The following is a 288,358-nucleotide window of genomic DNA, read 5'->3' on the forward strand; positions in this document are numbered from 1 at the left end:
CAAACCCTATGTTCATACAAGGACTTGTATATGAATTTCATAGCAGCTTTATTTTTAAGAATTGAAAACAATGGAAATGTTCATCAATGTCCATCAATAGAGCAAAGACAAATTATGATCTATTCATTAAAGAGATTACTATTCAACATCAAAATGAACTATTTACAGTTGGAGATTCTCAAAATAATGATGCTGAGAAAAGAAAAGCCAGGCAATGAATAGTATATACTGTGTGATTCCATGACTATAAAAAAATCTAGAAAATACAAATTTATATATAGTCACAGTCACCAAATATATTGGTGAGATTTTAGTGCCTTCTTCTGTGCTCCCATAGCTTCCTACACTTGGATCTCCGAGCATTTGTTACACCATGTGAAAATATGAACTCTTTTTCTTTATTCTGTCTTACTACAATAAGAATCCTTGAAATTTTATGGACATTTGAACTCTCAGTTATTAGCAGAAATTCTATCACACAGTAAGTTTCCAAATATAAAAGCCAGAGTTTTACAATGACTTCTAAGCTTTTACATGATCTAGCCACTCATTTAACCTCTGTGACCTCTTTCCCTGCTACTCTTCAGTCACTCACAGTGGCCTCCTTGCTATTCCTCAGATATGCCAGGCATGATCCAACCTTATGGCCTTCAAGATAGCCAATTCCTTTGTCTGGAGTGACCTTATTGCTGATAGTTCTGGGCAAATTCATCACCTTTCCATACCTTTGTTCAATTGTCAGCTTCATTGTAACTACCCTGATCTTCCTATTAAAAATTTTAACTCCCCATCCCCTGCCTAGCAACCTTGATTTTTCTCACCCTGATCGAATTTTTCTTTTTCCCCATTATACTCATCAATTTTGAATGCACTATGCAATTTTTATTAAGGTTTATAGCTTTTAATTGTCTCACCCATGAAAATAAAAGTTCTACAAAGCCAAGTATTTCATTTACCAGTGTAGTCTGAAGTAATATCTGCCATATAATAGGTTCAATAGACAATTGGTAAATTTCAGAATAAATTAATGTTGAGAGTATACTGAATTTCATAAGTCATTTCAATAATTTTTTCCAAAATATAAACTATGTAAAACATACCTTAAATTTACTTTCAAAATATTTTATAGTATATAATGGACAATATACATAAGCCTTAAAGAAACAATCATATAAATAACCATTTCATACCTACTTAAAAACTGCATAATACCACACTCCTAGATCCTCTCTGAACGTTCTAAATTAACCCTTCAAAGGAAATACATTTTTAAAAATAACAGATTTTTTTGTCAAATAATTTAATAAAATAAAAGTTTCATTCATCTATGTAGATCATAATAAATGTTTTTAATAAGCATGAAATTATAACTCTGAAGTGTGCTAAAATGAAACCACCTGCGAAGGGTGAGAGAACAAAAATAAACATCATTTTTCCAAATAAGAGGAATTTATTACTTTTGAATCCAAGCATGTGGATTTGTTCAAACTGGCAATAAAGGAATATGGAAACACAAACCATAGAAAGTCATATTTTAGATTTCTAAAAGACTTTGAAGTGAAGAGTATACATTTTTTAAATGCTACATAATGCTACATAATGACAAGATGACAGGTTGTGACAAATAGCATTTTAAAAGCTCTACTCATAATGGAACGGAAGGTGTCATTTCCCTATAATTTTATATATATCATTAATTTACTATATCTGGATACAACATATTACCAAACAGATCTTCATCAAAGACTAAATCATTTTTAATGGAACATAATAATTTGAACCTACATGTATTAATCATTTTTTTCGATCTAACATTTATAGTCTCGCTAAACATTTTATCAGTTGTCGACAAAATTCAAAAAAAATAGGATAAAAAGTCGTGTTTGGAAAAGTAGATTTTTTTTCAAATTTGCATTTAAATGAAAATATTTGATGATATTTTTAAAACTTTAAATGTAATTTTATATATATCTGACCTATCAGATGATATAAAATTTTTGGAGAAAATATGACATATTTTTTGACCTTGGTTGAAGGTATTAATAAAGAGCAACTGTTTGTATTATTTGTATTGTGATATCTTAGTTAATAAACATGAATAACTGGTATAAAATATGTTTTTTAAAAATTTTTATTTATTTACTTGACAGAGATCACAGGAAGGCAGAGAGGCAGCCAGAGAGAGAGGAATGGAAGCAGGCTCCCTGCTGAGAAGAGAGCCCACTGTGGGACTCAATCCCAGGAACCTGGAATCATGACCTGAGCCAAAGGCAGAGATTTTAACCCACTGAGCCACCCAGGCGCCCTAAAATATGTTTTTTTTTAATATATATATAGAATTATATATATATATAGAATTATAGTTCTTGCCAAAATATGGAACTAGCTGGAACTGAATGCCTCCTTCAAAGTCAGCTCTGGAGAAATTATGCAAGTGTAATTTGGAACTATTTCAGATATTAACCAAAAACAAAGAAATGATGATAAATTCCTTTAAAGACTCAAAGTTGCTCTTGACTGGTATGTTTCAAGCTCTATTCCTGGTTTGAAGACAGGTTTTAACAGGCCTGTCACTGTAGAAATCAGCTGGATGTTTAGAGGCTATCAGAACTGTACAAAAACCTTGAAGGGGTAAGGACTTGAAAATTCTTTAGAGAGATTAGCTCCCTAAGGCATTATTCCTCCACACGTTTTCTTCCAATCAATTAAGACTGATGGATGAGGGGCACCTGAGTGGCTCTCTCATCACGTGGGTGGTGGGTTAAGCCTCTGCCTTCATCTCAAGTCATGGTCTCTGGGTCCTGGGATCCAGCCCCACATCGGGCTCTGCTCAAAAGGAAGCCTGCTTCCCTCCCTGCTTGCCTGCCTCTCTGCTTACTTGTGATCTCTCTCTCTCTCTCTCTCTCTCTTTATCTCTCTCTGTGTCCAATAAATAAATAAAATCTTTTAAAAAAAGGCTGATGGATGATAAATTATGAAAACTGCTCCCTCCAAATGATGCTTCTTCATAAGGATTTAAGAATTTAAAATTGTAAGAATTTAAAATTGAAACTTGATTGTAGGATTTATCTTATAGAATAACATCAAGTGAAGGCAGTTATTATTAGTTTTGAAGTATTTGTGATTCTGAATTCTTGGCCTCATTAGTAAATTTATTTTTAAATTCTCCCATGGAGTGGTGATTGGCCTTCAGTCTTTCATTGATGTACATCATTGGGTCAAATGAGATGTGTGTGCCCAGAACTATATATAATCTTCTTTGTATCTCACTGGAGATGGCATTTCTGAGTTTTGTTCAATTGAATTTGGACAGATGTTTTAATAGTCACTTCTAGAGTTGGCCCTGGAGAATATCTTCCTTTTTTTCTCTTCCCGATTCTCTGAAAAACCCTGACTAATTCACATTATCACAGTGATATTACAATTCAAGTTTTTCCAAACACTATAGCTGCAAAATAGAAGGAAGCTACTCAGAATGTAATACTATTGTGAATGATTGAGAAAGAAAACATTATTATAATTAAGCTACCAGGTTTCAATGTATTTTATTGTTGCTTACAAATTCCTAGCATACCCAGACTTTACAGAGATTTGATGATCCGAAGAGGAGCTGAACTCATGGACCAAAATAACTATGCATATAAAAAGTACAATTACTTACCTAAAAAAGATGATGTGGTTAACTTTATATGGCAATCCAAGTGTTATTGGAACAGAAATTTAAAAAATAGCTTAGGGGCGCTTAGGTGGCGCAGTGGATTAAGCCACTGCCTTCAGCTCAGGTCATGATCTCAGGGTCCTGGGATCAAGTCCTGCATCAGGCTCTCTGCTCAGCAGGGAGTCAGCTTCTCTCTCTCTCTCTCTCTCTCTCTCTCTCTCTCTCTGCCTGCCCTCCATGTACTTGTGATCTCTCTCTGTCAAATAAATAAAGAAAGAAAATAAAAAAAAAATGTAATGACTGTACTTTTAAAAAATAGCTTGAAAGGGGCGCCAGGGTGGCTCAGTGAGTTAAGCCGCTGCCTTGGGTTCAGGTCGTGATCTCAGGGTCCTGGAATCAAGCCCCACATCGGGCTTTCTGCTCAGCAGGTAGCCTGCTTCCCTTCCTCTCTCTCTGCTCACCTCTCTGCCTACTTGTGATCTCTCACTGTCAAATAAATAAGTAAAATATTTTTAAAAATAGCTTAAAAGTATATGATAAAATAATGATATACATATACAAAGAAAAGATACCGTACTGTGAATATAAATTAAGTGAAAATTGTTGAAATAAAGAATACAATAAATGGAGACTAAGATGAATATAGCTGTAAAATGAATAAATGAGTTGGGAAAAACAAACAAACAAACAAATTAATGACTTATGCCCAAATGCCGCAGAAAAGAAAAAAAATAAAGAAAATATTTAAATAAGTACTGAGATAAATTTTGGAGAATTAAAGAAAGATAAAAATTACCAGACTTAAAATGATGCCAAACATGAGAAATCAGAAACAAAACAAAACAAAATCCACACACACACAAAACCACTCATATACATTATGGTGAGTTTTAAGAATATCAAAAACATAGAAGAGCATAAATGATGCCCAAGAGAAGAACAGATCACCTAAAATGTACAAGAATAATACTGACAGCAGAATTCTCAATAGTAATAGCATATAAAGGAGACAGCTGGGGGTTTGTATAGATGGAAAAGATATTTGAAACTAGATATTATACATCAAGCCAAATTATTGATTAAATTTGAAAGCACAGTAAAAATACAGTGAAGCATGTTAGGTCTTAGAACATTTATCACACAGAGACACACATTTTAGAAAACTTCCTTGGAGGACAGCTCAATTTAGATAGAGAAAACAGAATTATGTACTCAAAGGCACATTTTGAAGGAAGGATTGAATATAGTCTGCACTGCAAATATTCTTTAATCGTATGTTCTGAATTTCCTAAATTTAAGAAGTTTTTGTTCAAATATTTATCTTTAAATAAACCCTAGGAGACTTTTTCTTGGATTCTGGAAAATCAGTCCATTTGGATATAAATCTTTTTGTCACTGATGGAAATTTTGATAGCCCTTAACAGTGGAATGCCTAATGTATTGTTACAGCAATTGTAATTTGCCAATACATGGGTGATGTGTTTGTGTTGTGTGTGTTTATTATTATTTTTGATGGTTTTACTCTTCTATGAGATTTTTAAGTAGACATAATTTTAATAAATTATGATTTGTTGAAATTTATCTGAGGTTATATATAATAAAATGAAATTTGTGTGAACTAAAGAAGTGCGTCTCCATTTTTTGGTTTAAAGAGTAGACTGGTCTTTAAAAATTGTCCAAAGAAGTACATTATATTCATTATTAAATTTGATAATATACAATAAAGTATTTATGGGCATATGGAACCATATCAAATTCTACTATTAATTCATATTAATAATTACCATAAGAGGAAAAAGGGATATTTTTCAAAATGAAAATTAGCGTATTTTTCAGAATATGATATAGTGTTATTCACTGAACAGAGGGAACAAATGTCAAAGTTTAACACAGTTTACAGAATGTTTTAACATAAATTGAAATTTAAATCTGACCCAATTTCACAGTTTTAAGTAAAATGGTAGCACTTATAGTTGGGGATGCCCAGCTTGCTCAGGGCGGAACACCGCCCCTTCACAGAAGCTGGGCAGCGGGGGATAACTCGCTTGCTCATGGCGGAATGCAGCCCCCTCACAGAAGCTGCGCTGGCTGGAAGCCCGGCCGGCCCAGGGCAGAATGCCGCCTGCTTCAGGAAAGCGGAGCACCTGGGAACGACAGGTTAGCTCAGGGTGGAATGAAAACTGCCTGCCTCCCTTATCCGCCATAGAGCCTTTCTCTTCCCAGAAGTGCCTGTTGTTAGTTAGAAGAGTTCTTTCAATGTGCTTGTTTAACTATAAACTTTATCCTCCTTCTTGCTTGTCAGCAAGATGGGATTAACATTTGACCTTCCTCAATCCTTCTATTGGCTATTGTTTTCTATCCAATAAAAGTGAGACTGTCGAGTTGCTCTTGGCAGACGTCCTTTTCGACTGTTGTCCCCTGCTCCCAGTCTTTTCCAGCTGACTGGTTTGTGCCTAATTCTTCTCTCGTCGCCATCTGGAAGTGGCACCCAAGCTTTCTTGGGCTTCCTGTTTTTGGTGTTCTGTTCCACTCATCTCTGCCACCGCCCCCAGGTCCTCAAAATGGTTTTCTATGGAATCTTCCAGAAAACTTCTGATGTCCTCTTTAGTATGTAGGCTACATCAGTAGGGAATAGCGTTAAAACCTCTTCTGTTCCATGTGGATATTCACGTCTTGAGCACCGGTTGGTCAAAGTCTGCCCTTTTCTGTTGGTCTGTTTTCTCTGGTCACTTCAGGAGTCTTTTTGTAAGAAATCCTATCCAATCAGATGCTCCTCTCACTCTCTTTCTCCCTTACTCTTGCTCTGGCTTCTTTCTTCAGATTTGCCAGGGAATGACGAGTCCTTTTCATTCCTATGAAGATAGAAGAATTGGCTAATCCACAGATACCATTTTTAGTGATATACAAGTGTATATATAATAACTGATATGGAGATGTACATGTGCACCTACATATATATTCTTTAATCTATATAGTATGGAGGTTGGATTAAGTCTGAAGTCTCTCATACAGCTTGATAACCTGTGACTCTTTGATCAATAACTTCCATTTTCCCACAGGTCAGAGAAATGGGAAAAAATGCACATATGAACATATGTAGCACGTTAAAAAATGATCACAAATCCTATGACTCCCCATTCCCTTTGATTCACATGGGCTATGTGACTGTGTTAAACAGTGAAATAAACGTGTCAGTTTCAGGCCCAAGTCCAAAAGGAACCCCTCTCTTGGAACATTTGCTATTGGAGCTCTGAGTGGACAGGAAATAAGTCCAACAACCTTGTTACAAAGACTGCACGGAAGTGGAGGGCCATCTGAGCCTCATCTCCCAACTGTACCCATCAAAGTGACAGGCATGTGCATAAAGTCATCCTGAATCCTCTAGACCAAGCAGCGGCCTGCTGAAGGCCACCACCCCTGACCTCAGTTAATGCCGTATTAAGCATAAAAATTGCCCCATGAGATCCTGCCCTAATTTCTGACCCCCAAAACATATGTAATATGACAAAAGGGTTGTTTTAAGCCCCCAAATTTTGAAGTCATTACATAACTAATTGGGTAATATGGCAAATACGTATCCAAACTAATGTAAATCAATGAATATGTTTAAAGGCACCAAGTTATCTTAAAAAGTTCTCTGAACACACAGAAAAACAGAAAGAGACCCATAACTACAGAGAACAAATTGATCGTTTCCAAAGAGGAGGCAGCGGGTGGACAGGCAAAATGCGTGAAATGCAGTGGGAGATAACAGGCTTCCAGTTACAAAATTAATAAGTTGCAGGACGAAAGGCACAGCATAGGGAATATGGTTGGTGGTCCAGTACGGCGAGTACAGCATAACATACAGACTTGTCAAATCTTGTTGTTTTATATCTGAAACGAATGCAACATTGTGGGTCAGCTATAATTCAATTAAAAAATCAAAGGAAGTTTAAAAAAATTAAGAGTGAGCTCTGTTATCCAAATAGGACATACGAGATGGATTTCCCATCATACCATAAATTGAAAACGACTTCTCTTGATAGAACAATGCTTTCCTTAGTCTTAGTCCCTACTCCCTCCACAAAAACAAAATTTCAAAACAAAACAAAAAAACAAAAAACAAAAAAACAACTACTTTTGAAAAACATCTTGGTATTTTGAAAATTATAACTGCAGTGAGTGATGAGAGTGAAAACAAACTGATAATCCACGTTTCCTCATTTCTTATCCCTTTTATGAAGATGAACAGTAAAATCATATGTAAGAATTAACCAGAGAGAGGTCCATTTTCCACTCACTATAATCAAGCTGGAATTCTCAACTATTATTTAGTATTAGTTGATTCTGGTGGCAAATGCAAATATGGTTTCACTTCTTGGGCACATGAGGAAGATTTGGTTGGTGAAACAGACATACCAGGTTGGCCCAGGCCTGCACTGCCAGGGTTCAGAAAATTGCAAGATACAACCTGACACTTAAAACTTCCTATCAACAACTACCGCTGCCCCCCCAACATCTTGTTTCTTCCCACAGACAGCTCATACTGAGACCTGTCCACTGTCAGGGTCAAGCTAAAGGGGGATGCCCACAAACTAGGTGGGAAATGAGAGGATGCAACTGCAGCTCTCTGGGGATGCCTAAGGCCACTGAATGCCCTGTCATGATTCTCCAGCACAGATGGGGGCAGCCTGCACCACGTGGGTGGAGCTCTAGGACACAGAAAGTACTGGAGTGGCAGTCAACAAACAAATGTGTTTGTGTAATATATAAACCCCCATAGGGTTGTCAATTGGTGGGATTCACTTTTTCTAACTGTTCACCCCATGACATACAACTTCAGGAAACCCAGAGCCCATGGATTATTGTTGAAGGGCACATTCGGACTCAATCAAAGTGTAACTAAGTGTAATCATACAAATAAATACAAATATCATTAAAAAATAAATACCACCTCAAACTTTCTTTTTCATTCCCAAATGAGCTTTTATGGGTTTTAATATCAATTAATGTGCTTATAGAACTGGTAAAAAAAAAACAGTCAATGATGAAATTTTAAAATTACCACTCTGCTTTCCCTAATTTCTGTTGATGTACTTTTATCTCACACAAAAATGAATTACTAAGGAATAAATCATACTTCACTGAACACGTTTCAGCTGAAATGATGCACCAAGATGTACAGCTTTGGTCAGGCTTATACTGTTGTTGTCAACATAGTATATGGGGTGTAAGAGCTACTGTCTTTTCCTTCTCCCATGAATATTAGTCCTAACAGATTCTTCACGTGGAAAGAAAACTTAGTCTAGAAGATACACTAATTCCTCTCCTCCCTGGTGAAAAATACTGTTAGAGGTATTAGTTTTAGATAGAGAAGCAAGTTCACTTTGGAAAAAAGCACACACACACAAAACCCTCCAACATGACCTTTAATACAGTGATAAGGGTGAAAGTGTAAACTTCATTTGGAAACAGCACTCAAAATACTGTTTTGAAGGGCCTTTACAACAGCGGTATACTCTTTGAAAAGATTTTTCAGATCAACTGATTGAATCATATTTAATTTACCTAGGGACAATTAGATAAAATTTAAAATTCCAAACAAAAACTTTTAGGACACAAATAAAATTATATGTGCTTTTATTCCTGCAACTATCTCCAAAATCTAATATTCAATGGTTTAAATTGCTGCATTTCTCATTTGCAATGCAGATGAAGAGAGGAACACAGCAGACACATGTGAGATGAGGTGTGAGGCATAAAAGGGAGCACAGGAGGCAACTGACCAGCTGAATAGTGACTGCCCCAAAGATGACCATATCCTGAGCCCAAGAAGCTCTGAGTACTTTACCTTACCTGGCAAATGGGATTTAGCAAGCATGATTAAATTAAGGTGTGAGGGGGGAGAGATTATCCTGGATTACCTCCGTGGTCCCAATGTAATCATGAGGATCCATAAGGAGACAGGAGGATCAGAATCAGAAGGCAATGTGAAGTTGGAAACAGAGGGATAAAAGGTGGTGCAATGAAGGGCCACAAGTCAGGGAATGCAGGCAGCTTTAGAAGCAGGACAAGGCAAGAAAGTGGATTCTCCTCTAGAGCCTCCAGAAGGAACACAGGCTGCTAACACCCCGATTTTACCACACTGAGACTGATTTTTGAACTTCTGACCTCCAGAACTGCAAGATAATCAATTTGTGTTGTTTCAAGCCACTGAGAATTTGTCATTTGCTACAGTGGCACTAAAAACTACTAGAAGAACTCACTGAGACATATTGAGTCTGTACAATGGCAGGGACCATTTCTAGGTAGGACTATCTTCAGGGTGTGGTAGTACTGGATCTGGAGAGTTGACTGCCAGCATCCTTCCTCCCTCCCCCTCCCTGAACCCCAGTGCACTGTGTGCCTCCTCCACTGCAGCCCAGGTGACTCACAGGAAGCTGGCCCCATCCACACTACAGGGAAGGGGTCTGTCATGGAAGCCAGTCATGTTCCTCCTGGGCCATTCACACAGCCAGCTGCACGACAGTCAGTGCCTTGTTACTGTTCTATGAGAGACAGTAACCTAGGTTGTCCCACACACACAAGCGGGAAGGGCTTTACAGAAATATCTGGGTTGTCTCTGAATGTGAACAAGAAAAGCAGTGCCCCCACTGCGGGCAGCCATCATACAGTCAGCAGGGGGTGGAAGACAAACTGGCCAGAGGGAAAGGGCACAGTAGGGAAAAATGGAGAAAATCATGGAGACAGTGTGAATAAAACACATTCTCTGCAAGCACTGCCATGAGCTGCTTCTTCATGAGATTGAAGGTTTTTTTTTTTTTTTTTTTTAATCTTTAAGACAGTTTGAGTTAGGATGAGACAACCATCCAAACTGATTCAGGAGGTCAGACTTTACGGAAACTAAGAAATCCAGATAATAAAAGTAGATGACTCACATGTGTGAAAAGTTTCCTTTCCCACTAAGGGCGGGGGGAAAACTAGAACCTTGAATTTGTGGCTATTCCATTATTCTTGCTATTTTTCATCACTCAAATGTATTTTTCAAGAATGAGGAAATTATTCTCAATAAATACAGTGATGATTCCCTGAAAATTTGTAACCAAGTAGGGAACAGGCAGAGTCTCTAAACAGATTGTTTTGAATTGACTTAACAATCACACAAAATAGACTGTAAAATTTATCAAAGAGTGGGGCTGAGTTTCTTATATATGATTTCATGCAAATTTTTGTCTACCTGATGATTTTTAGTTTTTGTCTACAGGGTGAGTGAATAAAGGTGTCTCAACATGGTCCAGAACTAATGGTGTTCCCTGGATCACTATGAAATCCAGGGTCATTTCTGTTTCCTTTTCCATGAACTTCTCCTTCCTCTCATTTGGTCTGTTTTTCAATCGGACTGTTTGTCTTCTTCTCAATTTGTAGGCACGTCAGAGACATGAACTCCTTGAACAGCTGATGTTACAGATGCTTTTCACAGCCTGTTGCCCACATGCAGCTTTACTCTTTTTTGATATACAAATCTTTTTCAAATTTTTAAAATAAAGTGGCATGTCATTTTTTCTATGGTCTGTGGGTCTTATCTCTATCTAAGGTAGTCTACCACTTCCCAAATTTTTACATGCCCCTAGATTGTCTCCAAATTCATTATCATTTTGTTTGTAGAGTTAGAACTTAAACCAATTTACAAGGTTAATCAATCTGACATCTGCTTACATATGTGATAGGAAGCAAGAGTTCTAAGAAAGAGAGTTCTTTCAGCTCTGAGGGATAGAGCTTAAAGTCAATATTCAATGATACTCTGTCTCATTTTCTAGAAGGAACTGGTGGTTTCTGTTTGGAACTCTGACAATTTTTTTTAGTCCCTGAAAGTCAAATAGGTTTACGTCTGTTTTGGTTTGAGTCTGTTCAGCTAATTCTCCCTGGGACTTGAAGGCTTTATGAACTGAAGGCATGACTGTTTTTCAGCTCAAGTAAATGCTGCATTAGTTCAGTTATAACTTCTGTTATTTTCTCCTTTTGTCCTCAGGGTACTTGCAAGGTAGATTTGGACCTGACCGCAGATCTTACTTATTCGTTTCTCATTTCCATCTCTTTGAAATTTTCCTCAGTGTTCTGGGATATTCCTTTGGAAAATCAATTTTGTGGGGCACCTGGGTGGCTCAGTGGGTTAAGCCACTACCTTCAGCTCAGGTCATGATCTCAGGGTCCTGGGATCGAGTCCTGCATTGGGCTCACTGCTCACTGGGGAGCCTGCTTCCTCCTCTCTCTCTGCTTGCCTTTCTGCCTACTTGGGATCTCTCTCTGCCAAATAAATAAAATCTTTAAAAAAATCAATTTTGTTCTCAGCAGTGATCATTACTGTTTGCAGGGTTCCTATTACATGTTACAACTAGTGAATTTAAGTTTCAAATCTTTCTTGTATTTTTATGTTTTAAAAGATTTATAAAATTTATTTGACACAGAGAGACAGAGAGAAAGTGAGCACAGACAGGGAGAGTGGCAGAGGGAAAGGGAGAGGGAGAAGCAGACTCCTCACTTAGCAGGGACTCCCCACCCCCCACCACAGGTTTTGATCTCTGGCAGACATTTACGCCCTGAGGAAAAGACCCTGTAAAGCAATTCCCTGTAAAAATACAAAAGTATTTCTGACAGCAAAAGTTTTCAGATGCTGTAAAGAAAAAAAAAAACTAAAAAGGCACGACCTTCCCTGATTAATCAAGTCTCCCTCCAGAGAAGGCTACCACTTCCCCAGGTAATCTCATCGCGTCAGATGAAACCATGTTTCTCTGTGAAGTGGAGGTGATCGCAGCTCTCTCGGAGTACTCGCAAAGGTTTGGCGTGATTATGAAATGGAACACTATGACCGGTGCCCGCTGGTTGTGGTCACCGTCATGCCCACAGCCTGAGCACCACCTCCCTCCAGGAAGCTCCCTTCTCTGAATTCTGTGTGGTAGGGGCACGTGGCTGACTATTAGGGAGCACTGCATAAGGCGTACCCTGTCGCTTGCCCAGACGCCCAGCTCCTCCCGGAGCCACCGAATGCCATACAGAGCTAAAGCTGGGAGCAGTGGCTCACCGTGGACACCAATGATGAGGGCTCAGGTACCTCAGCTCACAAACCCATTACAAGCATATACATTTAACTCTAGCTTTAAGATGTTTCTCCTCTTACTTCTCAGTCAAAAAAGACTTTAAGCCGAGTAAACCAACAACAAACGCTAAGATAAAACATTTAACCGTGTTAATTTCCTAAGGCCTACGGTCGTCTTCAGCTTCTCAATGTCACACCTCCCTGCTGAATGATTACCGAGGGTTGCTGACACGGTACACAGAAAAAAAAAAATCTTAGGATGTCCAGCCTCTAAGAGAAAAAGCAAACAGCTCAGAATGCAGCCAGCCACGGCAAAGGAACCACCGACAAAGCCAAACACAGAGGGGCCCCTGAGCATCTGGGAATCTGCCTGTTCCTTTGCCTCCTCAGAGGAAACGAGTCACAAGACTGCTCAGAATGGGAAATGAGAAGGGCAGAAGCCCGGAAAGCAGCGCGTCCTGAATTTCGTGCTGCTTCCAAGGAGTGAGCCCGCCTGCTGTGCTGCTGTGTCAGTTATTTACACAGTGGGCAGGTGAGGCTGACAGCTTGAAGGGGTTATTTTAGAGGGAGAGCTGTAAGTCTGATCAGGAGAAGGTTCTGGACCCTGGGGTCCCAGCACGCATCTCCAGCTTCCAAGCTGACCCTCCCTTCAGACAGGGTTTAAGAGGCAGCAGGGCAAGCATGGTCTTTGTATTTAAATCACCTCAAGGGGGCCCATATCTCCAGGCACAACCAGAAGCCAGGGAGGAGAGGGAAGGGGGAGAGGGAGAGGGTACCTCCACTCCTATCTGCTGGCTGCACTTCTGGAGCGCCTGATCCAGGAAGCTAAATGTGTGGACAGAACAGAAGGAAGAATCTGGGAAGACTGGAAGACTAGAAGAGCTGTTCGTGGACTAGTCTCAACCTGAACCACAGAAACACCTCTGCCTCCCTGCCCTCCTCCCCTCGGCTGGGCACCAGGTGCCTCCCTACTGCACTCCAGATGCAGATCCAAGCTCAGGGGTGCCCAGTGCCGATGCCTCTCTCCGGCGCAGGGACTCTAGGGCATCAGCGGGACTCCTAGACAGCACCTGTGATCTCTAATTTAAAACCAAAACCAAAATCCCCAACCAGCCCAATCCAGCACAAGCAATACATATTTATGTGTAAGACACCTATGCACACATACACATTCACTTATCTACACACACACACACACACACACACACACACGCTTTTGCAGCAGAAGGCAGGCATGAAACCTGTTCCCTAAGTCCTTTGCTTTCCTCATCTGCTTCTAGCAGCAACAGCCATTTCTGCTACGGATTTTCCTATTCGAGGGTTGATCACAGATCCAAATGCCACCATCCTGTTTGCCACCCTTTCCTACCCCACCGGCCCGCTGACGTCTGTCAGTGAACCAGGGAACAAAGATGGAAGAGAGGCCCAAGCTGCCTTCCTAAAGTGGGGTTATATTTGACACTTTAATAAACCTCAGAGCCTGAGCCTCTCTGCTCTCAGACTGGCCAGGGTGCAGCTCTCACTCTTACCAAACCCGTCCATCTCTCCTCCCCCCACCGTGGGGCACAAGGGTTTTCTCTGCCCGGCATCTATTTCCAGGCCCCATAAATCATATCCCATTGTTCCAGGCCATCTGAACTCATGCTTAATAAACCATCCACCTCACCCTTCCGCCACCACCCCGAATTTCCCACAGGGAAAGACTGTTTCAAGAAGAAAAGGAAATTCTTCATTAGGGCTGGATTTTAAAAGCAAGCTTCCACAAAAAACCAGAAAACAAAATTGGGTATAAATACCATCCAATAACCACTAAATGTCTTTGGTTAAAGCACCTGCCTGCCTGTGATTCTCAGGTCCAGATGTGAGCTCAGTGCACATCCAAAGGAAGCAGAATTTGAACCTGATGCTAAATGACAAATGATCCTGAACTTCATGACCATTTAAGTGCCACAGTGGCTAGACTAAATTGCTCTGATGCAGAATTTCTCCCAAGTAGAGGTTACTGAGAAACATAATATTGCTTGAAAATGTATTTAGGTGCGCTCATCCTTCTCAGACCAACACTCATGGGCTCTTAGTCATAACCAGGCTTAAGCTAACACGATTCCCTTATTTTCCCCAGAGAGGGAGGGAAACAAGAGGACATGTCTCTCATGTTCCAAGATCAAAAACTGGATCACAGCACTCACAGCATCAAGTCTGCCAAACCAGAGCTCTGGGTATGTACAATTCTTAAAGAGCTAATTGAATGGAAAACAGCCATCTGGGGCTGGAAACCCTTATGACATTCTGGGAAATGTATGGGCTTTAAAAGGATTATGCAGGGTGATGTGACTTTCAAAATTCCCAAACTCTGGGGGTGCCTGGGTGGCTCAGTGGGTTAATCCGCTGCCTTTGGCTCAGGTCATGATCCCAGGGTCCTGGGATCGAGCCCCGCATCGGGCTCTCTGCTCAGCAGGGAACCTGCTTCCTCCTCTCTCTCTGCCTGCCTCTCTGCCTGCTTGTGATCTCTCTCTGTCAAATAAATAAATAAAATCTTTAAAAAAAAAATTTCCCAAACTCTGAACTGAAGCCTAAATGAGAATATGTTAAATTCACCCATTCCAAAACACAGCACAGTTGACTCGGACCCTAGAGCCCAGCTGTAGCTCAGGGTGTCCACACTGCAGCCTGTCTGTGGGAGGTCTGCAGACCACTCCCTGCTGAGAGAGTCCAGCCAACCCAATCAGCCTACCAGCAGGCTGTGGCACAAGGTCCAGATCCTAGCCCAGGCACCAGCCAGGGTTCCCTTTGGCCTGCCCTCTTATGGTTGAACAACAATCATGGAGAGCCACAGGGAGAGCGGCATTGGGTCCAGTATGGCCACTCCCTGGTCCTCCACAACACTGGTTGCACACTCTTCAACACAAGAAAATGGTGTGCAGAAACAAGGGCCTGCCACAGTAGGCTGTCGAGCAAGGAACAGAAAGCATCAGGGGACAGGTGGGACTGCTGGCTGGTCTCCACCTCTCCCAGAGGGCAGAGGCCCCAGAGCTTCTGCAGGCTAAGCAGAGACATGTCAGAATTACCTTCCCAAAAAGTAGGCAGTAAAGGAGGATTTCAAGCAGCCACAACCACCAGCAGGCCTGCGACCTCCAGATATCAGGGGCTTGACCATGACCGTGTCGGTAAGCAGAACACACAAGTGCCTTCTGGAGCAAGAGAAGACAGCTTAACACTGATAACTGGTCCTCTCACTCTTCTCTGCTCTCAGCAAGTGATCCTGAAAGGGATGGACAAAGTTGGTCAGATTCACTGGAGAAAACACGAGCCAGTGAAGACGTCCCGGCTCGCACTAGGCCTCCCTCCAAAGGTTGGCTGCCCCACCGCTGGCACCTGGGTAACGCCGCTCTGGGGCCATCCACACAAAACGATTTACGTACCCCCCACCCGCAACAAACACACACAGACACACACACACACACACACACACACACACACACACACAAGCTGCATCAGGCTTTAGGAACCTAACTCAAACGCACCCCTAACAACAACCCCACAGGTGTGACTGGGTTGGACACTCCCAGCAAGGGAGGGAAGGCCCCCCCCTTGGGTCCTTGCCAGCAGCAGGGTGCCACCTGGGCCTCCGCCTCATCCTCTCCATCCGCGGGGAAGTTGGAGCGGCCCCCACCAACCACCACCACACAACCAGATTGATTCTCGCACTTCAAATCCCCGCTACCAGGGCCCCATCTGTGTGCTGACCCAAAAGCCGCCCTCAAGCAGCCCGCCCGCGGAGCGTCTGGAGTTTTCCCAGCCCTGCGCTCATGCCTCCCCAGGCCGCCCCCTCCCCCGCGGGCCGCGCCTTACCGCCAGTGTCCACGAAGCGCGGGGGCGGGCGGTCCCGCAGCGTGGCACTCCAACCCGCGCTGGCCTCCTCCTCGTCGGACTCCTGCCCTTCCGGGGCGTTGGGAGGCAGCGGGGGGCGGGGTGCTCGTGTTCGGCGTCTGAGGAGGCGGCGGAGGAGGAGCGCGAGGCGGCAGACGTGCTGTAGAAGGCGTTCCCGCCGCTGTCCGGGCCGGACTCGCCGAACACTTCGTCCCAGATGTGCAGGCTCTCGTGGCGAGGGAGGGCCGCCTCGAGCAGCGCCGGCGCCCTCCTCCGCGCGCTCCCGCCGACCTGGGCCATGGCCCCAGCCGCCGCCCGCGCGCCCGCCCCCCAGAGCGCCTCCCAGCCGCATGCGCTGGGCACCGGGCCCGCGCCTCGGCCCGCCGCCCCCCACCAGCGCAGCCCGCAGCACAGCGCCTGCCGCCCCACGCCCGGCCGGCCCGCCATCTTGGCCGCCTAGGGCCCAGCGCCCGAGGAAGCGCCCTCGGAGCTCGGGCGCCGCAGGCTGCAGGCCGAGGAGGGACGCAGGGCGCGAGGGCGGGAGGCAGGGACTGCGGCCGGGCCCAGGTGCCGCCGCTACCGCCGCCGCTGCGTCTCCTCGGCGCCCGCTGCGTCCCCGCGCGCCCTCCCGCCGCACCCCGCGCTCCCTGGCTGCTGTGGCTGCTGCTGCTTCGGTGCTCCACAGCCGGCTGTACCTTGAGCTCTTGCAAGCACAAGGGCTATCTGGCTTCCGGGAGCCTTGCTCTAATAAGGAGCCCTCCTCGCTGGTTCATTCCTGGGGTCAGGTGGTGACTCAGTCTCGCTTCAATACCCCTGTAATTTGAGGGGGTCAACATCCGATCTTAGTCATTCCTTCCGTCTTTGACCTTTGACATCTTTAAAATCAAAATATTCATTACCTTCCAAATATTAATTACTCTAATACCACCACTGCAACATCTTCACCCATACATTTGACACACTTGTCTGTTAAAGTACGGCACAATCACCCAGGCTTCAGTGTTCTGATAAACAATAGATCAGAAAGGTTTCATCCATCCCTCTGCCTTGGCCAGGAGTGCGTGGCACTCATTCCATTGATGACGATACACGTGATCAGGTGTTTCTTGCTCCTCTCTCCCTCCCACACTAATGCAATAAGTCACAATGATGGTAATTGGGCCATAAAGTCACTTGCACTCTGAAATAAAATAAATCCACAGAGATGTGAAGGGCTTGCAAATCCTACTGGGTATTAACTAAATAAGGATTACACGAAAGGAAAAGGCATATTGCTATTTCATGCATAAAGGATGCAGATGCATAAAGGGTGAAGATGTTGGTACCACCAGCTAAGGTCATTCTAACAGCAGGTGAGCAGCTTCTGCTCTCGCCCTCCCCTCGCAAGCCCCTGTTTCCTCCTCCCAAACCAGAGTCTCTGTACCAGCATGAATTCCTGATCACCACTGAAAGATGATATATAAAAAGGAAAGGATTCACATGACATTGCTTTGTATATGAATTGGCTGATATACGTGAAATTGTTTGCAAAGCATTTCAACTCCATTGGAAGAATTGTGTCACAGAAAAGAACTGGTTTCCAGCACTTCTCTATACTGTGTTAACCAAGGAAAGATTTTGAAGAGAGTTCATACAAGTAATCAGACTTAAAAAGGTCATTGACACATAGATTAAAGACGAAAAGTAAGATTGCATAGCTCAAGTTCAAATTCTGCAATTAGGAATTCTGTAATACTCCTGTAAAATTTAATGACATATATTTTAAAAAATAATTGAAAGGGATCAAAACACTGAAATACATAGGCAAGAACTCCTTCTCTTCTCCAGGCAGCCAATGAAAAGTCAGCAGCTAAAGTGTGTATTTTAAAAACAGTGGCTTGCTTTGCTACCCAGAGGAAGCAGGAAGTAGAGTAGTAACAGTTACAAGGATGGAATCAGTCTTCCATTGTGCCAAATCTGCATTTGTATGGTGCTAATCCCAAAGAAACCTTAGAGTCTTTGTGCTTATGAGCTCTCAAGTGCTTGTAGCTCACAGAGCATGCAACACTGGGAGAGGATTATATGGTCACAAAAGAAACAGACTGAGAAATCAAATTGTTATCCAAACCCTGGCCCAACAAAAATGAGATGGCTTTGTCCATTTAGAATCAAGGGTTTAGCAACCAAGTGCTACTTTGTTTAAACAAATGTTTCCGACCAAGAACAGTAAAAATACTTCAGCCTTTACAAACAGGTGGCTGGGGGCGCCTGGGTGGCTCAGTGGGTTAAGCCGCTGCCTTCGGCTCAGGTCATGATCTCAGAGTCCTGGGATCGAGTCCCGCATTGGGCTCTCTGCTCAGCAGAGAGCCTGCTTTCCTCTCTCTCTCTCTGCCTGCCTCTCCATCTACTTGTGATTTCTCTCTGTCAAATAAATAAATAAAATCTTTAAAAAAAAAAACAGGTGGCTGATTCTCCTTGTGAAAGGAGGGGAGGAAAGGGAAGAAAACAACTGGAAAACAAAAACCAAAAAACTTTCCCATCTGCTTGGCAACCTCCTACTCGATGCTATGATTATGGTTCTACATCATTAAGTTTTACAAGTAATGTTTTCTGGGACGATAATTATAGAACCAGCATTATACTGAGATCTTTTAACTTTGAGTCATTTAAACACATCTTCCAAATAATACAACTTTGTAATATAATTAATTTTAAGATTAATATTGAGCTTTTCGTTCATAGTCTGCACAAAAGGCTCCAGGGTAGTAAGAACAACCCATTTCTGTAGTAGATTCCTTAGGCTTTGTTAAGCCAGAGAGGTTCATGCTCTTGTGAAACTGGGGATAATAGCCATATTTCATTGAGTCTTGGCCTCCTTTCCTGGTATAGTTTAATAAGAAACAAAAAATGCTACCATTCAAACTATGATGCAATGTTTTCTTTTCATTAATATTTTAATTTAAATGTATTCAAAAAACTCTTTGGTAAGTATTTAGACAGATTTTTATTACATATGGCCTTAATGCATACATAAAATAAAAGTTCAAATTTTTGGTTAACGTTTTTCCAAACCTCACATTAAGAATCTCACTACTTTTATTTACTTTCTAACTGAGAGATTTCAGTGCCCAGATTTTTCTCACAATATGTTCCTCTGAGCCACCCAGAGCTTTTGTCATGCTGCACTTAAAAAATTATTATTAGACATATATCTGACATTCAATGTTAAATTAGTTTCAGGTGTACAACATAGTAATTTGACAATTTTATACATTACTCTGTGATCACCACAGTAAGTATATCATCACGTCACCATATAAACTTATTATAATATCATTGGCTGTATTCCCAATGCTGTACTTTTCATCTCCAGATGAGAACAGGAAATTATTTTATTTATTTCATAACAGGAAATTTGTACCTCTTAATCCCCTTCACCTATTTCACCCATCCCCCATCCACCTTCCCTCCCATAACCACTAGTTTGTTCTTTGTATTTAAGAGTCTATTTTTGTTTTTTTTTTTGTCTGTTCACTTGTTTCTTTTTTTATATTCCATATAGACGTGAAATTACAGGGGCCCCTGGGTGGCTTAGTGGGTTAAAGCCTCTGCCTTTGGCTCAGGTCATGATACCATGTTCCTGGAATCGAGCCCCGAGTCGGGCTCTCTGCTCGGTGGGGACCCTGCTTCACCTGCCTCTCTGCCTGTCTCTCTGCCTACTTGTGATCTCTCTCTCTTTCAAATAAATAAATAAAATCTTAAAAAGAAAAAAAAAGAAGTGAAATCATATGGTATTTGCCTTTCTCGGTCTGACTTATTTCTCTTAACCTAATACCTTCTAGATCCAGCCATATTGTCACAAATAGCAAGATCTCATTCTTTTTTATAGCTGGATAATATTCCATTATATATCTATATACACCATATCTTTACCCATTCATCTACTGATAAACACCTGAACAGCTTCCATATACTGGCTATTATAAATAGTGCTGCAGAAAACCTAGGAGGGCATATATCTTTTTGAATCAAGTGTTTTTATTTCCTTTGGGTAAATATCAAGTACTAGAATTACTAAAGCATATGGTAAATCTATTTTTAATTTTTTGAGGAACCTCCATACTGTTTTCCACAGTTGTTGCACCAATTTACATTCCCACTAAAAATGTACAGAGGTTCCTTTTTCTCCACATCCTGGCCAACACTTGTTCTTTCTTGTCTTTTTAATACTAGCCATTCTGACAAGTATAAGGTGATAGATCTCCCTGTGGTTTTGATTTTATTTTCCTGATGATGAGTGATATTGAGCATCTTTTCACATGTCTATTGGGTGTCTGTATGTATTTTTTGGAAAAATGTCTATTAAGTCCTCTGCCCATTTTTCAATTGGATTATATGTGGGGGTTTGGGTTTTTTTGGGGTTTGGTGTGTGTGTGTGTGTGTGTGTGTGTGTGTTCTTTACATATTTTGGTTATTAATTCTTTATTTTATTTATCATTCACCACTGTATTCTCCCATTCTGTAGGTTCCCTTTTGGTTTTGTTGCGGGTTTCCCTTACTGTGAAAAAGCTTTTTATTTTGTTGTAGTCTTAATAATTTATTTTTGTTCTTGTTTCCCTTGCCTAAGCAGACATACCCACAAATAATGTTGCTAAAACCAATCTCCAAGTGATTACTGCTTATTGTCTTTTAGGAGTTTTATGGTTTCAGGGCTCTCATTTATTCATTTAATTTTTTTTTTAAGTAAGCTTTACACTGAATGTGGGACCTAAACTCACAGCCTCAAGAATAAGAGTCACATGCTGTAAAGGCTGAGCAAGACAGGCACACCTCACACTTCACATTTAGATCTTTGATCCATTTTGAGTTTCTTTACGTGTATGGTAAAAGAATGTGGTCTAGTTTCATTCTTTTGCAAATGGCTCTCCAGTTTTCCCAACACTGTTTTTGAGGTGACTTTCTTCTGTTACATATACTTGCCTCCTTTGTCAAAGATTAATTGACCATATAATTGTGGATTTATTTCTGGGATCTCTATCTTGTTTCTGTTGATTTATGCGTATATTTTCTCCCAGTACCCTACTGTTTTGATTACTATAACTTTGTAGTATATCTTGAAATCCAAGAAACTGATACCTCCAGCTTTGTTCTCCTTTCTCAAGATTGTTTTGCATGCTACACTTCTTATAAAAGTATTCTGAGGTCATCCATTCTGCTTGGTTTGATGCTGGTAGGGTTTCTCTTTTTCTTTTTTCTTTTTTTTTTCCTTATCTGAGATTTTCATATAATAACCAGATTATTATCTTTCTTTAAATGGTCCTCAAAAGGCCTGTGGCTTGGCATGCCAAGGGATGTAGATGATCAGTTGTGTCCTAGGAGCAATAACCACATGGCACAGGGTCAAGCTGTAGTAACTTTATAGGGACTTCCACCTACTCAGCCCCAACTATAAGACAATTCCTGACATTGGAGATGTGAAAGAAAATGGGAGGGGAGGGGCATCTTAAAATCCATAAAATATGGCATATTGTCTCCTATTTGTACTTTTACAATTTCTGATTTTGCAAATGGCCAAGCTACCGCAGGGAACAAAAATGAGGTCCTAAGGTGGCAGAGACTGACCTGGCCAGTCCTGTACTGCACAGGCTATGCGTTACTGGATCAGTATGAATGGAGAAAGCAGGGGTGAGTCAGGGAAGCTGCTGCTTCTCCCTACATTGCCTTCATCACCCACAGGGAGGGGGCCCAAAGCCAAGGAGGACCTCCTGGAACTGAGACAGGGGAGGGGAAAAGAAAGCTGAACGATGCCACAGCTGCTGAACCATGACCAAAATATGGGGGAGAAGGCTGGAGGCAAATGTGCATGGTACACCGTGACATTTGGAGTCCTAGGTGACATAGAAGCTTAAGGATCCAACCTTGCTCAAACTGATTTTACATGATGATTTTATCTACTAATCAACCCAGAGATGCAGAGAATGAAATAGGGCAATACTATAGAAAATGCTTGAGAGAAATCTCTCTTATGATTGAGATAACCTGATATTTCCATTGATTCATTCATTCATTCATTCATTCATTCGTTCAACAATTATGTACTGAGTATTATGTATCAAATCCTCTTCTGAACACAGAATAAATAAGGAAAAAAACCCACAAATACCATTTTTATAGCACATGCATTCAAATAGAAGAGAGAGAACAGACAGTAAATAAATAAATATATAATATGTCAGCTGTTGATAAGAAGTCAAAAGTAGAGAGGGACAGAAACTATGTTGATTGTGATGGTGCTGGTGCTGGCTGTGTGTGAAGTTAGGGGAGATTACTCTGATAAGAAGACATTGGCAGATCCTTGAGTGGATTCAGAGAACAAGACGGGGTACATTTAAGAAGAGGAAACAAGTGCAACGCCCCAAGAAAGGCACGCACTTGCTGTACTCTGTTAAACACTAAGGAGGCTGGTGAGCGGAGGCAGAGACAGCTGAGTGAAGAGGTAGGAGATGAATTGAGAAGGAAGTTGAGTGTTAAATTTTGTAAGACTGAATTTTGTATTGAGTGAAGTGGGGAGCCATTGGAGATCTTAGAGCAGAGAAATAACAAGGTCTGACTTTTGTCTTAAACGGATTGCTTTAACTGCTGAGTGGAAAATAAACTAGAACAGAGCAAAGATGGAATCCAGAAGACCAGATAGGAGACTATTACAATAACTCATAGAAGACGGTGTTTTGGACCACAGTGGGAGTAACTGAAATGTGGAGAACTGGTCAGATTTAGAATATATTTTGAAGATAGAATCCACAGCTTCTACCAAAGAATTAAACGTGGGCAGTGAAAGAAAGAGATGAATCAAGAATGACTCTACAGTTTCCTGTTTGAGCTATTGCAAGACCAGCAGAGCTCGAGAAGAATAAGAGCTTGGTTTTGAACATGTTGGGTTTAACTTATCTAGGTAGATCTGGAAAGCAGGCAGTGGAAGAAAGCTCAAAATCCAGGTCTGGACTGGAGGTGGAGATGTGGAGTCATCAGGAGATAGATGTTAGAAGAGGGACAGTCACCTAGGACTCAGTGTAGACAGAGGAGAAGTCTGAGGTTGGGTCCTGGAGCACATTCATACTCAGAGATCAGGGAAATGAGAAGAAACCCCAAGTGGAGGGGCTTGTCCTCACTCAGAAGGGATTGGAGTAAGGGTTCCACCCAGGTAAACTTAGTGGGATTCTGTGGGTCTTCTTTCCTTACCGATTTATCTTTTCAAGATTTATTTGAGAGAGAGAGAGAGAGAGCAGGAGCACACACATGCAGGGGGAAGAGACAGAAGGAGAGGGAGAGAATCTCAATCAGATTCCCCGCTGAGCATGGAGCCTGACGTGGGGCTCGACTCCATAACCCTGAGCTCATGACCTGAGCCAAGATTCACACGCTTAACCACTTAGCCACCTAGACACCCACCCAGTTTGTTTTTCATTCTTTTTTTTAAAATATTTTATTCATTTATGTATTTGACACAGAGAGAAAGAGAGAGAGAGAGATCACAAGTAGGCAGAGAGGCAGGCAGAGGGAGAGGGAGAAGCAGGTTTCCTGCTGAGCAGAGAGCCTGATGCGAGAGCCCGAGACCCTGAGACCATGATCTGAGTTGAAGCCACCCAGGTGCCCTCAATTTACTTTTCTCAGTGAAGTCATCAGAATGGTCGGTCATCAGCTGTATCTGATGGAAGGTGTTCAATTTTCACTCTGAACAAAATGGCTGTACATTAGAATCACTGGGAGAATTTTAAAAGCACACTTATATCCAGACCCTAATTGGATATTAATCTAATTGGTTCTACACCAATTAGATCAGGTCCTTTGGAGGTGGGCACTCCTGTGTTTTAAAGTCTTCCAGGTGATTCAAAAGTGTGGCCAGTGTTGAGAAGCCCTGGCTTAAGGTTGGAGGAAAGAAGATGTGAAATAGTCAAAATATTTCACGAGAAGAATGGAGATTCTGTCGGTCAGAGAAACATACTTGGATTTGTGTCTGAGAATTTAATGTGAAAGGCGGGCCTGGTAGGCTCAGTGGGTTAAGCCGCTGCCTTCGGCTCAGGTCATGATCTCAGGGTCCTGGGATTGAGTCCCACATTGGGCTCTCTGCTCAGCAGGGGGCCTGCTTCCTTTCCTCTTTCTGTGATCTCTTCCCTTCCTCTCTCCTACTGTGATCTCTCTCTGTCAAATAAATAAATAAAATCTTAAAAAAAAAGAATTTAATGTGAAAGCTTCCAGTATTGTTGCTTTTCTCACCAACCACCTTCAGCTGCCAGGGGCAGACATAGGGTGGACAGAAGGATGGGTTTTTACCAAGGTGGGGTTTTATCAGGTATGTATGATGTATGATGGAGGTGAGAGTATGGGACAGGGATTAGAGTTATGGGAGTGGACTCTGTGCCAGCTGTCGAGGCCTGTGAAAATTTGGGGTAAGGATCAAGAACCACAGAAAATGAAATAGGGGGACGCCTGTATGGCTCAGTTGGTTAAGCAGCTGCCTTCGGCTCAGGCCATGATCCCAGCGTCCTGGGATCAAGTCCCACATCAGGCTCCTTGCTTGGCAGGGAGCCTGCTTCTCCCTCAGTCTCTGCCTGCCACTCTGTCTGCCTGTGCTCGCTCTTGCTCCCTCTCTCTCTCTGACAAATAAATAAAATCTTAAAAAAAAAGATTCTCTTCAAAAAAAGAAAATGAAATAGGTAAATGGATTCTTCTGAGTGACTTAGATAATTAATACTTCTTGAAATAATTTAGTGCAGCCAGACCCCTGCAAAGCAGCACAAACAACTCTGATGAGTGCTTCAATCTACCACTTCTTCCCAGGGCTTCAATCAATTGCTTTCAACAAGTGAACATTGAGATATTTAGAGCAAAGGAAAAAAAATAAATATTGGAAGTTCGCATTTTTTTAAAGATTTTATTTATTTATTTGACAGAGACACAATGAGATAGGGAATACAAGCAGTGGGAGGAGGAGAAGCAGGTTTTTCCTCTGAGAAGGGAGCCCGATGCGGGGCTGGATTCTCAGGCCCCTGGGATCATGACCTGAGCCAAAGAGCAGATGCTTAGCAATTGAGCTACCCAGGCTCCCCTGGAAGTTAGCTTTTTACATTCTTGGAAAATGGGATTTTGTACATTTATGTCCTTTTTCTGTCCCCTTGTGGATATTTTCCCTCTTGAAGCACACCCAACCCCTGCTCCACAGTTGTCCAGTAAAAGAAAGGGATCTGAGTGCCATCCCCAAAGTTCACTTGCGTTTAAAGGAGAAACAATCCTGGGAAGCTGTTTTACACAAAAAAGTAGATTGCTCAGTTGTAGAAACTCAGGTATTATAAGAAAACGGGAGAGATATTCATTACTAGAAGGGGGACTTGCTCAGCGTTTCTAAATTCACATTGGTAGATTGTTGAACTGTTGTAGGCTGAGTGTTAAAATCACATCTTTCCCTCCGTTTTCTTACAGAGACAATGATGGTTCTTCCAAGATTGTCTGTGAAAGGCTAGGCACCTGCAAAACCACACATTTGACCTGAGCCATCACCCAAGTAGAATGTAATCTGCTCTCAGATCATAGGAGAAAAAAGAGAGAGAGAGAATCCCAAGAAGAAACACTCACGTCAGGATTTTCATCAAATTTAGTGCACGTCTCACCATTTATCTTCATTTGCGGTAATTTTTTAAATAAACACTAATGTCGAATTGCCCTGCGTTACAACGAGCAACTCAATTATCAGAAAATCACGAGTCTCCAACGCTTGTTCTAATTACTAAAGCAGAAGAGTGGACAGAGTTTAGAAAATTTTCAACAAGGCTTAAACAAGAGAGATTTTCCACTTTTTTCTAATCAGGTCAACATAGATACCACTTTCCCTACAACCTTGTAGGCAGTTGGTATTTTTCAGAGATATCATTTGGTTCTTTATAGAAGGCTTAAAGTTGGAGGTCCATAAAAACGATAATCAACTTTTATGTGTGCCTTCTATAGGCCAGGAACTGTGCTAAATGAACAGTATCTAATTTAATCCTCCTAACAAGCCCTGTGAAGTCAATACTACTGACTATTCTCACTCCAAGGGGGGGCAAAGCAGATGCTTCGAGAGTTGAACTCAGTTTTCCAAGTTCATACAGCTCGTATATGATGGAATCAGGACTTGAGCTCAGTCTAATGCCAGGTTGGACTCTCAGTGGCAGCTACTGTAGTTTTTTTGACCGTCACCTGCTTCCCTCTCCCACCCCCGCCCCCATCTCATTCCCATTTAGGGATAATCAGCCATACCTAAATGACAGTGGCCAGGCAGGGAGGTTGGCTACTGGGTTTAATTATTTATATCCAGGGGGAAGGGCCGCCTCACCCCATACATTCTGCTTTAGCTCTTGCCCTGCCAGGGGAGTAGCCATCCTTCAAACCATCAGTGTTAATTGCTGGTGAGGGATGAATTAGGCGGCAGGGGTCACACACAGTTTACTAGTCATGCATATTTCTTTCAGAATACCTAAGTACCATTCCCTTGGAGATGAGAAGAAATGATGGGAGGGATGTTAAAAGGGACTCCCAGAAATATTTCTGGACCAGTCATGATCACTAGCCCTTATGATACTCTTGGAGTCATTTTACTGGGTCTTGAAATGAGGGCACTTGCCCTAGGATGGCTTGGCCCCTCCCAGTAATCAGAAGCTCCCAGGATGGGTCAAAGATTACTTTATTTGCTATAATTTTGCAAGTTGAATGTATCTCTCAGTCATTTACTGTGAATGCTATTATGGGGCAGGCACAGGGGGATGACTATGGGACAGAAACATATCAGGTGAGAGGGATCCTATGCTTTTGTATGAAGGAGAAGCCCATTCTCCTTGGTGATGGGAGTTTTCCTTCTGCTCTGACTCCTGCCCAGCCGGGATCAGTGGGGAGCCTCCTCCTTTGGGCGACAGGTCTCTTTCTTTCTAAATCTTCTTTTTTTGGGACAAAAAGCAAGACTACCCTTCTTTTCATCTTTCAGCTTTTTCATCCTGGCCAACGACACTCAAACACCCTCGCCCCCAATTTGGGCTGCTAGACTATGCCAAGAGGCCACATACTGGATATATTACCTCAGGCCCAGTGTTTGGACTTCACTGAACCTTAATTGTAACATCTGAGAAGGGTTGGGGAGGCGGATGTTGTGAGGATTCATTAAGACAATGTTAAATTTTTATCACGGAGTCAAGATGAAGGACCCCAGGTCAGAACTATAGTATAACCTATAAGTTTTAACATTCTTTTTATAACCAGCTTATGCTAACTAAGAAACTGTGGCCAGCTGACCATAGATAAGGGAGTCAGCAAGCAGCATGACGGGATAACGAATGGTGAACATCTGTGTTTAACCCGGCTGTTTCTGGCTTCTGTATAATAATGCTTCTAATGCTTTGCTAAGAAATGAAAAATTGCTTAAACCCTGTTTCGCTGTGTAATCAAATAAAGTTATACCCTTCCCCTGTTAAGACTACTAAGTAAGATTGATAAGGGTTGTCTCTCGTACCAAGACCGGAGACGTACGGTTCTGCACGTACGCTAACTGGAGACGTGCAGTTCAGCACGTATGCTAGCTGGAGATGTGCGGTTCAGCACGTATACAGATAAAGGTTAGATACGTGCAATTCAACACGTACCCTCTACTGTACACTACCTGAACGGTGACTGGCCAGAATGTATGGTTGGTTTTAAAAGATTGGCTACATGTGTGTAGGCCTTACTGTAATGCTTTGAAATTACTGGCTAGAAAAGTGAGGGCTCTGATGTAATGGACTGTAAAATTCTATATTAAGGGACACCCAAAACAGATCGGGGCTCTCAGGCACTGACCCATCCTGGTCAAGTGTCCTTGAGAGTCCGAGCATGCCCGAATAAAATCCTCTTGCTTATTGCATCCAGTGGTCTGTGAGTGCGTCCTTGGGTGCGGCTCCTCTAGGGTCTTTCAAAGAAAGATCTCTTGTTAGGAATGTGTTCAATCTTACCAGGATAGAGGGCAAAATAGCATTTTACATATATTTTTTTAATAAAGTATTTCTTTTTAAAAAATTATTTATTTGACAGAGAGACAGAGCAGGAATACAAGCAGGGGAGTGGGAGAGGGAGAAGAAGACTTCCTGCTGAGCAGGGAGCCCAATGTGGGCCTCCATCCCAAGACCCTAATATTATGATCTGAGTGGAAAAACGACGCTTTAAGGACTGAGCCACCCAGGTTCCCTGCAACACAGCATTTTTTAAAAAGATTTTATTTATTAATTTGACCGACAGAGATCACAAGTAGGCAGAGAAGCTGGCAGAGAGAGAGGGAGAAGCAGGCTCCCCGCTGAGCAGAGAGCCCGATGAGGGGCTCCATCCCAGGACCCTGGGATCATGACCTGAGCTGAAGGCAGAGGCTTTAACCCACCGAGCCACCAGGCACCCCGGAAAACAGCCTTTTAAACAATATTTTTATTTTTATTTTATACATATATATGTAAACAGAGAATTGAATGTATACATATAAATATAAATATAACTTGTAAACACATTTGATATATATTTATGTTTATCCTAGGACGCAACACTGCCCTCCTGAGCAGCGCAAGAGGGTGGGTTTTTACAAAGAATCACCAAACAGCTTGACCAAACTAAACGACCTGCCTTGCTCTGCTGCTTAAGAGAAAGCCTTGAGTTGGGAAAGATTTGACAAATACTGAGAAAAACCAGTCAATTAATATGTTAAAAACACTACCCAACCACAGTATGAACCATTTAGACATATGGGTTTAATTTTGACTTTAGTCTCCAAAGCCTAGGGGTCCCTGGGGAAAGGGGGCAGAGGGAGAGAAAGGACCAGCTTCTCTGTGGGCCAGGTTTCTGGGGTTGCTCCCAGCCCTGCCCCCAGAGGGAATGCCCCCACCCAGGGCTTTGCTCCCAGAAGGGCCCCTCCCCCAGAAAGCCCCATCCCAAATGGCCCTGACCTTTGGCCACACCCTCAGAGGTCCCATTATCCACCCCCAACCCCTTCACACCCCCCTACCCTGCCAAGCACCGCCCTCAGAAGGGTTCTAAGGTGAAGTCAGTGTGCTTTTCTCTCAATGTCTAGGAATTACTCAGTTTTATTTTTGACTTTGTGTTTTTTGAGCGAAGTGGGTGGTGTAAAGACCTACTTTATATTTTTATATTTTAGCCAGAGGCTTCCATTGAGGTTACACAATAACCTTGTTGTTTAACCCTTAAGCTGTCCATGCTCCCCTTCTCCCAGAGGACTTACTTAAAAACAAGTCCCGGAAATCAACCTCAGGTAACAAAGCCCAAATACAAGGGTGGGTCAGGCCAGGTAAGACATCTGATCAGTGGAGGGCTGCATACTGTCTCCCTAGCTACCAAGGAGTATGGGTCCCGCCCTTTGTGAGTCTTTTGGGCGAAAATCCTAACCAAGGTGATAGGCTAGGTCAAATATCTACTAAAAGGTAAGTTGTAATTCAATTGGTCACCTAGCATCACTGTGCAGCTTTCTCTGTGTGTTACAATTTCATTGGCCACCTGTGCATGACCAGGCCCAACCGCATGGCCTATGTCCTTAAAAGCTAGTCTGTAAAGGAGAGAGGGGTTGACTTCTCTGTAAGAAAAGTGGCCCTGGCTGGTCAGTTTGATTCTTGATGCTTGGTGCAAAATAAAGCTTTGTTTGACCTTCGCTTTATATCAGTCTCGCTCTTTTAATCATGGACCCATTATTGGGGCATAACAGGTGGGATAGTGGAGCACGTACATAGTGGAGGGGACAGCCCACTGTGGGTATCCACCATTCCTTGCCTGTACTGCTCATTTGCATGTACTGCTCGCCCTGCCCAGTGAGCACAGCATGGAAATGGACACCTCGTGAGTGGTGGTCACCGAGACTCGCTGACCACGTGATGTCTATGACCGAGTCAACCGGAGCTCGCCTTCCCTACAGACCAGAGCTTGCTCTGAGCACCGGCAGGAGGCGGTGGCCTCTTGTGAGCAGCCCAGAACCCTGTCTTGTCCTTTCTCACTCATGTCACCTCCCTGTGTTAGCCAAGCCTGGGAAGTGGTGACTTCCAGGGAAGGGAAGGGAAAGAAAGGCAGCCCCTGGCTCCTGATCCTGTCAAGTTCCGTACTCATCAGGAAGCCGAGGGCAGCAGGGTTGGTGGAACAGGTGTGAGTCCCCAGGTGAGGTAAAGATGGCAGAGCTGGTCTTGTGCAGGATTTCTATGGTTCTGATAAGAAGAGGGCACGTGGGTGTGCCCCAGCTGTGGAATCCCTGCGTGAATTATTTAACACTGACATTGCACCCTGCGAAGATGAATGGCATAAATCATGCCCATAATCACATTATAAAATTTTTATTTGCTTGGAATGACATTAAATGCAAATAGAAAACAGCAGCCATGCCCCTTCAGAAGACAGATGATGGAGGAAATGAGCTTTCTATTTTAGTACCTTTAACAAACACTTCCTCCCTGTTTTTGCCCAAAGGGCCCTATATCTTCATTTTGCATGGGGCTTGTAAATTATGTAGCCAGCCCTGGGGACAGCTGTGCAGTGTCTCAATGACCCAGTGCATGGAATGGCAGGAGCCTCCCTCCTTGATACAGTAGTATTACACAAGCCCCTGAAGCTGAAACAAAACTTCAGGATAAAGTCTGGGGGGGAGGTCCTCAAATTTCTTTGTCATGGGCTGTCGTAAACAAAATAACAGCCGGGTGGCTTAGGCAACATACAATTTATTTTCTCATGGTTCTGGGCGCTGGAAGTCCAAGATCAAGGTGGCAGTAGGGTTCGATTCTTCAAACGTCTCTCCTTGGCTTGCAGATAGCTATGTTCTCCACTCTGTCTTCAAACGATTGTCCTTCAGTCTGTACTGTCTGTGTTTTAATCTCTTCTTCCTGTAAGCACACCAGTCCTGTTGGCTTGGTGCCCACCCCCAGTGAGCTCGTTTTCCCTTTATCACCTCTTTAAAAATCCTGTCTCTGAATACTGCCACATTCTGAGATGCTGGGTGTTAGGACGTCAACGTAGGAACCTGGGGGCTTCCAACTAAGCCCAAACAATAGTCAAAACTGGATCCAAAACTGAAATTTAGACATATTTTAAAATGCTAAAAGTGTATATATATAATTTTTGTGGTAGGCCTGAGATGGTTGGTAGGCTGAGATGTATTTGTAACCTTGGAGGGAAACATCCTTTGGAATGATCAAAGAGAGCTTCTATGTAATTCCATACATCCACAAGTAAACCCCAGAGCTTTTTAATTTGGAATTTGGCTGTTTTGTGCTTGGTGGTAACCAAAACCAGCCTAGGGCTTTTCTTTTGTTTTGGCAGAAAAGTAGGAGGCCGAGGACTTGAGCATTTAGACATCTTGCTGCTCTTTGGTTTAATCATACTCTACTGAGTTGCCCGAAACTAATTAAGCTCTTGGCTCTGTAGAGGAGAGATGATGTTCATTACATGTCATTGGCCACAATGTTCCTTTTTTAAATTGTTGTTAACATTTGTGTTATTTTTCAGTATAAGAGACAAGCTTTATCTTAGTTTGGGCTGATGTAACAAGAGCACCATAAACTAGGTGCTTTAAAGACATACGTATTTCTCTCAGTTTTGGAAGCTGGGAAGTCTACGATCAAGACCCTGGAAGATTCTGTGTCTGTTCAAGTGCCCACTTCCTGGGTCACAGATGACCATCTTCTCCCTATAACCTCCAAGGTGGAGGAGGCGAGGGATCTCTGTGGGGTCTCTCTTATGGAGACACTAATCTCGCCCATGAGGACTCCACCCTCATGACCTAAACATCTCCCAAGGACCCCATCTCCTAGTTATGTCCCTTTTGGACATTGAGTTTTCAACTTATGAATCCTGGAGGGATACACTGTCTACAGTGAGCTTCGTCAAACATCTTTTATGTTCAAGGAACTGTTTTTTGGCAAAATTAATCATTTCCTACACATCCTTTGAAGCAAGAGTATTTCTGCACTTTGCCTTCCTTTAGGACATTTCTCTAGAGAGGATCCTAAAAAGTTCAGAAAAGATGCAGAAGAAACCTGCTGGTTAGCTCGTTTTTCACAGTAGAGCAGAATTCATTTTGAAGTAGGTTAATCTTAGAAATCCAGGCAAAGACACTTCACTTGAAAATCATCTCAAATGATCAGTTAGTTTTGTTAGTATGAGTAATAGTAACTATAAGATCAATAGAACAACTTTTTGTTCTACTGTGGGCCTACTGTGTGCTGGGTACCTCGGAGCACCTGAGTCGAACCATCTCGTGATCCTTTCAACAGCCCACTGAGGGTCACACTGTCTTCTCCTCCACGTTATGGATGAGCCTTAAGTCTGGGCCAGAAATGACACAACTTTCCCAAAGCCATATTGCTACTGAGGGGCCAGCTGGGATCTACGCCCACTCTGGTGCCAGAGCCTGTGATTGCAAACGTGGGCTGCACTAGCTGTTCAGAACAAAGGACTGTTCATGGAGGTGACACAGCTAACCCGTGAGACCCACCACCCTTTTCCCTAAGGTCATCCCGGTACAGCCTGCAGTGATGGCCCGAGTTAAGCATTTGAACTTGGTGCTGTAGAGAGCGTATTTTAGGGACAAGATTGGTGTTAAGGGGTTCTAATGAAGCCCAGAGGGAATGGAAGGAAACAGGACTTAAAGAAATATCTGGGTCCCTGGAGCAGTGATTTCCTTTTATTACTGTGCACCTCTCTTTCACAAAAATAAATAAATACATAAATACATACATACATACAAAAAATATTTGCAGACATAGCACAAATTTAAGCAAATTTTTGATAAATTATAAACTCTACTACTCTACTAAATTATTATAAAAGGCATGCAAAAGCTAAACAGTTAAATGGATGACATGAAATATGAATAAAACTTATAATATTTTCTTCCAGCCCCTTACTGGACTATTTGTCAAACTCCCTTTGGAGAAGACTTTTTAAAGATTTGTTTATTTATTTATTGAGAGAGAGAGAGACAACACGTGTGTGCACATGTGAGTAGGGGGGTGGGGCAAAGGGAAAAGGAGAGAAGCAGACTCCCCATTGAGCACAGAGGCCTCACTAAGGGCTCAATCCCATGACCCTGAGATCATGACTTGAGCCAAAATTTTGAGTCAGACATTTAATCAACTGAGACACCCAGGTGCCCTGGAGAAGACTTTTTAAGAAAGAGATAGGACACTGGATTTATAGCAATAATTCCTAGAATTAATCTTTAAAAGTGGGAAGATAGAAACGGTTTTTTTAAATTTTTTAAAAGATTTTCTTTATTTATTCATAAGAGATGGGAGGCAGAGGCAGAAGCAGGCTTCCCGCAGAGCAGGAAGTCCAGAGTGGGACTTGATCCCAGGACCTGGGATCATGACCCTAGCTGGAGATAGACGCTGGAGATACTGATAAACCAAACTTTAGGGAAAAATACTAAACTTTACTGGGAAGATGAAGCAGAACAACAGCATATGGCAGCAACATGAGTTTTAGATAGTTGTTGGTCACCCAGAAGGCTTAAGGTGGAGAGAAAAACAAAAGGCTGTAGTGACCCAAAATTGTTCGAGTTGTGACCCAGGAACTTCCGGGTGACATAAAGATTTGTTTATTTATTACACGGACAGCGCCATGTGGGGACAGAGCGAGGGGGAATGAGAATTCCATACAAACGTGTGAGTGGCTCTTCTCCCATCTCCAGGGGGGAAGGAAGAGATTGGGTTTACTCCAGTAAGCATGGTGATGAGTTGGTGAGGTAGGTTGACTAGATGTCTGGACACCTGAAAAAGCCAGCTAAGGGGGCTTCCTGGCCATCTTGTCAGTGTCTTATTGAAAGCTTGTCATGTGCAAGACTTTCTTTTAACAGGTTGCCAGGTGAATTGATGTACAAATCAGACTACCGGCCGCTCAGGTGGTCCATGACACAGTGCCCTGCAACTAAGGGGATGCACTTAGCATTACAGACATCGTTCTGTCTTTGTTATTTTGAAATTTAGAAAATATCTTATTAATTTGTTCACCCCAAAGAGGCAATTTATTGCTTACTATGACAGTCTTTTGGTAGAGGACACAAAACTGCTTTCTTTGTTATGAAAATCAATGTGTTACACCAATTTTCTGAAAGATAGAAATGAATTGCCTCCTTCCAGCTGGGTCAGGACATAAGTGTACCCTATGTATTGGTTTTTCAATAGATTCCATTTACAGATTGTACATGTCTCTCAATACAGAAGACATTTGCTCACATTTATGTGTAGAACATTCCCGAACCTGGTCCAGGTTGCGGATGAAACCGTCACTCTGACTGGCAAGGCATAACGAAGAAGAGTTTTCCTGTAAACAATATGTGGTCATGGAAGGAATCAGCACTGCAATTCGTGGCTGATTCCAAAGGCTCTAAGAGGTGGTAGATGCACAGGCAAAGTGGTGACTTTTGCAGAGGAAGCAGGCTGGGGAGAGATAGCAAAACAGAAGTTTGAGAGGACCCTAAAATCTCCTCCTGTGGGATTATTGGCCATTGAGCTTGAGAAAGGCTATGGTGAAAACTTGAAAGAGCATCAGATCAAACCCTTGGCCACTGGAGGTTGAAACTGACATGAGCAGCACTATCTCTATTCTTGACCCAAGGCCACAGGATGACAAGCTTTGCTTTTTCAATGTGGTCTCAAGTCTCTATACTGCCCTATAAAGAAAATAATAAAAATAAATGCTGAGAGTGTAAAGTGTAAGCAGAGCTCCCCTTGGCCATTTCCTAAGTTTTGTCCACTCCGAAGTGAGTATCACTTTGGTGAGTGCATTGCAGGAAATGGCCTTAATGATCAATGGCAGACCTCCACTCCAGAGTGACATAAAAAGCAATCTGCACCTCCTTCCTGATTTGTCTGTAATGAAACTTGCTTTCCTCAGGTCCCAGCATTCGAGGCAGATAAATATGTTCCCTTTCGTTGGCTCTTACTCATACTTCAGCAAGATTTCCCATGTGCTTTCCTTGGCTGGCTGGGAAACTGGACCACAATTTATGGGATCTTAGGGGACAGGCGCGTAGAATTCCAGTGGGATCCCGGAACAGAACCTAATTGGAGATTAGAGACCATTGCGGTGCAAAGCTTTTCTTTGAGATCGAAAGAGGTGCATGTTATGCAAATATTAGCAAGTGTAAGTTCACACTGTCTATTGAAAATTTATAGACTCATTATGGTCAAGAAGGCTGGAAGATAAGTAGATTTTGGGAAAGATTCAGGTAAATTCAGGGAGGTGGCAAATTACCCCAGGGAAAGTAGAATGGCTAAAGAGTATGGCCCAAACTTTTTAAAAAAATTTTATTCACTTATTTGACACACAGAGAGCCAGAAAGCACAAGTGGGGGGAATGGCAGAGGGAGAAGGGGAAGCAGGCTCCCCGCTGAGCAGGGAGGCAAATGTGTGGGACTCGATCCCAGGACCCTGGGGTCATGACCTGAGCTGAAGGCAGACACTTAACTGACTGAGCCACCCAGGCACCCCCTGGCTCCAACTTCCAAAGATGGTGTATGAGATACCTTTGGTGGGAAGGAATGAAGATCAGCAACTGTCCTTGATTCTGCTTCTCAGGAAGGCATTGTGATGTGGTGCCCAGGACTTTGGAGACAGACACATGCTTGGTGCCCTCCGGCTCTGCCACAAAAGCAACACCTTCCAGAGGGCAGCTGCAGGCACCGGGTGGCATCACACAGGGTCAGACCCGGGAGGCACTCAGCCACGTACCCATTCCACCATCCTGCTGGGTTTGGAAGAGCGCTATCTAAGTCCCTGCTGCCGAAGGACCATCCAGAGTGGCATGTCCCATGGGGCATGCCGGCATTCCTTTACCCCTTCATGTTATTGGCAGCAAGGCTGGAAATTTTTTTAATTGCCTGGGAAAATGATAGCAAACAGCTCCAAAAAGGAGTTTCAGAACGCAGACTTCATACTATGTTTTGAGTACATTTCATTCATTTGGCAGGTACTTACAGGGTGCTTAAGTGCCAGGTGCTGCTGCATTAGAAACGGACTTGAGAAGTTAACAGGAGGGGGCTCCAGCCCTCAACCAGCACAAAGTTGATCAATGGATGCATGTGACAGACAGAGCACTGTGATGGGGAGTACTAGGTGCTATCATAAGAAGGGTATGCCTGGAGTTAAAGGAATACTCGGGGGGAGCCAGCACCAACACTCGGGGAGAGCTGTGGGAAATATGATGGATGCAGATGGCTCCAGGGGAAACCAGAGAACTGCTCAGATCCCTGCTTCTTAACAGCTCCAAGTGCCCGCTGCTTCAGAGTGGGGGCTGGGCGAGCAGGGAGCTGGGGTGGGCGCAGCGATGCCTAAGTTCCGACCTCAAGCCCCTGTGCTGTTTCACCTGTCTCTTTAGGAGTACAATGACATAGGATGTCACCAACGGAGGATCTACCCCTGCATCCTGGTACTGGGAAAGCACACGAGGGCTGCGGAGCTGAAAGCAAGAGTTGGTAGTCCCAGTAATGTGTGCAGGGTTTTAAAAAACTATATACCGGAAAATATCCGGTCTTATTTGCATGTGTTTGTATCATGCACAATTTTTAACTGCAATCCTCCTTTTACCTTCTTCCCTGTTGTTAAGACTGTCCTCTCCTCACCGCTGCCTTTGTCCCTATAATACCTGTTGACAGCCTGGTGCTCATCCATGAGCTCATTCGCCTCTATCCACGCACGCATGGGGCTCTGTCACTGTTTAACAAATATGGGCTCATTTTATCTACCTCTTGATCTAGTGCTTCCCAGTTAATAATCCCTCCTGCATAACGTCCTTCTGTTTTTATCTTCATTTTTATAAAGAATGGCTGCTCACCTTTTATCAGGTGCCTTTATTTTTTTATCAAATGCATTTATTGCTATGGTCTTAAGTGTTTTTTCACAGTTAATTTAGTGATGAGGTAAATCTTATTGATTTTCTGGTCTTGAGCTCCCTTTATTTTCCTGGAATGAATCCAAGTTGGTCTCAGGATATAGTCCTTTGATAGATGCCTGACTTCTATTATTTGCTAACATTAGTTCAGTTTCTGTTAACTAATCTGTCCTAAGCCAGATTTGTTAATAGCTTCCCCATTCCTCCCTCTCAGGTTTGGGTATTAAAATTGTGCTCAGCTTCATCAAGTGAATTGACTTATTATTGTTTAATTGCCTGTTGCCATTTAACAGTAGAATGACAGTTATCCAGCTGCAAACCTGTCTGATCTTGGAACTCATCTTCTTAATTTTCCATTCTTGAATCATTTGGATGATTTTGTTTTCCTAGGAAATCATCGTTTCTTCTAGGTTATCAAATTGATTAGTATAAAGTGCCTTGCAGTTTAGTGATTCTTTTATATTATGCATTTGCTTTTATATCTCTGTTCCCAATCCTTATCTGTTTTGCAACTCTCTCCCTCTCTCTGTCCCCTCCTCCCTGAAACCCCCCTTTCCCCATTCCCCTTCCCTCTCCCCACCTCCTCCCACACCCCATCTTCCCCCTCTCTTATCCTTAATAGGGCATGTGAAGTTTTTTTTATTATTATTATTTCATTAGTCTTTCATAGAAACAACTTTGATTTTATTTGCCCCTGATATTTTTTATTAGTTTAAAAATTTATCTTTATTATAACTACTTCCTTTCTTTGGATTGAGCTGCCCTTTTCTGATGGGTTTAAATGAGTACTTTCTTTTATTTTAAAAAATGTTTGAAATTGAAGACATTTGACACTAAAGTCTCCTTAGAGTATAACTTCTGGTGTCTTCTGTAAGTTTTGGTATGAAATAGTCTCCTTTCCATTGCTTTCAAGATTTTCTTCAGTCGTCTTATGATTTCTTCTTTGACTGAAGACTGTATTTCTTAACTTGTATGTAGTTTCAATTTTTTGTTACCAGGTTATCTAATTCTGATTCTACCGGATTGTGATCAAAGAACTGTTCTTTAAATCTTTAATTTGGAAGGCTTGTAAAGCTTTCCTTTGTTGCCTAGTATGCAATTAATCTTTACAAATATGGCTTTCCTTAGGTGTAAGAAAGAAATGTTTTCCGAGGGAAATAAGGATGTCTATTTTCTTTTTTTTTTAAAGATTTTATTTATTTATTTGACAGACAGAGATCACAAGTAGGCAGGGAGGCAGGCAGAGAGTGAGAGAGAGGAGGAAGCAGGCTCCCCGCGGAGCAGAGAGACCGATGTGGGGCTCGATCCTAGGACCCTGGGATCATGACCTGAGCCGAAGGCAGAGGCTTTAACCCACTGAGCCACCCAGGCGCCCCAGGATGTCTATTTTCTGTGTGTCCTTGTTTTTCCCTCCTTCTGGTAGATACTCCCATTTGAAAAGCTAAAATTTTACCTTGTTATTGCATTTTTAGATTCTTCAGGTATTATGTTGTTAGATGTATACCTGCTTATACCTTTTACATCTTCTTTCCAAACTCTGCCTTTAAAAATGTCCCTCTTCATCTTAGTACCTATAACTTTAGACCCAACTTGTCTGCGATGAATTTTGCCATTCCGGCTTTCTCTTTTGCATGGTATCTCCTCACCTGATACATTCTCAATCCCTTTTGCATTTTAAGTATGTTTCTTGAACAGCGTGGATCTGTAACCTCCTGATAGGCGCTTTAATAGAAAAAGTCAGTCTGTACACATTTAAATTAATGATAAACAGTCATAATTTTATTCCTCCCATCTTATTTTGTTTTCATTTTCCCCATTTTTGATGTTTTTAATCAAGTTCATTCTTTTTGTACTTGATAAATAGAGAAGTTCTTTGCATTTTTCGATGACAGCTTAATTGAGATATAATTCACAGGCCATACCACTCACCATCTAATGTGGACAATTTAATGGCTTTCACTATATTTAACTATACTATACTGAACTACCTACACATTTTCATCATCCTCAAAAGAAAACTTTAGCCATCACCACCAGTCTTAGGCAACCGCTAATCTACTTTCGGTCTCTGTAGATTTAGCTCTTCTGGAAATTCCATATAAATCAAATTATGCAATACGTGGTCTTCTGTGACTGACTTCTCTCAATCAGCAGAATGTTTTCAAGGCTCCTCTGTGTCGTGGCACATATCAAAATTCTATTCCTTTTCAAGGCTGAATAATATTCCACAGGCTGGATGGATCACATTTTATTTATCTCTTCATCAGTTGATGAACATCAGGGTTGTTCTCACCTTTTCGCTATTACGAATAAACCCTAAACCTTCATGCACAAGTTTTTGTGTGGGCATAGTTTTTTTCTTGGCTCTATACACAGGAGTGATATTGGTGTGTCATATGGCAACTCTGTGTTCTGCATTTTGAGGAGCTACTAAACCATTTCTAATGTGGCTGTGCCATTTTCCAAGCCCACCAGCAATTTACAGGTTCCAGCTCTTCACATCCTTCCAACACCTGCTTTTGGGGTTTTTGATAGTAGCCATCCACGTGGGTGGGAGGTGGTATCTCACCATGGTTTTGATTTGCATTTCCCGAATGATTAGTGATGTTGAGCATATTTTCACGTGCTTATTGTCCCATATATTTTATATATACCTTATATGTATCTTTAAATATATATTATATATTTCATATTTTATTTATATTTAAATACATATTTAAGAATGTAAATATATTTACATAAATATGTTTATATAAATATATGATCATGTAAAATATATTTATATATACATTTATACATTAATGTATACATTTGAATATTAGAGAAATGTATATTCAAGTTCTTTGCTCATTTTTTAAGAGATTTTATTTATTTATTTGAGAGAGATTTATTGAGAGAGATCACAAGCAGGCAGAGAGTCAGGCAGAGAGAGAGGAAGAAGCAGGCTCCCTGCTTAGCAGAAAGCACGGGGCTCGATCCCAGGACTCTGAGTTCAAGACCTGAGCGGAAGGCAGCAGCTTAACCCGCTGAGCCACCCAGGCGCCCCTCTTTGCTCATTTCTTAACTTGGTTGTCTTTTTATTTGAGTTGTAAGAATTCTTCACACAGTCTGAATGCATGTTCCTTATATATGACCTGCAAATATTGTCTCCCATTTAGTGGCTTGTCTTTTTACTTTGTCAATGGGGTCCTTGGAAGCACAAAACTGGGATATTTTGGTTGAGTCCCATTTATTTGTTTATTATTTTTTTTAAGTTGCTTGTACTTTGATGTTTGGCTGAAAAGCTGTTGTTAGATTCAAGACCACTAACATTTACCTTTGTGTTTTCTTCTGAAAACTTTATCATTTTACTTTATTTTTATTTTTTAAAAGATTTTATTTATTTGAGAAAGAGACAATGAGAGAGAGCATGAGCGAGGAGAAGGTCAGAGGGAGAAGCAAGCTCTGTGGAGCTTGGAGCCTGATGCAGGACTCAATCCGGGAACTCTGGGATCATGACCTGAGCAGAAGGCAGCCGTCCAACCAACTGAGCTACCCAGGCATTCCGAACTTTATCATTTTAATGCTTACACTTATGTCTTTGATGCATTTGGGGTTATTTTCTCTGTATGGTGTGAGGCAGGACTCCTGTTTCATTATTTGCATGTGGCTGCTTGGGAGTAAAATACTGTTCTTACCCCCATTGAATTGTTTGGGAGTCTTGTCAAACATTAGTTGACTGTAATTTATTTTCCTTTTTTTTTTTCCCCATTGAGGCATTTCACGTGCCATGTATATTATATTTCTAGGAAAAAGGAATCCCAGGATTTTCCCTCATGCCTGGATTCTTCCTTCTTCATGGTGCATGATGCCAGAAGAATTTTTCCATGCAGTGAAACCAAACTGAGGGGATGGAAATATTCTGCCACTTTTCTAGATATTTCAGTTATACAAGTCTAGGGCTGGTCATGCCACACTTGTTTAACTTGCCCGTGAGGTTCACAGCAGTTTTCCCAGCTCTGTGGTCATCAATAATTTCAAATTTGCCAATGTATTCATGCTTCGTCATCACAGTGAGGAAACGGGATGATGACTTTGGTGCAGGGCCTCCTAAGAACCTGGCCTTCGCCACCCCTTTCAGCAGTGTTAATGTTCTTGAGGGCATCTGTGGGACATTTGTTCACACTGTTACTGCGGCACAGAAAGATGGCAGAAAAAGCTTTTTTCCCTTTTATTAATATTTGGTCTTGTTCTCCTTCCCTTTTTCATAACCGAATGCGTATTTCCCCTTTGTCATTTGAAAACTGCATACTGTTCTCCAGCTGTTTTCCCCAGACGAGACCTTGTGTATCAAGAATCCTTATTTCACGGTTATTATACACAATCTTAAAGATTTATGACTGTCCGCTTATTTTACACATGCATACACACGAAGCACTAAATACGGACTTTATCTGAATGGCTAAATGTTGGCCAAGACAGAAGCCAGTTGTAGTGGGAACTGATAGGATAAAGATATAGTCTGAAGTTTTTGTTCTTTAAAAAAAGCCTTCATGGGGCGCCTGGATGGCTCAGTGGGTTAAGCCGCTGCCTTCGGCTCAGGTCATGATCTCAGGGTCCTGGGATCAAGTCCCATGTCGGGCTCTCTGCTCAGCGGGGAGCCTGCTTCCTCCTCTCTCTCTCTCTGCCTGCCTCTCTGCCTACTTGTGATCTCTCTGTCAAATAAATAGGTAAAATCTTTAAAAAAAAAACAAAAAAAGCCTTCATGGGGCGCCTGGGTGGCTCAGTGGGCTAAAGCCTCTTGCCTTCAGCACAGGTCATGATCCCAGGGTCCTGGGATCAAGTCCTGCATCGGATTCTCTGTTCAGTGGGGAGCCTGCTTCCCCCTCTCTGCCTGCCTCTCTGCCTACTTGTGATCTCTGTCTTTCAAATAAATAAAATCTTAAAAAAAAAAAAGGACTTCATATTTTATTAAAAATTTTAGGTGTCCGAATTCAAAAGGATAACAATATAGTACAATAATAATAATAATAATAATAATATATCATCTAATAATAAAATAATAACAATTTCTCCTGCATAGTCACTGCTGCACACTAGTAAAATGAGATGTTTCTTTTCTTTTCTTTTTTAAAGATTTTATTTATTTTATTTATTTGACAGACAGAGATTACAAGTAGGCAGAGAGGCAGGCAGAGAGAGAAAGAGGGAAGTGGGCTCCCCGCTGAGCAAAGAGCCCGACGTGGGGCTCGATCCCAGCCAAAGGCAGAAGCTTAAACCACCCAGGCGCCCCGAGATGTTTATTTTCATTTGGGATTATGGAGGGGCAAGGTGTTTTTGGCTCTCCTGCTGAAGTAGGGACTCAGTCAGTATGGTCTCCACCTTTTTCCCTAATAGTAGCTCTGGAAGATGAAGACGTCCCTCCATCTCCCAGACATGAGGGTTTGACCAGGACATGGGATTGTATAAGCTCATTGACATAGTCTCATGAACTAAGCCCTGGTTTATTGGTCACAGTCGTTCTCCAAGTATTTTCAGGAATAAACTTCAGGTGTTGCCCTTACTCTAATTTTTCTTTCTGAGATTTCTGACTGCAATCGCTACTTCCTGCAGTCACTCAAGGAGAAACGAGGCATGTGGCAGCGCAACAGTGTGTTTTTCTTTCAAGATGACAGAATCACTCTTGATTTCTGTACGCATCTCGGATTTTCATATACGAACATGGATTTTGGTGTCTACCCTGAGGAGATAATACATATGGTGTGAGCTACACATGTATTCTCATGACACGTCACCTGGGTTACCCAGAACTTTCTGGGCCCGGCAGAAAGGCAGAAACCCAGGTGAATTCCTCATTGTTCCAGCAGGCTGTCAGCCCTCAAAGGCCTTATGGATGTGTTTGTGTATCGCAGTGTCTGCTGTGTAAGACACAGAAAGAGCACAGTAGTTCAGGGGGAAAATATTTAGGAACACATTTTCCAGGAGGAACCAAAATTCAGTTTGGGTGACTCTTGACCATTTTTCATCTTCTGACGACTGAAAGTGGTAGTTAATCTACAGTCATGGTTTTAACATGCATTTCGAATGTAATGTGAGTTTCTATCAACATAAAACTATAAGAACTGTCTTCCTAAAGGGCATTCATGTAAGGCCCGTTATTTTCCAGCTTGATTAATGAAAACAAAATTTTTCTGTAATGCTTTCTTCCTACTCTGTATTAGTTTTCAGGACTGGATTGAAAGTGATTTATTGTGGATAGGGTTATACCTGCTCATGGAATTTTTTTCTGTTCCTGGGTTTTTAAAGGTGGCAGAGTTGACTTTCTGATTTTAATTCATCTTCACTAGATGAAGAATTCACAAATAGGACTTTTTCTTGAAATAACCATAGCCTGGGGGTGCTTGGGTGGCTCAGGTCATGATCTCAGGGTCCTAGGATTGAGTCCCACATCGGGCTCCCTGCTCAGTGGGGAGCCTGCTTCACTCTTTGCCTCCCCCTCTGCTTATGCTTTCTCTAATAAGTAAATAAATAAATAACCTAAAAAAAAAGAAGTTGTATTTGACTGGAGCTTCATGTGGAGTGACAGATCAACAGAAAGACAAAGGAATAAGAGACAGGAAGCAATGAAGGAAAACACAGAGGCGCACAGTATAGACAGATGTTCCTCGGCTTATGACGGCCTCGGCTTCTAATAAACCCATTGTTCAGCTGGAAATCTCTTTAGTTGAAAATGCATGGAAAACACCTAAGCGACTGAACATCAGAGCTTAGCCCCGCCAAACTTAAATGTCTTGAGAACACTTACAGTATTGCACAGTTGGGCAAAATCCTCTAACACAAAGCCTATTTCACAATAAAGTGTCTGGTATCTCATGTAACTTACTGAACACTGCACTGAAAGCCAGAACAGGACGGTTCAAGTGTGTTGGTTGCTGACCCTCGTGATCACGTGGTTTGCCTGGGGGCTGTGCTCGCTGCCCCTGCCCAGCATTACAAAAGAGGACCCTACTGTAGATCGCCAGCCTGGGAAAAGATCCAAACTAAATGCATATCACTTCTGCACTATTATAAAAAGTCAAAAATCCATAAACTGAACCAAGGTGAAGTTAGGGATCTTCTGTACCAGGTTTGTTAGGGAAGGTCAAGTGCTCCTGTATGGCCAGGAACCATAGTGGTATGGGGGAAAGTTCCACAGTAGAAAGTTCTACAGTGGAGAAACACTAGGACTCAAGCACCAACGGTCACAGGTTACACCAGGAAGACTGGATGCTCTTCTGTGGGCGATGAGAAGCCACGAGCGACTCAGGAAGGCTGAAGAGCTCTGGGCAGGTGGGACAGCTGAGGGCTGCAATGAAGAGGGACAGGTGGAGCTGGGAGACCAGGTGGGGAGAGCCCGCTACCCTCGAACAAAAGGCAACAAAGGTCTGGACTGGGATGACGGAGATGGTGGAAGGTAATGGGATATTCATGAAACAGAACTGGAAAGCCATGGAAATGAAATAAGAGAGGGAGGGAAAACCGTTCATGACTTTAATTGCCATCAGTATAAAACATGTTGAATTAAAATGAATTGGTATTTCTAGGCCGATGATGACATCACAATAATGGAAGGAAACCAATTTTGATTTTGAGCCTGGTTAAGGAGACAGTATAGACAAGAGAAAAGCAGAGGCTCTGGAGTCACACAAATGTCACCATTGAGATTCGTCCCCACTCTTCATTCCCTTCCCTGTAAACCCAGGCAAGTGACACCTGCCTCACAGCACTGGTAACAAATAGGGAAGAGCACACGTTCCCACGTTCCCGGGTCAGACAGGACAGCCAGGGATCAGCGGCACATGAGGAGGTGACAGGTGGTCACTAAACTGAGCTCAGGTGCATACACAGCATTTTACGTCACCTCGAGATGGCTCCTCTTGTGACCTCTCGAAGAAGGTGGCAGTGGTGAGAAACAAACTCCAGGAGCTTATTGGCATACATGATCTTCAGGCCGTCTGGATGAGACTCAACGATCTGCTCTACAATCACCTAGCAGAAGGAAGAGCGTTTTATTTTTATTTATTTATTTGTTTGTTTGTTTGTGTTTTTGTTTGTTTTTAAAGCACCTAAAAGAGAAGTATGAACTATACACTACAGAGAAAAGAATCGTGTAAACCTTAAAAATGCACTTCGTCCTTCCTCCTCCCCACTCAGTATGATTTCTAAACAGGAGGTAAGTAACAATGGCATGAAAATCTAGGTCCCGGGATTTGGGAATACTGCTCCAACCCTGGGGGACACAGAGGCTGAGGGACAGAGACTGACCTGAAGCTAAAACATCACACACACTCATCTGCTTCCCTTCTGAGCTTAAAAGCAAAATACTGTATCTGCAGACAACAGCTCTGTATCATCTTCACCCTGGCCTTATCCTCTACCGTCTCCAGAACAGGGAAAGGGCTGAGATGGAAAGTGATGGAAGAAAACACATCTTATTTTGCTTTAGTATTTAATTTTTTTTGGTGAAGCTGAGATGCAGGAGGTGAATGACAAGCATACAAACTTAAAATGCAAACGTGGCCACAGTTCATTTAATGACATGGAAACGTAAAGTACTTCCCTAATTTAGCATATTAGATTCAGTTCAATGAAAAGGGCATAAATTAAATAACTAAAATATTTTCATTTAGTGACAAAGAATAATGTGATCTTTTTCACCCCCACAGAGAGAGCTATGAACTATAATAGGATACATACAAAGAACTGACAGATCATTTACTTTTAGTAGTCTTAATGAAGCTGAGAAGATTACTGAAATTAATCCTTCAATTTCACTTCTATCACTGGGATACTGTCTCGTTTTAAAACTGGAAGCCTTTCATCCTGAAGTCATGGTGGGTAGCTTTATACTTACCAGACAGAAAGAACACTCGCACTGGCAGTGACTGGAAGAAAGCCCTCAAACGCTGAGACTGGCTTTATGACTTCTGTCAGCTTGAACTAGATGAAACCGACGCTCTCTAAGTTGGAAGCTGCTGATTGCTGGCGGCCTCACATGGTGCAGCCCATACTCCGGCCGCTCAGAGGCAGGATACACTGACTCCCTGTATTTTACTGTATCCTTATAGGTCAAGAACACTGGGTAACCAAGTTCTGGACTTAAGGTACTACCCCGCTAACTCGCCCTTCAAAGCCCTTTATCTTTGAATATTCCCTCCCTCCCACCTTCCTAACCTGGCAAACTCCCCCATGGTCTTCAAGACTTAGGCCACATCAATTCTGCGAATACGCTTCCCCTCACAGACTTTCCCTGCGCACAGAGCTGTCTTCCAGCTCCTCCAGTGGGCACGGGCGCCTTGGTGGGGTCGCGCTTTTCGGCAACTTCATTAACGTATAACTTATGGAAATGGAAATTGACCTGAAAATGTTCTGATCCGTACCTTCTTTTTAGGCAAGTCCCTCACCCCTACTAAATGAAGATGATCCCTGAGTTATGGCATCACTGGAAGAGACCAGAGCGCATGCCTGATTCCTGCCATGCTGATGGGCACCAAGCGGGACCAACCTTTTCTTACAACCAGAAGAGCAGGAACTAAGAGCATCTTCAAGGAAGAGCCCTGAGCTCTCTCGCACCCAGTCAAGAAACGAAGCCAGATTAGATTCTATGTGTTTGTGGAATGAGGTGCATGGGGGCACAAACCTCATCCATGTATGGTTTCACCAGTACTTGACCGACTAACGCCTCTGCATCCCGTGTCTTGTCAATTGTAGCGTAAGTCTGGAGGCAGTGCCGTATGATGTCCACATTGGAAGTCTGAAGCCCTTCTAGCAGCAGGCCTCCCAGGGACTGCTGCAGCATGGCCGTAATGTGGGCTATACGCTGCAAGAACAGAGAGACCAGGAAAGAAGGTCCAGGTACCACAGTTTCTAAAAGCTCAAATATATGTGTATAATTTATATACATATGTGTTATATATATAAAGCGAGCCTCTAATTCTACCAGAATACATGTAAGATTAAAATCCCAACATTTCCTAGAGAATAACAATGAATCTCTTCTCCCCATGATTGTTTTCTTTCTTTTTTTTTTAAAGGTTTTTATTTATTTATTTGTCGAGAGAGAGCACAAGCACACAAGGAGACACAGGCAGAAAGAGAAGCAGGCTTCCTGCCAAGCAAGGAGCCCAAGGTGGGACTCGATCCCAGGACCCTGGGATCATGACCTAAGCCAGAGGCAGTGGCTTAACTGACTGAGCCACTGAGGCGTCCCCTCCCTATGATTTCTTTGAAAGTAAGTCAGCTTCATCAAAGTGAAGTTTAGACAATTACGGAATGACAAAAAGTTATTTGCCTCTTAAGCTATGGAGTAAATCTGACAAACGTGCATTTAAACCCAGTCAAGGGCTTTGGATAAATGAACTCTGACTACATCATATGATGTGTCAAGTTACATGAAATTCAGAATTAATTTTACTTGCATAGTTTGGAGACTACGCTTGTGTCTTTACACAAAATCTATCTAGTGTGACATAATGGAAGCAGGGTCCCAAGCAGGAGACACTGAAAAAAAAAAAAAATTCAAAGGTAGCTTCAAAATCCTGTAGAGTAGCAATTATCAGGGGCAATGCTAGGTCAAACCAAAATCATCCAGGAAATTCGCAAACAGCAAATTGAAAATCGAAACCGGGGCGCCTGGGTGGCTCAGTGGGTTAAGCCACTGCCTTCGGCTCAGGTCATGATCTCAGGGTCCTGAGATCGAGTCCCGCATCGGGCTCTCTGCTCAGCAGGGAGCCTGCTTCCTCCTCTCTCTCGCTCTCTCTCTGCCTACTTGTGATCTCTCTCTCTCTCAAATAAAAAAAAAAAGAAAATCGAAACCAACACTTGCTGGTCTTACTTTGTAAAAAGAGGCATGCCTTTGCTCTGAACAGCATGAAAGTGTAACTGGTTAAATTCTGTGGCAATTCTCTCCAAAATCTGTCTAGTCCAGAGAGGGCTAGTAGAGACAATTAGAGAAATGTAATTCCCAAAGTTAAAAACCTGCCACCCCCACCGCCCCACATGCCTTACAGCGCTCAGGCACCTGCACCTGAACGCCATCAATTTTCATGACAAACTGTCTGTGCAGCAGGCCCCAGTGCAAGGGGTGAGGAGCGGGGAGGTCGTAGAAGCCACTGACACAGCCTGGCCCGGGCCACAGGGCCCAGGCAAGGGGATGGAGCTATTTTAGGTCAGTGTGGGTACAACTGCATGATTCCTCCATGTTCCTCGGGCTCTCCCATTCGTGCCCTTCTTCTCCCTTCTTCTCCCATTCTCTAACCCCCTCCTCTCTCTTGCCCTGTTTTACCGTTCATACCCGAAGCCCCCTCTTCTTCTCTGCCTGCCTCATTCTCCCTCCCAAGTACCTCCCCAGTACCAACTACTGCTGTCTCCTCAATCAGCTAAAACTGACCGCCTAGCAGCAACCTGGGAAATCGCTCAGAGCAGCGGACTCCAAGTTTAAATTTACCCAACGGCAGAAAGAGCAAGCTCGGTGCTCCGGGAGCTGGTGAGAAATCACTCACAGTGCATCTGCCATCAAGTGGACTGGATACACTTCCCTCTTGCCCCCCACATTAGAAAGCGTCAACCCCATTCAAAAGGAAGTCGAACAGTGAAATAAAAAAAAACACACAACAAAGGCCCCAAAGCCCCTGCTGGGCTCTATGAGGCATCCCACATCTGAGGATGGGCAGTCAGGTAGTGAGGAAACACACTGTAAGAAAACCCAATATCTCTGGAGATCTGCCATGGTGTGCCCCGTCCCAGAGCATCAGAACTGGTGTGGAGGGAAGGCAAGCGCTTGGCACGAACAGTGCCGAAGCCTAATCCCAACCTCTAATGACTGATCCCATGCGCATTTCCTATTTATCCTTTTCTCGGCATTTCTGGGCGTGGCAGAGAATGATGGATTTACTGTGCGCTGACGCTGCTCTGGCTTTCCTGACTCTAGAGCTCAGAGCTGCTCTTCTGGAGAAAAAAGTCCTCCAAGGTAATTCTGAGCAAGAAAGCGCACAATGTCTGTTTATCAAGGACAGTGTTGCAAAGGGACAGGATTGTAGAAACAGAGCTCACTGAGGTGTTTCTATCCGATGAGCACAGCAGCAACAGCAAAGACGGGAAGAACACTGGAGGGCCAGCTCCTCAGGGGCAGAACGTGGACATGGCTGGAGGGGCTGCAGGCGCTGCCAAGGGCCGCAGTGAAGCAGAGCCGCTGGAGACACACGGGCTGCAGAAGGGCCGTGTGCAGACTGTCTGCTAAGTGTGGACGAACGGGGCAGAAGCACGAGTGCAACGGGCTAGAGACACAAGCACAGTGGAGGCTGACCACTTAGTTGAATGCCTTGATGTGAAAGGGGACAGAGACCTAGGACCAGAGAATCGCTTCCTTTGGGATGTGTCCGTTCTTAATCTCCATCATGAGACATGTGGAGCATATGGTCTCTCAAGTTCCTTCCAAATCTAAAACCTTAATTCCTAAAATTTAGAAACCTAACTCCGACTGCAAGGGGAGCGACTGTTAGCGTCACACAACAGAGCACTCAGGGCACCAGGTGACCTTGACGCGGGCAGCCCAGCTGGTATGTGTAGGACCAGCCCCGGCTACTCCCACTGCACCACTGTGCGTCTCACAGTGCTGACAGGACCTAACTACTCATTTTCTGAGTCACTCATCTACCCTGGCTGATTGAAAATTCACACCAGGAAGGGAACAAGACAATCACAGTATAACAAAGAAAGCCATCATCTTTTTCCTATTTCATAAGATTTTCCTTTCCTGTTTGTAAATTTCAACTGGATATGTCCTATACTGTTTCATAATAATATAATGCTGGTGCAAAATACATCAATGGTAATACTCTGGGCATGTCTAGGAAAAAGAATGAGATGGAGAAAAACCAAGATGAAAGGTAGGTATGCCTTTAAGATCAACCGGACTTTGCTAGTCCTCAGGGAAGGTGATTCCAAATATACTTTTACACTGCAAGCATAATGACGTGTTGGAACTGTGGTCTATAACCAAAGCGTTTATAGGAACGTGTTATAGATTTCACCATTTCATGCTCTCCACTCTCCTGGAGCTATATTCTAGCCACAAACCTGGATTTTCTTCTTGTTCAGAAATGAATTCTAACTAAGCCGTCCCCGCCTAATTAGATTGGATGTGAAGTATTAATTTATGTGCTACTTAGTCAAAAAAAAGTGCTTACCTGCTTGCTTCTAGTGCAGAGGTTTCTTTCGAACTTTGTGAATTTAAGATTTTTTCAATCTTTTCCACTGATCAAATAACTTGTATAAGCCTCAACACACACATCTATAAAAATAAAAATTAAGCAAACAAAAAACGTCACCATCTTTACTCTTAATCATCTTTATTTCCTATGCTAAATGCAGGAAAATATAAGACCAAAAGTTAACTTCAAATATATAGGGCATGCTATATTTTGAATATTTCTATGAAACACAGAATTCTCAAGAATGCAAATCTTAGTTCTAGAATAAGCATACTTCCATATTCTATTGCAAGTTTATAGAGGAAAAAAAAAAAACCCTAGACTTTGCTTTCTCATATTCTATACTCTTATTTCTTTTTTTCCCATCCTGAATCTTTCTATGGGCATATCTTTCCTATTTTTTTAAAAAAAATTTGTTTATTTGAGAGAGAGAGAGACTGCATGTGCGCGTGCAGGGGAGGGGCAGAGGGAGAGAGAGAATCTCGAGCAGACATCCTGCTGAGCACAGAGCTCAATGTGGGGCTCAATCTCATGATCCTGAGATCATGACCTGAGCCAAAATCAAGAGTCGGACGTTTAACCAACTGAGCCACCAGGCGCCCCTCCATTTGTTTTCTTATGGCCCTTTATTCATGTTTTAACTTTGGCTTCCGATTGTACTGGCCCTCTCAGTTTACATGTGCATATACCTATATGCCCAAGCACCAAATCATTAAAGACCTTTTACACTACAAATATTATCAAAGAGGTTGAGGGACATTATGAAAACTCTCATCCTTAAAGAACAAAAAAATACAAAGTCATCCATTCAATAAATAATAATAATAATGAACACCCCTGGGAGCTCGATATTCATTCCGATGGGGGGTGGGGGGGGCACGAGGAAATAAAGCAAGAAATACACCCTGCTCTCACAAAGCTTACTGCTTTGTCTGGAAGCGCACGACAAGCATTCTTTGGACAAATCTGTGAGGAGATCCTGAGGCGAATTAAACAGAAGCCTGTCCCTCAAACAGGCTTCTCCCCACTGAGATTTTAACAAATATGCTAATAATACACATAGAAAACATTGTACAGAGCAGCAGGCGAGAGTCAGAAGCCCAGACTCCCAATGCCCGCTGTGCCCCTACATCATTATGCTCATGAATGATATCGGGGACACTTGGAACTGGAGATAGCACTAAGGGGCACACTCCCGGGGTGAGCCCTCAGATGTACAGAGCCGTTGCCTGTCTCACACACCTGAAACTAAGCCAACACCGCATGCTAACTACTGGGAATTGAAAAAATTAAAGTGAACACCAGAACATAAAGAACACAGGATCAGAAAATAACAGCAAACCTACGACAGAATCCTGAGTTTGCTTTGGAAAGCCCACTTCTCCCCTAGTCTCTAATATAGGCCTATTTTCTTTACAGGGCCGCTGACAATTTATACAGTCGTTAACTGTCAAGCGCTGCACCGACAACAGTTATCACTGTTTCTTGTTCTGGAAAAAGTGGGTGATCTTGAGATCGTGTGGGTACCTCTGAAATTCTGTCTTCTTATTTCAGGTAGATAACGTGACATAATGCATAAAATGCACATGCGTGAGAGCTTTGAAAAAACGCTAAATTTAAAAAAAAAAAAGAAAAAAAGCTGAATAGTGCTGACAAGTTCGTGGAGACAAGAGGAGAGGGCTTCAACTGGCATGCAGCATAAGAAATCTACTGGAGGGTACCTTTTTCTTCCTTATGTCCTCTTGTTTACACATTCGTTCATCTACTGCCCGAATTCCTTCACTGACTGATGACCTGAGACTCTTTAAAAGAATAATAAAGAAAATGTATTACAGACATTGTTTTGTCACATTATCAATTTCCTACATCTCATTCAATTCCACAGAAATTAATACCTGTGCACCAGTACAATGCAGATATTGACCAAAAAAAAAAAAACATGATATACCAGACACAGTTACTGTTGAGGGGACTCATGACCTGGGGGCATAATGACACGAAGGCAGGGTCGCATGGCCAGAAGAAGAATGACATATACAGTGAAAGTTATGGGGATGAGGGGGCTTAAAATAGAGAACAGATAATATGAAGCAAAGTACAGGAGAGTCTGGACATGCGACGGGGCTCGAATCGGACTCTGAAAGCTATGTGTACACAACTGCCGAGGTGGGGAGGGGATGGGGAGCAGATGTAAGTGCACACACACTCAGGGACAGGGTCAGACAGGCACACAGCCATGTGCACTGCAGGCTTCCTTCTGGAGAGAAGCAGAAATAGGAATGGAGGGCCAACTTCACTGAGTTGAAGTCTTTAGATTCTGCATATTTTGGAGAACGAAAGAATGTCAAAGCACTGATGCATGATGATGAAATGTGGGTATGGAAATACCAGGAATCAAGAATGAAGAACAGAAGACCAGAAAAAGGCAAGGCACAGAGGTAGAGAAACATGTCCAGAAGCTAATGAATAAAGAGATAATTAGGAATTAGGGCCAAAACAAAGGTTAACAGAAACAACTAGAATGAAGTAGGCATACCACAGAAATTCCACAGGAAGGTGAATTAATTCACTCCATCAACATTATGAAACACCTCCTGGACATCAGTATTGTGGCAGCCTACAGGGATGCAATGAAGACAGATATAGTCGTATCCCTCAGTGATCTGAGAATCTCACAGAACAGCTTCAAAGTTGGGACCAGAAAAGCAGGTCAGGCCTGTGGCTGAGCAGGACCAAAGTGGCCATAAAAACAGGCCATGGAAAAGGGAGGGGATATGGTGATGGCAGGGGGTGAGGTGGGACGGGAGCCTGTGTGAGTAGAGCAAATCTGCCTCCAGGGAGGGGGTTCGAGAGAAGAGTGGGAGGCCAAAGGAAGGCTAGGCTTGGGAAACAACACCACTATGAGGCCCCGGGAGGAAGAGGCACACCAAGGAGGCAGTGGGAGAGTCCCACAGCGGCTGGTGTGGAATCCAACAGCGGACCATGAAAATCCCTTCCATTCCAAGGAAAAGTATCTTTAACAAGATTTTGTAAAATTCAAATGAGACATAAACCATGGAAAGTATTGGCTACCTCAAGGCACAACTCAAGATTTTTACCTGTTTCACGAACTCTTTCCTGCCTGCCCCTCCCCTAGGCTTCTCAGCACTGATATTTCCATTACTTTGCATTTTTCTTGGTTCTTACCATGTACTGTGTCTTCCCTTAAATTATGTTCTTATATTCTCTCTAGGATGCAGGCACTGTCTTAGGGGAGGGACGCAAGAGGCCACTCAAGCTAGAGGAGACACACAAGGAAGGATGGTGTCGTTTATGACAAGTTTACGACAGGGCATCAGAATGGATAGAGGCCGTAAGTCAGGGCACCAGACACAGACGAAGGGGGGGGGAGGGAAGACAGGGCAGCTCAGTTTTCTGTTAGAAGTGATGCCACAACTGCCCCTCCACTGTTCACCCAGGTGGAGTTCCTATTCCCAATGGCTTAGAGGTGGGGAGTCCCATTCCCACAAGAGATTTTTCTGAGAGAACATGCAAATGTAACATTTATTAAGTATTACATTTTATTTATATTATCCTTCAGTTCCATTAGGGATTACACAGTTTTTGAAGATCAGCCCAGGAACCTAACCACATGTAGATTACATGGGGTGGGGGGGGGATCTTTACAAGATTACAAACTGTTAAAATACAAGTCATTCGTAAGTTAGAAACCACTTACATATGACCAAAGTGGCATTAATAAGTTGAATTTGGAAATATGCTTCCTCTCCCCTGACATTTTAAGGTTGTCTACTCTGAGAATATGTATTCTTCAAATCGAACATGTTTTTTAAGGTTTTTAGCATATGCAAAAACAAAATCATTTACAACTCTTCTGAAGGTGAATATTATAATCATGAACCGTTAAAATACAACCACCAGAAGCACCAAACAAAAAGCTGAAAAGAATTCTTAGAGAAAAGGCGAGGAGGACAACAGGCGTCAGAGCAGACTGTTTTCATTAATTGGGGACTTACCAGAACTTCTCGTAACTGTCGCAAAGGCGCAGAAATTTGATTGAGGGCTTTGTCCATGCCAACCTAAAGGGGGACTTCCCCTCCATTTTAATATCTTTTAAGGTGGCACTCACCTTGCACTTGATGACATATCCTACTTTAACTGACAGCATTTCTCTTTCTTAGTCGAACATAAACTATAGTGCATCTTACCCTTGATGAAAGCTAGGATGCAATTAAATACTCTATTATGGTTATGATTCTGATATTTGAAATCCTCCGGTAGCTCCCTGTGCCCCCACAGTGTAGTACCTCACCTCCTCGCCATAGTATACAAACCTTCTCACCCCCAGTGTTAACCCCGGGGCTCAGCCTCCATCCCCAGGTGATGCTGCCAGATCAGCTGTCGGTTGTCATGAACTTGCTGTAGTTTCCCGAATGCACTGTGCTGCCTCCTGGCACTTTGAAACTTGACACACTTATCCTCATTCTTCGCTTTGCCCTTGTCTATCACCTCCCTTGAAAATCTGTTCATAAGAGGCTTTTCCCAGCTCCCACCTACCCTTGGCAGTCTATTATCTCCCTGTGGTAAAGCTTGTCACACTGCACCATGGACATGCCCATTGTCCCCCTGAGAAGAGAAAAGGGACAATGAGGGCCCCCAGCATTTGCAGCTCTAGTGCAGAGCCCCATGCCTGGCTTGCAGGAAATGCCAGATCATGAAGACAAACGGAGATCATCTTCTGGCTAAAACCAGCTCTTCTTTGCCTATCGCAGGATCTGGTCAATAAAGAGCAGCCAGTTATTATTGCTGTTTTTCTAGGGATTTTTACCCCATATATTTCCCAGGTCTTTACTCTTTTTGTAGCACTTTAATTCAGGCTTCAATGACTTCCTAGTCAGATCAGGTGAAATCATTTTCCTTCCCATACCCTCGATGTATTTCACATCTAGTAATTCTTTTTTTAAAGATCTTATTTACCCATTTGACAGACAGATCACAAGTAGGTAGAGAGGGAGGCAGAGAGAGAGTGGGGAAGCAGGTTCCCCGCTGAGCAGAGATCCCAATGTGGGGCTCCATCTCAGGACCCTGAAATCATGACCTGAGCCGAAGGCAGAGGCCTAAACCACTGAGCCACCCAGGAGCCCCCATATCTGGTAATTTTTAACCAACGTGGATTTGCTGCATCACATAGTTCCTTCTTCTTCAAATATAAATATATAAATAAAGTGATTAAGTCACTTGCATGTCTTAGGAGAATGTCGTACCTTTAGTAGCAAACTTGAAATCTTGGCCATTGGTTTTGATTTTTGTTTTGGTTAGATTTGGTTATGTTTTTGTCATTTTAAAAATCCCTCCAGCCCTTGGCTCTGTCTGACCTGATTGATTTCAGCTGTTTCTGCAACAAAATAGTCCGGGCAGCCAAAACTCTCATTGTCTACAGTGGCGCCCCATTATGAACACTTTGTTAATAAAAAGCTTTTTTTTTTGTTTTGTTTTTGTTTTTTGGCTATGGTAAAAGTGGAACAACAATGAGGTATTTCAAAGAGATGAACCACAGATAAATTTCTCTAAGGGTGGGGTGAGGGTTACTCAAAAAGGAACTTGACAAGGCTTTTAAAGATATCGACAATCATTATAACATGACGTGACTGATTGTTAATGCGCTCTTAACTGGGCAAACACTTGTTGGCTTCCAAGAAAGACTAACATAGTTGAGATGGTTCTAGCGGCCTTCTAGCACAGGGTCTCATGAGGCAGGGATTCTAGCCACTGGCTGCTCAAGGCATGAGGCCTGTTAGTGATTCTATTTTTTCCTCTGCAGAATAGGTCTTTTTACATTCCAGGTCCTTTCTACCCCAATAAATAATGTGGCGATTCTCTCAGAGAGTTGTACTATTGGTTGAAACAGCCAACTGTCTCTTTAAAAGGACTTTTGTTTAAATTCCTTTAAGAAAAAGTCCTTTCAAAAAAATCTTTTTTCTTTATTTTTTATTTTTTATCCCATATGTTTACTCTGATCGTGGAAATTTGTTATTTTGACCTTCTCTGCTGATTAAAATATTCTTCATCATCAGCACCTACTGCTCTCCTTTCCTGGTGGTCTCTCCGGAAGGGTTCTTCTCTAGCTCTTCAAGCAGGAGATGGGCACTTCCCCTCTACCCCTGTTGCCAGACCAGCCTTACCTATCCTGCAGGGTCCGGTCGGCCTGGCCCTTTATCTGTTTTTCTGCTCTGAGTGGTTATATTTTCATAGATCCCATGCTTTGCTTTTGTCAGGATTTACCTGGATTATTAAAACCCTTTTCTTGTGCCAGTGAAGCCTAAGAAACAGTCCTAATGAGAGAACCAGGAACACAAAAAGATCATATTTATCCTGAATGTTCTGGCAAAATGAAAAATTCATTTCAGAGGAGCCTCAAGATCTCTGAGAAGGGAAGTTTCACCAACTCTGTCATGTAGGGGCATCAATTCCGATTCTGTGTCAATTGTCCTACTTTCCCAGCTAGTAATTCTCTATATCAGAAAGCCCACTCTCAACCGTTTCCTCTTTCAAAGGCAGTTGCTCTTAGAGTCTGCAGATGGCACTTGGGGCCTGCTGGTCGTTGGCTACTGCCCTCTGTACTTTGGGTCTAACAGCTGCGGGGCATCAAGATGAGCACGTCTCTTGTTCTAGGACTTAATATAGTTTGGGGCACATGGTAAGCAATAATCACATCTTTAGTTGATCCAAGTGTTGGATCTTTCTTAATAATTCTACTACCACAATTTGCTTGTTCTAAGATTGGCCCCCCCCCCAATTTTAATATCTCTTAAGGTGGCACTCACCTTGCACTTGATGACATATCCTACTTTAACTGACAGCATTTCTCTTTCTTAGTCGAACATAAACTATAGTGCATCTTACCCTTGATGAAAGCTAGGATGCAATTAAATACTCTATTACGGTTACGATTCTGATATTTGAAATCCTCCGGTAGCTCCCTGTGCCCCCACAGTGTAGTACCTCACCTCCTCGCCATAGTATACAAACCTTCTCACCCCCAGTGTTAACCCCGGGGCTCAGCCTCCATCCCCAGGTGATGCTGCCAGATCAGCTGTCGGTTGTCATGAACTTGCTGTAGTTTCCCGAATGCACTGTGCTGCCTCCTGGCACTTTGAAACTTGACACACGCATCCTCATTCTTCGCTTTGCCCTTGTCTATCATCTCCTATGAAAATCTGTTCCTAAGTGGCTTTTCCCAGCTCCCACCTACCCTTGGCAGTCTTTTATCTCCCTGTGGTAAAGCCTGTCACACTGCACCATGGACGTGCCCGTTGTCCCCCTGAGAAGAGAAAAGGGACAATGAGGGACCCAGCATTTGCAGCTCTAGTGCAAAGCCCCATGCCTGGCTTGCAGGAAATGCCAGATCATGAAGACAAACGGAGATCATCTTCTGGCTAAAACCAGCTCTTCTTTGCCTATCGCAGGATCTGGTCAATAAAGAGCAGCCAGTTATTATTGCTGTTTTTCTAGGGATTTTTACCCCATATATTTCCCAGGTCTTTACTCTTTTTGTAGCACTTCAATTCAGGCTTCAACCACTTCCTAGTCAGATCAGGTGAAATCATTTTCCTTTCCATAGCCTCGATGTATTTCACATCTAGTAATTCTTTTTTTAAAGATCTTATTTACCCATTTGACAGACAGATCACAAGTAGGTAGAGAGGGAGTCAGAGAGAGAGGGGGGAAGCAGGCTCCCCGCTGAGCAGAGATCCCAATGTGGGACTCCTTCCCAGGACCCTGAAATCATGACCTGAGCCGAAGGCAGAGGCCTAAACCACTGAGCCACCCAGGAGCCCCCATATCTGGTAATTTTTAACCAACGTGGATTTGCTGCATCACATAGTTCCTTCTTCTTCAAATATAAATATATAAATAAAGTGATCAAGTCACTCACATGTCTTAGGAGAATGTCATACCTTTAGTAGCAAACTTGAAATCTTGGCCATTGGTTTTGATTTTTGTTTTGGTTAGATTTGGTTCGGTTTTTGTCATTTTAAAAATCCCTCCAGCCCTTGGCTCTGTCTGACCTGATTGCTTTCAGCTGTTTCTGCAACAAAATTGTCGGGGCAGCGAAAACTCTCATTGTTTACCGTGGCGCCCCCTTCTGAACACTTGGTTAATAAAAAGCTTTTTTTTTTTTTTTTTTGGTTTTGTTTTTTGGCTATGGTAAATGTGGAAGAACAATGAGGTATTTCAAAGAGGTGAACCACAGATAATTTTCTCTAAGCGTGGGGTGAGGGTTACTCAAAAAGGAAATTGACAAGGCTTTTAAAGATATCGATAATCATTATAACATAACGTGACTGATTGTTACCACGCTCTTAACTGGGCAAACACTTGTTGGCTTCCAAGAAAGACTAACATAGTTGAGATGGTTCTAGCGGCCTTCTAGCACAGGGTCTCATGAGGCAGGGATTCTAGCCACTGGCTGTGCAAGGCATGAGGCCTGTTAGTGATTCTATTTTTTCCTCTGCAGAATAGGTCTTTCTACATTCCAGGTCCTTTCTACCCCAATAAATAATGTGGCGATTCTCTCAGTGAGTTGTACTATTGGTTGAAACAGCCAACTGTCTCTTTAAAAGGACTTTTGTTAAATTCCTTTAAGAAAAAGTCCTTTCAAAATAATCTTTTTTCTTTATTTTTTATTTTTTATCCCATATGTTTACTCTGATCGTGGAACTTTATCATTTTGACCTTCTCTGCTGATTAAAATATTCTTCATTATCAGCACCTACAGCTCTCCTTTCCTGGTGGTCTCTCTGGAAGGGGTCTTCTCTAGCTCTTCTAGCAGGAGATGGGCACTTCCCCTCTACCCCTGTTGCCAGACCAGCCTTACCTATCCTGCAGGGTCAGGTCGGCCTGGCCCTTTATCTGTTGTTCTCCTCTGAGTGGTTAGATTGTTATAGATCCCGTGCTTTGCTTTTGTCAGGATTTACCTGGATTATCAAAACCCTTTTCTTGTGCCAGTGAATCCTAAGAAACAGTCCTAATGAGAGAACCAGGAACTCAAACAGATCATATTTATCCTGAATGTTCTGGCAAAATGAAAAATTCATTTCAGAGGAGCCTCAAGATCTCTGAGAAGGGAAGTTTCACCAACTCTGTCATGTAGGGGCATCAATTCCGATTCTGTGTCAATTGTCCTACTTTCCCAGCTAGTAATTCTCTACATCAGAAAGCCCACTCTCAACCGTTTCCTCTTTCAAAGGCAGTTGCTCTTAGACTCTGAACATGGCACTTGGGGCACTTGGGGTCGTTGGCTACTGCCCTCTGTACCTTGGGTCTAACAGCTGCGGGGCATCAAGATGAGCACGTCTCTTGTTCTAGGACATAATATAGTTTGGGGCACATGGTAAGCAATAATCACATCTTTAGTTGATCCAAGTGTTGGATCTTTCTTAATTATTCTACTACCACAATGTGCTTGTTCTAAGATTTGTCCCCCCCCCAATTTTAATATCTCTTAAGTTGGCACTCACCTTGCACTTGATGACATATCCTACTTTAACTGACAGCATTTCTCTTTCTTAGTCGAACATAAACTATAGTGCATCTTACCCTTGATGAAAGCTAGGATGCAATTAAATACTCTATTATGGTTACGATTCTGATATTTGAAATCCTCCGGTAGCTCCCTGTGCCCCCACAGTGTAGTACCTCACCTCCTCGCCATAGTATACAAACCTTCTCACCCCCAGTGTTAACCCCGGGGCTCAGCCTCCCTCCCCAGGTGATGCTGCCAGATCAGCTGTCGGTTGTCATGAACTTGCTGTAGTTTCCCGAATGCACTGTGCTGCCTCCTGGCACTTTGAAACTTGACACACTCATCCTCATTCTTCGCTTTGCCCTTGTCTATCACCTTCCCTGAAAATCTGTTCCTAAGTGGCTTTTCCCAGCTCCCACCTACCCTTGGCAGTCTTTTTTATCTCCCTGTGCTAAAGCCTGTCACACTGCACCATGGACATGCCCGTTGTCCCCCTGAGAAGAGAAAAGGGACATTGAGGGACCCAGCATTTGCAGCTCTAGTGCAGAGCCCCATGCCTGGCTTGCAGGAAATGCCAGATCATGAAGACAAACGGAGATCATCTTCTGGCTAAAACCAGCTCTTCTTTGCCTATCGCAGGATCTGGTCAATAAAGAGCAGCCAGTTATTATTGCTGTTTTTCTAGGGATTTTTACCCCATATATTTCCCAGGTCTTTACTCTTTTTGTAGCACTTTAATTCAGGCTTCAACCACTTCCTAGTCAGATCAGGTGAAATCATTTTCCTTTCCATAGCCTCGATGTATTTCACATCTAGTAATTCTTTTTTGAATGATCTTATTTACCCATTTGACAGACAGATCACAAGTAGGTAGAGAGGGAGGCAGAGAGAGAGGGGGGAAGCAGGCTCCCCGCTGAGCAGAGATCCCAATGTGGGGCTCCATCCCAGGACCCTGAAATCATGACCTGAGCCTAAGGCAGAGGCCTAAACCACTGAGCCACCCAGGATCCCACATATCTGGTAATTTTTAACCAACGTGGATATGCTGTATCAAATAGTTCCTTCTTCTTCAAATATAAATATATAAATAAAGTGATCAAGTCACTCGCATGTCTTAGGAGAATGTCATACCTTTAGTAGCAAACTTGAAATCTTGGCCATTGGTTTTGATTTTTGTTTTGGTTAGATTTGGTTCGGTTTTTGTCATTTTAAAAATCCCTCCAGCCCTTGGCTCTGTCTGACCTGATTGCTTTCAGCTGTTTCTGCAACAAATTGTCCGGGAAGCGAAAACTCTCATTGTATACAGTGGCGCCCCCTTCTGAACACTTTGTTAATAAAAAGCTTTTTTGTTTTGTTTTGTTTTTGTTTTTTGGCTATGGTAAATGTGGAACAACAATAAGGTATTTCAAAGAGGTGAACCACAGATAAATTTCTCTAAGCGTGGGGTGAGGGTTACTCAAAAAGGAACTTGACAAGGCTTTTAAAGATATCGACAATCATTATAACATAACGTGACTGATTGTTACCACGCTCTTAACTGGGCAAACACTTGTTGGCTTCAAAGAAAGACTAACATAGTTGAGATGGTTCTAGCGGCCTTCTAGCACAGGGTCTCATGAGGCAGGGATTCTAGCCACTGGCTGTGCAAGGCATGAGGCCTGTTAGTGATTCTATTTTTTCCTCTGCAGAATAGGTCTTTCTACATTCCAGGTCCTTTCTACCCCAATAAATAATGTGGCGATTCTCTCAGTGAGTTGTACTATTGTTTGAAACAGCCAACTGACTCTTTAAAAGGACTTTTGTTTAAATTCCTTTAAGAAAAAGTCCTTTCAAAAAAATCTTTTTTCTTTATTTTTTATTTTTTATCCCATATGTTTACTCTGATCGTGGAACTTTATCATTTTGACCTTCTCTGCTGATTAAAATATTCTTCATTATCAGCACCTACAGCTCTCCTTTCCTGGTGGTCTCTCTGGAAGGGGTCTTCTCTAGCTCTTCTAGCAGGAGATGGGCACTTCCCCTCTACCCCTGTTGCCAGACCAGCCTTACCTATTCTGCAGGGTCAGGTCGGCCTGGCCCTTTATCTGTTGTTCTCCTCTGAGTGGTTAGATTGTTATAGATCCCGTGCTTTGCTTTTGTCAGGATTTACCTGGATTATCAAAACCCTTTTCTTGTGCCAGTGAATCCTAAGAAACAGTCCTAATGAGAGAACCAGGAACACAAAAAGATCATATTTATCCTGAATGTTCTGGCAAAATGAAAAATTCATTTCAGAGGAGCCTCAAGATCTCTGAGAAGGGAAGTTTCACCAACTCTGTCATGTAGGGGCATCAATTCCGATTCTGTGTCAATTGTCCTACTTTCCCAGCTAGTAATTCTCTATATCAGAAAGCCCACTCTCAACCGTTTCCTCTTTCAAAGGCAGTTGCTCTTAGAGTCTGCAGATGGCACTTGGGGCCTGCTGGTCGTTGGCTACTGCCCTCTGTACTTTGGGTCTAACAGCTGCGGGGCATCAAGATGAGCACGTCTCTTGTTCTAGGACTTAATATAGTTTGGGGCACATGGTAAGCAATAATCACATCTTTAGTTGATCCAAGTGTTGGATCTTTCTTAATAATTCTACTACCACAATTTGCTTGTTCTAAGATTGGTCCCCCCCCCAATTTTAATATCTCTTAAGGTGGCACTCACCTTGCACTTGATGACATATCCTACTTTAACTGACAGCATTTCTCTTTCTTAGTCGAACATAAACTATAGTGCATCTTACCCTTGATGAAAGCTAGGATGCAATTAAATACTCTATTATGGTTACGATTCTGATATTTGAAATCCTCCGGTAGCTCCCTGTGCCCCCACAGTGTAGCACATCATCTCCTCACCATATTATACAAACCTTCTCACCCCCAGTGTTAACCCCGGGGCTCAGCCTCCATCCCCAGGTGATGCTGCCAGATCAGCTGTCGGTTGTCATGAACTTGCTGTAGTTTCCCGAATGCACTGTGCTGCCTCCTGGCACTTTGAAACTTGACACACGCATCCTCATTCTTCGCTTTGCCCTTGTCTATCATCTCCTATGAAAATCTGTTCCTAAGTGGCTTTTCCCAGCTCCCACCTACCCTTGGCAGTCTTTTATCTCCCTGTGTTAAAGCCTGTCACACTGCACCATGGACATGCCCGTTGTCCCCCTGAGAAGAGAAAAGGGACAATGAGGGACCCAGCATTTGCAGCTCTAGTGCAAAGCCCCATGCCTGGCTTGCAGGAAATGCCAGATCATGAAGACAAACGGAGATCATCTTCTGGCTAAAACCAGCACTTCTTTGCCTATCACAGAATCTGGTCAATAAAGAGCAGCCAGTTATTATTGCTGTTTTTCTAGGGATTTTTACCCCATATATTTCCCAGGTCTTTACTCTTTTTGTAGCACTTTAATTCAGGCTTCAACCACTTCCTAGTCAGATCAGGTGAAATCATTTTCCTTTCCATAGCCTCGATGTATTTCACATCTAGTAATTCTTTTTTTAAAGATCTTATTTACCCATTTGACAGACAGATCACAAGTAGGTAGAGAGGGAGTCAGAGAGAGAGGGGGGAAGCAGGCTCCCCGCTGAGCAGAGATCCCAATGTGGGACTCCTTCCCAGGACCCTGAAATCATGACCTGAGCCGAAGGCAGAGGCCTAAACCACTGAGCCACCCAGGAGCCCACATATCTGGTAATTTTTAACCAACGTGGATTTGCTGCATCACATAGTTCCTTCTTCTTCATATATAAATATATAAATAAAGTGATCAAGTCACTCACATGTCTTAGGAGAATGTCATACCTTTAGTAGCAAACTTGAAATCTTGGCCATTGGTTTTGATTTTTGTTTTGGTTAGATTTGGTTCGGTTTTTGTCATTTTAAAAATCCCTCCAGCCCTTGGCTCTGTCTGACCTGATTGCTTTCAGCTGTTTCTGCAACAAAATTGTCGGGGCAGCGAAAACTCTCATTGTTTACCGTGGCGCCCCCTTCTGAACACTTGGTTAATAAAAAGCTTTTTTTTTTTTTTTTTGGTTTTGTTTTTTGGCTATGGTAAATGTGGAAGAACAATGAGGTATTTCAAAGAGGTGAACCACAGATAATTTTCTCTAAGCGTGGGGTGAGGGTTACTCAAAAAGGAAATTGACAAGGCTTTTAAAGATATCGATAATCATTATAACATAACGTGACTGATTGTTACCACGCTCTTAACTGGGCAAACACTTGTTGGCTTCCAAGAAAGACTAACATAGTTGAGATGGTTCTAGCGGCCTTCTAGCACAGGGTCTCATGAGGCAGGGATTCTAGCCACTGGCTGTGCAAGGCATGAGGCCTGTTAGTGATTCTATTTTTTCCTCTGCAGAATAGGTCTTTCTACATTCCAGGTCCTTTCTACCCCAATAAATAATGTGGCGATTCTCTCAGTGAGTTGTACTATTGGTTGAAACAGCCAACTGTCTCTTTAAAAGGACTTTTGTTAAATTCCTTTAAGAAAAAGTCCTTTCAAAATAATCTTTTTTCTTTATTTTTTATTTTTTATCCCATATGTTTACTCTGATCGTGGAACTTTGTCATTTTGACCTTCTCTGCTGATTAAAATATTCTTCATTATCAGCACCTACTGCTCTCCTCTCCTGGTGGTCTCTCCGGAAGGGGTCTTCTCTAGCTCTTCTAGCAGGAGTTGGGCACTTCCCCTCTACCCCTGTTGCCAGACCAGCCTTACCTATCCTGCAGGGTCAGGTCGGCCTGACTCTTTATCTGATGTTCTGCTTTGAGTGGTTATATTTTCATAGATCCCGTGCTTTGCTTTTGTCAGGATTTACCTGGATTATCAAAACCCTTTTCTTGTGCCAGTGAATCCTAAGAAACAGTCCTAATGAGAGAACCAGGAACTCAAACAGATCATATTTATCCTGAATGTTCTGTCCAAAATAAAAAATTCATTTCAGAGGAGCCTCAAGATCTCTGAGAAGGGAAATTTCACCAACTCTGTCATGTAGGGGCATCAATTCCGATTCTGTGTCAATTGTCCTACTTTCCCAGCGACTAATTCTCTACCTCTCAAAGCATACTCTCAACCGTATCCTCTTTCAAAGGCAGTGGCTCTTAGAGTCTGCACATGGCATTGGGGCCTGCTGGTCGTTGGCTACTGCCCTCTGTACCTTGGGTCTAACAGCTGCGGGGCATCAAGATGAGAACGTCTCTTGTTCTAGGACTTAATATAGTTTGGGGGACATGGTAAGCAATAATCACTTCTTTAGTTGATCCAAGTGTTGGATCTTTCTTAATTATACTACTACCACAATTTGCTTGTTCTAATATTTGTCCAGCCCCCCAAATTTTAATATCTCTTAAGTTGGCACTCACCTTGCACTTGATGACATATCCTACTTTAACTGACAGCATTTCTCTTTCTTAGTTGAACATAAACTATAGTGCATCTTACCCTTGATGAAAGCTAGGATGCAATTAAATACTCTATTATGGTTACGATTCTGATATTTGAAATCCTCCGGTAGCTCCCTGTGCCCCCACAGTGTAGTACCTCACCTCCTCGCCATAGTATACAAACCTTCTCACCCCCAGTGTTAACCCCGGGGCTCAGCCTCCATCCCCAGGTGATGCTGCCAGATCAGCTGTCGGTTGTCATGAACTTGCTGTAGTTTCCCGAATGCACTGTGCTGCCTCCTGGCACTTTGAAACATGACACACTCATGCTCATTCTTCGCTTTGCCCTTGTCTATCACCTTCCCTGAAAATCTGTTCCTAAGTGGCTTTTCCCAGCTCCCACCTACCCTTGGCAGTCTTTTTTATCTCCCTGTGCTAAAGCCTGTCACACTGCACCATGGACATGCCCGTTGTCCCCCTGAGAAGAGAAAAGGGGCAATGAGGGACCCAGCATTTGCAGCTCTAGTGCAGAGCCCCATGCCTGGCTTGCAGGAAATGCCAGATCATGAAGACAAACGGAGATCATCTTCTGGCTAAAACCAGCTCTTCTTTGCCTATTGCAGGATCTGGTCAATAAAGAGCATCCAGTTATTATTGCTGTTTTTCTAGGGATTTTTACCCCATATATTTCCCAGGTCTTTACTCTTTTTGTAGCACTTTAATTCAGGCTTCAACCACTTCCTAGTCAGATCAGGTGAAATCATTTTCCTTTCCATAGCCTCGATGTATTTCACACCTAGTAATTCTTTTTTGAATGATCTTATTTACCCATTTGACAGACAGATCACAAGTAGGTAGAGAGGGAGGCAGAGAGAGAGGGGGGAAGCAGGCTCCCCGCTGAGCAGAGATCCCAATGTGGGGCTCCATCCCAGGACCCTGAAATCATGACCTGAGCCGAAGGCAGAGGCCTAAACCACTGAGCCACCCAGGAGCCCACATATCTGGTAATTTTTAACCAACGTGGATTTGCTGCATCAAATAGTTCCTTCTTCTTCAAATATAAATATATAAATAAAGTGATCAAGTCACTCGCATGTCTTAGGAGAATGTCATACCTTTAGTAGCAAACTTGAAATCTTGGCCATTGGTTTTGATTTTTGTTTTGGTTAGATTTGGTTCGGTTTTTGTCATTTTTAAAATCCCTCCAGCCCTTGGCTCTGTCTGACCTGATTGCTTTCAGCTGTTTCTGCAACAAATTGTCCGGGAAGCGAAAACTCTCATTGTTTACAGTGGCGCCCCCTTCTGAACACTTTGTTAATAAAAAGCTTTTTTGTTTTGTTTTGTTTTTGTTTTTTGGCTATGGTAAATGTGGAACAACAATAAGGTATTTCAAAGAGGTGAACCACAGATAAATTTCTCTAAGCGTGGTGTGAGGGTTACTCAAAAAGGAACTTGACAAGGCTTTTAAAGATATCGACAATCATTATAACATAACGTGACTGATTGTTACCACGCTCTTAACTGGGCAAACACTTGTTGGCTTCCAAGAAAGACTAACATAGTTGAGATGGTTCTAGCGGCCTTCTAGCACAGGGTCTCATGAGGCAGGGATTCTAGCCACTGGCTGTGCAAGGCATGAGGCCTGTTAGTGATTCTATTTTTTCCTCTGCAGAATAGGTCTTTCTACATTCCAGGTCCTTTCTACCCCAATAAATAATGTGGCGATTCTCTCAGTGAGTTGTACTATTGGTTGAAACAGCCAACTGTCTCTTTAAAAGGACTTTTGTTTAAATTCCTTTAAGAAAAAGTCCTTTCAAAGAAATCTTTTTTCTTTATTTTTTATTTTTTATCCCATATGTTTACTCTGATCGTGGAACTTTGTCATTTTGACCTTCTCTGCTGATTAAAATATTCTTCATTATCAGCACCTACAGCTCTCCTTTCCTGGTGGTCTCTCTGGAAGGGGTCTTCTCTAGCTCTTCTAGCAGGAGATGGGCACTTCCCCTCTACCCCTGTTGCCAGACCAGCCTTACCTATCCTGCAGGGTCAGGTCGGCCTGGCCCTTTATCTGTTGTTCTCCTCTGAGTGGTTAGATTGTTATAGATCCCGTGCTTTGCTTTTGTCAGGATTTACCTGGATTATCAAAACCCTTTTCTTGTGCCAGTGAATCCTAAGAAACAGTCCTAATGAGAGAACCAGGAACTCAAACAGATCATATTTATCCTGAATGTTCTGGCAAAATGAAAAATTCATTTCAGAGGAGCCTCAAGATCTCTGAGAAGGGAAGTTTCACCAACTCTGTCATGTAGGGGCATCAATTCCGATTCTGTGTCAATTGTCCTACTTTCCCAGCTAGTAATTCTCTACATCAGAAAGCCCACTCTCAACCGTTTCCTCTTTCAAAGGCAGTTGCTCTTAGACTCTGAACATGGTACTTGGGGCACTTGGGGTCGTTGGCTACTGCCCTCTGTACCTTGGGTCTAACAGCTGCGGGGCATCAAGATGAGCACGTCTCTTGTTCTAGGACATAATATAGTTTGGGGCACATGGTAAGCAATAATCACATCTTTAGTTGATCCAAGTGTTGGATCTTTCTTAATTATTCTACTACCACAATGTGCTTGTTCTAAGATTTGTCCCCCCCCCAATTTTAATATCTCTTAAGTTGGCACTCACCTTGCACTTGATGACATATCCTACTTTAACTGACAGCATTTCTCTTTCTTAGTCGAACATAAACTATAGTGCATCTTACCCTTGATGAAAGCTAGGATGCAATTAAATACTCTATTATGGTTACGATTCTGATATTTGAAATCCTCCGGTAGCTCCCTGTGCCCCCACAGTGTAGTACCTCACCTCCTCGCCATAGTATACAAACCTTCTCACCCCCAGTGTTAACCCCGGGGCTCAGCCTCCCTCCCCAGGTGATGCTGCCAGATCAGCTGTCGGTTGTCATGAACTTGCTGTAGTTTCCCGAATGCACTGTGCTTCCTCCTGGCACTTTGAAACTTGACACACTCATCCTCATTCTTCGCTTTGCCCTTGTCTATCACCTTCCCTGAAAATCTGTTCCTAAGTGGCTTTTCCCAGCTCCCACCTACCCTTGGCAGTCTTTTTTATCTCCCTGTGCTAAAGCCTGTCACACTGCACCATGGACATGCCCGTTGTCCCCCTGAGAAGAGAAAAGGGACATTGAGGGACCCAGCATTTGCAGCTCTAGTGCAGAGCCCCATGCCTGGCTTGCAGGAAATGCCAGATCATGAAGACAAACGGAGATCATCTTCTGGCTAAAACCAGCTCTTCTTTGCCTATCGCAGGATCTGGTCAATAAAGAGCAGCCAGTTATTATTGCTGTTTTTCTAGGGATTTTTACCCCATATATTTCCCAGGTCTTTACTCTTTTTGTAGCACTTTAATTCAGGCTTCAACCACTTCCTAGTCAGATCAGGTGAAATCATTTTCCTTTCCATAGCCTCGATGTATTTCACATCTAGTAATTCTTTTTTGAATGATCTTATTTACCCATTTGACAGACAGATCACAAGTAGGTAGAGAGGGAGGCAGAGAGAGAGGGGGGAAGCAGGCTCCCCGCTGAGCAGAGATCCCAATGTGGGGCTCCATCCCAGGACCCTGAAATCATGACCTGAGCCGAAGGCAGAGGCCTAAACCACTGAGCCACCCAGGATCCCACATATCTGGTAATTTTTAACCAACGTGGATATGCTGTATCAAATAGTTCCTTCTTCTTCAAATATAAATATATAAATAAAGTGATCAAGTCACTCGCATGTCTTAGGAGAATGTCATACCTTTAGTAGCAAACTTGAAATCTTGGCCATTGGTTTTGATTTTTGTTTTGGTTAGATTTGGTTCGGTTTTTGTCATTTTAAAAATCCCTCCAGCCCTTGGCTCTGTCTGACCTGATTGCTTTCAGCTGTTTCTGCAACAAATTGTCCGGGAAGCGAAAACTCTCATTGTATACAGTGGCGCCCCCTTCTGAACACTTTGTTAATAAAAAGCTTTTTTGTTTTGTTTTGTTTTTGTTTTTTGGCTATGGTAAATGTGGAACAACAATAAGGTATTTCAAAGAGGTGAACCACAGATAAATTTCTCTAAGCGTGGGGTGAGGGTTACTCAAAAAGGAACTTGACAAGGCTTTTAAAGATATCGACAATCATTATAACATAACGTGACTGATTGTTACCACGCTCTTAACTGGGCAAACACTTGTTGGCTTCCAAGAAAGACTAACATAGTTGAGATGGTTCTAGCGGCCTTCTAGCACAGGGTCTCATGAGGCAGGGATTCTAGCCACTGGCTGTGCAAGGCATGAGGCCTGTTAGTGATTCTATTTTTTCCTCTGCAGAATAGGTCTTTCTACATTCCAGGTCCTTTCTACCCCAATAAATAATGTGGCGATTCTCTCAGTGAGTTGTACTATTGGTTGAAACAGCCAACTGTCTCTTTAAAAGGACTTTTGTTTAAATTCCTTTAAGAAAAAGTCCTTTCAAAGAAATCTTTTTTCTTTATTTTTTATTTTTTATCCCATATGTTTACTCTGATCGTGGAACTTTGTCATTTTGACCTTCTCTGCTGATTAAAATATTCTTCATTATCAGCACCTACAGCTCTCCTTTCCTGGTGGTCTCTCTGGAAGGGGTCTTCTCTAGCTCTTCTAGCAGGAGATGGGCACTTCCCCTCTACCCCTGTTGCCAGACCAGCCTTACCTATCCTGCAGGGTCAGGTCGGCCTGGCCCTTTATCTGTTGTTCTCCTCTGAGTGGTTAGATTGTTATAGATCCCGTGCTTTGCTTTTGTCAGGATTTACCTGGATTATCAAAACCCTTTTCTTGTGCCAGTGAATCCTAAGAAACAGTCCTAATGAGAGAACCAGGAACTCAAACAGATCATATTTATCCTGAATGTTCTGGCAAAATGAAAAATTCATTTCAGAGGAGCCTCAAGATCTCTGAGAAGGGAAGTTTCACCAACTCTGTCATGTAGGGGCATCAATTCCGATTCTGTGTCAATTGTCCTACTTTCCCAGCTAGTAATTCTCTACATCAGAAAGCCCACTCTCAACCGTTTCCTCTTTCAAAGGCAGTTGCTCTTAGACTCTGAACATGGTACTTGGGGCACTTGGGGTCGTTGGCTACTGCCCTCTGTACCTTGGGTCTAACAGCTGCGGGGCATCAAGATGAGCACGTCTCTTGTTCTAGGACATAATATAGTTTGGGGCACATGGTAAGCAATAATCACATCTTTAGTTGATCCAAGTGTTGGATCTTTCTTAATTATTCTACTACCACAATGTGCTTGTTCTAAGATTTGTCCCCCCCCCAATTTTAATATCTCTTAAGTTGGCACTCACCTTGCACTTGATGACATATCCTACTTTAACTGACAGCATTTCTCTTTCTTAGTCGAACATAAACTATAGTGCATCTTACCCTTGATGAAAGCTAGGATGCAATTAAATACTCTATTATGGTTACGATTCTGATATTTGAAATCCTCCGGTAGCTCCCTGTGCCCCCACAGTGTAGTACCTCACCTCCTCGCCATAGTATACAAACCTTCTCACCCCCAGTGTTAACCCCGGGGCTCAGCCTCCCTCCCCAGGTGATGCTGCCAGATCAGCTGTCGGTTGTCATGAACTTGCTGTAGTTTCCCGAATGCACTGTGCTTCCTCCTGGCACTTTGAAACTTGACACACTCATCCTCATTCTTCGCTTTGCCCTTGTCTATCACCTTCCCTGAAAATCTGTTCCTAAGTGGCTTTTCCCAGCTCCCACCTACCCTTGGCAGTCTTTTTTATCTCCCTGTGCTAAAGCCTGTCACACTGCACCATGGACATGCCCGTTGTCCCCCTGAGAAGAGAAAAGGGACATTGAGGGACCCAGCATTTGCAGCTCTAGTGCAGAGCCCCATGCCTGGCTTGCAGGAAATGCCAGATCATGAAGACAAACGGAGATCATCTTCTGGCTAAAACCAGCTCTTCTTTGCCTATCGCAGGATCTGGTCAATAAAGAGCAGCCAGTTATTATTGCTGTTTTTCTAGGGATTTTTACCCCATATATTTCCCAGGTCTTTACTCTTTTTGTAGCACTTTAATTCAGGCTTCAACCACTTCCTAGTCAGATCAGGTGAAATCATTTTCCTTTCCATAGCCTCGATGTATTTCACATCTAGTAATTCTTTTTTGAATGATCTTATTTACCCATTTGACAGACAGATCACAAGTAGGTAGAGAGGGAGGCAGAGAGAGAGGGGGGAAGCAGGCTCCCCGCTGAGCAGAGATCCCAATGTGGGGCTCCATCCCAGGACCCTGAAATCATGACCTGAGCCGAAGGCAGAGGCCTAAACCACTGAGCCACCCAGGATCCCACATATCTGGTAATTTTTAACCAACGTGGATATGCTGTATCAAATAGTTCCTTCTTCTTCAAATATAAATATATAAATAAAGTGATCAAGTCACTCGCATGTCTTAGGAGAATGTCATACCTTTAGTAGCAAACTTGAAATCTTGGCCATTGGTTTTGATTTTTGTTTTGGTTAGATTTGGTTCGGTTTTTGTCATTTTAAAAATCCCTCCAGCCCTTGGCTCTGTCTGACCTGATTGCTTTCAGCTGTTTCTGCAACAAATTGTCCGGGAAGCGAAAACTCTCATTGTATACAGTGGCGCCCCCTTCTGAACACTTTGTTAATAAAAAGCTTTTTTGTTTTGTTTTGTTTTTGTTTTTTGGCTATGGTAAATGTGGAACAACAATAAGGTATTTCAAAGAGGTGAACCACAGATAAATTTCTCTAAGCGTGGGGTGAGGGTTACTCAAAAAGGAACTTGACAAGGCTTTTAAAGATATCGACAATCATTATAACATAACGTGACTGATTGTTACCACGCTCTTAACTGGGCAAACACTTGTTGGCTTCCAAGAAAGACTAACATAGTTGAGATGGTTCTAGCGGCCTTCTAGCACAGGGTCTCATGAGGCAGGGATTCTAGCCACTGGCTGTGCAAGGCATGAGGCCTGTTAGTGATTCTATTTTTTCCTCTGCAGAATAGGTCTTTCTACATTCCAGGTCCTTTCTACCCCAATAAATAATGTGGCGATTCTCTCAGTGAGTTGTACTATTGGTTGAAACAGCCAACTGTCTCTTTAAAAGGACTTTTGTTTAAATTCCTTTAAGAAAAAGTCCTTTCAAAGAAATCTTTTTTCTTTATTTTTTATTTTTTATCCCATATGTTTACTCTGATCGTGGAACTTTGTCATTTTGACCTTCTCTGCTGATTAAAATATTCTTCATTATCAGCACCTACAGCTCTCCTTTCCTGGTGGTCTCTCTGGAAGGGGTCTTCTCTAGCTCTTCTAGCAGGAGATGGGCACTTCCCCTCTACCCCTGTTGCCAGACCAGCCTTACCTATCCTGCAGGGTCAGGTCGGCCTGGCCCTTTATCTGTTGTTCTCCTCTGAGTGGTTAGATTGTTATAGATCCCGTGCTTTGCTTTTGTCAGGATTTACCTGGATTATCAAAACCCTTTTCTTGTGCCAGTGAATCCTAAGAAACAGTCCTAATGAGAGAACCAGGAACTCAAACAGATCATATTTATCCTGAATGTTCTGGCAAAATGAAAAATTCATTTCAGAGGAGCCTCAAGATCTCTGAGAAGGGAAGTTTCACCAACTCTGTCATGTAGGGGCATCAATTCCGATTCTGTGTCAATTGTCCTACTTTCCCAGCTAGTAATTCTCTACATCAGAAAGCCCACTCTCAACCGTTTCCTCTTTCAAAGGCAGTTGCTCTTAGACTCTGAACATGGTACTTGGGGCACTTGGGGTCGTTGGCTACTGCCCTCTGTACCTTGGGTCTAACAGCTGCGGGGCATCAAGATGAGCACGTCTCTTGTTCTAGGACATAATATAGTTTGGGGCACATGGTAAGCAATAATCACATCTTTAGTTGATCCAAGTGTTGGATCTTTCTTAATTATTCTACTACCACAATGTGCTTGTTCTAAGATTTGTCCCCCCCCCAATTTTAATATCTCTTAAGTTGGCACTCACCTTGCACTTGATGACATATCCTACTTTAACTGACAGCATTTCTCTTTCTTAGTCGAACATAAACTATAGTGCATCTTACCCTTGATGAAAGCTAGGATGCAATTAAATACTCTATTATGGTTACGATTCTGATATTTGAAATCCTCCGGTAGCTCCCTGTGCCCCCACAGTGTAGTACCTCACCTCCTCGCCATAGTATACAAACCTTCTCACCCCCAGTGTTAACCCCGGGGCTCAGCCTCCCTCCCCAGGTGATGCTGCCAGATCAGCTGTCGGTTGTCATGAACTTGCTGTAGTTTCCCGAATGCACTGTGCTTCCTCCTGGCACTTTGAAACTTGACACACTCATCCTCATTCTTCGCTTTGCCCTTGTCTATCACCTTCCCTGAAAATCTGTTCCTAAGTGGCTTTTCCCAGCTCCCACCTACCCTTGGCAGTCTTTTTTATCTCCCTGTGCTAAAGCCTGTCACACTGCACCATGGACATGCCCGTTGTCCCCCTGAGAAGAGAAAAGGGACATTGAGGGACCCAGCATTTGCAGCTCTAGTGCAGAGCCCCATGCCTGGCTTGCAGGAAATGCCAGATCATGAAGACAAACGGAGATCATCTTCTGGCTAAAACCAGCTCTTCTTTGCCTATCGCAGGATCTGGTCAATAAAGAGCAGCCAGTTATTATTGCTGTTTTTCTAGGGATTTTTACCCCATATATTTCCCAGGTCTTTACTCTTTTTGTAGCACTTTAATTCAGGCTTCAACCACTTCCTAGTCAGATCAGGTGAAATCATTTTCCTTTCCATAGCCTCGATGTATTTCACATCTAGTAATTCTTTTTTGAATGATCTTATTTACCCATTTGACAGACAGATCACAAGTAGGTAGAGAGGGAGGCAGAGAGAGAGGGGGGAAGCAGGCTCCCCGCTGAGCAGAGATCCCAATGTGGGGCTCCATCCCAGGACCCTGAAATCATGACCTGAGCCGAAGGCAGAGGCCTAAACCACTGAGCCACCCAGGATCCCACATATCTGGTAATTTTTAACCAACGTGGATATGCTGTATCAAATAGTTCCTTCTTCTTCAAATATAAATATATAAATAAAGTGATCAAGTCACTCGCATGTCTTAGGAGAATGTCATACCTTTAGTAGCAAACTTGAAATCTTGGCCATTGGTTTTGATTTTTGTTTTGGTTAGATTTGGTTCGGTTTTTGTCATTTTAAAAATCCCTCCAGCCCTTGGCTCTGTCTGACCTGATTGCTTTCAGCTGTTTCTGCAACAAATTGTCCGGGAAGCGAAAACTCTCATTGTATACAGTGGCGCCCCCTTCTGAACACTTTGTTAATAAAAAGCTTTTTTGTTTTGTTTTGTTTTTGTTTTTTGGCTATGGTAAATGTGGAACAACAATAAGGTATTTCAAAGAGGTGAACCACAGATAAATTTCTCTAAGCGTGGGGTGAGGGTTACTCAAAAAGGAACTTGACAAGGCTTTTAAAGATATCGACAATCATTATAACATAACGTGACTGATTGTTACCACGCTCTTAACTGGGCAAACACTTGTTGGCTTCCAAGAAAGACTAACATAGTTGAGATGGTTCTAGCGGCCTTCTAGCACAGGGTCTCATGAGGCAGGGATTCTAGCCACTGGCTGTGCAAGGCATGAGGCCTGTTAGTGATTCTATTTTTTCCTCTGCAGAATAGGTCTTTCTACATTCCAGGTCCTTTCTACCCCAATAAATAATGTGGCGATTCTCTCAGTGAGTTGTACTATTGGTTGAAACAGCCAACTGTCTCTTTAAAAGGACTTTTGTTTAAATTCCTTTAAGAAAAAGTCCTTTCAAAAAAATCTTTTTTCTTTATTTTTTATTTTTTATCCCATATGTTTACTCTGATCGTGGAACTTTATCATTTTGACCTTCCCTGCTGATTAAAATATTCTTCATTATCAGCACCTACAGCTCTCCTTTCCTGGTGGTCTCTCTGGAAGGGGTCTTCTCTAGCTCTTCTAGCAGGAGATGGGCACTTCCCCTCTACCCCTGTTGCCAGACCAGCCTTACCTATCCTGCAGGGTCAGGTCGGCCTGGCCCTTTATCTGTTGTTCTCCTCTGAGTGGTTAGATTGTTATAGATCCCGTGCTTTGCTTTTGTCAGGATTTACCTGGATTATCAAAACCCTTTTCTTGTGCCAGTGAATCCTAAGAAACAGTCCTAATGAGAGAACCAGGAACTCAAACAGATCATATTTATCCTGAATGTTCTGGCAAAATGAAAAATTCATTTCAGAGGAGCCTCAAGATCTCTGAGAAGGGAAGTTTCACCAACTCTGTCATGTAGGGGCATCAATTCCGATTCTGTGTCAATTGTCCTACTTTCCCAGCTAGTAATTCTCTACATCAGAAAGCCCACTCTCAACCGTTTCCTCTTTCAAAGGCAGTTGCTCTTAGACTCTGAACATGGCACTTGGGGCACTTGGGGTCGTTGGCTACTGCCCTCTGTACCTTGGGTCTAACAGCTGCGGGGCATCAAGATGAGCACGTCTCTTGTTCTAGGACATAATATAGTTTGGGGCACATGGTAAGCAATAATCACATCTTTAGTTGATCCAAGTGTTGGATCTTTCTTAATTATTCTACTACCACAATGTGCTTGTTCTAAGATTTGTCCCCCCCCCCCAATTTTAATATCTCTTAAGTTGGCACTCACCTTGCACTTGATGACATATCCTACTTTAACTGACAGCATTTCTCTTTCTTAGTCGAACATAAACTATAGTGCATCTTACCCTTGATGAAAGCTAGGATGCAATTAAATACTCTATTATGGTTACGATTCTGATATTTGAAATACTCCGGTAGCTCCCTGTGCCCCCACAGTGTAGTACCTCACCTCCTCGCCATAGTATACAAACCTTCTCACCCCCAGTGTTAACCCCGGGGCTCAGCCTCCCTCCCCAGGTGATGCTGCCAGATCAGCTGTCGGTTGTCATGAACTTGCTGTAGTTTCCCGAATGCACTGTGCTGCCTCCTGGCACTTTGAAACTTGACACACTCATCCTCATTCTTCGCTTTGCCCTTGTCTATCACCTTCCCTGAAAATCTGTTCCTAAGTGGCTTTTCCCAGCTCCCACCTACCCTTGGCAGTCTTTTTTATCTCCCTGTGCTAAAGCCTGTCACACTGCACCATGGACATGCCCGTTGTCCCCCTGAGAAGAGAAAAGGGACATTGAGGGACCCAGCATTTGCAGCTCTAGTGCAGAGCCCCATGCCTGGCTTGCAGGAAATGCCAGATCATGAAGACAAACGGAGATCATCTTCTGGCTAAAACCAGCTCTTCTTTGCCTATCGCAGGATCTGGTCAATAAAGAGCAGCCAGTTATTATTGCTGTTTTTCTAGGGATTTTTACCCCATATATTTCCCAGGTCTTTACTCTTTTTGTAGCACTTTAATTCAGGCTTCAACCACTTCCTAGTCAGATCAGGTGAAATCATTTTCCTTTCCATAGCCTCGATGTATTTCACATCTAGTAATTCTTTTTTGAATGATCTTATTTACCCATTTGACAGACAGATCACAAGTAGGTAGAGAGGGAGGCAGAGAGAGAGGGGGGAAGCAGGCTCCCCGCTGAGCAGAGATCCCAATGTGGGGCTCCATCCCAGGACCCTGAAATCATGACCTGAGCCGAAGGCAGAGGCCTAAACCACTGAGCCACCCAGGATCCCACATATCTGGTAATTTTTAACCAACGTGGATATGCTGTATCAAATAGTTCCTTCTTCTTCAAATATAAATATATAAATAAAGTGATCAAGTCACTCGCATGTCTTAGGAGAATGTCATACCTTTAGTAGCAAACTTGAAATCTTGGCCATTGGTTTTGATTTTTGTTTTGGTTAGATTTGGTTCGGTTTTTGTCATTTTAAAAATCCCTCCAGCCCTTGGCTCTGTCTGACCTGATTGCTTTCAGCTGTTTCTGCAACAAATTGTCCGGGAAGCGAAAACTCTCATTGTATACAGTGGCGCCCCCTTCTGAACACTTTGTTAATAAAAAGCTTTTTTGTTTTGTTTTGTTTTTGTTTTTTGGCTATGGTAAATGTGGAACAACAATAAGGTATTTCAAAGAGGTGAACCACAGATAAATTTCTCTAAGCGTGGGGTGAGGGTTACTCAAAAAGGAACTTGACAAGGCTTTTAAAGATATCGACAATCATTATAACATAACGTGACTGATTGTTACCACGCTCTTAACTGGGCAAACACTTGTTGGCTTCCAAGAAAGACTAACATAGTTGAGATGGTTCTAGCGGCCTTCTAGCACAGGGTCTCATGAGGCAGGGATTCTAGCCACTGGCTGTGCAAGGCATGAGGCCTGTTAGTGATTCTATTTTTTCCTCTGCAGAATAGGTCTTTCTACATTCCAGGTCCTTTCTACCCCAATAAATAATGTGGCGATTCTCTCAGTGAGTTGTACTATTGGTTGAAACAGCCAACTGTCTCTTTAAAAGGACTTTTGTTTAAATTCCTTTAAGAAAAAGTCCTTTCAAAAAAATCTTTTTTCTTTATTTTTTATTTTTTATCCCATATGTTTACTCTGATCGTGGAACTTTGTCATTTTGACCTTCTCTGCTGATTAAAATATTCTTCATTATCAGCACCTACAGCTCTCCTTTCCTGGTGGTCTCTCTGGAAGGGGTCTTCTCTAGCTCTTCTAGCAGGAGATGGGCATTTCCCCTCTACTACTGTTGCCAGACCAGCCTTACCTATCCTGCAGGGTCAGGTCGGCCTGGCCCTTTATCTGTTGTTCTCCTCTGAGTGGTTAGATTGTTATAGATCCCGTGCTTTGCTTTTGTCAGGATTTACCTGGATTATCAAAACCCTTTTCTTGTGCCAGTGAATCCTAAGAAACAGTCCTAATGAGAGAACCAGGAACTCAAACAGATCATATTTATCCTGAATGTTCTGGCAAAATGAAAAATTCATTTCAGAGGAGCCTCAAGATCTCTGAGAAGGGAAGTTTCACCAACTCTGTCATGTAGGGGCATCAATTCCGATTCTGTGTCAATTGTCCTACTTTCCCAGCTAGTAATTCTCTACATCAGAAAGCCCACTCTCAACCGTTTCCTCTTTCAAAGGCAGTTGCTCTTAGACTCTGAACATGGCACTTGGGGCACTTTGGGTCGTTGGCTACTGCCCTCTGTACCTTGGGTCTAACAGCTGCGGGGCATCAAGATGAGCACGTCTCTTGTTCTAGGACATAATATAGTTTGGGGCACATGGTAAGCAATAATCACATCTTTAGTTGATCCAAGTGTTGGATCTTTCTTAATTATTCTACTACCACAATTTGCTTGTTCTAAGATTTGTCCCCCGCCCAATTTTAATATCTCTTAAGTTGACACTCACCTTGCACTTGATGACATATCCTACTTTAACTGACAGCATTTCTCTTTCTTAGTCGAACATAAACTATAGTGCATCTTACCCTTGATGAAAGCTAGGATGCAATTAAATACTCTATTATGGTTACGATTCAGATATTTGAAATCCTCCAGTAGCTCCCTGTGCCCCCACAGTGTAGTACCTCACCTCCTCGCCATAGTATACAAACCTTCTCACCCCCAGTGTTAACCCCGGGGCTCAGCCTCCATCCCCAGGTGATGCTGCCAGATCAGCTGTCGGTTGTCATGAACTTGCTGTAGTTTCCCGAATGCACTGTGCTGCCTCCTGGCACTTTGAAACTTGACACACTCATGCTCATTCTTCGCTTTGCCCTTGTCTATCACCTTCTCTGAAAATCTGGTCCTAAGTGGCATTTCCCAGCTCCCACCTACCCTTGGCAGTCTTTTTTATCTCCCTGTGGTAAAGCCTGTCACACTGCACCATGGACATGCCCGTTGTCCCCCTGAGAAGAGAAAAGGGACAATGAGGGACCCAGCATTTGCAGCTCTAGTGCAGAGCCCCATGCCTGGCTTGCAGGAAATGCCAGATCATGAAGACAAACGGAGATCATCTTCTGGCTAAAACCAGCTCTTCTTTGCCTATCGCAGGATCTGGTCAATAAAGAGCAGCCAGTTATTATTGCTGTTTTTTCTAGGGATTTTTACCCCATATATTTCCCAGGTCTTTACTCTTTTTGTAGCACTTTAATTCAGGCTTCAACCACTTCCTAGTCAGATCAGGTGAAATCATTTTCCTTTCCATAGCCTCGATGTATTTCACATCTAGTAATTCTTTTTTGAATGATCTTATTTACCCATTTGACAGACAGATCACAAGTAGGTAGAGAGGGAGTCAGAGAGAGAGGGGGGAAGCAGGCTCCCCGCTGAGCAGAGATCCCAATGTGGGGCTCCATCCCAGGACCCTGAAATCATGACCTGAGCCTAAGGCAGAGGCCTAAACCACTGAGCCACCCAGGAGCCCACATATCTGGTAATTTTTAACCAACGTGGATTTGCTGCATCAAATAGTTCCTTCTTCTTCAAATATAAATATATAAATAAAGTGATCAAGTCACTCACATGTCTTAGGAGAATGTCATACCTTTAGTAGCAAACTTGAAATCTTGGCCATTGGTTTTGATTTTTGTTTTGGTTAGATTTGGTTCGGTTTTTGTCATTTTAAAAATCCCTCCAGCCCTTGGCTCTGTCTGACCTGATTGCTTTCAGCTGTTTCTGCAACAAATTGTCCGGGAAGCGAAAACTCTCATTGTTTACAGTGGCGCCCCCTTCTGAACACTTTGTTAATAAAAAGCTTTTTTGTTTTGTTTTGTTTTTGTTTTTTGGCTATGGTAAATGTGGAACAACTATAAGGTATTTCAAAGAGGTGAACCACAGATAAATTTCTCTAAGCGTGGGGTGAGGGTTACTCAAAAAGGAACTTGACAAGGCTTTTAAAGATATCGACAATCATTATAACATAACGTGACTGATTGTTACCGCGCTCTTAACTGGGCAAACACTTGTTGGCTTCCAAGAAAGACTAACATAGTTGAGATGGTTCTAGCGGCCTTCTAGCACAGGGTCTCATGAGGCAGGGATTCTAGCCACTGGCTGTGCAAGGCATGAGGCCTGTTAGTGATTCTATTTTTTCCTCTGCAGAATAGGTCTTTCTACATTCCAGGTCCTTTCTACCCCAATAAATAATGTGGCGATTCTCTCAGTGAGTTGTACTATTGGTTGAAACAGCCAACTGTCTCTTTAAAAGGACTTTTGTTTAAATTCCTTTAAGAAAAAGTCCTTTCAAAAAAATCTTTTTTCTTTATTTTTTATTTTTTATCCCATATGTTTACTCTGATCGTGGAACTTTGTCATTTTGACCTTCTCTGCTGATTAAAATATTCTTCATTATCAGCACCTACAGCTCTCCTTTCCTGGTGGTCTCTCTGGAAGGGGTCTTCTCTAGCTCTTCTAGCAGGAGATGGGCATTTCCCCTCTACTACTGTTGCCAGACCAGCCTTACCTATCCTGCAGGGTCAGGTCGGCCTGGCCCTTTATCTGTTGTTCTCCTCTGAGTGGTTAGATTGTTATAGATCCCGTGCTTTGCTTTTGTCAGGATTTACCTGGATTATCAAAACCCTTTTCTTGTGCCAGTGAATCCTAAGAAACAGTCCTAATGAGAGAACCAGGAACTCAAACAGATCATATTTATCCTGAATGTTCTGGCAAAATGAAAAATTCATTTCAGAGGAGCCTCAAGATCTCTGAGAAGGGAAGTTTCACCAACTCTGTCATGTAGGGGCATCAATTCCGATTCTGTGTCAATTGTCCTACTTTCCCAGCTAGTAATTCTCTACATCAGAAAGCCCACTCTCAACCGTTTCCTCTTTCAAAGGCAGTTGCTCTTAGACTCTGAACATGGCACTTGGGGCACTTGGGGTCGTTGGCTACTGCCCTCTGTACCTTGGGTCTAACAGCTGCGGGGCATCAAGATGAGCACGTCTCTTGTTCTAGGACATAATATAGTTTGGGGCACATGGTAAGCAATAATCACATCTTTAGTTGATCCAAGTGTTGGATCTTTCTTAATTATTCTACTACCACAATTTGCTTGTTCTAAGATTTGTCCCCCCCCCCAATTTTAATATCTCTTAAGTTGGCACTCACCTTGCACTTGATGACATATCCTACTTTAACTGACAGCATTTCTCTTTCTTAGTCGAACATAAACTATAGTGCATCTTATCCTTGATGAAAGCTAGGATGCAATTAAATACTCTATTATGGTTACGATTCTGATATTTGAAATCCTCCGGTAGCTCCCTGTGCCCCCACAGTGTAGTACCTCACCTCCTCGCCATAGTATACAAACCTTCTCACCCCCAGTGTTAACCCCGGGGCTCAGCCTCCATCCCCAGGTGATGCTGCCAGATCAGCTGTCAGTTGTCATGAACTTGCTGTAGTTTCCCGAATGCACTGTGCTGCCTCCTGGCACTTTGAAACTTGACACACTCATGCTCATTCTTCGCTTTGCCCTTGTCTATCACCTTCTCTGAAAATCTGGTCCTAAGTGGCATTTCCCAGCTCCCACCTACCCTTGGCAGTCTTTTATCTCCCTGTGGTAAAGCCTGTCACACTGCACCATGGACATGCCCGTTGTCCCCCTGAGAAGAGAAAAGGGACAATGAGGGACCCAGCATTTGCAGCTCTAGTGCAGAGCCCCATGCCTGGCTTGCAGGAAATGCCAGATCATGAAGACAAACGGAGATCATCTTCTGGCTAAAACCAGCTCTTCTTTGCCTATCGCAGGATCTGGTCAATAAAGAGCAGCCAGTTATTATTGCTGTTTTTCTAGGGATTTTTACCCCATATATTTCCCAGGTCTTTACTCTTTTTGTAGCACTTTAATTCAGGCTTCAACCACTTCCTAGTCAGATCAGGTGAAATCATTTTCCTTTCCATAGCCTCGATGTATTTCACATCTAGTAATTCTTTTTTTAATGATCTTAATTACCCATTTGACAGACAGATCACAAGTAGGTAGAGAGGGAGGCAGAGAGAGAGGGGGGAAGCAGGCTCCCCGCTGAGCAGAGATCCCAATGTGGGGCTCCATCCCAGGACCCTGAAATCATGACCTGAGCCTAAGGCAGAGGCCTAAACCACTGAGCCACCCAGGAGCCCACATATCTGGTAATTTTTAACCAACGTGGATTTGCTGCATCAAATAGTTCCTTCTTCTTCAAATATAAATATATAAATAAAGTGATCAAGTCACTCACATGTCTTAGGAGAATGTCATACCTTTAGTAGCAAACTTGAAATCTTGGCCATTGGTTTTGATTTTTGTTTTGGTTAGATTTGGTTCGGTTTTTGTCATTTTAAAAATCCCTCCAGCCCTTGGCTCTGTCTGACCTGATTGCTTTCAGCTGTTTCTGCAACAAATTGTCCGGGAAGCGAAAACTCTCATTGTTTACAGTGGCGCCCCCTTCTGAACACTTTGTTAATAAAAAGCTTTTTTGTTTTGTTTTGTTTTTGTTTTTTGGCTATGGTAAATGTGGAACAACTATAAGGTATTTCAAAGAGGTGAACCACAGATAAATTTCTCTAAGCGTGGGGTGAGGGTTACTCAAAAAGGAACTTGACAAGGCTTTTAAAGATATCGACAATCATTATAACATAACGTGACTGATTGTTACCGCGCTCTTAACTGGGCAAACACTTGTTGGCTTCCAAGAAAGACTAACATAGTTGAGATGGTTCTAGCGGCCTTCTAGCACAGGGTCTCATGAGGCAGGGATTCTAGCCACTGGCTGTGCAAGGCATGAGGCCTGTTAGTGATTCTATTTTTTCCTCTGCAGAATAGGTCTTTCTACATTCCAGGTCCTTTCTACCCCAATAAATAATGTGGCGATTCTCTCAGTGAGTTGTACTATTGGTTGAAACAGCCAACTGTCTCTTTAAAAGGACTTTTGTTTAAATTCCTTTAAGAAAAAGTCCTTTCAAAAAAATCTTTTTTCTTTATTTTTTATTTTTTATCCCATATGTTTACTCTGATCGTGGAACTTTGTCATTTTGACCTTCTCTGCTGATTAAAATATTCTTCATTATCAGCACCTACAGCTCTCCTTTCCTGGTGGTCTCTCTGGAAGGGGTCTTCTCTAGCTCTTCTAGCAAGAGATGGGCATTTCCCCTCTACTACTGTTGCCAGACCAGCCTTACCTATCCTGCAGGGTCAGGTCGGCCTGGCCCTTTATCTGTTGTTCTCCTCTGAGTGGTTAGATTGTTATAGATCCCGTGCTTTGCTTTTGTCAGGATTTACCTGGATTATCAAAACCCTTTTCTTGTGCCAGTGAATCCTAAGAAACAGTCCTAATGAGAGAACCAGGAACTCAAACAGATCATATTTATCCTGAATGTTCTGGCAAAATGAAAAATTCATTTCAGAGGAGCCTCAAGATCTCTGAGAAGGGAAGTTTCACCAACTCTGTCATGTAGGGGCATCAATTCCGATTCTGTGTCAATTGTCCTACTTTCCCAGCTAGTAATTCTCTACATCAGAAAGCCCACTCTCAACCGTTTCCTCTTTCAAAGGCAGTTGCTCTTAGACTCTGAACATGGCACTTGGGGCACTTGGGGTCGTTGGCTACTGCCCTCTGTACCTTGGGTCTAACAGCTGCGGGGCATCAAGATGAGCACGTCTCTTGTTCTAGGACATAATATAGTTTGGGGCACATGGTAAGCAATAATCACATCTTTAGTTGATCCAAGTGTTGGATCTTTCTTAATTATTCTACTACCACAATGTGCTTGTTCTAAGATTTGTCCCCCCCCCAATTTTAATATCTCTTAAGTTGGCACTCACCTTGCACTTGATGACATATCCTACTTTAACTGACAGCATTTCTCTTTCTTAGTCGAACATAAACTATAGTGCATCTTACCCTTGATGAAAGCTAGGATGCAATTAAATACTCTATTATGGTTACGATTCTGATATTTGAAATCCTCCGGTAGCTCCCTGTGCCCCCACAGTGTAGTACCTCACCTCCTCGCCATACTATACAAACCTTCTCACCCCCAGTGTTAACCCCGGGGCTCAGCCTCCATCCCCTGGTGATGCTGCCAGATCAGCTGTCGGTTGTCATGAACTTGCTGTAGTTTCCCGAATGCACTGTGCTGCCTCCTGGCACTTTGAAACTTGACACACTCATCCTCATTCTTCGCTTTGCCCTTGTCTATCACCTTCCCTGAAAATCTGGTCCTAAGTGGCTTTTCCCAGCTCCCACCTACCCTTGGCAGTCTTTTTTATCTCCCTGTGGTAAAGCCTGTCACACTGCACCATGGACATGCCCGTTGTCCCCCTGAGAAGAGAAAAGGGACAATGAGGGACCCAGCATTTGCAGCTCTAGTGCAGAGCCCCATGCCTGGCTTGCAGGAAATGCCAGATCATGAAGACAAACGGAGATCATCTTCTGGCTAAAACCAGCTCTTCTTTGCCTATCGCAGGATCTGGTCAATAAAGAGCAGCCAGTTATTATTGCTGTTTTTCTAGGGATTTTTACCCCATATATTTCCCAGGTCTTTACTCTTTTTGTAGCACTTTAATTCAGGCTTCAACCACTTCCTAGTCAGATCAGGTGAAATCATTTTCCTTTCCATAGCCTCGATGTATTTCACATCTAGTAATTCTTTTTTTAATGATCTTAATTACCCATTTGACAGACAGATCACAAGTAGGTAGAGAGGGAGGCAGAGAGAGAGGGGGGAAGCAGGCTCCCCGCTGAGCAGAGATCCCAATGTGGGGCTCCATCCCAGGACCCTGAAATCATGACCTGAGCCTAAGGCAGAGGCCTAAACCACTGAGCCACCCAGGAGCCCACATATCTGGTAATTTTTAACCAACGTGGATTTGCTGCATCAAATAGTTCCTTCTTCTTCAAATATAAATATATAAATAAAGTGATCAAGTCACTCACATGTCTTAGGAGAATGTCATACCTTTAGTAGCAAACTTGAAATCTTGGCCATTGGTTTTGATTTTTGTTTTGGTTAGATTTGGTTCGGTTTTTGTCATTTTAAAAATCCCTCCAGCCCTTGGCTCTGTCTGACCTGATTGCTTTCAGCTGTTTCTGAAACAAATTGTCCGGGAAGCGAAAACTCTCATTGTTTACAGTGGCGCCCCCTTCTGAACACTTTGTTAATAAAAAGCTTTTTTGTTTTGTTTTGTTTTTGTTTTTTGGCTATGGTAAATGTGGAACAACTATAAGGTATTTCAAAGAGGTGAACCACAGATAAATTTCTCTAAGCGTGGGGTGAGGGTTACTCAAAAAGGAACTTGACAAGGCTTTTAAAGATATCGACAATCATTATAACATAACGTGACTGATTGTTACCGCGCTCTTAACTGGGCAAACACTTGTTGGCTTCCAAGAAAGACAAACATAGTTGAGATGGTTCTAGCGGCCTTCTAGCACAGGGTCTCATGAGGCAGGGATTCTAGCCACTGGCTGTGCAAGGCATGAGGCCTGTTAGTGATTCTATTTTTTCCTCTGCAGAATAGGTCTTTCTACATTCCAGGTCCTTTCTACCCCAATAAATAATGTGGCGATTCTCTCAGTGAGTTGTACTATTGGTTGAAACAGCCAACTGTCTCTTTAAAAGGACTTTTGTTTAAATTCCTTTAAGAAAAAGTCCTTTCAAAAAAATCTTTTTTCTTTATTTTTTATTTTTTATCCCATATGTTTACTCTGATCGTGGAACTTTGTCATTTTGACCTTCTCTGCTGATTAAAATATTCTTCATTATCAGCACCTACAGCTCTCCTTTCCTGGTGGTCTCTCTGGAAGGGGTCTTCTCTAGCTCTTCTAGCAGGAGATGGGCATTTCCCCTCTACTACTGTTGCCAGACCAGCCTTACCTATCCTGCAGGGTCAGGTCGGCCTGGCCCTTTATCTGTTGTTCTCCTCTGAGTGGTTAGATTGTTATAGATCCCGTGCTTTGCTTTTGTCAGGATTTACCTGGATTATCAAAACCCTTTTCTTGTGCCAGTGAATCCTAAGAAACAGTCCTAATGACAGAACCAAGAACTCAAACAGATCATATTTATCCTGAATGTTCTGGCAAAATGAAAAATTCATTTCAGAGGAGCCTCAAGATCTCTGAGAAGGGAAGTTTCACCAACTCTGTCATGTAGGGGCATCAATTCCGATTCTGTGTCAATTGTCCTACTTTCCCAGCTAGTAATTCTCTACATCAGAAAGCCCACTCTCAACCGTTTCCTCTTTCAAAGGCAGTTGCTCTTAGACTCTGAACATGGCACTTGGGGCACTTGGGGTCGTTGGCTACTGCCCTCTGTACCTTGGGTCTAACAGCTGCGGGGCATCAAGATGAGCACGTCTCTTGTTCTAGGACATAATATAGTTTGGGGCACATGGTAAGCAATAATCACATCTTTAGTTGATCCAAGTGTTGGATCTTTCTTAATTATTCTACTACCACAATTTGCTTGTTCTAAGATTTGTCCCCCCCCCCCAATTTTAATATCTCTTAAGTTGGCACTCACCTTGCACTTGATGACATATCCTACTTTAACTGACAGCATTTCTCTTTCTTAGTCGAACATAAACTATAGTGCATCTTACCCTTGATGAAAGCTAGGATGCAATTAAATACTCTATTATGGTTACGATTCTGATATTTGAAATCCTCCGGTAGCTCCCTGTGCCCCCACAGTGTAGTACCTCACCTCCTCGCCATAGTATACAAACCTTCTCACCCCCAGTGTTAACCCCGGGGCTCAGCCTCCATCCCCTGGTGATGCTGCCAGATCAGCTGTCGGTTGTCATGAACTTGCTGTAGTTTCCCGAATGCACTGTGCTGCCTCCTGGCACTTTGAAACTTGACACACTCATCCTCATTCTTCGCTTTGCCCTTGTCTATCACCTTCCCTGAAAATCTGGTCCTAAGTGGCATTTCCCAGCTCCCACCTACCCTTGGCAGTCTTTTTTATCTCCCTGTGGTAAAGCCTGTCACACTGCACCATGGACATGCCCGTTGTCCCCCTGAGAAGAGAAAAGGGACAATGAGGGACCCAGCATTTGCAGCTCTAGTGCAGAGCCCCATGCCTGGCTTGCAGGAAATGCCAGATCATGAAGACAAACGGAGATCATCTTCTGGCTAAAACCAGCTCTTCTTTGCCTATCGCAGGATCTGGTCAATAAAGAGCAGCCAGTTATTATTGCTGTTTTTCTAGGGATTTTTACCCCATATATTTCCCAGGTCTTTACTCTTTTTGTAGCACTTTAATTCAGGCTTCAACCACTTCCTAGTCAGATCAGGTGAAATCATTTTCCTTTCCATAGCCTCGATGTATTTCACATCTAGTAATTCTTTTTTTAATGATCTTAATTACCCATTTGACAGACAGATCACAAGTAGGTAGAGAGGGAGGCAGAGAGAGAGGGGGGAAGCAGGCTCCCCGCTGAGCAGAGATCCCAATGTGGGGCTCCATCCCAGGACCCTGAAATCATGACCTGAGCCTAAGGCAGAGGCCTAAACCACTGAGCCACCCAGGAGCCCACATATCTGGTAATTTTTAACCAACGTGGATTTGCTGCATCAAATAGTTCCTTCTTCTTCAAATATAAATATATATATAAAGTGATCAAGTCACTCACATGTCTTAGGAGAATGTCATACCTTTAGTAGCAAACTTGAAATCTTGGCCATTGGTTTTGATTTTTGTTTTGGTTAGATTTGGTTCGGTTTTTGTCATTTTAAAAATCCCTCCAGCCCTTGGCTCTGTCTGACCTGATTGCTTTCAGCTGTTTCTGCAACAAATTGTCCGGGAAGCGAAAACTCTCATTGTTTACAGTGGCGCCCCCTTCTGAACACTTTGTTAATAAAAAGCTTTTTTGTTTTGTTTTGTTTTTGTTTTTTGGCTATGGTAAATGTGGAACAACTATAAGGTATTTCAAAGAGGTGAACCACAGATAAATTTCTCTAAGCGTGGGGTGAGGGTTACTCAAAAAGGAACTTGACAAGGCTTTTAAAGATATCGACAATCATTATAACATAACGTGACTGATTGTTACCGTGCTCTTAACTGGGCAAACACTTGTTGGCTTCCAAGAAAGACTAACATAGTTGAGATGGTTCTAGCGGCCTTCTAGCACAGGGTCTCATGAGGCAGGGATTCTAGCCACTGGCTGTGCAAGGCATGAGGCCTGTTAGTGATTCTATTTTTTCCTCTGCAGAATAGGTCTTTCTACATTCCAGCTCCTTTCTACCCCAATAAATAATGTGGCGATTCTCTCAGTGAGTTGAACTATTGGTTGAAACAGCCAACTGTCTCTTTAAAAGGACTTTTGTTTAAATTCCTTTAAGAAAAAGTCCTTTCAAAAAAATCTTTTTTCTTTATTTTTTATTTTTTATCCCATATGTTTACTCTGATCGTGGAACTTTGTCATTTTGACCTTCTCTGCTAATTAAAATATTCTTCATTATCAGCACCTACAGCTCTCCTTTCCTGGTGGTCTCTCTGGAAGGGGTCTTCTCTAGCTCTTCTAGCAGGAGATGGGCATTTCCCCTCTACTACTGTTGCCAGACCAGCCTTACCTATCCTGCAGGGTCAGGTCGGCCTGGCCCTTTATCTGTTGTTCTCCTCTGAGTGGTTAGATTGTTATAGATCCCGTGCTTTGCTTTTGTCAGGATTTACCTGGATTATCAAAACCCTTTTCTTGTGCCAGTGAATCCTAAGAAACAGTCCTAATGAGAGAACCAGGAACTCAAACAGATCATATTTATCCTGAATGTTCTGGCAAAATGAAAAATTCATTTCAGAGGAGCCTCAAGATCTCTGAGAAGGGAAGTTTCACCAACTCTGTCATGTAGGGGCATCAATTCCGATTCTGTGTCAATTGTCCTACTTTCCCAGCTAGTAATTCTCTACATCAGAAAGCCCACTCTCAACCGTTTCCTCTTTCAAAGGCAGTTGCTCTTAGACTCTGAACATGGCACTTGGGGCACTTGGGGTCGTTGGCTACTGCCCTCTGTACCTTGGGTCTAACAGCTGCGGGGCATCAAGATGAGCACGTCTCTTGTTCTAGGACATAATATAGTTTGGGGCACATGGTAAGCAATAATCACATCTTTAGTTGATCCAAGTGTTGGATCTTTCTTAATTATTCTACTACCACAATTTGCTTGTTCTAAGATTTGTCCCCCCCCCCAATTTTAATATCTCTTAAGTTGGCACTCACCTTGCACTTGATGACATATCCTACTTTAACTGACAGCATTTCTCTTTCTTAGTCGAACATAAACTATAGTGCATCTTACCCTTGATGAAAGCTAGGATGCAATTAAATACTCTATTATGGTTACGATTCTGATATTTGAAATCCTCCGGTAGCTCCCTGTGCCCCCACAGTGTAGTACCTCACCTCCTCGCCATAGTATACAAACCTTCTCACCCCCAGTGTTAACCCCGGGGCTCAGCCTCCATCCCCTGGTGATGCTGCCAGATCAGCTGTCGGTTGTCATGAACTTGCTGTAGTTTCCCGAATGCACTGTGCTGCCTCCTGGCACTTTGAAACTTGACACACTCATCCTCATTCTTCGCTTTGCCCTTGTCTATCACCTTCCCTGAAAATCTGGTCCTAAGTGGCATTTTCCAGCTCCCACCTACCCTTGGCAGTCTTTTTTATCTCCCTGTGCTAAAGCCTGTCACACTGCACCATGGACATGCCCGTTGTCCCCCTGAGAAGAGAAAAGGGACAATGAGGGACCCAGCATTTGCAGCTCTAGTGCAGAGCCCCATGCCTGGCTTGCAGGAAATGCCAGATCATGAAGACAAACGGAGATCATCTTCTGGCTAAAACCAGCTCTTCTTTGCCTATCGCAGGATCTGGTCAATAAAGAGCAGCCAGTTATTATTGCTGTTTTTCTAGGCATTTTTACCCCATATATTTCCCAGGTCTTTACTCTTTTTGTAGCACTTTAATTCAGGCTTCAACCACTTCCTAGTCAGATCAGGTGAAATCATTTTCCTTTCCATAGCCTCGATGTATTTCACATCTAGTAATTCTTTTTTTAATGATCTTAATTACCCATTTGACAGACAGATCACAAGTAGGTAGAGAGGGAGGCAGAGAGAGAGGGGGGAAGCAGGCTCCCCGCTGAGCAGAGATCCCAATGTGGGGCTCCATCCCAGGACCCTGAAATCATGACCTGAGCCTAAGGCAGAGGCCTAAACCACTGAGCCACCCAGGAGCCCACATATCTGGTAATTTTTAACCAACGTGGATTTGCTGCATCAAATAGTTCCTTCTTCTTCAAATATAAATATATAAATAAAGTGATCAAGTCACTCACATGTCTTAGGAGAATGTCATACCTTTAGTAGCAAACTTGAAATCTTGGCCATTGGTTTTGATTTTTGTTTTGGTTAGATTTGGTTCGGTTTTTGTCATTTTAAAAATCCCTCCAGCCCTTGGCTCTGTCTGACCTGATTGCTTTCAGCTGTTTCTGCAACAAATTGTCCGGGAAGCGAAAACTCTCATTGTTTACAGTGGCGCCCCCTTCTGAACACTTTGTTAATAAAAAGCTTTTTTGTTTTGTTTTGTTTTTGTTTTTTGGCTATGGTAAATGTGGAACAACAATAAGGTATTTCAAAGAGGTGAACCACAGATAAATTTCTCTAAGCGTGGGGTGAGGTTACTCAAAAAGGAACTTGACAAGGCTTTTAAAGATATCGACTATCATTATAACATAACGTGACTGATTGTTACCGCGCTCTTAACTGGGCAAACACTTGTTGGCTTCCAAGAAAGACTAACATAGTTGAGATGGTTCTAGCGGCCTTCTAGCACAGGGTCTCATGAGGCAGGGATTCTAGCCACTGGCTGTGCAAGGCATGAGGCCTGTTAGTGATTCTATTTTTTCCTCTGCAGAATAGGTCTTTCTACATTCCAGGTCCTTTCTACCCCAATAAATAATGTGGCGATTCTCTCAGTGAGTTGTACTATTGGTTGAAACAGCCAACTGTCTCTTTAAAAGGACTTTTGTTTAAATTCCTTTAAGAAAAAGTCCTTTCAAAGAAATCTTTTTTCTTTATTTTTTATTTTTTATCCCATATGTTTACTCTGATCGTGGAACTTTGTCATTTTGACCTTCTCTGCTGATTAAAATATTCTTCATTATCAGCACCTACAGCTCTCCTTTCCTGGTGGTCTCTCTGGAAGGGGTCTTCTCTAGCTCTTCTAGCAGGAGATGGGCATTTCCCCTCTACTACTGTTGCCAGACCAGCCTTACCTATCCTGCAGGGTCAGGTCGGCCTGGCCCTTTATCTGTTGTTCTCCTCTGAGTGGTTAGATTGTTATAGATCCCGTGCTTTGCTTTTGTCAGGATTTACCTGGATTATCAAAACCCTTTTCTTGTGCCAGTGAATCCTAAGAAACAGTCCTAATGAGAGAACCAGGAACTCAAACAGATCATATTTATCCTGAATGTTCTGGCAAAATGAAAAATTCATTTCAGAGGAGCCTCAAGATCTCTGAGAAGGGAAGTTTCACCAACTCTGTCATGTAGGGGCATCAATTCCGATTCTGTGTCAATTGTCCTACTTTCCCAGCTAGTAATTCTCTACATCAGAAAGCCCACTCTCAACCGTTTCCTCTTTCAAAGGCAGTTGCTCTTAGACTCTGAACATGGCACTTGGGGCACTTGGGGTCGTTGGCTACTGCCCTCTGTACCTTGGGTCTAACAGCTGCGGGGCATCAAGATGAGCACGTCTCTTGTTCTAGGACATAATATAGTTTGGGGCACATGGTAAGCAATAATCACATCTTTAGTTGATCCAAGTGTTGGATCTTTCTTAATTATTCTACTACCACAATTTGCTTGTTCTAAGATTTGTCCCCCCCCCAATTTTAATATCTCTTAAGTTGGCACTCACCTTGCACTTGATGACATATCCTACTTTAACTGACAGCATTTCTCTTACTTAGTCGAACATAAACTATAGTGCATCTTACCCTTGATGAAAGCTAGGATGCAATTAAATACTCTTTTATGGTTACGATTCTGATATTTGAAATCCTCCGGTAGCTCCCTGTGCCCCCACAGTGTAGTACCTCACCTCCTCGCCATAGTATACAAACCTTCTCACCCCCAGTGTTAACCCCGGGGCTCAGCCTCCATCCCCTGGTGATGCTGCCAGATCAGCTGTCGGTTGTCATGAACTTGCTGTAGTTTCCCGAATGCACTGTGCTGCCTCCTGGCACTTTGAAACTTGACACACTCATCCTCATTCTTCGCTTTGCCCTTGTCTATCACCTTCCCTGAAAATCTGGTCCTACGTGGCATTTCCCAGCTCCCACCTACCCTTGGCAGTCTTTTTTATCTCCCTGTGCTAAAGCCTGTCACACTGCACCATGGACATGCCCGTTGTCCCCCTGAGAAGAGAAAAGGGACAATGAGGGACCCAGCATTTGCAGCTCTAGTGCAGAGCCCCATGCCTGGCTTGCAGGAAATGCCAGATCATGAAGACAAACGGAGATCATCTTCTGGCTAAAACCAGCTCTTCTTTGCCTATCGCAGGATCTGGTCAATAAAGAGCAGCCAGTTATTATTGCTGTTTTTCTAGGCATTTTTACCCCATATATTTCCCAGGTCTTTACTCTTTTTGTAGCACTTTAATTCAGGCTTCAACCACTTCCTAGTCAGATCAGGTGAAATCATTTTCCTTTCCATAGCCTCGATGTATTTCACATCTAGTAATTCTTTTTTTAATGATCTTAATTACCCATTTGACAGACAGATCACAAGTAGGTAGAGAGGGAGGCAGAGAGAGAGGGGGGAAGCAGGCTCCCCGCTGAGCAGAGATCCCAATGTGGGGCTCCATCCCAGGACCCTGAAATCATGACCTGAGCCTAAGGCAGAGGCCTAAACCACTGAGCCACCCAGGAGCCCACATATCTGGTAATTTTTAACCAACGTGGATTTGCTGCATCAAATAGTTCCTTCTTCTTCAAATATAAATATATAAATAAAGTGATCAAGTCACTCACATGTCTTAGGAGAATGTCATACCTTTAGTAGCAAACTTGAAATCTTGGCCATTGGTTTTGATTTTTGTTTTGGTTAGATTTGGTTCGGTTTTTGTCATTTTAAAAATCCCTCCAGCCCTTGGCTCTGTCTGACCTGATTGCTTTCAGCTGTTTCTGCAACAAATTGTCCGGGAAGCGAAAACTCTCATTGTTTACAGTGGCGCCCCCTTCTGAACACTTTGTTAATAAAAAGCTTTTTTGTTTTGTTTTGTTTTTGTTTTTTGGCTATGGTAAATGTGGAACAACTATAAGGTATTTCAAAGAGGTGAACCACAGATAAATTTCTCTAAGCGTGGGGTGAGGGTTACTCAAAAAGGAACTTGACAAGGCTTTTAAAGATATCGACAATCATTATAACATAACGTGACTGATTGTTACCGCGCTCTTAACTGGGCAAACACTTGTTGGCTTCCAAGAAAGACTAACATAGTTGAGATGGTTCTAGCGGCCTTCTAGCACAGGGTCTCATGAGGCAGGGATTCTAGCCACTGGCTGTGCAAGGCATGAGGCCTGTTAGTGATTCTATTTTTTCCTCTGCAGAATAGGTCTTTCTACATTCCAGGTCCTTTCCACCCCAATAAATAATGTGGCGATTCTCTCAGTGAGTTGTACTATTGGTTGAAACAGCCAACTGTCTCTTTAAAAGGACTTTTGTTTAAATTCCTTTAAGAAAAAGTCCTTTCAAAGAAATCTTTTTTCTTTATTTTTTATTTTTTATCCCATATGTTTACTCTGATCGTGGAACTTTGTCATTTTGACCTTCTCTGCTGATTAAAATATTCTTCATTATCAGCACCTACAGCTCTCCTTTCCTGGTGGTCTCTCTGGAAGGGGTCTTCTCTAGCTCTTCTAGCAGGAGATGGGCATTTCCCCTCTACTACTGTTGCCAGACCAGCCTTACCTATCCTGCAGGGTCAGGTCGGCCTGGCCCTTTATCTGTTGTTCTCCTCTGAGTGGTTAGATTTTTATAGATCCCGTGCTTTGCTTTTGTCAGGATTTACCTGGATTATCAAAACCCTTTTCTTGTGCCAGTGAATCCTAAGAAACAGTCCTAATGAGAGAACCAGGAACTCAAACAGATCATATTTATCCTGAATGTTCTGGCAAAATGAAAAATTCATTTCAGAGGAGCCTCAAGATCTCTGAGAAGGGAAGTTTCACCAACTCTGTCATGTAGTGGCATCAATTCCGATTCTGTGTCAATTGTCCTACTTTCCCAGCTAGTAATTCTCTACATCACAAAGCCCACTCTCAACCGTTTCCTCTTTCAAATGCAGTTGCTCATAGACTCTGAACATGGCACTTGGGGCACTTGGGGTCGTTGGCTACTGCCCTCTGTACCTTGGGTCTAACAGCTGCGGGGCATCAAGATGAGCACGTCTCTTGTTCTAGGACATAATATAGTTTGGGGCACATGGTAAGCAATAATCACATCTTTAGTTGATCCAAGTGTTGTATCTTTCTTAATTATTCTACTACCACAATTTGCTTGTTCTAAGATTTGTCCCCCCCCCCAATTTTAATATCTCTTAAGTTGGCACTCACCTTGCACTTGATGACATATCCTACTTTAACTGACAGCATTTCTCTTTCTTAGTCGAACATAAACTATAGTGCATCTTACCCTTGATGAAAGCTAGGATGCAATTAAATACTCTATTATAGTTACAATTCTGATATTTGAAATCCTCCGGTAGCTCCCTGTGCCCCCACAGTGTAGTACCTCACCTCCTCGCCATAGTATACAAACCTTCTCACCCCCAGTGTTAACCCCGGGGCTCAGCCTCCATCCCCAGGTGATGCTGCCAGATCAGCTGTCGGTTGTCATGAACTTGCTGTAGTTTCCCGAATGCACTGTGCTGCCTCCTGGCACTTTGAAACTTGACACACTCATGCTCATTCTTCGCTTTGCCCTTGTCTATCACCTTCTCTGAAAATCTGTTCCTAAGTGGCTTTTCCCAGCTCCCACCTACCCTTGGCAGTCTTTTTTTATCTCCCTGTGCTAAAGCCTGTCACACTGCACCATGGACATGCCCGTTGTCCCCCTGAAAAGAGAAAAGGGACAATGGGGTACCAGCATTTGCAGCTCTAGTGCAGAGCCCCATGCCTGGCTTGCAGGAAATGCCAGATCATGAAGACAAACGGAGATCATCTTCTGGCTAAAACCAGCTCTTCTTTGCCTATCGCAGGATCTGGTCAATAAAGAGCAGCCAGTTATTATTGCTGTTTTTCTAGGGATTTTTACCCCATATATTTCCCAGGTCTTTACTCTTTTTGTAGCACTTTAATTCAGGCTTCAACCACTTCCTAGTCAGATCAGGTGAAATCATTTTCCTTTCCATAGCCTCGATGTATTTCACATCTAGTAATTCTTTTTTTAATGATCTTAATTACCCATTTGACAGACAGATCACAAGTAGGTAGAGAGGGAGGCAGAGAGAGAGGGGGGAAGCAGGCTCCCCGCTGAGCAGAGATCCCAATGTGGGGCTCCATCCCAGGACCCTGAAATCATGACCTGAGCCTAAGGCAGAGGCCTAAACCACTGAGCCACCCAGGAGCCCACATATCTGGTAATTTTTAACCAACGTGGATTTGCTGCATCAAATAGTTCCTTCTTCTTCAAATATAAATATATAAATAAAGTGATCAAGTCACTCACATGTCTTAGGAGAATGTCATACCTTTAGTAGCAAACTTGAAATCGTGGCCATTGGTTTTGATTTTTGTTTTGGTTAGATTTGGTTCGGTTTTTGTCATTTTAAAAATCCCTCCAGCCCTTGGCTCTGTCTGACCTGATTGCTTTCAGCTGTTTCTGCAACAAATTGTCCGGGAAGCGAAAACTCTCATTGTTTACAGTGGCGCCCCCTTCTGAACACTTTGTTAATAAAAAGCTTTTTTGTTTTGTTTTGTTTTTGTTTTTTGGCTATGGTAAATGTGGAACAACTATAAGGTATTTCAAAGAGGTGAACCACAGATAAATTTCTCTAAGCGTGGGGTGAGGGTTACTCAAAAAGGAACTTGACAAGGCTTTTAAAGATATCGACAATCATTATAACATAACGTGACTGATTGTTACCGCGCTCTTAACTGGGCAAACACTTGTTGGCTTCCAAGAAAGACTAACATAGTTGAGATGGTTCTAGCGGCCTTCTAGCACAGGGTCTCATGAGGCAGGGATTCTAGCCACTGGCTGTGCAAGGCATGAGGCCTGTTAGTGATTCTATTTTTTCCTCTGCAGAATAGGTCTTTCTACATTCCAGGTCCTTTCTACCCCAATAAATAATGTGGCGATTCTCTCAGTGAGTTGTACTATTGGTTGAAACAGCCAACTGTCTCTTTAAAAGGACTTTTGTTTAAATTCCTTTACAAAAAAGTCCTTTCAAAAAAATCTTTTTTCTTTATTTTTTATTTTTTATCCCATATGTTTACTCTGATCGTGGAACTTTGTCATTTTGACCTTCTCTGCTGATTAAAATATTCTTCATTATCAGCACCTACAGCTCTCCTTTCCTGGTGGTCTCTCTGGAAGGGGTCTTCTCTAGCTCTTCTAGCAGGAGATGGGCATTTCCCCTCTACTACTGTTGCCAGACCAGCCTTACCTATCCTGCAGGGTCAGGTCGGCCTGGCCCTTTATCTGTTGTTCTCCTCTGAGTGGTTAGATTGTTATAGATCCCGTGCTTTGCTTTTGTCAGGATTTACCTGGATTATCAAAACCCTTTTCTTGTGCCAGTGAATCCTAAGAAACAGTCCTAATGAGAGAACCAGGAACTCAAACAGATCATATTTATCCTGAATGTTCTGGCAAAATGAAAAATTCATTTCAGAGGAGCCTCAAGATCTCTGAGAAGGGAAGTTTCACCAACTCTGTCATGTAGGGGCATCAATTCCGATTCTGTGTCAATTGTCCTACTTTCCCAGCTAGTAATTCTCTACATCAGAAAGCCCACTCTCAACCGTTTCCTCTTTCAAAGGCAGTTGCTCTTAGACTCTGAACATGGCACTTGGGGCACTTGGGGTCGTTGGCTACTGCCCTCTGTACCTTGGGTCTAACAGCTGCGGGGCATCAAGATGAGCACGTCTCTTGTTCTAGGACATAATATAGTTTGGGGCACATGGTAAGCAATAATCACATCTTTAGTTGATCCAAGTGTTGGATCTTTCTTAATTATTCTACTACCACAATTTGCTTGTTCTAAGATTTGTCCCCCCCCCCAATTTTAATATCTCTTAAGTTGGCACTCACCTTGCACTTGATGACATATCCTACTTTAACTGACAGCATTTCTCTTTCTTAGTCGAACATAAACTATAGTGCATCTTACCCTTGATGAAAGCTAGGATGCAATTAAATACTCTATTATGGTTACGATTCTGATATTTGAAATCCTCCGGTAGCTCCCTGTGCCCCCACAGTGTAGTACCTCACCTCCTCGCCATAGTATACAAACCTTCTCACCCCCAGTGTTAACCCCGGGGCTCAGCCTCCATCCCCTGGTGATGCTGCCAGATCAGCTGTCGGTTGTCATGAACTTGCTGTAGTTTCCCGAATGCACTGTGCTGCCTCCTGGCACTTTGAAACTTGACACACTCATCCTCATTCTTCGCTTTGCCCTTGTCTATCACCTTCCCTGAAAATCTGGTCCTAAGTGGCATTTCCCAGCTCCCACCTACCCTTGGCAGTCTTTTTTATCTCCCTGTGCTAAAGCCTGTCACACTGCACCATGGACATGCCCGTTGTCCCCCTGAGAAGAGAAAAGGGACAATGAGGGCCCCCAGCATTTGCAGCTCTAGTGCAGAGCCCCATGCCTGGCTTGCAGGAAATGCCAGATCATGAAGACAAACGGAGATCATCTTCTGGCTAAAACCAGCTCTTCTTTGCCTATCGCAGGATCTGGTCAATAAAGAGCAGCCAGTTATTATTGCTGTTTTTCTAGGGATTTTTACCCCATATATTTCCCAGGTCTTTACTCTTTTTGTAGCACTTTAATTCAGGCTTCAACCACTTCCTAGTCAGATCAGGTGAAATCATTTTCCTTTCCATAGCCTCGATGTATTTCACATCTAGTAATTCTTTTTTTAATGATCTTAATTACCCATTTGACAGACAGATCACAAGTAGGTAGAGAGGGAGGCAGAGAGAGAGGGGGGAAGCAGGCTCCCCGCTGAGCAGAGATCCCAATGTGGGGCTCCATCCCAGGACCCTGAAATCATGACCTGAGCCTAAGGCAGAGGCCTAAACCACTGAGCCACCCAGGAGCCCACATATCTGGTAATTTTTAACCAACGTGGATTTGCTGCATCAAATAGTTCCTTCTTCTTCAAATATAAATATATAAATAAAGTGATCAAGTCACTCACATGTCTTAGGAGAATGTCATACCTTTAGTAGCAAACTTGAAATCGTGGCCATTGGTTTTGATTTTTGTTTTGGTTAGATTTGGTTCGGTTTTTGTCATTTTAAAAATCCCTCCAGCCCTTGGCTCTGTCTGACCTGATTGCTTTCAGCTGTTTCTGCAACAAATTGTCCGGGAAGCGAAAACTCTCATTGTTTACAGTGGCGCCCCCTTCTGAACACTTTGTTAATAAAAAGCTTTTTTGTTTTGTTTTGTTTTTGTTTTTTGGCTATGGTAAATGTGGAACAACTATAAGGTATTTCAAAGAGGTGAACCACAGATAAATTTCTCTAAGCGTGGGGTGAGGGTTACTCAAAAAGGAACTTGACAAGGCTTTTAAAGATATCGACAATCATTATAACATAACGTGACTGATTGTTACCGCGCTCTTAACTGGGCAAACACTTGTTGGCTTCCAAGAAAGACTAACATAGTTGAGATGGTTCTAGCGGCCTTCTAGCACAGGGTCTCATGAGGCAGGGATTCTAGCCACTGGCTGTGCAAGGCATGAGGCCTGTTAGTGATTCTATTTTTTCCTCTGCAGAATAGGTCTTTCTACATTCCAGGTCCTTTCTACCCCAATAAATAATGTGGCGATTCTCTCAGTGAGTTGTACTATTGGTTGAAACAGCCAACTGTCTCTTTAAAAGGACTTTTGTTTAAATTCCTTTACAAAAAAGTCCTTTCAAAAAAATCTTTTTTCTTTATTTTTTATTTTTTATCCCATATGTTTACTCTGATCGTGGAACTTTGTCATTTTGACCTTCTCTGCTGATTAAAATATTCTTCATTATCAGCACCTACAGCTCTCCTTTCCTGGTGGTCTCTCTGGAAGGGGTCTTCTCTAGCTCTTCTAGCAGGAGATGGGCATTTCCCCTCTACTACTGTTGCCAGACCAGCCTTACCTATCCTGCAGGGTCAGGTCGGCCTGGCCCTTTATCTGTTGTTCTCCTCTGAGTGGTTAGATTGTTATAGATCCCGTGCTTTGCTTTTGTCAGGATTTACCTGGATTATCAAAACCCTTTTCTTGTGCCAGTGAATCCTAAGAAACAGTCCTAATGAGAGAACCAGGAACTCAAACAGATCATATTTATCCTGAATGTTCTGGCAAAATGAAAAATTCATTTCAGAGGAGCCTCAAGATCTCTGAGAAGGGAAGTTTCACCAACTCTGTCATGTAGGGGCATCAATTCCGATTCTGTGTCAATTGTCCTACTTTCCCAGCTAGTAATTCTCTACATCAGAAAGCCCACTCTCAACCGTTTCCTCTTTCAAAGGCAGTTGCTCTTAGACTCTGAACATGGCACTTGGGGCACTTGGGGTCGTTGGCTACTGCCCTCTGTACCTTGGGTCTAACAGCTGCGGGGCATCAAGATGAGCACGTCTCTTGTTCTAGGACATAATATAGTTTGGGGCACATGGTAAGCAATAATCACATCTTTAGTTGATCCAAGTGTTGGATCTTTCTTAATTATTCTACTACCACAATTTGCTTGTTCTAAGATTTGTCCCCCCCCCCCAATTTTAATATCTCTTAAGTTGGCACTCACCTTGCACTTGATGACATATCCTACTTTAACTGACAGCATTTCTCTTTCTTAGTCGAACATAAACTATAGTGCATCTTACCCTTGATGAAAGCTAGGATGCAATTAAATACTCTATTATGGTTACGATTCTGATATTTGAAATCCTCCGGTAGCTCCCTGTGCCCCCACAGTGTAGTACCTCACCTCCTCGCCATAGTATACAAACCTTCTCACCCCCAGTGTTAACCCCGGGGCTCAGCCTCCATCCCCTGGTGATGCTGCCAGATCAGCTGTCGGTTGTCATGAACTTGCTGTAGTTTCCCGAATGCACTGTGCTGCCTCCTGGCACTTTGAAACTTGACACACTCATCCTCATTCTTCGCTTTGCCCTTGTCTATCACCTTCCCTGAAAATCTGGTCCTAAGTGGCATTTCCCAGCTCCCACCTACCCTTGGCAGTCTTTTTTATCTCCCTGTGCTAAAGCCTGTCACACTGCACCATGGACATGCCCGTTGTCCCCCTGAGAAGAGAAAAGGGACAATGAGGGCCCCCAGCATTTGCAGCTCTAGTGCAGAGCCCCATGCCTGGCTTGCAGGAAATGCCAGATCATGAAGACAAACGGAGATCATCTTCTGGCTAAAACCAGCTCTTCTTTGCCTATCGCAGGATCTGGTCAATAAAGAGCAGCCAGTTATTATTGCTGTTTTTCTAGGGATTTTTACCCCATATATTTCCCAGGTCTTTACTCTTTTTGTAGCACTTTAATTCAGGCTTCAACCACTTCCTAGTCAGATCAGGTGAAATCATTTTCCTTTCCATAGCCTCGATGTATTTCACATCTAGTAATTCTTTTTTTAATGATCTTAATTACCCATTTGACAGACAGATCACAAGTAGGTAGAGAGGGAGGCAGAGAGAGAGGGGGGAAGCAGGCTCCCCGCTGAGCAGAGATCCCAATGTGGGGCTCCATCCCAGGACCCTGAAATCATGACCTGAGCCTAAGGCAGAGGCCTAAACCACTGAGCCACCCAGGAGCCCACATATCTGGTAATTTTTAACCAACGTGGATTTGCTGCATCAAATAGTTCCTTCTTCTTCAAATATAAATATATAAATAAAGTGATCAAGTCACTCACATGTCTTAGGAGAATGTCATACCTTTAGTAGCAAACTTGAAATCGTGGCCATTGGTTTTGATTTTTGTTTTGGTTAGATTTGGTTCGGTTTTTGTCATTTTAAAAATCCCTCCAGCCCTTGGCTCTGTCTGACCTGATTGCTTTCAGCTGTTTCTGCAACAAATTGTCCGGGAAGCGAAAACTCTCATTGTTTACAGTGGCGCCCCCTTCTGAACACTTTGTTAATAAAAAGCTTTTTTGTTTTGTTTTGTTTTTGTTTTTTGGCTATGGTAAATGTGGAACAACTATAAGGTATTTCAAAGAGGTGAACCACAGATAAATTTCTCTAAGCGTGGGGTGAGGGTTACTCAAAAAGGAACTTGACAAGGCTTTTAAAGATATCGACAATCATTATAACATAACGTGACTGATTGTTACCGCGCTCTTAACTGGGCAAACACTTGTTGGCTTCCAAGAAAGACTAACATAGTTGAGATGGTTCTAGCGGCCTTCTAGCACAGGGTCTCATGAGGCAGGGATTCTAGCCACTGGCTGTGCAAGGCATGAGGCCTGTTAGTGATTCTATTTTTTCCTCTGCAGAATAGGTCTTTCTACATTCCAGGTCCTTTCTACCCCAATAAATAATGTGGCGATTCTCTCAGTGAGTTGTACTATTGGTTGAAACAGCCAACTGTCTCTTTAAAAGGACTTTTGTTTAAATTCCTTTACAAAAAAGTCCTTTCAAAAAAATCTTTTTTCTTTATTTTTTATTTTTTATCCCATATGTTTACTCTGATCGTGGAACTTTGTCATTTTGACCTTCTCTGCTGATTAAAATATTCTTCATTATCAGCACCTACAGCTCTCCTTTCCTGGTGGTCTCTCTGGAAGGGGTCTTCTCTAGCTCTTCTAGCAGGAGATGGGCATTTCCCCTCTACTACTGTTGCCAGACCAGCCTTACCTATCCTGCAGGGTCAGGTCGGCCTGGCCCTTTATCTGTTGTTCTCCTCTGAGTGGTTAGATTGTTATAGATCCCGTGCTTTGCTTTTGTCAGGATTTACCTGGATTATCAAAACCCTTTTCTTGTGCCAGTGAATCCTAAGAAACAGTCCTAATGAGAGAACCAGGAACTCAAACAGATCATATTTATCCTGAATGTTCTGGCAAAATGAAAAATTCATTTCAGAGGAGCCTCAAGATCTCTGAGAAGGGAAGTTTCACCAACTCTGTCATGTAGGGGCATCAATTCCGATTCTGTGTCAATTGTCCTACTTTCCCAGCTAGTAATTCTCTACATCAGAAAGCCCACTCTCAACCGTTTCCTCTTTCAAAGGCAGTTGCTCTTAGACTCTGAACATGGCACTTGGGGCACTTGGGGTCGTTGGCTACTGCCCTCTGTACCTTGGGTCTAACAGCTGCGGGGCATCAAGATGAGCACGTCTCTTGTTCTAGGACATAATATAGTTTGGGGCACATGGTAAGCAATAATCACATCTTTAGTTGATCCAAGTGTTGGATCTTTCTTAATTATTCTACTACCACAATTTGCTTGTTCTAAGATTTGTCCCCCCCCCCCAATTTTAATATCTCTTAAGTTGGCACTCACCTTGCACTTGATGACATATCCTACTTTAACTGACAGCATTTCTCTTTCTTAGTCGAACATAAACTATAGTGCATCTTACCCTTGATGAAAGCTAGGATGCAATTAAATACTCTATTATGGTTACGATTCTGATATTTGAAATCCTCCGGTAGCTCCCTGTGCCCCCACAGTGTAGTACCTCACCTCCTCGCCATAGTATACAAACCTTCTCACCCCCAGTGTTAACCCCGGGGCTCAGCCTCCATCCCCTGGTGATGCTGCCAGATCAGCTGTCGGTTGTCATGAACTTGCTGTAGTTTCCCGAATGCACTGTGCTGCCTCCTGGCACTTTGAAACTTGACACACTCATCCTCATTCTTCGCTTTGCCCTTGTCTATCACCTTCCCTGAAAATCTGGTCCTAAGTGGCATTTCCCAGCTCCCACCTACCCTTGGCAGTCTTTTTTATCTCCCTGTGCTAAAGCCTGTCACACTGCACCATGGACATGCCCGTTGTCCCCCTGAGAAGAGAAAAGGGACAATGAGGGCCCCCAGCATTTGCAGCTCTAGTGCAGAGCCCCATGCCTGGCTTGCAGGAAATGCCAGATCATGAAGACAAACGGAGATCATCTTCTGGCTAAAACCAGCTCTTCTTTGCCTATCGCAGGATCTGGTCAATAAAGAGCAGCCAGTTATTATTGCTGTTTTTCTAGGGATTTTTACCCCATATATTTCCCAGGTCTTTACTCTTTTTGTAGCACTTTAATTCAGGCTTCAACCACTTCCTAGTCAGATCAGGTGAAATCATTTTCCTTTCCATAGCCTCGATGTATTTCACATCTAGTAATTCTTTTTTTAATGATCTTAATTACCCATTTGACAGACAGATCACAAGTAGGTAGAGAGGGAGGCAGAGAGAGAGGGGGGAAGCAGGCTCCCCGCTGAGCAGAGATCCCAATGTGGGGCTCCATCCCAGGACCCTGAAATCATGACCTGAGCCTAAGGCAGAGGCCTAAACCACTGAGCCACCCAGGAGCCCACATATCTGGTAATTTTTAACCAACGTGGATTTGCTGCATCAAATAGTTCCTTCTTCTTCAAATATAAATATATAAATAAAGTGATCAAGTCACTCACATGTCTTAGGAGAATGTCATACCTTTAGTAGCAAACTTGAAATCGTGGCCATTGGTTTTGATTTTTGTTTTGGTTAGATTTGGTTCGGTTTTTGTCATTTTAAAAATCCCTCCAGCCCTTGGCTCTGTCTGACCTGATTGCTTTCAGCTGTTTCTGCAACAAATTGTCCGGGAAGCGAAAACTCTCATTGTTTACAGTGGCGCCCCCTTCTGAACACTTTGTTAATAAAAAGCTTTTTTGTTTTGTTTTGTTTTTGTTTTTTGGCTATGGTAAATGTGGAACAACTATAAGGTATTTCAAAGAGGTGAACCACAGATAAATTTCTCTAAGCGTGGGGTGAGGGTTACTCAAAAAGGAACTTGACAAGGCTTTTAAAGATATCGACAATCATTATAACATAACGTGACTGATTGTTACCGCGCTCTTAACTGGGCAAACACTTGTTGGCTTCCAAGAAAGACTAACATAGTTGAGATGGTTCTAGCGGCCTTCTAGCACAGGGTCTCATGAGGCAGGGATTCTAGCCACTGGCTGTGCAAGGCATGAGGCCTGTTAGTGATTCTATTTTTTCCTCTGCAGAATAGGTCTTTCTACATTCCAGGTCCTTTCTACCCCAATAAATAATGTGGCGATTCTCTCAGTGAGTTGTACTATTGGTTGAAACAGCCAACTGTCTCTTTAAAAGGACTTTTGTTTAAATTCCTTTACAAAAAAGTCCTTTCAAAAAAATCTTTTTTCTTTATTTTTTATTTTTTATCCCATATGTTTACTCTGATCGTGGAACTTTGTCATTTTGACCTTCTCTGCTGATTAAAATATTCTTCATTATCAGCACCTACAGCTCTCCTTTCCTGGTGGTCTCTCTGGAAGGGGTCTTCTCTAGCTCTTCTAGCAGGAGATGGGCATTTCCCCTCTACTACTGTTGCCAGACCAGCCTTACCTATCCTGCAGGGTCAGGTCGGCCTGGCCCTTTATCTGTTGTTCTCCTCTGAGTGGTTAGATTGTTATAGATCCCGTGCTTTGCTTTTGTCAGGATTTACCTGGATTATCAAAACCCTTTTCTTGTGCCAGTGAATCCTAAGAAACAGTCCTAATGAGAGAACCAGGAACTCAAACAGATCATATTTATCCTGAATGTTCTGGCAAAATGAAAAATTCATTTCAGAGGAGCCTCAAGATCTCTGAGAAGGGAAGTTTCACCAACTCTGTCATGTAGGGGCATCAATTCCGATTCTGTGTCAATTGTCCTACTTTCCCAGCTAGTAATTCTCTACATCAGAAAGCCCACTCTCAACCGTTTCCTCTTTCAAAGGCAGTTGCTCTTAGACTCTGAACATGGCACTTGGGGCACTTGGGGTCGTTGGCTACTGCCCTCTGTACCTTGGGTCTAACAGCTGCGGGGCATCAAGATGAGCACGTCTCTTGTTCTAGGACATAATATAGTTTGGGGCACATGGTAAGCAATAATCACATCTTTAGTTGATCCAAGTGTTGGATCTTTCTTAATTATTCTACTACCACAATTTGCTTGTTCTAAGATTTGTCCCCCCCCCCCAATTTTAATATCTCTTAAGTTGGCACTCACCTTGCACTTGATGACATATCCTACTTTAACTGACAGCATTTCTCTTTCTTAGTCGAACATAAACTATAGTGCATCTTACCCTTGATGAAAGCTAGGATGCAATTAAATACTCTATTATGGTTACGATTCTGATATTTGAAATCCTCCGGTAGCTCCCTGTGCCCCCACAGTGTAGTACCTCACCTCCTCGCCATAGTATACAAACCTTCTCACCCCCAGTGTTAACCCCGGGGCTCAGCCTCCATCCCCTGGTGATGCTGCCAGATCAGCTGTCGGTTGTCATGAACTTGCTGTAGTTTCCCGAATGCACTGTGCTGCCTCCTGGCACTTTGAAACTTGACACACTCATCCTCATTCTTCGCTTTGCCCTTGTCTATCACCTTCCCTGAAAATCTGGTCCTAAGTGGCATTTCCCAGCTCCCACCTACCCTTGGCAGTCTTTTTTATCTCCCTGTGCTAAAGCCTGTCACACTGCACCATGGACATGCCCGTTGTCCCCCTGAGAAGAGAAAAGGGACAATGAGGGACCCAGCATTTGCAGCTCTAGTGCAGAGCCCCATGCCTGGCTTGCAGGAAATGCCAGATCATGAAGACAAACGGAGATCATCTTCTGGCTAAAACCAGCTCTTCTTTGCCTATCGCAGGATCTGGTCAATAAAGAGCAGCCAGTTATTATTGCTGTTTTTCTAGGGATTTTTACCCCATATATTTCCCAGGTCTTTACTCTTTTTGTAGCACTTTAATTCAGGCTTCAACCACTTCCTAGTCAGATCAGGTGAAATCATTTTCCTTTCCATAGCCTCGATGTATTTCACATCTAGTAATTCTTTTTTTAATGATCTTAATTACCCATTTGACAGACAGATCACAAGTAGGTAGAGAGGGAGGCAGAGAGAGAGGGGGGAAGCAGGCTCCCCGCTGAGCAGAGATCCCAATGTGGGGCTCCATCCCAGGACCCTGAAATCATGACCTGAGCCTAAGGCAGAGGCCTAAACCACTGAGCCACCCAGGAGCCCACATATCTGGTAATTTTTAACCAACGTGGATTTGCTGCATCAAATAGTTCCTTCTTCTTCAAATATAAATATATAAATAAAGTGATCAAGTCACTCACATGTCTTAGGAGAATGTCATACCTTTAGTAGCAAACTTGAAATCGTGGCCATTGGTTTTGATTTTTGTTTTGGTTAGATTTGGTTCGGTTTTTGTCATTTTAAAAATCCCTCCAGCCCTTGGCTCTGTCTGACCTGATTGCTTTCAGCTGTTTCTGCAACAAATTGTCCGGGAAGCGAAAACTCTCATTGTTTACAGTGGCGCCCCCTTCTGAACACTTTGTTAATAAAAAGCTTTTTTGTTTTGTTTTGTTTTTGTTTTTTGGCTATGGTAAATGTGGAACAACTATAAGGTATTTCAAAGAGGTGAACCACAGATAAATTTCTCTAAGCGTGGGGTGAGGGTTACTCAAAAAGGAACTTGACAAGGCTTTTAAAGATATCGACAATCATTATAACATAACGTGACTGATTGTTACCGCGCTCTTAACTGGGCAAACACTTGTTGGCTTCCAAGAAAGACTAACATAGTTGAGATGGTTCTAGCGGCCTTCTAGCACAGGGTCTCATGAGGCAGGGATTCTAGCCACTGGCTGTGCAAGGCATGAGGCCTGTTAGTGATTCTATTTTTTCCTCTGCAGAATAGGTCTTTCTACATTCCAGGTCCTTTCTACCCCAATAAATAATGTGGCGATTCTCTCAGTGAGTTGTACTATTGGTTGAAACAGCCAACTGTCTCTTTAAAAGGACTTTTGTTTAAATTCCTTTACAAAAAAGTCCTTTCAAAAAAATCTTTTTTCTTTATTTTTTATTTTTTATCCCATATGTTTACTCTGATCGTGGAACTTTGTCATTTTGACCTTCTCTGCTGATTAAAATATTCTTCATTATCAGCACCTACAGCTCTCCTTTCCTGGTGGTCTCTCTGGAAGGGGTCTTCTCTAGCTCTTCTAGCAGGAGATGGGCATTTCCCCTCTACTACTGTTGCCAGACCAGCCTTACCTATCCTGCAGGGTCAGGTCGGCCTGGCCCTTTATCTGTTGTTCTCCTCTGAGTGGTTAGATTTTTATAGATCCCGTGCTTTGCTTTTGTCAGGATTTACCTGGATTATCAAAACCCTTTTCTTGTGCCAGTGAATCCTAAGAAACAGTCCTAATGAGAGAACCAGGAACTCAAACAGATCATATTTATCCTGAATGTTCTGGCAAAATGAAAAATTCATTTCAGAGGAGCCTCAAGATCTCTGAGAAGGGAAGTTTCACCAACTCTGTCATGTAGGGGCATCAATTCCGATTCTGTGTCAATTGTCCTACTTTCCCAGCTACTAATTCTCTACATCAGAAAGCCCACTCTCAACCGTTTCCTCTTTCAAAGGCAGTTGCTCTTAGACTCTGAACATGGCACTTGGGGCACTTGGGGTCGTTGGCTACTGCCCTCTGTACCTTGGGTCTAACAGCTGCGGGGCATCAAGATGAGCATGTCTCTTGTTCTAGGACATAATATAGTTTGGGGCACATGGTAAGCAATAATCACATCTTTAGTTGATCCAAGTGTTGGATCTTTCTTAATTATTCTACTACCACAATTTGCTTGTTCTAAGATTTGTCCCCCCCCCAATTTTAATATCTCTTAAGTTGGCACTCACCTTGCACTTGATGACATATCCTACTTTAACTGACAGCATTTCTCTTTCTTAGTCGAACATAAACTATAGTGCATCTTACCCTTGATGAAAGCTAGGATGCAATTAAATACTCTATTGTGGTTACGATTCTGATATTTGAAATCCTCCGGTAGCTCCCTGTGCCCCCACAGTGTAGTACCTCACCTCCTCGCCATAGTATACAAACCTTCTCACCCCCAGTGTTAACCCCGGGGCTCAGCCTCCATCCCCAGGTGATGCTGCCAGATCAGCTGTCGGTTGTCATGAACTTGCTGTAGTTTCCCGAATGCACTGTGCTGTCTCCTGGCACTTTGAAACTTGACACACTCATCCTCATTCTTCGCTTTGCCCTTGTCTATCACCTTCCCTGAAAATCTGTTCCTAAGTGGCTTTTCCCAGCTCCCACCTACCCTTGGCAGTCTTTTTTATCTCCCTGTGCTAAAGCCTGTCACACTGCACCATGGACATGCCCGTTGTCCCCCTGAGAAGAGAAAAGGGACAATGAGGGACCCAGCATTTGCAGCTCTAGTGCAGAGCCCCATTCCTGGCTTGCAGGAAATGCCAGATCATGAAGACAAACGGAGATCATCCTCTGGCTAAAACCAGCTCTTCTTTGCCTATCGCAGGATCTGGTCAATAAAGAGCAGCCAGTTATTATTGCTGTTTTTCTAGGGATTTTTACCCCATATATTTCCCAGGTCTTTACTCTTTTTGTAGCACTTTAATTCAGGCTTCAACCACTTCCTAGTCAGATCAGGTGAAATCATTTTCCTTTCCATAGCCTCGATGTATTTCACATCTAGTAATTCTTTTTTTAATGATCTTAATTACCCATTTGACAGACAGATCACAAGTAGGTAGAGAGGGAGGCAGAGAGAGAGGGGGGAAGCAGGCTCCCCGCTGAGCAGAGATCCCAATGTGGGGCTCCATCCCAGGACCCTGAAATCATGACCTGAGCCAAAGGCATAGGCCTAAACCACTGAGCCACCCAGGAGCCCACATATCTGGTAATTTTTAACCAACGTGGATTTGCTGCATCAAATAGTTCCTTCTTCTTCAAATATAAATATAAAAATAAAGTGATCAAGTCACTCACATGTCTTAGGAGAATGTCATACCTTTAGTAGCAAACTTGAAATCTTGGCCATTGGTTTTGATTTTTGTTTTGGTTAGATTTGGTTCGGTTTTTGTCATTTAAAAAATCCCTCCAGCCCTTGGCTCTGTCTGACCTGATTGCTTTCAGCTGTTTCTGCAACAAATTGTCCGGGAAGTGAAAACTCTCATTGTTTAGAGTGGCGCCCCCTTCTGAACACTTTGTTAATAAAAAGCTTTTTTGTTTTGTTTTGTTTTTGTTTTTTGGCTAGGGTAAATGTGGAACAACAATAAGGTATTTCAAAGAGGTGAACCACAGATAAATTTCTCTAAGCGTGGGGTGAGGGTTACTCAAAAAGGAACTTGACAAGGCTTTTAAAGATATCGACAATCATTATAACATAACGTGACTGATTGTTACCGCGCTCTTAACTGGGCAAACACTTGTTGGCTTCCAAGAAAGACTAACATAGTTGAGATGGTTCTAGCGGCCTTCTAGCACAGGGTCTCATGAGGCAGGGATTCTAGCCACTGGCTGTGCAAGGCATGAGGCCTGTTAGTGATTCTATTTTTTCCTCTGCAGAATAGGTCTTTCTACATTCCAGGTCCTTTCTACCCCAATAAATAATGTGGCGATTCTCTCAGTGAGTTGTACTATTGGTTTAAACAGCCAACTGTCTCTTTAAAAGGACTTTTGTTTAAATTCCTTTAAGAAAAAGTCCTTTCAAAAAAATCTTTTTTCTTTATTCCTTAGGTGTAGGAAAGAAATGTTTTCCGAGGGAAATAAGGATGTCTATTTTCTTTTTTTTTTTAAAGATTTTATTTATTTATTTGACAGACAGAGATCACAAGTAGGCAGAGAGGCAGGCAGAGAGTGAGAGCGAGGAGGAAGCAGGCTCCCCGCGGAGCAGAGACCGATGTGGGGCTCGATCCTAGGACCCTGGGATCATGACCTGAGCCGAAGGCAGAGGCTTTAACCCACTGAGCCACCCAGGCGCGCCAGGATGTCTATTTTCTCTGTGTCCTTGTTTTTCCCTCCTTCTAGTAGATACTCACATTTGAAAAGCTAAAATTTTTACCTTGTTATTGCATTTTTAGAGTCTTCAGAAATTATGTTGTTAGATGTATACCTGCTTATACCTTTTACATCTTCTTTCCAAACTCTGTCTTTAAAAATGTCCCTCTATATCTTAGTACCTATAATTTTAGACCCAACTTGTCTGCAATGAATTTTGCCATTCCGGCTTTCTCTTTTGCATGGTATCTCCTCACCTGATACATTCTCAATCCCTTTTGCATTTTAAGTATGTTTCTTGAACAGCGTGGATCTGTAACCTCCTGATAGGCGCTTTAATAGAAAAAGTCAGTCTGTACACATTTAAATTAATGATAAACAGTCATAACTTTATTCCTCCCATCTTATTTTGTTTTTATTTTCCCCATTTTTGATGTTTTTAATCAAGTTCATTCTTTTTGTACTTGATAAATAGAGAAGTTCTTTGCATTTTTCTCTCTTTTTTTTTTAAGATTTTATTTATTCATTTGACAGAGAGAGAGATCACAAGTAGGCAGAGAGGCAGGCAGAGAGAGAAAGAGAGGAGGAAGCAGGCTCCCTGCTGAGCAGAGAGCCCGATGCGGGACTCGATCCCAGGACCCTGAGATCATGACCTGAGCCGAAGGCAGCGGCTTAACCCACTGAGCCACCCAGGTGCCCCTCTTTGCATTTTTCGATGACAGCTTAATTGAGATATAATTCACAGGCCATACCACTCACCATCTAATGTGGACAATTTAATGGCTTTCACTATATTTAACTATACTATACTGAACTACCTACACATTTTCATCATCCTCAAAAGAAAACTTTAGCCATCACCACCAGTCTTAGGCAACCGCTAATCTACTTTCGGTCTCTGTAGATTTAGCTATTCTGGAAATTCCATATAAATCAAATTATGCAATACGTGGTCTTCTGTGACTGACTTCTCTCAATCAGCAGAATGTTTTCAAGGCTCCTCTGTGTCGTGGCACATATCAAAATTCTATTCCTTTTCAAGGCTGAATAATATTCCACAGGCTGGATGGATCACATTTTATTTATCTCTTCATCAGTTGATGAACATCAGGGTTGTTCTCACCTTTTCGCTATTACGAATAAACCCTAAACCTTCATGCACAAGTTTTTGTGTGGGCATAGTTTTTTTCTTGGCTCTATACACAGAAGTGATATTGGTGTGTCATATGGCAACTCTGTGTTCTGCATTTTGAGGAGCTACTAAACCATTTCTAATGTGGCTGTGCCATTTTCCAAGCCCACCAGCAATTTACAGGTTACAGCTCTTCACATCCTTCCAACACCTGCTTTTGGTGTTTTTGATAGTAGCCATCCACGTGGGTGGGAGATGGTATCTCACCATGGTTTTGATTTGCATTTCCTAAATGATTAGTGATGTTGAGCATATTTTCACGTGCTTATTGTCCCATATATTTTATATATACCTTATATGTATCTTTAAATATATATTATATATTTCATATTTTATTTATATTTAAATACATATTTAAGAATGTAAATATATTTACATAAATATGTTTATATAAATATATGATCATGTAAAATATATTTATATATACATTTATATATTAATGTATACATTTGAATATTAGAGAAATGTATATTCAAGTTCTTTGCTCATTTTTTAAGAGATTTTATTTATTTATTTGAGAGAGATTTATTGAGAGAGATCACAAGCAGGCAGAGAGGCAGCAGAGAGAGAGGAAGAAGCAGGCTCCCTGCTGAGCAGAAAGCACGGGGCTTGATCCCAGGACTCTGAGTTCAAGACCTGAGCAGAAGGCAGCAGCTTAACCCGCTGAGCCACCCAGGCGCCCCTCTTTGCTCATTTCTTAACTTGGTTGTCTTTTTATTTGAGTTGTAAGAATTCTTCACACAGTCTGAATGCATGTTCCTTATATATGACCTGCAAATATTTTCTCCCATTTAGTGGCTTGTCTTTTGACTTTGTCAATGGGGTCCTTGGAAGCACAAAACTGGGATATCTTGGTTGAGTCCCATTTATTTGTTTATTATTTTTTTTAAGTTGCTTGTACTTTGGTGTTTGGCTGAGGAGCCGTTGTTAGATTCAAGACCACTAACATTTACCTTTGTGTTTTCTTCTGAAAACTTTATCATTTTACTTTATTTTTATTTTTTAAAAGATTTTATTTATTTGAGAAAGAGACAATGAGAGAGAGCATGAGCGAGGAGAAGGTCAGAGGGAGAAGCAAGCTCTGTGGAGCTTGGAGCCTGATGCAGGACTCAATCCGGGAACTCTGGGATCATGACCTGAGCATAAGGCAACCGTCCAACCAACTGAGCTACCCAGGCATCCCGAACTTTATCATTTTAATGCTTACACTTATGTCTTTGATGCATTTGGGGTTATTTTCTCTGTATGGTGTGAGGCAGGACTCCTGTTTCATTATTTGCATGTGGCTGCTTGGGAGTAAAATACTGTTCTTATCCCCATTGAATTGTTTGGGAGTCTTGTCAAACATTAGTTGACTGTAATTTATTTTCCTTTTTTTTTTCCCCATTGAGGCATTTCACGTGCCATGTATATTATATTTCTAGGAAAAAGGAATCCCAGGATTTTCCCTCCTGCCTGGATTCTTCCTTCTTCATGGTGCATGATGCCAGAAGAATTTTTCCATGCAGTGAAACCAAACTGAGGGGATGGAAATCTTCTGCCACTTTTCTAGATCTTTCAGTTATACAAGTCTAGGGCTGGTCATGCCACACTTGTTTAACTTGCCCGTGAGGTTCACAGCAGTTTTCCCAGCTCTGTGGTCATCAATAATTTCAAATTTGCCAATGTACTCATGCTTCGTCATCACAGTGAGGAAACGGGACGATGACTTTGGTGCAGGGCCTCCTAAGAACCTGGCCTTCGCCCCCCCTTTCAGCAGTGTTAATGTTCTTGAGGGCATCTGTGGGACATTTGTTCACACTGTTACTGCAGCATGGAAAGATGGCAGAAAAAGCTTTTTTGCCTTTTATTAATATTTGGTCTTGTTCTCCTTCCCTTTCTCATAACCGAATGCGTATTTCCCCTTCGTCATTTGAAAACTGCATACTGTTCTCCAGCTGTTTTCCCCAGACGAGACCTTGTGTATCAAGAATCCTTATTTCACGGTTACTATACACAATCTTAAAGATTTATGACTGTCCGCTTATTTTACACATGCATACACACGAAGCAGTAAATACGGACTTTATCTGAATGGCTAAATGTTGGCCAAGACAGAAGCCAGTTGTAGTGGGAACTGATAGGATAAAGATATAGTCTGAAGTTTTTGTTCTTTAAAAAAAGCCTTCATGGGGCGCCTGGGTGGCTCAGTGGGTTAAGCCGCTGCCTTCGGCTCAGGTCATGATCTCAGGGTCCTGGGATCAAGTCCCATGTCGGGCTCTCTGCTCAGCGGGGAGCCTGCTTTCTCCTCTCTCTCTCTCTGCCTGCCTCTCTGCATACTTGTGATCTCTCTGTCAAAAAAATAGGTAAAATCTTAAAAAAAAAAAAAAACAAAAAAAGCCTTCATGGGGCGCCTGGGTGGCTCAGTGGGCTAAAGCCTCTTGCCTTAAGCCCAGGTCATGATCCCAGGGTCCTGGGATCAAGTCCTGCATTGGATTCTCTGTTCAGGGGGGAGCCTGCTTCCCCCTCTCTGCCTGCCTCTCTGCCTACTTGTGATCTCTGTCTTTCAAATAAATAAAATCTTAAAAAAAAAAAGGCCTTCATATTTTATTAAAAATTTTAGGTGTCCGAATTCAAAAGGATAACAATATAGTACAATAATAATAATAATAATAATATATCATCTAATAATAAAATAATAATAATTTCTCCTGCATAGTCACTGCTGCACACTAGTAAAATGAGATGTTTCTTTTCTTTTCTTTTTTAAAGATTTTATTTATTTTATTTATTTGACAGACAGAGATTACAAGTAGGCAGAGAGGCAGGCAGAGAGAGAAGGAGGGAAGTGGGCTCCCTGCTGAGCAAAGAGCCCGACGTGGGGCTCGATCCCAGCCAAAGGCAGAAGCTTAAACTTCCCAGGCACCCCGCAAAATACTGTATCTGCAGACAACAGCTCTGTATCATCTTCACCCTGGCCTTATCCTCTACCGTCTCCAGAACAGGGAAAGGGCTGAGATGGAAAGTGATGGAAGAAAACACATTTTATTTTGCTTTAGTATTTAATTTTTTTTGGTGAGGCTGAGTTGCAGGAGGTGAATGACAAGCATACAAACTTAAAATACAAACGTGGCCACAGTTCATTTAATGACACGGAAACGTAAAGTACTTCCCTAATTTAGCATATTAGATTCAGTTCCATGAAAAGGGCATAAATTAAATAACTAAAATATTTTCATTTAGTGACAAAGAATAATGTGATCTTTTTCACCCCCACAGAGAGAGCTATGAACTATAATAGGATACATACAAAGAACTGACAGATCATTTACTTTTAGTAGTCTTAATGAAGCTGAGAAGATTACTGAAATTAATCCTTCATTTTCACTTCTATCACTGGGATACTGTCTCGTTTTAAAACTGGAAGCCTTTCATCCTGAAGTCATGGTGGGTAGCTTTATACTTACCAGACAGAAAGAACACTCGCACTGGCAGTGACTGGAAGAAAGCCCTCAAACGCTGAGACTGGCTTCATGACTTTTGTCAGCTTGAACTAGATGAAACCGACGCTCTCTAAGTTGGAAGCTGCTGATTGCTGGCGGCCTCACATAGTGCAGCCCATACTCCGGCCGCTCAGAGGCAGGATACACTGACTCCCCGTATTTTACTGTATCCTTATAGGTCAAGAACACTGGGTAACCAAGTTCTGGACTTAAGGTCCTACCCCGCTAACTCGCCCTTCAAAGCCCTTTATCTTTGAATATTCCCTCCCTCCCACCTTCCTAGCCTGGCAAACTCCCCCATGGTCTTCAAGACTTAGGCCACATCAATTCTGCGAAGACGCTTCCCCTCACAGACTTTCCCTGCGCACAGAGCTGTCTTCCAGCTCCTCCAGTGGGCACGGGCGCCTTGGTGGGGTCACGCTTTTCGGCAACTTCATTAATGTATAACTTATGGAAATGGAAATTGACCTGAAAATGTTCTGATCCGTACCTTCTTCCTAGGCAAGTCCCTCACCCCTACTAAATTAAGATGATCCCTGAGTTATGGCATCACTGGAAGAGACCAGAGTGCATGCCTGATTCCTGCCATGCTGATGGGCACCAAGCGGGACCAACCTTTTCTTACAACCAGAAGAGCAGAAACTAAGAGCATCTTCAAGGAAGAGCCCTGAGCTCTCTCGCACCCAGTCAAGAAACGAAGCCAGATTAGATGCTCTGTGTTTGTGGAATGAGGTGCATGGGGGCACAAACCTCATCCATGTATGGTTTCACCAGTACTTGACCGACTAACGCCTCTGCATCCCGTGTCTTGTCAATTGTAGCGTAAGTCTGGAGGCAGTGCCGTATGATGTCCACATTGGAAGTCTGAAGCCCTTCTAGCAGCAGGCCTCCCAGGGACTGCTGCAGCATGGCCGTAATGTGGGCTATACGCTGCAAGAACAGAGAGACCAGGAAAGAAGGTTCAGGTACCACAGTTTTAGGAAGCTCAAATATATGTGTATAATTTATATACATATGTGTTATATATATAAAGCGAGCCTCTAATTCTACCAGAATATATGTAATATTAAAATCCCAACATTTCCTAGAGAATAACAATGAATCTCTTCTCCCCATGATTGTTTTCTTTCTTTTTTTTTAAAGGTTTTTATTTATTTATTTGTCGAGAGAGAGCACAAGCACACAAGGAGACACAAGCAGAAAGAGAAGCAGGCTTCCTGCCAAGCAAGGAGCCCAAGGTGGGACTCAATCCCAGGACCCTGGGATCATGACCTAAGCCAGAGGCAGTGGCTTAACTGACTGAGCCACTGAGGCGTCCCCTCCCTATGATTTCTTTGAAAGTAAGTCGGCCTCATCAAAGTGAAGTTTAGACAATTACGGAATGACAAAAATTTATTTGCCTCTTAAGCTACAGAGTAAATCTGACAAACGTGCATTTAAACCCAGTCAAGGGCTTTGGATAAATGAACTCTGACTACATCATATGATGTGTCAAGTTACATGAAATTTAGAATTAATTTTATTTGCATAGTTTGGAGAACTACGCTTGTGTCTTTACACAAAATCTATCTAGTGTGACATAATGGAAGCAGGGTCCCAAGCAGGAGACACTGAAAAAAAAAAAAAATTCAAAGCTAGCTTCAAAATCCTGTAGAGTAGCAATTATCAGGGGCAATGCTAGGTCAAACCAAAATCATGCAGGAAATTCGCAAACAGCAAATTGAAAATCAAAACCAACACTTGCTGGTCTTACTTTGTCCAGAAGAGGCATGCCTTTGCTCTGAACAGCATGAAAGTGTAACTGGTTAAATTCTGTGGCAATTCTCTCCAAAATCTGTCTAGTCCAGAGAGGGCTAGTAGAGACAATTAGAGAAATGTAATTCCCAAAGTTAAAAACCTGCCACCCCCACCGCCCCACATGCCTTACAGTGCTCAGGCACCTGCACCTGAACGCCATCAATTTTCATGACAAACTGTCTGTGCAGCAGGCCCCAGTGCAAGGGGTGAGGAGCGGGGAGGTCGTAGAAGCCACTGACGCAGCCTGGCCCGGGCCACAGGGCCCAGGCAAGGGGATGGAGCTATTTTAGGTCAGTGTGGGTACAACTGCATGATTCCTCCATGTTCCTCGGGCTCTCCCATTCGTGCCCTTCTTCTCCCTTCTTCTCCCATTCTCTAACCCCCTCCTCTCTCTTGCCCTGTCCTACCGTTCGTACCCGAAGCCCCTTCTTCTATTCTGCCTGCCTCATTCTCCCTTCCAAGTACCTCCCCAGTACCAACTACTGCTGTCTCCTCAATCAGCTAAAACTGACCGCCTAGCAGCAACCTGGGAAATCGCTCAGAGCAGCAGACTCCAAGTTTAAATTTACCCAACGGCAGAAAGAGCAAGCTCGGTGCTCCGGGAGCTGGTGAGAAATCACTCACAGTGCATCTGCCATCAAGTGGACTGGATACACTTCCCTCTTGCCCCCCACATTAGAAAGCATCAACCCCATTCAAAAGGAAGTCGAACAGTGAAAGAAAAAAAAACACACAACAAAGGCCCCAAAGCCCCTGCTGGGCTCTATGAGGCATCCCACATCTGAGGATGGGCAGTCAGGTAGTGAGGAAACACACTGTAAGAAAACCCAAAATCTCTGGAGACCTGCCATGGTGTGCCCCGTCCCAGAGCATCAGAACTGGTGTGGAGGGAAGGCAAGCGCTTGGCACGAACAGTGCCGAAGCCTAATCCCAACCTCTACTGACTGATCCCATGCGCATTTCCTATTTATCCTTTTCTTGGCATTTCTGGGCCTGGCAGAGCATGATGGATTTACTGTGCGCTGACGCTGCTCTGGCTTTCCTAACTCTAGAGCTCAGAGCTGCTCTTCTGGAGAAAAAAGTCCTCCAAGGTAATTCTGAGCAAGAAAGCGCACAATGTCTGTTTATCAAGGACAGTGTTGCAAAGGGACAGGATTGTAGACACAGAGCTCACTGAGGTGTTTCTATCTGATGAGCACAGCAGCAACAGCAAAGACGGGAAGAACACTGGAGGGCCAGCTCCCCAGGGGCCGAACGTGGACATGGCTCGAGGGGCTGCAGGCTCTGCCAAGGGCCGCAGTGAAGCAGAGCCGCTGGAGACACACGGGCTGCAGAAGGGCCGTGTGCAGACTGTCTGCTAAGTGTGGACGAACGGGGCAGAAGCACGAGTGCAACGGGCTATAGTCACAAGCACAGTGGAGGCTGACCACTAAGTTGAATGCCTAGATGTGAAAGGGGACAGAGACCTAGGCCAGAGAATCGCTTCCTTTGGGATGTGTCCGTTCTTAATCTCCATCATGAGACATGTGGAGCATATGGTCTCTCAAGTTCCTTCCAAATCTAAAACCTTAATTCCTAAAATTTAGAAACCTAACTCCGCCTGCAAGGGGAGGGACTGTTAGCGTCACACAACAGAGCACTCAGGGCACCAGGCGACCTTGACGCAGGCAGCCCAGCTGGTATGTGTAGGACCAGCCCCGGCTACTCCCACTGCACCACTGTGCGTCTCACAGTGCTGACAGGACCTAACTACTCATTTTCTGAGTCACTCATCTACCCTGGCTGATTGAAAATTCACACCAGGAAGGGAACAAGACAATCACAGTATAACAAAGAGAGCCATCATCTTTTTCCTATTTCATAAGTTTTTCCTTTCCTGTTTGTAAATTTCAACTGGATATGTCCTATACTGTTTCATAATAATATAATGCTGGTGCAAAATACATCAATGGTAATACTCTGGGCATGTCTAGGAAAAAAAATGAGATGGAGAAAAACCAAGATGAATGGTAGGTATGCCTTAAAGATCAACCGGATTTTGCTAGTCCTCAGGGAAGGTGATTCCAAATATACTTTTACACTGCAAGCATAATGACGTGTTGGAACTGTGGTCTATAACCAAAGCGTTTATAGGAACGTGTTATAGATTTCACCATTTCATGCTCTCCACTCTCCTGGAGCTACATTCTAGCCACAAACCTGGATTTTCTTCTTGTTCAGAAATGAATTCTAACTAAACCGTCCCCGCCTAATTAGATTGGATGTGAAGTATTAATTTATGTGCTACTTAGTTAAAAAAAAAATGCTTACCTGCTTGCTTCTAGTGCAGAGGTTTCTTTCGAACTTTGTGAATTTAAGATTTTTTCAATCTTTTCCACTGATCAAATAACTTGTATAAGCCTCAACACACACATCTATAAAAATAAAAATTAAGCAAACAAAAAACGTCACCATCTTTACTCTTAATCATCTTTATTTCCCATGCTAAATGCAGGAAAATATAAGACCAAAAGTTAACTTCAAATATATAGGGCATGCTATATTTTGAATATTTCTATGAAACACAGAATTCTCAAGAATGCAAATCTTAGTTCTAGAATAAGCATACTTCCATATTCTATTGCAAGTTTATAGAGGAAAAAAAAAACCCTAGACTTTGCTTTCTCATATTCTATACTCTTATTTCTTTTTTTCCCCATCCTGAATCTTTCTATGGGCATTTCTTTCCTATTTTTTTAAAAAAGATTTGTTTATTTGAGAGAGAGAGAGACTGCATGTGCACATGCAGGGGAGGGGCAGAGGGAGAGAGAGAATCTCGAGCAGACATCCTGCTGAGCACAGAGCTCAATGCGGGCCTCAATCTCATGATCCTGAGATCATGACCTGAGCCAAAATCAAGAGTCGGACGTTTAACCAACTGAGCCACCAGGCGCCCCTCCATTTGTTTTCTTATGGCCCTTTATTCATGTTTTAACTTTGGCTTCCGATTGTACTGGCCCTCTCAGTTTACATGTGCATATACCTATATGCCCAAGCACCAAATCATTAAAGACCTTTTACACTACAAATATTATCAAAGAGGTTGAGGGACATTATGAAAACTCTCATCCTTAAAGAACAAAAAAATACAAAGTCATCCATTCAATAAATAATAATAATAATGAACACCCCTGGGAGCTCGATATTCATTCCGACGGGGGGTGGGGGGGGGCACGAGAAAATAAAGCAAGAAATACACCCTGCTCTCACAAAGCTTACTGTTTTGTCTGGAAGCGCACGACAAGCATTCTTTGGACAAAAGCTGTGAGGAGATCCAGAGGCGAATTAAACAGAAGCCTGTCCCTCAAACAGGCTTCTCCCCACTGAGATTTTAACAAATATGCTAATAATACACATAGAAAACATTGTACAGAGCAGCAGGCGAGAGTCAGAAGCCCAGACTCCCAATGCCCGCTGTGCCCCTACATCGTTATGATCATGAATGATATCGGGGACACTTGGAACTGGAGATAGCACTAAGGGGCACACTCCCGGGGTGAGCCCTCAGATGTACAGAGCCGTTGCCTGTCTCACACACCTGAAACTAAGCCAACACCGCATGCTAACTACTGGGAATTGAAAAAATTAAAGTGAACACCAGAACATAAAGAACACAGGATCAGAAAATAACAGCAAACCCTATGGCAGAATCCTGAGTTTGCTTTGGAAAGCCCACTTCTCCCCTAGTCTCTAATATAGGCCTATTTTCTTTACAGGGCCGCTGACAATTTATACAGTCGTTAACTGTCAAGCGCTGCACCGACAACAGTTATCACTGTTTCTTGTTCTGGAAAAAGTGGGTGATCTTGAGATCGTGTGGGTACCTCTGAAATTCTGTCTTCTTATTTCAGGTAGATAACGTGACATAATGCATAAAATGCACATGCGTGAGAGCTTTGAAAAAAATCTAAATTTAAAAAAAAAAGAAAAAAAGCTGAATAGTGCTGGCAAGTTCGTGGAGACAAGAGGAGAGGGCTTCAACTGGCATGCAGCATAAGAAATCTACTGGAGGGTACCTTTTTCTTCCTTATGTCCTCTTGTTTACACATTCGTTCATCTACTGCCTGAATTCCTTCACTGACTGATGACCTGAGACTCTTTAAAAGAATAATAAAGAAAATGTGTTACAGACATTGTTTTGTCACATTATCAATTTCCTACATCTCATTCAATTCCACAGAAATTAATACCTGTGCACCAGTACTATGCAGATATTGAAAAAAAAAAAACATGATATACCAGACACAGTTACTGTTGAGGGGACTCATGACCTGGGGGCATAATGACACGAAGGCAGGGTCGCATGGCTAGAAGAAGAATGACATATACAGTGAAAGTTATGGGGATGAGGGGGCTTAGAATGGAGAACAGATAATATGAAGCAAAGTACAGGAGAGTCTGGAAATGCGACGGGGCTCGAATCGGACTCTGAAAGCCATGTGTACACAGCTGCCGAGGTGGGGAGGGGATGGGGAGCAGATGTAAGTGCACACACACTCAGGAGCAGGGTCAGACAGGCACACAGCCATGTGCACTGCAGGCTTCCTTCTGGAGAGAAGCAGAAATAGGAATGGAGGGCCAACTTCACTGAGATGAAGTCTTTAGATTCTGCATATTTTGGAGAACGAAAGAATGTCAAAGCACTGATGCATGATGATGAAATGTGGGTATGGAAATACCAGGAATCAAGAATGAAGAACAGAAGACCAGAAAAAGGCAGCGCACAGAGGTAGAGAAACATGTCCAGAAGCTAATAAATAAAGAGATAATTAGGAATTAGGGCCAAAACAAAGGTTAACAGAAACAACTAGAATGAAGTAGGCATATCACAAAAATTCCACAGGAAGGTGAATTAATTCACTCCATCAACATTATGAAACACCTCCTGGACGTCAGTATTGTGGCAGCCTACAGGGATGCAATGAAGACAGATATAGTCGTATCCCTCAGTGGTCTGAGAATCTCACAGAACAGCTTCAGAGTTGGGACCAGAAAGGCAGGTCAGGCCTGTGGCTGAGCAGGACCAAAGTGGCCATAAAAACAGGCCATGGAAAAGGGAGGGGATACGGTGATGGCAGGGGGTGAGGTGGGACGGGAGCCTGTGTGAGTAGAGCAAATCTGCCTCCAGGGAGGGGGTTCGAGAGAAGAGTGGGAGGCCAAAGGAAGGCTAGGCTTGGGAAACAACACCACTATGAGGCCCCGGGAGGAGGAGGCACACCAAGGAGGCAGTGGGAGAGCCCCACAGCGGCTGGTGTGGAATCCAACAGCGGACCATGAAAATCCCTTCCATTCCAAGGAAAAGTATCTTTAACAAGATTTTGTAAAATTCAAATGAGACATAAACCATGGAAAGTATTGGCTACCTCAAGGCACAACTCAAGATTTTTACCTGTTTCATGAACTCTTTTCTGCCTGCCCCTCCCCTAGGCTTCTCAGCACTGATATTTCCATCACTCCGCATTTTTCTTGGTTCTAATCATGTACTGTGTCTTCCCTTAAATTATGTTCTCCTTATATTCTCTCTAGGATGCAGGCACTGTTTTAGGGGAGAGACGTAAGAGGCCACTCAAGCTAGAGGAGACACACAAGGAAGGATGGTGTCGTTTATGACAAGTTTACGACAGGGCATCAGAATGGACAGAGGCCGTAAGTCAGGGCACCAGACACAGACGGGGGGGGGGGCGGGAGGGGAGACAGGGCAGCACAGTTTTCTGTAAGAAGTGATGCCACAACTGCCCCTCCACTGTTCACCCAGGTGGAGTTCCTATTCCCAATGGCTTATAGGTGGGGAGTCCCATTCCCACAACAGAGATTTTTCTGAGAGAACATGCAAATGTAACATTTATTAAGTATTACATTTTATTTATATTATCCTTCAGTTCCATTAGGGATTACACAGTTTTTGTAGATCAGCCCAGGAACCTAACCACACGTAGATTACGTGGGGTGGGGGGGGGATATTTACAAGATTACACACTGTTAAAATACAAGTCATTCGTAAGTTAGAAACCACTTACATATGACCAAAGTGGCATTAATAAGTTGAATTTGGAAATATGCTTCCTCTCCCCTGACATTTTAAGGTTGTCTACTCTGAGAATATGTCTTCTTCAAATCGAACATGTTTTTTTAGGTTTTTAGCATATGCAAAAACAAAATCATTTACAACTCTTCTGAAGGTGAATATTATAATCATGAACCATTAAAATACAACCACCAGTACCACCAAACTAACAGATGAAAAGAATTCTTAGAGAAAAGTCGACGAGGACAACAGGCATCACAGCAGACTGTTTTCATTAATTGGGGACTTACCAGAACTTCTCGTAACTGTCCCAAAGGCACAGAAAGTTGATTGAGGGCTTTGTCCATGCCAACCTAAAGGCAAAACCAGGTTGGCACAAACACATCACGATAAGGAGTAATAGTGACGTATCTATTTAACGATCAAAGCAGTACCAGATTTAAGTTATTTTTTTGGCACAACCGTATTTTGCTACATAACTAGCTAAACAACAGAAGTGTTATTTGGCCATTAATGTTGTTCATAGAATATGAAAAAAATCTGTTGAAATACATGAAACTATAAAAATAAGGGAAGTCAGGAGAAACGAAAGTTTTCTTAAGAACAATTTGCCTTTAGATGACATTTTAAATGAATGTGAAAAATTTTCACAGAAGGTGAACAGTTCTCTGTCTGTAATTGATGATACTCAGCCAGCTGATGTGAAAGTCTGACGGGCTACGTCTCTCTTAAACATTATTATAAGCCTTGAGAAAAATAGAAATTAAACAGAAGTAAAATTTTCTAGGTTTTTAATCCTATTGGGATATTTATCTTAGTGGTATATTTCCCAAAAGCAAATGTGCATCATTAATTTTAATGCTTCTTGAAATTCCCATGGAGCTGCAACTTTCTGTGCTTCTCTGGACAAACAGATTTAAAACAAAATGAAGCATCAACAAGGAGACTTTTCTGCCAAGTAACAAAATTCAACATTTCTAAATGGCTTTTACAAACAATTGATAAGCTCACTGCAAATCATTCTTATATTTTTATAAAACCAAACTTTTTAAATATCAATATTGGCCAATGTTCCCTCAACCTAGCTCTGGCTAACAGATATACCTGGGAGTAAATTAAACATTGTAAGAGTGGTGGACATTTGCTCCTACAAATTAGTCTAAATCAAGGACGACTTCAGGGTAATCACTTAGCAACTGAAAGACCCGCGGATCCCCTTACCCAAGAATCCAACACTGCCACTGGATGCAATCAACAAGAGGTTCTTTATTGTTACGCAGGCGCCTGCGGGTGGTCAGCGCGTGCCTGTGGATGGTCAGCAGCTCCTGCTAGCTGAGCACACCTGGCTGGGGTGGTGCCGGGTTTTTATAGACAGGTACAAACAAGTTTTGGGTGGGGCGCAACTGATTGGTCGACAGTTAGAACTTTTGAAAAAGGCATACGTGGAGTTTGCTGATTGGCTTTGGGGACCCGCTCACGCGGAAGAGAGAGGCGGGAAGGGGGAACAAGCTGATTGGTTCTGAGGGCCCGCGCGTGGGAGGAGAGAGGCAGGGAGGGGGAACAAGAAGGGGGAAGGTAGGAATGCCATCATGGCGTCTTCTATTATTTCTATAAGCCAAACAGTTACAGAAGGGCAAAAGAGCAATTAATCACGCAATTAATAACCTAATCTACGCCTAAAAGCCAGCGGTTCACAGAAAAGCAAACAAGCGGTTAGTTATCCTATCTATCTTCCAGGGGAGGGGACTTTTCAGGCCAGGGGTCTTTCACAACTAATAAAACAACCTCTTGGGTATTATTATCCTTTACTTTTCACTGTTGACTAATGAATTTGAAACATAATCAAACTAGAGCAACCTTAAATGAATAAAAACTAAAACAAAAAAATGTATTCCAAAAAGTTTAGTTCTTTTATTAATGAAATTGGTAATTTCTTCAAGTTTCTGGTGGGGTTGGTGGGGTAATCAACTGAAAGGTTTCTAAAAACTCTGCCCTTTTAATAAATATGAAGGAGAGAGAAAGTGTGTGTGTGTGTGTGTGCGTGTGTAGGACTTGTGAATTTCAGGTTTACCAAGTTTGTGGAAAGGTTGACAAAATCTGCATAATCCTTGTTGATGATCTCGACCATGGCTATTTTAAGAAGTTTATAGTAGAGTTCCAGATCTCCTCTTAGTTCCTCCAGCTGGACACGCTTCCTACAGTCAGACACAAAGTGATCGACGTCGAAATCTTCCTGAAAATCAAACCAGAAAGAAAAAATGATTGCACTGATACCACATTTTACATAGAAAAATAAGATCAGAGAAATAAGAGGCTGTATTACTGCAGGGGAACACACACAGGACATCAGGGGGTCTGCTCACTTCCTAAGATTATGGGAAAGGGGGCCCCTCACCAAGACCATTCTCTCCTGTTGCCTAACTCTACAGGCATTTTATTTCTTTTAATTATACATTTCAAAGAGGCTCTTCTCAAAATAGAAACAGCTTTTTATTCTTAATTTTAACACAGCGATTCACATCCTTCCAGACTTTGTTTTGGTCTCTTTACTTTTTTTTTTTTAAGATTTTATTTATTTGAGAGAGAGAGACAGAGAGAACAAGTGGGAGGAGGGGCAGAGGGAGAAGCCGGCTCTCTGCTGAGCTGGGAGCCTGATGCCAGGGTTCATTCCAAGACCCTGAAATCAAGATCTCAACCGAAGGCAGACGCTTAACTGACTGAGCCACCCAGGTGCCATAGTCTTTCTCTTTAAAATATAAATTACTTTTGGGGTGCCTGGCTGGTTCAGTGGTTATGGGTTCAAGCCCACATTGGGCTTTCTGCTCAGCAGGGAGCCTGCTTCCCTGTCTCTCTCTCTGCCTGCCTCTCTGCCTAATTGTGATCTCTGTCTAATAAATAAATAATTTTTAAAAAAATAAAATATCAATTACTTTTTAAAGAAACTGACATATAATGGACACATGTTAGTTTCAGGCATACAACATAAAAATTCCATATTTTTATCTGTTGTGAAATGATCACCCTAAGACTAGTTAACATCCATCACCAAACATACACATTTTTTTCTTGTGCTAAGAACTATTAAGCTTTAGCAACTTTAAATATATAATAATATACGGCACCTGGGTAGCTCAGTGAGTTAAGGCCTCTGCCTTCGGCTCAGGTCATGATTCTAGGGACCTTGGATCGAGCCCCACATCAGGTCTCTCCTCAGCAGGGAGCCTGTTTCCTCCTCTCTCTGCCTGCCTCTCTTCCTACTTGTGATCTCTGTCAAATAAATAAATAAAATCTTAAAATATATATATATATATATATATATATATAATATACTATGCAGCCATCAAAAGAAATGAAATCTTGCCATGTGCAATGACGTGGATGGAACTAGAGGGTATGCTGAGTGAAATAATCAGAGAAAGACAATTATCATACAATCTCCCTGATATGAGGAATTTGAGAGGCAAAGTGGGGGGTGTGGGGGTAGGGAAGGAAAAATGAAACACGATTGGATTCGGAGGGGGGCACTTGGGTGGCTCAGTGGGTTAAAGCCTCTGCCTTCGGCTCAGGTCATGATCACAGGGTCCTGGAATCGAGGCCACATCGGGCTCTCTGCTCAACGGGGATCCTGCTTCCTCCTCTCTCTCTGCCTACTTGTGATTTCTGTCTGTCCAATAAATAAATTAAATCTTAAAAAAAATATTGGATTGGGAGGGAGACAAACCATAAGAGACTCTTAATCTCACAAAACAAACTGAGGGTTGCTGGGGGGAGGGGTGTAGGGAGAGGGTCGTGGGGTTGTGGACATTGGGGAAGGTATGTACTACGGTGAGTGCTGGGAAGTGTGTTAGCCTGACAATTCACAGACCTGTAACCCTGGGGCTAATAATACATATTTCTAATAAAAAATAATAAAATTAATATACAATAATACACAGTATTATTTACTACAGTCACTATGATGTACATTACATCCCCAAGGCTTATCTTATTAACTGGAAGTTTATACCACTGGACCCCTTCATCTGTTTTCTCTATAACCTCGCCTCTGGCAACCACCAATCTGTTCTCTATGACTTCATTTTGTTTTGTTTTTTAGATTCCACATGTGAGTGAGATCATACAGTATTTCTCTTTCTCTGTCTGACTTATTTCACTCAGCACAATATCCTCAAGGTCCATCCATGTTGTTGCAAATGGCAAGACTTCCTTCTTTTTATGGTTAATATTCCATCGTATACACACACATTGTCTTTATCCATTCACCCCATTGGTGGACACTTTAGTTATTTCCAAGTCTTGGTTGTTGTAAATACTGTGATACTCACTACCGTGAGTGTGAGTCTTGCTAGCCGCTAGAGCCAGGTGATCTAGAGGTATACCTGGGTAGCAACTGCAAACCTTGGGGCATCATACGAGCATTCAAGCTCCTTTCCAGGAGATACCAAAAAGCAGAAGCCAGGTAGAGGGACAGCACAAAGATGGTACCCATCAGCTCCATCTTTGGAGAATACCTTACTAGGCTCCCAGATCCACGTTAAATTAGATGCCTGCCCCTCAGGGCTTTAAGATAAGCAAATGAGCCTCTTTCACAGAAATCTGATCCCATTTCAGTCTGCTGCTTCTGTGCTGAGTTCCAGGGTGGGTCAGTCTACTCGCGGGACTGCTTTAAGAACTGTTTCTCAGTTTGCTATAGCCTTGTGGGTCTCATGGGTGCAAGCTCTGATGGCTTTCAAAGCTGGATGTTTTGGGGTCTTGTCTCTTAGATGTACGTCTTGGAAGTTGGGGTGCCAGAAGTGGGGCTCAAACCCTTTGCTCCTCAGGGAGAAGCCTGGGGTTTTGAGTACCCTCCCAATCCCAGGTCGCTGTACCAGGGGTGGGGTTTATGGCAAGACTGATTCTTACTTCAACATAGGTTTTTTTTCCTTACTCACCTAATGTGTAGGAGTCACTCAGCTAGTTGTAGGGTTTTTTCCACAGGAAATTTTTCCATATGGAGCTATAGATTCAGTGTGTATTTCATAGAAGAGATGAGTTCAAGATCCTCCTATGCCACCATCTTGAATGGAAACCCCAGACCTTCTCTATGTATGTGTGTACACACACATATGTGTACACACACACACACACACACACACACAAATATTCATGCTCTTCTAAACTATTTCCCATCTAGGGGCACCTGGGTGGCTCAGTGGGTTAAGCCTCTGCCTTCGGCTCAGGTCATATCTCAGGGTCCTGAGATCAAGCCTCACATCAGGCTCTCTGCTCAGCCGGGAGCCTACTTTCCCCCCTCTCTCTGCCTGTCTCTCTGCCTCCTTGTGACCTCTCTCTCTCTGTCAAATAAATAAATAAAATCTTAAAAAAAGAATAAAAAAATAAAAAATAAAAACCCATTATATTAAAAAAAATTTCCCATCTAAAAATATAACTTGAATGTCTTTACATAAAACACATACATTTCTATTAATATTTTATGTGCATGCTGAGTGTCCCATTAAACAGATGTTCCAAATCTTTCATAACCTATTTCCAAGTATTGGTCTCACAGGATTAGCTATCCTGTGTTTCCCCTTTACAATACTGTGATACCCTGGTAGGCTTATATGCTTAGAGGCAATAAATTACTATCTAATTCCCCTAACTCCATGACCTGTTTAGTCAGCAAGAATCAAATGTGATGATTCCCAAACTAGTTAAGGACACCTACACTTACTTTTCATTAAACACTATGTAAACCAACAAAATATGACTGCAAAAAAAATCACTGTTCTTTTGAAAACTAACACAGCTACTTTGGAAAGATTTGATACAAAGAAATCAATAAGAAAATTTTTGCTAAGTTAGGTATGGGTGAGATGACCAAGTACCAGGCAGGGAGGGAGTGATCACAGGATTCTCACTCAATTCAGTTAAAGAAACTGAAACTGAATGCAAAAAAAGACAACATAGAAAGCTTTTTTTAAAGATTCTTTTTATTTATTTGAGACACAGACAGACAGTATGAGCAGGGAAAGGGGCAATGGGAGGAGATTCCCTGCTGAACAGGGAGCCCAATGTGGGACTCCATCCCAGGACCCCGAGGTCATGACCTGAACCGAAGGTAGATGCCTAACCTATTGAGCGACCCAAGTGCTGTGATAACTCAGAAATCTAATCTGCAGGCCAGTTTCCAGAGAAAAGACCTGGCACTGTTTCAATGGAGAATAAATGTACATATTTTTTTCCAAATAAAATGCTAAAAACTGTATGTACCATTCCCTAAGAGTACTTGTTTAAACTGACTTTTTTAGTTAATCAACCAAAGACTGACCGTGCTAGTGTCGGAGAGAAAGGACTTCATACCAAACCGTAATTTCACAGTCATCTACAGAAAGCCACCTGCTCCTTACACTGGTGACCAAATTAGCCTGGACCTTTCTCTCCGGAGACAATTTCAGACCTTACATCATAGTTATGTAGTACATCATGGGAGGGGGTCTCGGTTCATAATCCTGGCCATCCTACTCATCAACTGTATACCTTTAGGTCGATCACTTTCCCTGCCTCAGTTACACATTGTTGAAGTTCTTGAACTTCATGATGGCATTCTAAATTGTATAACTGGGGTGCCTATGTGGTTAAGCATCTGCCTTTGGCTCAGGTCATGATCCCAGTCTCTTGGGTTTGAGTTCCACATCAGGCGCTCTGCTGAGCAAGGAGCCTGCTTCTCCCTCTGTCCCTTCCTCCTGCTCCTGCACTCTCTCACTCTCAAATAAAATCTTAAATAAATAAATAAATAAATAAATAAATAAATAAGTAAATCATATAACTTAGCCTCAATGAACAAATGCTATTAGGTAATATTAGTACTCAACTTACCATTTATGCATTTGTTCTCAGATAAACAAAAGTTGCATAACACATGACTAAATAACTCGGAACATCTGTGAATACTGGGTTAGGCAGCGTTTGCTGTGAAAAGCAAACCCAAACTCACAGTGCCATAATAGAGACCCATTTCACTTAACCAAGAATGGTTTTACTACTTTAGGAATGGTTTTACTTTATAGTGTAGATTCCCCAAGTATTCAAAAAGAAAGTATTTACAACCCATACATTTATGGTCAACTGATTTTTCACAAGGATGCCAAGACCATTTAATGGGGGGGGGGGGGGAACAGTCTTTTCGAGTGCCTACTACTGGGACAAGTGAATATCTACATGCAAAAGAATGAACTTGGAACAGCAACGTCACACATACACAAAAATATAACTCAAAATGGATCAAAGATTTAAATGTAAGAGTCAAAACTGTAACACTCAGAGAAAACAGGTGAAAATCTGTATGACTTTGGATCGGGAAAAGCTTTCTTAGACATGATACACAAAGCAATAAGAAATATTAGATAAGCTGAACTTGATCAAAATAAAAACTTTCGTGTGTCAAAGGACACTACAGAGAACGTGAAAAGACAACCCACAGAATGGGAGAGAGTATCTGCAAATCATTTGTCTGACAAGGGTCTAATAACCAGTATATGCAAATATACTCTTAGAACTCAACAACAAAAAGACAAATAACCTAATTTAAAAACAAGCCAAAGACTTTTGAATAGACATTTATCCAAAGATGATACACAGACGGTCAAGAGCACATGTCGGGATGTTCGACATCCTTAGTCATTGGGGAAATGCGAATCAAAAGCACATGCAGATGCCACGTCACACCCACTAGGACAACTATGGTAAAATAAGAAAAAGAAAAAGAAAAAAAAGAAGAAGAAAAGTGCTGGCAAGAAGGCGGAGAAGCTGGAACCCTCCTGTATTGTCGGTGAGAATGTAAAACAGTGTGGCTAAGGCAGCAAACAGCTCGGTAGCTCCTCAAGAAGTTACGCACGTACAATTACCCAGCAGTTCTACGTCTAGGGGTATGACACCGACAGAACTGACAACAGATGTTCCTGCCACAACCTGTACATGAATGTGTACAGCAGCGCTGCTCGTAACAGCCAAAAGATATATACCCAACGTCCATCAACTGATGAATGGATACATAAAATGTGGAAGAGCCTCTTACACAACCATAAAAAGGAATAAACTGTTACATGCTACAACACAAGTGAAGTCTGAAAACATTCTACTCTCAGGTTAAAGGAAGCCAGACACAAAAGGTCACATGTTATACAATTCCACTGATATGAGATGTTCCAGAAAAGGCAAATCCATAAAAACAAAAAGTAGATTCATGATTGCTAGGGAATAAGGGGAGGGGAGAATTGGAAGTAAGAGGTTTATTTTTCGGGTGATGGAAGCATTCTGGAATTATACAGAAGTGACGTATGTACCATATACACAGTAAATATACTAAAAACCAGAGAAGAGTACACTTTAAAATGGCAACTATTATGCTTTGTGAATTATATTTTGATGAAAAATGAAACAACTTAAATATCAACTAATGTAGCTAAATGCTAGGATACATTAAAAACAATCCAAAGTAACACTAATCACAGGAACAATGGCGTAGCTACATGAATTTCAGACAAAGCAGATTTCAGAGAAGGAAAATTATCAGGCATAAAGAGCAGCATTACATAATGATAAAGAAATCGACTGACCAAGAAGACACAATTATCCTTAAGGTATGTGTGCCTGATCAACACAGGTGAGACACAACCTAACAGAACTGCAGGGAGAAATAAACAATTCCATTATCACAGCTGGTGACTTCAACACTTCTCCATCATTAATGGGCCGATCCAGCAGCAGGGCAACAAGGATTCAGTCCAGACATGGCACACTTAACACCACCATCAATTACCGTACAACAGATGTACACAGACTATTTCGCCCAGTAATAGTGCAACGCACATTCTTCTTAAGCTCATATGGAACACTCATCAAGACAGAATAATTCTGGGCCACAAAACACAACAAATTTTTAAAAATAAAAATTATACCAAGTATGTTCTTAGACCACAATGGAATTAAAAATCAGTAACAGAAGATAGTTGAAGAAGTCCAAAATACATGGAAATTAAATGACACACTTCTAAATGACAGGAGACCAGTCTCAAAAAAATACAATGTAGCAAAATGTGTGGAATGCTGCTTAAAGGGAAAATACAGTACTGAATGCAAATATTAGAAAAAAAAAAGATTAAAGTCAATAATCTAAGCTTCCATTTTAGGCAACAACAACAAAATCAGATCTAAAGTAAGGAGGGGCTCCTGGGTGGTTCAGTTGGTTAATCATCTGCCTTTGGCTCAGGACATGGTCCTAGGGTCCTTCCTGCTCAGGGAGGCTGATTCTCCATCTCCCATTCCTCCTGCCTGTATTCCCTCTCTCACTGACTCTCTCTGTGTCAAATAAAATCATTAAAAAAAAAAACTAAAGGAAGTAGAAAAAAAATAAAAATTAGAGCAGAAATCAATGTAATTAAAACCAGGAATTTTTTTTTTAAATCAATAAACCCCAAGTCTGTTTCTTTGAAAACATCAATAAAACAGATAGACCCTTAGCCAGTCAAACAAAGAAAAAAAGGTAGAAGACATAAATTACTAATATCAGATGAAAGAAGGGAGGGCTACTGCTAACAATCCCAATCACTGTAAATTCAACCAAACATTTATGGAATACTACACAATTCTCTAAAATCTCTTCCAGAAAGTAAAACTAGAAGGAGTACTTCCTAAATCATTCCTAAATCATTCTAGGAGATCATTATTACCCTGACACCAAAACCAATACTACAAGAAAAGAAACTACAAACTAGTATCTCTCATGAACACAGACACAAAAATCTTCAACAAAAATTAGCAAATAAAAGCAAACACTATATTAAAAAATTATACACCAGGGTCATGTAGGATTTATTCCAGGTATGCAACATTAGAAAATGTTCAACATTAGAAAATCAATGTGATCCATCATATCAACAGAAAGAAAATCACATGATCATATCAATGAAGGGAGGAAAAAAAACATTTAACAAAATCCACACCTCTTCATTATTAACCCTCAGGAAACTAAGAATAGGAGGACTTCCTCAACTTGATAAAGAATGTTTCCAAAAATCCACAGCTAACATGATATTAATACTGAGAAAATAGAAGACAGGGAATCAAGGCAAGGATGTCCCTTATACTACTACTATTCAATACTATACTGGAAGGCCAAACTAATGAAATAAGGTAAGAAAAGGAAACAAAAGGTGTACAACCTGGGAAAGAATAAAACTTTGTTCACAGATGACATGACTGTCTACAGAAAATACAAAGACTTCACACCCCACACCCTCCTGAAACTAGTCAAGTGATTATAGCAAGTCTGCACAATACACAGTTAAAATACAGAAGTCAATTGCTTTCCAATGATGTATCAGACAAAGGGCCAGTATTCAAAATTTATAAAGAATTTATCAAACTCAACATCCAAAAAACAAAAAAATCCAGTCAAGAAATGGACAGAAGACATGAACAGATCAAAGAAGACATCCAAATGGCCAACAGACACATGAAAAAGGGCTCCACATCACTCAGCATCAGGGAAATACAAATCAAAACCACAATGAGACACCACCTTACATCAGTCAAAATGGTTAAAATTAATAAGTCAGGAAACAACACATGTTGGCGAAGATGTGGAGAAAGGGGAATCCTCCTACACTGTTGGTGGGAATGCAACTCTGGAAAACAGTATGGAGGCTCCTCAAAAAGTTAAAAATGTAACAACCCAACGACTTAGCAATTGCCCTATTAGATGTTTATCCAAAGTACACAAAGTGATTTGAAGGGGCAAAAGCACCCCGATGTTTATAGTCAAACTATTGAAAGAGCCCAGATGTCCATCAACAGATGAATGGATAAGAAGATGTGGTATACATACACACACACACACACACACACACATTACTCAGCCATCAAAAAGAACAAAATCTTGCCATTTGCAAGGACATGGATGGAACTAGAGGAAGACAAATACCATATAGTTTCAGTCACATGTGGAACTTAAGAAACAACAGATGAATATAGGAGAAGGGAAGGAAAAATAGAAACAGACAGGGAGGCAAATCACAAGAGACTTAACTACAGGAAACAAACTGAGGGTTACTGGAGAGGGGAAAGTTGGGGTAACTGGGTGAGGGGTATTAAGGAGGGCACTTGTTGGGATGAGCTCTGGGTGTTGTATGCAACCAATGAATCACGAAATTCTAACCATGAAACTAAAAGTACACTGTATGTTAACGAGATTGAATTTTAATTAAAAAATTTAAAAAGTCAATTGCTTTCATATATACCAGCAATGTACAAGTGGAATTTGAAGTTAAAAACACAAGACCATTTACATTAGCATACCAAAAAAATTAATACTTAGGTGCAAATCTAACGAAATATGCACAAGATCTATATGAGAAAAAGTATAAAATTCTGATGAAAGATAACAAGCAAGGTAAGATGTGAAGTGGAAAGAAAGTCCATAATCTTGGGTAAGAACACTCAATACTGTTAAGAGGTCAGTTCTTCCCAAACTGATCGACAGACTCAATGCAATCCCAATCAAAATGCCAGGAAGTTATTCTGTGGATACCAACATGTTGACTCTAAAATTTGTATGGAAAACTGGAAAACCAAGAGTCCCAGGGTAGTCAACAAAATATTAAAGAGCGGGGAAAAAAAGGAAATTGACGATTGCCACCACCCAATCTCAAGACTTACTATTAAAGCTATAGTGATTAAGACAGAAGGTGCCTGGCAAAAGAGACAGGTGCTTGGAACAGAGTGGAGAGCCCAGAACAAGATCCACACACACAGGCAAAGGCAACTCAATGGCAAGGACAGTCTTCAACAAATGGAACCGAACAATGGGACATTGATAAGAAAAAACAAACAAATGAAAAGAATAAAAACAAACTTTTCACACCTTTCACAAAACCTAAACGTAAAATGCAAAACTTCTTAAAGATGACATAAGAAAAAATGTAGGGATCCTTGGATTTGGCAATGACTTTTCAGATATAAAACCAAAAGCATGATCTACAAAAGAAAAAAATTGATGAGAGGGACTTTGTTAAAATTAAACTTCTCTGTAAAAGACACTGTTAAGAGAATGAAAAGACAGGACAACTGGGTGGCTCAGTTGGTTAAGCAGCTGCCTTTGGCTCAGGTCATGATCCCAGCGTCCTGGGATCGAGTCCCACATTGGGATCCTTGCTCCGCAGGGAGCCTGCTTCACCCTCTGACTCTGCCTTCCACTCTGTCTGCCTGTGCTCACTCTCGCTCGCTCTTTCTCTGACAAATAAATAAATAAAATCTTAAAAAAAAAAAAGAGAGAGAGAATGAAAAGACCAGTCACAGAGTAGAGAAAATATCTGCAAAACACAGCCATGGTAAAGGACTTAAAATAAGAAATATAATATAAAGATGTCTTAGTAGCAACAAGAAATCAAACCTAATTTAAAAATGTGAAAAGAGCGGTGGCTGGGAAACCCAGTCAGTTAAGCATCTGCCTTTAGCTCTGGTCCTGGGACTGAAATCCACACTGGGCCCCCGGCTCAGCGAGGAGCCTGCTTTTTTCCCTCTCCTGCTGCCTGCTGCTACCTCTCCGTATGCTTGTGCTGTTAATAAATAAATAGAATCTTTAAAAACAAACAAAAAAAAAGGATCTGAAAAGATGCTCAACTTTGTATGTCATTAAGAAATTGCAAATTTAAACAAGGTACTATTACATATCACGTAGAATATAAAAAATCCAAAGCACTAGTAATACCAAATGCTAGCAAGGATGTGGGACAACTGAACTCTCATTCACTGTTTGGTCAGAATGCAAAATGGGAGGCACTGTGTGAGACAGCTTGGCAGTTTCTCACAGAACTAAACACATTCTCACTATAAGATCAGTAATTGTGCTCCTTTGTATTTACCCAAAAGAGCTTAAAACTAGTGTCCACACAAAAACCTGCACACGGATATTTACAGCAGCTTTATTCTCTGAAGTGCCAAAACTTTGAAGCAATCCAATCTCCTTCAGTAGGTGAACAGGTACACTGTGCCACACCCACACAACGGATTATTCGACAATTAAAAGATGAATTATTAAGCCACAAGACTTCGAAGAACCTTAAACGCATATTGCTAAGTGAAGGACCAGTCTCAAAGGCTAAATACTATATGATTCCAACTCTATGGCATTCTGGAAAAGGTAAAAATTAACCAACATTTTAATTTTTATTTATTTTTTAGGTCATCTCTATACCCAATGTGGTGGCTAGAACTCACAACCCTGAGATCAAGAGTCAGATGCCCTAGCAACTAAGCCAGCCAGGTGCCTCTAAAAAGGTAAAACTCTAGACAGTAAAAAGATCCCGGGCTGAGGGGTGAGCAAGGAGGGTGCAGAGAGAGGAGAAGAAACAAATAGATGAGGTACAGGGTTTTTCAAGGCAATGAAACTAGGCTGAAAGATACCAACAGTAGGTAAATAACATTATACATTTGTCAAGACCCACAGAACTATAGAAAGAGGAGTGAACCCTAATGTAAACCATGGATTTTAATTAATACTGTATCAATGCTGGTTCATCAGTTGTAACACATGTACCACAACAATGTAATACATTAATAATAGGAGATAGTGAAGTTAGAAGAAAAATATCTGTACTCAGGGGTATTTCCTATCTGAACCCAGTTAAAGTACAAATCCCCCAAAAGGCCAGAAGTTGGGAGATCACAAGAGGTGTTGGAACACAGAAAAATAAATGAGCAAACCAGACAAGCTGCAGGTAATTAAGAACCATTAACCATGAGAGAAGCAGTGACATCACTCAAAATTAAAACCAAGTAGAGTTTAAAAGTTTAGCTACTTTACTAACTAGCTGCAATCAGGGATGGCAAACAAAGACTAATTCAAAGTAACCTGGGAATTAATCATTTAAAACTTACCAATAATCTGAAATTAGTAGCTTTAATGCTATGAAAATTACATAGAATTTGGAAAGATTGAAGTTCTCTAAGATGCCAAGAAGTAAAACACTCCTTCCCAGATACATGGACCTATAAAATCACTATATACTATCTCCACGAGAAGCAGAATCCCCAAGAACCATCACTCTGTAATGATGAGAAGTACTAAGAGGGCATATGAAATTTATGAAACATGTCCCATTTCATCGAGACAAAAAACCAAAATAGTTAAGCACTAATCTGCACATTACATAAGGGTTGAAAGACATAGAAAGTTTGTGTGAGCTCACGTATGTGTGTGTTTCCAACCATTCTTGAAAACAATGGACAACAGAGATGAATAAATGTCCCTGTATATCCCATAAATATTCCTCAAATATTTATCATGCAACTCCAGCTCTGCTCTAAGACCTGGGGACACAGTCATGAAAAGAAAAGACAAGGTCTCTGCTTTTAAGGAGCAGATATTCTAATGCAGAAATGAGAAAATAAATATGTAAACAAACATTATATTAATGAACAGTGATCAAATAGTGATTAATGAATAGTGATCACAGCTAAAAAGAAAACAGGACACAGTAAAGGTTGAGTGACAAATGGGATGTATTTTAACTTGGATGAACCAGGAAATATAGAACAATGAGTTGAGATCCAAATGACACAAAAGAGCTAGCCACCGGAAGTGTGGGAAGAGGGTTCCCACCCAAGGTATCAGCATGTATACAAAAATGTCCTTGGAGCTCTTCCCTCCAGCCCCTGCTCTCAAATCTCTGACCCAGCTAGGTGGGGACATAATCTAGGACTTGTGTCTCCCAAAACTCATTCTAAATCTTTGTTCGGTGACTAAATTATTCAAGCTTGAGAAATTAAAAACATATGCTAACAAGATCTTCCCACCATCTACAGAGAGATCATCTTAAAAGCATCATGAAATAGTAACACTAAAATTCTAAAAAACTTCTGTTCTAACATTTTAATCAATTTTATATCAAACTCCTTTCTTGAATTTATATACCCATTTGACATATTTATGAAGAGACAAAAAAAAACAACAAACCCTACATTCCATAATGTATTTATCCATCTAACAAATATTTGAGTACCTAATTACACTCTGTTCCAGCTGATTTCTTCTCTTTATCTCTTTTTTCCCCTCAATTTAACACCAATCATAATCTATGTAGGCTTTTCATTCGCTTTTCAAAATTAATTTCTTGAGCTATTTAAAGGAATTATCCAGTGCTAGAGTTCTCAACACTGGTCACACATTAGAATCACTTAAGGAACTTTTTTTTTAAGATTTTATTTATTTATTTGACACAGAGAGAGAGATCACAAGTAGGCAGAGAGAGAAGGAATCATGCTCCATGCTGAGCAGAGTGTCCCATGCAGGGCTCGACCCCAGGACCCTGAGACCATGACCTGAGCTGAAGGCAGAAGCTTAAACCTCTGAGCCACTAAGGCACCCCCTCACCTGAGGAACTTAAAAACAAAAAGCCCAAAGGGCACCTGGCTTGTTCAGACACTGGAGCGTGCAGGTCTTGATCTCAGGGTTGTGAGTTCAAGTCCCATGTTGGGTATAGAGATTACTTAAAAAAAAAAAGAAAGAAAGAGCCCAAGCCCGATTTTGTGATTAATTTGTTTAAATGTTTCAAGAAATTTGATGCTAAATGTTGTAAGACTAGTTAAATAACAAAAAGATATATTTACATAATACTTCTTGCTCTCAAATTTTGAACAAAGAACTTACTAATAATCAATGACTTAGTAGGCCAACATTTTATTTAAATAAGTTTTATGGTACTATAAAGAGTGAATTAGAAAATCAAAAGCAAGGAGAAATGGGCATGATGTGAACATGGGGAAGCAAGAGAAAGCAAGAAAGTATGTGACTGGGAAGCGAATGCTTAGCTCTGAGATCCTTCTCTGAGAGAAGGACAGATTAAAACCTAAAAAGAAAGAAAAGAAGGATCCCATGCACTCAAGGAAAGAGAAGTCCCCCAACATCCCTTTTGCTTTTTCCAATATAAACACACAGCTGGGCCGACTTACCACATCCTGGTTGGTACCGACTTTATCAACTTTTCTATTTAAGCCACACTTGACTGGTCAATGATGGATGGGCTGTGTGCCAAGTTTACCAGTTGTACAACTGACTGTGTAATGGCTGAAACTGAGAAACCGGGGTGAAAGTATCAAGAGGCTCTAAAGATTGCGAAAGAGCCAAGATTCAAATGATTACCACGTACACACAAGACAAACTATGCAGATGACTGCTCAGTATGGAAGTACTTCAGAGTGTTACACTGTGGCATCAGCTGACCCAGACCCAGAAGATTGCTGGAGTTCCCATCATGGACATCTCTAACCATATAGACGACACTGAGCAAATGCCAGATGATGATGGAGCCCCTCACTCCTATGTCTTAATAGAGTTCCTCAGCTCTCCTTTACCAACTTTTCCTGTTGCCAGTTCATACAAGCAATTCTCCTTACCCAGTTCCTCTGTTCTGAGCTATGGCTAAAGACACTCACTTTTTTATGTTTTGAAACTAATTATCTTGTACCATTTTACTTTTTGTTGCATCTTTTTATAAATCAGATGACCACTCACAAGACAAAAAAAAAAAGGAATGGAAAGTAAAGATCAAAAGGGAGGACAACAACAACAAAAAAACAGTTCTTTTTTGCCGGGAACCCTTCTTACAAGTGCCAATCAGATAAACTTTATCTGATGTTACATCGTCACAACTCCTCTATCATCAGGGAAAGTAGTTCACATAAGAAAATTACTCTATAAAATGAGTCCCAGGCTTACATTCCATATTTGGCTAATTAGAATTTCATTACGATGTCTGTCTCACACTGATGCGGAAGAGAATGGAATCTTGTCATCAAGACGTGACATCGAACTAAGAACCCACAGGGTAAGCACTCAGCTCCTGTGATACGAAGTCGGCTCCTGGGGATGGGAGACCCTGGGCAACAGTGGCTGACCTGCGGGCCTGCGGCTATCTGCCGTCTGTCACTCTTCCCTCTTCCTCCTCTGTCAGCTGCTATCTCCAGCTGCTGTCAACAAAGTCCACCTCAAACAGCCATCACTTCCCTCTGGTCCCATTTACCATAGCTAAGCTCCAGGCCAGGCATCCAGATCACCAGCCCTGTGGGAACTTCTTCTAAGGTAAGAGGTGGCCCTATTGGTGAAATGCAGGTGCCAATGCATGCGGACATTGTGCCATCTTCTGCGCTATTCTTAATGTTCTGATTGTCCCACTTCACTCAGTTCCCACCTGTGGCCTCTGGAAAGGAACATATTACAGTAGGATTTCCAAGGACTGATGCGTGGGGGTCAGGAGATCTGGCCTGTGATTGGCCCCAACTAGCTGTGTGGCTTTAAAGGAAGTCATCACACCTCAGGCCTCAGTTTCCTTATCTGCAAGCCAGGATGGACTAGAGTCTTTTCAGAGGAGCCGGCAAAGATCACATAGATAAGCACCACCTCATTATACTAACAAGCAAACAGAAGGCCGGAGGCGAGTGATTTGCCCCAAGTCAGACATAAGCAGGCAGAGAGCAGAGCCGAGGATGGGACCCACATCTGCAGGTCACAGCTAATCAGCCAGCACAGTACAAACAGATCTGAGCAGCTGCTCATTCTTCCCCTTTTCCGTTTTGTCCATCAGAATGCATGCTCCCTGCAAACAAGGACACACAGGACCTGCTTCCTGCCTCAAAATTCCCAGTTCACCCAATTAGAACAGGGAGGAGCCTCAAGGACTTACCCCCCCACCCCCACACACGGTTCTTTTACCAATGGAACATGAGGGTACATACATTCACCGTCCAGAGGGCTCCTGCCTTCACTTCTCATGGAAAAGGTCATCATGTGCCTACCCGGGGTGCCAACGAAGCCACAGGTTCCAGAGAGGAACTGACACAGAGAAGTTCGAAGGAGGCAGATGGCTTATTGCAGAAACAAACTGTCTACCAAGGAAAACTACCCCATGGGGGACTGATTCTCTTTGAAATACCTTCGAGTGCGTGGGAAAATGGTTTTTCAAGAGCTGGTGGACTGACCAGTCACCTGGTACATACAAGATCACATCCGCATTCTGACAAGAGTGGCTTGCCTGCAGTGTAGACCAGGGGCCAGAAAGACAAGGAAGGCACATGGAGACTGGGTGAGAAGCTTCTATGGTGTGATGGCAAGGGCGCACTGCAAAGGTACGAGAAGAGATGGAAAGAAGTATATGGACTCAAGAGGTTTAGTAAGTGAAATCCACAGGACTTGGTGTAACAAACTAGATTTTGGAAAGGTGACAGAGTAGGAGTTGACTTCTGGTTTCCTGACTCCAGGCTAAACGGATGAAGTGTTTACCGAGAGAGGCAATAGAATAAGAAAGGTGGTTTTCCGTGGAGGAGGTGCTCATGAATTCCGTCTTGAACCTGATGAGTCTGAGGGGCCACAGACACATCCGAGAAGAAAGGTCAGCAAGTCCGATACACAGAACTGGTGCTCAGGAGGCGTGTGGACCAGAGACAGGAATCTGTTTTACCTGCTGATAGGTGGTCATGAAGCTGCACAAAAGGTCATCTAGGGAAAGAAAGGAACACGGGGCTGAGCCCATAATCAGCATTCAGTGGCTACCAGGAGCATGATTTTGCACAGGAGACACATCAGAGAGGTAGAAGAAAGACAGGAAGCAATGCAGAGCATTTGGTCTACTGCGATGTCGAGTAAGGAGACAGAGAAAGGTCAGGTGCGCTGACTTAGAAACAGTTTGGTAAGAACTCTTTAGTGGAATGACAGGGCCTGAAGGGTGGAAGGTGGGAAAGTCAAGTCAACCCCTGAGCACTGGCTGTGATGCGTGACAGTGACAGGGCAATACCTAGAGGTGGGGCAGTCGCGACAGTGACAGGGCAATACCTAGAGGTGGGGCAGTCAAGTGGGAGAGGATCAAACAGGAGCGCGTGATGGGAAGGAGTGCAGGGGAGAGGATCCTTGCAGGCTCCTGGAAGGGCGGGAGGGCATGGACTCTGAGCCAGAGTGGAGACTGAACCCGAGGAGGAAGGAGAGCCCCTCCCCGTACCAGGCGAAGAGGAGAAGGGGACAAATACAAGAATGGGATCATGATCAGCAGGATGGAAGAGGTCCCGTGGAATGGCTGCTAATTTTTCTGTACGACTGGAGATGAAAGAGGAAGGCTACTTGTGATGTCAATAGCACACCCATGTAAATGGTCTAATTTATCTGTTATGCCACTTTCTCCCCCTACTACCAATACCTTATGTCCTGCTCATCTATTAGTTGGATGTCAACCCAAAGGATTTTCGGATTTCTAAGCCGACAAAGTATGATGTTGCCAGTGCCTCTGCCCCAGGTGACCCTTCCCCATCTGCCATTCCTGCACTTTGATCACCTACCTCTTTTGCATACCTTTCCCCTTCTATTTCTTATTAGATCTCATAAACATGACTTTTTAAGTAGTCTCCTGCCACCAGTCAGCTCGAACTCAACAGATATGACCATGCAACTTCCTGCTGTAAACCTGACTGCAACTCTACCATGAAGACTGCATCAACATGGACCCCTCAATGTATGCAGTGTCCAAGGTGCAACCCGCAGCCCCACCCCATCTCCCTTTCTACCATCCCAGTCTCATTCCAAAATGTGCCAAACAAGACACCTATGTAGAAATACAACCCCGACAGCAAGCTCTCCGCTCATTTCTGCCTCGGAACTGTAACTTAACAAAACATCTCTCTGATGGAAACAGAAATTTCAAATAACCTTTATCTCCAGCTCCCACATAGAAGATCAATCCCACTTTACACAGAACAGCTGTTCCATGTATTTTCCTTCTATGTATGAAGGGGTCATGTTCATTAACACTACAAATTGTACATTATATTCAGAAATTTCAGAGCTTTGAAAGAATATGGGATTGCTGGCATTCTAGCCACTTTCCCAGTTTGCTCTCTTCCTACCTCTAAGTCCTACTTTAGAACTGCTATTTTGAGATTTCTATTTTCCAAAGCTGCTTTGACCAAAGGCATTCTGTCAGCTCAGAGTGAGAAAGATGGCAGGGCTAGGAAGTGTTAGAAAATACTAGTGTTAGGCCCAAAGAAAGCCTGACGAAGTCCAAAGACAGACAAGCTAAAGAGACTTCCGTGCTTTGAGATTCTTTAAGTCTATGTGTGTGCCTTTTCTTCTTCCAATGACCTCTCTCCTCATCACGTGTCTTTCATTAACAAAAGGTTTCTGGATCAGAGAATTCACTCTGTGCTCTCCTTCAGACACTCCATTCACTTTACACCTTTTATTACAGTGGCTTAACATCACCATACAAGAACAAGAGTGCAATATACCTTCGTCTAGACATCCCTACATATTAAAAATGATATGGCCACACCGCAGAGGATCCAGACATAAGCACTTTTAAAGCCAGAGTTTGGGAGATGTGATCTGAATGCAAGTATCAAAAAGGAACTAGCTGGTTAACCCAAAAAAGAAAAAAACATATTATGACTTGAAGCCATAAAAAGTAAGAAAATCAAACTCTTCAGAATTTTAGGTACCTACAGAGCCAAAACTTTTTAACACTGAAACCAGCTACTAAGTCCCAATCCTTAGAAATTAAACATATACGTTTTGATAGTTTAAGTACAGACCCAGAGGGATACAGAAAACAGATAAAGCTCCTCCTGGCTCTGATTCAAACCTTGGGACATTTTCAAGGCTATGTCTGATGAACCTTTCCTGTCAGTAAAGTCTTTTCAGTTTAAATTTCTATTCTGTAAGTTTATGTCCTACAGTTATCTGCTGCCAGCTTGAGGCTGACTTCACCAAGAGAAGTAGGGCAACATTAGAAAAGGAGCTTGGTATGCTTTGTAGTACTGGACCAGAACCAGTAAGGACAGTACAGTCTTTCAGATTTCTCATTCTGAGCTTAAGACGAAAGTCAGGCATAAACGTTAGCTTAAGTGCCTTTTTGACCCGATTCCTGGTAAGTACGTGTGTTCAGAGATGTGTTCAACGCACAGTCGCTGAGCTTCTAGGCACAAGGCACTGGGAGGCTTCTGTCAGGCTGGGGGAGCGGCGGTCTTACTGTGCCGCACGGTACCAGAAGCGGGTCCTACGGGTCTGGGGCTTTTACGTTTAGCTCAAAACCACTTGCCCTGAACTTTCAGGCCTTTTCATTCAATGTGCACGATTTCACAGGAGTGCTTTCTCCAGGTTGCACCTAGCCCACCCGAGGCCAAGAGACTCACTGCGAAGTGCAGTGAGGTCCCTGCCGAGGACCCGTCCGGGGCGGGGACGGCCCAGGAAGCCCGCAGGAGAAGCCCGAGGAGAGGCCCCGGAGGGCCAAGGAGGGCAGGCCACCCACGGCCCAGCTCCGGGGAGCAGAGCCCAGGCGCGCACCTTCATGAACACGTCCTTGTTGAAGCAGAGCCTGTCCAGCCCCTTGGGCAGGTTCATCCTACTTCTCTCCATTCCGCCGGCCGTCGCCTCTCAGCACCGACACTCGAGCGAGGAGGAAAGGTAGGAGGCTGCGCTCCTACCGACGCTACCGGTGAAGCCACGGCGTTTCCACCGAACAGAAGGCACTGCTTCCTCCAACATGGCAGCGTCTGCGACCCGGCCAATGAAAGAGGACTCCGCAGGCCCGCCTCCGCCTGCCTCCGCCAAGAGAGGGGTGCGGACCGCTAACGCCGAGCCAGCAGGTGATGCGGCCCCCATGCGGCGGAGGGCGACACTACAACCTCGAGTAAGTTTCTGCGGAGCAGCCCCTCCGCTGGTGATGCGGGGTGAGCGGGAGAGGGGAGGGCGGGTAGGGTCAGGGGCGCTCCCTCCCCACCTCGCCGTTTCCCTCGGAAAATCGGCCTGCGAGCCTCTTCCAGGACCTTCTCCCGAGATTGTCCCGCGGGAAGCATAGCTGTGGCGGGATGCTGGCCCTTTACTTCTGCGGCCGGTTGTCCAGAGTGGGGGGCGCGTCCCGGTGTCAGGCCTCCGGTCCCCTTGCGCCGCCGCTGCAGCTGCCTGGGCGCGGAGTCCTCTGTGGGAACCCGGCTTCCGCCCTTAACCCCCGCACCCACCCGCGAGCGTGGCTTCTCCCCCGCCGAGCTTGGCTCCAGCGATCAGTAGGGAGGAAGGTGGTCAGCTGGCAGCCTCGGGTCGTCTGGGCAGCTCCCAGCTCCACTTCGGCTCAGCTGCTGAGAGGCCACAAGTTTGGGTTCTCAGAGCTCTTAAAGAATCACCTCGCTACTGGCCGACAAAACGTAGCCGACAAGTAGATGTGGGAGCATGTTTATGTCCAGTCCGCTCTAGAATGGGCGGAATCGTGTGTTTGGCTAGCGTTGGTTCAATCGCCACACCTGCCCCCCCTCCTCCTGCCGTCCACCCCACATTTATTTTGAGATTTTTCTTTCCTCTTCCCTTGCTCTTTCTCCCACTGTCCTCCCCTTTAGTGGGAATGTCATGGTCAAATGATGATTCATTTCTCTTTTTTTTCTCCGTGAGACTCTGACAGCTCAAACCACAGATCTCACGCGTGCTCTTCAGGCTGCAGCTATGCTGTAATAGCCCAGGCCTGGGCTGCCCCTCCCAATGCTGTGATCTCCCAGAGATAGCACAAGCAGTCCTTAGAAAGGGATGGGACACAGCAAGACAACGGCTTACAGTGAGTCTTGCATTCGAGACACTCCAAACGGGAAACTGGTCACTTTTTTTAAAACGTGAGTACAGGGACGCCTGGGTTGCTCAGTTGGTTAAGCAGCTGACTTTGGCTCAGGTCATGATCCCAGCATCCTCGGATGGAGTCCCACAAGGGCTCCTTGCTCGGCAGGGAGCCTGCTTCTCCCTCTGCCTCTGCCTGCCATTCTATCTGCCTGTGCTCGCTCTCCCCCTCCTCTGATAAATAAATAAAAAAAAAAATCTTTAAAACCTGAGTACAGAATCTGAAACAATACATTCCCTAGCAGTGGGCCTGGCAAGGCCTTGTTGAGAAAAACGTTCCCAGTCAATATCCAGAGACTATGACAGGTAGAATGAGAGCTGGAATCTTATTTGGAGAATCAGAATAAATTGCCAGGGGAACAACTATGAAATTGCATTCTATGCCCTGTTGTGGTCATTTGGATATAGGGAATGAAAGCCTCATTATTTGGTCTTTGTTTGTTTACTCTTATTATGAAAATTCTCAAGCATACACCAAAATGTGTAGAGCAGAAGGATCCCGCCCCTTCCGAGTACTTATCACTCTGCTTCCCCAACTGTTTCATAGGCCCTCCTCCTTCTACTGCCCCCGAAGTGCCTGTATTTTTGTTTTTGGGAAGGGGGGAGGTCTGGAATATATTTTAAAGTAAATCCCAAACATCACATCATTCCCTGCTCCCCAAATACCTTGGTTTACACATCAAAGAAGGAGGAGGAAGAGGTGGAGGAGGGGAAGACTGAGAAGGAGGAGGGATGAAGAAGAGAGATTTCAGCACAGGCCCACTATGCCAGAATCAATAGGTGTAATAAGCTATTCCGATTGGCTCTGAGAGGCATGACTTTTAGCCCAGGGCCACAGTACTAATAAGCGACAAGGGCAAATTCAGGCAGCGCAAACAGCAAGGCCCACACTCATCACCAAGGCACCGAGACGGGGGGCAAGGGTGCCAGACCGATGGAATAAAGTTGTCTGGGAACCCCACCTGCCCTAGAAGTCCAGATGAGCGAGTAGTTGAACTGTTTTTTACCTTCATTGTCATTCCTTTCTGAAATTATTGCCGGCCTTTGGTAAAGACATGAACCTGAGCTTGTGCAGCCTGGGGTACTGATCTTGGCGTGGCTGAAGAGAGTAGGTGCCAACAAAGAATGAAAATCCCTGCTGCCTGTTCTCCTTCCAAGAGTAAGGAGGGAACAGTCAAGAGCCCATACAGTGCACTGCCACTTGGAGCCCTGTCTGTGGCAGTGGCGTGGCCCACCAAAGCCAGGAGCAACAGGCAAGACCCCAGACCCCAAATGCTAATGGAACACCCTGGGGAGGATGAAGGAAAGGCAGAGAGTCAGCGGAAACCTTCCCAAAGTACATTTCCCTCAGTTTCATCTGGGAGCTGACATTCAGCTGGTACACACCCCTTCAGCCACACAAAGTTTGGTGACTAGCCTCTGGCCAGAACCTGCTGTGTGTCTCCCTACCCTAAACCCTTCCCAAGATCCCTACCATGGCCTCGTGATCCAGGCACTGGGAGTGTAACACTTGACTCTGCAGGGGTCCCCGGGCCAGCTTTTGGTTGGTTAGTTGTCCGCGCTGTTAAAGATTTGACTACTGTTACATGTTTGACTCTCGTCTTTGGTGATTGTACCTATCTCATAGGAAATAGAAGCTGGAATCCAGGAAACAGGCTGGAAGATTAAATTAAAAAGTGGATACAAAGCTTCTAATCAGAGCCAGACACAATCGGCGATCAACTATATCCCAGTCTCTCCCCTCTTCTCTGATACGTACTTTCCTTAATGAGGAATGAGACTTTAAGTTGACTTTTTTTTATCTTCAAGTCTCTCTCTCTCTCTCGATTCCCTAACTTCCCTCTCTTGCCTTCATTTCATCCTAGAACTTGTGCCCACGACTTCTTTTCTAAGTAAACATTAACCCCCTTTGACTCTGAATCTCTGGAAGATTCTCAGTTCCCTATTTTCGCTGGCACTGTGACAGGTCCTCATTTCTCCTTCCCACTCCTCTCTATTTATAGTTTTCACATTTTTTTGGCAGGTTGGCTACAGAACACTCAAAAATTGCAAAGAGAAATATTGTGTTCTGGAAATTCGTCCGAGCATTTTTTTCCAATATTGTCCTTATGCTCTTCTGATCCTCTCTTGAACTGTTGGACTAAAGCAGCTGACGCTTCCACCAGCAACCAGAGTCATCCTGTCCACTACTGTGGGAACAGAGGGTTTCCATTTGGAACTGCAGACTGAGCCTAAAGTCTGATGGCCCTTTGGTGCCAGGATAGCAGGTATGGGACGGGTGGGACATGGAGGACAAGCATCATGGTAGAGGTCTCCATTCGACCAGGAAAGCTCACAATGAGCCAACAGGTCCATTTCAACATCTTCTGCATTTTCCTTATAACCTGTTTCATTCCAGAGTGGATTTGAGATCATTTAATTTGATTCTTAAATATTTCCCATTCCAACCGGAAACAGACTCATTCTAGGGGCTCCCAAATTCTGCCTCATCTTCCTAATCAGTTAGTACCCCAAATTGGGTATGATAGTGCCAGAACATTCTTCCATGTGTATTTTATAACAGACTAGTATTTTATTAGTTTTTTTTCAAACTAATAAGAATAAGGGTAACTTTTTTTTTTTAAAGCATAGGCAAAATCACGAAAGACATTGAAATGAACCTAAAAGATTATAGTGTCTTCCAAGGGAAAACACGTGTTGTCTCATGTAACCTTCTGGGATGACCAATTCTATGGGATATTCTGTGCCTTTCTTGTCTTTGAGCTATTTTGCAACTCTATAGATTGCACATAATTGATGTGGATGCAGATGATCTTGTCTAGCTATATGTAAATGAATTTTGTCCACTGGAAGTACAGTTGACCCCTTTTCCTTTGGTAGAAGGCAGTTTTGCATTCATTTGCATTCTATTTGCATATCTATTTGCATCTATCAAAGCAAATTCGTTTAAGTATTACTGATTGTATATGTGTCTGCCTGGAGATTTTTGCTTGAAATGGTGGTAACATCTTAGTGGTTCCCGAGCTAATGAATGAATTAAACAAAATCCCTTCAGGCATTCATCTCATATTTGTAAAATGGTCCTTATTTAATCTTTTCGAGAAAATGATACACTAGCAAACCATGACAAGATTCTAGTAAATGAGAAGTGCAATGAAATCAAATCGGAATGAATTTTAGAATTACCTTTAATGTGGCCCATGCTATGCCAGAGGCAGAGAATGAATGAGTCTCAAAGCCATGGCTTCTGGCCTCCAGAAGTTACAATAATATGTGTCAACATTGCCATGCCTGAGAAATGCATGTGACTTTCCCATCAGGGTTTCCCCGGGGGTTCAGTTAACCTTTCTCTTCCAAGCTACCCTCTCTTGTAGTGATATCAACTGTGCCCTTGGTTTCAGCTCCCATTCCCTAGCCAACATCTCTCCCACTTATACATGACCATCTGTTTCTTTCCTACCCACCAGGCCCGTGTAACTGACTACCTACTCATGCTATTTCACTGATATCCCACCTGTGCCTCAAAACCCAGCATGTTCAAAACTTGATTCATCGTCATTTCTGAAAGAATGGCTTATCCTCTTTTGTTTTGTTTCTTTAGAAATGATTCTACCAATGCCAGCGGCATGCACCAGAAACCAGGAAGGAATCATACAGCTGAGCCAACCTGCTGTACTTTAAAACACTTGACCACAATTCTACAGTGGATACTCAACTCTGGCTTCAAACTCCCTTGTCTCTCTGGTGAGTTTGCTTTCCCTCTAATGGATGACCGTTTCACACTTTCAAGACTTGTCTCAACAATCCCTACCCCTACCTCTTCTGAACTATGTCACCTCACTCCCAGCTCCTGTCCTAAGGATGAGGGAGCAGAAGGCAAGCTGAGGACAAAGCAGAAGCTGGCGCCCTACACCCTCTCCCCATGCCATATGTGTAACATTCCTCATGCACTCCCGGCTGCCCTAAAGGAAAAACGATTCTTAACTGATAGAGATCCCAGTCTTGCAGGACAGGAGTTTCCCTCCATCTACAAATGTCCTAGCGACTTACAAGGAAGGAAGAAGCTTTCTCATCAATAGCCTGACTTCCAGACACCCATACCACAGTTTCCGGAAGCCCTAACATCACCCTCCCCTCCATAAAATTGAGGGAGGCTAAGGGGGAGGGAAGTGTAATAAAACTGAATTTCTTCTAAGCCCAAAGCCCACTGACAAGGATGTGTGATAGGAGGAATGTAACATATCTCCAGGAAACTCCCAGCTGTCTTCATGCTTTCCCTCATTAGAGGCAAAAACAGCCTTGACTTGACAATAACCAGGTCTCCCTTATCCTGAAATTCTTCTTTAGCATATGACAGTCCTTCTGGACACCCCCTTTGTCCTCACCTTCCTCAGCTCCCAGTCAACCATGCCTCTGTCTGAGCAGCTCTTTCTGACCCTGGGTCCTGTCCCTGTGTTTTAATAAAACCACCATTTGCACCTAAGACGTCTCAAGAATCCTTTCTTGGTCATCGGCTCTGGACCTCACCTGACCAAACCTCACCTGTGTTCCAAAACTTCATCACTAGTGTCACACTTCAAGAAAATAAAAGCCCCTTGTGCAGGAATTCCCTTATCTTACCACCACCCAATCAAATCTATACCTACATTTGTATCCATTTTTAATTTGTTTTTAGACATTACTCAACAAATATTTAGTCGGTACCTACTGTGTGCTACACACTGCCCTGAGTGTTTGTAAATCTGTGGCGAACGACACAGAAAAGTCACTGGCATCATGGAATTTACATGGTAATTGGAGAAATGTACAAGAAACACAGAAAGAGTTGAAGACAGAGCAGGTTTATTGAGAAGAGCAGACATCCCCAGCTGGGGTTTGTTCTTCCTTGTGCCTGGGATTTGTTCCCTCCAACCCTCTCCAGGACTCCACTCCCAGGGTCAATATCAAGTTCTTGTCCCAATGGATCCTTCCAGTCAGAATACAAATGAACTTTTTCTTATATTAAGTCCTAGAACAAGAGACGTGCTCATCTTGATGCCCCGCAGCTGTTAGACCCAAGGTACAGAGGGGAGTATCCAACGACAGCAGGCCCCAAGAGCCATGTGCAGACTCTAAGAGCAACTGCCTTTGAAAGAGGAAACGGTTGAGAGTGTGCTTTGAGAGGTAGAGAATTACTAGCTGGGAAAGTAGGACAATTGACACAGAATCGGAATTGATGCCCCTACATGACAGAGTTGGTGAAACTTCCCTTCTCAGAGATCTTGAGGCTCCTCTGAAATGAATTTTTTATTTTGGACAGAACATTCAGGATAAATATGATCTGATTGAGTTCCTGGTTCTCTCATTAGGACTGTTTCTTAGGCTTCACTGGCACAAGAAATGGGTTTTGATAATCCAGGTAAATCCTGACAAAAGCAAAGCACGGGATCTATGAAAATCTAACCACTCAGAGGAGAACAACAGATAAAGGGCCAGGCCGACCTGACCCTGCAGGATCGGTAAGGCTGGTCTGGCAACAGGGGTAGAGGGGAAGTGCCCATCACCTGCTAGAAGGGCTAGAGAAGACCCCTTCCGGAGAGACCACCAGGAGAGGAGAGCAGTAGGTGCTGATGATGAAGAATATTTTAATCAGCAGAGAAGGTCAAAATGACAAAGTTCCAAGATCAGAGTAAACATATGGGATAAAAAATAAAAATTAAAGAAAAAAGATTTTTTTGAAAGGACTTTTTTTTAAAGGAATTTTTAAAAAGTCCTTTTAAAGAGACAGTTGGCTGTTTAAACCAATAGTACAACTCACTGAGAGATTCGCCACATTATTTATTGGGGTAGAAAGGACCTGGAATGTAGAAAGACCTATTCTGCAGAGGAAAAAATAGAATCACTAACAGGCCTCATGCCTTGCACAGCCAGTGGCTAGAATCCCTGCCTCATGAGACCCTGTGCTAGAAGGTCGCCAGAACCATCTCAACTATGTTAGTCTTTCTTGGAAGCCAACAAGTGTTTGCCCAGTTAAGAGCGCGGTAACAATCAGTCACGTTATGTTATATTGATTGTCGATATCTTTAAAAGCCTTGTCAAGTTCCTTTTTGAGTAACCCTCACCCCACCATTAGAGAAATTTATCTGTGGTTCACCTCTTTGCAATACCTCATTGTTGTTCCACATTTATCATAGAAGAAAAAAAAAAAAAAGCTTTTTATTAAGAAAGTGTTCAGAAGGGGGCTCCACTATAAACAATGAGAGTTTTCACTGCCCAGACAATTTTGTGGCAGAAACAGCTGAAAGCAATCAGGTCAGACAGAGCCAAGGGCTAGAGGGATTTTTAAAATGACAAAAACCGAACCAAATCTAACCAAAACAAAAATCAAAACCAATGGCCAAGAATTCAAGTTTGCTACTAAAGGTATGACATTCTCCTAAGACATGCGAGTGACTGGATCACTTTATTTATATATTTATATTTGAAGAAGAAGGAACTATTTGATGCAGCAAATCCACGTTGGTTAAAAATTACCAGATATGGGTGCTCCTGGGTGGCTCAGTGGTTTAGGCCTCTGCCTTCGGCTCAGGTCATGATTTCAGGGTCCTGGGATGGAGCCCCACATTGGGATCTCTGCTCAGCGGGGAGCCTGCTCCCCTCCTCTCTCTCTGCCTCCCTCTCTACCTACTTGTGATCTGTCTGTCAAATGGGTAAATAAGATCTTTAAAAAAAGAATTACTAGATGTGAAATACATCGAGTGTATGGGAAGGAAAATGATTTCACCTGATCTGACTAGGAAGTGGTTGAAGCCTGAATTAAAGTGCTACAAAAAGAGTAAAGACCTGGGAAATATATGGGGTAAAAATCCCTAGAAAAACAGCAATAATAACTGGCTGCTCTTTATTGACCAGATCCTGCGCTAGGCAAAGAAGAGCTGGTTTTAGCCAGAGGATGATCTCCGTTTGTCTTCATGATCTGGCATTTCCTGCAAGCCAGGCATGGGGCTCTGCACTAGAGCTGCAAATGCTGGGGGCCCTCATTGTCCCTTTTCTCTTCTCAGGGGGACAACGGGCATGTCCATGATGCAGTGTGACAGGATTTACCACAGGGAGATAAAAGACTGCCAAGGGTAGGTGGGAGCTATGAAAAGCCACTTAGGAACAGATTTTCAGGGGAGGTGATAGACAAGGGCAAAGCGAAGAATGAGGATGAGTGTGTCAAGTTTCAAAGTGCCAGGAGGCAGCACAGTGCATTCGGGAAACTACAGCAAGTTCATGACAACCGACAGCTGATCTGGCAGCATCACCTGGGGATGGAGGCTGAGCTCGGGGTTAAAACTGGGGGTGAGATGGTTTGTATACTATGGCGAGGAGGTGAGGTACTACACTGTGGGGGCACAGGGAGCTACCGGAGAATTTCAAATATCAGAATCGTAGCCATAATAGAGTATTTAATTGCATCCTAGCTTTCATCAAGTGTAAGATGCACTATAGTTTATGTTCGACTAAGAAAGAGAAATGCTGTCAGTTAAAGTAGGATATGTCATCAAGTGCAAGGTGAGAGCCACCTTAAGAGATATTAAAATGGGGGGGGACCAATCTCAGAACAAGTAAATTGTGGTAGTAGAATAATTAAGAAAGATCCAACACTTGGATCAACTAAAGAAGTGATTATTGCTTACCATGTGCCCCAAACTATATTAAGTCCTAGAACAAGAGACGTGCTCATCTTGATGCCCCGCAGCTGTTAGACCCAAGGTTCAGATGGGAGTAGCCAACGACAGCAGGCCCCAAGTGCCATGTGCAGACACTAAGAGCAACTGCCTTCGAAAAAAGAAACGGTTGAGAGTGTGCTTTGAGAGGTAGAGAATTACTAGCTGGGAAAGTAGGCAATTGACACAGAATCGGAATTGATGCCCCAACATGACAGAGTTGTTGAAACTTCCATTCTCAGAGATCTTGAGGCTCCTCTGAAATGAATTTTTTATTTTGGTCAGAACATTCAGGATAAATATGATCTGTTTGAGTTCCTGGTTCTCTCATTAGGACTGTTTCTTAGGCTTCACTGGCACAAGAAATGGGTTTTGATAATCCAGGTAAATCCTGACAAAAGCAAAGCACGGGATCTATGAAAATCTAACCACTCAGAGGAGAACAACATATAAAGGGCCAGGCCGACCTGACCCTGCAGGATAGGTAAGGCTGGTCTGGCAACAGGGGTAGAGGGGAAGTGCCCATCACCTGCTCGAAGGGCTAGAGAAGACCCCTTCCGGAGAGACCACCAGGAGAGGAGAGCAGTAGGTGCTGATGATGAAGAATATTTTAATCAGCAGAGAAGGTCAAAATGACAAAGTTCCAAGATCAGAGTAAACATATGGGATAAAAAATAAAAAATAAAGAAAAAAGATTTTTTTGAAAGGACTTTTTTTTAAAGGAATTTAAACAAAAGTCCTTTTAAAGAGACAGTTGGCTGTTTAAACCAATAGTACAACTCACTGAGAGATTCGCCACATTATTTATTGGGGTAGAAAGGACCTGGAATGTAGAAAGACCTATTCTGCAGAGGAAAAAATAGAATCACTAACAGGCCTCATGCCTTGCACAGCCAGTGGCTAGAATCCCTGCCTCATGAGACCCTGTGCTAGAAGGTCGCTAGAACCATCTCAACTATGTTAGTCTTTCTTGGAAGCCAACAAGTGTTTGCCCAGTTAAGAGCGCGGTAACAATCAGTCACGTTATGTTATAATGATTGTCGATATCTTTAAAAGCCTTGTCAAGTTCCTTTTTGAGTAACCCTCACCCCACCATTAGAGAAATTTATCTGTGGTTCACCTCTTTGCAATACCTCATTGTTTTTCCACATTTACCATAGAAGAAAAAAAAAAAAAGCTTTTTATTAAGAAAGTGTTCAGAAGGGGGCGCCACTGTAAACAATGAGAGTTTTCGCTGCCCGGACTATTTTGTTGCAGAAACAGCTGAAAGCAATCAGGTCAGACAGAGCCAAGGGCTGGAGGGATTTTTAAAATGACAAAAACCGAACCAAATCTAACCAAAACAAAAATCAAAACCAATGGCCAAGATTTCAAGTTTGCTACTAAAGGTATGACATTCTCCTAAGACATGCGAGTGACTTGATCACTTTATTTATATATTTATATTTGAAGAAGAAGGAACTATTTGATGCAGCAAATCCACGTTGGTTAAAAATTACCAGATATGGGGGCTCCTGGGTGGCTCAGTGGTCTAGGCCTCTGCCTTCGGCTCAGGTCATGATTTCAGGGTCCTGGGGTGGAGCCCCACATTGGGATCTCTGCTCAGCGGGGAGCCTGCTTCCCCCCTCTCTCTCTGCCTCCCTCTCTACCTACTTGTGATCTGTCTGTCAAATGGGTAAATAAGATCTTTAAAAAAAGAATTACTAGATGTGAAATACATCGAGGGTATGGGAAGGAATATGATTTCACCTGATCTGACTAGGAAGTGGTTGAAGCCTGAATTAAAGTGCTACGAAAAGAGTAAAGACCTGGGAAATATATGGGGTAAAAATCCCTATAAAAACAGCAATAATAACTGGCTGCTCTTTATTGACCAGATCCTGCGATAGGCAAAGAAGAGCTGGTTTTAGCCAGAGGATGATCTCCGTTTGTCTTCATGATCTGGCATTTCCTGCAAGCCAGGCATGGGGCTCTGCACTAGAGCTGCAAATGCTGGGGGCCCTCATTGTCTCTTTTCTCTTCTCAGGGGGACAACGGGCATGTCCATGATGCAGTGTGACAGGCTTTACCACAGGGAGATAAAAGACTGCCAAGGGTAGGTGGGAGCTATGAAAAGCCACTTAGGAACAGATTTTCAGGGGAGGTGATAGACAAGGGCAAAGCGAAGAATGAGGATGAGTGTGTCAAGTTTCAAAGTGCCAGGAGGCAGCACAGTGCATTCGGGAAACTACAGCAAGTTCATGACAACCGACAGCTGATCTGGCAGCATCACCTGGGGATGGAGGCTGAGCCCGGGGTTAACACTGGGGGTGAGATGGTTTGTAAACTATGGCGAGGAGGTGAGGTACTACACTGTGGGGGCACAGGGAGCTACCGGAGGTTTTCAAATATCAGAATCGTAGCCATAATAGAGTATTTAATTGCATCCTAGCTTTCATCAAGTGTAAGATGCACTATAGTTTATGTTCGACTAAGAAAGAGAAATGCTGTCAGTTAAAGTAGGATATGTCATCAAGTGCAAGGTGAGAGCCACCTTAAGAGATATTAAAATGGGGGGGGGGACAAATCTTAGAACAAGTAAATTGTGGTTGTAGAATAATTAAGAAAGATCCAACACTTGGATCAACTAAAGAAGTGATTATTGCTTACCATGTGCCCCAAACTATATTAAGTCCTAGAACAAGAGACGTGCTCATCTTGATGCCCCGCAGCTGTTAGACCCAAGGTTCAGAGGGGAGTAGCCAATGACAGCAGGCCCCAAGTGCCATGTGCAGACACTAAGAGCAACTGCCTTCGAAAAAGTAAACGGTTGAGAGTGTGCTTTGAGAGGTAGAGAATTACTAGCTGGGAAAATAGGCAATTGACACAGAATCGGAATTGATGCCCCTACATGACACAGTTGTTGAAACTTCCATTCTCAGAGATCTTGAGGCTCCTCTGAAATGAATTTTTTATTTTGGTCAGAACATTCAGGATAAATATGATCTGTTTGAGTTCCTGGTTCTCTCATTAGGACTGTTTCTTAGACTTCACTGGCACAAGAAATGGGTTTTGATAATCCAGGTAAATCCTGACAAAAGCAAAGCACGGGATCTATAAAAATCTAACCACTCAGAGGAGAACAACATATAAAGGGCCAGGCCGACCTGACCCTGCAGGATAGGTAAGGCTGGTCTGGCAACAGGGGTAGAGGGGAAGTGCCCATCACCTGCTCGAAGGGCTAGAGAAGACCCCTTCCTGAGAGACCACCAGGAGAGGAGAGCAGTAGGTGCTGATGATGAAGAATATTTTAATCAGCAGAGAAGGTCAAAATGACAAAGTTCCAAGATCAGAGTAAACATATGGGATAAAAAATAAAAAATAAAGAAAAAAGATTTTTTTGAAAGGACTTTTTTTTAAAGGAATTTAAACAAAAGTCCTTTTAAAGAGACAGTTGGCTGTTTAAACCAATAGTACAACTCACTGAGAGATTCGCCACATTATTTATTGGGGTAGAAAGGACCTGGAATGTAGAAAGACCTATTCTGCAGAGGAAAAAATAGAATCACTAACAGGCCTCATGCCTTGCACAGCCAGTGGCTAGAATCCCTGCCTCATGAGACCCTGTGCTAGAAGGTCGCTAGAACCATCTCAACTATGTTAGTCTTTCTTGGAAGCCAACAAGTGTTTGCCCAGTTAAGAGCGCGGTAACAATCAGTCACGTTATGTTATAATGATTGTCGATATCTTTAAAAGCCTTGTCAAGTTCCTTTTTGAGTAACCCTCACCCCACCATTAGAGAAATTTATCTGTGGTTCACCTCTTTGCAATACCTCATTGTTTTTCCACATTTACCATAGAAGAAAAAAAAAAAAGGCTTTTTATTAAGAAAGTGTTCAGAAGGGGGCGCCACTGTAAACAATGAGAGTTTTCGCTTACCGGACTATGTTGTTGCAGAAACAGCTGAAAGCAATCAGGTCAGACAGAGCCAAGGGCTGGAGGGATTTTTAAAATGACAAAAACCGAACCAAATCTAACCAAAACAAAAATCAAAACCAATGGCCAAGATTTCAAGTTTGCTACTAAAGGTATGACATTCTCCTAAGACATGCGAGTGACTTGATCACTTTATTTATATATTTATATTTGAAGAAGAAGGAACTATTTGATGCAGCAAATCCACGTTGGTTAAAAATTACCAGATATGGGGGCTCCTGGGTGGCTCAGTGGTCTAGGCCTCTGCCTTCGGCTCAGGTCATGATTTCAGGGTCCTGGGGTGGAGCCCCACATTGGGATCTCTGCTCAGCGGGAGCCTGCTTCACCCCTCTCTCTCTGCCTCCCTCTCTACCTACTTGTGATCTGTCTGTCAAATGGGTAAATAAGATCTTTAAAAAAAGAATTACTAGATGTGAAATACATCGAGGGTATGGGAAGGAATATGATTTCACCTGATCTGACTAGGAAGTGGTTGAAGCCTGAATTAAAGTGCTACAAAAAGAGTAAAGACCTGGGAAATATATGGGGTAAAAATCCCTAGAAAAACAGCAATAATAACTGGCTGCTCTTTATTGACCAGATCCTGCGATAGGCAAAGAAGAGCTGGTTTTAGCCAGAGGATGATCTCCGTTTGTCTTCATGATCTGGCATTTCCTGCAAGCCAGGCATGGGGCTCTGTACTAGAGCTGCAAATTCTGGGGGCCCTCATTGTCTCTTTTCTCTTCTCAGGGGGACAACGGGCATGTCCATGATGCAGTGTGACAGGCTTTACCACACGGAGATAAAAGACTGCCAAGGGTAGGTGGGAGCTATGAAAAGCCACTTAGGAACAGATTTTCAGGGGAGGTGATAGACAAGGGCAAAGCGAAGAATGAGGATGAGTGTGTCAAGTTTCAAAGTGCCAGGAGGCAGCACAGTGCATTCGGGAAACTACAGCAAGTTCATGACAACCGACAGCTGATCTGGCAGCATCACCTGGGGATGGAGGCTGAGCCCGGGGTTAACACTGGGGGTGAGATGGTTTGTAAACTATGGCGAGGAGGTGAGGTACTACACTGTGGTGGCACAGGGAGCTACCGGAGGTTTTCAAATATCAGAATCGTAGCCATAATAGAGTATTTAATTGCATCCTAGCTTTCATCAAGTGTAAGATGCACTATAGTTTATGTTCGACTAAGAAAGGGAAATGCTGTCAGTTAAAGTAGGATATGTCATCAAGTGCAAGGTGAGAGCCACCTTAAGAGATATTAAAATGGGGGGGGGGACAAATCTTAGAACAAGTAAATTGTGGTTGTAGAATAATTAAGAAAGATCCAACACTTGGATCAACTAAAGAAGTGATTATTGCTTACCATGTGCCCCAAACTATATTAAGTCCTAGAACAAGAGACGTGCTCATCTTGATGCCCCGCAGCTGTTAGACCCAAGGTTCAGAGGGGAGTAGCCAATGACAGCAGGCCCCAAGTGCCATGTGCAGACACTAAGAGCAACTGCCTTCGAAAAAGGAAACGGTTGAGAGTGTGCTTTGAGAGGTAGAGAATTACTAGCTGGGAAAATAGGCAATTGACACAGAATCGGAATTGATGCCCCTACATGACAGAGTTGTTGAAACTTCCATTCTCAGAGATCTTGAGGCTCCTCTGAAATGAATTTTTTATTTTGGTCAGAACATTCAGGATAAATATGATCTGTTTGAGTTCCTGGTTCTCTCATTAGGACTGTTTCTTAGACTTCACTGGCACAAGAAATGGGTTTTGATAATCCAGGTAAATCCTGACAAAAGCAAAGCACGAGATCTATAAAAATCTAACCACTCAGAGGAGAACAACATATAAAGGGCCAGGCCGACCTGACCCTGCAGGATAGGTAAGGCTGGTCTGGCAACAGGGGTAGAGGGGAAGTGCCCATCACCTGCTCGAAGGGCTAGAGAAGACCCCTTCCGGAGAGACCACCAGGAGAGGAGAGCAGTAGGTGCTGATGATGAAGAATATTTTAATCAGCAGAGAAGGTCAAAATGACAAAGTTCCAAGATCAGAGTAAACATATGGGATAAAAAATAAAAAATAAAGAAAAAAGATTTTTTTGAAAGGACTTTTTTTTAAAGGAATTTAAACAAAAGTCCTTTTAAAGAGACAGTTGGCTGTTTAAACTAATAGTACAACTCACTGAGAGATTCGCCACATTATTTATTGGGGGAGAAAGGACCTGGAATGTAGAAAGACCTATTCTGCAGAGGAAAAAATAGAATCACTAACAGGCCTCATGCCTTGCACAGCCAGTGGCTAGAATCCCTGCCTCATGAGACCCTGTGCTAGAAGGTCGCTAGAACCATCTCAACTATGTTAGTCTTTCTTGGAAGCCAACAAGTGTTTGCCCAGTTAAGAGCGCGGTAACAATCAGTCACGTTATGTTGTATTGATTGTCGATATCTTTAAAAGCCTTGTCAAGTTCCTTTTTGAGTAACCCTCACCCCACCATTAGAGAACTTTAACTGTGGTTCACCTCTTTGCAATACCTCATTGTTGTTCCACATTTACCATAGCCGAAAAAAAAAAAAAAAAAAGCTTTTTATTAAGAAAGTGTTCAGAAGGGGGCGCCACTGTAAACAATGAGAGTTTTCGCTGCCCGGACTATTTTGTTGCAGAAACAGCTGAAAGCAATCAGGTCAGACAGAGCCAAGGGCTGGAGGGATTTTTAAAATGACAAAAACCGAACCAAATCTAACCAAAACAAAAATCAAAACCAATGGCCAAGATTACAAGTTTGCTACTAAAGGTATGACATTCTCCTAAGACATGCGAGTGACTTGATCACTTTATTTATATATTTATATTTGAAGAAGAAGGAACTATTTGATGCAGCAAATCCACGTTGGTTAAAAATTACCAGATACGGGGGCTCCTGGGTGGCTCAGTGGTCTAGGCCTCTGCCTTCGGCTCAGGTCATGATTTCAGGGTCCTGGGATGGAGCCCCACATTGGGATCTCTGCTCAGCGGGGAGCCTGCTTCCCCCCTCTCTCTCTGCCTCCCTCTCTACCTACTTGTGATCTGTCTGTCAAATGGGTAAATAAGATCTTTAAAAAAAGAATTACTAGATGTGAAATACATCGAGGGTATGGGAAGGAATATGATTTCACCTGATCTGACTAGGAAGTGGTTGAAGCCTGAATTAAAGTGCTACAAAAAGAGTAAAGACCTGGGAAATATATGGGGTAAAAATCCCTAGAAAAACAGCAATAATAACTGGCTGCTCTTTATTGACCAGATCCTGCGATAGGCAAAGAAGAGCTGGTTTTAGCCAGAGGATGATCTCCGTTTGTCTTCATGATCTGGCATTTCCTGCAAGCCAGGCATGAGGCTCTGTACTAGAGCTGCAAATGCTGGGGGCCCTCATTGTCTCTTTTCTCTTCTCAGGGGGACAACGGGCATGTCCATGATGCAGTGTGACAGGCTTTACCACACGGAGATAAAAGACTGCCAAGGGTAGGTGGGAGCTATGAAAAGCCACTTAGGAACAGATTTTCAGGGGAGGTGATAGACAAGGGCAAAGCGAAGAATGAGGATGAGTGTGTCAAGTTTCAAAGTGCCAGGAGGCAGCACAGTGCATTCGGGAAACTACAGCAAGTTCATGACAACCGAAAGCTGATCTGGCAGCATCACCTGGGGATGGAGGCTGAGCCCGGGGTTAACACTGGGGGTGAGAAGGTTTGTAAACTATGGCGAGGAGGTGAGGTACTACACTGTGGGGGCACAGGGAGCTACCGGAGGATTTCAAATATCAGAATCGTAACCGTAATAGAGTATTTAATTGCATCCTAGCTTTCATCAAGTGTAAGATGCACTATAGTTTATGTTCGACTAAGAAAGAGAAATGCTGTCAGTTAAAGTAGGATATGTCATCAAGTGCAAGGTGAGAGCCACCTTAAGAGATATTAAAATGGGGGGGGACAAATCTTAAAACAAGTAAATTGTGGTTGTAGAATAATTAAGAAAGATCCAACACTTGGATCAACTAAAGAAGTGATTATTGCTTACCATGTGCCCCAAACTATATTAAGTCCTAGAACAAGAGACGTGCTCATCTTGATGCCCCGCAGCTGTTAGACCCAAGGTTCAGAGGGGAGTAGCCAATGACAGCAGGCCCCAAGTGCCATGTGCAGACACTAAGAGCAACTGCCTTCGTAAAAGGAAACGGTTGAGAGTGTGCTTTGAGAGGTAGAGAATTACTAGCTGGGAAAATAGGCAATTGACACAGAATCGGAATTGATGCCCCTACATGACAGAGTTGTTGAAACTTCCATTCTCAGAGATCTTGAGGCTCCTCTGAAATGAATTTTTTATTTTGGTCAGAACATTCAGGATAAATATGATCTGTTTGAGTTCCTGGTTCTCTCATTAGGACTGTTTCTTAGGCTTCACTGGCACAAGAAATGGGTTTTGATAATCCAGGTAAATCCTGACAAAAGAAAAGCACGGGATCTATGAAAATCTAACCACTCCGATGAGAACAACAGATAAAGGGCCAGGCCGACCTGACCCTGCAGGATAGGTAAGGCTGGTCTGGCAACAGGGGTAGAGTTGAAGTGCCCATCACCTGCTAGAAGAGCTAGAGAAGACCCCTTCCGGAGAGACCACCAGGAGAGGAGAGCAGTAGGTGCTGATGATGAAGAATATTTTAATCAGCAGAGAAGGTCAAAATGACAAAGTTCCAAGATCAGAGTAAACATATGGGATAAAAAATAAAAAATAAAGAAAAAAGATTTTTTTGAAAGGACTTTTTTTTTAATGGAATTTAAACAAAAGTCCTTTTAAAGAGACAGTTGGCTGTTTAAACCAATAGTACAACTCACTGAGAGATTCGCCACATTATTTATTGGGGGAGAAAGGACCTGGAATGTAGAAAGACCTATTCTGCAGAGGAAAAAATAGAATCACTAACAGGCCTCATGCCTTGCACAGCCAGGGGCTAGAATCCCTGCCTCATGAGACCCTGTGCTAGAAGGTCGCTAGAACCATCTCAACTATGTTAGTCTTTCTTGGAAGCCAACAAGTGTTTGCCCAGTTAAGAGCGCGGTAACAATCAGTCACGTTATGTTATATTGATTGTCGATATCTTTAAAAGCCTTGTCAAGTTCCTTTTTGAGTAACCCTCACCCCACCCTTAGAGAAATTTATCTGTGGTTCACCTCTTTGCAATACCTCATTGTTGTTCCACATTTACCATAGAAGAAAAAAAAAAAAAAAGCTTTTTATTAAGAAAGTGTTCAGAAGGGGGCGCCACAGTAAACAATGAGAGTTTTCGCTGCCCGGACTATTTTGTGGCAGAAACAGCTGAAAGCAATCAGGTCAGACAGAGCCAAGGGCTGGACGGATTTTTAAAATGACAAAAAACGAACCAAATCTAACCAAAACAAAAATCAAAACCAATGGCCAAGATTTCAAGTATGCTACTAAAGGTATGACATTCTCCTAAGACATGCGAGTGACTTGATCACTTTATATATATATTTATATTTGAAGAAGAAGGAACTATTTGATGCAGAAAATCCACGTTGGTTAAAAATTACCAGATATGCGGGCTCCTGGGTGGCTCAGTGGTTTAGGCCTCTGCCTTCGGCTCAGGTCATGATTTCAGGGTCCTGTGATGGAGCCCCACATTGGGATCTCTGCTCAGCGGGGAGCCTGCTTCCACCCTCTCTCTCTGCCTCCCTCTCTACCTACTTGTGATCTGTCTGTCAAATGGGTAAATAAGATCTTTAAAAAAAAGAATTACTAGATGTGAAATACATCGAGGGTATGGGAAGGAAAATGATTTCACCTGATCTGACTAGGAAGTGGTTGAAGCCTGAATTAAAATGCTACAAAAAGAGTAAAGACCTGGGAAATATATGGGGTAAAAATCCCTACAAAAACAGCAATAATAACTGGCTGCTCTTTATTGCCCAGATCCTGCGATAGGCAAAGAAGAGCTGGTTTTAGCCAGAGGATGATCTCCGTTTGTCTTCATGATCTGGCATTTCCTGCAAGCCAGGCATGGGGCTCTGCACTACAGCTGCAAATGCTGGGTCCCTCATTGTCCCTTTTCTCTTCTCAGGGGGACAACGGGCATGTCCATGATGCAGTGTGACAGGCTTTACCACAGGGAGATAAAAGACTGCCAAGGGTAGGTTGGAGCTATGAAAAGCCACTTAGGAACAGATTTTCAGGGGAGGAGACAAGGGCAAAGCGAAGAATGAGGATGAGTGTGTCAAGTTTCAAAGTGCCAGGAGGCAGCACAGTGCATTCGGGAAACTACAGCAAGTTCATGACAACCGACAGCTGATCTGGCAGCATCACCTGGGGCTGGAGGCTGAGCCCCGGGGTTAACACTGGGGGTGAGAAGGTTTGTATACTATGGCGAGGAGGTGAGGTACTACACTGTGGGGGCACAGGGAGCTACCAGAGGATTCAAAATATCAGAATCGTAACCATAATGGAGTATTTAATTGCATCCTAGCTTTCATCAAGGGTAAGATGCACTATAGTTTATGTTCGACTAAGAAAGAGAAATGCTGTCAGTTAAAGTAGGATATGTCATCAAGTGCAAGGTGAGTGCCACCTTAAGAGATATTAAAATGGTGGGTGGACAAATCTTAGAACAAGTAAATTGTGGTAGTAGAATAATTAAGAAAGATCCAACACTTGGATCAACTAAAGAAGTGATTATTGCTTACCATGTGCCCCAAACTATATTAAATCCTAGAACAAGAGACGTGCTCATCTTGATGCCCCGCAGCTGTTAGACCCAAGGTACAGAGGGCAGTAGCCAACGACCAGTAGGCCCCAAGTGCCATGTGCAGACTCTAGGAGCAACTGCCTTTGAAAGAGGAAACGGTTGAGGGTGGGCTTTCTGATGTAGAATATTACTAGCTGGGAAAGTAGAAAAATTGACACAGAATCGGAATTGATGCCCCTACATGACAGAGTTGATGAAACTTCCCTTCTCAGAGATCTTGAGGCTCCTCTGAAATGAATTTTTCATTTTGGACAGAACATTCCGGATAAATATGATCTGTTTGAGTTCCTGGTTCTCTCATTAGGACTGTTTCTTAGGCTTCACTGGCACAAGAAAAGGGTTTTGATAATCCAGGTATATCCTGACAAAAGCAAAGCAAGGGATCTATGAAAATCTAAAAACTCCGAGGAGAACAACAGATAAAGGGCCAGGCCGACCTGACCCTGCAGGATAGGTAAGGCTGGTCTGGCAAAAGGGGTAGAGGGGAAGTGCCCATCACCTGCTAGAAGAGCTAGAAAAGACCCCTTCCGGAGAGACCACCAGGAGAGGAGAGCCGTAGGTGCTGATGATGAAGAATATTTTAACCAGCAAAGAAGGTCAAAATGACAAAGTTCCACGATCAGAGTAAACATATGGAATAAAAAATAAAAAATAAAGAAAAAAGATTTTTTTGAAAGGACTTTTTTTTAAAGGAATTTAAACAAAAGTCCTTTTAAAGAGACAGTTGGCTGTTTAAACCAATAGTACAACTCACTGAGAGAATTGCCGCATTATTTATTGGGGGAGAAAGGACCTGGAATGTAGAAAGACCTATTCTGCAGAGGAAAAAATAGAATCACTAACAGGCCTCATGCCTTGCACAGCCAGTGGCTAGAATCCCTGCCTCATGAGACCCTATGCTAGAAGGTCTCTAGAACCATCTCAACTATGTTAGTCTTTCTTGGAAGCCAACAAGTGTTTGCCCAGTTAAGAGCGCGGTAACAATCAGTCACGTTATGTTATATTGATTGTCTATATCTTTAAAAGCCTTGTCAAGTTCCTTTTTGAGTAACCCTCACCCCACCATTAGAGAAATTTATCTGTGTTTCACCTCTTTGCAATACCTCATTGTTGTTCCACATTTACCATAGAAGAAAAAAAAAAAAAGCTTTTTATTAACAAAGTGTTCAGAAGGGGGCGCCACTGTAAACAATAAGAGTTTTCGCTGCCCGGACTATTTTCTGGCAGAAACAGCTGAAAGCAATCAGGTCAGACAGAGCCAAGGGCTGGAGTGATTTTTAAAATGACAAAAACCGAACCAAATCTAACCAAAACAAAAATCAAAACCAATGGCCAAGATTTCAAGTTTGCTACTAAAGGTATGACATTCTCCTAAGACATGCGAGTGACTTGTTCACTTTATTTATATATTTATATTTGAAGAAGAAGGAACTATTTGATGCAGCAAATCCACGTTGGTTAAAAATTACCAGATATGGGGGCTCCTGGGTGGCTCAGTGGTTTAGGCCTCTGCCTTCGGCTCAGGTCATGAATTCAGTGTACACGGATGGAGCCCCACATTGCGATCTCTGCTCAGCGGGAAGCCTGCTTCGCCCCTCTCTCTCTGCCTCCCTCTCTACCTACTTGTGATCTGTCTGTCAAATGGGTAAATAAGATCTTTAAAAAAAGAATTACTAGATGTGAAATACATCGAGGGTATGGGAAGGAAAATGATTTCACCTGATCTGACTAGGAAGTGGTTGAAGCCTGAATTAAAGTGCTACAAAAAGAGTAAAGACCTGGGAAATATATGGGGTAAAAATCCCTAGAAAAACAGCAATAATAACTGGCTGCTCTTTATTGACCAGATCCTGCGATAGGCAAAGAAGAGCTGGTTTTAGCCAGAGGATGATCTCCGTTTGTCTTCATGATCTGGCATTTCCTGCAAGCCAGGCATGGGGCTCTGCACTAGAGCTGCAAATGCTGGGGGCCCTCATTGTCCCTTTTCTCTTCTCAGCGGGACAACGGGCATGTCCATGATGCAGTGTGACAAGCTTTACCACAGGGAGATAAAAGACTGCCAAGGGTAGTTGGGAGCTATGAAAAGCCACTTAGGAACAGATTTTCAGGGGAGGTGATAGACAAGGACAAAGCGAAGAATGAGGATGAGTGTGTCAAGTTTCAAAGTGCCAGGAGGCAGCACAGTGCATTCGGGAAACTACAGCAAGTTCATGACAACGGACAGCTGATCTGGCAGCATCACCTGGGGATGGAGGCTGAGCCAGGGGTTAACACTGGGTGTGAGATGGTTTGTATACTATGGCGAGGAGGTGAGGTACTACATTGTGGGGGCACAGGGAGCTACCGGAGGATTTCAAATATCAGAATCGTAGCCATAATACAGTATTTAATTGCATCCTAGCTTTCATCAAGTGTAAGATGCACTATAGTTTATGTTCGACTAAGAAAGAGAAATGCTGTCAGTTAAAGTAGGATATGTCATCAAGTGCAAGGTGAGAGCCACATTAAGAGATATTAAAATGGGGGGGGGACAAATCTTAGAACAAGTTAATTGTGGTAGTAGAATAATTAAGAAAGATCCAACACTTGGATCAACTAAAGAAGTGAAAATTGCTTACCATGTGCCCCAACCTATATTAAGTCCTAGAACAAAAGACGTGCTCATCTTGAAACCCCGCAGCTGATAGACCCAAGGTTCAGAGGGGAGTAGCCAACGACAGCAGGCCCCAAGTGCCATGTGCAGACTCTAAGAGCAACAGCCTTCGAAAGAGGAAACGGTTGAGAGTGTGCTTTGAGAGGTAGAGAATTACTAGGTGGGAAAGTAGGCAATTGACACAGAATCGGAATTGATGCCCCTACATGACAGAGTTGTTGAAACTTCCATTCTCAAAGATCTTGAGACTCCTCTGAAATGAATTTTTTATTTTGGTCAGAACATTCAGGATAAATATGATCTGTTTGAGTTCCTGGTTCTCTCAATAGGACTGTTTCTTAGGCTTCACAGGCACAAGAAATGGGTTTTGATAATCCAGGTAAATCCTGACAAAAGCAAAGCACGGGATCTATGAAAATCTAACCACTCAGAGGAGAACAATAGATAAAGGGCCAGGCCGACCTGACCCTGCAGGATAGGTAAGGCTGGTCTGGCAAAAGGGGTAGAGGGGAAGTGCCCATCACCTGCTAGAAGAGCTAGAAAAGACCCCTTCCGGAGAGACCACCAGGAGAGGAGAGCCGTAGGTGCTGATGATGAAGAATATTTTAACCAGCAAAGAAGGTCAAAATGACAAAGTTCCACGATCAGAGTAAACATATGGAATAAAAAATAAAAAATAAAGAAAAAAGATTTTTTTGAAAGGACTTTTTTTTAAAGGAATTTAAACAAAAGTCCTTTTAAAGAGACAGTTGGCTGTTTAAACCAATAGTACAACTCACTGAGAGAATTGCCGCATTATTTATTGGGGTAGAAAGGACCTGGAATGTAGAAAGACCTATTCTGCAGAGGAAAAAATAGAATCACTAACAGGCCTCATGCCTTGCACAGCCAGTGGCTAGAATCCCTGCCTCATGAGACCCTATGCTAGAAGGTCTCTAGAACCATCTCAACTATGTTAGTCTTTCTTGGAAGCCAACAAGTGTTTGCCCAGTTAAGAGCGCGGTAACAATCAGTCACGTTATGTTATATTGATTGTCTATATCTTTAAAAGCCTTGTCAAGTTCCTTTTTGAGTAACCCTCACCCCACCATTAGAGAAATTTATCTGTGTTTCACCTCTTTGCAATACCTCATTGTTGTTCCACATTTACCATAGAAGAAAAAAAAAAAAAAGCTTTTTATTAAGAAAGTGTTCAGAAGGGGGCGCCACTTTAAACAATAAGAGTTTTCGCTGCCCGGACAATTTTGTGGCAGAAACAGCTGAAAGCAATCAGGTCAGACAGAGCCAAGGGCTGGAGTGATTTTTAAAATGACAAAAACCGAACCAAATCTAACCAAAACAAAAATCAAAACCAATGGCCAAGATTTCAAGTTTGCTACTAAAGGTATGACATTCTCCTAAGACATGCGAGTGACTAGTTCACTTTATTTATATATTTATATTTGAAGAAGAAGGAACTATTTGATGCAGCAAATCCACGTTGGTTAAAAATTACCAGATATGGGGGCTCCTGGGTGGCTCAGTGGTTTAGGCCTCTGCCTTCGGCTCAGGTCATGAATTCAGTGTACACGGATGGAGCCCCACATTGCGATCTCTGCTCAGCGGGAAGCCTGCTTCGCCCCTCTCTCTCTGCCTCCCTCTCTACCTACTTGTGATCTGTCTGTCAAATGGGTAAATAAGATCTTTAAAAAAAGAATTACTAGATGTGAAATACATCGAGGGTATGGGAAGGAAAATGATTTCACCTGATCTGACTAGGAAGTGGTTGAAGCCTGAATTAAAGTGCTACAAAAAGAGTAAAGACCTGGGAAATATATGGGGTAAAAATCCCTAGAAAAACAGCAATAATAACTGGCTGCTAATTATTGACCAGATCCTGCGATAGGCAAAGAAGAGCTGGTTTTAGCCAGAGGATGATCTCCGTTTGTCTTCATGATCTGGCATTTCCTGCAAGCCAGGCATGGGGCTCTGCACTAGAGCTGCAAATGCTGGGGGCCCTCATTGTCCCTTTTCTCTTCTCAGCGGGACAACGGGCATGTCCATGATGCAGTGTGACAAGCTTTACCACAGGGAGATAAAAGACTGCCAAGAGTAGGTGGGAGCTATGAAAAGCCACTTAGGAACAGATTTTCAGGGGAGGTGATAGACAAGGACAAAGCGAAGAATGAGGATGAGTGTGTCAAGTTTCAAAGTGCCAGGAGGCAGCACAGTGCATTCGGGAAACTACAGCAAGTTCATGACAACTGACAGCTGATCTGGCAGCATCACCTGGGGATGGAGGCTGAGCCAGGGGTTAACACTGGGTGTGAGATGGTTTGTATACTATGGCGAGGAGGTGAGGTACTACATTGTGGGGGCACAGGGAGCTACCGGAGGATTTCAAATATCAGAATCGTAGCCATAATACAGTATTTAATTGCATCCTAGCTTTCATCAAGTGTAAGATGCACTATAGTTTATGTTCGACTAAGAAAGAGAAATGCTGTCAGTTAAAGTAGGATATGTCATCAAGTGCAAGGTGAGAGCCACATTAAGAGATATTAAAATGGGGGGGGACAAATCTTAGAACAAGTTAATTGTGGTAGTAGAATAATTAAGAAAGATCCAACACTTGGATCAACTAAAGAAGTGAAAATTGCTTACCATGTGCCCCAAACTATATTAAGTCCTAGAACAAAAGACGTGCTCATCTTGAAACCCCGCAGCTGATAGACCCAAGGTTCAGAGGGGAGTAGCCAACGACAGCAGGCCCCAAGTGCCATGTGCAGACTCTAAGAGCAACAGCCTTCGAAAGAGGAAACGGTTGAGAGTGTGCTTTGAGAGGTAGAGAATTACTAGGTGGGAAAGTAGGCAATTGACACAGAATCGGAATTGATGCCCCTACATGACAGAGTTGTTGAAACTTCCATTCTCAAAGATCTTGAGACTCCTCTGAAATGAATTTTTTATTTTGGTCAGAACATTCAGGATAAATATGATCTGTTTGAGTTCCTGGTTCTCTCAATAGGACTGTTTCTTAGGCTTCACTGGCACAAGAAATGGGTTTTGATAATCCAAGTAAATCCTGACAAAAGCAAAGCACGGGATCTATGAAAATCTAACCACTCAGAGGAGAACAATAGATAAAGGGCCAGGCCGACCTGACCCTGCAGGATAGGTAAGGCTGGTCTGGCAACAGGGGTAGAGGGGAAGTGCCCAACACCTGCTAGAAAAGCTAGAGAAAACCCCTTCCGGAGAGACCACCAGGAGAGGAGAGCAGTAGGTGCTGATGATGAAGAATATTTTAATCAGCAGAGAAGGTCAAAATGACAAAGTTCCAAGATCAGAGTAAACATATGGGATAAAAAATAAAAAATAAAGAAAAAAGATTTTTTTGAAAGGACTTTTTTTTAAAGGAATTTAAACAAAGGTCCTTTTAAAGAGACAGTTGGCTGTTTAAACCAATAGTAAAACTCACTGAGAGATTCGCCACATTATTTATTGGGGTAGAAAGGACCTGGAATGTAGAAAGACCTATTCTGCAGAGGAAAAAATAGAATCACTAACAGGCCTCATGCCTTGCACAGCCAGTGGTTAGAATCCCTCCCTCATGAGACCCTGTGCTAGAAGGTCGCTAGAACCATCTCAACTATGTTAGTCTTTCTTGGAAGCCAACAAGTGTTTGCCCAGTTAAGAGCGCGGTAACAATCAGTCAAGTTATATTATATTGATTGTCGATATCTTTAAAAGCCTTGTCAAGTTCCTTTTTGAGTAACCCTCACCCCACCCTTAGAGAAATTTATCTGTGGTTCACCTCTTTGCAATACCTCATTGTTGTTCCACATTTACCATAGCCGAAAAAAAAAAAAAAAAGCTTTTTATTAAGAAAGTGTTCAGAAGGGGGCGCCACTGTAAACAATGAGAGTTTTCGCTGCCCGGACTATTTTGTTGCAGAAACAGCTGAAAGCAATCGGGTCAGACAGAGCCAAGGGCTGGAGGGATTTTTAAAATGACAAAAACCGAACCAAATCTAACCAAAACAAAAATCAAAACCAATGGCCAAGATTTCAAGTTTGCTACTAAAGGAATGAAATTCTCCTATGACATGCGAGTGACTTGATCACTTTATTTATATATTTATATTTGAAGAAGAAGGAACTATTTGATGCAGCAAATCCACGTTGGTTAAAAATTACCAGATATGGGGGCTCCTGGGTGGCTCAGTGGTTTAGGCGTCTGCCTTCGGCTCAGGTCATGATTTCAAGGTCCTGGGATGGAGACCCACATCGGACTATCTGCTCAGCGGGGAGCCTGCTTCCCCCCTCTCTCTCTGCCTCCCTCTCTACCTACTTGTGATCGGTCTGTCAAATGGGTAAATAAGATCTTTAAAATAGAATTACTAGATGTGAAATACATCGAGGGTATGGGATGGAAAATGATTTCACCTGATCTGACTAGGAAGTGGTTGAAGCCTGAATTAAAGTGCTACAAAAAGAGTAAAGACCTGGGAAATATATGGGGTAAAAATCCCTAGAAAAACAGCAATAATAACTGGCTGCTCTTTATTGACCAGATTTAGCGATAGGCAAAAAAGCGCTGATTTTATCCAGAAGATGATCTCCGTTTGTCTTCATGATCTGGCATTTCCTGCAAGCCAGGCATGGGGCTCTGCACAAGAGCTGCAAATGCTGGGGGCCCTCATTGTCCCTTTTCTCTTCTCAGGGGGACAACGGGCATGTCCATGATGCAGTGTGACAGGCTTTACCACAGGGAGATAAAAGACTGCCAAGGGTAGGTGGGATCTATGAAAAGCCACTTAGGAACAGATTTTCAGGGGAGGTGATAGACAAGGGCAAAGCGAAGAATGAGGATGAGTGTGTCAAGTTTCAGAGTGCCAGGAGGCAGCACAGTGCATTCGGGAAACTACAGCAAGTTCATGACAACCGACAGCTGATCTGGCAGCATCACCTGGGGATGGAGGCTGAGCCCCGGTGTTAACACTCGGGGTGAGAAGGTTTGTATACTATGGCGAGGAGGTGAGGTACTACACTGTGGGGGCACAGGGAGCTACCGGAGGATTTCAAATATCAGAATCATAACCATAATAGAGTATTTAATTGCATCCTAGCTTTCATCAAGGGTAAGATGCACTATAGTTTATGTTCGACTAAGAAAGAGAAATGCTGTCAGTTAAAGTAGGATATGTCATCAAGTGCAAGGTGAGAGCCACCGTAAGAGATATTAAAATGGGGGGGGACCAATCTCAGAACAAGTAAATTGTGGTAGTAGAATAATTAAGAAAGATCCAACACTTGGATCAACTAAAGTAGTGATTATTGCTTACCATGTGCCCCAAACTATATTAAGTCCTAGAACAAAAGACGTGCTCATCTTGATGCCCCGCAGCTGTTAGACCCAAGGTACAGAGGGCAGTAGCCAACGACCAGCAGGCCCCAAGTGCCATGTGTAGACTCTAAGAGCAACTGCCTTTGAAAGAGGAAACGGTTGAGAGTGGGCTTTCTGATGTAGAGAATTACTAGCTGGGAAAGTAGGACAATTGACACAGAATCGAAATTGATGCCCCTACATGACAGAGTTGGTGAAACTTCCCTTCTCAGAGATCTTGAGGCTCCTCTGAAATGAATTTTTCATTTTGGACAGAACATTCAGGATAAATATGATCTGTTTGAGTTCCTGGTTCTCTCATTAGGACTGTTTCTTAGGCTTCACTGGCACAAGAAAAGGGTTTTGATAATCCAGGTAAATCCTGACAAAAGCAAAGCACGGGATCTATGAAAATCTAACCACTCAGAGCAGAACAACATATAAAGGGCCAGGCCAACCTGAACCTGCAGGATAGGTAAGGCTGGTCTGGCAAGGGGTTAGAGGGGAAGTGCCCATCACCTGCTCGATGAGCTAGAGAAGACCCCTTCCTGAGAGACCACCAGGAGAGGAGAGCTGTAGGTTCTGATGATGAAGAATATTTTAATCAGCAGAGAAGGTCAAAATGACAAAGTTCCACGATCAGAGTAAACATATGAAATAAAAAATAAAAAATAAAGAAAAAAGAATTTTTTGAAAGGACTTTTTTTTAAAGGAATTTAAACAAAAGTCCTTTTAAAGAGACAGTTGGCTGTTTAAACCAATAGTACAACTCACTGAGAGAATCGCCACATTATTTATTGGGGTAGAAAGGACCTGGAATGTAGAAAGACCTATTCTGCAGAGGAAAAAATAGAATCACTAACAGGCCTCATGCCTTGCACAGCCAGTGGCTTGAATCCCTGCCTCAAGAGACCCTGAGCTAGAAGGCCGCTAGAACCATCTCAACTATGTTAGTCTTTCTTGGAAGCCAACAAGTGTTTGCCCAGTTAAGAGCGTGGTAACAATCAGTCACGTTATGCTATAATGATTGTCGATATCATTAAAAGCCTTGTCAATTACTTTTTGAGTAACCCTCACCCCAACATAGAGAAATTTATCTGTGGTTCACCTCTTTGCAATACCTCATTGATGTTCCACATTTACCATAGCCAAATACAAAAACAAAACAAAACAACAAAGCTTTTTATTAACAAAGTGTTCAGAAGGGGGCGCCACTGTAAACAATGAGAGTTTTCGCTGCCCTGACAATATTGTTGCAGAAACAGCTGAAAGCAATCGGGTCAGACAGAGCCAAGGGCTGGAGGGATTTTTAAAATGACAAAAACCGAACCAAATCTAACCAAAACAAAAATCAAAACCAATGGCCAAGATTTCAAGTTTGCTACTAAAGGTATGACATTATCCTAAGACATGCGAGTGACTTGATCACTTTATTTATATATTTATATTTGAAGAAGAAGGAACTATTTGATGCAGCAAATCCACGTTGGTTAAAAATTAACAATTATGGGGGCTCCTGGGTTGCTCAGTGGTTTAGGCCTCTGCCTTCGGTTGAGGTCATGATTACAGGGTCCTGGGATGGAGCCCCACATCGAGCTCTCTGCTCAGCGGAGAGCCTGCTTCCCCCCTCTCTCTCTGCCTCCCTCTCTACCTACTTGTGATCTTTCTGTCAAATGGGTAAATAAGATCTTTAAAAAAAGAATTACTAGATGTGAAATACATCGAGGGTATGGGAAGGAAAATGATTTCACGTGATCTGACTAGGAAGTGGTTGAAGCCTGAATTAAAGTGCTATAAAAAGAGTAAAGACCTGGGAAATATATGGGGTAAAAATCCCTAGAAAAACAGCAATAATAACTGGCTGCTCTTTATTGACCAGATCCTGCGATAGGCAAAGAAGAGCTGGTTTTAGCCAGAAGATGATCTCCGTTTGTCTTCATGATCTGGCATTTCCTGCAAGCCAGGCATGGGGCTCTGCACTAGAGCTGCAAATGCTGGGGGCCCTCATTGTCCCATTTCTCTTCTCAGGGGGACATCTGGCATGTCCATGGTGCAGTGTGGCAAGCTTTACCACAGGGAGATAAAAGACTGCCAAGGGTAGGTGGGAGCTGGGAAAAGCCACTTAGGAACAGATTTTCAGAGGAGGTGATAGACAAGGGCAAAGCGAAGAATGAGGATGAGTGTGTCAAGTTTCAAAGTGCCAGGAGGCAGCACAGTGCATTCGGGAAACTACAGCAAGTTCATGACAACCAACAGCTGATCTGGCAGCATCACCTGGGATGGAGGCTGAGCCCCGGGGTTAACACGGGGGTGATATGGTTTGTATACTATGGCGAGGAGGTGAGGTACTACACTGTGGGGGCACAGGGAGCTACCGGAGGATTTCAAATATCAGAATCATAACCATAATAGAGTATTTAATTGCATCCTAGCTTTAATCAAGTGTAAGATGCACTATAGTTTATTTTCGACTAAGAAAGAGAAATGCTGTCAGTTAAAGTAGGATATGTCATCAAGTGCAAAGTGAGTGCCACCTTAAGAGATATTAAAATGGAGGGGGGGACAAATCTTAGAACAAGTAAATTGTGATTGTAGAATAATTAAGACAGATCCAACACTTGGATCAACTAAAGAAGTGAAAATTGCTTACCATGTGCCCCAAACTATATTAAGTCCTAGAACAAGAGACGTGCTCATCTTGATGCCCTGCAGCTGTTTGACCCAAGGTACAGAGGGGAGTAGCCAACGACCAGCAGGCCCCAAGTGCCATGTCAGACTCTAAGAGTAACTGCCTTTGAAAGAGGAAACGGTTGACAGTGGGCTTTCTGAGGTAGAGAATTACTAGCTGGGAAAGCAGTAAAATTGACACAGAATCGGAATTGATGCCCCTACATGACAGAGTTGGTGAAACTTCCCTTCTCAGAGATCTTGAGGCTCCTCTGAAATGAATTTTTCATTTTGGACAGAACATTCAGGATAAATATGATCTGTTTGAGTTCCTGGTTCTATCATTAGGACTGTTTCTTAGGCTTCACTGGCACAAGAAAAGGGTTTTGATAATCCAGGTAAATCCTGACAAAAGCAAAGCATGGGATCTATGAAAATCTAACCACTCACAGGAGAACAACAGATAAAGGGCCAGGCCGACCTGACCCTGCAGGATAGGTAAGGCTGGTCTGGCAACAGGTGTAGAGGGGAAGTGCCCATCTCCTGCTAGAAGAGCTAGAGAAGACCCCTTCCGGAGAGACCACCAGGAGAGGAGAGCAGTAGGTGCTGATGATGAAGAATATTTTAATCAGCAGAGAAGGTCAAAATGACAAAGTTCCACGATCAGAGTAAACATATGGGATAAAAAATAAAAAATAAAGAAAAAAGATTTTTTTGAAAGGACTTTTTTTTTAAAGGAATTTAAACAAACTCCTTTTAAAGAGACAGTTGGCTGTTTAAACCAATAGTACAACTCACTGAGAGAATCGCCACATTATTTATTGGGGTAGAAAGGACCTGGAATGTAGAAAGACCTATTCTGCAGAGGAAAAAATAGAATCACTAACGGGCCTCATGCCTTGCACAGCCAGTGGCTAGAATCCCTGCCTCATGAGACCCTGTGCTAGAAGGCCGCTAGAACCATCTCAACTATGTTAGTCTTTCTTGGAAGCCAACCAGTGTTTGCCCAGTTAAGAACGCGGTAACAATCAGTCATTTTATGTTATAATGATTGTCGATATCTTTAAAAGCCTTGTAAAGTTCCTTTTTGAGTAACCCTCACCCCACCCTTAGAGAAATTTATCTGTGGTTCACCAATTGCAATACCTCATTGTTGTTCCACATTTACCATAGCCGAAAAAAAAAAAGCTTTTTATTAACAAAGTGTTCAGAAGGGGGCGCCACTGTAAACAATGAGAGTTTTCGCTGCCAGGACAATTTTGTTGCAGAAACAGCTGAAAGCAATCAGGTAAGACAGAGCCAAGGGCTGGAGGGATGTTTAAAATGACAAAAACCGAACCAAATCTAACCAAAACAAAAATCAAAACCAATGGCCAAGATTTCAAGTTTGCTACTAAAGGTATGACATTCTCCTAAGACATGCGAGTGACTTGATCACTTTATTTATATATTTATATTTGAAGAAGAAGGAACTATTTGATGCAGCAAATCCACGTTGGTTAAAAATTACCAGATATGGGGGCTCCTGGGTGGCTCAGTGGTTTAGGCCTCTGCCATCGGCTCAGGTCATGATTTCAGGGTCCTGGGATGGAGCCCCACATTGGGATCTGTGCTCAGGGGGGAGCCTGCTTCCCCCCTCTCTCTCTTCCTCCCTCTCAACCTACTTGTGATCTGTCTGTCAAATGGGTAAATAAGATCTTTAAAAAAAGAATTACTAGATGTGAAATACGTCGAGGGTATGGGAAGGAAAATGATTTCACTTGATCTGACTAGGAAGTGGTTGAAGCCTGAATTAAAGTGCTACAAAAAGAGTAAAGACCTGGGAAATATATGGGGTAAAAATCCCTAGAAAAACAGCAATAATAACTGGCTGCTCTTTATTGACCAGATCCTGCGATAGGCAAAGAAGAGCTGGTTTTAGCCAGAGGATGATCTCCGTTTTTCTTCATGATCTGGCATTTCCTGCAAGCCAGGCATGGGGCTCTGCACTAGAGCTGCAAATGCTGGGGTCCCTCATTGTCCCTTTTCTCTTCTCAGGGCGACATCGGGCATGTCCATAGTGCAGTGTGACAAGCTTTACCACAGGGAGATAAATGACTGCCAAGGGTAGGTGGGAGCTGGGAAAAGCCACTTAGGAACAGATTTTCAGGGGAGGTGATAGACAAGGGCAAAGCGAAGAATGAGGATGAGTGTGTCAAGTTTCAAAGTGCCAGGAGGCAGCACAGTGCATTCGGGAAACTACAGCAAGTTCATGACAACCGACAGCTGATCTGGCAGCATCACCTGGGGATGGAGGCTGAGCCCCGGGGTTAACACTCGGGGTGAGAATGTCTGTATACTATGGCGAGTAGGTGAGGTACTACACTGTGGGGGCACAGGGAGCTACCAGAGGATTTCAAATATCAGAATCGTAACCATAATAGAGTATTTAATTGCATCCTAGCTTTCATCAAGGGTAAGATGCACTATAGTTTATGTTCAAATAAGAAAGGGAAATGCTGTCAGTTAAAGTAGGATATGTCATCAAGTGCAAGGTGAGTGCCACCTTAAGAGATATTAAAATGGGGGGGGGGACAAATCTTAGAACAAGTAAATTCTGGTAGTAGAATAATTAAGACAGATCCAACACTTGGATCAACTAAAGAAGTGATTATTGCTTACCATGTGCCCCAAACTATATTAAGTCCTAGAACAAGAGACGTGCTCATCTTGATGCCCCGCAGCTGTTAGACCCAAGGTACAGAGGGGAGTAGCCAACGACCAGCAGGCCCCAAGTGCCATGTGCAGACTCTAAGAGTAACTGCCTTTGAAAGAGGAAACGGTTGACAGTGGGCTTTCTGAGGTAGAGAATTACTAGCTGGGAAAGCAGTAAAATTGACACAGAATCGGAATTGATGCCCCTACATGACAGAGTTGGTGAAACTTCCCTTCTCAGAGATTTTGAGGCTCCTCTGAAATGAATTTTTCATTTTGGACAGAACATTCAGGATAAATATGATCTGTTTGAGTTCCTGGTTCTATCATTAGGACTGTTTCTTAGGCTTCACTGGCACAAGAAAAGGGTTTTGATAATCCAGGTAAATCCTGACAAAAGCAAAGCATGGGATCTATGAAAATCTAACCACTCACAGGAGAACAACAGATAAAGGGCCAGGCCGACCTGACCCTGCAGGATAGGTAAGGCTGGTCTGGCAACAGGTGTAGAGGGGAAGTGCCCATCTCCTGCTAGAAGAGCTAGAGAAGACCCCTTCCGGAGAGACCACCAGGAGAGGAGAGTAGCAGGTGCTGATGATGAAGAATATTTTAATCAGCAGAGAAGGTCAAAATGACAAAGTTCCACGATCAGAGTAAATATATGGGATAAAAAATAAAAAATATAGAAAAAAGATTTTTTTGAAAGGACTTTTATTTTAAAGGAATTTAAACAAAAATCCTTTTAAAGAGACAGTTGGCTGTTTAAACCAATAGTACAACTCACTGAGAGATTCGCCACATTATTTATTGGGGTAGAAAGGACCTGGAATGTAGAAAGACCTATTCTGCAAAGGAAAAAATAGAATCACTAACGGGCCTCATGCCTTGCACAGCCAGTGGCTAGAATCCATGCCTCATGAGACCCTGTGCTAGAAGGCCGCTAGAACCATCTCAACTATGTTAGTCTTTCTTGGAAGCCAACAAGTGTTTGCCCAGTTAAGAACGGGGTAACAATCAGTCATGTTATGTTATAATGATTGTCGATATCTTTAAAAGCCTTGTCAAGTTCCTTTTTGAGTAACCCTCACCCCACCCTTAGAGAAATTTATCTGTGGTTCACCAATTGCAATACCTCATTGTTGTTCCACATTTACCTTAGCCAAAAAACAAAAACAAAACAAAACAAAAAGCTTTTTATTAAGAAAGTGTTCAGATGGGGGCGCCACTGTAAACAATGAGAGTTTTCGCTGCCCGGACAATTTTGTTGCAGAAACAGCTGAAAGCAATCAGGTAAGACAGAGCCAAGGGCTGGAGGGATTTTTATAATGACAAAAACCGAACCAAATCTAACCAAAACAAAAATCAAAACCAATGGCCAAGATTTCAAGTTTGCTACTAAAGTTATGACATTCTCCTAAGACATGCGAGTGACTTGATCACTTTATTTATATATTTATATTTGATTAAGAAGGAACTATTTGATGCAGCAAATCCACGTTGGTTAAAAATTACCAGATATGGGGGCTCCTGGGTGGCTCAGTGGTTTAGGCCTCTGCCTTCGGCTCAGGTCATGAATTCAGGGTCCTGGGATGGAGCCCCACATTGGGATCTCTGCTCAGCAGGAAGCCTGCTTCCCCCCTCTCTCTCTGCCTCCCTCTTGTGATCTGTCTGTCAAATGGGTAAATAAGATCTTTAAAAAAAGAATTACTAGATGTGAAATACATCGAGGGTATGGGAAGGAAAATGATTTCACCTGATCTGACTAGGAAGTGGTTGAAGCCTGAATTGAAGTGCTACAAAAAGAGTAAAGACCTGGGAAATATATGTGGTAAAAATCCCTAGAAAAACAGCAATAATAACTGGCTGCTCTTTATTGATCCAGATCCTGGGGTAGGCATAGAAGAGCTGGTTTTAGCCAGAGGATGATCTCCGTTTGTCTTCATGATCTGGCATTTCCTGCAAGCCAGGCATGGGGCTCTGCACTAGAGCTGCAAATGCTGGGGGCCCTCATTGTCCCTTTTCTCTTCTCAGGGGGACAACTGGCATGTCCATGGTGTAGTGTGACAAGCATTACCACAGGGAGATAATAGACTGCCAAGGGTAGGTGGGAGCTTGGAAAAGCCTCTTAGGAACAGATTTTCAGGGGAGGTGATAGACAAGGGCAAAGCGAAGAATGAGGATGAGTGTGTCAAGTTTCAAAGTGCCAGGAGGCAGCACAGTGCATTCGGGAAACTACAGCAAGTTCATGACAACCGACAGCTGATCTGGCAGCATCACCTGGGGACGGAGGCTGAGCCCCGGGGTTAACACTGGGGGTGAGAAGGTTTGTATACTATGGCGAGGAGGTGAGGTACTACACTGTGGGGGCACAGGGAGCTACCGGAGGATTTCAAATATCAGAATCGTAACCATAATAGAGTCTTTAATTGCATCCTAGCTTTCGTCAATTGTAAGATGCACTATAGTTTATGTTCGACTAATAAAGAGAAATGCTGTCAGTTAAAGTAGCATATGTCATCAAGTGCAAGGTGAGTGCCACCTTAAGAAATATTAAAATGGGGGGGGGGGACAAATCTTAGAACAAGTAAATTGTGATTGTAGAATAATTAAGACAGATCCAACACTTGGATCAACTAAAGAAGTGATTATTGCTTACCATGTGCCCCAAACTATATTAAGTCCTAGAACAAGAGACGTGCTCATCTTGATGCCCCGCAGCTGTTAGACCCAAGGTACAGAGGGGAGTAGCCAATGACCAGCAGGCCCCAAGTGCCATGTGCAGACGCTAAGAGTAACTGTCTTTGAAAGAGGAAACGGTTGACAGTGGGCTTTCTGAGGTAGAGAATTACTAGCTGGGAAAGCAGTAAAATTAACACAGAATCGGAATTGATGCCCCTACATGACAGAGTTGGTGAAACTTCCCTTCTCAGAGATCTTGAGGCTCCTCTGAAATGAATTTTTCATTTTGGACAGAACATTCAGGATAAATATGACTGGTTTGAGTTCCTGGTTCTCTCATTAGGACTGTTTCTTAGGCTTCACTGGCAGAAGAAAAGGGTTTTGATAATCCAGGGTAAATCCTGACAAAACCAAAGCATGATTTCTATGAAAAACTAACCACTCAGAGGAGAGCAACAGATAAAGGGCCAGGCCTACCTGACCCTGCAGGATAGGTAAGGTTAGTCTGGCAACAGTGGTAGAGGGGAAGTGCCCCTTTAGGTTGGCATGGACAAAGCCCTCAATCAACTTTCTGTGCCTTTGCGACAGTTACGAATAGTTCTGGTAAGTCCCCAATTAATGTAAACAGTCTGCTCTGACCCTGTTGTCCTCCTCGGCTTTTCTCTAAGAATTCTTTTCATCTGTTAGTTTGGTGGTACTGGTGGTTGTATTTTAACGGTTCATGATTATAATATTCACCTTCAGAAGAGTTGTAAATGATTTTGTTTTTGCATTTGCTAAAAACCTAAAAAAACATGTTTGATTTGAAGAATACATATTCTCAGAGTAGACAACCTTAAAATGTCAGGGGAGAGGAAGCATATTTCCAAATTCAACTTATTAGTGCCACTTTGGTCATATGTAAGTGGTTTCTAACTTACGAATGACTTGTATTTTAACAGTTTGTAATCTTGTAATGATCCCCCCCCACCCCATGTAATCTACGTGTGGTTAGGTTCCTGGGCTGATCCACAAAAACTGTGTAATCCCTAATGGAACTGAAGGATAATATAAATAAAATGTAATACTTAATAAATGCTACATTTGCATGTTCTCTCAGAAAAATCTCTGTTGTGGGAATGGGGCTCCCCACCTCTAAGCCATTGGGAATAGGAACTCCACCTGGGTGAACAGTGGAGGGGCAGTTGTGGCATCACTTCTAACAGAAAACTGTGCTGCCCTGTCTTCCCTCCCGCCCCCTCCGTCTGTGTCTGGTGCCCTGACTTACGGCCTCTGTCCATTCTGATGCCCTGTCGTAAACTTGTCATAAACGACACCATCCTTCCTTGTGTGTCTCCTCTAGCTTGAGTGGCCTCTTGCGTCCCTCCCCTAAGACAGTGCCTGCCTCCTAGAGAGAATATAAGGAGAACATAATTTAAGGGAAGACACAGTACATGGTTAGAACCAAGAAAAATGCGAAGTAATGGAAATATCAGTGCTGAGAAGCCTAGGGGAGGGGAAGGCAGGAAAGAGTTCGTGAAACAGGTAAAAATCTTGAGTTGTGCCTTGAGGTAGCCAATACTTTCCATGGTTTATGTCTCATTTGAATTTTCCAAAATCTTGTTAAAGATACTTTTCCTTGGAATGGAAGGGATTTTCATGGTCTGCCGTTGGATTCCACACCAGCCGCTGTGGGGCTGTCCCACTGCCTCCTTGGTGTGCCTCCTCTTCCCGGGGCCTCATAGTGGTGTTGTTTTCCAAGCCTAGCCTTCCTTTGGCCTCCCACTCTTCTCTCGAACCCCCTCCCTGGAGGCAGATTTGCTCTACTCACACAGGCTCCCGTCCCACCTCACCCCCTGCCATCACCATATCCCCTCCCTTTTCCATGGCCTGTTTTTATGGCCACTTTGGTCCTGCTCAGCCACAGGCCTGACCTGCTTTTCTGGTCCCAACTCTGAAGCTGTTCTGTGAGATTCTCAGATCACTGAGGGATACGAATATATCTGTCTTCATTGCATCCCTGTAGGCTGCCACAATACTGACGTTCAGGAGGTGTTTCATAATGTTGATGGAGTGAATTAATTCACCTTCCTGTGGTATTTTTGTGGTATGCCTACTTCATTCTAGTTGTTTCTGTTAACCTTTGTTTTGGCCCTAATTCCTAATTATCTCTTTATTCATTAGCTTCTGGACATGTTTCTCTACCTCTGTGCTCTGCCTTTTTCTGGTCTTCTGTTCTTCATTCTTGATTCCTGGTATTTCCATACCCACATTTCATCATCATGCATCAGTGCTTTGACATTCTTTCATTCTCCAAAATATGCAGAATCTAAAGACTTCATCTCAGTGAAGTTGGCCCTCCATTCCTATTTCTGCTTCTCTCCAGAAGGAAGCCTGCAGTGCACATGGCTGTGTGCCTGTCTGACCCTGCCCCTGAGTGTGTGTGCACTTACATCTGCTCCCCATCCCCTCCCCACCTCGGCAGCTGTGTACACATAGCTTTCAGAGTTCGATTTGAGCCCCGTCGCATTTCCAGACTCTCCTGTACTTTGCTTCATATTATCTGTTCTCCATTCTAAGCCCCCTCATCCCCATAACTTTCACTGTATATGTCATTCTTCTTCTGGCCATGCGACCCTGCCTTCGTGTCATTATGCCCCCAGGTCATGAGTCCCCTCAACAGTAACTGTGTCTGGTATATCATGTTTTTTTTTTTTTGGTCAATATCTGCATAGTACTGGTGCACAGGTATTAATTTCTGTGGTATTGAATGAGATGTAGGAAATTGATAATGTGACAAAACAATGTCTGTAATACATTTTCTTTATTATTCTTTTAAAGAGTCTCAGGTCATCAGTCAGTGAAGGAATTCGGGCAGTAGATGAATGAATGTGTAAACAAGAGGACATAAGGAAGAAAAGGTACCCTCCAGTAGATTTCTTATGCTGCATGCCAGTTGAAGCCCTCTCCTCTTGTCTCCGCGAACTTGTCAGCACTATTCAGCTTTTTTTCTTTTTTCTTTTTTAAATTTAGCTTTTTTTCAAAGCTCTCACGCATGTGCATTTTATTCATTATGTCACGTTATCTACCTGAAATAAGAAGACATAATTTCAGAGGTACCCACACGATCTCAAGATCACCCACTTTTTCCAGAACAAGAAACAGTGATAACTGTTGTCGGTGCAGCGCTTGACAGTTAACGACTGTATAAATTGTCGGCGGCCCTGTAAAGAAAATAGGCCTATATTAGAGACTAGGGGAGAAGTGGGCTTTCCAAAGCAAACTCAGGATTCTGCCATAGGGTTTGCTGTTATTTTCTGATCCTGTGTTCTTTATGTTCTGGTGTTCACTTTAATTTTTTCAATTCCCAGTAGTTAGCATGCGGTGTTGGCTTAGTTTCAGGTGTGTGAGACAGGCAACGGCTCTGTACATCTGAGGGCTCACCCCGGGAGTGTGCCCCTTAGTGCTATCTCCAGTTCCAAGTGTCCCCGATATCATTCATGATCATAACGATGTAGGGGCACAGCGGGCATTGGGAGTCTGGGCTTCTGACTCTCGCCTGCTGCTCTGTACAATGTTTTCTATGTGTATTATTAGCATATTTGTTAAAATCTCAGTGGGGAAAATCCTGTTAGAGGGACAGGCTTCTGTTTAATTCGCCTCTGGATCTCCTCACAGATTTTGTCCAAAGAATGCTTGTCGTGCGCTTCCAGACAAAACAGTAAGCTTTGTGAGAGCAGGGTGTATTTCTTGCTTTATTTTCTCGTGCCCCCCCCAACCCCCGTCGGAATGAATATCGAGCTCCCAGGGGTGTTCATTATTATTATTATTTATTGAATGGATGACTTTGTAATTTTTTGTTCTTTAAGGATGAGAGTTTTCATAATGTCCCTCAACCTCTTTGATAATATTTGTAGTGTAAAAGGTCTTTAATGATTTGGTGCTTGAGCATATAGGTATATGCACATGTAAACTGAGAGGGCCAGTACTATCAGAAGCCAAAGTTAAAACATGAATAAAGGGCCATAAGAAAACAAATGGAGGGGCGCCTGGTGGCTCAGTTGGTTAAACGTCCGACTCTTGATTTTGGCTCAGGTCATGATCTCAGAATCATGAGATTGAGCCCCGCATTGAGCTCTGTGCTCAGCAGGATGTCTGCTCGAGATTCTCTCTCTCCCTCTGCCCCTCCCCTGCATGTGCACATGCAGTCTCTCTCTCTCTCAAATAAACAAATCTTTTTTAAAAAAATAGGAAAGAAATGCCCATAGAAAGATTCAGGATGGGAAAAAAAAGAAATAAGAGTATAGAATATGAGAAACCAAAGTCTAGGGTTTTTTTTTTCCTCTATAAACTTGCAATAGAATATGGAAGTATGCTTATTCTAGAACTAAGATTTGCATTCTTGAGAATTCTGTGTTTCATAGAAATATTCAAAATATAGCATGCCCTATATATTTGAAGTTAACTTTTGGTCTTATATTTTCCTGCATTTAGCATAGGAAATAAAGATGATTAAGAGTAAAGATGGTGACGTTTTTTGTTTGCTTAATTTTTATTTTTATAGATGTGTGTGTTGAGGCTTATACAAGTTATTTGATCAGTGGAAAAGATTAAAAAAATCTTAAATTCACAAAGTTCAAAAGAAACCTCTGCACTAGAAGCAAGCAGGTAAGCACTTTTTTTTAACTAAGTAGCACATAAATTAATACTTCACATCCAATCTAATTAGGCGGGGACGACTTAGTTAGAATTCATTTCTGAACAAGAAGAAAATCCAGGTTTGTGGCTAGAATGTAGCTCCAGGAGAGTGGAGAGCATGAAATGGTGAAATCTATAACACGTTCCTATAAACGCTTTGGTTATAGACCACAGTTCCAACACGTCATTATGCTTGCAGTGTAAAAGTATATTTGGAATCACTTTCCCTGAGGACTAGCAAAGTCCGGTTGATCTTTAAGGCATACCTACCATTCATCTTGGTTTTTCTCCATCTCATTTTTTTCCCTAGACATGCCCAGAGTATTACCATTGATGTATTTTGCACCAGCATTATATTATTATGAAACAGTATAGGACATATCCAGTTGAAATTTACAAACAGGAAAGGAAAAACTTATGAAATAGGAAAAAGATAATGGCTCTCTTTGTTATACTGTGATTGTCTTGTTCCCTTCCTGGTGTGAATTTTCAATCAGCCAGGGTGAATGAGTGACTCAGAAAATGAGTAGTTAGGTCCTGTCAGCACTGTGAGACGCACAGTGGTGCAGTGGGAGTAGCCAGGGCTGGTCCTACACATACCAGCTGGGCTGCCTGCGTCAAGGTCGCCTGGTGCCCTGAGTGCTCTGTTGTGTGACGCTAACAGTCCCTCCCCTTGCAGGCGGAGTTAGGTTTCTAAATTTTAGGAATTAAGGTTTTAGATTTGGAAGGAACTTGAGAGACCATATGCTCCACATGTCTCATGATGGAGATTAAGAACGGACACATCCCAAAGGAAGCGATTCTCTGGTCCTACGTCTCTGTCCCCTTTCACATCAAGGCATTCAACTAAGTGGTCAGCCTCCACTGTACTTGTGTCTCTAGCCCGTTGCACTCGTGCTTCTGCCCCGTTCGTCCACACTTAGCAGACAGTCTGCACACGGCCCTTCTGCAGCCCGTGTGTCTCCAGCGGCTCTGCTTCACTGCGGCCCTTGGCAGTGTCTGCAGCCTCTCCAGCCAAGTCCACGTTCGGCCCCTGGGGAGCTGGCCCTCCAGTGTTCTTCCCGTCTTTGCTGTTGCTGCTGTGCTCATCAGATAGAAACACCTCAGTGAGCTCTGTGTCTACAATCCTGTCCCTTTGCAACACTGTCCTTGATAAACAGACATTGTGCGCTTTCATGCTCAGAATTACCTTGGAGGACTTTTTTCTCCAGAAGAGCAGCTCTGAGCTCTAGAGTCAGGAAAGCCAGAGCAGCGTCAGCGCACAGTAAATCCATCATGCTCTGCCAGGCCCAGAAATGCCGAGAAAAGGATAAATAGGAAATGCACATGGGATCAGTCACTAGAGGTTGGAATTAGGCTTCGGCACTGTTCCTGCCAAGCGCTTGCCTTCCCTCCACACCAGTTCTGATGCTCTGGGACGGGGCACATCATGGCAGGTCTCCAGAGATTTTGGGTTTTCTTACAGTGTGTTTCCTCACTACCTGACTGCCCATCCTCAGATGTGGGATGCCTCATAGAGCCCAGCAGGGGCTTTGGGGCCTTTGTTGTGTGTTTTTTTTTTCTTTCACTATTCGACTTCCTTTTGAATGGGGTTGACGCTTTCTAATGTGGGGGGCAAGAGGGAAGTGTATCCAGTCCACTTGATGGCAGATGCACTGTGAGTGATTTCTCACCAGCTCCCGGAGCACCAAGCTTGCTCTTTCTGCCGTTGGGTAAATTTAAACTTGGAGTCCGCTGCTCTGAGCGATTTCCCAGGTTGCTGCTAGGCGGTCAGTTTTAGCTGATTGAGGAGACAGCTGTAGTTGGTACTGGGGAGGTACTTGGGAGGGAGATTGAGGCAGGCAGAGAAGAAGAGGGGGCTTCGGGTATGAACGGTAGGACAGGGCAAGAGAGAAGAGAGGGTTAGAGAATGGGAGAAGAAGGGAGAAGAAGGGCACGAATGGGAGAGCCCGAGGAACGTGGAGGAATCATGCAGTTGTACCCACACTGACCTAAAATAGCTCCATCCCCTTGCCTTGGCCCTGTGGCCCGGGCCAGGCTGCGTCAGTGGCTTCTACGACCTCCCCGCTCCTCACCCCTTGCACTGGGGCCTGTTGCACAGACAGTTTGTCATGAAAATTGATGGCGTTCAGGTGCAGGTGCCTGAGCGCTGTAAGGCATGTGGGGCGGTGGGGGTGGCAGGTTTTTAACTTTGGGATTTACATTTCTCTAATTGTCTCTACTAGCCCACTCTGGACTAGACAGATTTTGGAGAGAATTGCCACAGAATTTAACCAGTTACACTTTCATGCTGTTCAGAGCAAAGGCATGCCTCTTCTGGACAAAGTAAGACCAGTAAGTGTTGGTTTCGATTTTCTTTCTTTTTTTTTTTTTTATTTGAGAGAGAGAGAGAACACAAGTAGGCAGAGAGAGAGCGAGAGAGAGGAGGAAGCAGGCTCCCTGCTGAGCAGAGAGCCTGATGCGGGACTCGATCCCAGGACCCTGAGATCATGACCTGAGCCGAAGGCAGTGGCTTAACCCACTGAGCCACCCAGGCGCCCTGGTTTCGATTTTCAATTTCTGTTTGCGAATTTCCTGGATGATTTTGGTTTGACCTAGCATTGCCCCTGATAATTGCTACTCTACAGGATTTTGAAGCTAGCTTTAATTTTTTTTTTTTCAGTGTCTCCTGCTTGGGACCCTGCTTCCATTATGTCACACTAGATAGATTTTGTGTAAAGACACAAGCGTAGTCTCCAAACTATGCAAGTAAAATTAATTCTGAATTTCATGTAACTTGACACATCTTATGATGTAGTCAGAGTTCATTTATCCAAAGCCCTTGACTGGGTTTAAATGCACGTTTGTCAGATTTACTCCGTAGCTTAAGAGGCAAATAACTTTTTGTCATTCCGTAATTGTCTAAACTTCACTTTGATGAAGCCGACTTACTTTCAAAGAAATCATAGGGAGGGGACGCCTCAGTGGCTCAGTCAGTTAATCCACTGCCTCTGGCTTAGGTCATGATCCCAGGGTCCTGGGATCGAGTCCCACCTTGGGCTCCTAGCTTGGCAGGAAGCCTGCTTCTCTTTCTGCCTGTGTCTCCTTGTGTGCTTGTGCTCTCTCTCGACAAATAAATAAATAAAAACCTTAAAAAAAAAGAAAGAAAGCAATCATGGGGAGAAGAGATTCATTGTTATTCTCTAGGAAATGTTGGGATTTTAATCTTACATATATTCTGGTAGAATTAGAGGCTCGCTTTATATATATAACACATATGTATATAAATTATACACATATATTTGAGCTTTTAGAAACTGTGGTACCTGGACCTTCTTTCCTGGTCTCTCTGTTCTTGCAGCGTATAGCCCACATTATGGCCATGCTGCAGCAGTCCCTGGGAGGCCTGCTGCTAGAAGGGCTTCAGACTTCCAATGTGGACATCATACGGCACTGCCTCCAGACTTACGCTACAATTGACAAGACACGGGATGCAGAGGCGTTAGTCGGTCAAGTACTGGTGAAACCATACATGGATGAGGTTTGTGCCCCCATGCACCTCATTCCACAAACACAGAGCATCTAATCTGGCTTCGTTTCTTGACTGGGTGCGAGAGAGCTCAGGGCTCTTCCTTGAAGATGCTCTTAGTTCTTGCTCTTCTGGTTGTAAGAAAAGGTTGGTCCTGCTTGGTGCCCATCAGCATGGCAGGAATCAGGCATGCGCTCTGGTCTCTTCCAGTGATGCCATAACTCAGGGATCATCTTCATTTAGTAGGGGTGAGGGACTTGCCTAGGAAGAAGGTACGGATCAGAACATTTTCAGGTCAATTTCCATTTCCATAAGTTATACGTTAATGAAGTTGCCGAAAAGCGTGACCCCACCAAGGCGCCCGTGCCCACTGGAGGAGCTGGAAGACAGCTCTGTGCGCAGGGAAAGTCTGTGAGGGGAAGCGTATTCGCAGAATTGATGTGGCCTAAGTCTTGAAGACCATGGGGGAGTTTGCCAGGCTAGGAAGGTGGGAGGGAGGGAATATTCAAAGATAAAGGGCTTTGAAGGGCGAGTTAGCGGGGTAGTACCTTAAGTCCAGAACTTGGTTACCCAGTGTTCTTGACCTATAAGGATACAGTAAAATACAGGGAGTCAGTGTATCCTGCCTCTGAGCGGCCGGAGTATGGGCTGCACCATGTGAGGCCGCCAGCAATCAGCAGCTTCCAACTTAGAGAGCGTCGGTTTCATCTAGTTCAAGCTGACAGAAGTCATGAAGCCAGTCTCAGCGTTTGAGGGCTTTCTTCCAGTCACCTGCCAGTGCGAGTGTTCTTTCTGTCTGGTAAGTATAAAGCTACCCACCATGACTTCAGGATGAAAGGCTTCCAGTTTTAAAACGAGACAGTATCCCAGTGATAGAAGTGAAATTGAAGGATTAATTTCAGTAATCTTCTCAGCTTCATTAAGACTACTAAAAGTAAATGATCTGTCAGTTCTTTGTATGTATCCTATTATAGTTCATAGCTCTCTCTGTGGGGGTGAAAAAGATCACATTATTCTTTGTCACTAAATGAAAATATTTTAGTTATTTAATTTATGCCCTTTTCATTGAACTGAATCTAATATGCTAAATTAGGGAAGTACTTTACGTTTCCGTGTCATTAAATAAACTGTGGCCACGTTTGTATTTTAAGTTTGTATGCTTGTCATTCACCTCCTGCAACTCAGCCTCACCAAAAAAAATTAAATACTAAAGCAAAATAAGATGTGTTTTCTTCCATCACTTTCCATCTCAGCCCTTTCCCTGTTCTGGAGACGGTAGAGGATAAGGCCAGGGTGAAGATGATACAGAGCTGTTGTCTGCAGATACAGTATTTTGCTTTTAAGCTCAGAAGGGAAGCAGATGAGTGTGTGTGATGTTTTAGCTTCAGGCCAGTCTCTGTCCCTCAGCCTCTGTGTCCCCCAGGGTTGGAGCAGTATTCCCAAATCCCGGGACCTAGATTTTCATGCCATTGTTACTTACCTCCTGTTTAGAAAGCATACTGAGTGGGGAGGAGGAAGGACGAAGTGCATTTTTAAGGTTTACACGATTCTTTTCTCTGTAGTGTATAGTTCATACTTCTCTTTTAGGTGCTTTAAAAACAAACAAAAACACAAACAAACAAACAAATAAATAAATAAAAATAAAACGCTCTTCCTTCTGCTAGGTGATTGTAGAGCAGATCGTTGAGTCTCATCCAGACGGCCTGAAGATCATGTATGCTAATAAGCTCCTGGAGTTTGTTCCTCACCACTGCCACCTTCTTCGAGAGGTCACAAGAGGAGCCATCTCAAGGTGACGTAAAATGCTGTGTATGCACCTGAGCTCAGTTTAGTGACCACCTGTCACCTCCTCATGTGCCGCTGATCCCTGGCTGTCCTGTCTGACCCGGGAACGTGGGAACGTGTGCTCTTCCCTATTTGTTACCAGTGCTGTGAGGCAGGTGTCACTTGCCTGGGTTTACAGGGAAGGGAATGAAGAGTGGGGACGAATCTCAATGGTGACATTTGTGTGACTCCAGAGCCTCTGCTTTTCTCTTGTCTATACTGTCTCCTTAACCAGGCTCAAAATCAAAATTGGTTTCCTTCCATTATTGTGATGTCATCATCGGTCTAGAAATACCAATTCATTTTAATTCAACATTTACTGATGGCAATTAAAGTCATGAACGGTTTTCCCTCCCTCTCTTATTTCATTTCCATGGCTTTCCAGTTCTGTTTCATGAATATCCCATTACCTTCCACCATCTCCGTCATCCCAGTCCAGACCTTTGTTGCCTTTTGTTCGAGGGTAGCAGGCTCTCCCCACCTGGTCTCCCAGCTCCACCTGTCCCTCTTCATTGCAGCCCTCAGCTGTCCCACCTGCCCAGAGCTCTTCAGCCTTCCTGAGTCGCTCGTGGCTTCTCATCGCCCACAGAAGAGCATCCAGTCTTCCTGGTGTAACCTGTGACCGTTGGTGCTTGAGTCCTAGTGTTTCTCCGCTGTAGAACTTTCTACTGTGGAACTTTCCCCCATACCACTATGGTTCCTGGCCAGACAGGAGCACTTGACCTTCCCTAACAAACCTGGTACAGAAGATCCCTGACTTCACCTTGGTTCAGTTTATGGTTTTTTGACTTTTTATAATAGTGCAGAAGTGATATGCATTTAGTTTGGATCTTTTCCCAGGCTGGCGATCTACAGTAGGGTCCTCTTTTGTAATGCTGGGCAGGGGCAGCGAGCACAGCCCCCAGGCAAACCACGTGATCACGAGGGTCAGCAACCAACACACTTGAACCGTCCTGTTCTGGCTTTCAGTGCAGTGTTCAGTAAGTTACATGAGATACCAGACACTTTATTGTGAAATAGGCTTTGTGTTAGAGGATTTTGCCCAACTGTGCAATACTGTAAGTGTTCTCAAGACATTTAAGTTTGGCGGGGCTAAGCTCTGATGTTCAGTCGCTTAGGTGTTTTCCATGCATTTTCAACTAAAGAGATTTCCAGCTGAACAATGGGTTTATTAGAAGCCGAGGCCGTCATAAGCCGAGGAACATCTGTCTATACTGTGCGCCTCTGTGTTTTCCTTCATTGCTTCCTGACACTTATTCCTTTGTCTTTCTGTTGATCTGTCACACCACATGAAGCTCCAGTCAAATACAACTTCTTTTTTTTAGGTTATTTATTAATTTACTTATTAGAGAAAGCATAAGCAGAGGGGGAGGCAAAGAGTGAAGCAGGCTCCCCACTGAGCAGGGAGCCCGATGTGGGACTCAATCCCAGGACCCTGAGATCATGACCTGAGCCACCCAAGCGCCCCCAGGCTATGGTTATTTCAAGAAAAAGTCCTATTTGTGAATTCTTCATCTAGTGAAGATGAATTAAAATCAGAAAGTCAACTCTGCCACCTTTAAAAACCCAGGAACAGAAAAAAATTCCACGAGCAGGTATAACCCTATCCACAATAAATCACTTTCAATCCAGTCCTGAAAACTAATACAGAGTAGGAAGAAAGCATTACAGAAAAATTTTGTTTTCATTAATCAAGCTGGAAAATAACGGGCCTTACATGAATGCCCTTTAGGAAGACAGTTCTTATAGTTTTATGTTGATAGAAACTCACATTACATTCGAAATGCATGTTAAAACCATGACTGTAGATTAACTACCACTTTCAGTCGTCAGAAGATGAAAAATGGTCAAGAGTCACCCAAACTGAATCCTGGTTCCTCCTGGAAAATGTGTTCCTAAATATTTTCTCCCTGAACTACTGTGCTCTTTCTGTATCTTACACAGCAGACACTGCGATGCACAAACACATCCAGAAGGCCTTTGAGGGCTGACAGCCTGCTGGAACAATGAGGAATTCACCTGGGTTTCTGCCTTTCTGCCGGGCCCAGAAAGTTCTGGGTAACCCAGGTGACGTGTCTTGAGAATACATGTGTAGCTCACACCATATGTATTATCTCCTCAGGGTAGACACCAAAATCCATGTTCGTATATGAAAATCCGAGATGCGTACAGAAATCAAGAGTAATTCTGTCATCTTGAAAGAAAAACACACTGTTGCGCTGCCACATGCCTCGTTTCTCCTTGAGGGACTGCAGGAAGTAGCGATTGCAGTCAGAAATCTCAGAAAGAAAAATTAGAGTAAGGGCAACACCTGAAGTTTATTCCTGAAAATACTTGGAGAACGACTGTGACCAATAAACCAGGGCTTAGTTCATGAGACTATGTCAATGAGCTTATACCATCCCATGTCCTGGTCAAACCCTCATGTCTGGGAGATGGAGGGACGTCTTCATCTTCCAGAGCTACTATTAGGGAAAAAGGTGGAGACCATACTGACTGAGTCCCTACTTCAGCAGGAGAGCCAAAAACACCTTGCCCCTCCATAATCCCAAATGAAAATAAACATCTCGGGGCGCCTGGGTGGTTTAAGCTTCTGCCTTTGGCTGTGATCGAGCCCCACGTCGGGCTCTTTGCTCAGCGGGGAGCGCACTTCCCTCGTTCTCTCTCTGCCTGCCTCTCTGCCTACTTGTAATCTCTGTCTGTCAAATAAATAAAATAAATAAAATCTTTAAAAAAGAAAAGAAAAGAAACATCTAATTTTACTAGTGTGCAGCAGTGACTATGCAGGAGAAATTATTATTATTTTATTATTAGATGATATATTATTATTATTATTATTATTGTACTATATTGTTAACCTTTTGAATTCGGACACCTAAAATTTTTAATAAAATATGAAGGCCTTTTTTTTTTAAGATTTTATTTATTTGAAAGACAGAGATCACAAGTAGGCAGAGAGGCAGGCAGAGAGGGGGAAGCAGGCTCCCCACTGAACAGAGAACCCGATGCAGGACTTGATCCCAGGACCCTGGGATCATGACCTGGGCTGAAGGCAAGAGGCTTTATCCCACTGAGCCACCCAGGCGCCCCATGAAGGCTTTTTTTGTTTTTTTTTTTTAAAGATTTTACCTATTTATTTGACAGAGAGATCACAAGTAGGCAGAGAGGCAGGCAGAGAGAAAGAGAGGAGGAAGCAGGCTCCCCGCTGAGCAGAGAGCCCGACATGGGACTTGATCCCAGGACCCTGAGATCATGACCTGAGCCGAAGGCAGCGGCTTAACCCACTGAGCCACCCAGGCGCCCCATGAAGGCTTTTTTTAAAGAACAAAAACTTCAGACTATATCTTTATCCTATCAGTTCCCACTACAACTGGCTTCTGTCTTGGCCAACATTTAGCCATTCAGATAAAGTCCGTATTTAGTGCTTCGTGTGTATGCATGTGTAAAATAAGCGGACAGTCATAAATCTTTAAGATTGTGTATAATAACCGTGAAATAAGGATTCATGATACACAAGGTCTCGTCTGGGGAAAACAGCTGGAGAACAGTATGCAGTTTTCAAATGACGAAGGGGAAATACGCATTCGGTTATGAGAAAGGGAAGGAGAACAAGACCAAATATTAATAAAAGGGAAAAAAGCTTTTTCTGCCATCTTTCCGTGCCGCAGTAACAGTGTGAACAAATGTCCCACAGATGCCCTCAAGAACATTAACACTGCTGAAAGGGGTGGCGAAGGCCAGGTTCTTAGGAGGCCCTGCACCAAAGTCATCGTCCCGTTTCCTCACTGTGATGATGAAGCATGAGTACATTGGCAAATTTGAAATTATTGATGACCACAGAGCTGGGAAAACTGCTGTGAACCTCACGGGCAAGTTAAACAAGTGTGGCATGACCAGCCCTAGACTTGTATAACTGAAAGATCTAGAAAAGTTTCAGAAGATTTCCATCCCCTCAGTTTGGTTTCACTGCATGGAAAAATTCTTCTGGCATCATGCACCATGAAGAAGCAAGAATCCAGGCAGGAGGGAAAATCCTGGGATTCCTTTTTCCTAGAAATATAATATACATGGCACGTGAAATGCCTCAATGGGGAAAAAAAAAGGAAAATAAATTACAGTCAACTAATGTTTGACAAGACTGCCAAACAATTCAATGGGGGTAAGAACAGTATTTTACTCCCAAGCAGCCACATGCAAATAATGAAACAGGAGTCCTGCCTCACACCATACAGAGAAAATAACCCCAAATGCATCAAAGACATAAGTGTAAGCATTAAAATGATAAAGTTCGGGATGCCTGGGTAGCTCAGTTGGTTGGACGGTTGCCTTATGCTCAGGTCATGATCCCAGAGTTCCCGGATTGAGTCCTGCATCAGGCTCCAAGCTCCACAGAGCTTGCTTCTCCCTCTGACCTTCTCCTCGCTCATGCTCTCTCTCATTGTCTCTTTCTCAAATAAATAAAATCTTTTAAAAAATAAAAATAAAGTAAAATGATAAAGTTTTCAGAAGAAAACACAAAGGTAAATGTTAGTGGTCTTGAATCTAACAACGGCTCCTCAGCCAAACACCAAAGTACAAGCAACTTAAAAAAAATAATAAACAAATAAATGGGACTCAACCAAGATATCCCAGTTTTGTGCTTCCAAGGACCCCATTGACAAAGTCAAAAGACAAGCCACTAAATGGGAGAAAATATTTGCAGGTCATATATAAGGAACATGCATTCAGACTGTGTGAAGAATTCTTACAACTCAAATAAAAAGACAACCAAGTTAAGAAATGAGCAAAGAGGGGCGCCTGGGTGGCTCAGCGGGTTAAGCTGCTGCCTTCTGCTCAGGTCTTGAACTCAGAGTCCTGGGATCGAGCCCCGTGCTTTCTGCTCAGCAGGGAGCCTGCTTCTTCCTCTCTCTCTGCCTGCCTCTCTGCCTGCTTGTGATCTCTCTCAATAAATCTCTCTCAAATAAATAAATAAAATCTCTTAAAAAATGAGCAAAGAACTTGAATATACATTTCTCTAATATTCAAATGTATACATTAATATGTAAGTGTATATATAAATATATTTTACATGATCATATATTTATATAAACATATTTATGTAAATATATTTACATTCTTAAATATGTATTTAAATATAAATAAAATATGAAATATATAATATATATTTAAAGATACATATAAGGTATATATAAAATATATGGGACAATAAGCACGTGAAAATATGCTCAACATCACTAATCATTCGGGAAATGCAAATCAAAACCATGGTGAGATACCACCTCCCACCCACGTGGATGGCTACTATCAAAAACCCCAAAAGCAGGTGTTGGAAGGATGTGAAGAGCTGGAACCTGTAAATTGCTGGTGGGCTTGGAAAATGGCGCAGCCACATTAGAAATGGTTTAGTAGCTCCTCAAAATGCAGAACACAGAGTTGCCATATGACACACCAATATCACTCCTGTGTATAGAGCCAAGAAAAAAACTATGCCCACACAAAAACTTGTGCATGAAGGTTTAGGGTTTATTCGTAATAGCGAAAAGGTGAGAACAACCCTGATGTTCATCAACTGATGAAGAGATAAATAAAATGTGATCCATCCAGCCTGTGGAATATTATTCGGCCTTGAAAAGGAATAGAATTTTGATAAGTGTCACGACACAGAGGAGCCTTGAAAACATTCTGCTGATTGAGAGAAGTCAGTCACAGAAGACCACGTATTGCATAATTTGATTTATATGGAATTTCCAGAATAGCTAAATCTACAGAGACCGAAAGTAGATTAGCGGTTGCCTAAGACTGGTGGTGATGGCTAAAGTTTTCTTTTGAGGATGATGAAAATGTGTAGGTAGTTCAGTATAGTATAGTTAAATATAGTGAAAGCCATTAAATTGTCCACATTAGATGGTGAGTGGTATGGCCTGTGAATTATATCTCAATTAAGCTGTCATCGAAAAATGCAAAGAACTTCTCTATTTATCAAGTACAAAAAGAATGAACTTGATTAAAAACATCAAAAATGGGGAAAATAAAACAAAATGAGATGGGAGGAATAAAATTATGACTGTTTATCATTAATTTAAATGTGTACAGACTGACTTTTTCTATTAAAGCGCCTATCAGGAGGTTACAGATCCATGCTGTTCAAGAAACATACTTAAAATGCAAAAGGGATTGAGAATGTATCAGGTGAGGAGATACCATGCAAAAGAGAAAGCCGGAATGGCAAAATTCATCGCAGACAAGTTGGGTCTAAAGTTATAGGTACTAAGATGAAGAGGGACATTTTTAAAGGCAGAGTTTGGAACGAAGATGTAAAAGGTATAAGCAGGTATACATCTAACAACATAATCCCTGAAGACTCTAAAAATGCAATAACAAGGGAAAATTTTAGCTTTTCAAATGGGAGTATCTACTAGAAGGAGGGAAAAACACGGACACACAGAAAATAGACATCCTGGGGCGCCTGGGTGGCTCAGTGGGTTAAAGCCTCTGCCTTCGGCTCAGGTCATGATCCCAGGGTCCTAGGATCGAGCCCCACATCGGTCTCTCTGCTCCGCGGGGAGCCTGCTTCCTCCTCTCTCTCACTCTCTGCCTGCCTCTCTGCCTACTTGTGATCTCTGTCTGTCAAATAAATAAATAAAATCTTTAAAAAAAAAGAAAATAGACATCCTTATTTCCCTCGGAAAACATTTCTTTCTTACACCTAAGGAAAGCCATATTTGTAAAGATTAATTGCATACTAGGCAAAAAAGGAAACCTTTACAAGCCTTCCAAATTAAAGATTTAAAGAACAGTTCTTTGATCACAATCCGGTAGAATCAGAATTAGATAACCTGGTAACAAAAAATTGAAACTACATACAAGTTAAGAAATACAGTCTTCAGTCAAAGAAGAAATCATAAGACGACTGAAGAAAATCTTGAAAGCAATGGAAAGGAGACTATTTCATACCAAAACTTACAGAAGACACCAGAAGTTATACTCTAAGGAGACTTTAGTGTCAAATGTCTTCAATTTCAAACATTTTTTTAAATAAAAGAAAGTACTCATTTAAACCCATCAGAAAAGGGCAGCTCAATCCAAAGAAAGGAAGTAGTTATAATAAAGATAAATTTTTAAACTAAAAAAAATATCAGGGGCAAATAAACTCAAAGTTGTTTCTATGAAAGACTAATGAAATAATAATAATAAAAAAAACTTCACATTCCCTATTAAGGATAAGAGAGGGGGAAGATGGGGTGTGGGAGGAGGTGGGGAGAGGGAAGGGGAATGGGGAAAGGGGGGTTTCAGGGAGGAGGGGACAGAGAGAGGGAGAGAGTTGCAAAACAGATAAGGATTGGGAACAGAGATATAAAAGCAAATGCATAATATAAAAGAATCACTAAACTGCAAGGCACTTTATACTAATCAATTTGATAACCTAGAAGAAACGATGATTTCCTAGGAAAACAAAATCATCCAAATGATTCAAGAATGGAAAATTAAGAAGATGAGTTCCAAGATCAGACAAGTTTGCAGCTGGATAACTGTCATTCTACTGTTAAATGGCAACAGGCAATTAAACAATAATAAGTCAATTCACTTGATGAAGCTGAGCACAATTTTAATACCCAAACCTGAGAGGGAGGAACGGGGAAGCTATTAACAAATCTGGCTTAGGACAGATTAGTTAACAGAAACTGAACTAATGTTAGCAAATAACAGAAGTCATGCATCTATCAAAGGACTATATCCTGAGACCAACTTGGATTCATTCCAGGAAAATAAAGGGAGCTCAAGACCAGAAAATCAATAAGATTTACCTCATCACTAAATTAACTGTGAAAAAACACTTAAGACCATAGCAATAAATGCATTTGATAAAAAAATAAAGGCACCTGATAAAAGGTGAGCAGCCATTCTTTATAAAAATGAAGATAAAAACAGAAGGACGTTATGCAGGAGGGATTATTAACTGGGAAGCACTAGATCAAGAGGTAGATAAAATGAGCCCATATTTGTTAAACAGTGACAGAGCCCCATGCGTGCGTGGATAGAGGCGAATGAGCTCATGGATGAGCACCAGGCTGTCAACAGGTATTATAGGGACAAAGGCAGCGGTGAGGAGAGGAGAGTCTTAACAACAGGGAAGAAGGTAAAAGGAGGATTGCAGTTAAAAATTGTGCATGATACAAACACATGCAAATAAGACCGGATATTTTCCGGTATATAGTTTTTTAAAACCCTGCACACATTACTGGAACTACCAATCTTGCTTTCAGCTCCGCAGCCCTCGCGTGCTTTCTCAGTACCAGGATGCAGGGGTAGATCCTCCGTTGGTGACATCCTATGTCATTGTACTCCTAAAGGGACAGGTGAAACAGCACAGGGGCTTGAGGTCGGAACTTAGGCATCGCTGCACCCACCCCAGCTCCCTGCTCGCCCAGCCCCCACTCTGAAGCGGCGGGCACTTGGAGCTGTTAAGAAGCAGGGATCTGAGCAGTTCTCTGGTTTCCACTGGAGCCATCTGCATCCATCATATTTCCCACAGCTCTCCCCGAGTGTTGGTGCTGGCTCCCCCCGAGTATTCCTTTAACTCCAGGCATACCCTTCTTATGACAGCACATAGTACTCCCCGTCACAGTGCTCTGTCTGTCACATGCATCCATTGATCAACTTTTTGCTGGTTGAGGGCTGGAGCCCCCTCCTGTTAACTTCTCAAGTCCGTTTCTAATGCAGCAGCACCTGGCACTTAAGCACCCTGTCAGTACCTGCCAAATGAATGAAATGTACTCAAAACATAGTATGAAGTCTGCGTTCTGAAACTCCTTTTTGGAGCTGTTTGCTATCATTTTCCCAGGCAATTAAAAAAATTTCCAGCCTTGCTGCCTATAACCTGAAGGGGTAAAGGAATGCCGGCATGCCCCATGGGACATGTCACTCTGGATGGTCCTTCGGCAGCAGGCACTTAGATAGCGCTCTTCCAAACCCAGCAGGATGGTGGAATGGGTACGTGGGTGAGTGCCTCCCGGGTCTGACCCTGTGTGACGCCACCCGGTGCCTGCAGCTGCCCTCTGGAAGGTGTTGCTTTTGCGGCAGAGCCGGAGGGCACCAAGCATGTGTCTGTCTTCAAAGTCCTGGGCACCACATCACAATGCCTTCCTGAGAAGCAGAATCAAGGACAGTTGCTGATCTTCATTCCTTCCCACCAAAGGTATCTCATACACCATCTTTGGAAGTTGGAGCCAGGGGGTGCCTGGGTGGCTCAGTCGGTTAAGTGTCTGCCTTCAGCTCAGGTCATGATCCCAGGACCCTGGGATCGAGTCCCACACATTTGCCTCCCTGCTCAGCGGGGAGCCTGCTTCCCCTTCTCCCTCTGCCATTCCCCCCACTTGTGCTTTCTGGCTCTCTGTGTGTCAAATAAGTGAATAAAAATTTTTTAAAAAGTTTGGGCCATACTCTTTAGCCATTCTACTTTCCCTGGGGTAATTTGCCACCTCCCTGAATTTACCTGCATCTTTCCCAAAATCTACTTATCTTCCAGCCTTCTTGACCATAATGAGTCTATAAATTTTCAATAGACAGTGTGAACTTACACTTGCTAATATTTGCATAACATGCACCTCTTTCGATCTCAAAGAAAAGCTTTGCACCGCAATGGTCTCTAATCTCCAATTAGGTTCTGTTCCGGGATCCCACTGGAATTCTATGCGCCTGTCCCCTAAGATCCCATAAATTGTGGTCCAGTTTCCCAGCCAGCCAAGGAAAGCACATGGGAAATCTTGCTGAAGTATGAGTAAGAGCCAACGAAAGGGAACATATTTATCTGCCTCGAATGCTGGGACCTGAGGAAAGCAAGTTTCATTACAGACAAATCAGGAAGTAGGTGCAGATTGCTTTTTATGTCACTCTGGAGTGGAGGTCTGCCATTGATCATTAAGGCCATTTCCTGCAATGCACTCACCAAAGTGATACTCACTTCGGAGTGGACAAAACTTAGGAAATGGCCAAGGGGAGCTCTGCTTACACTTTACACTCTCAGCATTTATTTTTATTATTTTCTTTATAGGGCAGTATAGAGACTTGAGACCACATTGAAAAAGCAAAGCTTGTCATCCTGTGGCCTTGGGTCAAGAATAGAGATAGTGCTGCTCATGTCAGTTTCAACCTCCAGTGGCCAAGGGTTTGATCTGATGCTCTTTCAAGTTTTCACCATAGCCTTTCTCAAGCTCAATGGCCAATAATCCCACAGGAGGAGATTTTAGGGCCCTCTCAAACTTCTGTTTTGCTATCTCTCCCCAGCCTGCTTCCTCTGCAAAAGTCACCACTTTGCCTGTGCATCTACCACCTCTTAGAGCCTTTGGAATCAGCCACGAATTGCAGTGCTGATTCCTTCCATGACCACATATTGTTTACAGGAAAACTCTTCTTCGTTATGCCTTGCCAGTCAGAGTGACGGTTTCATCCGCAACCTGGACCAGGTTCGGGAATGTTCTACACATAAATGTGAGCAAATGTCTTCTGTATTGAGAGACATGTACAATCTGTAAATGGAATCTATTGAAAAACCAATACATAGGGTACACTTATGTCCTGACCCAGCTGGAAGGAGGCAATTCATTTCTATCTTTCAGAAAATTGGTGTAACACATTGATTTTCATAACAAAGAAAGCAGTTTTGTGTCCTCTACCAAAAGACTGTCATAGTAAGCAATAAATTGCCTCTTTGGGGTGAACAAATTAATAAGATATTTTCTAAATTTCAAAATAACAAAGACAGAACGATGTCTGTAATGCTAAGTGCATCCCCTTAGTTGCAGGGCACTGTGTCATGGACCACCTGAGCAATGACACATGGCGGCCGGTAGTCTGATTTGTACATCAATTCACCTGGCAACCTGTTAAAAGAAAGTCTTGCACATGACAAGCTTTCAATAAGACACTGACAAGATGGCCAGGAAGCCCCCTTAGCTGGCTTTTTCAGGTGTCCAGACATCTAGTCAACCTACCTCACCAACTCATCACCATGCTTACTGGAGTAAACCCAATCTCTTCCTTCCCCCCTGGAGATGGGAGAAGAGCCACTCACACGTTTGTATGGAATTCTCATTCCCCCTCTCTCTGTCCCCACATGGCGCTGTCCGTGTAATAAATAAACAAATCTTTATGTCACCCAGAAGTTCCTGGGTCAAATTACACAACTCGGGCAATTTTGGGTCACTACAGCCTTTTGTTTTTCTCTCCACCTTAAGCCTTCTGGGTGACCCACAACTATCTAAAACTCATGTTGCTGCCATATGCTGTTGTTCTGCTTCATCTTCCCAGTAAAGTTCAGTATTTTTCCCTAAAGTTTGGTTTATCAGTATCTCCAGCGTCTATCTGCAGCTAGGGTCATGAACCCAGGTCCTGGGATCAAGTCCCACTCTGGACTTCCTGCTCTGCGGGAAGCATGCTTCTGCCTCTGCCTCCCATCTCTTATGAATAAATAAAGAAAATCTTTAAAAAAAATTAAAAAAAACATTTCTATCTTCCCACTTTTAAAGATTAATTCTAGGAATTATTGCTATAAATCCAGTGTCCTATCTCTTTCTTAAAAAGTCTTCTCCAGGGCACCTGGGTGTCTCAGTTGATTAAATGCCTGACTCAAAATTTTGGCTCAAGTCATGATCTCAGGGTCATGGGATTCAGCCCTTAGTGAGGCCTCTGTGCTCAATGGGGAGTCCTCTTCTCTCCTTTTCCCTTTGCCCCACCCCCCCTACTCACATGTGCACACACGTGTTGTCTCTCTCTCTCTCTCAATAAATAAATAAACAAATCTTTAAAAAGTCTTCTCCAAAGGGAGTTTGACAAATAGTCCAGTAAGGGGCTGGAAGAAAATATTATAAGTTTTACTCATATTTCATGTCATCCATTTAACTGTTTAGCTTTTGCATGCCTTTTATAATAATTTAGTAGAGTAGTAGAGTTTATAATTTATCAAAAATTTGCTTAAATTTGTGCTATGTCCGCAAATATTTTTTGTATGTATGTATGTATGTATGTATGTATGTATTTATGTATTTATTTATTTTTGTGAAAGAGAGGTGCACAGTAATAAAAGGAGATCACTGCTCCAGGGACCCAGATATTTCCCCAAGTCCTGTTTCCTTCCATTCCCTCTGGGCTTCATTAGACCCCCTTAACACCAATCTTGTCCCTAAAACACGCCCTCTGCAGCACCAAGTTCAAATGCTTAACTCGGGCCATCACTGCAGGCTGTACCGGGATGACCTTAGGGAAAAGGGTGGTGGGTCTCACGGGTTATCTGTGTCACCTCCATGAACAGTCCTTTGTTCTGAACAGCTAGTGCAGCCCACGTTTGCAATCACAGGCTCTGGCACCAGAGTGGGCGTAGATCCCAGCTGGCCCCTCAGTAGCAATATGGCTTTGGGAAAGTTGTGTCATTTCTGGCCCAGACTTAAGGCTCATCCATAACGTGGAGGAGAAGACAGTGTGACCCTCAGTGGGCTGTTGAAAGGATCACGAGATGGTTCGACTCAGGTGCTCCGAGGTACCCAGCACACAGTAGGCCCACAGTAGAACAAAAAGTTGTTCTATTGATCTTATAGTTACTATTACTCATACTAACAAAACTAACTGATCATTTGAGATGATTTTCAAGCGAAGTGTCTTCGCCTGGATTTCTAAGATTAACCTACTTCAAAATGAATTCTGCTCTACTGTGAAAAACGAGCTAACCAGCAGGTTTCTTCTGCATCTTTTCTGAACTTTTTAGGATCCTCTCTAGAGAAAGGTTCAAAAGGAAGGCAAAGTGCAGAAATACTCTTGCTTCAAAGGATGTGTAGGAAATGATTAATTTTGCCAAAAAACAGTGCCTTGAACATAAAAGATGTTTGACGAAGCTCACTGTAGACAGTGTATCCCTCCAGGATTCATAAGTTGAAAACTCAATGTCCAAAGGGACATAACTAGGAGATGGGGTCCTTGGGAGATGTTTAGGTCATGAGGGTGGAGTCCTCATGGGCGAGATTAGTGTCTCCATAAGAGAGACCCCACAGAGATCCCTCGCCTCCTCCACCTTGGAGGTTATAGGGAGAAGATGGTCATCTGTGACCCAGGAAGTGGGCACTTGAACAGACACGGAATCTTCCAGGGTCTTGATCGTAGACTTCCCAGCTTCCAGAACTGAGAGAAATAAGTATGTCTTTAAAGCACCTAGTTTATGGTGCTCTTGTTACATCAGCCCAAACTAAGATAAAGCTTGTCTCTTATACTGAAAAATAACACAAATGTTAACAACAATTTAAAAAAGGAACGTTGTGGCCAATGACATGTAATGAACATCATCTCTCCTCTACAGAGCCAAGAGCTTAATTAGTTTCAGGCAACTCAGTAGAGTATGATTAAACCAAAGAGCAGCAAGATGTCTAAATGCTCAAGTCCTCGGCCTCCTACATTTCTGCCAAAACAAAAGAAAAGCCCTAGGCTGGTTTTGGTTACCACCAAGCACAAAACAGCCAAATTCCAAATTAAAAAGCTCTGGGGATTAATTGTGGATGTATGGAATTACATAGAAGCTCTCTTTGATCATTCCAAAGGATGTTTCCCTCAAAGGTTACAAATACATCTCAGCCTACCAACCATCTCAGGCCTACCACAAAAATTATATATATACACTTTTAGCATTTTAAAATGTGTCTAAATTTCAGTTTCGGATCCAGTTTTGACTATTGTTATGGGCTTAGTTGGATGCCCCCAGATTCCTACGTTGACGTCCTAACACCCAGCATCTCAGAATGTGGCAGTATTCAGAGACAGGATTTTTAAAGAGGTGATAAAGGGAAAACGAGCTCACTGGGGGTGGGCACCAAGCCAACAGGACTGGTGTGCTTACAGGAAGAAGAGATTAGGACACAGACAGTACAGACTGAAGGACAATCGTTTGAAGACAGAGTGGAGAACACAGCTATCTGCAAGCCAAGGAGAGACGTTTGAAGAATCGAACCCTACTGCCACCTTGATCTTGGACTTCCAGCGCCCAGAACCATGAGAAAATAAATTGTATGTTGCCTAAGCCACCCGGCTGTTATTTTGTTTATGACAGCCCATGACTCAGAAATTTGAGGACCTCCCCCCCAGACTTTATCCTGAAGTTCTGTTTCAGCTTCAGGGGCTTGTGTAATACTACTGTATCAAGGAGGGAGGCTCCTGCCATTCCCTGCACTGGGTCATTGAGACACTGCACAGCTGTCCCCAGGGCTGGCTACATAATTTACAAGCCCCATGCAAAATGAAGATATAGGGCCCTTTGGGCAAAAACAGGGAGGAAGTGTTTGTTAAAGGTACTAAAATAGAAAGCTCATTTCCTCCATCATCTGTCTTCTGAAGGGGCATGGCTGCTGTTTTCTATTTGCATTTAATGTCATTCCAAGCAAATAAAAATTTTATAATGTGATTATGGGCATGATTTATGCCATTCATCTTCGCAGGGTGCAATGTCAGTGTTAAATAATTCACGCAGGGATTCCACAGCTGGGGCACACCCACGTGCCCTCTTCTTATCAGAACCGTAGAAATCCTGCACAAGACCAGCTCTGCCATCTTTACCTCACCTGGGGACTCACACCTGTTCCACCAACCCTGCTGCCCTCGGCTTCCTGATGAGTACGGAACTTGACAGGATCAGGAGCCAGGGGCTGCCTTTCTTTCCCTTCCCTCCTAAGTCACCACTTCCAAGGCTTGGCTAACACAGGGAGGTGACATGAGTGAGAAAGGACAAGACAGGGTTCTGGGCTGCTCACAAGAGGCCACCGCCTCCTGCCGGTGCTCAGAGCAAGCTCTGGTCTGTAGGGAAGGTGAGCTCCGGTTGACTCGGTCATAGACACCACGTGGTCAGCGAGTCTCGTTGACCACCACTCACGAGGTGTCCATTTCCATGCTGTGCTCACCGGGCAGGGCGAGCAGTACATGCAAATGAGCAGTACAGGCAAGGAATGGTGGATACCCACAGTGGGCTGTCCCCTCCACTATGTACGTGCTCCACTATCCCACCTGTTACGCCCCAATAATGAGTCCATGATTAAGAGTGAGACTGATACAAAGCGAAGGTCAAACAAAGCTTTATTTTGCACCAAGCATCAAGAATCAAACTGACCAGCCAGGGCCGCTTTTCTTACAGAGAAGTCAACCCCTCTCTCCTTTACAGACTAGCTTTTAAGGACATAGGCCATGCGGTGGGCCTGGTCATGCACAGGTGGCCAATGAAATTGTAACACACAGAGAAAGCTGCACAGTGATGCTAGGTGACCAATTGAATTACAACTTACCTTTTAGTAGATATTTGACCTAGCCTATCACCTTGGTTAGGATTTTCGCCCAAAAGACTCACAAAGGGCGGGACCCATACTCCTTGGTAGCTAGGGAGACAGTATGCAGCCCTCCACTGATCAGATGTCTTACCTGGCCTGACCCACCCTTGTATTTGGGCTTTGTTACCTGAGGTTGATTTCCGGGACTTGTTTTTAAGTAAGTCCCCTGGGAGAAGGGGAGCAGGGACAGCTTAAGGGTTAAACAACAAGGTTATTGTGTAACCTCAATGGAAGCCTCTGGCTAAAATATAAAAATATAAAGTAGGTCCTTACACCACCCACTTCGCTCAAAAAACACAAAGTCAAAAATAAAACTGAGTAATTCCTAGACATTGAGAGAGAAGCACACTGACTTTACCTTAGAACCCTTCTGAGGGCGGTGCTTGGCAGGGTAGGGGGGTGTGAGGGGGTTGGGGGTGGATAATGGGACCTCTGAGGGTGTGGCCAAAGGTCAGGGCCATTTGGGAAGGGGCTTTCTGGGGGAGGGGCACTTCTGGGAGCAAAGCCCTGGGTGGGGGCATTCCCTCTGGGGGCAGGGCTGGGAGCAACCCGAGAAACCTGGCCCACAGAGAAGCTGGTCCTTTCTCTCCCTCTGCCCCCTTTCCCCAGGGACCCCTAGGCTTTGGAGACTAAAGTCAAAATTAAAGCCATATGTCTAAATGGTTCATACTGTGGTTGGGTAGTGTTTTTAACATATTAATTGACTGGTTTTTCTCAGTATTTGTCAAACCTTTCCCAACTCAAGGCTTTCTCTTAAGCAACAGCGCAAGGCAGTCCGTTCAGTTGGGTCAAGCTGTTTGGTGATTCTTTGTAAAAACCCACCCTCTTGCACTGCTCAGGAGGGCAGTGTTGCGTCCTAGGATAAACATAAATATATATCAAATGTGTTTACAAGTTATATTTATATGTATACATTCAATTCCCTGTTTACATATATATGTATAAAATAAAAATAAAAATATTGTTTTAAAGGCTGTTTTCCGGGGTGCCTGGTGGCTCGGTGGGTTAAAGCCTCTGCCTTCAGCTCAGGTCATGATCCCAGGGTCCTGGGATGGAGCCTCTCATTGGGCTCTCTGCTCAGCGGGGAGCCTGCTTCTCCCTCTCTCTCTGCCTGCTTCTCTGCCTACTTGTGATCTCTGTCGGTCAAATTAATAAATAAAATCTTTTAAAAAAATGCTGTGTTGCAGGGAACCTGGGTGGCTCAGTCCTTAAAGCATCGTTTTTCCACTCAGATCATAATCTTAGGGTCTTGGGATGGAGGCCCACATTGGGCTCCCTGCTCAGCAGGAAGACTTCTTCTCCCTCTCCCACTCCCCTGCTTGTATTCCTGCTCTCTCTGTCAAATAAATAATTTTTTAAAAAGAAATACTTTATTAAAAAAATATATGTAAAATGCTATTTTGCCCTCTATCCTGGTAAGATTGAACACATTCCTAACAAGAGATCTTTCTTTGAAAGACCCTAGAGGACCCGCACCCAAGGACGCACTCACAGACCACTGGATGCAATAAGCAAGAGGATTTTATTCGGGTATGCTCAGACTCTCAGGGACACTTGACCAGGATGGGTCAGTGCCTGAGAGCCCCGATCTGTTTCGGGAGTCCCTTAATATAGAATTTTACAGTCCATTACATCAGAGCCCTCACTTTTCTAGCCAGTAATTTCAAAGCATTACAGTAAGGCCTACACACAGGTAGCCAATCCTTTAAAACCAACCATACATTCTGGCCAGTCACAGTTCAGGTAGTGTACAGTAGAGGGTACGTGTTGAATTGCACGTATCTAACCTTTATCTGTATACGTGCTGAACCGCACATCTCCAGCTAGCGTACGTGCTGAACTGCACGTCTCCAGTTAGCGTACGTGCAGAACCGTACGTCTCCGGTCTTGGTACGAGAGACAACCCTTATCAATCTTACTTAGTAGTCTTAACAGGGGAAGGGTATAACTTTATTTGATTACACAGCGAAAGAGGGTTTAAGAAATTTTTCATTTCTTAGCAAAGCATTAGAAGCATTATTATACAGAAGCCAGAAACAGCCGGGTTAAACACAGATGTTCACCATTCGTTATCCCGTCATGCTGCTTGCTGACTCCCTTATCTATGGTCAGCTGGCCACAGTTTCTTAGTTAGCATAAGCTGGTTATAAAAATAATGTTAAAACTTATAGGCTATACTATAGTTCTGACCTGGGGTCCTTCATCTTGACTCCGTGATAAAAATTTAACATTGTCTTAATGAATCCTCACAACATCCGCCTCCCCAACCCTTCTCAGATGTTACAATTAAGGTTCAGTGAAGTCCAAACACTGGGCCTGAGGTAATATATCCAGTATGTGGCCTCTTGGCATAGTCTAGCAGCCCAAATTGGGGGCGAGGGTGTTTGAGTGTCGTTGGCCAGGATGAAAAAGCTGAAAGATGAAAAGAAGGGTAGTCTTGCTTTTTGTCCCAAAAAAAGAAGATTTAGAAAGAAAGAGACCTGTCGCCCAAAGGAGGAGGCTCCCCACTGATCCCGGCTGGGCAGGAGTCAGAGCAGAAGGAAAACTCCCATCACCAAGGAGAATGGGCTTCTCCTTCATACAAAAGCATAGGATCCCTCTCACCTGATATGTTTCTGTCCCATAGTCATCCCCCTGTGCCTGCCCCATAATAGCATTCACAGGAAATGGCTGAGAGATACATTCAACTTGCAGAATTATAGCAAATAAAGTAATCTTTGACCCATCCTGGGAGCTTCTGATTACTGGGAGGGGCCAAGCCATCCTAGGGCAAGTGCACTCATTTCAAGACCCAGTAAAATGACTCCAAGAGTATCATAAGGGCTAGTGATCATGACTGGTCCAGAAATATTTCTGGGAGTCCCTTTTAACATCCCTCCCATCATTTCTTCTCATCTCCAAGGGAATGGTACTTAGGTATTCTGAAAGAAATATGCATGACTAGTAAACTGTGTGTGACCCCTGCCGCCTAATTCATCCCTCACCAGCAATTAACACTGATGGTTTGAAGGATGGCTACTCCCCTGGCAGGGCAAGAGCTGAAGCAGAACGTATGGGGCGAGGCGGCTCTTCCCCCTGGATATAAATAATTAAACCCAGTAGCCACCCTTCCTGCCTGGCCACTGTCATTTAAGTATGGCTGATTATCCCTAAATGGGAATGAGATGGGGGCGGGGGTGGGGGAGGGAAGCAGGTGACGGTCAAAAAAACTACAGTAGCTGCCACTGAGAGTCCAACCTGGCATTAGACTGAGCTCAAGTCCTGATTCCATCATATACGAGCTGTATGAACTTGGAAAACTGAGTTCAACTCTCGAAGCATCTGCTTTGCCCCCCCTTGGAGTGAGAATAGTCAGTAGTATTGACTTCACAGGGCTTGTTAGGAGGATTAAATTAGATACTGTTCATTTAGCACAGTTCCTGGCCTATAGAAGGCACACATAAAAGTTGATTATCGTTTTTATGGACCTCCAACTTTAAGCCTTCTATAAAGAACCAAATGATATCTCTGAAAAATACCAACTGCCTACAAGGTTGTAGGGAAAGTGGTATCTATGTTGACCTGATTAGAAAAAAGTGGAAAATCTCTCTTGTTTAAGCCTTGTTGAAAATTTTCTAAACTCTGTCCACTCTTCTGCTTTAGTAATTAGAACAAACGTTGGAGACTCGTGATTTTCTGATAATTGAGTTGCTCGTTGTAACGCAGGGCAATTCGACATTAGTGTTTATTTTAAAAATTACCGCAAATGAAGATAAATGGTGAGACGTGCACTAAATTTGATGAAAATCCTGATGTGAGTGTTTCTTCTTGGGATTCTCTCTCTCTCTTTTTTCTCCTATGATCTGAGAGCAGATTACATTCTACTTGGGTGATGGCTCAGGTCAAATGTGTGGTTTTGCAGGTGCCTAGCCTTTCACAGACAATCTTGGAAGAACCATCATTGTCTCTGTAAGAAAACGGAGGGAAAGATTTGATTTTAACACTCAGCCTACAACAGTTCAACAATCTACCAATGTGAATTTAGAAACGCTGAGCAAGTCCCCCTTCTAGTAACGAATATCTCTCCCGTTTTCTTATAATACCTGAGTTTCTACAACTGAGCAATCTACTCTTTTGTGTAAAACAGCTTCCCAGGATTGTTTCTCCTTTAAAGGCAATTGAACTTTGGGGATGGCACTCAGATCCCTTTCTTTTACTGGACAACTGTGGAGCAGGGGTTGGGTGTGCTTCAAGAGGGAAAATATCCACAAGGGGACAGAAAAAGGACATAAATGTACAAAATCCCATTTTCCAAGAATGTAAAAAGCTAACTTTCAGGGGAGCCTGGGTAGCTCAATTGTTAAGCATCTGCTCTTTGGCTCAGGTCATGATCCCAGGGGCCTGAGAATCCAGCCCCAAATCGGGCTCCCTTCTCAGAGGAAAAACCTGTTTCTCCCTCTCCCACTGCTTGTATTCCCTATCTCATTGTGTCTCTGTCAAATAAATAAATAAAATCTTAAAAAAAAATTCGAACTTCCAATATTTATTTTTTTTCCTTTGCTCTAAATATCTCAATGTTCACTTGTTGAAAGCAATTGATTGAAGCCCTGGGAAGAAGTGGTAGATTGAAGCACTCATCAGAGTTGTTTGTGCTGCTTTGCAGGGGTCTGGCTGCACTAAATTATTTCAAGAAGTATTAATTATCTAAGTCACTCAGAAGAATCCATTTACCTATTTCATTTTCTTTTTTTGAAGAGAATCTTTTTTTTTAAAGATTTTATTTATTTGTCAGAGAGAGAGAGGGAGCAAGAGCGAGCACAGGCAGACAGAGTGGCAGGCAGAGACTGAAGGAGAAGCAGGCTCCCTGCCGAGCAAGGAGCCTGATGTGGGACTTGATCCCAGGACGCTGGGATCATGGCCTGAGCCGAAGACAGCTGCTTAACCAACTGAGCCATCCAGGCGTCCCCCTATTTCATTTTCTGTGGTTCTTGATCCTTACCCCAAATCCTCACAGGCCTCCGCAGCTGGCACAGAGTCCACTCCCATAACTATAATCCCTGTCCCATACTCTCACCTCCATCATACATCATACATACCTGATAAAACCCCACCCTGGTAAAAACCCAACCTTCTGTCCACCCTATGTCTGCCCCTGGCAGCTGAAGGTGGTTGGTGAGAAAAGCAACAATGCTGGAAGCTTATACATTAAATTCTTTTTTTTTTAAGATTTTATTTATTTATTTGACAGAGAGAGATCACAGTAGGAGAGAGGAAGGGAAGAGATCACAGAAAGAGGAAGGGAAGCAGGCCCCCTGCTGAGCAGAGAGCCCAATGTGGGACTCAATCCCAGGAGATCATGACCTGAGCCGAAGGCAGCGGCTTAACCCACTGAGCCTACCAGGCGCCCCTTTCACATTAAATTCTCAGCCACAAATCCAAGTATGTTTTTCTGACCGACAGAATCTTCATTCTTCTCGTGAAATATTTTGACTATTTCACATCTTCTTTCCTCCAACCTTAAGCCAGGGCTTCTCAACACTGGCCACACTTTTGAATCACCTGGAAGACTTTAAAACACAGGAGTGCCCACCTCCAAAGGACCTGATCTAATTGGTGTAGAACCAATTAGATTAATATCCAATTAGGGTCTGGATATAAGTGTGCTTTTAAAATTCTCCCAGTGATTCTAATGTACAGCCATTTTGTTCAGAGTGAGAATTGAACACCTTCCATCAGATACAGCTGATGACCGACCATTCTGATGACTTCACTGAGAAAAGTAAATTGAGGGCACCTGGGTGGCTTCAGCTCAGATCATGGTCTCAGGGTCTCGGGCTCTCGCATCAGGCTCTCTGCTCAGCAGGAAACCTGCTTCTCCCTCTCCCTCTGCCTGCCTCTCTGCCTACTTGTGATCTCTCTCTCTCTCTCTTTCTCTCTGTGTCAAATAAATAAATGAATAAAATATTTTAAAAAAAAGAATGAAAAACAAACTGGGTGGGTGTCTAGGTGGCTAAGTGGTTAAGCGTGTGAATCTTGGCTCAGGTCATGAGCTCAGGGTTATGGAGTCGAGCCCCACGTCATACTCCATGCTCAGCGGGGAATCTGATTGAGATTCTCTCCCTCTCCTTCTGTCTCTTCCCCCTGCATGTGTGTGCTCCTGCTCTCTCTCTCTCTCTCAAATAAATCTTGAAAAGATAAATCGGTAAGGAAAGAAGACCCACAGAATCCCACTAAGTTTAGCTGGGTGGAACCCTTACTCCAATCCCTTCTGAGTGAGGACAAGCCCCTCCACTTGGGGTTTCTTCTCATTTCCCTGATCTCTGAGTATGAATGTGCTCCAGGACCCAACCTCAGACTTCTCCTCTGTCTACACTGAGTCCTTGGTGACTGTCCCTCTTCTAACATCTATCTCCTGATGACTCCACATCACCTCCAGTCCAGACCTGGATTTTGAGCTTTCTTCCACTGCCTGCTTTCCAGATCTACCTAGATGAGTTAAACCCAACATGTTCAAAACCAAGCTCTTATTCTTCTCGAGCTCTGCTGGTCTTGCAATAGCTCAAACAGGAAACTGTAGAGTCATTCTTGATTCATCTCTTTCTTTCACTGCCCACGTCTAATTCTTTGGTAGAAGCTGTGGATTCTATCTTCAAAATATATTCTAAATCTGACCAGTTCTCCACATTTCAGTTACTCCCACTGTGGTCCAAAACACCGTCTTCTATGAGTTATTGTAATAGTCTCCTATCTGATCTTCTGGATTCCATCTTTGCTCTGTTCTAGTTTATTTTCCACTCAGCAGTTAAAACAATCCGTTTAAGACAAAAGTCAGACCTTGTTATTTCTCTGCTCTAAGATCTCCAATGGCTCCACACTTCACTCAATACAAAATTCAGTCTTACAAAATTTAACACTCAACTTCCTTCTCAATTCATCTCCTACCTCTTCACTCAGCTGTCTCTGCCTCCGCTCACCAGCCTCCTTAGTGTTTAACAGAGTACAGCAAGTGCGTGCCTTTCTTGGGGCGTTGCACTTGTTTCCTCTTCTTAAATGTACCCGTCTTGTTCTCTGAATCCACTCAAGGATCTGCCAATGTCTTATCAGAGTAATCTCCCCTAACTGCACACACAGCCAGCACCAGCACCATCACAATCAACATAGTTTCTGTCCCTCTCTACTTTTGACTTCTTATCAACAGCTGACATATTATATATTTATTTATTTACTGTCTGTTCTCTCTCTTCTATTTGAATGCATGTGCTATAAAAATGGTATTTGTGGGTTTTTTTCCTTATTTATTCTGTGTTCAGAAGAGGATTTGATACATAATACTCAGTACATAATTGTTGAACGAATGAATGAATGAATGAATGAATCAATGGAAATATCAGGTTATCTCAATCATAAGAGAGATTTCTCTCAAGCATTTTCTATAGTATTGCCCTATTTCATTCTCTGCATCTCTGGGTTGATTAGTAGATAAAATCATCATGTAAAATCAGTTTGAGCAAGGTTGGATCCTTAAGCTTCTATGTCACCTAGGACTCCAAATGTCACGGTGTACCATGCACATTTGCCTCCAGCCTTCTCCCCCATATTTTGGTCATGGTTCAGCAGCTGTGGCATCGTTCAGCTTTCTTTTCCCCTCCCCTGTCTCAGTTCCAGGAGGTCCTCCTTGGCTTTGGGCCCCCTCCCTGTGGGTGATGAAGGCAATGTAGGGAGAAGCAGCAGCTTCCCTGACTCACCCCTGCTTTCTCCATTCATACTGATCCAGTAACGCATAGCCTGTGCAGTACAGGGCTGGCCAGGTCAGTCTCTGCCACCTTAGGACCTCATTTTTTTTTCCCTGTGGCAGCTTGGCCATTTGCAAAATCAGAAATTATAAAAGTACAAACAGGAGACAATATGCCATATTTTATGGATTTTAAGATGCCCCTCCCCTCCCATTTTCTTTCACATCTCCAATGTCAGGAATTGTCTTATAGTTGGGGCTGAGCAGGTGGAAGTCCCTATAAAGTTACCACAGCTTGACCCTGTACCATGTGGTTATTGCTCCTAGGGCACAACTGATCATCTACATCCCTTGGCATGCCAAGCCACAGGCCTTTTGAGGACCATTTAAAGAAAGAAAATAAACTGGTTATTATATGAAAATCTCAGATAAGGAAAAAAAAAAAAAGAAAAAAGAAAAAGAGAAACCCTACCAGCATCAAACCAAGCAGAATGGATGACCTCAGAATACTTTTATAAGAAGTGTAGCATGCAAAACAATCTTGAGAAAGGAGAACAAAGCTGGAGGTATCAGTTTCTTGGATTTCAAGATATACTACAAAGTTATAGTAATCAAAACAGTAGGGTATTGGGAGAAAATATACGCATAAATCAACAGAAACAGGATAGAGAGCCCAGAAATTAATCCACAATTATATGGTCAATTAATCTTTGACAAAGGAGGCAAGTATATGTAACAGAAGAAAGTCACCTCAAAAACATTGTTGGGAAAACTGGAGAGCCATTTGCAAAAGAATGAAACTAGACCACATTCTTTTACCATACACGTAAAGAAACTCAAAATGGATCAAAGATCTAAATGTGAAGTGTGAGGTGTGCCTGTCTTGCTCAGCCTTTATAGCATGTGACTCTTATTCTTGAGGCTGTGAGTTTAGGTCCCACATTCAGTGTAAAGCTTACTTAAAAAAAAAATTAAATGAATAAATGAGAGCCCTGAAACCATAAAACTCCTAAAAGACAATAAGCAGTAATCACTTGGAGATTGGTTTTAGCAACATTATTTGTGGGTATGTCTGCTTAGGCAAGGGAAACAAGAACAAAAATAAATTATTAGGACTACAACAAAATAAAAAGCTTTTGCACAGTAAGGGAAACCCGCAACAAAACCAAAAGGGAACCTACAGAATGGGAGAATACAGTGGTGAATGATAAATAAAATAAAGAATTAATAACCAAAATATGTAAAGAACACACACACACACAAACACACCAAACCCCAAAAAAACCCAAACCCCAACATATAATCCAATTGAAAAATGGGCAGGGGACTTAATAGACATTTTTCCAAAAAATACATACAGACACCCAATAGACATGTGAAAAGATGCTCAATATCACTCATCATCAGGAAAATAAAATCAAAACCACATTGAGATCTATCACCTTATACTTGTCAGAATGGCTAATATTACAAAGACAAGAAAGAACAAGTGTTGGCCAGGATGTGGAGAAAAAGGAACCTCTGTACATTTTTAGTGGGAATGTAAATTGGTGCAACAACTGTGGAAAACAGTATGGAGGTTCCTCAAAAAATTAAAAATAGATTTACCATATGCTTTAGTAATTCTAGTACTTGATATTTACCCAAAGGAAATAAAAACACTTGATTCAAAAAGATATATGCCCTCCTAGGTTTTCTGCAGCACTATTTATAATAGCCAGTATATGGAAGCAGTTCAGGTGTTTATCAGTAGATAAATGGGTAAAGATATGGTGTATATAGATATATAATGGAATATTATCCAGCTATAAAAAAGAATGAGATCTTGCTATTTATGACAATATGGCTGGATCTAGAAGGTATTAGTTTAAGAGAAATAAGTCAGACCGAGAAAGGCAAATACCATATGATTTCACTTCCTTTTTTTTTCTTTTTAAGATTTTATTTATTTATTTGAAAGAGAGAGAGATCACAAGTAGGCAGAGAGACAGGCAGAGAGGCAGGTGAAGCAGGGTCCCCACCGAGCAGAGAGCCCGACTCGGGGCTCGATTCCAGGAACATGGTATCATGACCTGAGCCAAAGGCAGAGGCTTTAACCCACTAAGCCACCCTAGGGCCCCTGTAATTTCACGTCTATATGGAATATAAAAAAAGAAACAAGTGAACAGACAAAAAAAACAAAACAAAACAAAAATAGACTCTTAAATACAAAGAACAAACTGGTGGTTATGGGAGGGAAGGTGGATGGGGGATGGGTGAAATAGGTGAAGGCGATTAAGAGGTACAAATTTCTTGTTATAAAATAAATAAAATAATTTCCTGTTCTCATCTGGAGATGAAAAGTACAGCATTGGGAATACAGCCAATGATATTATAATAAGTTTATATGGTGACGTGATGATATACTTACTGTGGTGATCACTGAGTAATGTATAGAATTGTCAAATTACTATGTTGTACACCTGAAACTAATTTAACATTGAATGTCAGCTATATGTCTAATAATAATTTTTTAAGTGCAGCATGACAAAAGCTCTGGGTGGCTCAGAGGAACATATTGTGAGAAAAATCTGGGCACTGAAATCTCTCAGTTAGAAAGTAAATAAAAGTAGTGAGATTCTTAATGTGAGGTTTGGAAAAACGTTAACCAAAAATTTTAACTTTTATTTTATGTATGCATTAAGGCCATATGTAATAAAAATCTGTCTAAATACTTACCAAAGAGCTTTTTGAATACATTTAAATTAAAATATTAATAAAAAGAAAACATTGTATCATAGTTTGAATGGTAGCATTTTTTGTTTCTTATTAAACTATACCAGGAAAGGAGGCCAAGACTCAATGAAATATGGCTATTATCCCCAGTTTCACAAGAGCATGAACCTCTCTGGCTTAACAAAGCCTAAGGAATCTACTACAGAAATGGGTTGTTCTTACTACCCTGGAGCCTTTTGTGCAGACTATGAACCAAAAGCTCAATATTAATCTTAAAATTAATTATATTACAAAGTTGTATTATTTGGAAGATGTGTTTAAATGACTCAAAGTTAAAAGATCTCAGTATAATGCTGGTTCTATAATTATCCTCCCAGAAAACATTACTTGTAAAACTTAATGATGTAGAACCATAATCATAGCATCGAGTAGGAGGTTGCCAAGCAGATGGGAAAGTTTTTTGGTTTTTGTTTTCCAGTTGTTTTCTTCCCTTTCCTCCCCTCCTTTCACAAGGAGAATCAGCCACCTGTTTTTTTTTTTTATAAAGATTTTATTTATTTATTTGACAGAGAGAAATCACAAGTAGATGGAGAGGCAGGCAGAGAGAGAGAGAGGAAAGCAGGCTCTCTGCTGAGCAGAGAGCCCGATGCGGGACTCGATCCCAGGACTCTGAGATCATGACCTGAGCCGAAGGCAGCGGCTTAACCCACTGAGCCACCCAGGCGCCCCCAGCCACCTGTTTTTAAAGGCTGAAGTATTTTTACTGTTCTTGGTCGGAAACATTTGTTTAAACAAAGTAGCACTTGGTTGCTAAACCCTTGATTCTAAATGGACATAGCCATCTCATTTTTGTTGGGCCAGGGTTTGGATAACAATTTGATTTCCCAGTCTGTTTCTTTTGTGACCATATAATCCTCTCCCAGTGTTCCATGCTCTGTGAGCTACAAGCACTTGAGAGCTCATAAGCACAAAGACTCTAAGGTTTCTTTGGGATTAGCACCATACAAATGCAGATTTGGCACAATGGAAGACTGATTCCATCCTTGTAACTGTTACTACTCTACTTCCTGCTTCCTCTGGGTAGCAAAGCAAGCCACTGTTTTTAAAATGCACACTTTAGCTGCTGACTTTTCATTGGCTGCCTGGAGAAGAGAAGGAGTTCTTGCCTATGTATTTCAGTGTTTTGATCCCTTTCAATTATTTTTTTAAATATATGTCATTAAATTTTACAGGAGTATTACAGAATTCCTAATTGCAGAATTTGAACTTGAGCTACGCAATCTTACTTTTCATCTTTAATCTATGTGTCAGTGACCTTTTTAAGTCTGATTACCTGTATGAACTCTCTTCAGAATCTTTCCCTGGTTAACACAGTATAGAGAAGTGCTGGAAACCAGTTCTTTTCTGTGACACAATTCTTCCAACGGAGTTGAAATGCTTTGCAAACAATTTCACGTATATCAGCCAATTCATATACAAAGCAATGTCATGTGAATCCTTTCCTTTTTATATATCATCTTTCAGTGATGATCAGGAATTCATGCTGGTACAGAGACTCTGGTTTGGGAGGAGGAAACAGGGGCTTGCGAGGGGAGGGCAAGAGCAGAAGCTGCTCACCTGCTGTTAGAACGACCTTAGCTGGTGGTACCAACATCTTCACCCTTTATGCATCTGCATCCTTTATGCATGAAATAGCAATATGCCTTTCCCTTTCGTGTAATCCTTATTTAGTTAATACCCAGTAGGATTTGCAAGCCCTTCACATCTCTGTGGATTTATTTTATTTCAGAGTGCAAGTGACTTTATGGCCCAATTACCATCATTGTGACTTATTGCATTAGTGTGGGAGGGAGAGAGGAGCAAGAAACGCCTGATCACGTGTATCGTCATCAATGGAATGAGTGCCACGCACTCCTGGCCAAGGCAGAGGGATGGATGAAACCTTTCTGATCTATTGTTTATCAGAACACTGAAGCCTGGGTGATTGTGCCGTACTTTAACAGACAAGTGTGTCAAATGTATGGGTGAAGATGTTGCAGTGGTGGTGTTAGAGTAATTAATATTTGGAAGGTAATGAATATTTTGATTTTAAAGATGTCAAAGGTCAAAGACGGAAGGAATGACTAAGATCGGATGTTGACCCCCTCAAATTACAGGGGTATTGAAGCGAGACTGAGTCACCACCTGACCCCAGGAATGAACCAGCGAGGAGGGCTCCTTATTAGAGCAAGGCTCCCGGAAGCCAGATAGCCCTTGTGCTTGCAAGAGCTCAAGGTACAGCCGGCTGTGGAGCACCGAAGCAGCAGCAGCCACAGCAGCCACGGGAATCGTGACCCTCAGGCCCGGCGCCTACCTGGAATTTCCGCAGCGCCTGGTTCAGAACCACCGGGGCGGACAGCTCCCCGCCGCCGCCGGCGCCGACTGCGGAAGGGGACCGAGAGCGCGGGCTTCACGCTCCGTGAGGCGGCTGGGGCGGCGGGAAGACCGGCTGCGTCCCCCCCAACCCCCGACACCCACTGGGTTCCTCCCTTCCCCCTGCGGGGCCGCGCGGGGCCTGCGGGTGGCCGACCCGGGCCACACGTCCCGCAGGCGAGGAAGCCACCGGCCGCCCTCCCCCCTGCCGCCACCGCTGCCGCAGCTGCTCTCCTCGCCCCGCTCGGCCGAGGGGTGTGGGGCGTGCTCCGTGCGGGCCCCGCCCCGGCCTGGTCCCCATTGGCCGGCGGGCGGGCCGCAGGTGCGAGGAGGCGGGTCCGTCTCTGGCGGCTCGCGCCCGGGAAGGTCGGCCAGGGAGCGCGGGGTGCGGCGGGAGGGCGCGCGGGGACGCAGCGGGCGCCGAGGAGACGCAGCGGCGGCGGTAGCGGCGGCACCTGGGCCCGGCCGCAGCCTCTGCCTCCCGCCCTCGCGCCCTGCGTCCCTCCGCGGCCTGCAGCCTGCGGCGCCCGAGCTCCAAGGGCGCTTCCTCGGGCGCTGGGCCCGAGGCGGCCAAGATGGCGGGCCGGCCGGGCGTGGGGCGGCAGGCGCTGTGCTGCGGGCTGCGCTGGTGGGGGGCGGCGGGCCGCGGCGCGGGCCCGGTGCCCGGCGAGTGCGGCTGGGAGGCGCTCTGGGGGGCGGGCGCGCGGGCGGCGGCCGGGGCCATGGCCCAGGTCGGCGGGAGCGCGCGGAGGAGGGCGCCGGCGCTGCTCGAGGCGGCCCTCGCGGGCCAAGAGAGCCTGCACATCTGGGACGAAGTGTTCGGCTAGTCCGGCCCGGACAGCGGCGGGAACGCCTTCTACAGCACGTCCGCCGCCTCGCGCTCCTCCTCGGACGCCGAACACGAGCGCCCCGGCCCCCCGCTGCCTCCCGACGCCCCCGAAGGGCCGGAGTCCCACGAGGACGAGGCCAGCGCGGGTTGGAGTGCCACGCTGCGGGACCGCCCGCCCCCGCGCTTCGTGGACACTGGCGGTAAGGCGCGGCCCGCGGGGGCGGGGGCGGCCTGGGGAGGCGTGAGCACGGGGCTGGGAGAACTCCAGACGCTCCGCCAGGCCAGCTGCTTGAGGGCGGCTTTTCGGTCAGCACCCAGATGGGGCCCTGGCAGCGGGGATTTGAAGTGCGAGAATCAATCTGGTTGCGTGGTGGTGGTTGCTGGGGGCCGCTCCGACTTCCCCGCGGATGGAGAGGATGAGGCAGAGGCCCATTTGGCACCCTGCCGCTGGCAAGGACCCAAGGGGGGGGGCCTTCCCTCCCTTGCTGGGAGTGTCCAACCCAGTCACACCTGTGGGGTTGCTCGTTAGGGGTGCATTTGAGTTAGGTTCCTAAAGACCAATGCAGCTTGTGTGTGTATGTGTGTGTGTGTGTCTGTGTGTCTGTGTCTGTGTGTGTTTGTTGCGGGTGGGGGGTACGTAAATCGTTTTGTGTGGATGGCCCCAGAGCGGCGTTACCCAGGTGCCAGGGGTGGGGCAGCCAGCCTTTGGAGGGAGGCCTAGTGCGAGCCGGGACGTCTTCACTGGCTCGTGTTTTCTCCAGTGAATCTGACCAACTTTGTCCATCCCTTTCAGGATCACTTGCTGAGAGCAGAGAAGAGTGAGAGGACCAGTTATCAGCGTTAAGCTGTCTACTCTCGCTCCAGAAGGCACTTGTGTGTTCTGCTTACCGACACGGTCATGGTCAAGCCCCTGATATCTGGAGGTCGCAGGCCTGCTGGTGGTTGTGGCTGCTTGAAATCCTCCTTTACTGCCTACTTTTTGGGAAGGTAATTCTGACACGTCTCTGCTTAGCCTGCAGAAGCTCTGCGGCCTCTGCCCTCTGGGAGAGGTGGAGACCAGCCAGCAGTCCCACCTGTCCCCTGATGCTTTCTGTTCCTTGCTCGACAGCCTACTGTGGCAGGCCCTTGTTTCTGCACACCATTTTCTTGTGTTGAAGAGTGTGCAACCAGTGTTGTGGAGGACCAGGGACCCAATGCCGCTCTCCCTGTGGCTATCCATGATTGTTGTTCAACCATAAGAGGGCAGGCCAAAGGGAACCCTGGCTGGTGCCTGGGCTAGGATCTGGACCTTGTGCCACAGCCTGCTGGTAGGCTGATTGGGTTGGCTGGACTCTCTCAGCAGGGAGTGGTCTGCAGACCTCCCACAGACAGGCTGCAGTGTGGACACCCTGAGCTACAGCTGGGCTCTAGGGTCTGAGTCAACTGTGCTGTGTTTTGGAATGGGTGAATTTAACATATTCTCATTTAGGCTTCAGTTCAGAGCTTGGGAATTTTGAAAGTCACATCACCCTGCATAATCCTTTTAAAGCCCATACATTTCCCAGAATGTCATAGGGTTTCCAGCCCCAGATGGCTGTTTTCCATTCAATTAGCTCTTTAAGAATTGTACATACCCAGAGCTCTGGTTTGGCAGACTTGATGCTGTGAGTGCTGTGATCCAGTTTTTGATCTTGGAACATGAGAGACATGTCCTCTTGTTTCCCTCCCTCTCTGGGGAAAATAGGGGAATCGTGTTAGCTTAAGCCTGGTTATGACTAAGAGCCCATGAGTGTTGGTCTGAGAAGGATGAGCGCACCTAAATACATTTTCAAGCAATATTATGTTTCTCAGTAACCTATACTTGGGAGAAATTCTGCATCAGAGCAATTTAGTCTAGCCACTGTGGCACTTAAATGGTCATGAAGTTCAGGATCATTTGTCATTTAGCATCAGGTTCAAATTCTGCTTCCTTCGGATGTGCACTGAGCTCACATCTGGACCTGAGAATCACAGGCAGGCAGGTGCTTTAACCAAAGACATTTAGTGGTTATTGGATGGTATTTATACCCAATTTTGTTTTCTGGTTTTTTGTGGAAGCTTGCTTTTAAAATCCAGCCCTAATGAAGAATTTCCTTTTCTTCTTGAAACAGTCTTTCCCTGTGGGAAATTCAGGGTGGTGGCGGAAGGGTGAGGTGGATGGTTTATTAAGCATGAGTTCAGATGGCCTGTAACAATGGGATATGATTTATGGGGCCTGGAAATAGATGCCGGGCAGAGAAAACCCTTGTGCCCCACGGTGGGGGGAGGAGAGATGGACGGGTTTGGTAAGAGTGAGAGCTGCACCCTGGCCAGTCTGAGAGCAGAGAGGCTCAGGCTCTGAGGTTTATTAAAGTGTCAAATATAACCCCACTTTAGGAAGGCAACTTGGGCCTGTCTTCCATCTTTGTTCCCTGGTTCACTGACAGACGTCAGCGGGCCGGTGGGGTAGGAAAGGGTGGCAAACAGGATGGTGGCATTTGGATCTGTGATCAACCCTCGAATAGGAAAATCCGTAGCAGAAATGGCTGTTGCTGCTAGAAGCAGATGAGAAAGCAAAGGACTTAGGGAACAGGTTTCATGCCTGCCTTCTGCTGCAAAAGCGTGTGTGTGTGTGTGTGTGTGTGTGTGTAGATAAGTGAATGTGTATGTGTGCATAGGTGTCTTACACATAAATATGTATTGCTTGTGCTGGATTGGGCTGGTTGGGGATTTTGGTTTTGGTTTTAAATTAGAGATCACAGGTGCTGTCTAGGAGTCCCGCTGATGCCCTAGAGTCCCTGTGCCGGAGAGAGGCATCGGCACTGGGCACCCCTGAGCTTGGATCTGCATCTGGAGTGCAGTAGGGAGGCACCTGGTGCCCAGCCGAGGGGAGGAGGGCAGGGAGGCAGAGGTGTTTCTGTGGTTCAGGTTGAGACTAGTCCACGAACAGCTCTTCTAGTCTTCCAGTCTTCCCAGATTCTTCCTTCTGTTCTGTCCACACATTTAGCTTCCTGGATCAGGCGCTCCAGAAGTGCAGCCAGCACATAGGAGTGGAGGTACCCTCTCCCTCTCCCCCTTCCCTCTCCTCCCTGGCTTCTGGTTGTGCCTGGAGATATGGGCCCCCTTGAGGTGATTTAAATACAAAGACCATGCTTGCCCTGCTGCCTCTTAAACCCTGTCTGAAGGGAGGGTCAGCTTGTAAGCTGGAGATGCGTGCTGGGACCCCAGGGTCCAGAACCTTCTCCTGATCAGACTTACAGCTCTCCCTCTAAAATAACCCCTTCAAGCTGTCAGCCTCACCTGCCCACTGTGTAAATAACTGACACAGCAGCACAGCAGGCGGGCTCACTCCTTGGAAGCAGCACGAAATTTAGGACGCGCTGGTTTCCAGGCTTCTGCCCTTCTCATTTCCCATTCTGAGCAGTCTTGTGACTCGTTTCCTCTGAGGAGGCAAAGGAACAGGCAGATTCCCAGATGCTCAGGGGCCCCTCTGTGTTTGGCTTTGTCGGTGGTTCCTTTGCCGTGGCTGGCTGCATTCTGAGCTGTTTGCTTTTTCTCTTAGAGGCTGGACATCCTAAGATTTTTTTTTTTCTGTGTACCTTGTCAGCAACCCTCGGTAATCATTCAGCAGGGAGGTGTGACCTTGAGAAGCTGAAGACGACCGTAGGCCTTAGGAAATTAACACGGTTAAATGTTTTATCTTAGGGTTTGTTGTTGGTTTACTCGGCTTAAAGTCTTTTTTGACTGAGAAGTAAGAGGAGAAACATCTTAAAGCTAGAGTTAAATGTATATGCTTGTAATGGGTTTATGAGCTGAGGTACCTGAGCCCTCATCATTGGTGTCCACGGTGAGCCACTGCTCCCAGCTTTAGCTCTGTATGGCATTCGGTGGCTCCGGGAGGAGCTGGGCGTCTGGGCAAGCGACAGGGTACGCCTTATGCAGTGCTCCCTAATAGTCAGCCACGTGCCCCTACCACACAGAATTCAGAGAAGGGAGCTTCCTGGAGGGAGGTGGTGTTCAGGCTGTGGGCATGACGGTGACCACAACCAGCGGGCCCCGGTCATAGTGTTCCGTTTCATAATCACGCCAAACCTTTGCGAGTACTCCGAGAGAGCTGTGATCACCTCCACTTCACAGAGAAACATGGTTTCGTCTGAGGCGATGAGATTACCTGGAGAAGTGGTAGCCTTCCCTGGAGGGAGACTTGATTAATCAGGGAAGGTCGTGCCTTTTTAGTTTTTTTTTTTCTTTACAGCATCTGAAAACTTTTGCTGTCAGAAATACTTTTGTATTTTTACAGGGAATTGCTTTACAGGGTCTTTTTCTCAGGGTGTACGCAGTTCAGTGAGATCTAATGCATGTATGGATTTGGATTTGTGTAACCAATCTGCACAGTCGGATAAGAGACAGGAAATCTGCAATGATAGAGCGCTTCTGCAGGCAGCAGGGCTCTGAATCCATGGGGAATCTGGGAGTTGTGTGGGGTCTGGTACTCAGTTTTATTTTATTTATTTAAAGATTTTATTTATTTTATTTGACAGATAGAGATCACAAGTAGGCAGAGAGGCAGGCAGAGAGAGGGACGAGGAAGCAGACTCCCTGCTAAGCAGAGAGCCCGATGCGGGGCTCGATCCCAGGACCCTGAGATCATGACCTGAGCCGAAGGCAGAGGCTTTAACCCACTGAACCACCCAGGCGCCCCTGGTACTCAGTTTTAGAGTTGAAAACTCACCTTTATTTTTAAGAAGTGTGATTGTGTATTTTTTCTTATTAATAAGTAATATATGTACATTTTAGGGAAAAATGATAAAATTTTAAGAAATCCCATAACCCCTCATGACCTTAGCTAATCATAGTTAATCATATTGAGTATATTCTTCATATATCTTAGGTGTCAGCTTGTTGGGTGACCTGCTCTTTAATTGTAATTAATATATTGTAGTCGTTTTCCATTTACATTTTTAAATGTCGATTTTAATGAGTCTGCGGTATCACACAGTTTCCTCTGGGTCCGTGTTGTTGCTGCCTCCCTCTTGTATTTGTTCTGCTGTGATAAATATTCTTGAAACCTAAGTCTGTGTGCACATCTGTAGCACAATCCTTAGCAGAAAATGACCGAAGCAGAATTGAATCAAGGACCCACTGTAAGGTTTTTGGTGTCTGTGGTGAAATAGGTCTCCATAAACATATCTACAATGCTCCTGCCGGCTGTGCACCGAAATCCTTAGAAAGTCATGCTCGGAGGACCTGCTCCAGTGTGTGATTCCTGCCTGCCGGGGCTCTTAGAGGACCGTTGCCTTTGGTAAAGCTTGCTGAGGTGTAATACACACACACAGCACATGAGTCCTAACATGCGGCACGCTGTGTGTAACTACTACCCAGATGAGGATCAGGAACATTCTGAGCACACCAGAGGTTCGCTCCTGCTCCTTCCCAGTCAGTCACTCCGTGCCCCCTGCTTCTCTTCCATCACCAGCGATCAAGTTTGCCTGTTACCTTGCTCTGGTGGTTCGGTTCCTCAGGACATCTGTGGATTCCTTCTTGTTGTCGCGTATGTGGCATCTTAAATTTCGTTATCGTCTGTTGTCTTCCATCACGTAGGTACTGTAGTCGGTTATCCGTTCTCCTGTTAATGGTCTTTTACATGGCATCCAGTTTGGGGCTTCCGAGGATAAGCTGCTTTAGACATTCTTGTGGTTTTGATGGACAGATACATTTCCCTTGATCATGTAAACCTAGGAAAAGGTTTTCCAGTTCCTAGATTAGATGCGGGTCTCCCCTGTCGACCTCGTGTACTGGGTGATGTTTTGCTGAGGCCTGTCTTGTGCATGGCCAGATGTTGGCCACCTCCAATTTGGCCTCTCCCCACCAAATGCCCAGTGGCGCCCTTTCCTCCAATTACATCAACCAAACGTTTCTCCAGGCATTGCCATATGTCCCCTGGGGAGCCAAATCACCTGCAGCTGAGAACAACTGCTTAATTTTTTTAGAATTTATTTTAAATTTATTTTTTGAAAAGATTTTATGTATTTATTTGAGAGGGAGGGGAGAAGAAGAGGGAGAGGGAGAAGCCAACTCCCTGTTGAGTAGGGATCCCGGTGCAGGCCTGGATCCCAGGACCTTAGGATCATGACCTGAGCCGAAGGAAGATGCTTCACAGACTGAATCCCCTGGTGCTCTGAGAACCCCTGCTTCAGTACATGCTGCCACACTGTGTTCCAGTTCATCCAGCTGCCAGCGATGTGCGGGACATGCCATGTGTTAATTCAGCAACATACTGAACCCTGCTGGGATATAATGATGAGTGAGACCTGTCTCCTGGGGTCCAGCAGGAGAGACAAAGTAAAGACAAGGAGAAAGAGCCTCTGGGAAGCAGTGGGATCAACGTTAACAGGGATTTATATGGAATTCTGGGGAGGGTCACCTGGTCCAGCGGGGTTGGGGAGGAGGTGGCCCCTCGGATGGAGGTGGCCCCCTGAGCTGCTTCTGGAAGCAGAGATAATGATTACTCAGGTGAAGAGGAAGGAACAGGGCATCTCCAACTCGGGCAAAGGCCAGGAGGAGAGAGAAGGTATGCCACTCTGCCCAGGGGCGAACCCACCCTTTTCCTACCCTGAGCATCCCGACCCGAGGCCTTATATACGAAAATGTCCTGAAACGCGACATGATGTCCTTGTTACCACAGCACAAGTAACTGTAGCTGGGATCCAAGGTCCCATGTTCAGGTGCAGATACAGATGTTTCCGGCGTTTCCTGACGCCCACAGGGAGGGGAATGTGGTCGGCTCGGTGAGATCTATGAACTTAGGATGGAATCTCTGGAGAAGCCCTGAGCTCTGCCCTCGAAAGAAGGAAGAGGGAAAGGGAAAAACTCAACTTCTGTTGGTGGAAAGAGGCACGGTGTTGTCTCGGGGTGGGAGGGATGTCGTACTAAAAGGATAACAGGCTCTGAAAACACCCTGTAATGTGACGATGATGTTCCGCCCCGACTGGCACGTGGTGCAGAGAGCCCCTCTCCCCTTTTTGAGTTTCAGAAAAAACTTATTACAAAAGTAGGAACCCCGGGCAATAGTTAGCTGTGTGTTTAATAAGCCACTTTACTAAAAAGTTTAGAACTGCAAATCTTGACACTCTCACTGCCACAGACTCACTCCTTGGCCAGGATATTGGAAAATTCATCTGCTTCCATTTCCAGCTTCTAGGCTCATGGACACCCCCACCCCATCCCCATTTCTTCTGTGGAAGAGGAGCGATCTTTTACAAATATAGGCTAATCTGATGATTCCCCGCTTAAACCTTCATGTAGCTTCTGGCTGAAACCAAAGGGAATTCCAGAGTCCTTCACAAGGCCTCCAATGCCGACAGCTGCTCCACAGCCTTCCTTTCCAGTGTCCCCTTAGTCTCCTGTCCTGCTGTCTGCACATAATCTATTCATTTCCGCCTTCATGCCTATGGGGCCCATACCTGGAATGTTCTTCATGGCAGGCTCTGCTTGTTAGTTTGATCTTGATTCAGATGTCACTGCCTTACCCCATCCCTCTTTGCTGCCACATTTGCTAATATGTTTCCTTTGTGGGATGAGATGCTGGATGTCTTGGTCACAGTTAGGACACGGTGAGTCCTCTGTGTTTGTTGAATAAAGGAACTAACAGAAGACCAGATGAACACACAGCTAGATTGTTAAAAATGAGGATGGAATCAGCACCAATGGAGAAATGTCTAAACGTTTTCTACATCCCAAATAGTGGAAGAGAGGTTGGACCACTCTTGAGGGAACGGATTCCCTACTAGGAAGGCAGCGAAACAAGTCTGGGATGTGTTTTACAGGTTTTCTGTCCTGCATAGAAAACTGAACTTGGCCTCGGAGGAACTCTACAATCTTGGCCTTCTGCGGCCTGCCCACTTCCTAAGAGCTAGAGACCCCCAGACAGGAGCCTATTAGAAATCTGAAGGGAAGCCAGCCTCTTGTACCCTTTTATCTGTTTAACAAGTGCTTGTGTGTCCTTTACTATGTGCATATAGTGTTCTAAGAACTTCTTTTTTTTTAAAGATTTTATTTATATGTTTGAGAGAGAGAGAGGGCAGGAAGTGAAGAGGGAGGGAGAGGGACATGCAGACTCCTCGCTGAGCAAGGAGCCTGACACGGCCCTCTCCCAGGACCATGAGATCATGACCTAAGCTGAAGTCAGATGCTTACCCACTGAGCCACCCAGGTGCCTCTAAACACTTTGTAACGTGTGTGCTCCTCAAAACAATCTTGTGATGTATTGTTATCCTCATTTTTAGTATAAGGAAACTGAGTCACCGATTGGTCAAGTGATCTCAGGTGAAAGAGTTCCTTTGATTAGGGCTCGAGGAAACCCCATCCTTACGGCGTGAATGTGGAACACAGTATATCTGTTCAGATCTGCTACTTAATGGTATTTCCCTTGTGAGGGGCCCTTGAAGGCCAGTGTCATTCTCCAGATCTGTCTGACCTGCTGCCTCTCTTCCTGGTGGCGGCACCTCGTTACTCAGCACCCTTTGTTGTGAGACCGGGCCGCTGCCTGGATTCAGCGCGGTGGAAAATGAGCCCAAGGGTGGGCTCCACTCTCAGGCCTGGCCGCGGGGAGGCCCCTGGCAGCCACACGTCAGGGATGTTGGGGGCCGGCAGGCAAAACGACCTCGTATCGAAATCACCATTTGGAGAAAAGCTGCTCCTGCATCAGCCACAGCTCTCAGGGATTAAAGGCTTGTCGGCCAGAAATGAACTTCTTCCCCCGTTGGTTCTTGGTACGTTTGGTGGGGGGTGTTAGAGGAGCCGGGTTTACAGACACAGACGCTGAAGAAAAGCGGATTCCTCCGGGGAAGTGGATTCAGAGCAGTAGGGCCCACGCGGCATTGCTGCGTGGGGACTCCTGAGGGGCTACGAGGGAAGACAACCCAGAGGATAAAAATCGATTCCTTGTCTCCTTGCTGTGACATTTCCATGGTGATTTTGGGAGCGGCCACGGAAGGGTGCCGGGAAGCCACGTGCATCCTGCGCTCTGGAGATGGGTGCTGAACCACACGTCAGTGGTTTGAGGCTGTAGACGGTTTGGAAGGGGCTAGGGGGTCAGTTTATGGCTGGAGAGGACCTGGGGCAGGAGGCCTGGGCTGTGCGTGGGCTCCCCCTGTGACTTTGCACCAAGGGGCTCCTTTCCAGGGTTCTGAAGGTCAGGAAAGATGTGCGGGGAAGCCCAGAGCTGCTGGCTCATTCTGGGGAGCTTTATCTTTCTTCCTTTAAACTCCCTCTGTCCCGTGTGGCCAAAATGCACATGATGGCTTTTGTGCTACTTAGGAGATTTTCAGACCTTTGCAGCAACCAGGAACCTTAAAGAGGGCAAACCCAGGGTACCTATATGAGGCAGGGGAAAGCAGGCGCTGTCTTTGAAGTTGGGAGTGGGAGGGCCCCAGAGCCCCCCACCCCACCCCAGGGTGCTTCCACACCCCATCCCGCTCAGTTCCTCATACTCTAATGTGAAGGACCTTTGGCTGGGACCTGGGTCAGGAGGGGAGAGAGGCCTCTGAGAGGCACCCAGTCCTTTTCTGAGATGGTGAAGAGGACACTGATAAGTCAATGAGATTCTGGTGTTTCAAAGCCACCCAAAAGTGTCTATGGCAAAGTGATTAAAAATTGAATTATTTTGGGGCTTCCTGGGTGCCTCAGTTGGTTAAGCATCTGCCTTCGTTCAGGTCATGGTCTCAGGGTCCTGGGATCGAGCCCCAAATCGGGCTTCCTGCTCAGTGGGAGAGTCTGCTTGTCCCTCTGCATATGTGCTTTGTCTCAACAAATCACAATTTTTTTTTTTAATTTTAAAGATTTTTATTTTATTATTTTGGATGGAACTGGAATGGGAGGACACCTGTTTCCTTCTTTAGGAAACTGTTACAAAAAGAAGATCATGGATTGGGAGAGAGGATGATTTTCTAGGAAGAAAAAAGGTAAATAAGTGTAATTGCCTAAAAGTGGTGACAGTCTTGCTTGTAGATGTTCCTCCTGCATTTTGGGAAGTTGGAGAATCCGTAATACTTTCAATTAAAGTTTTCCTAAGAATCCCCAGCTGAGTTTGGGGGTGGGGGGCATTGTCCTTTGTGAAGATTTTGAGCTTCTGTGAGTGAGCAGACCTCCACTCCAGAGTGACATAAAAAGCAATCTGCACCTCCTTCCTGATTTGTCTGTAATGAAACTTGCTTTCCTCAGGTCCCAGCATTCGAGGCAGATAAATATGTTCCCTTTCGTTGGCTCTTACTCATACTTCAGCAAGATTTCCCATGTGCTTTCCTTGGCTGGCTGGGAAACTGGACCACAATTTATGGGATCTTAGGGGACAGGCGCATAGAATTCCAGTGGGATCCCAAAACAGAAACTAATTGGAGATTAGAGACCATTGTGGTGTGAAGCTTTTCTTTGAGATCGAAAGGGGTGCATGTTATGCAAATATTAGCAAGTGTAAGTTCACACTGTCTATTGAAAATTTATAGACTCATTATGGTCACGAAGGCAGGAAGATAAGTAGATTTTGGGAAAGATGCAGGTAAATTCAGGGAGGTGGCAAATTACCCCAGGGAAAGTAGAATGGCTAAAGAGTATGGCCCACACTTTTTTTTTTAAAGATTTTATTTATTTGCCAGAGATAGAGAGAGAGAGTACACACAAGCAGGCAGAGAGGCAGGCAGAGGCAGCGAGAGAAGCAGGCTTTCCGCCGAGCAAGGAGCCCGATGTGGAACTCGATCCCAGGACCTTGGAATCATGACCCAAGCTGAAGGCAGCGGCTTAACCAACTGAGCCACCCAGGCATCCCTGGCCCAAACTTTTTTTTTTTTTAAAGATTTTATTTATTTATTTGACAGAGAAAAATCACAAGTAGATGGAGAGGCAGTCAGAGAGAGAGAGAGGGAAGCAGGCTCCCTGCCGAGCAGAGAGCCCGATGCGGGACTCGATCCCAGGACCCTGAGATCATGACCTGAGCTGAAGGCAGCGGCTTAACCCACTGAGCCACCCAGGCGCCCCCTGGCCCAAACTTTTTAAAAAGATTTTATTCACGTATTTGACACACAGAGAGCCAGAAAGCACAAGTTGGGGGAATGGCAGAGGGAGCAGGAGAAGCAGGCTCAGGGGAGCTGAGCAGGGAGGCAAATGTGTGGGACTCCATCCCAGGAGCCTGGGATCATGACCTGAGCTGAAGAAAGACACTTAACCAACTGAGCCACCCAGGCGCCCCCTGGCTCCAACTTCCAAAGATGGTGTATGAGATACCTTTGGTAGGAAGGAATGAAGATCAGCAACTGTCCTTGATTCTGCTTCTCAGGAAGGCATTGTGATGTGGTGCCCAGGACTTTGGAGACACACACATGCTTGGTGCCCTCCGGCTCTGCCACTAAAGCAACACCTTCCAGAGGGCAGCTGCAGGCACCGGGTGGCATCACACAGGGTCAGACCCGGGAGGCACTCAGCCATGTACCCCTTCCACCATCCTGCTGGGGTTAAAAAAATTACCTATATATATAAAAAAAAAAAGAACCAGAATAGTGGGAATGAATGAAAGATAAAAGTTTCCTATGTAGTAGTGGTAGTTCTCTTGTAGTACTTTTTCTCTCTCTCTCTCTTTTTTTTTTTTTTTCTTTCTTCGTTTGTTTTCTGGGGAAGGGGCCTGCCATGTGGGTTTTCAGTCAATGATGTTTTCTGACTTAAGTCCTACCGCCCCACTCAAGGGGGTGGGCTCTGAGGAAACTTTATTTTTTTTCAGGCTTTTGTTCTCTGGCGGTTTTTTGTTTGTTCACTTTTTTTTTCTCACTTTGACCGCTTTTGATGGTTTTTGTAGTTTTAGAGGAAAACAAACCGCACCCTGATCTCCCTCTCAGAGAGAAGCCTCAGTCTGGCTGCAGAGCCCAAATAAGTTCCTCCTTGGCCGCTGGCAGAGCAGGTTCCAAGTCGCTGTCCCTGGGGATGGAGGATCTTTTGCTTGTACCCAAAAGCACGGCAGCAGCAGCTTTGGGCACCTCTAGACCGCTAGAGAGGTTCCAAGCAGCAATCGCACACTGAGATTTTCCCGCTGGCCCGGGCTGGGAGTGCCCGGTCTTTCTGGGTCTAAGAGCGCCCACCTTACATGCACCAATTTCAGGGAAGGCAGAGGTTCGCGCACGGGTCTCAGGCTCTGAGAATGGGGCACAGGTCCGAGAGCACCAGGCTGGGCCTTCGCGCACCTCTCTGGGGCGAGAGTTTGGTGCAGGCTCTGAAACAAGGGCGTGTATCAAAGGGCACCGGCTGGGCCTTTATACCTCTCTCAGGGGAGTATCTCAGGCTCTATAGCAGGACTCTTGCATTCTGCCGCCTGGTGTGGCTCCCATCCCCTCACAGGAAACGGACCCCATGCATTCTCCTTGCTCTGGCAGCTTAGGGACCAAGAGCTGGTTTCTCTGCCGCACTCTCTCTGACTCAGTGCCAAGGGAGGCTGTCCTGGGACCAGGGACTTAAGCCCCTGTCCCTAGCCGCCCCGATTCCCACAATTTCCCCAGAGATGCTTTGCTCTTTTGGAGTGCTTTCAACCAGTCTCCGAGTTAATGCTGGTCCCCAGACGCAGGGCACTCTCGCTTGTATTGGGGTATTACTTTCCAACTGGTTGCCTCTGGTAGCTCCCTCCCCCTTTTGTTTATCTTCTGAGATCAGTTCACAGTTCCCACTCCGCTTTACCTGCCCACTGGCTTCTTCTCCCCCTGTAGAGATCCACACGTGTATAATTCTGATCTCAGGCTGATTTCATGGGTGATTGGAGTTCATGGGTGATTGGTAGGTAATCAGATCATTTTGGGGTACAAGTTGAAAAGACGCCTCCTACTTCCACGCCATTTTGTCCCCCCTCTTAACTTTTATTTTTTTTATTTTATTTGACAGCACAAGTAGAGGGAGAGGATGAAAGAGAAGCAGGATCTGCACTGAGCAGGAAGCCAGATGCAGGGCTGGATCCCAGGACCCTGGACAGATGCTGCACTGAGGGAGCCACCCAGACACCCTTTTAGACCTAGGATGCAGGTAGGAGAAGCAAGCCAGGGGTTCCTTGGCCCAACACTAATGACGATGGCTCAGACAAATCCATCTTCCACTTCAGGCTTCCAGATACTCTGCGAAGGAGACATTCCCCTTCCTGTCCCTGAATGCTCTGCCAGTTCAAGGCAGATCCATGTTTCTGAGGGTTCCTCTTTGGTCATTCTGTCAGGGACAGCCAAGAGGGCTCCAAGCCTGTGTGGACCCCAGGCCTGGGGATCCCAGCCCTGAACTCTTTGCTCTGCCATTGATGACCCCAGAATAGATCAATTCAGCAACTGTCAATCCATGCCAGTCCAGGGAACAAACACAGCAGTACACAAGATCAACTCGCCTTGGTCCCAGGAGCCTGGATTCCCCAAGGAGGGCTTCACCTGGTCTCTGAAGGGGATTCCAGGGGTACCAAGATGGCCATGGGTGGAGCCCACCAGGTAGAGAGGCCCCTGGAGAGTGTCCACTGGCACTGAGCAGACAGAAGATCCCCTCAGGCCTTCCCTCGCGGCTCCACTGTGCCTGGGGAGAGAAAAGGGCCAGCCACACCGCACCGGGGCCGCAGCTCCAGGGCCGCAGCTCGGCCGCCCAGGAGCAGCAGCGGGCCTAGCCTGGAGCTCAAGCAGCAGCAGGGAGCAGCAGGGAGGCCGGACTGGGCGGGGACTGGGGTCCTGGAGTCAGCAGAAGAGCAGCGGGAACCAGCAGGGGGCGCAGCCAGCCCCCTCACTGGACAGGACAGAACAGGAGGCTGGGCGAGGGCGCGCGGGCCTGCAGAGAGGCCTGCACTGCTGTTTGCTGCCCCCCACCCGCCACAGCTCGCCTGCACCTGCCTGTCCCGCCCACCGCCTTCTGTGGGCCCAGCAAACTCACTGGGCAAGTAGCGCCTCCCGGGAAGGCAGGGGTTCTGGGCTGGCTGGGCAAGGCGCGGGGGAGTGCATCGGTGCCCAGCTGACTCAGGTACTGAGGGGCTGGGGAGGGGTAGGGGCGCTAGGCAGAGAGGGAGACTGGGGCCCTGCTGCCCGCTGCCACCTGCTGCTTCGTCCAAGGGAGCGGGAGGGGGGCCTGGCGCTCCTAAGCCCCATAGCCCTTGCCCCACAGCCCTCGCTCCACTTCTCGGTATCCAGGGAACCCGTGGGGCCCTACTGACATCAAGGGGCCCAGCACCACTGGGCTCATCTTGACCCCGGAGAGACGCCTGTGCTGACAGGCTTCTTTTCCAGAACTTGATGGAAAATTTTGTCCCTCAGATTCTCCGGGCTCCCCAGCCTGAGAGGCGCTGGCTCTGCCCGCGCAGTCTGGGCCCCACTGGGCCCCCTCCACTTCAAGTGCCTTTTACCCAGGAGCCCCAGGATACCATTTTTTTCTGGCCCATGGACCCCTTTCCCCCACCCCCACCCCCACACCTCTACTTTGGGCCTGCAACCACCCTGGGATCACTTCCATCTCTGGCCCCCTACCCGACAGGTCCTTGTCCACCTCCAGGCCTGACCCCTGGCCCCTCTCACCTCTGAAGTTACTGAAACTCTTCCACTTGGGGGCCACTGGCATCTGTGATCCCAGACTCCTGGGACTCCCCTCCACCTTGGAGCTCCCTACCCTGTTTCCTCTAGGAACTGCTGTGCCTAGAGCACCGAAACCCCACATTCTCAAGCCAGCTGTCTTTGGGCCAAGGACTCAGGTATCCTCAGGGACCCTCCTTTCCGGGGCACATACTCCTCTCTGTGCAGGAGAGACCAGAGAGAGCAGGCTTGGGGATCCTTCACTCCAGCTGGATGGAGGGGCAGAATCTGGGGTGTGTGTGAGGGGGTGCTCACAGGTGGCCTCCCTGGGTAAGGAGCTTCCAGGAGGAAACTTCAGAGTGAGGCTATGATGTGGAAGCCTCAGGAAGCACTGGCTGCACAGACTCCAGGCTCCTGGCTTGGGCAGTGGGCATTTAGTTGCCAGAGACCTACAGGACCAACCCTGTCCAAACCCACCCCACCATGGCCGGCTTTTTTTGTCTTGAATTTGCACAGCAACCTTTTCTCCAGTATGAAATTGAAAGCTTTGCTTTGGAAAGTTTTGTGTCCAGGAGGCTCCTGGGCATCCACTTACTTTATTTCCGGAGGCTAGTTGAGGAGGGTGGAGTCTTTGGGACCTTAACAGCAGGTCTCCTGATCCTTCCTGACTTCCTTTTTTTTTTTTGATTTATTTATTTGAGAGAGAGAGAGAGAGAGAGATAAAGAGCACACCACAGAACACATGCAGGCACAGGTGAATGGGCCAGGTGAATGGACCTGTGCCAAAACAAAGAGTCAGATGCTCAACCAGCTGCAACCACCACCCCCCGTCCACCTTTTACAGATAAGTTACATCTACACACTGTTAGGCGCTTTGCCTGGACCCGGCTAGTCTTACAGCAGTCCTAGGACACTGTCTCTTGCCCAGTGTCTCTGGTCAGTACAAACCCATGCCTCAAGTGTGGGAATGACTTCTTCCTGACTCCTTTTTTTTTAAGATTTTTTATTTTATTTTATTTATTTGACAGAGAGGGATCAGAAGTAGGCAGAGAGGCAGGTGGAGAGAGAGAGAGGAGGAAGCAGGCTCGCTGCTGAGCAGAGAAGGCAGCGGCTTAACCCACTGAGCCACCCAGGCGCCCTTCCTGACTCCTTCTTAACTCCCTGTCCAGCCTGGGTTGCCCACCCCCCTCCAGGCTGTCCGAGTTGTATATATTGGATCTCTGTAGATAGTGGGCACCATCAGATCCTCACCTGTCGTGGCCGGCGCAACAAATCAACCAGGAACATGAGGGTAAGAGGATGAAGAAAAGAACTCGAGAAGCAAAGAGATGGGGGACAGGAGGAGCACTGAGGAGGATGTCCAACAGTGCTAAGTTTATTCAAAGCCTTAAGGCCATATATATAGTGACATTACATCTGTGTTTAGTTAAGCAACTATGGTTCCTCGTGACGCCAAATGGCTGATGCCAGTACAAATACAGCAAACCTGAAAGTAAATTATGGGTTGTACTAAGGCAGCAAGGACCAGCAACGAACTTTTTAGCCCAACCGAATTGTTCTCATTTGTTTAGTAAGCGTGTGGGAAGTCACGTAGGCGAGCGCACAACACATAGCACAGACTCTTGCCCAGTGCTCCTGAACTTTTCCCGTCCTAAACCTTTTGTTAGGTTATTTGGACTTTAAAGGAGGCACAAGTCAGGGTCTGGTTTGGTTCTCGTCTCAAGCCTTATTGCGGCCTCCCACACTCACCGAAATGAGAACATGGCTCAGGGTTATGGAGTGAATATACCCTTTAGGAAACATTAAAGGACATAGCATAACTGGTCCAGGGTCACCCAGCCTGTGAGAGGCATGGGTGAGATTCAGACTGCACTGGGTGCCACAGCCATTTTCAGCTCACCTTAGTGTCCAACCTGGTCCCAGAAGGTTCCTGCTCAGGACTTTGCTTTGTGCTGAGCTGGGCTTGCTTCCTGCCTTTGAAGCCATTTTCACAGTGTATCCCCAGCCCACCCTCTCAAATTGAGCATCAGTGCTGCCTTGGCTGGCCTCTGTTGATCGTGCCATTCCTCTCAATCCCTCTGTCACCCCTCCGGCCCACTGTCCTACTGCCCTCTGTCCGGTGGGCCAAGTTCTGAGTTTCTTACCTGCACTTCCTCTTAACTGTGCTCTGTTGAAATCCTCTCTAACAGGGAAGACCTGCTTATCAGAGCAGCTTGATTTGGAATCCATCTCCCCTGGAGGTCAGAGCTTCTGACCATCATGTCCCAAGCCTCAGCACTGGGGATGCCTGCCCAGCCTATTCTGGGTGCTCATGGAGCTCTGGGATCTTGGAGAAGATTTGCCATGAAAATAAGCATTTATACATAACACGGAAGAGAAGATTTGAGGAAATTGAGTGAGTGTCATCTGGTAATGTTTGTGTTAGGATGGTTCTGAAATTTCTGGGCCCTGAGTTACCAAGAACCCTAGGTTGCCCAGCTGGAAGGACCTCAGATAGATCAGCTGGGCTCCTCACCTCATTTGACAGATGGGAAGTTGAGGCCCAGAGCTTAGTGCCACAGAGCAGGTGTGAGGAGAGATGTTAGTGACAGGAAGAAATCATAGGGTAAGCACAAAGTGGCTGAGCCTGGGCTTTGTTTATGCAAATGAGTTGCTAAAACAGTGGGCCTGAGGCTGATGACTCTATCTAGTGGCCAGCAAGAAGTAACACCAGCCCACACCTTCTGAGGTTTAACTCATGCCAGGAATGATTCTCAATGTTTTATTTGTGGGCACCTGGGTGGCTCAGTTGTTCAGCTGAGGTTATGCTCCCAGGGTGCAGGGATCTAATCCTCACCAGGCTTCCTGCTCAGTGGGAAGCCTGCTTCTCCCTTTCACACTCCCCCTGTGTGTGTTCCCTCTCACCCTGTCTCTCTCTCTCTCTGTCAAATAAATAATAAAATCTTAAAACAAGAACAACAACACCAAAATGCTTTATTTGCCTTAGGAGATAGGGTCTGTTATGGCTACCATTTTAATGCATGGAAATATGGGCACAGGGGAGCTAAAGGAGTCCAAGGTCACACAGCTTGCAAGTGGAGGAGCCAAGATTTGAACCCTGGGCAGCCTGCCTCCAGAAACTGTATTATTTTTTCCCCTTGTGTATGTCATTTTTAAAAACCTTTCCCTGAATTCTAACAGAGATGTGTAAACATTGTTAAGCATGTAGTTTATTGATCATCACAAAGCTTAGGTTCTGAAGCATTGCAGCAAGCTGGGGTGGGCTTTGATGTCAGAACTGGTTGGAATCCAGTTTCTGGTGCGGCATGATCTTAGGTGACTTACTCAGCCTCAGTTTCTGCACTGAGTTTGGCAGCCTTGTGATGAGTAGAGCGTGTGACAGTGCCTAGCGGGTTTGGTGCCTGGCGAGTGTTTAATAAATGGTTTTCTCTTCTTAATAATGAAAATTCTAAGTTGTGTTGGTTTTGGTAAGCAGTCCGAATACCTTCCTCATCGGTCAGTTGCCTAACAGTCGCCTTGTAGGTACTTGTGATGAGTCACTTTTGTAAGTCACTATATATAGCTGAAACATTTGGGGGTAGTTGGGGGACACCCCCCCCGCCCCCACTGCCCCGCATTGAAAGTCTGTAATTTAAAATGTTCCACCTGTGCCTTTTTTTTTTTTTAAACATAACCACTTTGGGACAGTGAAAGTTATATGTCTTCTCCTTAGGGTTGTGACGGAGCCTTTGGGAACCTGCAACAGCTTACTTCCAGTTTCTGTCTGGCATACTGATGGGCCAGAACTTATTTTAACAACATTCCATCACATTCCAGGCACCTGGAAGGAGGAATATGTTGAACTTCTCGGAAATTATTTTTTGGAACTGTTTTTATCCTGAGGAATAACCCATTTAAAAATTGAATGACCTTTATGGTTGACTTTTCCACTCTACATAATGCAAACTGAAAAACTCGTTGTTTTCAGCTGCTTCTGTAGCAGTGGGAAGAGCAAGCCTGTGGGAGTCCTCCCCCGGTTGGCCCCAGCACAGAGCTGCATCATTCTACACACCCCTCATGCCTTGTCTCCTTGTCTGTGAGGTGGTAATGATGGTGCAGGGAGCTCCAGGGGTTGTCGTGAAGGTTACAGAGTGGGGGTGTAAACTTTGAACAGTGTGCCCCACATAAAATGCAGATCTGGTGAGCAGAGGCAGCTGCTCACATTAATTGTTGATGCCAAGGCACTGGAGTTCCACAACAGCCTATGCCTTTCTTTCCTGGGTCCTTTTTGTCTCAGCCACCACCTTAGAGAAAGTGACTCAGCAAGGCTGGTGCTTGTGGAGCCCTCTACAAATCCAGCTAATTCACACGGGCGATGCCCTGGAGATAAGGGGGTTTTCCTGGGTGGTAGGACCCCATTTCAGAGGCTTAACTAGCCGGTTTCTGCTAACTGGTCCTGTCCTCCAGGGTCAAGTTGAAGGCCTGCCAGGAGACTGGTGGTCTCACCAGAGTTTTCCACTGGAAGCATGAAGGACCCCATGGGGCCTCGTGCAGAATGACATGGGTGTTGGGGGGAGAACAGAGGGGACATCGCCTGTACCATCATGGGCAGGTCACTATATCTGGCTCACGCCGGCTTTCTTCCCATCTGGGAAATGGCAGAAGACCATGCTTTTTCACAGGAGGGATGAGGGTTTAGGGAGGTATTTGATGACTATGTTGGGGCTGCATGAGTAACAGAGTTGACGGAGGGGCCTTGGAGTCACAGACTTGGGTTCAGGCCCCTGCTGCTGCCACATAAAAGTAGATCGCTTGGGTAAGCCATGGACCTCAGTGTCCTCCTCTGTGCACTGTGGATAATACCTAGCATGTAGGTCTGTGAGGGGTACAAAATAGAAGGCCATATTAGGAGCTTAGAGCAGAGCCTGGTACTCACTAGATTGTAGTTTTATGGAGATACTATGGCATCACTGGTGTTGCAGACCTGGTCCTACCCTCTGGAAACTTTGGCTGTGTGACAGATGGCTTATGAGGCCGTGGCTGACAGAAAGAAGCGGTGTCTGTCTTTTCTTAAGATTAAGGGTACAGAGGGGTGCCTGGTGGCTCAGTCGTTGAAGCATCCAACTCTTGGTTTCAGCTAAGGTCATGATCTCAGGGTGGTGGGATTGAGCCCTGAGGTGTGCTCTGCTCTCAGTGTAGAATCTGCTGGAGGTTCTATCTCCCTGTATTTGTGTGTGTGTGCTCTCTCTGTATCTCTCTCTCTGTCTATCTCTCCCTAAAATAAATGAAGCTGTAAAAATAAATAAATACATACATGCATAAGTTAATTAATTATGGGTACAGAAATCAGTGATGGGGCTGGGCTGATGGGATGCTTGGCAGCAAAGACAGGTGCACCCTGCTTGAAGGCTCGGGGGTAGCTGCGGTGTCACCAGTGGTGATGGGGGTGTGAGGAAGTTGCCTCATGCAGCATCCAGAGAGGAACTTAGATGGGGGAGTTCCAGGGAGTAAATGCCCATGGGTAGGAAGCATCTTCAGATGAATGTCAGAGGGTGTCCTCATGGATGTGGAGGCACCCTTTCTCCCTGAAGCTGCCCACGAGTGGAGGTGTGCCTGCTGGGGACATAACTAAATCATTGGGGTTTAGCCTCCTAAGCTGTTAATTTATGAAGATGTGGCCAAGACCTTGTCTCACTGCTTTTTAAAGAGAAGTAAATTAAACTGTTGTTTGGGATGGTGTTGTCTTCCAAAGGCTCATTCAGAGTCAGTGGCAGAGCTGCTGTGGGCTTTCCAACTTGTCTTGAAAGCCTGGTCCAGGCAAGGGTGAGGGATATTCCCATCTCTTGGGGTCTCTTGCCCTCTCTGTTTATGGCAGAACGTGGTTTTGTGACTGGTAAATAAACAGGCATCCTGTGCAGATCCTTCAGCTCTTCGTGTGGCTGCAGTAGAGGAAATTCCCATTCACTGGGCACAGACTGTGGCTGGACGGACGGTGTGGCGGGGCTCTCACTGAGCATTCTCCTTTCACGTAATCCCAGACCAGATATGAATTTTGTGGTGTTGCCACTTTCCTGCTGGCCAGGAGGGAAGTTGAGGCCCATGAAAGTTACACTTTCTCACTGTGGTAAGCGGCAGAGCCATGTCAGCCGGTCCAGGCCCTGGCTTTCAGGTCTGTTTGCTGTGAGCATTTCCTCTTGTGTTTCCAGCTTTTGGCCTGTTTGACCTATCAAACTACTGATGGTGTATTGATAATTCTAATACTCTCGACATTGTGAAAGATTAGCTCTTCACTTTGTGCTAGAAATGTTTCTTGCTGTATTTTTCTTTTAATTAAAAAAAAAAAAGTCAAAGTCCCACGTTTCTGCCCATTTGAATCTCCCTGAGTCTCCCTGTTGTGAAGTGGTTGGGTTTGGGGATTTCTAGGGCAGGGGCCTAGTTGGTGGTGGCTTTGCCTGGAGAAGCCCCTGGCTCAGGACTTAGAGTGGGGACTGGAGCAGTGTGAACTGTGGCCTGAAAATGTGTTCATGTGTGCTGAGGTGGTGCCCAGATTCTTTTGGAGGATGAACTGAGGTTTTGATCAGTAGGTTAGAGAAACACTTGATGGAATAACACTGATAATGTTGTTTTTGTATTCAATCCTAATTTTGTGTTTTCGTTTTCGTGTAGTGCAGTGTGCTCTATGTTCTAAGAAAAAATTGGCAATCAATTCATACAGTATCATGATTTAATAATCCTTCCTCACTTACCGGGTCATATTTCAGGTTTTTATATGTAGTTTTTATATCTGTAGTTCTGTTTCTGAATTCTGCATTTTGATTCATTCCTTCATTTTTAAATTTCTTATTTTAAAGATTTTATTTATTTGAGAGAGAGAGAGAATGAGCTAGGAGCAGGGGCAGAGGGAGAAGGAAAGGGAGACTCCTCACTGAGCATGGAGCCTGATGTGGGTCTCAGATCCCAGGTCTCTGAGATCAGGACCTGACCCCAAGGCAGATGCTTAACAGACTGAGCTACCCAGGTGCAGCCACATTCCTTCATATTTTTATTTTTACTCCAGTGCTGCACTGTTTGGCTGGTTGCTTCAGTTTCTGGGAGGGAGGGAGATGACCCCCTCCCCTGTTCTTCTAACAAGTTTGCTTTTGCTGCGTTGACTGGAGAAGGGCCAGGCTTCCTGAAGATGAGTAGGATGATTCAGTGACACCCAAAAGGCAGTGGCTATCATTGTTCCCACTGTGCTTCAACAACTTCACCCACTGACTCTTTGATGATGGCAGCCACCAGCAAATCTTCTGCAGAGGACTGCTGCCTTGGGATGCTTTTCTTGTGGTGCTGGACTTCATTCCCCCTGGCAGCCAGTACAGCTAGGATTAGAACCTAGGAAAAGTCCCATTAGAACCCAAGAAAGTGGGGGGCCTGGGTGGCTTAATCGATTGTCTGCCTTTGGCTCAGTTCATGGTCTTAGGGTCCTGAGATCAAACCCTGCACTAGTGTCCGTGCTGGCTGTGGAACCTACTTAAAATCAAACAAACAGAAATCAGCCCAAGAAAGTACCATCCTTTGAGTTGTTCTATACTGTGGATCAGATTTTATTTTTCTTTTCTTTTTTTTCTTTCTTCTTTCTTTTTAAAGATTATTTATTTGTCAGTGAGAGAGCACAAGCAGGGGGAGCAACAGGCAGAGGGAGAGGCAGGCTTCTGGTTGGGTAAGGGGTCTGATGTCGGACTTGATCCCAGGACCCTGTGATCATGACCTGAGTCATGTTAGGCTGCTGCCTAACAGACTGAGCCAACCAGGCATCCCCCAGGATCAGACTTCAATAACCCTACCAGATTTCTTTAGCTTTGACATTTTAAAGGACAATGAAAGCTAGCTAAACCTACACCAGGATTCTGCATCTGCTGGGGCTGTGCTGTCCGGGCCTATGTGCCTCCTGTTCTTCTAACCCCATCAATTCCACCCATGTTTTAGCCAGAGAACTGTAGGCAGGTGTGGGTGTGTCACTGAAAGCTTTGACTCATCATTCATATCTTTTTGTAAGCTTATAATCTTTATTTTTTTCTTTTTTTGGGGTAAGATTTTATTGATTTGTTTGTTTATGAGAATGAATGGGGAGCAGAGGCAGAGGGAGAAGCAGACTCCCTGCTGAGCAGGAAGTCTGACATAGGGCAAGATCCCAGGATTATTTATGACCTGAGCCCAATGCAGATGCTTAACCGACTGAGCCACCCAGGCGCCTCTTTATTTTTCCTTTATTGATTATCTGCCTTTCTGAGGCAGCGTTCTACCTGGGTTTTCCTAACTCCACACTAAGGTATTCTTCCACTAGTGTGGCCTGTTTTGAGGTAATTCCTATACATTCTGGCTATGCTGCTAAATGATGCTATGATCTTGGACTCTTTTTTTTTTTTAACCTCTCTGAGCCTTGGTTTCCTCTGTGCTAATGTGGATAATATACCCTCTCTTGCAGATGTGTGGAGGGCCATGGCTGACTTGGATGCAGTCGGAGTCATCTCACGGCACATGGAATACACAATTTATCTTGCTTCCTGTCTTGATAACGACATCTTGGTTTTCATGCTGTCTTAGAACAAGTAGAACTTGACTTACATGTAAGTTGTGAATTCACGTACTTTTGACAGAGCTGTTATTTTAGTTTAGTTTAGTTTAGTTTAGTTTAGTTTAGTTTAAAGCATGCTCCACACCCAGTGCAGAGCCCAGTGTGGAACTCAAACTCACCACCGTGAGATCAAGATCCGAGCTGAGATCAAGAGTTGGCCGCTCAACCAGCCTAGTCACCCAGGCATCCCTTCTGTTTATCATTTTTCAAAAAATGTGACAAGTAGCACTTTCTCTGCTTGGACCTGTCCTCACACCTGCTATGCTGGTCTGGGGGTCAGACGTGTAGCTGGTGTGGTGCTGGTGATGTTGAGCAAGACAGTTGTTAAGTCTTTTTACCCTAATTGCTGTTGTCCTATTATTTCCTTTTTTTTTTAAGATTTTATTTTATATCGTGGTGATATATGCTAAAACTGTTGCTTCTGGTCCTGCCTTAAAACTTGAATATGTAGGGCATTTTTTAAGGATTCATCCCTGGAGATACAGTATTTGTTTTTCTCTGTCTGACTTATTTTGCTTAGCACAATACCCTCTAGGTACATCCATACTGTTGTAAATATCAGGATCTCATCCTTTTTGATGGCTGAGTAATATACCATTGTGTGTATGTACCACTTTGTCTTCTGTTGCTGGACACTTGGGCTGCTTCCATATCTCGGCTATGGAAAAAAAAATGCTGCAGTAGGCTTAGGGGTGCCTCTGTGCTTTCAGAATGTTGAGTCTGATGTGTCAACTGCCACAACAGTCGTGGCAACTCAGGAAGGGAGCCAGGTGCAGGAGGTAAGAGGAGGAGTGCAGCTTTAGGCAATCTGAGTTGAGGTGTCTGTTGGACGTGCAGGTGTAGGTTCTGGTTGGACAGTCAAAATGTAGGAATGGGTGCTTGGGGGAAGAGAGATGCAATCATGCTGTTGCCAAGGGATATATTCCTTGTAGAGAGAGTGACAGTTAAGGATTTAGGGTAATTCCTTCTTTTCTTGGGCAGATAAAGGGGAAGAATAAAGGAGTAGTGGATGGAAGGGGAGGGACGTGGCTTTGATGCCAGGAAGGCATTTTTGCACAGATGTCTAGAGAAGAGAGATTTCAAGGAATGAAATGTCAGCAATGTGCGATGATGTGAAAAGTTGCAAAGCAGCTTGATTAGGGGGTGGGGGTAGATCGAGGAGGTTGTCACTGAGTACTGAAAGAAAATGGGAGGTGAGTAGTGGAGTCCTAAGCCAGACATAGAGATAGAGTGACTGGGCGTGATACCATGGAGGTCACACACAAGAATAGCCTTTTAGAAAGTTTGACGGTAAAGACACAGACGATCATAACTCCAGACATAGCTTGGACAAGGGTGGGTTTTACAGGCTGTGCTTACCTATTTGCAGGGTGACTGAAGGGAGATGACAGATGGTGCATGCTGCTGGATGTTGTGGGTTGAGATGGGATCAGGTATACAGAAAAGCACACAGAGAGGAGTGTATGGATGCCCTGACTGCTTCTGTAGAACACAAGGCCAACATTAGGCATGGAGGGAATGGAACGTGGCTCAAGGAGATGTGCAGTCTCAGATACAGACCACATGGCTCAGAGTCTTACAGGGCTTTCCTTGCCTCCGCATGGCCCTTCTCACAGGGTTTAAGTTTTGAAGAGTCCTTTTGTTTCTCTGGGTTTGGGGTGTGACTGGAGAGACATAGCAGAGAGCAAGGGCTGAGGAAAGACCAAGAGGGCAGGAACTCACAGAGGGGAGTCTACTACCCTCTCTGCCTTTTCTGGTATGGACTCTCTCCTGATCTGGATGGACGGATGACCTGCCATTACTTCTTTTAAAAATGCATTTGGCTTTACCCTGCCAGAAAGCAACACATGTTTATTGAAGAATAGTGGGAAACCCCAGAGAAACTGAAGGAAGAAAATAAGCACTCAGCTGAAGACAACCATTCAAAAGTTCTGGCACCTTTTCCTCCCAACTTTCACTGAAGTTGAACAGATAAATGTATATATATGAAGTGATTTCTGGGAAAGACCAAAAAAGATACCAACAACAAGAAAACAAAAAAGAGAACAAAGCAGAAGAAAACGGTGTTCATTTTCTTCCTGAGCCTGCCCTTCCTCGATACTGCTACTTGGTTTTACTACCTGCTTTTCTCCCTGGGCTTTCTTGACAAAACATGGTTCCACTACTTTTACCTTCTTCAAAGTGTTTGACAGAGTCGTTTGCTTTCAACATGGAGTTTGAGCAAAATGGACTATTGCTTTAAAATATTCTATCATGTGTGCTGTAATATCTCATCCTGGACATGATACAAATGCTATGATAAAAAGAAGAGATGCTTTTAAAGTGATCACCAGAGTTGTGAAATTCATTGGCATAATCCCTCTTTTTTTTTAAAAAAAAGATTTTATTTATTTATTTGACAGACAGAGATCACAAGTAGGCAGAGAGGCAGGCAGAGAGAAGAGAAAGCAGGCTCCCTGCAGAGCAGAAAGCCCGATGCGGGGCTCAATCCCAGGACCCTGGGATCATGACCTGAGCTGAGGGCAGAGGCTTAACCCACTGAGCCACCCAAGCGCCCCGACATGATTCTTCTTTTGAGGGTCATAATTCGTTTAATTTTTTTCTGCTCCAGCTTAACCTTCGCAGTCTTCAGTTGTTATGTGCATTAGACACAGTATTAGCAGTAGTGGCAGTAAAAATACTCCTGTCACCCTTTACAGGTACCATTTTACTAGCATCTCCTTACCACTGTAGCAGCTTTAAACCCTGTTTCCACCCTGTTCATTCCTTTAAATGCCTTTTCCTTAAAACCTTTTCTTAGTTTTTGGTGTTCTATAGCTTTACCACAAAATGTTTAATTGAAGATTTCTCATCTTCCTTGGTATCTGTGCATTTCCTGTATTTCTGGATTTATCATTTCTGTAATATCCTCAGCTGTTTTCTTCTGAAATTTTGACTCTGTCCTTCTGCTGTACTTCCCAGGATTCTTATTTAAACCTCCCGTCTGTTGTTCGTGTCTCTCAAGCTGGCGTTCATCCTCTTCTCCTGCCTCCTTGTGTTGCATTCTGGGGAATGTCTTCACTTCTTGGTGCAGTGTTATGAAGTCATTCATTCGGGGCTCATCTACTGCCCCACCATTCTGGTGTGTTTTCTGTTGTGTTTTATGTCTCAGTGATTTTTGGTCCCTGTTTAACTTCCTTCAGTTCCATGTTCACACTTGGCCTGTTGCTTTTGATAGGCTCTTGATCCTTCTTCATTTTTAAACCTCTTTTGTGTTCTTAAACAATTAACATGTAATATTTTCTATTCTGTATCTGATCATTCCAGTGTCTAAAGTCTTCATTTTCCCTCAGTCTTCTGTCTCTCACAGTGGCCTCATTTCTTGCATGCTCTGTGAAGGGATTTTGAGACCAGATTTATTGGAACATAGATGTAATCTCTTTTAATTCTGTTCTTTGGTGGGTTTTTTGTTTGTTTGTTTGTTTGTCTGTTTTTTCCTGGAGGGTTTGTCTTTCCTTTGCCAGGAGGCTGGGAGTGTTCTTGGTTGGGATCACTTTGGTTCCATTTGAGGGTCCTGGTTTATTAAGGAAATCTCAGGTTCAGTTCCCCCAACTTACCGTGTGGTGGGAACGGGGTCTGGAGGGCACAGGCCTGTAGAGATCCTGCAGTGAAAATGGCATTTGTTCTCTGGCACCCTGATTTGTTTCTCTTGAGCTTGTTGCTTACAGATCAGGTTTTGGCTCACTTGTTTCTGCCACCTCCCTCTTCCTGCTTCCTTTCCTACCATTTTCTAAGTCCTTTGCTAGTTTTCCGATGTCTTCTAAAGCCCAGAAATGTTTTGTGAATTCCATTTGCCATCACTAATTGCAAGTCTCATCCTGCAGCAGGAAGGCCAGAGCCAGACACTGTAATGCTCTGCCTCCCACAGAGGAAATTTTAATACCCTCTCCTCGTGTTCAGAAATTCTAGATTGGAGATGGAGTTATGGATACATTACCATCTACAGAGGATTAGTTGCCTATATAATAGAACAAGTATGCATTATTCTAATCTTCCTAAAACTTCCATTTTGCATAATAAATATGAATGAATAAGGAACCCGCATTACTTTAGTTTATGCAGATGTTCTCTTTCTGTCTCTGGCTTTAGATGGTAGGTTGTCATTTGTATGGTTCATTCTGAAAATTGGGTAACTTCATTCTTATTTTTTACATGTTGGTGCCATATAAAGTGATGATTTATGGAGATTCAGAGGTAAATATTTATCAACATCTAAATAATTGGGGAAGGCTTCCTTTACAAAAGGTAGAATTATTAAGACCTGTTTAATCACAGAAGGGATATCCTGTAAATCTAGCCCATAAATAAAAAGTGGATCAGAAGGAAGCAGAGAGAGGAGAGAATTTGGAAGGAGCACGTGGAGGGACACCTACTGCTTATCCCTGTAAGTCAGGGGCAATCTGGAAGGGAAACCTTGTTAAAGGAGGCAGTAGTGTTTAGATGTAATGAGCTACTGGAAACCTCACAGTGTTCTGGTGAAGCAAGTGGTGTGCAATCAAGTCCGCAGCCCAGTTGAAGTTGTGGCTTCAGGCAGCAAGCGAGCAGGCCTTTCTGTCTGCCTTTATCTCCAGTGGGAGCGACTTGTCCTCCTTGAAGTCAGCCTCCAGACATCTTTTCCTGTCGCTACACATCTGTGCATCACTGAGAATTTCTGCGGTTGCTGCTTCATGGAGATGTTTGTCAGTTTTGGGTTTTGTTTGTTTTGTTTTGTTTTTTTACCGAGGTTCACTTGCTAACTTTTCTCTTCTCTTAAAAAAAAAATATATTTAATCTAGGGGTGCCTGGGTGGCTCAGTGGGTTAAAGCCTCTGCCTTCGGCTCGGCTTGAAGGCATGATCCCAGGGTCCTGGGATTGAGCCCCACATCAGGCTCTCTGTTCAGCAGAGAGCCTGCTTCCCTTCCTCTCTCTCTGCCTGCCTCTCTGCCTATTTGTGATCTCTGTCTGCCAAATAAATAAATAAAATCTTTAAAAAATATATGTGTTTAATCTAGGGGCACCTGGGTGGCTAAGTGGGTGGGTTAAGCCTGTTTCTTCAGCTCAGGTTATGATCTCAGGGTCCTGGGATTGAGTCCTGCATCAGCAGGGAGCCCTCTACCTCCTCCTCTCTCTCTCTGCCTCTCTGCCTACTTTTGATCTCTCTCTGTCAAATAAATAAGTAAGTAAATAAATCTTTTAAAAATATATATATAATCTCTTCCAGGAAGAGATTATGCTGAGTGAAAAAAGTCAAGCAGAGAGAGTCAATTATCATATGGTTTCACTTATTTGTGGAGCATTACAAATAGCATGGTGGACAAGGGGAGATGGAGAGAAGGGAGTTGAGGGAAACTGGAAGGGGAGGTGAACCATGACAGACTATGGACTCTGAAAAATAATCTGAGGGTTTTGAAGGGGTAGGGGGTGGGATGTTGGGGGAACCAGGTGGTGGGTATTAGAGAGGGCACGGATTGCATGGAGCACTGGGTGTGGTGCAAAAACAACGAATACTGTTACACTGAAAAATATATATATATATATATTTCATCTCTTATTACCATGTATTTCAAATGGTAGTGAGGGATGATGGTGTGGGACCCCATGAAGTGAATTTACACTGCCATCTTGACCACAATATAAGTGTCGTACACAGCCGTCCTGTGTCCCCTTTCGTTCTGAAATGGATTCTCTCTTCCCAGCTGTTATCAATAGAAGACAGGGGTCTTTGTTCTTGTAGGTGACTTGTCCAAGATTGCACAACTTTCGAGGTTTAACCTTTGGTCTGATTGTAGGACCCATTTTCTTTAACTCAGTGCCATGCAACCTACCATGTAGGACTCTCAATACTCTCCTGCTTTTGAAGCTGTACTCCACAGGCCACGTCTACCAGTGCATATCTATTTTTGTCTAGTTCACTCATTTATTGCACACATTTAGTGGATGCCAGCTATGTGTTTCAGGCACCTTTCTAGGTGCTGGAGATATGGCAGTGGGCAAGTCAAACACAACCCCCTGCCCTCATTGAGCATGTTCCATTTCCTACTACTGGAAGCATCCACCAGGAACAATGGACTTATGCCAGAAGTCCAGCAATGATATGAGTTCCAGAAATTTCTGAATAGTTCTTTGTGGAAGTGATGATTTGGCGGCAGCCCTCAAGGTAGCTACCTGCACAGGCAAAAAAAAAAAAAAAAAAGGAGGGCTGGTGTAAAAATGCCTGATGAATGGGCTTCAAGGTCAAATAACTGAGCCAGGTCTTTAAGGTCTTACTTAGCTCGGAGATTTTTCAAGAACTTTCCATGATACATAAGCATATTATAGAAAAAACCCTATTCAAAGCACACTGTAAATTTGGAGGATGATTGTCTTTGCATTATTTTTGTGATTAAATGACAGTTGATGATACAGGCACTGTTGTAAGTCACTTATCCCTGTGCAAACACTTTGTAGTAAATTCTTTTATCATCCTTATTTTTCAGAGGTAGAGACTGATGCAAAGGGAGAAGTTTGGTGGTTCTCCACTGGCCACAGCTAAGCAAGCAAAAAGCAAAAAGCAGAGCCTGCATTGGAACCAGGCACTGTGGCTCCAGACACCAACTCTTCACCCTTGGGCTTCTTGCAGCACGCCTGATTTCTTGTCACTAAGAACTTGGTGCAGAAGTTTAACGGTACCTTTAACTTCTAGTTTTTCTTTCTCAGAACTGAATCTGCATTGCAGTGCATCTCTGCATAAACATGTGTTTAATTTTGTCACCTTTAATTTTGTTTTTAGGTAAGATCTGAAGGAGTCAATCTGTTTCTTCTGTGGCTTCAAGCACTTCAGACAAACTTTGCAGAAGAGCAGGTGCTGATTTTTGCTTGCCTCGTGCCTGGTTTCCCAGCGATCATGTCATCCTTAGGGACCTGCATGGTGGAGACACTCATCAGTCCTAGCCCTGGTGTGGCGGATGGTGATGAACATTTTAGCCAGCCTTACAGGTTGAAATGACTCTGGAAGTTCTCTTGAGGGATTCCTCAGCTTGTCATGATCCTGAATAGAACCCTTTATTTCGTAGATGGGTTTGGAGGAGGAATTATCCCCTGCTTTTGTTCACAGTAATGTTTTACAGACATTAGAATAGAAAGAATCAGAGCCTTTTTTATATGCAATGAGGATGGGAGACATTTACTGAAGTGGTGGAAACAGGAATGGAAGGGAGGACTCAGATGTTGGAAACAACAGGAAGTGGAGACACATCATGTATCTGGAGTGTTTTCTTGGCTGTGAATGAAATTTAAATATGCCATCCAAAACTACTGTTTATTGTCCTCAGCATGATTGTTTCACGAGTGGACATACATCTGCTCACCCAGCCCTGTATTTTCATGCCGCATTCATGGAAAGACAGTAGCTGCTTCCTGGGAAAGTCATGGCAACCATCTGTGTCCCATGAGTTTTTAAGGAACTTGCCAGTTAGGGACAATGATTGATTAATGCACATCACTTTATTGCCCAAAGACAGGTATTTGATCCTTAGGCTGACCGAAGCAGAATTTGGCAGAGAGAAGAATAGTTTAGAGGGAGAGGTGGCTTCATGGGAGTTTGTACCGTATTTCCAACCCCTTGATGCTCGCTGGCCTGGAGTGTAGCGTGAGCAGGTTCCAAAGGAGGGGCAGATGTATTTTAATGAAGGCCATTTTTTAAAAACCCTTTGAACGTTGGTGAAAGAACTCCTTTTTTTCCCCACTCTGGAGCAAAGATATATCCACAAGAATCACTCCACTCTTGCCGGCCATATCAGGGGAAAGGATCACTGAGGACCAAACATGCTTTTTCCTTCAAGTACTATTGAACTGTATGGTTATTCAGGTAAAAGCAAAATCTTGGATAATTCAGGAATGGTCTTTCTCTTGATAGGAAAGAGGAAACATTGCTTATTTTCTCCCAGCTCATCCATATTTTGTATGTTTGCTTGTTTGTTTGTTTGTTTGTTTGTTTTTTGAGTTGACTCTTTATGATATTTCACTAGAACTTGAATATGTGCTATATCACATCAGCAAAGACCTGGCATACATAATATTTTGTGTGAGAGTGTATGTCAAGCAAACATTTCAGTTCTCGCATCGGCTTTTATATTACCATATTCACACAGAACACTTCACTTCTAACACTGTGGCTGAGGCTGTGGATTTTTCCCTCACCAGGCAACTCTGCAACACCAGCTGGGTGTCCTGTAGTTTTACTCAGCTTTGACACTGTCTGCCTTGATATGGCATCTGATCCCACAGGTTAAGGGCTCAGTCCCGTGAGACTGTTCCATCATATTCAGGTGCCAGTCATAAGTAGGAGGAGCCCAGGTTACCCACAACTTCTCTACAACTTGGCTACAAATCAGAGGTTTCTTCAACTCCTCCTCCGGTTCAACTGAGTGGCTCGCAGAACTCTGGGAAACATTTGTTTTCATTTGCAATTTATGAAAGATATGATAAAGGATACAGATGAACAGTCAGATGCAGAGACACAAAGGGCACAGTCTGGGAGGGTCCCAAGCACAGGAATGTCTATTCCTGTGGAGCTGGGTTTTATCCCCCTCCTGGTACCTGGATATGTTGACTTACCTGGAAGTTTCCTGAAACCCCTGCTATGAGGATTTTTTTTTAAAGATTTTATTTATTTATCAAAGAGAGAGAGGGGGAGAGAGCGAGCACAGGCAGACAGAATGGCAGGCAGAGGCAGAGGGAGAAGCAGGCTCCCTGCTGAGCAAGGAGCCCAATGTGGGACTCGATCCCAGGACACTGGGATCATGACCTGAGCCGAAGGCAGCTGCTTAACCAACTGAGCCACCCAGGCGTCCCTGCTATGAGGATTTTTATGGAGGCTTCCTTACATAGATGTGCTCTGCTTTTAGCCCCCTCCCCTCTCTGGGGGAATGTAGGGGTTGGGGTGGGGGTGCCGAAGATTCTAAATTCTAATCATGGTGTGGTCTTCCTGGTGATGTGTCCCCACTGAGGAGCCATCTCAGAGCCCACCCAGAGTTGTGTTATTAGAACAAAATATTAAACTCAAAATGGATGGAAGACCTCAATGTAAGATAGGAATTCTTGCCAGTTTTCTTAAGGTGATTCTTTCTCTCTGCTATCCCTCAAGATTCTGTCCTTGCCTCCCTTCCTGACTGCACTGTCCTATTGGTCAATCTTGCCTATTGGGCAGGTGGAATGGACCAGTAGGGTCAAAATGCACAGCTTCTAGAAGGCAAAGGGATACTCCAGTCTGCTCTCAGGACTTTGGAGTCTTTGTGTTTTTGGTGCTGGTGAAAGGAAATGAGAGAGGACAGCAGACAAGAAAGAATGCTAAGTCATTAGAGAAAACTGGTAGGATAAAATACAGGCATGATGAGTAGAATGAGTTTAAAAACATGATACCATTGGGTGACTTTTAATACTCAGTAAGAATATTTTTAACAAAGTAAACCATTTAGTTTTGAAATATTCATTCTTAGCATAATTTGAGTTTTAAGATAGGATTACATTACATGATTGTCAACATTATTTGTCACCATGACTTTTTTTTAATTTCGGATAGGAATTTTAATAAGATAGCATTTTATTTCAGTAGACATTTAAGTTAAAATTTAAATGTATATATGTTCTTTCCCACATATTATCCAAAGGCTACAAATTAGAGTGGAAGAATAAGGAGAATCAAGATACTTGTTTTAAAGTTCTTTTTACACTGTTTTGAAAATATTGTCTTCCTCATTTATTTCCATCATTTACCATGTTAGCAAAATCTACAAACTTGTACTTGGTAAGTACTGATTGGGCTGGGTATAGAGGATGTCCACAGGGAAGCTGCCATTCTCTTTCAAAGTGACCTTTGTTTATTTTTAAGCAAAATAGTCACTTTATTCTTATATTTAATGGTAACTTTATTGTAAGAGGTTTAAAGTTTCCTAATAAATGATTTTACCTATTTGTACAAACTATTTATTTGTACCTCAGGAAGACTGTGGCTCCTAAAATAATTCAACATGTGTCATGATTCTTCTTGGTATAATTATATTTAAAATTAAGTTTTAAAATTTTAATTTTTAATTGAAACTGTTTATTGAAGGCAGTGTTTATTTTCTCATGCAAAGATGTTGAAATAAACATTCTCGTTGAAGTCTTCTCTTAACGGTGTTGAGGTACGGTGACCCCAGACCCCAGACCTTGCCCAGTGGTGAGGCAGACCATCCCAGGCCATGCAACTGCCCAGAGTAGCCCTTCCTTATATCCTGGATCTTTCATCCACTACGTGCTACTTACAGCTTCTTATGGAGGGGCCAATATTTGGGCAACTGTGCAACCTAAGGGCAGTAAGCTCCAGAAAGGAAGGAAACATGAGGGAATTTCTAGTTTCACTGCTCAGGGTTTTTTGGGTTTTTGTTTGTTTGTTTGTTTGTTTTCCCCTATGAAAAATGAAGGCTCACAGGACACAAGTATCCCTTTGATTGGTGCTGGGGTGGGGAAGCAAATTTTCTTCTCCCTATTATTGGAAAGCAGGCAAAATTAGTTAAAGTGAATAATCAGAAACAATTTGGGAGGAAAAGAGATCACAACAGGCATTAATCCATGTGGTGAATGTGGACTACTAATTCAGTTGTCTTTGGGTGTTTACTTACATACACACAAATGTGCATGCTTGGATCAGGGGAAAGCAGCAAAAACTTGATGCCTTTTGAAATATGTAGAAGTACTAACCTTTAGAGGTACCGGGCTGTGTATTTGTTAGCTATCTGTATATGGGTATTTTTTTCAGAACTTGATTCTGATTTGATAAATAGTCTATATTCACTGTGGAAAACATAGTATGCTTTAATATATTGAATTAAAGTTCTTTATTGAGAACTTGTCTGCCTCATGCAAGTGCCTCCAGGTATATAAAAGGTGGGAGGTCGGGGTACCAGGTGGTGGGTAATATAGAGGGCATGGATTGCATGGAGCACTGGGTGTGGTACAGAAACAATGAATACTGTTATGCTGAAAATTAAAAAAAAAAAAAGTAAGAGAGCTGGACATACAGCAAGTAGTAGCTCAAGTCCAATACCATGTAACTTTTTGTATTGATTATGAAATTTAAAGGAGAAAGGGACTTTTTTTATTATTCTATTTCTTTTCAGTGTTCCAGAATTCATTGTTTATGCACCACACCCAGTGCTTCATGCAATATGTGCCCTCCATAATACCCATCACCAGGCTCACCCAACCCCCTACCTGCCTCCCTTCTAAAGCCCTCAGTTTGCTTCTCAGAGTCCACAGTCTCTCATGGTTTGTCTCCCCACCAATTTCCCTCAACTCACTTCTCCCCTCCATCTCCCAATGTCCTCTGTGTTATTCCTTATGCTCCAGAAGTAAGAAACCATATGATAATTGACTCTGCTTGACTTATTTCACTCAGCATAATCTCTTCCAGACCAGTTCATGTTGATACAAAAGTTGGGTATTCATTCTTTCTGATGGAGGCATAATAATCCATATTGTATATGGACCACATCTTTATCCATTCATCCATTGAAGGGCATCTTGGTTCTTTCCACACTTTAGTGACTTTGGCCATTGCTGCTATGAACATTGGTGTACAGATGGCCCTTCTTTTCACTACATCTGTATCTTCTTGGTATATACCGAGTGCAGTTGCAGGGTCATAGGGCAGCTCCATTTTAATTTTTTTGAGGAATTTCCACACTGTTTCCCAATGTGGCTGCACCAAGAAAGGGACTTGTTATTAATTCTGTGGAGCTGGTCAAGTCAAAATTCAAAGATGAATTTTTTCAGACATAAAGTAGTTTATACTGATTCTATTCTTCAGATTCATCTACAAGGAAAAGGCTATAAAACTAAAGCCTCATGGATTTGATTAGGGTAGTATTGGATGTTATAGTACCTGAAATGATGAAGAATGTCTGTACATTCTTCTAGATTTGTTTCAGTCCTAAAATATTAAATTAGTTATAATGTATGTGAAAATATCCTTACTATTAGAATTGCTTATCCTTTCTCAAATTTTCTAGTGGCTTAGTACTTAGTACTTCCACCGCTGTATGCCATAGCTATAATAAGCAAGCAGTAACAGGAGTCACCATCCCACCTTTGTCAGGTCACAAGGCAGAATCAGAAACAAGTCTCCCAAAAAATGTCATCCCTAATAATTTCTGGTACTTTAATTTTAAAGTTTTAGTTGATATTCATCCAATCAAATATATAGCTGAGGTATATGTTTGTGAGAAATTGAACTGTTTAGGGTGGTGGCTTACACTCACTCCCCTAATCATGTATTCTGTTTCCTTCCAGACATCCCCCATTTGAGACCAGCGCCAGTGTATGTACTTTACTACAACTCAAGACAATGAAAACATTTATAGTATAAAAATTCCATACATGGCAATTCACATTGTTTTTATTAAATGGATTATAAATTTCTTTTTGGAAAAAAGTATCTAGCTATAATCCAAAACACTCAAAATCGAGTTGCTGTACTGCCCCAAATCATACAGGTATGTCATTCCTCTTTTTCTTCTATTTTACATAGGTAAAAATACACTAACACATACCAAAGTAATTGACTCATAGGGGTTTTGGTTCCTAAAGGATGCTGGTTCTAGGGATTATGTTTATGGGTGGGCTCTCTCTCTGTTGCTGAGGTGTCAGAGGGACTTCTGAGATAGCACTTGCCATGCCCTGCTGACATTGCCATGACAAGGTGATCTTGGGGGCCAGGGAGATGTTCTGAAAACATGATGTTGTGTGCAGTCTCCTGGACCCTCTCATTTTCCTTCCTTTGCTCAAGAGCCAGTGACATCAGAGCATAAGACCAGGGGCCCGTGTTGCCTTCACCCATCCCCAGCACCAGGCAGGCCCTCAATAATCATGTAGGTGGGCTGTGGGAAGGACCTATTTGACTGCCAAGTGCCTCTTGGCATCTCAGAGGGAGCAGTGGAAGAGATCTCAGGATTTTGAGGTGCCATGATGGAATGCCTGGAAGAAAAGGCAGACTCTCTTTAGAAGGCTTTCAGTGAAGACCTCTTTCTGTGTGGGGCCCATGGTATACCTTCCCTCTCTTGTGGTCCTTGGTCATAGAGAAATGGGCTTTCCCAGCAGGTTGAGTTTCTTAGAGACTTTGTGCTGTGTAAGGAAGGACAACTTGGGGAGGTTTGAGAGGGGCTGCTTCATGGCAGGGGCCTGCTTTTATGCACAAAGCATGGTCCCCTTAGAGTAGCTTCACTGATGCCCCAGAGTTCCCAAAAGTGTGACTAGGCCTGAGCTGCAAGAGTTTACACACCTGAGTGGCAGGTAGCATCTTGGTGGAGGAGCACCAAACTGAGGTCCAGAGCACGTGTCCTCATTGATTAAGAACTGACTACAGAGCTAGACAAACTTATTGTCAAGAAGTCTGAGGGGGATACAGTTACAGTAAAGAGCAGCAAAATACTTACTGAAGATTTTGAAAGGGAGCTTTGGGGTGTGTGGATGGCTCAGTTGGTTAAATGTCTGCCAGAGATCAAACCCTGTGGTGGGGGGTGGGGAGTCCCTGCTAAGTGAGGAGTCTGCTTCTCCCTCTCCCTTTCCCTCTGCCACTCTCCCTGTCTGTGCTCACTTTCTCTCTGTCTCTCTGTGTCAAATAAATTTTATAAATCTTTTAAAACATAAAAATACAAGAAAGATTTGAAACTTAAATTCACTAGTTGTAACATGTAATAGGAACCCTGCAAACAGTAATGATCACTGCTGAGAACAAAATTGATTTTTTTAAAGATTTTATTTATTTGGCAGAGAGAGATCCCAAGTAGGCAGAAAGGCAAGCAGATAGAGAGGAGGAAGCAGGCTCCCCAGCGAGCAGTGAGCCCAATGCAGGACTCGATCCCAGGACCCTGAGATCATGACCTGAGCTGAAGGCAGTGGCTTAACCCACTGAGCCACCCAGGTGCCCCACTAAATTGATTTTCCAAAGGAATATCCCAGAACACTGAGGAAAATTTCAAAGAGATGGAAATGAGAAACGAATAAGTAAGATCTGCTGTCAGGTCCAAATCTACCTTGCAAGTACCCTGAGGACAAAAGGAGAAAATAACAGAAGTTATAACTGAACTAATGCAGCATTTACTTGAGCTGAAAAACAGTCATGCCTTCAGTTCATAAAGCCTTCAAGTCCCAGGGAGAATTAGCTGAACAGACTCAAACCAAAACAGACGTAAACCTTTTTGACTTTCAGGGACTAAGAAAAAATTGTCAGAGTTCCAAACAGAAACCACCAGTTCCTTCTAGAAAATGAGACAGAGTATCATTGAATATTGACTTTAAGCTCTATCCCTCAGAGCAGAAAGAACTCTTTCTTAGAACTCTTGCTTCCTATCACATATGTAAGCAGATGTCAGATTGATTAACCTTGTAAATTGGTTTAAGTTCTAACTCTACAAACAAAATGATAAAGAATTTGGAGACAATCTAGGGGCATGTAAAAATTTGGGAAGTGGTAGACTACCTTAGGTAGAGATAAGACCCACAGACCATAGAAGAAATGACATGCCACTTTATTTTAAAAATTTGAAAAAGATTTGTATATCAAAAACGAGTAAAGCTGCATGTGGGCAACAGGCTGTGAAAAGCATCTGTAACCTCAGCTGTTCAAGGAGTTCATGTCTCTGACGTGCCTACAAATTGAGAAGAAGACAAACGGTCCGATTGAAAAACAGACCAAATGAGAGGAAGGAGAAGTTCATGGAAAAGGAAACAGAAATGACCCTGGATTTTATAGTGAGCCAGGGAACACCATTAGTTCTGGACCATGTTGAGACACCTTTATTCACTAACCCTGTAGACAAAAACTAAAAATCATCAGGTAGACAAAAATTTTCATGAAATCATATATAAGAAACTCAGCCCCACTCTTTGATAAATTTTACAGTCTATTTTGTGTGATTGTTAAGTCAATTCAAAACAATCTGTTTAGAGACTCTGACTGTTCCCTACTTGGTTACAAATTTTCAGGGAACCATCACTGTATTTATTGAGAATAATTTCCTCATTCTTGAAAAATACATTTGAGTGATGAAAAATAGCAAGAATAATGGAATAGCCACAAATTCAAGGTTCTAGTTTTCCCCCCGCCCTTAGTGGGAAAGGAAACTTTTCACACATGTGAGTCATCTACTTTTATTATCTGGATTTCTTAGTTTCCGTAAAGTCTGACCTCCTGAATCAGTTTGGATGGTTGTCTCATCCTAACTCAAACTGTCTTAAAGATTAAAAAAAAAAAAAAAAAAAAAAAAAAAAAAAAAAACCCTTCAGTCTCATGAAGAAGCAGCTCATGGCAGTGCTTGCAGAGAATGTGTTTTATTCACACTGTCTCCATGATTTTCTCCATTTTTCCCTACTGTGCCCTTTCCCTCTGGCCAGTTTGTCTTCCACCCCCTGCTGACTGTGCGATGGCTGCCCGCAGTGGGGGCACTGCTTTTCTTGTTCACATTCAGAGACAACCCAGATATTTCTGTAAAGCCCTTCCCGTTTGTGTGTGTGGGACAACCTAGGTTACTGTCTCTCATAGAACAGTAACAAGGCACTGACTGTCGTGCAGCTGGCTGTGTGAATGGCCCAGGAGGAACATGACTGGCTTCCATGACAGACCCCTTCCCTGTAGTGTGGATGGGGCCAGCTTCCTGTGAGTCACCTGGGCTGCAGTGGAGGAGGCACACAGTGCACTGGGGTTCAGGGAGGGGGAGGGAGGAAGGATGCTGGCAGTCAACTCTCCAGATCCAGTACTACCACACCCTGAAGATAGTCCTACCTAGAAATGGTCCCTGCCATTGTACAGACTCAATATGTCTCAGTGAGTTCTTCTAGTAGTTTTTAGTGCCACTGTAGCAAATGACAAATTCTCAGTGGCTTGAAACAACACAAATTGAATATCTTGCAGTTCTGGAGGTCAGAAGTTCAAAAATCAGTGTCAGTGTGGTAAAATCGGGGTGTTAGCAGCCTGTGTTCCTTCTGGAGGCTCTAGAGGAGAATCCACTTTCTTGCCTTGTCCTGCTTCTAAAGCTGCCTGCATTCCCTGACTTGTGGCCCTTCATTGCACCACCTTTTATCCCTCTGTTTCCAACTTCACATTGCCTTCTGATTCTGATCCTTCTGTCTCCTTATGGATCCTCATGATTACATTGGGACCACCGAGGTAATCCAGGATAATCTCTCCCCCCTCACACCTTAATTTAATCATGCTTGCTAAATCCCATTTGCCAGGTAAGGTAAAGTACTCAGAGCTTCTTGGGCTCAGGATATGGTCATCTTTGGGGCAGTCGCCATTCAGCTGGTCAGTTGCCTCCTGTGCTCCCTTTTATGCCTCACACCTCATCTCACATGTGTCTGCTGTGTTCCTCTCTTCATCTGCATTGCAAATGAGAAATGCAGCAATTTAAACCATTGAATATTAGATTTTGGAGATAGTTGCAGGAATAAAAGCACATATAATTTTATTTGTGTCCTAAAAGTTTTTGTTTGGAATTTTAAATTTTATCTAATTGTCCCTAGGTAAATTAAATATGATTCAATCAGTTGATCTGAAAAATCTTTTCAAAGAGTATACCGCTGTTGTAAACGCCCTTCAAAACAGTATTTTGAGTGCTGTTTCCAAATGAAGTTTACACTTTCACCCTTATCACTGTATTAAAGGTCATGTTGGAGGGTTTTGTGTGTGTGCTTTTTTCCAAATTGAACTTGCTTCTCTATCTAAAACTAATACCTCTAACAGTATTTTTCACCAGGGAGGAGAGGAATTAGTGTATCTTCTAGACTAAGTTTTCTTTCCACGTGAAGAATCTGTTAGGACTAATATTCATGGGAGAAGGAAAAGACAGTAGCTCTTACACCCCATATACTATGTTGACAACAACAGTATAAGCCTGACCAAAGCTGTACATCTTGGTGCATCATTTCAGCTGAAACGTGTTCAGTGAAGTATGATTTATTCCTTAGTAATTCATTTTTGTGTGAGATAAAAGTACATCAACAGAAATTAGGGAAAGCAGAGTGGTAATTTTAAAATTTCATCATTGACTGTTTTTTTTACCAGTTCTATAAGCACATTAATTGATATTAAAACCCATAAAAGCTCATTTGGGAATGAAAAAGAAAGTTTGAGGTGGTATTGATTTTTTAATGATATTTGTATTTATTTGTATGATTACGCTTAGTTACACTTTGATTGAGTCCGAATGTGCCCTTCAACAATAATCCATGGGCTCTGGGTTTCCTGAAGTTGTATGTCATGGGGTGAACAGTTAGAAAAAGTGAATCCCACCAATTGACAACCCTATGGGGGTTTATATATTACACAAACACATTTGTTTGTTGACTGCCACTCCAGTACTTTCTGTGTCCTAGAGCTCCACCCACGTGGTGCAGGCTGCCCCCATCTGTGCTGGAGAATCATGACGGGGCATTCAGTGGCCTTAGGCATCCCCAGAGAGCTGCAGTTGCATCCTCTCATTTCCCACCTAGTTTGTGGGCATCCCCCTTTAGCTTGACCCTGACAGTGGACAGGTCTCAGTATGAGCTGTCTGTGGGAAGAAACAAGATGTTGGGGGGGGGCAGCGGTAGTTGTTGATGGGAAGTTTTAAGTGTCAGGTTGTATCTTGCAATTTTCTGAACCCTGGCAGTGCAGGACTGGGCCAACCTGGTATGTCTGTTTCACCAACCAAATCTTCCTCATGTGCCCAAGAAGTGAAACCATATTTGCATTTGCCACCAGAATCAACTAATACTAAATAATAGTTGAGAATTCCAGCTTGATTATAGTGAGTGGAAAATGGACCTCTCTCTGGTTAATTCTTACATATGATTTTACTGTTCATCTTCATAAAAGGGATAAGAAATGAGGAAACGTGGATTATCAGTTCGTTTTCACTCTCATCACTCACTGCAGTTATAATTTTCAAAATACCAAGATGTTTTTCAAAAGTAGTTGTTTTTTTGTTTTTTGTTTTTTTGTTTTGTTTTGAAATTTTGTTTTTGTGGAGGGAGTAGGGACTAAGACTAAGGAAAGCATTGTTCTATCAAGAGAAGTCGTTTTCAATTTATGGTATGATGGGAAATCCATCTCGTATGTCCTATTTGGATAACAGAGCTCACTCTTAATTTTTTTAAACTTCCTTTGATTTTTTAATTGAATTATAGCTGACCCACAATGTTGCATTCGTTTCAGATATAAAACAACAAGATTTGACAAGTCTGTATGTTATGCTGTGCTCGCCGTACTGGACCACCAACCATATTCCCTATGCTGTGCCTTTCGTCCTGCAACTTATTAATTTTGTAACTGGAAGCCTGTTATCTCCCACTGTATTTCACGCATTTTGCCTGTCCACCCACTGCCTCCTCTTTGGAAACGATCAATTTGTTCTCTGTAGTTATGGGTCTCTTTCTGTTTTTCTGTGTGTTCAGAGAACTTTTTAAGATAACTTGGTGCCTTTAAACATATTCCTTGATTTACATTAGTTTGGATACGTATTTGCCATGTTACCCAATTAGTTATGTAATGATTTCAAAATTTGGGGGCTTAAAACAACCCTTTTGTCATATTACATTGTTTTGGGGGTCAGAAATTAGGGCAGGATCTCATGGGGCAATTTTTATGCTTAATACGGCATTAACTGAGGTCAGTGGGTGGTGGCCTTCAGCAGGCGGCTGCTTGGTCTAGAGGATTCAGGATGACTTTATGCACATGCCTGTCACTTTGATGGGTACAGTTGGGAGATGAGGCTCAGATGGCCCTCCACTTCCGTGCAGTCTTTGTAACAAGGTTGTTGGACTTATTTCCTGTCCACTCAGAGCTCCAATAGCAAATGTTCCAGGAGAGGGGTTCCTTTTGGACTTGGGCCTGAAACTGACACGTTTATTTCACTGTTTAACACAGTCACATAGCCCATGTGAATCAAAGGGAATGGGGAGTCATAGGATTTGTGATCATTTTTTAACGTGCTACATATGTTCATATGTGCATTTTTTCCCATTTCTCTGACCTGTGGGAAAATGGAAGTTATTGATCAAAGAGTCACAGGTTATCAAGCTGTATGAGAGACTTCAGACTTAATCCAACCTCCATACTTTATAGATTAAAGAATATATATGTAGGTGCACATGTACATCTCCATATCAGTTATTATATATACACTTGTATATCACTAAAAATGGTATCTGTGGATTAGCCAATTCTTCTATCTTCATAGGAATGAAAAGGACTCGTCATTCCCCGGCAAATCTGAAGAAAGATGCCAGAGCAAGAGTAAGGGAGAAAGAGAGTGAGAGGAGCATCTGATGGGATAGGATTTCTTACAAAAGGACTCCTGAAGTGACCAGAGAAAACAGACCAACAGAAAAGGGCAGACTTTGACCAAGAGGTGCTCAATGACGTGAATATCCACATGGAACAGAAGAGGTTTTAATGCTATTCCCTACTGATGTAGCCTACATACTAAAGAGGACATCAGAAGTTTTCTGGAAGATACCATAGAAAACCATTTTGAGGACCTGGGGGCGGTGGCAGCGATGAGTGGAACAGAACACCAAAAACAGGAAGCCCAAGAAAGCTTGGGTGCCGCTTCCAGATGGCGACGAGGGAAGAATTAGGCACAAACCAGTCAGCTGGAAAAGACTGGGAGCAAGGGACAACAGTCGAAAAGGACGTCTGCCAAGAGCAACTAGACAGTCTCACTTTTATTGGATAGAAAACAATAGCCAATAAAAGGATTGAGGAAGGTCAAATGTTAATCCCATCTTGCTTACAAGCAAGAAGGAGGATAAAGTTTATAGTTAAACAAGCACATTGAAAGAACTCTTCTAACTAACAACAGGCACTTCTGGGAAGAGAAAGGCTCTATGGCGGATAAGGGAGGCAGGCAGGCGGCATTCCGCCCTGGGCCGGCCGGGCTTCCAGCCAGCGCAGCTTCTGTGAGGGGGCTGCATTCAGCCATGAGCAAGCGAGGTATCCCCCGCTGCCCAGCTTCTGTGAAGGGGCGGTGTTCCGCCCTGAGCAAGCTGGGCATCCCCAACTATAAGTGCTACCATTTTACTTAAAACTGTGAAATTTGGTCAGATTTAAATTTCAATTTATGTTAAAACATTCTGTAAACTGTGTTAAACTTTGACATTTGTTCCCTCTGTTCAGTGAATAACACTATATCATATTCTGAAAAATACGCTAATTTTCATTTTGAAAAATATCCCTTTTTCCTCTTATGGTAATTATTAATATGAATTAATAGTAGAATTTGATATGGTTCCATATGCCCATAAATACTTTATTGTATATTATCAAATTTAATAATGAATATAATGTACTTCTTTGGACAATTTTTAAAGACCACTCTACTCTTAAAACAAAAAAATGGAGACGCACTTCTTTAGTTCACACAAATTTCATTTTATTACATATAACCTCAGATAAATTTCAACAAATCATAATTTATTAAAATTATGTCTACTTAAAAATCTCATAGAAGAGTAAAACCATCAAAAATAATAATAAACACACACAACACACACACATCACCCATGTATTGGCAAATTACAATTGCTGTAACAATACATTAGGCATTCCACTGTTAAGGGCTATCAAAATTTCCATCAGTGACAAAAAGATTTGTATCCAAATGGACTGATTTTCCAGAATCCAAGAAAAAGTCTCCTAGGGTTTATTTAAAATAAATATTTGAACAAATACTTCTTAAATTTAGAAAATTCAGAACATACGATTAAAGAATATTTGCAGTGCAGACTATATTCAATCCTTCCTTCAAAATGTGCCTTTGAGTACATAATTCTGTTTTCTCTATCTAAATTGAGCTGTCCTCCAAGGAAGTTTTCTAAAATGTGTGTCTCTGTGTGATAAATGTTCTAAGACCTAACATGCTTCATTGTATTTTTACTGTGCTCTCAAATTTAATCAATAATTTGGCTTGATGTATAATATCTAGTTTCAAATATCTTTTCCATCTATACAAACCCCCAGCTGTCTCCTTTATATGCTATTACTATTGAGAATTCTGCTGTCAGTATTATTCTTGTACATTTTAGGTGATCTGTTCTTCTCTTGGGCATCATTTATGCTCTTCTATGTTTTTGATATTCTTAAAACTCACCATAATGTATATGAGTGGTTTTGTGTGTGTGTGGATTTTGTTTTGTTTTGTTTCTGATTTCTCATGTTTAGCATCATTTTAAGTCTGGTAATTTTTATCTTTCTTTAATTCTCCAAAATTTATCTCAGTACTTATTTAAATATTTTCTTTATTTTTTTTTTCTTTTCTGCGGCATTTGGGCAGAAGTCATTAATTTGTTTGTTTGTTTGTTTTTCCCAACTCATTTATTCATTTTACAGCTATATTCATCTTAGTCTCCATTTATTGTATTCTTTATTTCAACAAGTTTCACTTAATTTATATTCACAGTATAGTATCTTTTCTTTGTATATGTATATTATTATTTTATCATATACTTTTAAGCTATTTTTAAAAATATTTTACTTATTTATTTGACAGTGAGAGATCACAAGTAGGCAGAGAGGCGAGCAGAGAGAGAGGAAGGGAAGCAGGCTACCTGCTGAGCAGAAAGCCCGATGTGGGGCTTGATTCCAGGACCCTGAGATCACGACCTGAACCGAAGGCAGCGGCTTAACCCACTGAGCCACCCAGGCGCCCCTTTCAAGCTATTTTTTAAAAGTACAGTCATTCCATTTTTTTTTAAGATTTTCTTTCTTTATTTATTTGACAGAGAGAGATCACAAGTAGATGGAGGGCAGGCAGAGAGAGAGAGAGAGAGAGAGAGAGGGAAGCTGACTCCCTGCTGAGCAGAGAGCCTGATGCAGGACTTGATCCCAGGACCCTGAGATCATGACCTGAGCTGAAGGCAGTGGCTTAATCCACTGCGCCACCTAGGCGCCCCTAAGCTATTCTTTTAATTCCTGTTCCAATAACACTTGGATTGCCATATAAAGTTAACCACATCATCTTTTTTAGGTAAGTAATTGTACTTTTTATATGCATAGTTATTTTGATCCATGAGTTCAGCTCCTCTTCGGATTATCAAATCTCTGTAAAGTCTGGGTATGCTAGGATTTTCTAAGCAACAATAAAATACATTGAAACCTGGTAGCTTAATTATAATAATGTTTTCTTTCTCAATCATTCACAATAGTATTACATTCTGAGTAGCTTCCTTCTATTTTTCAGCTATAGTGTTTGGAAAAACTTGAATTGTGATATCACTGTGATAATGTGAATTAGTCAGGGTTTTTCAGAGAATCGGGAAGAGAAAAAAAGGAAGATATTCTCCAGGGCCAACTCTAGAAGTGACTATTAAAACATCTGTCCAAATTCAATTGAACAAAACTCAGAAATGCCATCTCCAGTGATATACAAAGAAGATTATATATAGTTCTGGGCACACACATCTCATTTGACCCAATGATGTACATCAATGAAAGACTGAAGGCCAATCACCACTCCATGGGAGAATTTAAAAATAAATTTACTAATGAGGCCAAGAATTCAGAATCACAAATACTTCAAAACTAATAATAACTGCCTTCACTTGATGTTATTCTATAAGATAAATCCTACGATCAAGTTTCAATTTTAAATTCTTACAATTTTAAATTCTTAAATCCTTATGAAGAAGCATCATTTGGAGGGAGCAGTTTTCATAATTTATCATCCATCAGCCTTTTTTTTAAAGATTTTATTTATTTATTGGACACAGAGAGAGATAAAGAGAGAGAGAGAGAGATCACAAGTAAGCAGAGAGGCAGGCAAGCAGGGAGGGAAGCAGGCTTCCTTTTGAGCAGAGCCCGATGTGGGGCTGGATCCCAGGACCCAGAGACCATGACTTGAGATGAAGGCAGAGGCTTAACCCACCACCCACGTGATGAGAGAGCCACTCAGGTGCCCCTCATCCATCAGTCTTAATTGATTGGAGGAAAACGTGTGGAGGAATAATGCCTTAGGGAGCTAATCTCTCTAAAGAATTTTCAAGTCCTTACCCCTTCAAGGTTTTTGAACAGTTCTGATAGCCTCTAAACATCCAGCTGATTTCTACAGTGACAGGCCTGTTAAAACCTGTCTTCAAACCAGGAATAGAGCTTGAAACATACCAGTCAAGAGCAACTTTGAGTCTTTAAAGGAATTTATCATCATTTCTTTGTTTTTGGTTAATATCTGAAATAGTTCCATATTACACTTGCATAATTTCTCCAGAGCTGACTTTGAAAGAGGCATTCAGTTCCAGCTAGTTCCATATTTTGGCAAGAACTATAATTATATATATATATATATATATATATATATATATATATATATATATATATAAAAACATATTTTAGGGCGCCTGGGTGGCTCAGTGGGTTAAAATCTCTGCCTTCGGCTCAGGTCATGATTCCAGGTTCCTGGGATTGAGTTTCACAGTGGGCTCTCCTTCTCAGCAGGGAGCCTGCTTCCATTCCTCTCTCTCTGGCTGCCTCTCTGCCTTCCTGTGATCTCTGTCAAGTAAATAAATAAAATTTTTTAAAAAACATATTTTATACCAGTTATTAATGTTTATTAATTAAGATATCACAATACAAATAATACAAACAGTTGCTCTTTATTAATACCTTCAACCAAGATCAAAAAATATGTCATATTTTCTCCAAAAATTTTATATCATCTGATAGGTCAGATATATATAAAATTACATTTAAAGTTTTAAAAATATCATCAAATATTTTCATTTAAATGCAAATTTGAAAAAAAAAATCTACTTTTCCAAACACGACTTTTTATCCTATTTTTTTTGAATTTTGTCGACAACTGATAAAATGTTTAGCGAGACTATAAATGTTAGATCGAAAAAAATGATTAATACATGTAGGTTCAAATTATTTTCCATTAAAAATGATTTAGTCTTTGATGAACATCTGTTTGGTAATATGTTGTATCCAGATATGGTAAATTAATAATATATATAAAATTATAGGGAAATGACACCTTCCGTTCCATTATGAGTAGAGCTTTTAAAATGCTATTTGTCACAACCTGGCATCTTGTCATTATGTAGCATTATGTAGCATTTAAAAAATGTATACTCTTCACTTCAAAGTCTTTTAGAAATCTAAAATATGACTTTCTATGATTTGTGTTTCCATATTCCTTTATTGCCAGTTTGAACAAATCCACATGCTTGGATTCAAAAGTAATAAATTCCTCTTATTTGGAAAAATGATGTTTATTTTTGTTCTCTCACCCTTCGCAGGTGGTTTCATTTTAGCACACTTCAGAGTTATAATTTCATGCTTATTAAAAACATTTATTATGATCTACATAGATGAATGAAACTTTTATTTTATTAAATTATTTGACAAAAAAATCTGTTATTTTTAAAAATGTATTTCCTTTGAAGGGTTAATTTAGAACGTTCAGAGAGGATCTAGGAGTGTGGTATTATGCAGTTTTTAAGTAGGTATGAAATGGTTATTTATATGATTGTTTCTTTAAGGCTTATGCATATTGTCCATTATATACTATAAAATATTTTGAAAGTAAATTTAAGGTATGTTTTACATAGTTTATATTGTGGAAAAAATTATTGAAATGACTTATGAAATTCAGTATACTCTCAACATTAATTTATTCTGAAATTTACCAATTGACTATTGAACCTATTATATGGCAGATATTACTTCAGACTACACTGGTAAATGAAATACTTGGCTTTGTAGAACTTTTATTTTCATGGGTGAGACAATTAAAAGCTATAAACCTTAATAAAAATTGCATAGTGCATTCAAAATTGATGAGTATAATGGGGAAAAAGAAAAATTCGATCAGGGTGAGAAAAATCAAGGTTGCTAGGCAGGGGATGGGGAGTTAAAATTTTTAATAGGAAGATCAGGGTAGTTACAATGAAGCTGACAATTGAACAAAGGTATGGAAAGGTGATGAATTTGCCCAGAACTATCAGCAATAAGGTCACTCCAGACAAAGGAATTGGCTATCTTGAAGGCCATAAGGTTGGATCATGCCTGGCATATCTGAGGAATAGCAAGGAGGCCACTGTGAGTGACTGAAGAGTAGCAGGGAAAGAGGTCACAGAGGTTAAATGAGTGGCTAGATCATGTAAAAGCTTAGAAGTCATTGTAAAACTCTGGCTTTTATATTTGGAAACTTACTGTGTGATAGAATTTCTGCTAATAACTGAGAGTTCAAATGTCCATAAAATTTCAAGGATTCTTATTGTAGTAAGACAGAATAAAGAAAAAGAGTTCATATTTTCACATGGTGTAACAAATGCTCGGAGATCCAAGTGTAGGAAGCTATGGGAGCACAGAAGAAGGCACTAAAATCTCACCAATATATTTGGTGACTGTGACTATATATAAATTTGTATTTTCTAGATTTTTTTATAGTCATGGAATCACACAGTATATACTATTCATTGCCTGGCTTTTCTTTTCTCAGCATCATTATTTTGAGAATCTCCAACTGTAAATAGTTCATTTTGATGTTGAATAGTAATCTCTTTAATGAATAGATTATAATTTGTCTTTGCTCTATTGATGGACATTGATGAACATTTCCATTGTTTTCAATTCTTAAAAATAAAGCTGCTATGAAATTCATATACAAGTCCTTGTATGAACATAGGGTTTGTTTCTCTTGGTTAAATGCCTAGAAGTAAAATGGCTATTTGTGTAACTGCAACATATTTTGCATTTAAAAAAAATTTCAGACTATTTTCCAAAGTGGTTGTATCATGATATATGCCAACAACAGTTTAGATTTTTTGTTGCTTCTCAATCTAGCTTAGACGAAGTACAATTAGCCTTTATAATTTTAGCCATTCTAATAGATATGTAAGCATGTCTCATTATGATTTTAATTTGTATTTCTTTAATGTCTAAATGTTGAGAAATTTGTCATGTGCTTATAAGCCATCCATATCCTTTTGGTGACATGTCTCTTCCATTATTTCCTTCACATGTAAAATTGGATACTCTGTTTGGTTATTAGTAAGGTTTTTTATTTTTATTCATTTTTTAATAATCAGAGTAGATGTCCATTATCAGATATATAATTTGCAAATCCCTTCTCCATCTTTACGGTTTCTCAATGGAGATTTGATAGCTGTGTCTTTCAAGAAATATGCTACTTCTTTCCTGGTACATGGAGGTATGACTAGAACATTATCAATGTTGACCTTTGCAAAGAAAATCATGGCTTAAGATATATGTAGTCTGCAGTTGTTGGGAGTGTTCACCATCCTTGCCTCTAACTCATCTCTCACTGCCCACACATTCAGATATAGGGGAATATTGATTGACAAAATATTAATTGCCAAATAACACTAGTTGGAGAATAAGAAAAATGCAGGCACCTGATTATAAAATATTACTTAAATAAAATATGTTTTTATAAGTGCTATTGGAAGTAAATTCCTCAATACTTTAATCACACAGATTGATGGAATCCTAGATTTTTTTTCTTGTATTTACTAAGAAAATGATCATGCCTCAAGTATATTAAAATGGAATAGGGACAATTAAAAATTGTTTTAAGTTGATTTGCGTGTGTTGTGCGTATGTGAGAGAGAAAGTGAGAGAGAAATAGAAAAAGAGAAAGGGAAAGACAGAGAGGTGGCTGCAGTGAATTATGAGTTGCAGGATAGATTTTAAAGTTCTGTCTTTTGCTTTCTACATTTCCTTTTCCTTAGGTTCAAGAGAACAATCAGTAATATCTCAGATGCCTGCTGGTAACATCAGCAGAAAGAGTTAGAGGTTCCCAGAAAATTAAAGATGAGATATAGTTTTCCTGACATAAGAAAAGTCATTTTTTGTCCCCAGCTATTTTCAATGATCTATACCCCACCTGTGTACTTGCCCAAGCACACTTCTTCCAAAATTTCCTGGGAGGCTCTTACAAAGAAATGCAAAAACCTCACTAGTTAAGGATTTTGAGGGAACAAGGCAATGGGAAAACTAACAGTCACCACCAGACCAGGAAATAGCCTAAGCTATTGAGACAATAAATCAGTGGTAAAACTCCTAGTGCTATTTCAAAAGTAATCAAGGCCTTGCATTCCTTGTCCCAGAAAATGAGCCCAAGACCCCATCTAGTTTATATCTGCTCTTGAAGCCTGCAGAGTCCCTTTCCCTTGTCCAACAGTTACCTCTGCTTTATTCTAACGTTGAAGTTTCTGCCCTCGGTGGAATACAAGCTTCATTCAGGTGAACATGCAATACATATTGCACAAATACATATGTGGATGTGCATGCATCCACAACCTTATGACCAACCATACACGGGATAATAAAACTCTCCCTTCTGAGTATTCATCTTAAATACTAAATAAAAATCTCTCTCCTGTTCAAACAGTCAAGGCTTTGGAACTTATTCCCTGTGATCTCCTTGTATGTTGTAAACAAAGATTCCTTTGTTTGACAACTCCACCTGTTTCTGTGATTCACCAAAGACTGACCTCAGTTAGTTCCGTTACTGTAATGGCTTTCACTACTCTGATTCTACCTCTGCAAGTCTCCAAATTTAACTATTTTCTTCTCCCAATTCCGCATGTTCTTGGCTTTAAACTGCAACTCTGAAGAGATGCTTTGCTTGTTTTAAAAAAAATCAAGAAAAGGGAGTAGTAGTCAACATTGTTACTTTGAACTTCCTGCCCTAAGGGGCTCTCCTGTTGTTTCTCTTTGACTTCCTGGACTGAAACGACAGAAATTTGGCAGTACATCACTCCCCAATCCAGATTACTGACAGAACAGTTTAGACTCTTAGAAAAATATTAGTTTAAAAGATCACATAATTAAATACTTAAGCATGTAGGGTAATATAGTGGTTTACAAGAAATATATTTTGGTCATCTGAATATTTGGTTTTCAACCATGGCTACTGACTCACAGCTCCTAAAACTCTTGGAATTTCCTGTGATAAGGGTGAGAGAGGTGTGTTTTGTTATGTTAATGAAGTGACCTTCAGACCTCACTCAAGGCAAGGGCTGTTTGCCTGAAGGACCAACCACTTGGTGAAAGCCTTCATAACTTTTTGCCCAACATGCCTCCCCTTCCTCCCAATTCAGGAGTATCTGGGGAGGGAAGAGGAGCTGGAGATTAGATCAGCAAATGACAATGATTTAGTCAGTCATGACTATGTTATGAAGCCTCCACAGAAAACCTGAAAGGACTGGGTTCAGAAAGCTTTTAGTTTGTTAAATGTATGAAAAGGCAGGAAGAGTGGCAGTCTTACAGAAGGTAATAGAAGCTCTGTGCCCATTCTCCATACCTTGCCCTGTGCACTTCTTTATCTATCTATTGATTTAAATCTTCTATTATATCTTTTAATAAGCTGGCAAACATAAAGTAAGTATTTTTCTGAGTTTTGTGAGTCCCTGTAGCAAATTAAAAGAACGTAAGAAGTAGGCCATTGGGACCTCCAACCTGTAGTTGCTCAGTCACAAGCACAGGTAATAACCTGGGGCCTACAGTGAGACTGGCATCTGAGATGGGGTTGGAGATAGTCTTGGAGGACTGATCCCTTAACTGATGAAATCTTACGCTATGTTCAGGTAGATAGTGTCAGAATTTAGTTGAATTCTTGGATATCCTGCTGTTTTCTGAAAATTATTTGGCATTGTTGGTATGATGTCCTAAAACCCAAAAAGATATAGCTACCTCAAAATAAGAATAAGGTTGACAGCTTATATATAATAAGTGAGTATATCAGGGATTTAAAATATACCCAATAAATAATGTAAGGAATTAAGGAAAGATTTTGAAATAAAAACAAGAATAAGAACCTAGTGGTACTAATAGATTAAATATATGTAATCTAGTTGAATTAAGAATACAATGGATAGAATATGTAATGGATTCAATAGAGATAAGAAGTCACTTAAGGATATAGTCATCTGGATACTAGCAAAGCATTAAAATTATCAATATAAAAGAGGTGTAAGATGTAGGTGATACGTGTGGAACAAAAGCTAGAGAAAAAATTAGATTTCCTTACTACTCATAGCCTGTTGACAAGTCCTTGAAGTTCCTTTGGGGACTCAGCTGCTTCCATGTGGACACATCTACTCAGGGCAAAAAACATTCTTAGTCCACCCCCCCAGGATACTGAAAATCTACTTTCACATGTAAAAATTACTTTGGAAACTTCTTTATCTCTATTCCCCACCCCTGCCCTCAAGATATACATTGGCAATCATCTCCCAAGCATATACCCACTGATACACATAAGAAGAGTCTCTTCCCTGAGTTTTTACTAAATAGTAATAAATGACCTTTCCCTAACAATAGCTAGCCCCCTCAAGGTCCTGGAAACCTTGTTTATAAAATACCTTGGAGGCTTGTGCTATCCCCAACCTCCTCCCAAATTGAAAGTATATAATCAGCCACTCTTCATGACCCTCTCTCTCTACTCCAAATAAATGAATATTTTTTTAAATAAAATAAAATAAATGACTTTTTTTAAAGGAAAGAAGAAAAAGGAAAGAAATATTTGAATATTAGTGTACATCTATTTCTCAAGCATAAAATAGTCAAGACACTGGATTAAAACTTACATACAAAAAAAGAAAGAAAATATTCATAACTATAGTTGACTCTATGAATCCCAAACTAGGGCATACATACCAAAGACAAAAAAAATCATAAGTGTTAGAGAGAAAAAAAGTAATTCATTAATAAAGAAACAAGAATCCAACTGACAGAAATTTTTTAAATAACATCAGATATAAAAAAGAATGAAGTGATAGCTTTATTATTTTGAAAAAAATAATCACAAATGTAAACATTTAGATCCTTATAAAATGTCATTGGAATAGGAAGGCATAATAAAAAAAAATATTTTCAGGAATACAGACCACAGATAATTTGCCTTAATTTGTGTAGGCAGCACTTAAATACTAATATTTTAACAGTTAAAATGTACTCTATGACCTATGGGGTGGGATAAAAGAGGATGACCAAGTCATCTTGAAATAATTCAGTTTTATGAAAAAAGTAAAAAAGTAAAAAGATCGAAAAAAAGACTTGAAGAAAAGAGAGATAAAACATATGCATAATAAAAATAAATAAATAAACAACTGGAGTGCCTGGGTGACTTAGTCGGTTCAAGTTGTCTGCCTTCAGCTCAGGTGATGATCCCAGGGTCCTGGTATTGAGCCCTGCATCAGGCTCCCTGCTCAGTGGAGAGTCTGCTTCTCCCTCCCATTGAGAAAAATAATTTGACTTATTTATTTGAGAGAGATAATCTTTAAATTATACTTATTTATTTGAGAGAGAGTGAGAAAAGAAAAACATGCACACAGGAGGGGGAATAACAGAGGGAGAGGGAGAAGCACCCCACTGAGCAGGGAAACCCCTGCGGGGCTCTATCCCAGGACCCGGGTATTATGACCTGAGCTATAGGTAGACACTTAACTGACTGAGCCACTCAGGTACCCCAATGAATACAATCTTTAAAAATAATAATAATAATAAGTAATATTTCATATAGTATGATTTTTTTTAATGTAAGACTTGGTATAAAAACAGGATGACATACTTGTCTAATAATAGCAAAAGACTTTGATAAGTTTAGATGCAGTAGTACATAAAAAATTTAACTTCTTTCATTAACTGATAATTTAATTAGATTAAATTAAGAGACATCAAAATTTAGAGAATCTAATAGTCCTGATCTATTAATAAATGTAGCCATGCTGACCCCAAAACAATAGTCTTCAGTAAGTATATAAGCATAAGTTGAACATTTACACAAACAGGCCATTATTTAGGCCAGAAGTATATGCCAATAAATTCCTAGAGTTAAATATCAGGCTATATTTTCCAAGAATAAGGCAATAAAATTAGAAAACAATGACCAAAATATTAAATTCATATAATTGGAAGTTAACTTCATACCTAAAAAGAAATAATACAGCTAATTCAGAAATTTTTAGAATTACAGTACTTTGGTAATATCAACTCTCAAAATGAGTAACGGACAGGTGGGGCTAGGGAGGAAGAGATCCATAGGGAACTTTGTGAACAGGCTCTCAGAAATCCCCAAAATGTGGTGTGGGAAAACCAGAGTAAAGAGATAAATTGGACCACCCTATCCCAGGGAAGAGCACCCTGATCTAGGCATGTGGGATGGAGGACCACCCTGCCCTAGGTGTATGGAGTGGGTCACGTGGGGTGGGTGTCTCTATGATAAATACCTGTAACCAAAAAAGAATAATCAGACCCTCAAAAGGAGGTAAGCCATTGCAGGAGTTATTGATAGAGATGTTAAAAGGATTAAAGTTGCCTGGTTACCTTTTTATAAAAAATAAACCCTGAAGGCACTCATTGTTAACTGTGTGGGGACCCCTCTTAGTTGTGAGAGCTTTTTCTATATATTCACTTGATAAACTTCTGTCACTTCCTCACTCTCCATTGCTCACGAGATTCCTTCTTTGACTCCAAGAGACAAGAACCTAGCTCTCCCACATCATTCCCTAGAGTTAAGTATCAGGCTATATTTTCCAATGATAAGGCAATAAAACTAGAATAGAATGACCAAAATATTAAGTCCATGTAACTGGAAGTTAACTTTATACCTAAAAAGAAATACAGCTAATTCAGAAATATTAAGAATTACTGTACTACGGTAATATCATTTGTGAAAATAAGTGACAATAATTAAAGGTATGAAAGAAATCTAAAGGTTTAATTGCATTAATTCAAAAGAAAAACAAAACAATACAACAAAAACACCAAAGCATAAAACAACAAAACAAAACAAAAAGAATATAAAGGCAAAACCTAAGAACGACAGCAGTCATAACAAAATATTATAGAAACAAACAAATTTTGGAATAGATTAATAAGAAAGATTTGACCAATGAGTACTGGTCAGGAATACTCAGAGATGATGAAGATAAAATAAAATACTAAATGAAATGTATAAAAACTAAATTATAGACCTAAGAGACTGATTAAAAATGCTTCTAGAAAAAGAGTCTCATTTGAAGACAATAAAATTAATAGCACCATAGAGAAAACTGTATTTGTGACATAGGGGATCAATTAGAGATGATAAAGTATTTCCTTAAATATCAAAGATAACAATTAGACTCAGTGGCTCAGTCAGCTAAGCCTCTGCCTTCACCTCAGATCATGATCCCAAGGCCCTGAGACTGAGCTCGACTCCCTGCTTGGTGGGAAACCTGCTTCTTCTTTTCCCTCTCCCTCTGCAGCTTCCCCTGCTTGTGCTTGTCCTCTCTCTCTCTCACTCTCTCTCTCAATAAATAAAATTTTAAAAGTTAAAAAAATTAAGAAATAAGCATCAAAGATTAATCCATAAGGTAAAAATATTTATTAAAGTGATTAATTAATTTATATTAAAATTAAATATTTCCTTGCAATTAAGTGCAGTGTGGAAAAAAAGTTAATAGACAACTGACATAGGAATGAACAATACTTAAAATATTTAAAACTGACAAGGAATTATTAGATTTAGACTCCATGATGATCTCTATGTATGTGCATATAAAACACCTTAAAATACTTTGTAGGAATGTGCTACAGGAAATTAAAGAGACAGGGAGATAAAGGGGGAAAAATAGCTCAACTTGAAATGACTAGTTGGCTGCCACTGTGTTTTATTTACATTTTCCACCACTTTTTTGGTCAATGAAATTATTTTACATGTATCTATTATTATCTTGTAGGACATGTTACACTAATATCATTATTAATGAAGTTGAGAATAAGAATATGATGCCTCATTTCATCATAATTGTTAAAAATGATCCCTAAGCTGGTAAATGCAGGAAGCCAGAAACAAACAAATAATAATTAGCACCAGTTCAAAAGCTTGTCCACCTGGAACCTGTAAGAAAATCCAACTAGATCCTGAAAATAATGAGTGATTTGAGGAAACTGGACAGGGATATAGATTTCCAGATGCTTTTTACTTATAATGGCAATAGCAACTTAGACAAGGTAATGGAAAAAAATCTATTAATTGGCAGTAGGAAAATTATTAAAAAAATATAAACCATAAGCCAATGAACTTGGGAAAATTATGAAGAATCTACATAAACCTAAAATGAAACAATATATATTTGCCAAGGCACATTCACATTTTAAAAAATAAGTTGAAAGGGGAACAATATGCCATAATACATATATCAATGTTTTTCATAGAAGTTTAGTATAAAAAATAAACATTTTAAATAATTTATTTGGAAATTGATATCACATATCTGAAAAACTTGGAAGAAGAAATGGATAACCATGACTAAACAAATGTAGCAGAAAAATGATTTACAATAATAGATAAAAGCTATTCAAAAATGCAGTGAATATTGGCCAAAGCTTAGAAAAATCGATAAAATATAAAATGTAAAATGAATTCATGAATGAAAAACAGAATCCCATTAAATCTAATTTGGAAAGAACTAATATTTTTTTTTTGCCTGAATCTGCTCTGCCTTTCATTAGGTGGGACACTGACCAAGCCCACTCAGCTCCTCTCTCATGCCCATTAATAGAAAAGTCAGGGACATTAATTACTTCTGGGATGAATTTTAACCACTGTGGATAGGATGCAGAAGCCAGTGGGTTAAACAGATTCTTTCTTGTTTCAGGAAAATAATTCTGAGATGTATTCTGTGCATTAGGATTGATGCTCAGTTGTCCACAATCATAATCCACTCAGTCTGAACTCATATATGTTTCTCCTGGACCACTTAGCTCTTCTCATTCTCTCCTCTTCCACGCGATCAAATCCCAACATAATTATTTAGGTTGTGTATGCAAGTCCTGATTTTGAAGGGAAACTCAGTTGCAGAAAGGGATGAAAATAAAGATACAGGGAAAAAACTGGTGCACTTGGGTGACTCAATTAGATAAGCATCTGACTCTTGATTTCAGCTCAGGTTGTTATCTCAGGGCGATGAGATGAAGCCCCTTTAGGCTCTGTGCTGGGCAAGGAGGATGCTTAAGATTCTCTCTTATTATCCCTTTCCTTCCACCCCTCACCTCCCATGCTGTCTTTCTCTTAAATAATAAGCACTGCTGAACTATCTTAGATTCTGTACCTTCTCTCCAGCCATGAACCTATCACTGTCTTTAACTCTTGAAAACTTCATTAGACAAATTAATGTGATGAAGGAAGCAATATGAGAAAGCCTATTAATCTGATGAGCATGGAACTGAACAAACCCTATAGATACTTTCCCTTTGATTTCTAGCCTATCAATACCTACAGTGAGTCACATACACTCAAGATTATTGTTTTTATTGTATACTTCATATATTCATTAATTTTTGACTCATTATCATTTTGTTGAAGTGTTAAACTATGGTAATAAACAAACTTTTAATTAACTTTTCCTCCTAGGATACAAATATAACTTGCACTTGAGCTTTAGCTAATTTTATGTTCTAAAATTGCCAAAACACAATGATCAAGGTTTCTAGATTATTTACTGTATTTTCTACTATATAATATTGTTCTATCTCTTCTGTATAAAGAAAATGAATGCTTGGGGCTCTTGGGTGGCTCAGTGCGTTAAAGCCTCTGCCTTCTGCTCAGGTCATGATCCCAGAGTCCTGGGATAGAGCCCCACATCAGGCTCTCTGCTCAGCAGGGACCCTGCTTCCCTTCCTTTCTCTCTGCCTGCCTCTCTGTCTACTTGTGCTGTCTGTCAAATAAATAAATAAAATCTTTTAAAAAAGCAAATGAATGCTTGATAACTAAATGAATGCTTTTCTGAATAAATTAAATATGGCAATAGCATTTTATTTTATCATGCTTTACATATTAAACTATAATATTATATCACTAGTCTACAAATAATCTACTCACATAGTGATTTGGAAGCTTTTAGCAAAAGAATTCTTCCTCCTGATTGTAGTATAAAAGCCACAGAAATATACAGAAGACTCCCAGGATAGAAAGTTAAATCCAGTTATCCGTGATGCCTTGAGTAGGACCTGACCTATGTATGTCCTGGGATGCATTAGTAACTGTTACATGTGATAGGATTATATTTAATATATACAGTTTCATTTACTTCACAAAGGAGATATAAATTTGAGAATAAAATATTTGATGAATCTATAAAGTCTATATCTATTTGTAACCAATGTGGTAGAATTAAGATGTTAATTTGAAAAAAAAATTTCATTGAACACATACACATATTCAATTGTTTTTATATATATAAACAGCATTATTTATTTATGTAAATAAATGCATTGTCAGTAAAATCCATTTACTTATCAATCATAAGGGTAATTTTAAGTACTAAGAATAAGAAATATGTGAAAAGATAAGTGTTCAAGAGTGCAGTTTGTGGTAATTAATACAATATGATTGGCTCATAAGAAAGATATATTACTTGAACTTAAAAGCTTCTATAATTAAGCAATGACCACTTGAAATTTGTAATTAGTCTTGCTGCAGTTTTTTCTTGCACTTATTGCCCTTCCCTAGAAGTTCATTAAGAATTTCTGTGAATGTCCTTATGTTTAATCTCATTCATAGATTCCACTGCTGCTCACAAAACAAAGCCAAAAAGAGAGGTGACTCTATGTGGCACTCCATCCACAAGCAATACATTCATAAATAATTAAAAAGCTCTCTACTTCATTTGTTACCCATTCAGCTGATAATTTAAATGAATAACTGAGGCCATTTAATCAGTACTTTTAATAGAATGTGACTCAGAAACTTCACAGTGTTATTTAAGAAGAAATGCTCATGTGTTAAGGTTTTTATTTTTTTTAAATCAACAAAATAATTTTCAAATATTAAAAGCAAATGTCTCCTTTTCCTCCAAGTTTCCTTGCTACATCAAAGTTATAAATAAATACATTACAATCGTATTTTGAGTAGTAGATAAAAACAAATGTTTTGAGGGGCGCCTGGGTGGCTCAGTGGGTTAAGCCACTGCCTTAGGCTCAGGTCATGATCTCAGGGTCCTGGGATCGAGTCCCGCATCAGGCTCTCTGCTCCACAGGGAGCCTGCTTCCTCCTCTCTCTCTGCCTGCCTCTCTGCCTACTTGTGATCTCTCTCTGTCAAATAAAAAAATAAAATCTTTAAAAAAAACAAATGTTTTGAAACTGTCTGTGGGTTGAGTGTCTGGGTTAACTTGTATAAATATCTGATCTCAATGTATTTAGACTTTATTAGATGGTTGTTTTTAGACTATTTAAAAATACATGCTCAGATAATGAAAACATTATTTTATTCATTTTAATAAATAAATTATTTTATTTTATTTAATTATGTTTAGATGTTTATTTATTAAATTAATGATTTAATATTTAACAATCTAAATTTGAAATATTTTAAATTCTAAAAAATAGTTATTTAATTAAATCGATATATTTAATATAAATATTTAATAAATTATTTAATCATTATTATAATTATGCAATACATTATGTATTGTGTAATAATTGCATTTTAATAAATAAATAAATGTATTATTTACATTATTTTATTTTACTTTATTTTATTTAGTTGACAAAGAGAGGGAGAACTCAAGCAAAGGGAGCTGCAGGCAGAGGGAGAGGGAGAAGTAGGCTCCCAGCTGAGCAGAAAGTTCAAACTGGGGTTCCATCCCACGACCCTGGGATCACCACCTGAGTCAAAGGCAGATGCTTAACTGACTGAGCCATCCAGATGCCCAAGGCTTTGTATTCTTCGCTTCTAAATATTGATGCTGCTTCATCTCTGGAGTTAGTAAATTGATGCTGAGAATTCATATCAAAGAATTGATAGTAGCTGTTAAGCAGAAACATGTAATTTACGGGAAAAAAAAAGAACAGAATGAAGAGAAAGGCCAAAAGTCAAAAGCATATTAATATAAAATTTAATTAGATAAATAAAGCTGGTATTCCTGAAGGGGGCTAATAAAAGAGCTGCAAAGAGCTGATAGGATTAGGAAAATTGTCCACTCCTGGTCATTTCATAATTTTAAACTATTCCTTATTAATAAATATACTTAGTTCCAGAAACACAACCACATAAGGACATTTCCACCAAGTTTCCTCTAACAGCATTTACAAATTAGACGTTCAAACAATGTAGTTTTTTACATGTTGCATCTGTATCTTAAAGTTTAAACACTTTCTGTGACACATTTTCTAACAATGAATATATATATATATATATATATATATATATATATATATATACCTTATCCCTAAATGGAAAAAAAATATATATATAGAAACCTTATCCCTAAATGAAACCTTTCTTTGTTTATTAGCTTAAATAGGTAAATTAGCAACAACAACAACAAACAGCTAATATTATAGAGGCAGGAACAATTTACCTTTTCATTCATTGCTATTTTCTAAAAACTCCTATTTTATTTTTTCTCAAGTCTGTCATAATAATTTTCTAAATCTCCTGCCTTATTCAATTTTTTTCTTTTAGTGGAAATCTCTATTTCATATTTATTTTCTCTTCCTCCACTCTTTGCTCTAATAATTCAATGTATTATTAGATTTTCTGTTTTTCTCTTTATCCAGATATATCTTTTCTTTCTTTCTTTCTTTTCTAAATAATTTGATTTGCTGGCATTTTACATCAGTACATGCTTTCTTATGGATGTTAGAAATGTCTGTGGAACTTCTAGAAGAATAAACTTTTTTACCTTTAAGAAGTTTACAGTCTAGAGTGCCTGGGTGGCTCAGTTGGTTAAGTGTCTTCCTTCAGCTTAGGCCATGATGCCAGGGTACTAGGATCCAGTCATGCATCAGCTGCCTGCTCAGCAAGGAGTCTGGTTCTTCCTCTCCCTCTGCCCCTCCCTCTCTCTCTCTAATAAATAAATAAAATCATTAAAAAAAAGACTTACTGAAATCTGAGACTGAATTACTAAATTCAGTCTTAATATAAGACAGCTAAGCAAAGCAATGATCACAACTGGAAAATTTATTCAGATCATGGTTTAACATTTTTGGTTGACACAGGACCTCTTTCAGTAACAACTTTCCCTAAATATCAATTTCTTTTTAAGGCAAAAAATTTTGACAAGAAATCCAGATCCTTCTCATCATTTTCATATCAATTTAATGTGACATCCTCGGAGTATATAATCAAATATGTAATTATTCTATCTGTTGCCTTGTATATTGCCTGTATTTTTTTCAGACTCAAAGTTCCATTGAGGTAGAGTTTTTTTGTTCTGTTTTTAAAGCAGAGATTTTTAAAGTGTTTGATATATACAAGATGCTTAATAAGTGTTTACAAAACCTATGTATTTCAGAAGCCTTAAACAGGCTTTAAAATAATGTAGGTGATATTAGTAGTCATATCAAACAACTTGTAGGTTTCAGTCATGTAAATAACTACATTTCTCAGAGACAGAGAAACATACAAATGATCTGGGTCCAGTAGGATAATGCTAGCATGTGTTGTAAATTCTCTTATATGACCTTATTCTTGCAAGAATTGGTTATGTGGCAGAAAAAAAGGTATCACTATCTTATACTTTATGATTTAAAGAGATTTATGGAAGTTGTTAATTTCTTACACTACCCCTTTGTTTCAGTGGACCCAATTTCTGTGGTAATGGTGAGAGGAAAGTAGGCAATTTAGGCAGCAGCAAAAATCTCCTACAAGGCACTATAAAATAAGGCTTGTTCTAGATCATGGGTCTGTCCAAAGGGGAATGTTAAGGGGTAGAATGGATGATGGATGCATTGTGGACTTATAACTATAAGATTAATACTGTTATGCCCCAATAATGGGTCTATGATTAAAGGAGTGAGACTGATGTAAAGCGAAGGTCAAGCAAAGCCTTATTTCATGCCAAGCATCAAGAATCTAACTGAACGTTCAGAGCCACACCTCTTATGAGAGAAGGCAACCCTTCACTGTTTCACAGTCTAGCTTTTAAGGGCAAAGGCCATGAAGTCAGGCCTGGCCACGCACAGGTGACCAATGAGATTTTAACACACACAGGAAACTCCACAGTGAGGCTAGGTGACCAATTGAGGTTCAATTTACCCTAGTATAGACATTTGACCCAGCCTATTACACCTTGATTAGGATTGGTGCCAAAACGGTTCCCAAAGGGCAGAGGAGTGGGGCATACTACTTAGTATCTAGGGAGACAATATGCAAACACCGCCCACCCCTCCCGCTGATTGATGTCTCCACCTGGCCTGACCCACCCTTGTATATGGGCTTTGTTACCTGGAGCTGATTTCCAGGTCTTGTTTTTAAGTGAATCCCCTGGGGGAAGGGGAGCAAGGACAGTTTCAGGGTTAACCTCAATGGAAGCCTCTTGCTAAAATATAAAAATATAAAATAGGTCCTTACATTACAACAACTCAGTAGGGAAAGTCCCTGTGTGGTGATAAAAGAAGTGATGTAACTTGCATTGCACATTTTATTTTTAAAACGTGTAAGTTGTATTTTTCCCTGCCATGAGATCATACTTTATCTTCATCTCTGTCTACTAGTTTAAAACTAGTTAAACAAACTCAAAAAATTTTTTTTTAAATATTTTATTTATTTATTTAAGAGCAAATGCCAGAGAGAGAGAGAGAGAGAGAGCACATGAGCAATATGGGGCTCGATCCCAGGACTCTTGAGATCATGATCTGAGCCAAAGGCAGACACTTAACTGACTGAGCAAATGAGACTCCCACAAACTCAACAATTTTATAAAATTTTTATTTGTTGGGGTGCCTGGCTGGATCAGTCAGTAAAATATGTAACTCTTGATCTTGGGGTTGTACATTTGAAATCCACCTTGGGTGTAGAGGTTTTTAAAAATAAAATCTTTAAAAAAATTTTTTTTTCATTTTTATATTTAAGCCGTTGTATGGCAGTGTTGATCACTATATTGTACACCTGAAACTAATATTAACCTTATTTTAACTAACTGGAATTTAAATAAAAACTTTAAAAATAAAATAAAAAATAATAATCATAAAAATAAAAAAGAGGAAAAATTATTTGTCAGGCAGTTTTCTTAATTGAATTATTATTTATTATTATCATAGTCTGTGTGTGTTGGTGTGAAGTGGCTGGTATTCCAGTGAGTTCCATATCTGTGTTACACTGAGGTCCATGTCTGTAGTCAGTCTTTTTTTTTCTTTTAATTTATTTTCAGTGATCCAAAATTCATTGTTTATGCACCACACCCAGTGCTTCATGTAATAAATTCCCTCCTTAATACCCACCACTGGGCTCACCCAACCACCTGCCACCCTCCTCTTCAAAACCCTCAGTTTGTTTCTCAGAGTCCACAGTCTCTCATGGTTTGTCTCTCCCTCCGATTTCCCCCAGCACACTTCTCTCCATCTCCCAGTGTCCTCCATGTTATTCCTTATGTATTGAGTCTTATAAAAACTTTTATTTCTTTTCCTATTCTGCTTTGCATATGCTTACCTTAGATGTTGAAATGTTATAAACCCTCCTGCCTGGTCCATTTTCTCTCTCTTCTCTCATGATTTCTCATGCTCTCCCTGCCAACCCCACATGCCTTACAATATCTGGATATGACTAATTTCTTCCTGAGCTACTTTATTCTACTCTGCCATATGGTTGCCCTTCCCTCTTCTGTACCATAACTTCTATCCCCTGCATTTGTGCTTTAACAATACCTAATTCTTTTCACTACATCTGTATCTTTGAGGTCAATACTCAGTAGTGCAATCGCTGGGTCATAGGCTAGCTCTATTTTACTGGAAAGAAGGGCCATATGCACCCCAGTGTTCATAGCAGCAATGTCCACAATAGCCATTCTGTTGAAAGAGCCAAGATCCCCTTCAACAGACAAACGGATAAAGAAGATGTGATCTATGGATACAATGGAATATCACTCAGCCATCAGAAAGGATGAATACCCAACTTTTGCATCAACATGGATGGGACTGGAGAAGATTATGTTAAGTGAAATAAGTCAAGCAGAGAAAGTCAATCATCATATGGTTTCACTTATTTGTGGAACCTAAGGAATAGCATGGAGGACATTAGGAGAAGGAAAGGAAAAATGAAGTGGGGGCATTGGAGGGGGAAATGAAACATGCAAAACTATGGACTCCAAGAAACAAACTGAGGGTTTTAAAGATGAGAAAGATGTGGGGATGTGTGAGCCTGGTGATGGGTATTAAGGAGAGCACATATTGCATGGGGCACTGGGTGTTTTACACAAACAATGAATCATGGAACACTACTTCAAAAACTAATGATGTATTGTATGGTAACTAACATAACATAATTTAAAAAAGAAGGAGGGAGACAATACCTAACACTCAATCTTTGCTAGTTTCTTGTTTACCTCCTTTTAAGAGTAAGCTCATTAGTGGTTTTTTTTTTGTTTGTTTGTTTTTGTCTCAACTAAAAGAAGAAAAATAATACACATTATTTTGAAAACTTTTTGAACAGTGTACAAACGTTAGTCAAGTCCACAATGTCTCATCTCTTCTTCCTCCTAACATGGCTAAGTTGAAAAACCCTTTATCTGGGAAAAGACCATTCTCCTGCCACCTTGTGTAAGATTTTGACTTTAGCTTAGATTATCCTTTCTTTCCTTTTCTGAAAATAAGTTGAAAATATTAATAGCCTCAGTTTCTTCTTCCAAAATATGACTGCTTCTTTACCAAGTGAAAAAGCAACTCATTTTGAACATAGTAAACAGCTTGGACCTATTTTTTTTGGCTCACTGTTTTAGTGAGACAAGTGGAGTGAAGATGACACACCATTTCCAAATGTATTCATAATTGGTAGACCATACTTCTAACTTGAAGTTTTGTTGCCATTAAACTACGACCAGAATCGCTATAATTACAGAGGTAAATTCTTTATATTTACTATATTTGAAATTACCATATAATACCAAAATAAAATTATGATTATGTGAAGAGTCTGTAATATTAAGAAGATGACTTTGAAATTATTGCTTATCTAAATGAAATTTCCCATTTTATAATCTTGTATAAGCTTCTGTTGTCATTTCCTATTTAAAATCTATTGGAAGGCACTCTTATTTTCCCTTAAGTGGGAAGTCAAATGTGGAACAAATTCATCCCAAAGGGACTGATTCTATATTCCACTGAAGACCAGGTGGCTTCCATGTGGCATTTTGCCTCTTGCATATTGTTCATCTCCTACAACAAATGGGGGTATGCTCTTTAGTAAACTAATTCAACTCAATTAGAGACATTGTCTTCAAGGGATAACATCATAGAGACTAGAATCAGAATCATACTTTTGGGAAAATTGGGCCCAGGTTTTTTGTTTTGTTTTGTTTTGTTTTAAGATTTTATTTATTTATTTGACAGACAGAGACCACAAGTAGGCAGAGAGGCAGAGAGAGAGGGGGAAGCAGGCTCCCTGCTGAACAGAGAGCCTGATGCAGAGCTCGATCCCAGGACCCTGAGATCATGGCCTGAGCCAAAGGCAGAGGCTTAACCCACTGAGCTACCCAGGCACCCCTGGGCCCAGGTTTTGATGGCTTCTTTCCTCAATCTTATAAAACCTATTTGAACTCTACTGGATGCCAGTCTGCTTAAAAATATTTGGTCCCTTGTAATTTTAACCTTCCAGTATTCAATGCACCTAATTCATGTAATATCCTATAGTATTTTTGTCAAAGGAAGACTCTCAAAGTGTGTTTCTTGGGAGACACTTTTCAATTGGTTGCTTACATTTCTGCATTTATTATTTGTTCTAGACCATCCTTTGAAGATGGTTGTATTGAATAGACTTGGAGGACAGAAATAGTATCTTTTTTTTTAACTTAACCTGTTGTGTTTGCAAATATTATCTGCCTCTGTTTTGATTCTTCTTGTGGGAACTGAGGCTCAGAACTGATATATAACTCGCACCCCTACACACACACACACACACACACACACACACACACACACACACACACACAAACACAGAAACACACACACACAAAAATACTGTTAATATTCTGGCTACCTCTAATGCTGTGAATAATAAACTATATTATTTCTTTTTTTTTAAAGATTTTATTTATTTATTTGACAGACAGAGATCACAAGTAGGCAGAGAGGCAGGCAGAGAGAGAGAGAGAGAGGGAAGCAGGCTTCCTGCGGAGCAGGGAGCCCAATGTGGGGCTCAATCCCAGGACCCTGAGATCATGACCCGAGCCGAAGGCAGCAGCCCAAACCACTGAGCCACCCAGGCGCCCCATAAACTATATTATTTCTGAACCATGAGTCTGCGTCTTCTATCAACACCCAAGAAACCACGGCAGACTCATACACCAGCTTTCAAATAAGGGAAAATAATCTCAGATGCTTTATATTTTTTGATAGTGTTACCTACTTCTGAACATATGACTGAACACATATAAAGCTGGAGCCATGACCATTTAGAGCTTCTTCTGTGGAAGAACTATGCATTCACTAGTAAACAAAAGTAGTTTTATCTTTTTTATTTTTTTTCCTCCTGGACACCATTTCCTCTCTCACACTGTTGCTCAAATTGGATGGAGTCTAAGGTCCTTTGAGGAAATTTTTGTTTAATGACTCAAAATAAAATAGGAAGAGTCTAAAGTGCTAAAATTAATTCTAGATAAAAGGTATAAGTCATGCCAGAAAGGATAGTAATTTTATCTAACAACTGCCTGTTCACCCCTTATTTGTTCATTAACTAATCTCCAAATTCCTGACTAAATCCCTTTTGTAAGCCAGAATGTGAGCTAAAAACTGGGATTTTAAAAAATTTTCATTTGAAATCGGTTAGTTAACATATATGGTTGTATTAGTTTCATGTGTACAATATAACATATAGCACTCGGTGTTCATCATGACAAGTGCTCTAATTAACCCCCATCACTTATTTAATCCATCACTCCATTCAGATCCTCTCAAGTAACCATCAGTTTGTTCTCCATTATGAAATGTCTGTTTCTAGCTTTGTTTCTCTTTCTATGTGTTATTATTTTCCCCTTTGCTTGTTTGTTTTGTTACTTTTATTCCATATATGAGTAAAGGTATTTGTCTTTCTCTGACTTATTTCACTTTTAGCATTATACTGTCTAGTTCCAGCCATGTTATTGCAAATGGCAAGATTTCAGTCTTTTTATGGCAGAATAATATTCTATTGTATATACATACCACTTATTCTTTATTTATTCATCAATTGATGGATACTTGGGTTCTTTCCATATCTTAGCTTTACAAATAATGCTGCTATAAACATAGGGGTGCTAGCATCCCTTTGAATAAGTTTTCTTAAATTCATTGGGTAAATACACACCAACAGGATTGTTGGATCACAAAGGACTTCTATTTTTAAATTTTATGGAAATTCCATACTGTTTTCAAATATGGCTGTATCAGTTTGCATCACCACCAACACTTCTCAATTGCTACTTTTTCTTTTTTTTTAAGATTTTATTCATTTGACAGAGAGAGATCACAAGTAGAGAGAGAGAGGAGGGAGCAGGCTCCATGCCTGGCAGAGAGCCCAATGTGGGACTTGATCCCAGGACCCTGAGATCATGACCTGAGCTGAAGGCAGAGGCTTAACCCACTGAGCCACCCAGGCAGCCCCCACAAGTGTTACTTTTTCACATCCTCTCCAACACCTTTTGTTTCTTGTAGTGTTGATGTTAGCCATTCTGACAGGTGTGAGGTGGTATCTCTTTCTAGTTTTGCTTTGCAATTTCCTGATGATACATGATGATGGACATCTTTTCATGTATCTACTGAACATTTGAATGCGTTCTTTGTGGAAACACTTGTTCATGTCTTCTATCCATGTTTTTATTGGATTATTTGTTTTTGGATGTTGACTAAAAACTGGATATTAAGTAACACACAAGACAGGTTTCCTTGAGCTTAAATTTTATTTGCATGAGTATCATTAACAGGAAAAAATATGCATATGTGTATGTACAAGTGTGTTTATGTATACATCTATCTATCTATCTATCTATCTATCCTCTATCCCCTGTCTTCTAATTGTGGTAAATCCTGTAAGGTGGGGAATGGGATAGTCTGAAGAAATATGCTGCTGGATATGTTGGGTAAGCAAATTTAATTGCACTCAGATGCATTGGATATAAGTGAATCACTCAAATGAGTTATTTAATATTATATAGAAACAAATTAAAATTTTATGTAGTTGAAAATAATAGGTAGTTAAAATAATTTTTGTTGTTTTTTGTTTTTGTGTCTCTTTTGTTTATATATACTATGGTGTGAATGTTTATGTCTCCCAAAATCATATTACAAAAAATAACTCTGGAAGTGATAGTATTAAAACATAGGGGCCTTTGGGAGGTGATTAGGTTATAAGTGGGATTACAGTCCTTTTAAAGGAGACCCCAGAGAGTTCTCTTGATTCATTCATCATGTACGTTTACAGTGAGAAGATAGCCATCTATGAGGAAGTGGGCTCTCCCTGGATCTGCCCATTCCTTAATCTTGAACTTCTCGGTTCTAGAACTGTGAGAAATAAATTCCTGTTCTTTATAAGCTATTCAGTCTATAT

At 42.7% G+C, this 288,358-nt stretch overlaps 1 long non-coding RNA gene across 1 annotated transcript; it reads left to right on the forward strand.

Moving 5' to 3' along the window:
- The first annotated feature begins 16,714 nt into the window (after window positions 1-16,714).
- Window positions 16,715-220,651, forward strand: LOC309860838. Its single transcript, XR_014309663.1, has 3 exons — window positions 16,715-16,814; window positions 219,747-219,870; window positions 220,464-220,651. It is a non-coding gene; the product is annotated as an uncharacterized lncRNA (long non-coding RNA).
- The last annotated feature ends 67,707 nt before the right edge of the window (window positions 220,652-288,358 follow it).

The sequence above is a fragment of the Mustela nivalis genome (genome assembly GCF_964662115.1).
Source record: "Mustela nivalis genome assembly, chromosome: 3".
Lineage (NCBI taxonomy): Eukaryota > Metazoa > Chordata > Mammalia > Carnivora > Mustelidae > Mustela > Mustela nivalis.